Source organism: Thunnus thynnus, chromosome 16 (genome assembly GCF_963924715.1).
Source record: "Thunnus thynnus chromosome 16, fThuThy2.1, whole genome shotgun sequence".
Lineage (NCBI taxonomy): Eukaryota > Metazoa > Chordata > Actinopteri > Scombriformes > Scombridae > Thunnus > Thunnus thynnus.
Window position 1 is genome coordinate 30,635,693 of NC_089532.1, and position 218,147 is coordinate 30,853,839.

A 218,147-nucleotide genomic window follows, 5' to 3' on the forward strand; every position below is an offset into this window, starting at 1 on the left:
ATCCTTGTTTCAGAGTGAGCGCACTACAGACTGCCATACTGTGAATCTGTAGTTTCAACTGAGCCGCGGTGACTGAAGCTGAGCTTGAAACTTGAGTGCTCCCACATCGTAGTAAGACCACTCACTCTCTAGCACGAATCATGGGAATTGTATATTTAGTAAGACCCTAAAGCACTCTGAAGCATACATATCATGTATGATATTTTGTGTGTGTGTGTGTGTGTGTGTGTGTGTGTGTGTGTGTGTCGGCCCCCACGAGCATGTATGCCTTTAAATGGCGTGTGCTGATGCTGAGTAGGGGGCGGACCCGAGCGCGTGTGCGTGCGTGCGTTCGTTCGTGCGCGCACCCCTTGCCTGCAGCCGCTGCAAGTCTTATCAAGCCGACAGCGGCTTTTGTGCGTATGATGCACCGTACTCGACGCACCTGTGAGGGACGGTAAACCCAGCCCGGTACCGTCTAGTGCTCACCGCTCCGCACCAGCACCGACAGCAGCAGAAACACGGCTTCTTTTAGTGGAATCCTGGATTTTAAAAACTACGTGTCTCTGGGGAGTTTACAGCTTGATTTACCCTTTGGATACTATTGGTAGTCTGTTTAACTAAGGTCAGTAGCATTGTCTTAGGTTTTACTCCAACCTTTTCATGTTGCGTAAAAAAACAACCGAATTCAGTTTATTGGACAGAGGAGAAGAAGGAGCAGATTCTGTAGAAAAAAGGGGACAGAAAAGTCTTGAGTTTACACTCCTGACGCACAGGTATCACGGAACTTGCCACCTTTTCAGGACAGTTTCCAGTTTGTGCGTACCAGAGCTGTGAATGTGGCGAGCAGGAGAAGGTAAGCCTCCTTGAAGGAACAGCGACATTTGTGAGGATTTAAAACGGGAATTTCTGCCATGATGGCCTCGAAATTCCCTCGGTGGAATAGAGGCACCGGTATAGACCTGCACACGTCCTCTCCATTTCCCTGAAGCGGTGTTTATTATATGAGCGATCAATTTTAGTTTTATTATATTTTGCAAATATGGCCAACGCAGCATTTAAGCTATGCTTGTGTATCTAATATGAGGAGCACCAGCCCCGAATTAAGACAAACCATGGCCTGCAGGATTTCCTTCACCTCGTTTTTAGAATGATGAATTATAAATAACATGAACGCCGGTGTCCAGTGTCCACGCATTGTTCTCATCTGCAGGTTCATGTTAAAGTGTCAGAGAAATAGCCTACAACCCGATACGCCGCGCACATCCCTCTGCCCAGAGCAATACAGTCTTTATTATTTATATAGATACATATTCTGATGTAATTCGATCACTCAATATGACATGTAGTTTGAGACATGACCTTCTGTTAACGGAGATGGACAGCACACACCAGCCGGCTGCACACTTCCACACCATGCAATAACCCTCACATTCCTCCGTAATCCCTCTTCCTCTCTGTATCTGTATTCTAAATTCCAGGTGCTGGGTGCTATTTATGAACACATTTCCCACATTATTTGAACAGGTAGAGACGTTTCCTGCATTTCATAAAAGCTATGACATTTAGCAGATTGAGGTTTAAAAAAGGCATCATCATGCATTTAAAAATGGGCTCGAAATATCAAAGTACATTAACCAGTCCGTTTTGTATTTTAAAACGTAACATGAGAATGATTAGGTGCGGGGTAAAATAATTTTAGTGAAAGGATGATTATTATGACTTTGATTATTTCGGTTCCCTAGTGGATCAAATGGCGTCCGCAGGGACTGCAGGGAGGTTGGTTGAAATGCGACTGCTCTGCTCCCAATAAACTGCATTTCATGCTGCACATTCAGCTGACAACTTTTTTTCCCTTCATCAATCCACATTTGAAAAGCCACAGTTTGGGCCTGCTCTGTAGAGCATGGAGTTCAAATGCATTTACTGACAGGACATTTAATTAAAATATTTACATTATTATTGCCTTTTCCACTGTTTGTCATTGACACTGCGACGATGCTGGATGTCCTTTTTATACAGCAAATTTAGCAGTTTGATCGCAGGAAAATACCAGGCCTTATGCAGTGCGCCACAGAAATCCACCAGGTTACCTGCTGCAAAATAAGTCGTGAGGTGTGTAGGCCTCTTATCTTCTGTCTATCTATCTTTTAATACACACACTTTTTTCTTTCTTTATGATCAGCTGATGTAAACGGTTGCGAATTCAGAAGGCAAGAAGATGACAATTACATTTTTATTCATCGCTATAACACGGATTTCGATGTGTCGGTGCTGAAGACTTAATAGGATTAGATGATTCTGTGAATTTGTGCAGAGGGAATTCCTAATCAGGCTTTTTCCTAACCGGGCTTCAGAATGGGCGTGACCCAGCGAGAGAATGCGTCTCTTTTCCCTGCAAAGGGCCCAAAGGTGCTTCATCACCTGCTCCTAGACTAAACACAATAATTTCCAGTATCAAAACACCAATAACAGTTAATATATCATATGTTTCGGTAAAGAAGACAATTTGTCCTTTTGATTGGTCCAAACAAGTGTAATATTTTTACCCTCCTTTTCATTTACTTTATTTTATTTTATTTTATTTTATTAATTTATTTATTCATTGCTGCATTGCGTTTATAACATGATCAGGCCGTATTGAATATGACTGTAAATGTGTGATCATTATTGACACATTTTGAGCCACGAAATTCATGTTATTTTATATGCAAAAAACTTAAAATGTCCCCTCAGTGTAATGTCGTCTACACGCGTATTTTCTGTAAAATATTAACCCCCTTTCCAATTGGACGGTTTGATTTTCCATCTCGTTGTCTTTTTTCCCCTTATTTTTAAGGGTGGGGGTGTCGGGGGTAGGATGGAGGCTAATTTGGCTGTCCTGCTTTTTTTACTGGTTGGCAGCCGATTAACTGCGCTGACAAATCAACCGCAAAAAGCCAAGGGCTCTCAAGGTAACACCGATCCCTCTGGGCGGGGAGAGTAAAATATTACGCAGGATTTTGGAGAATGCTCTCTCTTAATTTGATAGTGTTTCTGTACGGTGTTGTTTTTTTTTTTCGTTTTACTTTTCGTGTCTTGTTGTGTGGCATTACTGGGCCATAAAATTCTCTATTCCGTACCCTACATAAATTATCTGCTGTGCCATTCTTTGGTACAGCAGATAAGTAAGGTATTAAAATAGAAATGAAATAGTAAGGAAATCGATTTTCTGTTTGTTGCAATTATTTCACATTTGTCCAGGCTTTAAAATGCACAGGCATGATATAGCCATCTCATCGCTTAATTTCTGCTGATGGACCAATTAGAGTATTTTCAACCACGAAGCGAGAAGATAAAAAAGTGATAGTAAATCATTTGAAAAACAATTTAGTCACAAAGAAAAGAAAGTCAACGCCTCAATGAGAAAGACAATGTGATGTTATATAAACTGCTGCTGGTGAGGGGAAAAGCGAGGTGGGTGTGTTTTTGGTGGAGTGTGTGTAGATGGAAGTGTGCGTGTCGCTGTGTGTATCCAGGTTTTGGTTGTTGGTTTGCATATGTATAAATGTGTATTTTGTGTTTGAGCAGTCATTTGTGCATTTGTGTACAGTCGTGTGGTATGTATGATTATCATTTTATGGAGTGTGCTTGTGTGTACTATATATGTGATGTTGTCTCATAGTGCAGGACTTGCTGTACAGACTGTGGTGAGGTGTCAACAGACATTGGAGTGTGTGTGCAGTATATGCAGGCTTTGATGGGGTGCTGGATGCTCTCTAACTGGGTGATGTAATGCCGTGAAGGGTGCTGCAGCAGAACCACGTTGCCCAGAGAAGGCGTGTCCTGCCTGCAGAGTAGATGGATAACAACATGATGCCCACGCTGCACCTGCCGACAAACAACGCCAAAATAACCCCCACCCACCCACAAACATACACCCTCCATTTCTTACTTTCATTTCACATTTGCCTGACATTTATTAGTCCTGTCTTTGATGTAAAATATGTAATCAGAGTAGCAGAGATTAGACACAGAAAACGGGTAAATGCAAAAAAGAGGGCAGATGTACAAAGAGTAATCATTCTTCAAACAAACCACTGACTAATTCCCTTATTTCATTCAGGGATTTAATTTAATCAGTTGATTGATTTAATTGAAAAATCTGTTTCTGCAGTGTTAGTGTCCCTCTGCTGACAAATACCGTCCTGTCTTTTAAAATCTAGTGCATGGGAGTTTAGTGAAGATGGTGACAAGGGAAGTGCCATCCTTACCTTGTCCCCCTGTGCAGTGTTCAAATTCAGTATGATTGTGAATATTTTCACATATTTTTCACAAGTGAATAATCACAAAACTGCTAATCAACTAAATTAAACTAAAAGAAAAAAAAAATCAGCTGAGGCACGAAATACTGATATTCATTTATATACATTGTTTTTTTCCTCTCTGAAGGAGACATGATGTGCATATTTGCAATTAAAGTTTATTGGAAATATATTTTGATTAACCTATTTTACATTTTGATCAATTTCCTTTTTTGCAACAGTGTCTAAATCAAACAGTGCTTACATGTATGTAAGGAAATGATTGAATTTGTTAATTTGTGATTTTGCGATGACTAACCATGTGGTATAGTTATTTTAGGGTTGGGCAATATGTACCATGATATGATATAAATTTGTGTGTATATATATGTATATATATACATATATGTACACACACATACATATGTGTCATGGATATAGCAGAATCTCTGACAGTATACAAATTTCTATGTAAAATTACAAATACCATGATTGAGAATGTTATTCATATCTTCCAACCAACCAAAATGTGGAAATGCTGTTCTATGTGCCTAGAAAGGTTTGTGGCTGACTTGAAGTGTGTTTGCAACATGATGAGGAGAGGAAGGGTTATGTCAGGGTTTTTTCATGAGACGCATGAGTGGGAGTGGATGAGGTGGAACATCCCTCCCTCAGTCTCTGTCACTCCCTCTCTCTGTGTTTCCACCCATCTTTCCTTCTGCTGTCTGTCCTCCTTCGCTCCACTGTCAGGTTGCATGTCGTGGTCAAATGATTTTGAATTGTACCACTGTTGCAACAAAGACAGGCAAAAGAAAATGGCACCTCTTTGAATCTACCGTGAGAAGGCCTAAAACTGAACGATATGAGCCAATCAAAAAAATTGCAGCTTGTCCTTTGAGATATCATTTGCAAGCTGTGGAGGACATTTTGTCATTGCATCTGGACGACGTGACTGTGTGTGTTTTTGTGTGACGAGTATGTGATCAGGGCACCTGCTGTAAAATTACTGGCAAGTGCCATCCATTTAAACACGGGGGGCCTACTTGTAGGCTGCTTTTATTTACATTTACGCACACACACACACACGCACACACACCCACCCTCCATCCCAGTTCGTGTGGTTGTTAATAGGATCCAGAGTGCCGCTGCCTTTTGTCAGTGTGTGTATGTGGACTCGTCCCTGTGGTGTTCGTCAAAAGAGCCTTTCACCGAGAACAATGATCCATGCCGTTTAGCCTTTTAACCCCTGACGCTCCCAACACTGCAACAAAAGACAAGCACACAAACACACACACACACACACACACACATAGTGGAAAACTGATGAAAAATGATGCTGGTGCATGTCTGCATTTGTAAACATGAGTATATTTATGCTCTTAAAGGCAAACTCGAACCAATTTTACACTTCAGTGTGTGTTTCCAGGTGTTGGGAGTACTGCTGCATAATGTGTGAAAAGTAGTATAAAGCCTTTCATGGCCCCAGAGGGGGCTGTGTGAAATCTGATGAATTGCCCTAAGTGATGTCACTTGTGAGTCCATCATCCAACAATGTTCTAGGAGTGCAATGCTAAATCGGTGGAGTACTCTTTTAAGTTTGAATGCAGCTTTGGACAAGTGCATGTGTGTATTGATGCCACAGTAGTGTGTCACCAATCCATCTTTTCTCTCTCCATCTTTCCATCCTTCATCTGTCCTCTCCCAGTGTCATCTAGCCTCAGTGTGGGTGCTGCTGTGCTGCTGGTTGCTTCAAGCTGCAACTTGAGGAAAATTATATGCTCATTAGCTGACACTGTGTGATAGTAGAAAATGTACACAATGTAAATGAGACATTGTAAAAGTACTGCTGCTATAGACAAATACAAAAAAGTCAAAAATGAAAATACAAGGAAAAAATAAACAGCTTCCCTTTGTGATTGTCAAAAATATTTAACTGTTAGCTCAGCTATAGCTTTAAGACAAGTTTTTAAAGGTCAATACTTTTGGACTGGGGCTGCAGAGAGCTGATATTTTGTGCTCCTATTCAGCACTTCTGACTATTTTGATGCTCAGAACAAAAAGAAAATCTGCACAATTATAGAATGTTAACTATATCAAAAGATATCAAAGAGAATATGAATCTCTTTAAAATACTAACTAATAGAATTGTATTGCAATTTATTAATGTTCTCAATGAGTGACAAAATACAAATTTTGTCTTGAAATGAATGACAAAGCCAGGTTTTAAATATTTGACAGGGTTATGGGGATGTAAAAAAGTGAAGCAGTAATAGTCAATCTTTAATTTCATGAAATGACACTAAATTGATCAAATATAACCAAACATTGCTCCAAAAAGACAATGAATCATGATACATAATACAATATATACATAGCTATGATGTCAGAGAAGGACAACATTGATTGGCTGATATCTCCTATTTAATAGAAGCTTGATAAGCGCGTCAGTATGTATAGGTCTAACCTCGAGGCACAAGAGAAAAGGATCTGCTGAGGTTTGATAACAGCGTGAATTAAAACAAAATAAATCTCTCATGGTGGAGGTAATATGTTATATGTTAATGTGGGCAGCTTGGAAATAATTCTCGGTATTCAACTGCTAAACACTGTGGATTAAATGAAAAACAAAGGTTTGTATTTCTTTTGTATATTTTTTTTAATTCTAGAATTAAGAATGAATGGATAATAGTAAGAGACATAATAGTAAGAGACATACTTTCCAAAATAAATTCAGGTTATGGTGACTTACTAGTGAATATGGAATTGCGATTAGGGCTAGTTGATATAACCAAAACATGATATTGCAATTATTTTACATATTTACCTTTATTACAATAAATTGATCATGAATTTAAAAAAAAGTTTGAAGAATATTATTGGCTGGACCACAACGCCCTTTAAACGTGAAAGTCTGTGACTGATTAACTGACTGTGTGATGAAGTTGCAACATTGCTTGGCAGAATACGGCCACTTCCTATCTGTTTCAAATTAAAAGCCCTCATTTCAAATTAAAAGTAGTGTTTCATACACAGTCCAGCCATATACTTGGTTTTGACTAAGTCTTGTTTTTAACAATAGTGTTAATTTCATTAATGAAAACTGTAACTTAATATGCTTATCAATGACTTTTTTTTCCATGACTAAGACAAGATGATGATAAGACAGCACTGCTATCATTGAACACTAACTGTGACTATATCAATATGCAATATTGTTAATGAAAAAAGATGAGACTAAAATGTAGTTTAAAAAATAAAAACTTTACCAAATCTTCTTTTTATTTTTGTTTATAAAAAAGAGGAGACAAAATATATATATTTTTTTATTTTTCTAAATGACAATGCAAATATCCTGTTCATTGAATGGCATGTGCAGCAGTTTCATGTCCTGTGCTGCGTGCACCATATCAGGACTACACCAGCACATTGAGCCCAGTGAGGAGTTTACATCAACTATTTTACAGAAAAGTAAGTTATTGTTAATAAGTGAGTGCAAGTGTCGATTATATGCTGTGTGTGTGTGACAGTGTGTGTGTTGGTGTTGCAAGCGTCAGTTATATTTGGGGGGATGCTGATGTGAAACTGTAGCAGGAAAAATTAAACTGTGGAAGCCCGCCAAACCCTGAATCACTACAATGTTTAATATAATCTGATGGCTAAAAAAGACTAAAATATCAACAGTTTTCATTGATTAAAACAATACTAAAATAGTTATGTTTTTCTTTGACTAAGATAAAACTAAAATGCCCAGACTTTTAATCAATTAAAACTTGACTGAAAAAAACAGGATGAGGTTGACTAAATATGATAAAAACTAACAATGACATTTGACACAGGACTAAGACTAAGACTATATAAAAAAAAACTGACAAAATGAACACTATTTAACAACCATCAGGATTCACTGACAGCTACAAATATGCAGTGTGGGTTGTGCTGTCTGAAAGATTTGTTTTAAAATAATGCATTATTATTAAATCACGAATTTTAGTGCTCAGGATGTTGCAGACATTTTGCTTTGAATGAATATTTAGAAAATCAGCGAAGGGATGATGAAGCATGTGACTGAATGATGATGGGGTGTTATAGTTTGTATTGGTGACAGCTGCCCAAAGCACCTGCACTGGGAAAGCTTTTATCTGGTTGAGTGGTGAGTCCTTATGTTGACATTGGTAAGGTACCATCTAAAATTTCTGGGAGGAATATTTGTTTGCCAAAATGTGATATTCATGTTTTAATATATTTCTTTTCATGTGTGAAAAATTCTAAACAACATGTGCCTATTATTTAATCTGTATATTTTTTTAATAGGAAATGGTGTTCCAAATGTGGTGTAAGACGTTCACATTCTTTTAGAAAAAAATTCATTTTTAGAACAACAATATATAATATTGTAAATACAAATATAACAATGGTTTATATATAACAGCACGGGCCTACCTCACACTTTAGATTCTATCTGATGACACTGAATGCTTGGTCATTGGGTATTATCATAAAATTGTCAATGGGGCAACTTTTATTGGCATATGCTGCCATGCCCCACTTATTAGTTAATTTTTCAGAATTTAATTTAATTAATTTAGAATTTATTTTTCCCGGTGTGCATACAAAAAGAGACAGATACTTAAGCTCAAAACAGCACAATAACCCGATTTGAAGATTTTTTTTCTGCAGTCCAAAACAACAGGCTGAAGCCGCAGCTTATAATGCCTACCCTTTTAACATGTTATAGTTTAATCTCGAAAGGTAACTTCAAACAACAAAAACAAAACAATCAAAACAAGATATAAAAAACAATTACAAACAAAACAAAACAAAACAATTAAAACAAAAAAAAAACAAAACAATCAAGACAAAACAACCAGAAGAAAACAAACAAAACAATAAAAATCCATAACAACTTACATATCCTGTATCCTGTCCTTCTATGCTACTCTTTCTTTATGATCTTCCATTTCATATTTATTTAATATGCTATTTTTAAACATTTGTTTAAACCTACTAAATGTTTTTCATGTTTTTAGTTCCTCACTACAGTTGTTCCATAAATTAACTCATCTGACTGTAATACAATGATATTTTACATTAGTCCTCACTAATTGTTTTTTGAACATCTCTCAAGTCATGTTGACTTTCTCTAATTTGAGTCAAATTTTGGGTAGTTTCAGGTACTAATTAATTTCTAACTTTGTAAATGATTTGAGCTGTTGTTTAACAACAGTTTTGGTAAAATCTTGTATGAGAGAGAAAGTTTTAAACTTTGCTTGTTGTTTTGATTGCTTATGTTCTGTAATGTTTTGGCAGAAAACACCATTAGCCCTACTTTTATACATTCACATTTTGACAATGTGTGTTTGTCAGTCAATGAGTTAGGAATATTCACTCTTGGAAAAAAGAGGTTCACAAAATGCTTCACTTCACCTCACATGTGTAGAAAACCAGCTTTGCTACTGAACTAAATTTCAGCATCTGCGACCTCAGTGATGAGATGGAGTATTAAATACTCTCTGTTGATGTTACTGGAGAGTTCTGTAGTCTCTCTAAAGCTGTTGCTCACAACATACACCGGTGTAAAACTGTCACTATGGCTGTCAGCTGTCTTAAAAGTTGTGGCCTGTCAGCAAAGAGAAATTACCATTTACAAACAGCCTCCTCATTTGCCTTTTTTCTGTACGGTGATATCCATGCTGAACCATTCTGTAAGCAACTGAGATTAAATCTTGCAAACAGTTTTCCATACAACTGTACTGCATGGGAAAAGGTGTTGTTTCCCTTGGTATGTTTGACGTGTGCTGGTTTGGACACAACACAGTAAGGTCTGCAGGTCTTCATCTGATGACTCACTCTGGCCTTACCTCTAAATACCTAAAAAGCCCAGCTACTGACATAGCTTTGGTTTTGAAAGGAGATTGTTTCAAGTTAGCCCTGGTTGGTACCAGGGCTACCAGCCCCCAGTTTTGGTGCCCACTGCGTTAATAGACTAGCTTCATTCAAATGAATGAAAGGGCTGTGTTTTTGAAGTGAAGAGCTAATGCTGATCTGAAAAGGCCTTACTTGCCTTGTTGTCATGGAACTATATCAGTCCTGCTATGAGATCTTTTCATAGCCCATCCTGTCGCTATTACATGCCCACATCCTGACAGTGTCATTGCTGTATGTCACTGAGTTAATGTCCGGCTCATTATTGGTGTTCAGCTTGATGTCATCCAGCTGATGGTATTTCAGTGCAAACCAGAGGGGACTTAAAGTGCTACACTGTAAGTCTTTATTAAACACTCCTCATGGATATCTTACTCTGTTTCATCCATAACCAGAACCATTGGTTGTTTATTCTGCTTTCCTGAAGTGAGTGTCCTGCACTTAGCAGCACTAGCAAGGCAGGCAGTCTGAATAGGGTTTGATCACCAGTCATCCATTTTGCAAGCAAAGCAACGTGAGGGGGTTGACTAAATCCAGTCAGTGCTATGCAAGACAACAATCAGATCCCATACACACTTTACATTGGATGGTAACTGAACTGTTTGATTGGCTGTAGAGCTGTGATGATGGGAAAATTTACCTGACATTTGGAATCACTAACCAAGTTGGTACATTGGGTAAAAACATTACCTGAGTAGTTTGGAGAACTGTCATCTGCACCTGTTATTATCCCTATTATAACATAAGTGAGCAACAAGATATATTACTACAGTCAGCATGTATTTACTTTTTTCATATTTGCTTGCATGTGAGAGTTGGATATAGAAACCATTATTTTTCCTGCATGAAATGCAGCTCATTTACATATCTGACCATGGCCATTGTCCATTTAATAAAAAATGCCACATATTTCGAAGGCTAAATATGATTCTTTTGGTAAGAGAAAAAATCAGAATCAGCAACAAAAGATTGGCATAGCTGCATGCATTGCAAAATGATTATATGTCACTTTTGAAAGGAGAAAATGATAAGTACCAAAACATAAATTGTCAAATCTGTTTTGGTGGCCCACTGTTTTACTGAATCATTTTCCACAAATGACACAATATTGCCTGTGTAACTGTGTCAAAATAATAGTTGTTGTCTTGCTTCCTAAAGAAAAATCCAAAACCTACACTGTACATTAAGTCTACATCAGTGTTTTTATGGTAGCTGTCAGTGCTGATCCAGCATGTTGTAGCATCTTAACTTTCTCTTTTGTAATAGCAGATTATTGGCCTCTCAGAATATATAGTATACTTCCAAAAGTAGGCAGTCAGCCTCCAGAATCAGCTGCCCTGTGATACTGTCACCACCAGCAGTCAATTCCTGGGTTGATGTATACCACTATGTGATATAATGAAATGGTATTCACTGAAAAATCTCCTATGTCATCCTTCTGACTTTCAAAATTATTTTATTTATGTTTCCAAAACTAAGTCAGATTATTGAAGATGTCTTAAAATCAAGCATCTTTTGCTTGATTGTAATGCAGCCTGCCCTATTCTGTCTTATTTCAAGGACCTGGCACTAATTTCTAGATGGTACATTTGCATTTTCTTTCAAAAGCTGAAACATAATACAGCAAATTCTGGCCATGTTATGTGCTGTACAGTTAATAATTCGAGCATTTCATCTCTTAAAATGGAGATTTTTTTTTTGCTTTGTATCAATATTTTTCTATATAAAGGCAGATTTGTATAAACAAAGCCTCTGGATATTGAATCAGTACCTAGTTGTGTTTCTTTGTGCCCCTCTCAGTATGCAGCAGGACTCAGCCGAAAGCTGACTCTCCAGGCTGGTCATCAGATAAAAGCATTCTGCCTGACTGACTGATAGTCATGCACTGCCATGAGAATAATGAGACTAATTTACCCAGCAGATGACCGATAATTCCCAACAACCTTTATGGAGGAGGGAAAAATGTAGCAATATCACAGACACTTTTAATTAACATTGGTGACTTCTACCAGTACAGCACACATTAGCTGTGAACAGTCCACAAAGATAGCATCAAAGTCTTTTCTTCTTTCTAAGAAACTGTATGCTCACAAAAGACTTTTTGTTCATTAAAACAAAATCCTACATACATGGGCCATTTGGAGGTGTTAGTAAGTTTACATTGTACATTGGTGGATATTTTATTGACTGAGTCCTCTGTTTTTTATGATCTTTTAGTAAGTAGTAGTCTTTTAATAAATAAATAAATGATTTGTTATTTCGCCACCAGAGTTTTATTATTGGCAGTCTACAGAGTTGCTGTAACCAGAAAAAAACAAACAAAAATGTATTTCCAAATTTGTTGATTTTGAATTTGTGCTCTGAATGAATGTGCACGGTGCAGTTAGTGGTGAAAGGAGTATTCAGGTCCTTTCCTTTAAGTACCAGTACAACAATATAAAATACTCCATTATGAGTTCAAGTCCTTGCTTTAATATCCTACAAACAAGTATTTTCAGCAAATGTACATATAATATCAAAATAAAACTATGAGTTCTACAAGAAAATGGGCAGTGTGAGTCATATATATATATATATATATATATATATATATATATATATATATATATATAAAACAGTACATTGTTAATACTGATTCATCAGCGCACATGTAGCATTTCACTGTTGTACTGTTGTAGTTTTAATTACTGTTTTAATTAATGTGTATTGATACAGTGCATTTTATAAGCTCAACATATTTATTTAGAATCTTATTCTGAAAAGTAACTGGAAAGTACAGTTGTAGAAATACTTGAGTACAAGTATGAGGTACTTTCCACCACTGGGTACAGTAAACTGCAAGTAGTCACAGCAACAGTCCTTATGCTTTAGGCTCTGTTAACCTAACCATGAGTTTTCCTGACTACAAACACACTTTGTAATGGATCAGACTTTTAACACAGCCTTCTATTTTTGCCTTTGTTAATTTGCCATATAAGCATGATGATGCTCTCAAGATATCCTCATCATTGTGTCATTCACCAACATTCCATTTTTTTTCATCAAGGGCTCTTCTTGTATATATACATTGTCATCAGCAACTATGACTGAATTTAGATGCAACAAAGCACCCTGTGATATGTGTTGTAGTAGTGCTGACGGACCTAGTGTAACCCCCTGCCTCTCTGTTTTTGACAGTGATGGAACTGAGGAGGCCAGCAGATCCCTTGACAGCTTCATTTCCTAGTGGACAACATGAAGGAGGAAATTCCACTTGCCCTGATAGCTAGAGGAGTCCAGCCCATCGGACCTTGCACCATGAGTCTTGATAGCATCTGTTCTGAAGTGTAAAAAAACAGACAGTTAAAACATCACCTTGTCCTCCTCTCTCCCTCTGTTGCTCCTCTCTTTAACCCTCAGGAGAAAAAACGACCACTGCCCTGCAGTTACTGGACAATTAACCAATGTGATCGGCCTTAAGACTGTTAACCACAACGACTGTTCTCCTGCAACTGCCCATGTCCCTTTAAAAACATATTTTTATAAGAAGTATTTATTTGAATATATCTCTGCACATATTGTGGATAAAACTGTGGATCCTAGATATCTAATATAAACATCTGAAAATTTGAACCAGAATTCCACTCAATACATCTTGTTGGATTAATATACATTTTGCAGCTATGGATCTTGTAAGTTTTTCTGTCAGGCTGCAGGTGTTCCTCAGCACATGTATGGGACTGGAATTTTTAGGCACACCAGGTCAGTGGGCACGCTACCTCCGCTGGGATGCCAGCACCCGTGGTGATCTCAGCTTGCAGCTCAAGACAGAGGCCCCAGAGGCGCTGCTGCTGTACTTTGATGATGGTGGTTACTGTGACTTTCTGCAGCTGTCAGTGGTGGAAGGCCGACTACAGCTGCGTTTCAGCATTGACTGTGCTGAGACCACAATTGTGTCTGAAAGACGGGTGGATGATGGCAGCTGGCATTTTGCCACGCTGAGCAGGTATAACCTGCGCACAGTGCTGGCACTGGACGGCCAGGCCAAAGCAGATGAAGTACAGCCTCAGCGTCAATTCATGAAAATAGTCAGCGATCTGTTTGTGGGTGGAGTGCCTCAGGACATCCGCAACGGTGCACTCACGCTTCCCACAGTGCGAAACATGCAGCCCTTCAGGGGCACAATTACAGACCTCAAATACGGCAACTCACAACCCCTGTTCCTGGGAAGCCTTAAGGTGCCCTTGGAGTCAGAAGGGTGGTGCACCGTGAACCCGTGTGAGAATGGTGGTACGTGCTCAGTGGTGGACGGAGAGCCGGTCTGTGACTGCTCGAAAACAGAATACAAGGGCCGCTTCTGCAATGAAGGTAACAAACATCTTTAAAGTCCCTGACACTGCTGTCATTCACCCTGACACACTGGCAGAACTCAATTGTGTAACAGACTTGATCAATTCAACTTTGAATGTAGATAATTTCTTTTTTGTATTCTAACCAAGTTTTATTTTTATTTATTGCTGTGAGGCCATTATGGCAAAATGGCATAGAAAAAGCATTTTGGATGTTTTTTTTTTTGTTTTGTTTTGTTTTTTTTGATATTACTGATTTAACATGTCCAGTGTGAATCCATTTGTCATGTCACCTTACAGGAATTATAATAATAATTAATGACCAGCATCATGACCTCGAAAGTTACAGTGTTTGCCACATATCTTGCCTTTTATTCCTCTACTTGAAGGATTGTTTCTGTGTGAGAGAGAGAGAAAGAGAGAGAGAGAGTGAGAGAGAGAGAGAGAGAGAGAGAGAGAGAGAGAGAGAGACTGAGCTGTAAAATCAGAAAGCTAATCTAAGTACTGTTAGCCAGTGAGGCACAGGTTAATGGCATCGGTCCTGCAGGCAGTGATAAGGACACCAACAGAGAGAATAGGGCCTCCTGAGCTCCTTTTCTTCACCCAATCACAAGATGGCAGGTATTTTATATCACATCCCTTTGAACAGAGAATTTTGCCAGAGCTTTGCTGTCAATCTCAACAGCTGGTTGCACCCAGACCAAAATTGATTTCTATTAAAAGAAAGGCCTTTACTCATTTGCCCCCATTTATTTCCTCCCTGTGGGCCAAATAAAAGGCACTTTCACTTGCTTTATGTAAAAACTTAGATTTCCTGTGATTTGATAAATCCTGCATGTAGAACATTCTGTGATAATGCCTGTTTTGTTGTGGTAATTGATGAACATGCACTCAGCACATGAAATGGATTCATATTTTTCTGTGCTCTAAACAAGAACTCTTATTATGCAATTATTCACAATCAATGCACATTTTTCAGGCTTTCCAAACTAGCAGCTTCCAGCAGGTAAGGAGTACACAATAATCTAACTCCTTATAAGACAATCAATACCACCTACACAAGAAAATGGCTGAACTCTTTTTCCATTTAATTAATTCAGATCAAAGGTAATTTGTTTTAAAATATTTGTTTGGCTATTTTTTCCTTCATCTTTGACTTTCAAGATCTCTTCTTAACCTGTTACAAATATGGAATTTACATCCCATTTGGGCTGATGCCAAATCCCCGGCACACAGACAAAAGGCCAGGGAATCTGGAATTTAAAGATTAGGTTTTTTTTGTTCTTTTTTTAAATCTATCTCCGCTGGTGTTTGAAATAAAGGAAAGGGTGGGGTAGGGTGGGGTAGGTATTGGGGCTTTTCCTCCTCTCCGTGTCTTGATGGCTGAACTGCTTGACTTTTGCTCAACTGATGGAATGGGTGGCATTTGACAAACAAGGTAATCTCTAGGAGAAGAAATGTTTGTGCGCCAGTTCCTCTCTTTTAGTTGTCTTCCAGTGCAGACACATAAGAACAACAGGAAGACTAGCAGGTGTGTAAAATATTAAACATAATCTGTGGGCTCAGTTGGTGCAGGCAAGCAGAGGACTGGCTGCAGCTGCTGACTAACACCCAGAGGAGGAGCCATGCTTCATCTGTACTGACCTCTCTGCTCTGAGTATCAGTCAAATACATGAGAGTTCTGTTATAGTCACAGCACTACATAGTCTGGCATCTGATTGCTTTTGTCCCTGTTAGCCTAGCCTCTCAGATCCACAAATGTGTAAGGCTTATTATGCATTAAAATAGGGTCATTGAAATCCCACAGTAGTGTTTAAAGAGGACATAACATGCACGTTTCTAGTCTATATTTATATTCTGGGGATCTACTGGAATATCTTTGTATGAGTTACAACGAGTTTATCTTATACTGGCCCCTCTTTCTGAAACAGACTGTTTTAGCTCCTGTCTCCCCCCCAATGAGCCCGTTATGTTCTGATCAGTTAGCTTCCGGAAACTACTCCTCAGCAGACTTCCACCGGCTCTGGAGGCTACTTAAAAAAACAGTAGTAATCAGATTTTGCTTCTTTTTCCCATTCTTTACTTATAAAATAAACTTCTCAGATACAGCTGTACATGTTCAAGTCTTGATTTGATCCATGCCTGTGGAACAACCTTAGCAACAAAGGCTATGAAATGGATAGCTGTTTGTGGGCATGTGCAAACAATCTGACGTCAGTTCCAAGGGTTAACATTGCAAACAAAGTGTTCAGAGTAGACTTGGCATTTCGACATACTGTACATTCACCTCAAGTTTTGGAACTTTGACTATGTTTAACATAGACATCTGACATAAAAACCGTATATAAATGACAGAAAATCACAAAAAGCACATGTCCCCTTGGGGTTTCCCCAAGGAAACTGCTTAGCAGAGCTGGTGAAAGTAGCTAATAAATACATGAGCTTTGTCATGTAACGCCACTTCTGGTTTTTCCTTACACTTATTAAGCCTAATATTATGTTTCATAGAAATTTACTTCAGTACCTGACACTTTAGTGGCAGGGCGCCTGCACTATAAAATGCTGCAGTGTGGGTCAAAGGGAAATTTTGAAGCGAGGACCACCAAAATCATTGGGAATCATCCTCTGGGGACCACAGCAAATATATAACGAAAACAAGCAAATTAATTAATAAAAAATATCAGTGTAAAAGTCAGAAAATATGGGTGATTTGGTGCATTTCATACAGTTTTACATGGGCCTCTATAGTACCATGAAGATTCTATTTACCGCCATGTTAACACTGTGTTACACAGAAGCTGTCTAAAATAATTATTTTCAGCACAGGATAGAGTTCTGTGCTACATTTAGGAGAATCTGAATATGGTGTTAGTACTGATATTCCAGCTCTTACGCCTATAGGTATCACTAGATATCCTCCCTCTCCTTTTCCTGACTCCCTAAAGCACAAATACACCATCTCACCACCCTCCAGCCCCTCAGCACTGTGATGCGTGACTCATTAAGGCATCGATGTGAGGGCACTGGTGACCCTTGTAGGCTGTTTTCCCCAGTGTTGATTTACAGCCTCCATGTTGGGATGTTTCCTGCGAGGCACTGATAGGTGAGAGGAAGCAGGGAGCTCAAGCAGCCCTTAGGGACTTTGGATTGTTGATTGTAAAGGGATAAATAATGTGCTTAATGAGGCTGGCTGAGGTCTGCTATTTGAATACATCAGGGAGAAAATATGACATTACTGAACCAGGTTTGGAGAAAAACAAACCTATGACTATGTTTTCTATAGGATACATATTGTCAAACTGATGGGTTCTGAGATACAGAGAATCAAATGTCACATATGTTTATGTATTTTATTCAAATATTTAACAAGCATTTACAACACAAACTTGGGAAATATTCCCAGACTATGAAAGATGTGGAGAAAGAAAGAAAAAAATGTATGTTGTCAATGCTCTCAGTCTATAAAGATAGACTGGATGACACAGTGTCCACTATCATTCTGTTACCTAGTGCACCATATTAACTTGGCACTATTTTATTTGAACCTGTAAAAATGTATGCACTATATACCTTAAATTCTCAAATTATTAAGTGTTGGAATAATGAGCAAGAAAAAACCAGTGAAGGTCAGATGCTAATAGAGAAAGCACTGTGCAGTAAAATGAGAGTATACTGTAGACACTGTGTAGGGCTGGATTCACCTATACAGCACTAATTCCATCAGTACAACAACAGAGTCATATTGTCTCACCACTCTGCTGTTCTAACTTTCTCTTTTGAGCACAAGTGCCATTTAATTCACAAAAATAGCTTCACAATGGAAGGTATTGGAAATGTGAGAATGAAAACAGTGTTTCTGTTGAAAGAGAAGAGAAAGAGTGAGTAGCAGAGTGGTGAGTATGACAAAACGTACAAATGGAATTAGTGCTGTGTGAATTTGCATCATATTAATTCATTAAGACAACATGCGGATGAAATGTGGAGTTTGCATTAACAGCAAATTAAAATAGGAGCAGATCAGAAAACAGAGGCTTCTTACTGAAATATAATTAAATATTTAAAAATATAGGCTTGTTTCTTATATAAGCCAATTTCAAATAAAGGCCTAGTTTTCTCTGCAGTTGAAGTAAATAAATGTGCCAGATACTATTTTAGCATTTGCTCAGTTGACCTGTCCCTCAAAACTCACAGGCCATCTTCTCATATCTCAGTACCTCATATACATTCTCCACAAAATCATATAGTGGAAATTCTATTGATATTGATATCTGATAAAAACCAGTGCAAACCAGAGGCAGTTGGGGTGGCCCAGGGGTGGCCAAGGCATGTCTAGAGGTGGCCAGAATGTGTTGTTAATGTGTACACACAGTGGGTGGAATTTTTTATAAGCAATAATATAATATTATTATATATGATAACAATAATAATAGGTTAAAAAATAAATTAATAGGCTACATGCATACAAATAACTGTTGATGGTCAGTCTCCTGTTTTGCAGAACCCTTATAGTCAAGTTGGCTAATATTAACAATGACAAATAAAAAGCACCTTTTTCTGAGCTCATTTGGCAATTTAGTAGACAAATGCTCTAAGCAAACCACCAAACAAAATATATTACGCAAACCCTGGAGTCTGTCTTCCTGTTAATTATCTCAAAGTGACTAATCTAAATTATACACTATACCATATATTATAACATATACTAATATAATAAGACAATTAGCCTGGATGTTTTTGGATAATGAATAAAAAACAGGCTCTGGCCATGTTTAAGGCCATTAAAGTCATAGACTTTGTTCTGCTGAACAAACTCAAGGTACTCCAGGTACCATGGCAATCCCTGCCATTTAATACTTTATTATTGAATTACTTCATTATTGTGGGCACCCCCTTGTTTTTACTTATTGCCTTGTTGCAGACAGACCCCTATTATTTATACACCAATAACACAGAGACAGCACAGTGTGTAAATGTGTAGGGAGGAACTTCAAAGGCGATTCTTGCTTCGCACCCCTACATTTATTGTTTATTTTTCTATTTTTTCTATTTACCTAATTTTGTGGAAAGGAGAACAACAGGTTATGGAGAGTCCCTTGAAGGCACTTCGCTTTTGTCAGTAACTCAGCTTTATCTCTGGCGAACACCCCCCAACTCCAGGGGGATGTCCGAATTAGGAAATGTGTGTCATGTAGCAGGTGGATGTTACTCCCCTCATTGAGACCTGCTGATAGACATAACAGCGGAGCAGAGGACAGAGACTGAGATAGTGTTGTAACCAACCTGCGTGCTGGTATTTGACATGTTTTTTTTTCTTCCCAGAAAAATATTTTTTTTAAATATTTGTATGAAACAAATATTTGTAAAACTCCACTATTTGTGCTTTGCTGAATAACATATTTGTATTTGGGCACACCCCTACTTCAAAGTCAGGTGTGAACATTTCCTGTCAGCTTGTATCATATTTGTAAAACCATTCAAGAAAACAGTTAAGCAGTTTACCTGTGTTTCATAATAAGTCAGTTCTTCTAATAACATAACAAACATTAACCTTCATATTAACATTTCATGATGTTTAAGCATACAACCTTCAATGATTCAACTTACTCAGACTATTTACACGTCTCAAACCATGTACACTGAAATAAAAGTTTAACACAATAGTGGAAGGAAATAAAGTTAGGCGACTCTTATGTGATTATATTACTTTCAGAAATATATTTAAATACAAGTTCAACATAACCCTTACTTCAAGCATTCAATGTAACTACTGTTTAAAGAAAACTTTAAACTGAAATCCTTCAAACATATATTTATTTCCTATTACTTCAGAAAAACTACTTATCTAATTAAACTACAAAAATATTATTGTCGATGAGGTTAATAGATCAAAAGTTAAACAATTAGGTGTTTTAAAATACAAATACATAGTTCCCAAACATTCATCAAATCTTAACATAAGGAAATGTAACTGTTGTCAATAGAGGGCAGTATTGTTACATGTAGTATAAAGTTTAATATCTCTTTGGTAGATAGTCACACAACTATGAAAGTTATACCATTCTTCTTGTATTTCAGCCTGGTCGCCAGAATAAAAGTTGGCACTGTACGTTTCTGCAAACCACAGAAACGTTGAATATCTACGTTTCAACATGTGAAATATGTAGCATATTAACATTTCAACAAAATGTATCATATCAACATTTCTACAAAACGTAACATATTAACATTTCAACAAAACGTATCATATCAAAATGTCAACAAAATATATCATCCCAGCATTTCTACAAAACGTATCATATGAAAATGTCAACAATACGTATCATCTCAACATTTCTAAAGTGACGTAGTTCACATGTGATCTATATGAGTAGATCTTTCCTGTATAGGAGGAGGAGGGGCAGGTGGATGGTTAGCAAGTTTCTTGGCAGCAAGTTGGAAATCAGCAGAGAATACGGTTCGAGACCACCTTGAAACTGAAACCAATGTCTGCTTCCCGTTTCAACCAACAAGAGCAGGTGTTTTTAGCGAGACGTCAGGACATTTGCAACTGTTTTTCTGGTAAGAAAACTGGCTTTTTTTTAGTGAGACATCGGCTGTTTTTTATTTTATTTTTTATTTTTATTTTAACCCAAACCATGATCTTTCCCTAACCCTAACCAAGTGGTCTTTGTGCCTAAACCTAACCAGACCATAACCACAGCGTTGTCACACCATTAAACATCATTATTCAATGGGTAGAAATGTTAATATGCTATGTTTGTAGAAATGTTGATATGATACATAATTCACGTGTTGAAACGTATATATTCAACGTTTCTGTGGTTTGCAGAAACGTTCAATGCCAACGTTTTCTTCTGGCGACTGGGTTGTGTATTTACATGACAGATAACATGATATAACTTGCATAATGATTAGACATTTCATTTACATGAATTTCAAGTTTGGCTCAGATTTGCAGGGATGCTTCACAAAAGTCCTTAGGAATCTGGGTTAAAGTTTAAAGATTTGATGAGATAAGAGAGTCTGTGTTCCATCTAAGGTGGGAGCTGTTTTTCTCTGGTCTCTAGGTAACATGTTGAACAACAGGACACAAATATATTGTTTTACTTAAAAGCAAGAGTTTTTTGCCTTTGTTTAATTGATGGCATTAATGAAGTTCAAAGAAAGCAGAAACACAAATGACCAGCAGGAGCAAAATCACAATAATGATCAAGGGTCATAACACCGTCATTCTCCCTGTTGCTTCAGACAGGGAGAAAAGCAGTTTCAGAATATGAATTTAAGTGTTAAATCTGGATTTTATCTGGATATATGGAACTTGAAATGACAAGTGTAAATTGAGTCTGAGTGCACAGCATTCATGAATCTGTGTCACACATTTTTTTGTGTGTAGGATAACCCAACGCAAAGAAAAAAAATATTGTTAGAATGATAGTATACAGTATATCAATAAACAGTGTGGAAGAGGAATTTTCTTAAAAAATGTACATAAAAATATATACATAAAAGCCATCACTAACCACATGGACTAAAGCCACTATTAACTTGGTACTTCATTTTCACAGCAGCGCTGTCTGTTGTGCAGGAACTAGGAAACACAACCACTTTTAATCTGCAGCCCCCTCTCTAACAAATCTCAGCACTGCACTGCCATCACACAGCTGACAATTTACCAGTTGCATGCTGCTGACACCCTAATGTGAGCAGATGGCATCAGCGGCCCTCTCTAGCTGTTTCTCCAGCCGCCCGTATGTTCACATAAACATGAAACATGGCTGTTAGGGAAATTGGTCAGTGAGAAGATTATGACTATTACAATGATGATGATGAAAACAATAATAATCAAATGACTCAGTAATGACTTCATCCTTTGGGAATGGTGTGTGTGTTAAACTTCCAAATACCGGTTTACCCTCCATGTACTGTATGTGCAGAAAACAATCAATTAAGCCAGCAGTGATAAAAGAAAGCAAAATCTGAAATACCTCATTAATCACTAGATTCTCCCACTTTATCCAATAAATCGTGAATCATCCCTAGTAGTAATCTACTTTGAGCTCCAACCCCCGCTATGCTTACCTCACCTTTTGGGTATTGAATTAAACAAGACAGTCGTACTCTTACCTAGATTATGTGTCCACTGGTGAAGAAATACATTTGTCAAAACACTGGTGTGTCTCTTCAGAGAATCATGATCAGTTTTTTAGGATTTTTTGGAGGAATTTCTGAGGAGAGCTGCAGGATATAGATTTGTTACATTCATAACACAAAAAATGTTTCAGAGCTCCCTGATGATACAGTAATTGTTGAGTTAAATGCTGGCAATCCTGCCACTGGGAATTGTACCTCTGAGTGGTTTGTTGACTAGTATCTTATTAAATATGTATGTGTGGGTGCATGCCTCTGATTTCTCTCTCTCTCTCTCTCTCTCTCTCTCTATCTCTCACACACACCACACACGCACACACACACACACACACACACACACACACACACACACACACACACACACACACACACACACTAAAGCCTGCCTGATAACAGAAACAGAGGCACAATACAGGGGAAGTAAATTTCCAAAGGAAGTAGGTCAAGACAGAGAACAAAATAATGATAGAGCAGTGCAGGAGGGAGGGCAAGTGAATACAGTTGATCATCAGGACAGAGAGAGGGCTGGGGCAGACTGAGATTTGAATGATGGACTAGTCAGAAAATCATCTGTTGTCTATTGTCTCCCTGTTGTTACTTCTTTCTTTTTACTCTGGTTGGAAGTACCCATTTTTTAAGGAAATTAACCCAGTCATTCCATTTAGACTGAATATGTCCTCAATAGAAGAATAATAGCATTGGTCATTTGGTCAAACACTTAAAGGATTTGGCTTGTGATTAGTTTTCTTATTGTCAACAAAAGTATTGTGTGTGTATCCAAAGTCTGATAAATCATATTCCTTTGTGCTGTAGACCTCTGTTGTTGTCCTAAAACGATTAAAAGCACCTCTTGACTATGTACCACATTATAAATTTCTCAAAGAAATTCAGTACAAAGTCAGGAGGTTGTGATATGTAGTACAACAAGCTAGTGAAGCTCTGTAAATAGATCCGCGAACCCCTGTACAAGGAACTTCTATCCTGAGAGATATGATCTCATTGCCATTTTTACTCAAGCCGTTTCCAAACAAACGACCGAAATCACACTCTTCAGGAACTAAGGAACATGTCACCCCATGCAGCGATGTGGCTCATTGATGTGTTTTTAATAGTTTTTGGACAACAATGGAGGTCTACAGCACAGAGGAATAAGATATATCAGGCTTTGGATACACACAGTACTTGTTAGTAGGGGTGTGCCCAAATACATATATGTTATTCGGCAAAGAAAAATAGTGTTTTTTACAGATATTTGTTTCATACAAATATTTTAAAAATGATTTGTTTTCAGGAAGAAAAAAAAAACATGTCAAATACCAGCATGCAGGTCGGTTACAACGCTATCTCAGTCTCTGTCCCCTGCTTCACTGTTATGTCTATCAGCAGGTCTTAACGAGGGGAATCGCTTCCACCTGCTGCATGATGCACATTTCCTAATTTGGACATCATTTAGGGGTGTTCCACACAGATAAACTCTCCATAACCTGTTGTTCTCGCTCTCCTTTCTACAAAGTTAGCTTGTAAAAAATAGGCAATAAATGAAAGGGCAAAGCAATAATTGCCTTTGAAGTTCTTCCCTACACGTTACATGGTGTGCTGTCTCTGTGTTCTGGGTATATAAATAGGTAGAGGTTTGTCTGCAATGAGGTGATGAGTAAAGTTTTAGCTCAGTAGTCGCAGTCGTCTATGATCTGGGAGACTCTAGTTCGAGACCCAGGGTGGGAACCTCCTTCTTAAGGTAGTTTATTGATGATACTTAATGTAACACATGAATTTTCTAATATTAAAAGCATAATAAAAACAAAAACAGCCTTTTTGAGCCTCTTTCCATCTTTATTCGAATACAAATACAAATACAAATAATTTTGCTGCCTCAACAAATACAGATACAAATACAAATACTGGGCTCTCTGCACATCCCTACTTGTTAGTAGATCAGTTCATTGTTGGTTTTGCTCTGCACATGACATTTGTTGATATTACGAAAAATATAGCCGCAAGTGGCAATGAGTCCAAGCACAGGAAACAGTCTTCAACTTATATAATATGACCTTCAGACGAATTTAAAAACATGCAGCATGGTTGGCAGGTTAGAATTGTACACCCTGCGACTCAAACTGGGGACCTTTGTCTTTCCAGAGAAGGTGACTTACTGCCTGCACCACTGGGGGGACATGGTTTCTACACACCTTCTTACACATGTGCAAGACTGGGGCATTTTAAAAGCTTAAAACAGTCAAAATGTTGGTGATAAAATTCTGAAAAAGTCACACATCATCTTGCTTTTCTCAAGTGTATTGTCAAATATTTTGGTGAAATTTGTTTAAAAAAAATAGATGAAATAGAAAATGTTGTGCACACAGTACAAATTACAGCAAGATAGTGAATATCACTATGGACTCACTATTTGACCAATCTGAACACCATTTGAAACACTTGATAGCAACCATCTAGAGAATGTGTGTTTCAATTTTGGTAGCATATGAATGAAGACTTGTGGAGATACAGATGTTAATTGATTTTGCATATCTTGAAAAATATAGAGTGACAGACTTCTGAATTGACCATAGGTTGCAGTAAGGCAAACTTTTATCACGCATCAGTGGATGTGCCGAAAAAAATTCAGCTCTCTAGGACCTACAATGAAATCTAAGTGTTTTGACTGCAATATTAAAACACTCTCCTTTTCGCTAATCATGACCTAACTTTATACAATGAAAAATTTTCACTCAATTCCTGCAGCTAATTATGAGATATAAACTTTTGCCACATTTGCCACATTTGTGGCATTACCATAGTGGCAAAATATCCCAGGACTGTGAATTGAAGCTATCATCCAAACAATTGCACAAAGTTTGGTTACAACAGCTTGAGCCAATTTTGATTCATGTTTTTATGTAAAATTGAACTTTAAAACACAAGTTTAAAAATGTATAATTTTGAAATTGTATGGAATATCAAAAATCTGATATAGTACTTTCTTCTGGCTTGGTCCAGATATGCTATATGCCAAATTTGATGCTGATTGCTCAAAATTTGCAGGAGGTGTAGCGAAAAAACAATTTTGGAAAAAATTCACAATGGCAGAAAATCTATCAATCCACGAATGGGCGGGGCTTATATGGACCCACAGAATTTTGTTTTTGAGACTTAAAGTTCAAAAGTTATAGGCCAAAACATAAAGTCAGTTGCTTTAGCATCACCATCTGCCCAATCAGTATGATTGCTTTTGTCTGAGTAGTGGGTGAGATTTCCAACCTATTTGTCAAGTTTGGGAACTGTAGCTGTTATGGTTTCTGAGATCCAGATACTTTAAGGACACAAGAAGAAGAAGAATCCTAACAAAAATAAGATAGGGTTCCAGCAGCTTTGCTGCTTGGACCCCTAATTACCAGCCTGATCCTTTGAACCCACCTATGTCTACATTTTCCTGACAAGCTATTTCTTGTGGCAACTGAATGTCTCTCAGGACAAAAAGCAGTAGTATAGTAGCATTGCCTAGTGCTATAAAACTGAGGGAACAGGCCAAGGTGGATTGCTGGTGTATAAAGCTTTGACACTGGAGGCAACATCCCATCTCCTACCAGCAGTCAATATGGTTAGTTGAGCCATGACCACCATATTTCCCTAAACATAACAATATAGTTTTAGTTGCTGAAACTCAACCAGACCTTAACAACAGTGGTGGCAGCAGCCCAGTATCCTAGTAATTACAAATATTTAGGACAATTCTGCACCTCAAGATTTATATCCAATTCCAACATTCAGTGCCAGTGCAGGAAGTAGTGTGCCCTTTATGTATGAGACAGGGTAGCATATCCAACTTTCATGCAATAGAATAGAGTTCTAGTCCCATCACAGACCTGCAAAGGACGCTCCTCTTTTAATTAACTATAACCAGAATGTTGCCTGAACCTTGATCAGTGTAGCTGTCATGCACAGATGTTGTAAAAAGCGAGAATTTTAAAAAATGACTATAATCCAGGGTTTTGAAGAATTGTAGCACATATCCTGGGCGCTTGGCTAGGCTTTGCATGAGCAGTGATAAAGAACCCCAGTCCTTGCAGAGTCATCTAATGGACATGCCTGTCCATTTTCCTTCATTTACCTGGCTAATACTGCCACCTTGCAGTACACAATGATATCCATGTTCACATCTCATTCTTGAAAAGAAAGAAAACAATCATATTTCCTAAAATGTTGAACAATTCCATTAAGTTTGACAAAATGATCAAATAATACAAAAAATATATACAGTATATACTCATTGAGATAAATGATAACACAATGAAAAGGGATGGACAGACACAGTACCTGACCAAAAATCCATAAAATTGAATCCTTGAAATGAAATGGAATAGACAACTGGAAATTACTTTGTCTGTTTCTTTAACAAAAATAGTGTTCAGCAGTTTCTGTGTTTTGATTTTCAATGTATGTGTGTGTAAAAAGTATAATAAAAACAAGAATCAGCAAAAAACAAAACATAGAAAAGTCCAGTATAGTAATACTGAGTTATGCAGGAGCTAACCTATTGCATCTATTATGGGGCTAATGTAATAAAGACTCTTCTTCTTTCACTTCACATGTTTTTGGTCTGAGGCATGGACTCTTATGATATAAACACAGCTCAATGTCACAAATAGACAAGTTTGTGTGAGGAAACTTCACAAAAATCATTCCTGTCATTGTCTTTATCTCGCTCCCCTACACACACACACACAGATGTGTGTGTAGGGGAGGAGAGATAATCTTGCTAAAGCCTCAATTCCACTGTGTCTTTTCTGAATTTATTTGAGATTTCCATAGGATTGAACTCAATACTCAAACACCAACAGAAAAAGAACGCTCTTGACAAAAGGAGATTAGAACAGATTAAGAGTGTATGTACACACAAACACACACACAAACACACACACACACACACACACACACACACACACATCCAGCCTTGCTCTTCCAGATGAGCATTTGACCAACTCATTCCATGTTGGAGCACAACTGACACAAGTCCTCGGTATAAACTGAATTAATATTTAATACATATCTGATTGACTTCGATTTGCTTGCATTCACATTAACAGCCATACATGCCCAATAAGTCCGAGCTAAGAACATTTAATGCATCTCATGTCAATTACCTTTTACTTAATATTCCAGCTACTTCATTTCTGTGAGTGGCCTAACTAAATAATATAAATAAATATAAAATATGAATAATATATTTCAATAATTAAAACGGAGCAATGAGCAAATATAACACCTAGTATTTGTCATTGATATGTATTTCTTTTAACTCTACTTTACTTTATTTCTTTCTGGCCCATGTGTGTGTCTTCATAATTAAGCAACAGCACCTGCCAACACTGATCAAATTAGATAATGTGTCTGCACCAAAAGACAAAGAAAAAAGAAAGGGAAGACAACAGAAAGAGAGAGAGAGAGAGAGAGAATGTGTGTGTGTGTGTGTGTGTGTGTATGTCACTGGTGTGTCTGATTGATGATTACAGACAAAATGCTGCTTCTTCACCTCCTTATTGCCAGCACCTACTGCATTGTAAAGAACATGCACATGGTTGTGCCCACTGCCAGCCCTGTGTATGGATTATGAAGTGTGCCATCATTTGCATGACAGACAACATGCAAGTAATAAGAGTGTTTCTAATGTTGGCTTTGTTTACTTGTTTTCTCTGTCTGCTATTCCAGAGAACAACAACAAAATGCCAGGTGAGTTTGAATGAGAAAAAAAAGTAAAACATAAATATGTGACAACTTAGGCAATTATTTGGCTATAAAAAGTGTGGCATGGGTCCTAATGTGAAACTACTGGTGAACCATAGCAGCTTAAATGTAGATCCAGTGCTACCCATGGTCTTACAGAGTGAGCTCACTGTGTTCAAAAGCTACCACCAAGTAGTGAAGACAGCTGGTATAAAATATAAAACTCTACTGAAATAATTCATTTAATACAAAATATCATAAAAGAAATTATTTGCCATTGGGGGGTCTGTCATTTTACTAGAACATATCTTTCAATAGACATTACTCATACAATATGTCAATGAATGTGAAGCACCATTATTGAACTTTAGGTAGAGATGAGGCTTAATGTGTTTAACTTCTACAAACATGCTGATATTTCTTATGACGAAGCCTCCTGCTCAGCCTCAGGAAGCTTTGTTTCACCTGTCAGTGTGTTCTGATGTCATGCTTTCCCTCTTTGGAAAAAACATGTCATCACAATACCAAGGGGTATTGGAAACTAAGTGTTCTTTTTCCCTCTTTTTCTCTCTCTTTTCCAATCTCTTATCTTCTCAAGGCCTTGCACATATGATGGCAGAACAAGGTATGTGTCTCTTTAACTCTTCTCTATCATGTCTTTATTTTGTTTGTGATTCTAGTGTGGAGCTGCGTGTTTTGGTGCTGGTGTGGAATATATGGACGTGCATGGTTCCACATGCATCATGACATACATTTGGATTTTATTACTCTGCTTTACTGCCCTATAAAGCCAAAGCCAAACATTTCGCTATAAAAATGTACTTTCCATGGAGACAGCATGTAAAACTTACAGTAATAGCAAAATGGATTTAAAAGCCAAGTCAACCTGCAGGAACTGCACACTGGCTTGGGCATCACTGGCCTCCAGCTAAAGCTAGAGAGCTATTTTAAGTCAACGCTAGCTGCTGAGATAGATACATATGTCCTTTCCAACATGTTCTCGCTCCCAACTCGTTACATATCGAAGATTGGTCATGACCCCCTGGTGTCACTTTTTAACGCACGGGGTACCCCTTTAGCATTGTTTTTCAATGCACAGTATCACGGTAGTCACTGTTAAAAAATAATTATATTTTATGGTGTGACAACATAGTGGTTAAGGTCTGGTTAGGTTTAGGCACAAAACCACTTGGTTAGGGTTAGGGAAAGATCATGGTTTGGGTTAAAATAAAAAATAAAATAAAATCGGCAAGGTGGTCTCAAACTGTGCTCTGTGCTAACTCTGTGCTGATTTCCAACTTTCTGCCAACAACATTACAAACAACATTACAAGCCAACCCCTCCACCTCCTAATAAGAAAGTAAGTCAGCTTATATAGATGTCATGTGTGTCATTCAGAAATGTCGATATGATAGGTATTGTTGAAATGTTAATATGCTCCGTATTACAGGTGTTGAAATGTACATATTCAATGTATCTGTGGTTTGCAGAAGGCAGAAACATACAATGCTAATGTTTTATTCTGGCGACCAGGCTGAAATTTGTCACCTTATTTAGATATCATTGGTCTCATAGCGTCTATTTCAAATGTTGTGGGAGCTCAGCAGAAGTCTATCGGACTACCCTGCACATTAAAAAATGATGCTAAAGGGGTACCCAGTGTGTTAAGTGATGCCAGGGGGTCCTGACCAAGCTTCAATATGTGACGAGTTGGGAGTGAGAACAGGCTGGTCCTTTCTTGAAACTACATTCACTCACTGAGCAGTTTCTTGTTTTAAAAAAATATTAATTTTGATTAACTGACATCATGGTACTTTATTTTAATAAAAAATAAATAGTAGCTAAATGCAGTCTTGATGGAGATAAGTGACACCTGCTGTCTTGCTAAAAGGTAGCCTAGTGTGACCGAGTAGGAAAGGAAGGGCTTGACCAGGTCTTACAGGCCAATTTAGCAGTGTAAAATATCTCATGTTTAAAATATGAACTTTATTTAACTAAATACAAAAAAGTAAAAACAACAAAATAAGAAATTAAAAATGTTGCAAAAAGACTTCATAATTCAGGGGCTGCAGCTGATTACAAAAGGAGAGTTGGTAAGCCAATGTCGTACTCACCACACTCCATTACACTAGTATTGCAATATAAGAAAAAGAGATAAGTTACAAACTTAAGGTGAATGCATGCAAAAGGGAGGAGGCAACTGCTTTACAGCATGCATGATAGCTATGAAATCTCTCACTTGGTGAAAAGAACAACAGAACACTATACATCTAGCACTGAGGATGGACAATTGGGGAGTAATTCGTGGATACCCCCCATAAGTTAGAATAATGGGAGTATTTACAGTAATTTTGATAAACAGTAGAGATTAACAAATGGTAGACAGACGTACACATAGCAAACTACATACATTTAATCTAATCAAAATAGTTTATTTTCATAAGCAAAGTAATTCAAAAAGTCAATAAAGCTACATTTCTTTACTCTGTGTTGTGGCATTTACCTGGCTAGCTTGAAAACTTTAAACCCTTTTTCTCACAACTATCACAACCTTTCTGCAATTACTGCTTTCTGCCTTTGTAAAGAGCAGTAAAAACCTTTTGTGTTGCAGCATTTGTCTTTTAAAATGATGCTCTAACACCTGAATGTGGTTGCATGTTTGAAGTGTTTTGTGATGTACAATACTGCGTATCAATTTATCCTCATGACATGTATTCATATATACACTGATATGTTTGGAATTTGAAGTTACATCTCTCTTCTTCTTCCCCCCTGTCTGGCTCCTGGACTCCTCTGTTCTCTCTCCGCCTCTTCCTGCTCTTCTAGCTAAAAGCAAAGGTACAGCTTTTTCGAAATCTTTCCTTTTTCGCCTCTATGAAAAGCGACGCTTGCTCTGTGAGTGTTTGAGAGCAGTGCAATGTAAAGTGTTTGATGCTCTAATGTGTTTACTTGTCTGTGTTCAGTGTCTTTTCTGTAATGGCTTCTTATGGAGGGTGCTAGGATTAAGCGAGTAATTAAGCCAACCTTAATTGAGGGAGAAGGAAAATAGAGAGTATGTTGCTTTGTGTTTTCTTGCTGTGTGTGTGTGTGTCTTGCAATTTGTTAGAGGGCTGTACAGTGTGCACAGGGATGCTGTGAGATAGTTGTATAATGCCAAGTGAACAACAATCAGTGTAGATCAGTTTTCACAGAAAAGGGCCTCTCCAACCTCTTCTTAGTAAACCATTGTTTCTATTCATTGATGACTTATACCTTAGCTGAGTGACAATGACAACATTTATAATTCATCCTTACCACTGGCTGATGAAAGCTGTGACAGGAAGGGGTTTCTTTTGGCGAAACAACTGACAAAGATTATCTTAAACTCTACAATCCATTAACTGAATCTGTGTTCATACCTGCCCTTTTTGTTGTTGTGTACATTTAGGGCCAAATCCACAAAAGATGGAATAGCACCGTAAATTGTGAAACATTTGCGCCCACAATCTACCCTGTTTTAAGGTCCCATTCATAAAAGATATTGTGCTAATGATATGCCAGAGCAAACATGCCCATGAAGTTTTGCAGCTGAGTGCAATTTGCCCCTGTTTTGCGTCTGTTTGAGTGAGCAGAGCACTTTCCAGTATTTTGGGCTTTTCTCCACATTTCAGCACAGATTTGTCCATAATGAAAACTGAAGAGAGCACAAAAGCTTCAAATTGCATGTCTTTAATTACAGAGGTGTGTGTACACATAGAGCTCTCCACAATCACTAACCAACTTTCACGTGTTTTGTTTCTTTTACTTCTCTAGTATTTTGTATCTATAAGATAATCTACCTAAATGTCCATCAAAATAGGCTACAGCTATTAATGTGACTCAAGCAGGTCTGAAACTTGTTAGATTAATGTCTGAATCTTACAATAATATTGTTCAGGTGTCACTGAATGTATCTGGAATTTCACAGAAACATCAACACTGATGTTCTGTTTGTTGTCCACAGCTGGCTGTGTGTCACAGCTGGCTGCAGCATCACACAGCAGCTGAAATGATAAGTGCGTCTCTAAATTGAGAAAGAGGCTTTGCGCATTTATGCATGTGGCACAACAGCGGTAACTTCATTAACACCAGAATGGTCAGGATCTGACGGTAATTATGTTCTGTGTTCTGCTACACATCTACACAGGTCAGCTGTTACACACAGATTCCAGGTTTATACAATGGAATTGTTTGTAATAAAGCAGCCCTTATGCATGAATCCTGAGCTCCATCAGTGGTGTCAGGACATTTTTATTTTTGAGTAGCTGAAAGTCAGAGATAAGCCTACCACCCCATACCCACGCACTTGAAACACAGTCTTGTAGATTAATTTAGCTCAGGTTTTCTGGTTATAGTGATGTTTGCCTTCAGATATTAGCATGAAGAAACTCTACCTGCTGATTAAAGCACTTAATACCAGCATGATACATTATAATCAATGTTGAAAATATGAGGTAAAAAAGCAACCTTCAGTAAAAACTTGATAATACAGTAAAAATGTAAAGATCTACAAACCTAAAGCATACTTCAAAATTAAAACATTCAATCAATGTTACATTGTCTTCATCATGATCTTCAAAGTAATATTGCAAACAATTGTTTTTTATGCTAACATACTATGTTTGAACAAGCATATAAGAATATATTTTTTACCTGGAAATATGCCTGATAAAAGTGAGGTTGTCTTATATTTGGGGTCTAGACTTCTAAATGTCAATATACAGATGGGTGACAAATAAAAGGAAAAACCGGTAGAAGTCTGAATGCTTGACCCCTACAGTGAGGGGATTGGTGGCTCTGTTGTGCTGTGGGGGGCATTTTGCTGGCATGGTTTGGGTCCACTTTTCCCCTTAGAGGTAAAGGTCACTGCAAACCAATACAAAGTTGTTCTGAGTCATCATCTTTATCCTATGATGAAACATTTCTATCCTGATGGGAGTGGTCTCTTCCAGGATGACAATTCCCCCATCCATAGGAGGCAAGGGCTCACTGAATGGTTTGATGAGTATGAGAATGATGTGAATCATATGCTATGGCCTTCACAGTCACCAGATCTCAATGAATTGAACACTTATGTGGATTTTTTGGACTGATGTGTTAGACAGTGCTCTCCACCACCATCATCAAAACACCAAATGAGGGAATGACCACCAAAAGAGGTCCAGAGACTTGTAGAATCAATACCAAGGTGCATTGACACTGTTCTGGCGGCACATGGTGGCCCAACAGCTTACTAAGACACTTTATGTTGGTTTTTCCTTTAATTTGTCACCTGTCTGTACATTCACAACAATAGATGGTTCTAAAAATCTGCAAAATGAGCACTCCCCTCCTGACTGAAGTGAGCCACCATCTTACACAACTAGCCTACAGTGCCAGAGGCCTGAAATACTGAGAGACAGTGATTGTCTCGGACAAAGTGGTGCAAAAGTAGGTAAACAACTGAGTAACAGTAACTTAATGAGTGTCGTTGTCAACTCGACTACTTTGCTGTCTCTCTTCTGCTCCGTAGAGCTCCGTGTGTGTCAAAAAGCAGCTCCACCTGCGGTGAAACAGAGAAGAGAGGAGAAACTAAGCGCGACCATAACTGACAGCAAAACACAGTAGTTGCTGCCTCCCAGTCCATGAACCCTCCGTCCAAAGCTGTGTTCAACTTGTTTGATAACAGGATAAAGAAATAAAGCCACTTCCTGTTTTTTTCCCATTTTTCCTGTTCCCCTAACCTGTTTTCCTCTTCAAATTGGCAGTTGGAATAGAAATTGAACCAAAACCAGAAAATAACTCGTTTTTCACTTGTCTGTCTAAAAATATATTTCAGAAGCTAAAAGTTTAATTTGTTTCCCTGGATAGTTTCTTCTGTCCTGTCAAATTCATAACTATAGCTTTTAGTTTTGCTGCACTGCTCGACATAATGAGCTCAGGATTTATTAGGAGGATGGCTGCTTTTGACACATTTTTCATCTAATCTTCACCAAACTTGGTACATACCATATTTAGATGACCACAAACAAAACTTATTAACCAAATCCAGCAGAGTTAAACAGATGTGGATGCTGAATAAGATTGTAGCATTTGACACAATTTTCACTTTTGCAACAAGATTTTGATAAAAAAAAAAAATACTGCTGGAGCAGCAGCTTGCAGTGCAGCTGGCAGCAGCATCTAGCAGTTTACAGCTCTCACATACAATTTCTTTAGAAATTGCAGAATTTTCTAGTTGTGTGATTGCTTTCAGTGATTGTGATCGCTTTTTCTTTCTTTGTATCTAATTTAAGCCCAAAGTCAAGGGTTTTACAGACGTTGTAAGGTCTCACCAGTGTGTCATGTGATCAGGCACAGTGGAGAGCACAGATATTTTTAGACCAGAAAAGATTTTTTAAACAGCTCTCACTCCCACAGTTTAAACTCCTCAAGCACATATCTTGCCTCAGTAGGTTACCACAAGCCTCCTCTCTCTCAAAATGTAAATACATTTCACATAGGACTTAAAGTTTTTGAGATCTAAACCTTCATTGATAGAGAGTCCCTGTCATGTTCTCATTGACTGCAATACAGTCTGCAGGATGTGTATCTCCTCTCACTCCAGTTTCTTAAACTTACAGATTCTCTCTTCCTTCAAACACTTTTTTACACATATCATTCATTTTCATGGTAAATTAGTCTTGCTTTCACTAATGATGTACAAATCTTTGGGCTCCAAGATCTAGTTTGAGACAAATACATTTTCATCATCAAAATGGAGATTTTTTCTTGTCATTATTGGGAATGTCTGTTGGCTCAGTGGTTTAGAACACTGTTCTTGTGATCAGCTTCCCCTTAGATGAGAAGCTTTTGTGTTCAATACCTGCTCACTGCAATGCTCCACATATTCTTGTTCTCATGTACAAAGTTGCTTTACATCTTTATCATGTACCATAACTCAATTCCACTCTAGCTTACTTTAACATTATTACCTAAAATTTGGATTGATATGCATGTTAAAGACATCTTTTCGTGTTACACAGCATGTGTGAGTAGTCCAGTGATTTAAGCTCATGTCACTTCTGAATTCCTTTTAGATCCAAAGACTGTGAGTTCGAGCCCTGCATAGGGCAGAACTCAGTAGAGTTGAAGGATGAAGGATTTCAGGTGATGCCAATCTGTTTAATGTTCAATTTCATGCAACTGACAGAGTAAACACCAGAATCTGGTGTGGAATTGCCATGTGACATGTTAGCTCAGCGCATAGCATGTCTGTCTTACAAACATGAGGGTGTAGGTTCAATTCTGCCCATTGGTGATTTTTATCTTGGTAGATTTTCCAGTAGTGTTCAGCTTCCAGTTATGCAGTCTAAATCTGCTTTCAGCAATGACACGCAATTTCTACAGAAATTGCATTTTCTAGTTGTGTGATTGCTGAAAGCAATCTCACATTGTTCTTCTCACTCTTTATTCTTATTCCGTCTTCCGTATGTTTTTTGCTGCGTTTCAACTGCTGCATACTTTGTGCTATAAAAACCATTCAAATGTCAATCTGTGCAGCTCATTCAGCAGATGTGTGCTTGTATTTTTCTGAGATGTAACATGTTTCAGCGATTTTATATAATTTTTTAAAACATTAAAATTTATAATGGCAGTCTATAGGATGAACCATCCAACCGAGTTGGAACTTTCGTCACTTTGACACTCAACTCAACATCCTACAGATGCCATTCAAACTTTAAAATGTTCACAAAATGTTGGATTTTTAAAGTTATCAGTTTATTTAGTGATATCTGTTGAGGTTTTTCAGCAATTTAAGCCCAAAGTCAGGGGTTTGGCAGACTTTTTCAGATGTCACCAGTGTGTCATGTGATCTCGCACAGTGGAGAGCACAGATATTTTTAGGGCAGAAATGTTTTTCTACTGCTGTCACTCCCACAATTTTAACTCCTCAAGCACAAATCTTGCCTCAGTATGTTGCCACAAGCCTCCTCTCTCTCAAAATGTAAATACATTTCACATAGGACTTATAGTTTTTGAGATCTGAACCTTAATTGATAGGGAGTCCCTGTCATGTTCTCATTGACTGCAATACAGTCTGCAGGATGTGTGTCTCCTCTCACTCCAGTTTCTTAAACTTACAGATTCTCTCTTCCTTGAAACACTTTTTACACATATCATTCATTCTCTTGTTAAACTAGTCTTGCTTTCACTAATGATGTACAAATCTCTGGGCTTCAAATTCTAGTTTGAGACAAATACATTTTAATCATCAAAATCGAGATTTTTTCCTCTCATTTTTGTGGATGTCTGTTGGCTCAGTGGTTTACAACACTGTTGTCATGATCAGTTTCACCTTAGATGACAAGGTTGTGTGTTCAATACCTGCTCACTGCAATCCTCTTCATAATATTGCTGTCATGTACAAAGTTGCTTTACATCTTTATCATTTACCATAATTCAATTCCACTCTAGTTTTCTTTAACATTATTACCTGAAATTTGGATTGATATGTATGTTAAAGACATGTTTTCTTATGCTACATAGCATGTCTGAGTAGTCCGGTGGTTTAAGATCATGTCACTTCTGAACTCCTTTTAGATCAAAAGAGTGTGTGAACCCTGCTTAGGGCAGAACTCAGTAGAGTTGAAGGTGAAAAATGCAGATCCACACAGCTGCTGTCAATCTGCTGATAAAGACCGCAAAACACATCCCTTGTGATAAAACCTCTCTCTTTCTCTGTTTTAAACTGTTACTGTCACCTTGAACCTTCAGGTTTCATTTACAATTCAAAATTACCTTCATCTCAGAAACACACACACACAAAAAACAATACATAAAAAACAACATCAGATACTGGCGTGCGCACATAATAGTCAAGAAAACTTTGTCTGAAAAATTACAACCCATATATTTCATAAAATTGAAAGTCTAAGCAAAAAAAAAATCTGACCAGGCAAGCTGTGTGACAAATTAGCTCACTGCATAGCATGTCTTACAAACATAGGATATAGGTTTAGTTCCACACATTGCTGGTATCTCGGTAGATTTTTCAATAATGTTCATCTTCCAGTAATGCAATCTAAATCAGCTTTCAGCAATTACACACAATTTCTACAGAAATTGCATTTTCTAGTTATTATTATTCCACATTTCATATGTTTTTTGGCCCCTTTCAACTGCTGCATACTTTGTGTTATAAAAACCATTCAAACGCCAATCTGTGCAGCTCATTCAGCAGATGTTTGCTTGTATCGTACTTTATTCTAACATCTCACAGTGATTTTATATAATTTTTTTAAGCATTAAAATTTATAATGTAAGTCTATGGGAGGATTCGTCCAACTAAGTTGGAGCCTTTGTCACTTTGAGACTCAACTGCTCGAATGTCCCTTATCTTACAGACACCATTTGAACTATAAAATGTTCACAAAACTTTGAATTTTCAAAGTTATCAGATTGTTGAGTGATATCTTTTGCAGTTTTGCAGAAATTTAAGTCCAAAGTCAAATGTACATCTCCATTAGGAGATGTATGCTATTACTTTTCTCATTACTAGCATATTCCAGTGTTTTTATATAATTTTTTAAAATATTAAAATTTATAGAAGTAGAATAGAATAGAAAGTCAATGGGAGCCATGTTTGAAAGCTCATATCTCAAAAATTGAAAGTTCTAAAGTGTTCAACCTTGATGAAGAGATGACCCATGTGTAAATGCTTAACATATTATAAAATGGGACCAATAGCGCCACCATGTGGTCAATTATTATGTGATTTACATTTTGGCTTATAAGTCATGAATTGTGAGGCCTATCCAAACAATTTTTGCAAAACTTTTGTTTTTTGGATATCACTTACCATTTGTCTGTAATTGATTGCCAAACTTTTGAAGGCATGGCCTGATGCACTTAATGGACCATAACTCTTCAATACTGAATTGGATTACAATGAAATTTGGGAATGTTGTACATAACACCACACTGCACTGCACAAGTGTGTAACGTCTCATACAATTCTGCCAACGGTGGGTGCTAAAGTAGCATTATAAATTGATATTTCTGCAACTCTGTTGTCTTTAATTAAATGAAACTTAGTACATAGGCAAAATGGCACCAATAGCCCCACCTTATGGCCATTAGTGAAACTCCACCATAATACTTAATTAGTTCCATATCTCTTAAATATAGTATTCCATGGTGACCAAATCCAGCAAAGTTGTACAGATAGGGTTGCTGAAGAAGTCTGTAGCATTTGATGCAATTTCACCTGTAGGTGGCACTACAACATTTTAAAAAATTCCTGCTGGAGCAGCAGCTTGCAGTGCAGCTGGCAGCAGTTTGCAGCGCTCACGTGCAATTTCTTTAGACATTGCAGAATTTTCTTGTTATTATATATTATTATTTTGCCATTCTTTGGCATCTAACTACTCCTATATGATTTGTCGTATTAACTTCATTTCAGTGTCAAAATGTACATCTCCATGAGGAGATGCATGCGGTAACTCTTCTCATCTCTAGCATATTTATCATGGAAAACCAATGGGAGAAATGTTTGAAAGCTCATATCTCAAAAACTAAAAGTGCTTAAGTGTTCAAACTTGATGGATAAGTGACCCATGTGGAAATGCTTAACATATTATAAAATGGGACCAATAGCACCACCATGGGGTCAGTTATTACTTGTTTTATGTTTTGGCTTATAACTCATGAACCGTGAGGCCTATCCTAATAATATTTACACAGTGTGTGCCTTGGTTGATGCCAAGTAGACCATTGGCACTTCAAAAATGTTCCACCATTTTGAATTTTTTTGTAAACACATTTTTTGCTTCTTTTGGCACATTTTTCATCCATTCTTAACCAAACTTTTACCAAATTCTGATGACCCTGAACAAAGCTTATATATTTGTTTTTTGGTATCACTTACCGTTTGTCTGTAATTGGTTACCAAACTTTTGAAGGCATGGCCTGATGCACTTAACAGGCCATAATGCTTCAATGCTAAATTGGACTGACATCAAATTTGGGAATGTTGTACATACCACCACACTGTGCAAGTGTGTACAATTTGATACAGTTCTACCCACAGGGAGTGCTATTGTTGAGTGTATATATTTATTGGGACGATGTGCAATTTTTAACACAAAATATGCACTGCAACAGAGTTAGCTCAAAGCTCATTTATATCCACAGTCCCCCATAATCAAAACAAACAACAGCACAACAACAAACAGTACAAAGCAAAAAACATACAGAACACACCATGCAAAATACAAAATACAAAGCTATAAACAACAGCACATCACATACACCCACAATGTCAATTAGAAATTAATAATGTAAACTTGTCAACTTAAAAGCAAGACTACCTGTGCTAATGAGAAGACCTTAGATGAAGTTGAGACTCAGTGGTCACAGAGCGAGTTGGTCTTTAGTAGATTTTTTTATTTGGCCTTGAATGTATTGATTGAACTGCAGTTCTCCATATCATCAGGTGGGGCATTCCATTGAGTTGTGGCTTTCACAGAGAAAGCTGACTGTCGAAATGCAGTGCAATGAAATGGTATGGCACAATCTTGTATAGAGGATATTCTGGAGGATCTAATAGAACTTACCGAGTGAGTGTATACAAAGTCACATAGTGGAGGAGAGGCCAAACCATTTAAAATTTTATAAATTAGGCATAAATTTGAGAATAATCTAAAATTCTCAAAGCTCAGTAATTGTATTTCTCCAGTACCCCACAGTAATAGAAATGCATTGGCTTTTTGTCCAGAGTTTTTAGAGTTTGTTTGTATAAGGACTCAAGAGGTCTTATGGCTTTCTCTAGCCTGCCCCCAACATGTGATGCAATAAGACATATGGGAAAGAATCATAGCATGCATCATAGCAGCAAAGAGAGACAGTTTCTAATATGTCTAAAATTTGCTAAGTTGTACTTTATGGTTAGGGTTAGGGTTAGGGTTAGGGTTAGGTAACAGTTCTTTTAACATGTTTCTTAAAGTTCAAATTTGGACCCAGGGTCACACCAAGATATTTATAATCAGTAGCTATGTCAATCTTTTCACCTTTGATGGAATTATCAGCATTAGTAGGATGTACCGTGGTTTTAGAGAAAAACATACCTTTTGTCTTGTTGACATTTAGACTCAGACATGATTGATCAAGCTAATGTGTGATCCTTTCCAATGCAATTGTTGGCTTAGCAGCAGCTAACTCAGCTGTTTTCGCATGTGTGTACACAATGGTGTCATCTGCATACATTTGTAGTTCTACATCATGACACTGTTGAGGGAGATCATTAATATATAGGCTAAATAATAGGGGACCTAACAGTGACCCTTGTGGAACACCCATTGCGCATTTCATGTTACTGGACAATGTGTCACCAACTTTAACACATTGTATCTTATTAGATAAATATGAAGACATCCATGTCGGTGCCCTAGATGAGAAGTTAAATTTAGAGAGTTTTGATATTAAAACATCATGATTGACTGTGTCGAATGCTTTACGCAGATCTAAAAATACAGCACTAACTACTCCTCCTCTGTCAAGTCTTGATTTAATGTGCTCTATTAAGTGCAAGGTAGCAGTTTCGGTGGAATGATTTGCTCTAAAGCCAAATTGCAAACAATGTAGACCAAAATTGCTTGTATTAAGAAATGTTGTCCGTTGTTTAATGATAACATTCTTAGCAACCTTTGAGATTACAGGTAGTCTACTTATTGGTCTGTAGTTACTGGCTTCAAGGCAGTCACCAGATTTAAAAATAGGCGTGACAATGGCACATTTCCAGTCACCAGATTTGACAAACATGATGTCAAATTGGAAAGCATCTCTACTTTTGGAGCTTTTTAAGGAGCTGATGATTTTGTTTACTTGTAACTCATTAGTCTCTACCAGCTTGAGAACCTGGCCTGTAGCATCTGTAGGAACAATATCCAGTTTCCTTTTTGTATTTTTTTTTCCTAACTCATATACAGACTCAAGAAAAAAAATCTTAAAACAGAAGCAACGGTAAGATGATCTTCAATCAATTTCCACTGTACTTTGAGTTTAAAATCTCCTAAAAAAATATGGTCCCTCCTTGTGATATTATTTTTGTTTTTCCAGATCAATTTACTGTTGCCTTTTGCCTCTTTCAAAATATTGAGATAAAAATGAGATTTTGCTTCTCCTAGTTCTTTGATAACTTTGTTCCTTAAACCTTTGTAAATCAGCATGTCAGTGTCTCTTCTAGTTTTAATTGCCCTCCTTAGTGCAGCATCTCTAGATTTCATTAGTTTCCACAAATTTTCATTAAACCATGTATATAACTTGATATTCCTACAGTTATGTTGTCCTTGATGAAATTAAACTAGGTACACAAGTTCTTCATGAGAATGTGCATGGTATATTAAAACATGCCACCAATAGCCCTACCTTGTGGTCATTAGTGAAACACCACCCTATTGCTTATTAAATGCCATATCTCTTAAATATAATATTCCATTGTAACCAAATTCAGCAGTTTTGTACGGATGGGGATGCTGAAAAAGTCTGTAGTATTTTCAGCAATGATTTGCGATTTATTTCAGCTGTCAGCATTCGTAGGCATTTTTCCACAAGACTTTCTAGTTATTACTATGTTATCTTTGTTCTTTTCAGCTGTAGGTGGAGCTACAAGATTTTTTTTAAATTTTTTAAATGCTGCTGGAGCAGTAACTTGCAGTGGTAATAGCAGCAGCAACAGTAGCATCTAACATCTTCCAGCTCTCACACGTATTTTCTTCAGAAAATACAAATACTCTAAGTTGTTGTAAATATTATTCCTTCAACATTTCTTGCTAGTTTCTTTTACTACATTTTCCATTTTTTTCTTTTCTTTTTCTTCTTTACCACTTTACTAATCCTTTACTACTTAATTTTTCCTTTTTTTGTCTTTCTTCTTTTGGCCTATTTCATTGTGGGATCCAATTACAGCGTCTGATTAATTTACCCAGTAATATGAATAGGTCATCACCTCTACAGCAGACCCGTCTCACTCTCACACTCCCATTACAGTAGAAACAAGTCTGTTTTTCCTGCCTGGTCTTTTTCAACAATCATTGTTTGTTATCACAATCATCTTAAAATCACAGGACAGTTTTTCTTACTAGACAACCTCTCTGAGTGAATTTGTGATCACACCCTCTTTCTCAGGGAGGCTTTATGAGTTAGTGCCAGTCTCACCCCTCCAGTAATTCCAGTTTTGTAAAGAATATACATTTCCATTGCAAACACAAATTCAAGCTTGAAAATTTTAAATTTAAAGGTCCTGCCAGGTGCTGGTACAAATTGTTAGTGGCTTCAGTACAGAAATATGTATGAGTATTTGTCTTGAGAAGCTGTGATTGGTTGCAGTCAGCTGTGTACACCTGTAATGGCCTCCCACATTCACAGAACAAGGCTTTTGTAAGCTCCTGGAGATTCTTCTCCACTCACCACCTGTCTCTCTTCCTTGTTGCTGTGTCTAATCCCTCAGCGAGATTGCAGACATTATTAGGCATCAGGCTCCCTGTCGCCTCCTGTTAGGCAGACGAGAGCCTGCATTCTGGTTCTGTTTGCATGGAAGCTCACTCATGGCATGGAAGCAGATTGAGAGAGAAGGGGATAATAGAAAACTGTGTTTCTGCTCTTGAGGAGTCATATTTTATGGTTACGGGCTGAGGAAGAGTGCTTCTCTTCTCATTTTCCTCTTTTTAAATTTATTTTTGTGAGTCTCTTTTTCTCTCTCCTATATTCTCCTTCCCCTGCAGTTTTTGTTGTCTTCTTTATTCTTCATTCTTCATTCAGTTTCTAATTACCAGTTTTACCAGTCTTGACCATTTATAATAGCTTTATTCTCAATTCATGGTCACTGTCTTTATGCAATTTGTCCACCTACAGTTTTAGTTTAAATACATATGATACTTTCTTTCAGGTTGCCCTCCGCTAAGCTAAGTGCAGATTAGTACAGCTAATTCACTTCCTCTGATGCAGTAAATTGCAGTCAATCCACAACAGGTTTCCTGTTTGCCATAAAGAAAACCTTGAGGCCACTGTTTACCTCTTTAGGCCATATTGAGACTGCCCTTTGCCCTTTTTTAATGCAGCGTTGTTTTATGTCTCAATGCCCGGAAACACCAACCTTGAACTGAGCTCAAATCTTTCACTGTAAATTACTCAACATATTTTTCCAATGTCATCTTATATTTGCTACATTTGAACCATCATCTTGGTTATTTGGAATAGTGTAGTTTCTGAAAGGATAATTTGGTTGCAATTACTTTAGTAACTTATTTTGACTGTGTAGAGGTGTTGTGGAGCATAGTAGAACAGTTCAGTGTTTTCTGAACTTATGGTGCTCTAGCTAACAAGGTTAAAAGTAAAGTCATCACCAGTGGGTTACATGATGAGTACATCTACCAGTATTTATCACTGCTGCAGATTTTACACACTATCATGCTTTTATTAAGTGAGTTTGCATTTGTGATGGGACACAATGAGTGTGTGTTGTTGGATTAAAGAAGGACGGACATGTTGGGGGTTGATGGTTGCTGGTAACACAGGGGACTTGGCTGTGACAGGGGAAATGCTTGGACAGTTGTCTTTTTTGCACTTGACTGAGTGTAGGTAAGGAGGCCAGACATGGAGGGTGGGGACTGCACAGCATAGTGACAGAGGGGGTAGATACATGGGTATGCCTTGGAGGCATGCAGAGTCAAGGTGAAATGCTGTTTTTGTGAATTCTGGAGGGGCTCTGCTTTGTTGGTTTGAAATGCATGAGAATAAAGCAATGGTACTTTGGTACTCGGGCTTCACTCATAGATTATAATATAATGTAATACAATTGTTTTTATAAGAAGACCAATAATTAGGGCCCGTGCGCTGACCAGCGTGAAGCCCTCTTGTTTCCAAAGGAATTATTATTATTAGGGCCCGAGCGCTGACCAGCGCGAAGCCCTCTTGTTTCCAAAGGAATTATTATTATTATTATTATTATTATTATTATTATTATTAGGGCCCGAGCGCTGACCAGCGCGAAGCCCTCTTGTTTCCAAAGGAATTATTATTATTAGGGCCCGAGCGCTGACCAGCGCGAAGCCCTCTTGTTTCCAAAGGAATTATTATTATTATTATTATTATTATTATTATTATTATTATTATTATTATTATTCTTATTATTATTATTATTATTGCGACTCTTTGACCTCAAATAACTTCTACAAACGTGTACCAAAACTCACCGAAATTGGCGTGCGCGTCAGTTCTGGTGAAAATCGCAGATTTTATGCGTCTCGCAAAAAATGCGGGGAAAAATGGCTCGACAGCGCCACCTAGAAAATTAAGAAAAGCGAGCCCCACGATACAGATGGTCGTAGAACAATGAAATTTGGTGTGCTTATATATCATGACCAGACGCACCAAAAAGTCTCTTGGAGCCATACCCTAAATCCAACAGGAAGTCGGCCATTTTGGTTCAAAGTTGCGATTTTCAGGCCAATTTTGCCGTTTTTAGCCCGCGTACTTTAACGAACTCCTCCTAGGGATTTGACCTCAGCAACTTGAAATTCGGTCAGTATCATCTACAGACCTGGGAGATGAAAAGTTATCAAAACGGTGAGTTTTCGACATTGTTGAGGGGGTGTGGTCGGGCGGCGAATTTCGATCCTTCGCCGTGAAAATTCAAACAGCCATAACTCCGGCATGCACGATCCTAAGAGACCCAAACCTTTTGTGCTTGGAAAGAGTCCCGTCCTGAACACATCCATGTGTCAATATTGGATGTGAGTCATAGCGCCACCTACTGGCAACAGGAAGTTACATGTTTTACACTTTGACGCTCTGTGGGTGGCACGGTGATGGGATCCACCTCAAATTTACTCAGAATAGCCTAAAGACCTTGGAGATGGTATATTATGAAGTTGGTGACTTTTCGTGGAAAGGTGTTGCCATGGCGACGCGGAGAATTTCGATGTGACGCCATGAAATTTCAATGCCTTATAACTTGACTCCACATGGTCTGATCTTTTCCAAATTTCACATGCTTGTTAAGAGTCCCGGTCTGAACACATTTTCAGGCCCATATTTAGTGAGAGTCATAGCGCCACCTACTGGCAACAGGAAGTATCATGCGTCGTTCTTTGTTGTATTACTCCTAGGAAATTTGGCCGATGCATCTGAAATTGACTCAGCTAAGATGTAAGACCTTGGTGATGCTACATTGGGTAGGTCATGACCTATGACCAAACGCCGTTGCCATGGCGACACATCCTTCGCCATGAAATACGATGGTGTATTTTAGGGATAAGGGATGGGTCTACAGTCACGAAACTTGGCACACATGTCTGGAGCGACACCAGCTAAAATCCTGGATAGGTCATTTGCATAGACGTGACAATATGGCTCAACAGCGCCCCCTTGAAAATTTCAAAATTGTAGCCCCGCCTTCCAGATGAACCTAGGAAAATGAAATTCGGGAGGCTAATGTATCATGTCAAGACGCACAAAAAAGCCTCTTGGAGCCATATCGTAAGTCCTACAGGAAGTCGGCCATCTTGATAAAAGTGGTCATTTTTCGCGTTTTTTTGACCATTTCGCATACCTTGTATTTTAACGAACTCCTCCTACAGAATTCATGGTAACGACTTCAAAATCAGTGTGTGTCATCTACACTAGTGTGTGATCAAAAGTTATCAAAACATTTACTTAGCATTGAAGCGTGTGGCCGTGGCGTGGCGTTGAGTTTTGATGTTTCGCCATGACAGGCGAAATTGCTATAAGTTTAGTGTAAATGCTGGAGTCTACACCAAACTTTACATGTTTGATAAGACTCCCAGCCTGAACACGTCTAAATACCAATATTCAGTCAGTGATGAAAACTGGCTCCATAGCGCCCCCTACCACATTTCAATGCAGCAGCCCCTGCAGCAGGCAGAGTAGGTGATTGAGGATGTGACGTTAATTTCCCCTTGCACTGTCTGAAAACAGCTCAGGGGTCCGTTTCACAAAGCAGGTTCAACAAACTCTGAGTCTAATCCTGAACTCTGAGTTGATCTACTCTGAGATAGAAAACTCTGAGTTTCCGGTTCCAGAACAGCTGATTTGAGTCAGTTTAATCAACTCGGAGTAGTTTCACCTGGAGTTAAGCGCGTGCACCACAACTATAAAAAGCCAGCATCAATGGAGCCCCGATTCAACGAGTCACCATGGCAACGGGGAAGAGGATGGCTGCGTTTTTCGCCCCCCTAGAACTAGACATCTTAATTCGCTCATACGACGAGTTTGAGCATGTTTTCAGAAAGAAGTGCAACACCGCTGCAGCTGCAAAAGAGAGGGAGACGGCTGCTGCTCGGTCATTGCGTAAGTTTAAATGTAGTCCTTTGTAATCACAATAATATTACAGAGGAAAACTGCTTGAATGGTGGCCTATTAATTTATTTCATTTAGGTCCAAGCGCACTTGGCAGCAGTTTAGGATGAAATTTAAAAACATTGTTCAAACAGGTGAGACCTCGGCATAATCTCATGGGGGTACCTCATTTTGATCATGTTTTACATTGTAAAGTAAATATTAAGTGGCTGTTTGACTGTGCAGTTGTTTTATCCCCAACATAATGCTGGTTTCACACACATAAATGTCTTCTCATCTACATCATGTTCTGTTAAATAATTAATCCTATTTAAACTAACACAGACTTCTACTCAGCCAACAGAAAGAAGGCAGATGCCCGTAAAACGGGTGGTGGTCCAGCACCGCCACCTCTAACGGAGGCAGAGGAGCTGGCCCTAAGCCAGAATTTAGGAAGGCCAGTGGCTGGCTCCGACATTGTACAAAAAACTTTTGCAAACCATTTGCAAAGAAACGCAGCGCAACACACAATATCTGCTGGGATGTGAGAGCATGACTACGATTGGTAATGTTGCAAATGTAAAGACGGCTTAGGTTGTGTATGTAGATGATGGACTGTGACGTGAAATGGTACCGCTCAAAAAGATAATGGCTGGAAATGCTAGAACATCTATGCGTGGTCTGATAACCATCTCTCGACGAATATTTAATTCTCTGCGCAGTAATGCTGCACCTTCATCCACGGGATCGTTATCAAAAGGACATGCCATGTTAGTGAAAAAAAGTCGCCACTTACTGTGCCTAATGGACTTCTAATATACTGACTCTGATTTTTTTTTTAATTTATTTATTTTTTTTAATGATTTCTTTAAATGACAGACGGCAGAACTAGGCTACGCCAAAACTCGCCTGCTGCCTGAATGAATGAGGAAATCAAATGGAGTGTGTGGCTCTGAAAGAGGGCGGAGACTGAGAGAAAGTCGAGGTTCATTGAGAAAAACCTGGTCCCGACCAGGTTAGATTCATAGAGTCTGTTGCTACGGTAACTGACCGAGAGCTTAAGTTACCCCTCTCTCTGAAACAGGCTAGAGTTATCCCTCTTTCTCTGGTTTGAGTTACCTCCCTTTTTGAAACGGAAAACTCAGAGTTTTCCTCATTTCAGGGTTAACAGACTCTGAGTTTTCACTAAACCTGCTTTGTAAAACGGACCCCAGGTCTGGGGACATCTATATGCCCGTGACAGAAGCCCTTCACCAGCGCCGAGCCCCGACATACGCAAGGACGCGAGGGCCCGATCATCGCTGCTTGCAGCTTTAATTAGGGCCCGAGCGCTGACCAGCGCGAAGCCCTCTTGTTTCCAAAGGAATTATTATTATTATTATTATTATTATTATTATTATTATTATTATTATTCTTATTATTATTATTATTATTGCGACTCTTTGACCTCAAATAACTTCTACAAACGTGTACCAAAACTCACCGAAATTGGCGTGCGCGTCAGTTCTGGTGAAAATCGCAGATTTTATGCGTCTCGCAAAAAATGCGGGGAAAAATGGCTCGACAGCGCCACCTAGAAAATTAAGAAAAGCGAGCCCCACGATACAGATGGTCGTAGAACAATGAAATTTGGTGTGCTTATATATCATGACCAGACGCACCAAAAAGTCTCTTGGAGCCATACCCTAAATCCAACAGGAAGTCGGCCATTTTGGTTCAAAGTTGCGATTTTCAGGCCAATTTTGCCGTTTTTAGCCCGCGTACTTTAACGAACTCCTCCTAGGGATTTGACCTCAGCAACTTGAAATTCGGTCAGTATCATCTACAGACCTGGGAGATGAAAAGTTATCAAAACGGTGAGTTTTCGACATTGTTGAGGGGGTGTGGTCGGGCGGCGAATTTCGATCCTTCGCCGTGAAAATTCAAACAGCCATAACTCCGGCATGCAGGATCCTAAGAGACCCAAACCTTTTGTGCTTGGAAAGAGTCCCGTCCTGAACACATCCATGTGTCAATATTGGATATGAGTCATAGCGCCACCTACTGGCAACAGGAAGTTACATGTTTTACACTTTGACGCTCTGTGGGTGGCACGGTGATGGGATCCACCTCAAATTTACTCAGAATAGCCTAAAGACCTTGGAGATGGTATATTATGAAGTTGGTGACTTTTCGTGGAAAGGTGTTGCCATGACGACGCGGCGAATTTCGATGTCTCGCCATGAAATTTCAAAGCCTTATAACTTGACTCCACATGGTCTGATCTTTTCCAAATTTCATATGCTTGTTAAGAGTCCCGGTCTGAACACATTGTCAGGCCCATATTTAGTGAGAGTCATAGCGCCACCTACTGGCAACAGGAAGTATCATGCGTCGTTCTTTGTTGTATTACTCCTAGGAAATTTGGCCGATGCATCTGAAATTGACTCAGCTAAGATGTAAGACCTTGGTGATGCTACATTGGGTAGGTCATGACCCATGACCAAACGCCGTTGCCATGGCGACACATCCTTCGCCATGAAATACGATGCTGTATTTTAGGGATAAGGGATGGGTCTACAGTCACGAAACTTGGCACACATGTCTGGAGCGACACCAGCTAAAATCCTGGATAGGTCATTTGCATAGACGTGACAATATGGCTCAACAGCGCCCCCTTGAAAATTTCAAAATTGTAGCCCCGCCTTCCAGATGAACCTAGGAAAATGAAATTCGGGAGGCTAATGTATCATGTCAAGACGCACAAAAAAGCCTCTTGGAGCCATATCGTAAGTCCTACAGGAAGTCGGCCATCTTGATAAAAGTGGTCATTTTTCGCGTTTTTTTGACCATTTCGCATACCTTGTATTTTAACGAACTCCTCCTACAGAATTCATGGTAACGACTTCAAAATCAGTGTGTGTCATCTACACTAGTGTGTGATCAAAAGTTATCAAAACATTTACTTGAAATGTAGCATTGAAGCGTGTGGCCGTGGCGTGGCGTTGAGTTTTGATGTTTCGCCATGACAGGCGAAATTGCTATAAGTTTAGTGTAAATGCTGGAGTCTACACCAAACTTTACATGTTTGATAAGACTCCCAGCCTGAACACGTCTAAATACCAATATTCAGTCAGTGATGAAAACTGGCTCCATAGCGCCCCCTACGACATTTCAATGCAGCAGCCCCTGCAGCAGGCAGAGTAGGTGATTGAGGATGTGACGTTAATTTCCCCTTGCACTGTCTGAAAACAGCTCAGGGGTCCGTTTCACAAAGCAGGTTCAACAAACTCTGAGTCTAATCCTGAACTCTGAGTTGATCTACTCTGAGATAGAAAACTCTGAGTTTCCGGTTCCAGAACAGCTGATTTGAGTCAGTTTAATCAACTCGGAGTAGTTTCACCTGGAGTTAAGCGCGTGCACCACAACTATAAAAAGCCAGCATCAATGGAGCCCCGATTCAACGAGTCACCATGGCAACGGGGAAGAGGATGGCTGCGTTTTTCGCCCCCCTAGAACTAGACATCTTAATTCGCTCATACGACGAGTTTGAGCATGTTTTCAGAAAGAAGTGCAACACCGCTGCAGCTGCAAAAGAGAGGGAGACGGCTGCTGCTCGGTCATTGCGTAAGTTTAAATGTAGTCCTTTGTAATCACAATAATATTACAGAGGAAAACTGCTTGAATGGTGGCCTATTAATTTATTTCATTTAGGTCCAAGCGCACTTGGCAGCAGTTTAGGATGAAATTTAAAAACATTGTTCAAACAGGTGAGACCTCGGCATAATCTCATGGGGGTACCTCATTTTGATCATGTTTTACATTGTAAAGTAAATATTAAGTGGCTGTTTGACTGAGCAGTTGTTTTATCCCCAACATAATGCTGGTTTCACACACATAAATGTCTTCTCATCTACATCATGTTCTGTTAAATAATTAATCCTATTTAAACTAACACAGACTTCTACTCAGCCAACAGAAAGAAGGCAGATGTCCGTAAAACGGGTGGTGGTCCAGCACCGCCACCTCTAACGGACAGAGGAGCTGGCCATAAGCCAGAATTTAGGAAGGCCAGTGGCTGGCTCCGACATTGTACAAAAAACTTTTGCAAACCATTTGCAAAGAAACGCAGCGCAACACACAATATCTGCTGGGATGTGAGAGCATGACTACGATTGGTAATGTTGCAAATGTAAGGACGGATTAGGTTTTGTATGTAGATGATGGACTGTGACGTGAAACGGTACCGCTCAAAAAGATAATGGCTGGAAATGCTAGAACATCTATGCGTGGTCTGATAACCATCTCTCGACGAATATTTAATTCTCTGCGCAGTAATGCTGCACCTTCATCCACGGGATCGTTATCAAAAGGACATGCCATGTTAGTGAAAAAAAGTCGCCACTTACTGTGCCTAATGGACTTCTAATATACTGACTCTGATTTTTTTTATTTTATTTTTTTTTTTTTTTAATGATTTTTTGAAATGACAGACGGCAGAACTAGGCTACACCAAAACTCGCCTGCTGCCTGAATGAATGAGAAAATCAAATGGAGTGTGTGGTTCTGAAAGAGGGCGGAGACTGAGAGAAAGTCGAGGTTCATTGAGAAAAACCTGGTCCCGACCAGGTTAGATTCATAGAGTCTGTTGCTACCGTAACTGACTGAGAGCTTAAGTTACCCCTCTCTCTGAAACAGGCTAGAGTTATCCCTCTTTCTCTGGTTTGAGTTACCTCCCTTTTTGAAACGGAAAACTCAGAGTTTCCCTCATTTCAGGGTTAACAGACTCTGAGTTTTCACTAAACCTGCTTTGTGAAACGGACCCCAGGTCTGGGGACATCTATATGCCCGTGACAGAAGCCCTTCACCAGCGCCGAGCCCCGACATACGCAAGGACGCGAGGGCCCGATCATCGCTGCTTGCAGCTTTAATTCTTATTATTATTATTATTATTGCGACTCTTTGACCTCAAATAACTTCTACAAACGTGTACCAAAACTCACCGAAATTGGCGTGTGCGTCAGTTCTGGTGAAAATCGCAGATTTTATGCGTCTCGCAAAAAATGCGGGGAAAAATGGCTCGACAGCGCCACCTAGAAAATTAAGAAAAGCGAGCCCCACGATACAGATGGTTGTAGAACAATGAAATTTGGTGTGCGTATATATCATGACCAGACGCACCAAAAAGTCTCTTGGAGCCATACCCTAAATCCAACAGGAAGTCGGCCATTTTGGTTCAAAGTTGCGATTTTCAGGCCAATTTTGCCGTTTTTAGCCCGCGTACTTTAACGAACTCCTCCTAGGGATTTGACCTGAGCAACTTGAAATTCGGTCAGTATCATCTACAGACCTGGGAGATGAAAAGTTATCAAAACGGTGAGTTTTCGACATTGCCGAGGGGGTGTGGTCGGGTGGCGAATTTCGATCCTTCGCCGTGAAAATTCAAACGGCCATAACTCCGGCATGCACGATCCTAAGAGACCCAAACCTTTTGTGCTTGGAAAGAGTCCCGTCCTGAACACATCCATGTGTCAATATTGGATCTAAGTCATAGCGCCACCTGCTGGCAACAGGAAGTTACATGTTTTACACTTTGACGCTCTGTGGGTCGCACGGTGATGGGATCTACTTCAAATTTACTCAGAATAGCCTCAAGACCTTGGAGATCGTATATTATGAAGTTGGTGACTTTTCTTCGAAAGGTGTTGCCATGACGACGCGGCGAATTTCGATGTCTCGCCATGAAATTTCAAAGCCTTATAACTTGACTCCACATGGTCTGATCTTTTCCAAATTTCATATTCTTGTTAAGAGTTCCGGTCTGAACACATTTTCAGGCCCATATTTAGTGAGAGTCATAGCGCCACCTACTGGCAACAGGAAGTATCATGCGTCGTTCTTTGTTGTATTACTCCTAGGAAATTTGGCCGATGCATCTGAAATTGACTCAGCTAAGATGTAAGACCTTGGTGATACTACATTGGGTAGGTCATGACCCATGACCAAACGCCGTTGCCATGGCGACACATCCTTCGCCATGAAATACGATGGTGTATTTTAGGGATAAGGGATGGGTCTACAGTCACGAAACTTGGCACACATGTCTGGAGCGACACCAGCTAAAATCCTGGATAGGTCATTTGCATAGACGTGACAATATGGCTCAACAGCGCCCCCTTGAAAATTTCAAAATTGTAGCCCCGCCTTCCAGATGAACCTAGGAAAATGAAATTCGGGAGGCTAATGTATCATGTCAAGACGCACAAAAAAGCCTCTTGGAGCCATATCGTAAGTCCTACAGGAAGTCGGCCATCTTGATAAAAGTGGTCATTTTTCGCGTTTTTTTGACCATTTCGCATACCTTGTATTTTAACGAACTCCTCCTACAGAATTCATGGTAACGACTTCAAAATCAGTGTGTGTCATCTGCACTAGTGTGTGATCAAAAGTTATCAAAAGATTTAGTTATCATTGAAGCGTGTGGCCGTGGCGTGGCGTTGAGTTTTGATGTTTCGCCATGACAGGCGAAATTGCTATAAGTTTAGTGTAAATGCTGGAGTCTACACCAAACTTTACATGTTTGATAAGACTCCCAGCCTGAACACGTCTAAATACCAATATTCAGTCAGTGATGAAAACTGGCTCCATAGCGCCCCCTACGACATTTCAATGCAGCAGCCCCTGCAGCAGGCAGAGTAGGTGATTGAGGATGTGACGTTAATTTCCCCTTGCACTGTCTGAAAACAGCTCAGGGGTCCGTTTCACAAAGCAGGTTCAACAAACTCTGAGTCTAATCCTGAACTCTGAGTTGATCTACTCTGAGATAGAAAACTCTGAGTTTCCGGTTCCAGAACAGCTGATTTGAGTCAATTTAATCAACTCGGAGTAGTTTCACCTGGAGTTAAGCGCGTGCACCACAACTATAAAAAGCCAGCATCAATGGAGCCCCGATTCAACGAGTCACCATGGCAACGGGGAAGAGGATGGCTGCGTTTTTCGCCCCCCTAGAACTAGACATCTTAATTCGCTCATACGACGAGTTTGAGCATGTTTTCAGAAAGAAGTGCAACACCGCTGCAGCTGCAAAAGAGAGGGAGACGGCTGCTGCTCGGTCATTGCGTAAGTTTAAATGTAGTCCTTTGTAATCACAATAATATTACAGAGGAAAACTGCTTGAATGGTGGCCTATTAATTTATTTCATTTAGGTCCAAGCGCACTTGGCAGCAGTTTAGGATGAAATTTAAAAACATTGTTCAAACAGGTGAGACCTCGGCATAATCTCATGGGGGTACCTCATTTTGATCATGTTTTACATTGTAAAGTAAATATTAAGTGGCTGTTTGACTGTGCAGTTGTTTTATCCCCAACATAATGCTGGTTTCACACACATAAATGTCTTCTCATCTACATCATGTTCTGTTAAATAATTAATCCTATTTAAACTAACACAGACTTCTACTCAGCCAACAGAAAGAAGGCAGATGCCCGTAAAACGGGTGGTGGTCCAGCACCGCCACCTCTAACGGAGGCAGAGGAGCTGGCCCTAAGCCAGAATTTAGGAAGGCCAGTGGCTGGCTCCGACATTGTACAAAAAACTTTTGCAAACCATTTGCAAAGAAACGCAGCGCAACACACAATATCTGCTGGGATGTGAGAGCATGACTACGATTGGTAATGTTGCAAATGTAAAGACGGCTTAGGTTGTGTATGTAGATGATGGACTGTGACGTGAAATGGTACCGCTCAAAAAGATAATGGCTGGAAATGCTAGAACATCTATGCGTGGTCTGATAACCATCTCTCGACGAATATTTAATTCTCTGCGCAGTAATGCTGCACCTTCATCCACGGGATCGTTATCAAAAGGACATGCCATGTTAGTGAAAAAAAGTCGCCACTTACTGTGCCTAATGGACTTCTAATATACTGACTCTGATTTTTTTTTTAATTTATTTATTTTTTTTAATGATTTCTTTAAATGACAGACGGCAGAACTAGGCTACGCCAAAACTCGCCTGCTGCCTGAATGAATGAGGAAATCAAATGGAGTGTGTGGCTCTGAAAGAGGGCGGAGACTGAGAGAAAGTCGAGGTTCATTGAGAAAAACCTGGTCCCGACCAGGTTAGATTCATAGAGTCTGTTGCTACGGTAACTGACCGAGAGCTTAAGTTACCCCTCTCTCTGAAACAGGCTAGAGTTATCCCTCTTTCTCTGGTTTGAGTTACCTCCCTTTTTGAAACGGAAAACTCAGAGTTTCCCTCATTTCAGGGTTAACAGACTCTGAGTTTTCACTAAACCTGCTTTGTAAAACGGACCCCAGGTCTGGGGACATCTATATGCCCGTAACAGAAGCCCTTCACCAGCGCCGAGCCCCGACATACGCAAGGACGCGAGGGCCCGATCATCGCTGCTTGCAGCTTTAATTATTATTATTATTATTATTATTACAACTCTTTGACCTCAAATAACTTTTACAATCGTGTACCAAAACTCACGAAAATTGGCATGCGCGTCAGTTCTGGTGAAAATTGCAGATTTTATGGGTCTCGCAAAAAATGCGGGGAAAAATGGCTCGACAGCGCCACCTAGAAAATTAAGAAAAGCGAGCCCCACGATACAGATCGTCGTAGAACAATGAAATTTGGTGTGCTTATATATCATGACCATGAGCCATACCCTAAATCCAACAGGAAGTCGGCCATTTTGGTTCAAAGTTGCGATTTTCAGCCGATTTTTTGCCGTTTTTAGCCCGCGTACTTTAACGAACTCCTCCTAGGGATTTGACCTCAGCAACTTCAAATTCGGTCAGTATCATCTACAGACCTGGGAGATGAAAAGTTATCAAAACGGTGAGTTTTCGACATTGCCGAGGGGGTGTGGTCGGGTGGCGAATTTCGATCCTTCGCCGTGAAAATTCAAACGGCCATAACTCCGGCATGCACGATCCTAAGAGACCCAAACCTTTTGTGCTTGGAAAGAGTCCCGTCCTGAACACATCCATGTGTCAATATTGGATCTAAGTCATAGCGCCACCTGCTGGCAACAGGAAGTTACATGTTTTACACTTTGACGCTCTGTGGGTCGCACGGTGATGGGATCTACTTCAAATTTACTCAGAATAGCCTCAAGACCTTGGAGATCGTATATTATGAAGTTGGTGACTTTTCTTCGAAAGGTGTTGCCATGACGACGCGGCGAATTTCGATGTCTCGCCATGAAATTTCAAAGCCTTATAACTTGACTCCACATGGTCTGATCTTTTCCAAATTTCATATTCTTGTTAAGAGTTCCGGTCTGAACACATTTTCAGGCCCATATTTAGTGACAGTCATAGCGCCACCTACTGGCAACAGGAAGTATCATGCGTCGTTCTTTGTTGTATTACTCCTAGGAAATTTGGCCGATGCATCTGAAATTGACTCAGCTAAGATGTAAGACCTTGGTGATGCTACATTGGGCAGGTCATGACCCATGACAAAATGCCGTTGCCATGGCGACACATCCTTCGCCATGAAACACGATGCTGTATTTTAGGGACAAGGGATAGGTATACAGTCACGGAACTTGGCACACATGTCTGGAGCGACACCAGTTAAAATCCTGGATAGGTCATTTGCATAGACGTGACAATATGGCTCAACAGCGCCCCCTTGAAAATTTCAAAATTGTAGCCCCGCCTTCCAGATTAACCTAGGAAAATGAAATTCGGGAGGCTTATGTATCATGTCAAGACGCACAAAAAAGCCTCTTGGAGCCGTATTGTAAGTCCTACAGGAAGTCGGCCATCTTGATAAAAGTGGTCATTTTTCACGTTTTTTTGGCCATTTCGCATACCTTGTATTTTAACGAACTCCTCCTACAGAATTCATTGTAACGACTTCAAAATCAGTGTGTGTCATCTACACTAGTGTGTGATCAAAAGCGTGTGGCCGTGGCGTGGCGTTGAGTTTTGATGTTTCGCCATGACAGAGGAAGTTGCTATAACTCTAGTGTACATGGTTGGATCTGCCTGAAACTTGACATTTGAGAACAGTCCAGGCCTGAACACGTCTACATGATAATATTCAGTCAGTGATGCAAATTGGCTCCATAGCGCCCCCTACAACATTTCAATGCAGCAGATCCAGCAGCAGGCAGAATAAGTGAATGAGGAAGTGACGTTTATCTCCCCTTGCACTGTCTGAAAACAGCCCATGTCTGGGGACATCAACATGCCCGTGACAGAAGCCCTTCACCAGCGCTGCGCCCCGACATACACAAGGACGCGAGGGCCTGATCATCGCTGCTTGCAGCTTTAATTCTGTTTCTTGTTGGAGACACACTGCATGGTGAGAAAACAGAAGGAGCAGTAGAGCAGTATGCATTAAATTATGCTTTTGTTAAAAAGTAACAGAAGGTGAGCGGCAACAGAGAGGACTTTGAGTGTGGCAGAGAGTCTTTGGTCGCAACTTTTGTGGATGTCAGTGGTGTGTTGGTCAAAACAGTTTATCATCCAGTGTGATTCCAAGGTATTTAAAACTGTGAGCCTATTCAACTGTCTCACCATTGGTGGAAATAGAGTTCAGGTAAGTGCAGTTTGTGTTAGGGTTCTGATAACCAGTTCTTTTGTCTTATTAACATTCAGCTGCATGAAATGAGAGATGGAGTGTTGATAAGTCATCAAAAAGTTGCTGTCATTAAGAAGTTCAAGTATGGCATTAGAGTACTTAAAGTATGTAGAAATGGGAGATAGGCGGGTGCAGTCTTTATCATGTTATAACCCTCGATTGTGTTAAATGTGGAAATGCCTTAAGCACCTTTAGGTCCTTAAGGCATTTTTGGGTCTGCTGGCGCTGTACATCCTCGTGTGTGAAGGGTGACAGGTGCGATGACTCTGGGATAGGTAGAGCTCTCAGCAGGACTATAAGGCATAGTTAATGGTGTCAAAGCGGCATATAACTTGTTCAGGTCTTTAAGCAAGAATGTCAGGGTCAGTTATGGTGAAGGGTGAGTTGAGGGTCACACCCAGTGAGGATCTTTACTTTTTGAAATGCTTATCTGCTATTTATGTTCCTAAATTTCCATTCAAGTTTATCTTTGTATCTCAGTTTTGCCTTAATAATGTCATTTTTATCTGTGCGGCTAATAGATTTGAGGGACCCCAGTCCTTCACTTTAAAGGCGTTTGGTTTTTCCCTGAAACTGTGTTTAATGTGGGGGGATATCCAGAAAATGGAGCAGGGATATTTTTTGAATATCTTAACAGGAATTGTGGCTGTGTAGTAGTAGGACTAATCGTGATGAATAAACTGATCTTCATTTTTAAACTCTGTGGAATGACATTTTTTGCATCTGCAAACATATTGTCTAGAGTAGGAACAAATTCACCTGCAGCATGAAGTTTCCAAAATCAGGGACATGCCACCTTCCAGACTTAAACGTCAAATTGGGACACTATGCACCCCCCATCCCAGTCTCTGCACATGAGTCCCATCTGGTCACAGAATCAGGTCCCAATCTGGAAAAGGGCCCACTTTAATAGAAGCTTTTTACTCTCTGTCTACACTAACTGCTACATGTGTGGATCCTGCTGGCTCTTGAGTGTATCATTGTGTATACAATGGTAAAACATAGTGCAGTTATGTATCCTTGACTGATGGATATCATGTATGTTTACAGGCCTCTGTGGATGTTTGCATGAATAAATTGATGAGAGATATTTGGATATTACGGGTGTGCCCGAATACAAATATGTTATTCGGCATAGTGTGTTTTTTTATGAATATTTGTTTCATACAAATACTTTTTCATTCATCATTTGTTTTTGGGAAGAAAAAAAACCCATGTCAAATACCAGCGTTCAGGTCGGTTACATCGCTATCTCAGTCTCTCTCCACTGCTCCACTGTTATGTCTATCAGCGGGTCTCAACGAGGGGAGTCAAATCCACCTGCTACATGACACACATTTCCTAATTTGGATGTCACTCCTGGAGTTGGGGGTGTTCACCAGAGATAAAGCTGAGCTACTGACACAAGTGAAGTGCTTTCAAGGGACTCTCCATAACCTATTGTTCCCCTTCTCCCTTCGACAAAATAAGGTTGTAAAAAATAGGCAATAAATGAAAATTGCAAAGCAAGAATTGCCTTTGAAGTTCCTCCCTACACGCTACACATTGTGATGTCTCTGTGTTCTGGGTGTATAAATAGGTAGAGGTCTGTCTGCAATGAGGCTATGAGTAAAGTTTTAGCTCAGTGGTCAGCGCAGTCGTCTGTGATCTGGGAGACTCCAGTTTGAGACCCGGTGTGGGGAACTTTGTAAGGTGGTATTCATGAACACTTACTGTAACATTTTAATATTCTATAATTAAAAGTGTAATAAAAACAAAAACAGGATTTTTAAGCCTCTTTCTACTTTTATTTGAATACAAATAAAAATACAAATAATGTTGCTGCCTCAACAAATACAGATACAAATACAAATACTGGGCTCTCTGAACATCCCTGACGGATGTACACTATTTATACTGTATAGTATCTATACACTATATAAATAAAATTTAAAAAAAAACACACTATCACCTTGTCATGTGATTCAGACCAAAGTCACTCTTGGCGAGCCACTTACACCCGAGCTGTTCATGAAATGCCATGCTGTGCCATGCGCGTCCTGGCAGAGATCATATGCCAACAAACAGCAGTGGCACAAAAACAACAGACCCAGACACAACAGAGAGAGCCCAGCCCTGACAAACTACACACTTTTTGGAGCTACATAATTTCAGCATATGCAATATTGGTTCCATGGTACCAGCAAATAGAGCTGAAATGGATCCAAGTTGCTATTAACAGATATTTTGGGCTGATTTAATTGATTAATTAAATGAATATTTGAATGGAAAAATGTATATGTTATAATGATGACAAAATGTTTAACAGCCAAGATAGGCTGTGTCAAAATTCTAACTTCAGAAATTCAGAAATTTAGGACCAAATTGTTACGCAACTGCTGCAACAACCCCTACAGTGGTCAAGCCAGCATTGTAAAATATTTATAAATACACACAGATGTTTATCACACCTACATCACATGCTGTGATTGGCTCTGTTTGCAGGGGAGAAGGGTTGGAACTTATCTCTCTCTCGCTCTGTTTTTTCATTTGTTACACAACCGTTTCTGTCACATTTCATACGTACAACCAAATGCAATATTATGAATGCCTTGTAGGGAGACTGACAAAAAACATGTACTGTTATCCCTATATGTAAACAATTATCACATCTACTACCTCTCTATGATGGCCGTGGTTTCACTTCGCCTCTAAGTGTGGCCAGTCAGACAACATGCCGTATGAATTTCAACTCAGGTGTGGGCCTGAACTTGGCAGTGCAGCAACAATGAGTGCTGACTAGACCACTGAAGTGCAAGTCATGCCCCTGAAAGTTTGTTCATACAGAATGTAAAGTGAATTTTCACCTTGCATCATGTTTGACCACTGGAACATTTGTGTTTATTCAAACAGCCACAATATCAACTGTATATTAACTCTTATCTAGCTAGCAACGGACACACTGACCATGCTTGTGTGTTTGTGTTCAGCTCAGCCTCTAATTGAACTCAACTCACCAGAGACCACGGTTCTTTCTGTTACTTCTCTCCGGTCTTCCTCCATTTTCCTCTCCTCTCTGTAGGTTTATGAAGCAGATCCATAAATGTTTCTCAAGGTAAAACATTTTCAACTTGCACAAATGTGTATTAATGTCAGTTCGTTCAGCCCTGAGCAAATATGCCTCTGCTTGCATCTTTGCATCGACTTTGTATGTAATCGTGCTGTGTTCTGTCTGAACACACAGTGAGATCTGACAGTGCAAATGTGCAGACTGAGAGATGTCCTTCACCACCACAGCCTTAAATAATGCAGTCAATGAGGCAACATTCATCAAAATCTGCAGAGTGTATTCTCTGAGGAGTGTGAAGTTGATGGGACTATGGTTTGTCAGAGAATGTAATGGCAGTCAAGATATGGTTGTCTGGAAGTGTTAGGAGGCTACACAGACTAGCTGGCTGACATTGCTATAGTTGGTCTGAAGTAAGTTGGGAGAAAAATAGAAACCATTTTAAACAACGGTCAATTCAGCTTCAGTTTCCTAGTGGTTTCATAAACTAGTGGACACAGTTAGTATAACAAATCTGACTGTTACAGAAAAGACACTATGAATTCTAATATGACTGTATTGCTAAAGGTTGTTTAGACAAATGTTGTAAAAGCAGATAATTAGAATTTGTTTCTGTGGACAACACAAACTACATGAAGTCAGCTGTGAAAAATAACGACACACTAGTGTCTGTATCCAGTTTGGCTCTGTTCAGCTGGGTGTGCGTTGTATGTATGCAATGTGTGCATGACTGTGTGGAGGGATCAATGTTTCCTGGGGAGCGACGATGAACTCACTCAATGGGTAATAAATTGTGGCGACAGTATGCAAGTAATATGCTAATCAGCTAATCAGTTTTGATTGCACTAGAGAGCTGTGCACTCTTGCTAACCTTGAGAAGACTGATAATCAGAAGCTGATGAGCGCTGGAAATTCTCAGCTTCTAAACATGAACACCTCTATACCCCTCTCTCTCCCTCTCTCACTCACACTGATACATACACAGTACTTCTAGATACAGCAGGTGTGTGTGTAATGTAACACCCCAGTTCATAGACAACTTCATAATACAGATTCCATCCTTGATTGGCTTTCTGACTCATTTAGTTGACTTACACTAAAAATTTGGATGCACAGACTATCAATGTCTTGTCTTGCCTTGTCTATGCTATGGATCCTTGCCCTAAAAAGGCAAGTTTTTCACAGATAAAGCCTATTTAATTTCAAGCCTAATCCTAATCCTAAAGGATTTGTTTAGGCCAGTTCCGATATTGATATTGAGATTTTATAAATATTTAATAGCAGTATTGGACAATATTTGTTTTTGAATGTGACACATAACATATAGAGAACAGGATATGTAGTAAGCAAGATATTTTCAGTGTAAAAATGAACTTGTCAGTATTCTCTGGTGGACAGACTCTGTGATGGGGACTCTGTTTCTGAATTACCTCAAACACATATCTTTGACTGTACTGACATCGCCCAACATATACACTGATATATCTGCAATAAGCTATTATCAGCCATACCAGGTATGATGATGTAATATTGGCCATGCCGACCAGGTTCTAAATATGTTGTGGTTTCAGGATTGTACAGGTGTTACTTCATGAAGACTGATGGAAGAAAATGCTGATTTTGTTTTGGGGGTTTTTTTGTTGGTAGATGGGATTGGGTTTTTTTCATTTTTTCACTCTGTGAAGCTGTTACAAACTTGAACTGATTTAAACCTCCTTTGATCAAATGGATCAAAAGACACAGACACAACCCTACCTCCAGAAAATACTTCCAGTTCAGCATGTTTGTGGACATATATTTCAATATATGTTTTCCCCCTGATGTAGATGTAATTGATCCATTGGATCAAAGAACACTAGAGTAATTCTTCATACTATCCATGTTTCTCTCTCTTCCAACCATTAAAAACTTCCAATAGTAGTCTCTGCCTTAAAAAGGCAATTGTTGAAATGATCTTCAAAGACACTTAATGCTCAACGAATACCTTCACTAAAATGGCCTGTAGTCTGTTTTCTGGCTATTCCTTTCAGTGGAGACTACTGTCACTAAGGTAGTCAGTGACTTGCTGCTCACCTCTGACTGTGACTTCTCATCAGTCCTTGTCACATTCTTTATCGTGGGGTACTTTAAAGAAGACCTATTATTTATTTTTGGACTCCACTAGAGTAGCTCTGCATGAGTCACAGTTCAAAAAACTCCTTATTTATCTTATACTGGCCCTTTATGCAGCTCCTCAATATACACAGTTTCTCTTACACTCCCTTTTAGCTCCTGTCTCTTTAAGGCCCCCCTCCTGATGAGCCCACTCTGTTCTGATTGGCCAGCTTTATGTGGCAGAGTTGTGTATTTATTTTACTTTGCTGTGCTGTGTAATGGAGTCATGGCTTGGTGTAACTACTCCCAGCGCGGAGCAGCGAACTCATGCTGTGCACGTAGCAGATCTCCATATAAAGAAATCTGTCACAAACTGACTTCAGCTCGGGCTGAACGTAGAAAAAAACCTTGGAAACTGGCGTTCAGAGCAGTTTGAACCTGCTGCTTTTTGCTCACAGGGATTACTGCTACATACGTTTGCCTCATTATATGACACGTCGGCCACTTTTAACATGAATATCAGACATTGTGATATGTCTGAAAATAAGGAAAAGCATAATACGTTCCCTTTAAGACTCCATATTAGGCCCATTACTTTTTTTTCCCACTTGATTTTAATTTCCTCCATGAATTTAATGTAATATTATAATACTGATGACACCCAGTTTTACATTTCACATTTACATTTGCTATAGAACATAATGTAACTAGGGATGTGCAGAGAGCCCAGTATTTGTACTTGTATCTATGTTTGTTGAGGCAGCAAAATTATTTGTATTTTTTTTATTTTTTTGTATTAGAATAAAAGTGGAAAGATGCTTTTATAATCATGTTTTTGTTTTTATTATGCTTTTAATTTTAGAAAATGTTAAAGTGTTACAATAAGTCTTCATGAATAACTTATCTTACGAGAGGTCCCCACACCGGGTCTCGAACTGGAGTCTCCCAGAACATAGATGACTGCGCTGACTACTGAGCTAAAGCTTTACTCATTGCCTCATTGCAGGCAGACATCTACCTATTTATACACCCATAATACAGAGACAGAAAACCATGTAATGTGTAGGGAGGAATTTCAAAAGCAGTTCTTGCTTTACACTTTTCATTTATTGTCTGTTTTTTACAACCTAACATTGTGGAAAGGAGAAGGGGAAAAACAGGTTATGGAGAGTCCCTTGGGAGCACTTTGCATGTGTTTGTAGCACAGCTTTATCTCTGGGGAACACCCCCAACTCCGGGAGTGATGTCCAAATTAGGAAATGTGCGTCATGTAGCAGGTTGATGTGACACCCCTCATTGAGACCTGCTGATAGACGTAACAGTGGAGCAGTGGAGAGAGACTGAGACAGCGATGTAACTGACCTGCGTGCTGGTATTTGAGATGGGTTTTTTCTTTCCGAAAACAAATAATTTTTAGTCCTAATTAATTAGACCTAAAGATAGTCAGGGATTACAATACTGCACAATTACTGTACACAACTTACACAATCAATGAACTTCAAACCATCTTCAGCACAATGAAACTAACCAGCTTTTTCAAGAGAGCTCCCTGGTGGTAGATAATACATTATCTTGACAAAACTGCCCAATATGTTGCATGTCACTCCCTAAACCTAAATTTCCCTAACCATTTTGTTTCCAAGCCAGCAGTTCATGACATACAGTAGGGAGGCTAACTGTGTGATGAAGTAGAGCAGGGCACTGGAACATAGCCTTTGAGTATCTCTTGGAGTATCTTTGCCAAGCTGCTCTGGAGGCACAGAGGGTTTTATTAAAGTCTGTTTATATTTCAGGTTTATGGTTATTTCAGCTTAAGAGCACTACTCATTTAAGAGCTGGCACACACATACAGTACTATATTCCAGCATTTTGGTTTCATTTCAAGCAATATGTTCATTGTAAATGCCATTTTTTCTTTTCAATTCCCAATTTGAAATGGCTCAGGCATTTTAAACAGACATACTTGGTGTTTTCTCTACAGGTGACACTAGCACTAGGTGTTCAACTATAGATCATCAGCCAAATAATATTCTGATGGTCTGATGGGACAATATTGATTATTTATCAAAATAAATTCCACAGTTTAATCACTGTATGTCTGTAAAATTGTGGTTCATGTGGATTCAACCATGATAGATATGTCCATTAAAATAAGCAATTCCCATAATAATTTTAACTTCAATTTAACCAAAAATAATTTACTCTCTCTATCTAACTAACTTTACCTGAGCCACAACCTACTTAAGTGTCATCAGTTTGTTGTATTTCACAAAATCTTAAATAAAAATAGAAAACATTCTGAGGAAAAGGTTCATGATTTTTCACAGAATGTTTTCAAGTCAAGAGTAAATGGCCATGAGAATATGTTGAGAAGCAACACCTCTCAAAGCAGTGTAGACATAAAAACTCTTTACTTCTACATCACCTGTTTATGTTTTCAAACTGTTAACAGTTGAGTAAAAAACTGTATAATAAATTGAAAATATTTCATGCCTGATGATTTTGCAGCTCAAAATGCAACTGAAAACAGTATAGCAGAACACCACTGCATTGTCACAGACCCATACAATGAATTGTAACCCGTTCAGCTGAAGATGTCAACCTCAATAGTCCAATTGCCCCAGAGCAAACACATTTCAGCTGCAGAACATTCCCTAGACGACATTTCAAAGAGAAGGTTGTGGGGGTGGGGGAGTGAGAACACGCTTCAGGGAAAGAAAAACATGGTGTCGATCTGGGAAACGATTAAATCCAGATTCCTGCCGACAACATTTCTCTCTCCCCAGAGGAGGATGACATGGGGAGCGGCACTGAAAGAGAGATGGAGGGAGAGAGAGATGAAGGAGGAAAGCGAGAGATTATGAGTGAGAATCTGCTGGTTATCTTAATTAAATGGAAGTGCATTTTATCCTCCTCCTATTGATTTGTGCCTCAGGCAATGTGTTTATTTCAAAGGGAAAGTCCGCTCTGTGATGCTTGTTTTGAGGCTGTCATTTTTGCTCATGGCAGACCTGACTATGACAGTCAACAAACTATTGTTATAGTCATTAAAAGGAACAACGAAGCTGAGCTCTAGGAAACAATGTACAGCTGCCACACTCAATTTGCTTTAATTTCAGAGCAACATTGACAAATAGATGACATATGATATGCATAAGAGAGAAAGAGAGGGTAGTGCACATTTGCAAAGGTGTCTGTTTGCATGGTTGCATTCTTTGTTGTGTGCATGTGTGTGTGTGTGTGTGTGTGTGTGTGTGTGTATGTGCCCCACCCATAAGTGTTCTATTTTCCAGTGTTTATATCATCCCAGTGACAGGCCACAGACAAAAAGCAATGCATTTTTATTTTCCTTACTTATTTTCCTTACTTTCCTCTCTCCTCCCTCCATTCATTTTGATTTTAGGAAGTTAATGTTAACAGTTTTGTCAAATGTACTGTGCTCGAGGCAACACTGCTTAAGTATATCTATGCAATTTAAGTGACCTGCTTTCTGGCAGGGGCTTTTTCTCATTACTGGGAATGACATTTCATTTAGACTCCATCATTCATTGCTCCCACTTTGGGCTTCAGCTTTTGCCTTCTAACTGTCTCTGTATATATCCTTTCTTTCTCTCTATACATCTCTCTCCCTCCATCCCTCCTTTTCCACCTTGTACAACCCTATATCCTAGAAATTACATTAATATATTTCCACATTATGCTGCTTGGATTATGCTTTCTGTAATCATAATGAAGAAATCTTGTTAGTCTTGTTACTCTGGCAAGTTGCAAAATTTTGATACTTAAAGTGTCAGTAAAACATTCACTGATTATATATTTCATTTGTTTTCCACCAAAATATCATGTTTTCCAATGCAATATCTGCTCCTAGGAAGTAGAGCATTGTTAAACTTATCATGGTTATATTCTAGCCACTCAAAGCTCTTGGTTAAGTATAGGGAAAGATCAGAATCAGAATCTTTTTATTAGCTAAGTATACAAGCATACAAAGAATGTGTGTCGGCATTTGCTCCCACAAATGCAACATAGAAGAATAAAAATATAACAAGAGTAAAGCAATAATAGTAATGAAATAAACAATGTAATACTAAAATAAAATGAAACATTTACATTTTAAAATGTATTTATAGAATCAAATAATAACAGTTTTGAAAAGGCATATAAACATGAAATTAAATATTGATTGTACAAAAGAAAGATGGACTGTACCATGGACCAAGAAATGGTGACAAATGTGAAAATGATATGTGATATGTGCAATTAATAATTAAAATATGTTAAATGAAGGTTGAATGCAATGTATGGAGCCAGAACATCAACAGTTAAATTTTGGCATTGAAAATAAAATTTGGCATTGCAAACAAAACTTGAACTGAAAAAGGAAACATTGGCATCGAAACACGGAAAAAATTGTAGTGGCACTGAAAAATAAAACATGGACATTGAAAAAATTATGATCTTACAATCTTATTATCTTATTTTATTTTGATATTTTTTGCATTATGATCTGTGTTTTTCAATGTCAATCTTCAGATTTCTTTCTTCATGTGACAAATTTTTTCACACAGTCAGTTTTTTTTCCAGTGTCACTGGTTTTCAGTTTCAACTTTCTGTCTTTCACTTTCAACTTTCTGTCAGTGTTTTAGTGTAGAGAGGAGGTCCCTTGCTGGGCCTACATTACCCAGTATACCTTGCAGTCCAATGATGATTGGATATCCGAGGGCAATGGCATCATGACAGAGAATTTGAGCCAGACTGTTGTAATTTTGTTGTAGGACTGTTAATATGTCACTTTATTAAGATTTAATAGTTTTTCAGGTGAGAAAGTAACCATACAGATTCCCAATATGTCATCATTTTATCCAAATAACGCCTGTTTGTAACCCTGCTGCAACATTTTCGGAGATGTGAGGAGCTGCTTGCCGAGTGAGAATAATGCTCATTCCAAGATGGCGCAGACGTCGCTGCATGCCATCTGCCAGGCCCCTAACTTTGCCGTTTTTTTGTGTTTCCTTGTGGTTTTCATGTTTCTATTTATTACTCTGGTGTCTGCCTTGTTATCATATGATCGCATGATGCTTTTGAACATTGTGGATGGCTACAGGGTCCCTTTTTCTGGAGTTATACTACCAGAGATTGTGAGGACTGCAGGTAATGCTAATGATGGGGACAAAGTGAGGATAACGCTGCCTCCTCTCGGCTTCATCTGCTGGCAGGGCTGCTGGTTTGGCGAATGAGGTAAAACATCACCTACCTTTGGCTAGATTCTCCTGGCCAATGTACAATCTCTGGATAATAAAATGGATGACACAAGAGTAAGGATTAAATTCGAGAGGGGCTTAAGGAACTGTTCAGCACTCTGCTTTGTAGACATGTGGCTAAATGAAGACACAATTGACCAAGCTATTCTGCCTTCTAATAATTACAGCATGCACAGAGGTGACAGAACAGAGGGCTCTGGGAAACAAAGAGATGGCGGCGTCTGCTGTTAAATTAACAAATTTTGGTGTGATTCCAGATGCATCTCCGCTCTTTCTAAAAATTGTATGCCAGATGTTGAGGAGCTAACATTTTTATGTTTGCTGTATTATTTGCCAAGAGAGCTCATGGCGACAATACTGACTACTGCTTATATTCCACCAAAAGCTAACTAAGCTGCCCTGACTCTCAGGAGACAAGAGACAAGTCTTGCCAAATTTTAAACATGTTACATGCCCAACCAGAGTTGCAATATCTTAGATCATCGTTACACCCCATGTAAAGACAGCCACAGAGCTGTTTCTCTTCCAGCTTTTGGTACGGCAGATCACAATGCTATATTTTTGTTACCAAAATATATGCATCGAGTAAAACAGTCGCAACCAGCAACAAGGGAGGTTCGCCGCTGGTCTGCCTCCTCAGAGGCCAAGCTGCAGGAAGCACTGCAGGTTATGGATTGGGACATGTTTAAAGGAAGCACAGGTGATGTCAATGAGCTAATGGATATGGTCATGTGCTATATTGCTAAATTGACTGACAATGTCACTCCCATGGTGACTGTAAAAAACTACCCTAACCAGAAACCGTGGGTTGAAAAATCAATACGTGAGGCCTTAAAGGCATGTGCTGCTGCCTTTAAAACTGGGCGGAACACAGGTGAAATGACACCTTATGAAGCAGAGTCCTATAAACTTGTACAGCTGCGAGACCTAGACAGCAGACGTCTATGGTAAGGTCTCAAACTATCATAGGCTATAGTGGGCGGGCTAGTACATTAGCGGAAGCAGACCCCTCTCTGGTGGAGGATTCAAACAACTTTTGTGCATGTTTTGATGCCAGCTAGCACAGACCTGTGCAAACCAGCTAGCGCCAATCTTCACCTCTATATTCAACCTATCCCTGGTCAGCTCTACCATCCCCCATTTCAAAAAGTCTACTATTGTCCCTGTCCCTAAGAAAAACAACCCTGCTTGCCTAAATGACTATTGCCCTGTTGCTTTAACATCTATAGTGATAAAGTGCTTTGAAAGACTTATGAAAGACATGATCTGTTCATCACTACCTAGCTCACTTGATCCTCTGCAGTTTGCATCCCACCCAAACATCCCTTTGCTCTTCTCCCTATACACACACGATTGTACAGCCACCCACAGCTCCAACATCATAGTCAAATTCGCTGATGACACAGTGGAGGTGGAGCTGATTAAGGATAACAACAAGGCAGCCTACCGGAACGAGGTGGAGTGGCTGACATTGTGATGTAATGACAACAATCAGGACCTGAATGTCTCCAAAACAAAGGAGATGTTGGCGGACTTCAGAGGGGAAAGGCAGAGGACACAGCATGTACCACTTGAGATACATGGAACTGAGGTGGAGACTGTCAGCAAGTATCTGGGCATGCACATCTCAGAGGATCTGACTTGGTCCATGCACACCAGGTGACATTGGTGAAAAAAGCAAGGCAATTGCCTCTCTGTCAATGAGGTTATTTTTTGTAAGAAAAAAGTGTTAGTGGAGCTTTGACTTTAGATTATTTTATCATAGTACAGTCAGGTAGTTGTACTGAGGACTTGGCAAGTTCAACTCAGCAGTACAAACTTGTGAAGACATAAGGATGCTTAATAAATGCTAATGTTTCCTTATTCAGTTCAAGTTTTGTGTTGCCAAATTTTATTTTCAATGCCAAAAACTTACTGTCGCTGTTCTGGCTCTATAGCAATATACAATATTAAACGTGACCAGTGCAGGGACTAAAAGGTAACCCTTCCTTTTACAGTCCCCTAATTGCCTAAGTAATTATCCAGTAAAGAAAAGAAAAACCTTTTTTTTGCCCATGAACTTAACTAAGTACCATGTAGTTGTGACTGGGTTAGGTTGATAATTCGTAATTGCGTACTTTCTAGGAAAGTAGGCAACCATTTCTTAGAAACACCTCCTCTATTACTCACCAATCCAAGTTACAATTTCAGTTATCCAAGGTTTATGTTGGTAACAGCCAAAGTTTATGAACTATCTAGAAATTAAGATAGCACTTTCCAATGAATTACTTTTTCTTATATAGTTATAGTAAAACATGACAGTTTACTCAGTAAGTAAACTGAAACTGTTCTACTGAATGAAGCCTTGTTTGTTTCCATGGTATTACAATTTTCTTACCATGTCCTTTATAATAGTTATTCCATTGTCCACGCAGTTAACAGGAACTTGTATCATATATATATATTCACTTCTGTCATATGAGAGAGTGGCTGCACCAGAGATGGGTTCCTGAATACATATCAAACTTGGACCTTACAAAAGTGGGACATTTTGCAAAATAACCTTCAAATAATCATCAGAGAGGACTCTAAAGAAGAGGTAACAGCATTAATCAGCAAGAAGAGAAGAGGAAATATCATCTTTGGATATATTTTTTGAGTCAAAGCAACTAGCTAGCTGTCAACTGCTGACTGCTACCTGCCACTTTTACCAACATTCCAAAGGAGAAACTACACTCAGGAAGCTAACAGAACAGTTATTTTGTGAAGACAAGAAGAGAAATTAAGGGGCATTTGTTGGTGGTATTCTCTTTCTCTCTCCATGAACTGGTGTGATGGCGGCACGACCAACGTTTGTGGTAGCCTCTCCTAGTTCCGACTATTCAGTGTCTTTGTCCACGTCTACATCTACGTCTGTAGAGTCGGTGGAGTGCAAGAGAAATATGACTATGAGTTTCTTTTGGACATTCGTAACAAAGACTTGCTACAAAAATACTGGCTGAGAGAGCTAAATAAACTGAGCACCCAGTGGACCCAAAGACCACGACCTTGCCTGGAGCTGTGCCGGAGAGGAAACATCGAAAGCGGTGTGACAGGACGTGGAGGGGACAAGCGTGGAGGAATGCAAGCAAAGCTAACTGTTAACCCATACAAACTGGCGGTTCAAACAATTATGTTGCCTAATGTTCTCTGGACAGTAAAATGGATTATGTAACTCCCCCACCAGTGCTGGTCACTTGTTGACATGCAAGAGCTGTTTACATCCAACTGAGATGTACTTTTCTCTGTTTTCTCATTCTTTTTTTTTTTTTTTGTTTGATTTTTTTAATCTTGGGATTTATACGTTTTTATCATTTTTTCAAAGGGAAGTTTTAGATATACAGTATATCTTTATCCTTTCTGTTGTTGTTGTATTGCTTTGGGCTGGGAGGAACAGCATTTTTTTGTGTGTGTATGCAAATACACAAGAAAATGACAATAAACTAAACCTTGAAATCTTGAAATCTTGAAATATGTTCCACAACATGTTAGCAATGTTGTGGAACAACATAAATAAAACAAGACAATTTACTCAGCAAGTAAGCTAAAACTGTACTGTAACAGGAAGCCTTGTTTGTTTCCAAGGTATTACCAGGCTCTTATCATATCCTTTGTAACTGGTTATTCCCTTTTGCAATGTTACTAAGGAAGAAATTTACAGGGTAAGTAAACAGGAAGGAAACTATACTGTAAAAGAAGGCAATGTTCAGCCCCATGGTATTACAAAGTCCTGACCACATGCTTTCATCAAAATGGATGGTTGCCTTTCCCATACAGTATAGACAAACTTGTACCATATGATCCATAGTACTAACTAAAACATGACATTTAATAAGTACGCTGAAACAGGAGAACTGTCAAAGAAAGTAACACTTAATGATGTAGTAGTTACATCGTACTACAAAAAGTGTGTTTTGATGCAAGGATCATAAAATAAATGTGATAATACAATGTAACAATATTTTGTTAACTGCATCAACAATAGAACAATCTATTACAAATTATATGGTAAGAACATGGTAATACCATGGAAACAAAAAAGGATTCCTTTTACAGCACAGTTTCAGCTTACTTACTAAGTAAATTGTAAAAACATCTGCAAGAACATACCCAGCATTTAAGAAGATGTACCACCATGACACCAGAGGAAAACTGTTCCCGTGGAAGTTGTTACAAGGTAAGTATAAGGTAAATCTAGTGAAGCCTTTATACATGTGTGTAGCCATGGACAATAACCATATAAGAAAAAAGTAATTTATTGCAAAGTACTATTAATATCTAGATAGCACATAATTAAACTTGGGCTGTTACCAACATAAACTTTGAATAACTGCAATTGTAACATGAATTGATGGTTAATAGAGGAGGTATTTCTAAGAATGGGTTGCTTACTTTCTTTGGAAGTACACAATTATATCTGAGTTATTACCAACCTAAACCGGTCACAACGACATGGTACTTAGTTGAGTTGATGGGTAATAGTGGAGGTTTTTCTTAGCATTTCAGCTGTAGTTTCTCTGTATTTACCCACTTATTATCAGTGGTAATTACCCAGCGATGTACTATAATTTACCATATATTTACTGGGCAAATATTTAGTAATTAAGGGACAGTAAAAGGAAGGGTTAGTGATTAAAAGAGGGATATAAAATGTAAAATCCAGTTTGATAACTGTACAGTTCAGCTATTTAGTAGGGCAACAGCTTCTGGAAAAAAGCTGTAACTGTGTCTGCTGGTGGAGGTTTTTATGGTCCTGGTATTCATGGTCCTGGTTTAATACAAAAAGTCAACAGTGACCTAAAGCATCAGACATGACATGTTAACATTTGAATGAAACCAAAATCTTTAACTAACTTTAACCAAACCAGAGCTTTTCTGCCTAAACTTAACCATGGACAGTGTCAAAGTCTAGTCTATGCCCACAACACTGTACATGCACAGTACTTAGTATCAGTTCATTGTTGGTTTGGCTCTGCACAGGTTATTTGTTGACAATAAAAATCTATAATATAGAAAATTTAGAAAATCACCAGCCTTATCCTTAAATGCAATTTCTCTCACTAACACATCCAAATGTAGCACAAAAGTCTGGCATTCTCTACTGGGTAAGCAGACAGATCCCCACTACAACATGGCGGCTGATGCACGTCCCACACACTGGATGCAGTATCTACTGGTATATATCTGCGGTGTTATGCTAGTGACGGTTAATGTAGCCTGGAGCTGCTAGCCTCCAGCAAAGATGAGGAGCTGGTAACCTCATTTCTTTCTAACTCCACACCCCCAGATTTTTTTTTACTTTTCGAACTTGTAGTCTTCATGTCCAGTTGATGCTAACTCAAGTGAGACACAAAAGGCTTTACACAGTGGAAACCGCTTATAGTGATCACGGTAACAGTGATCAACCGCTTATATGGATTAAAAAGCTTGGGACAGAATCATTCCTATACAAATGCTGTTTAAATAATTGGTTTAGTCTGCAATTGAAGTAGTCCGCTTACAGTGTTAATTTTTTCATACATGAAAACATATGGAAAAAAAATTAAACTAAATTTAAACTCTGTTTTCTTTTTACCTCACTCCCATGATACACGTATGATGTGGCACCATTATCAGGCGTTGCAGCACACCGCCGCAGGTTTGTGTGGAGGTGCAATCAGAAAATAATGTTTTATTCCTCTCATTCACTGGCTTTCTCACTACCACTGCTCGTTCTCCTCATTCACTCTCTAGCTCGCTCGACCATTGCTTCTCTCTCTCTCTCTCTCTTTTTCTCATCCTTTTTAAAATGAGTTGGGAAGCCATCAGCAAAGCATAACTTTACTTTTACCATCATCAAATGAAGATAAATGTCCTCCTCTCTTCCTAGTAATGTTTTTGTCTTCCCTCATAGCAGGGTTGAACAGCTCTAATCAGTCTGGCTGTGGCTGTGATTGGCCACTGCAGCGTTACAGGTTGCATTTCTCCAAAAGTTGATTCTGATTCACTCTCACCCCCACCCTAACTCTCACTCCCATCCCCACAGCCTAAATACACAACGCACAACCCGTGCAGGGAGGCTGGTGCCGCTTGCACATTGAAATCATGACAGGAAAAAGAAAAGGAAAAAGTCATTTTCTCTCAATGAAAAACATGGTCTCCTTGAAGCTTATGACAAACTGCCAAAAACGAGCCAACAAAAGCAGTTAAACAACAAGCATTTGAAACAGCTGTACTGTCAATAAAATTCAGTAAATAGCAAAGCTGCCTGTTTCATTACTTTATATTCATGTAATAAATATACAAATGTCAATTAGATGGTAATCTGCGTAAGAAATAAAGAAAAAGAAAAAAAATATATATATTTATATATATAAACATAAATGGTGTCCACTGTACTACTTTTTACATATATGCAGTGATGAAACCTCTGTCCACACTGTAGCACTGCGATTCACCAGATCTTCATTGCACATCTGACATCCCTCAAAACTGATATCACACAGTCCATCTTGGCCCATCTTGCATTGTAGCATGCAATGAACCTGTAAGATTGCTGTTATTACAAAGTGTTTAAGGCCTTTCACTAGCTGGCTGTAACTACACCTATTGGTGGGACTGATACTGAACCCCAAATTGCTTCCAATGGTCAGGCCAGCACCTTGCATGGTAGCTTTCTGCCATTAGTGTGTGAGTTGTGTGTGAATGAGCAGCAAAACCACTGTAAAGCGCTTGGACAAAAGCACTACATAAATGCAGCCATTTACCATTTTACTTAAGACTTGAAGCCATTTTGCTGATTTGCCAGCTCTATGACTCTGCTTCAGCTTGCATGCTGATGTTCAAAATGCATATTTTCCTGAGTGTGTAGTTGTCCATATTTGCTACTGTGTGCACATGTCTTTTTGTCTTTATATTTGCTTGTGTGTGCACTGCTTGTTTAACTGGGTGTCTATGTATAGCTTATGCATTTCTCACAGAGTGAAATGGTGTTTTAATGGACTTTTAATGGCCTTCAGTGAGCAAGGACTGCACACTATTGAATCCTGGTCAAGCTAGCCTCATTTGAAGGAAATGAGCTTTTATGAGTGTTTAGGGAACAGTCATAAAGAAATAAAGAGCCCACTGTGCAGCAACTGAAGCCGCGGTACCCTGCACTGAAGCACTGAATTTCTTACCTTAGCTTTCAAGCAATTAGCTTTCAAAGTACTGCTGTTCTTGAAATAGTTAATTTCTTGTTTTTCTTCTCTGCTCAATTCTAGTCCTCTTATTGGCTGGGTCTTTGAATAGCAAAGTTGGTAAGTTAGTCTTTGTCCATCTAACACTTTGGTCCATGAGCAAGTTATATCAACAATTACTGGCCATATTAACATATTTTGCAGCAGACAGGGATGCAGTTCAAGAACAGTTCAAGCTTAAACACTGAGTTCTGTTAGGGCATCACACATAACAGATTAAAAACAAAGGGCACAGAGGTGAGAACAAGATGAAGTCCCTTGTATTTTCTCTCTCTGTTGAATCCCCAGTAACATCATAATTTGAACAGTGCCATACAAACAGGTCCAGGAATCTAGCACCCCGTGTAGCAACCTGTGCTCTTCTGCCAAGCATACAAAAGCCACAAAACACTCACCCAAAAAGGGAAGCTATATTTGTGAAAACATGATTGTGTCCCCCACCATCTTCTCTCTCTCTCAACCCAACTGGTCAAAGTAGATGGCTGCCCACCTAGAGCCAGGTTCTGCTTGAGGTTTCTTCCCATCAAAAGGGAGTTTTTCCTTACCACTGTTGCAAAGTGCTTGCTCTTGGGGGAATTGTTGGGTCTCTCTCTCTGTAAATTAAAGAGTATGGGCTAGACCTGCTCCATGTGAAAAGTGCCCTGAAATGACTTTTGTTGTGATTTGGCACTATATAAATAAAATTGAATTGAAAAAAAAAATGCCAGCAATGTTTCTGTGATATCATTTGCTATGGTCCCATCCAACTTGAGCAGCTCAAAAAATATTGTGTCTGGCTCTGTGTAGGCAATAGCTGCCCACAAACAGACCACCAACATAGACTTGCCACTGATTGTGGTGGATTCATCAATCAACGCACAAAATTTTCATCTGTTTGTGATTATGTCATCAACCATTTTTTTCTTCATCTCTGTTGCAATATAGTCGATATGCACACATCTTGTCTGGGTGCAAAACTCAGCCCATGTTCACTCTATTTAACTCTTGCATGCTCACATCAGTTGGCATATCTGTAAATGGACACCCATGCTTACCAATTTTGTAAGCTGTTCAGAACACTCAGCAACTTGTATTGTGTTAAGCCCTGTGCATGCCTTGAATTTTCTTGTGAATTTCATCACGTGATGCCATCTTTCAATCTCTGCTGCATTTGATCCTTTAACCAACAGTCAGACCATTCATGATGTTATCGTTGTAGTTGGCTGTGGTAGAGGTGGTGGTAGCCACAGGTGTTTCTGCTGATGCTAACGGTACATCAACAGGCTCTTCACTGCTAGGATTGGCGCTAACGTGAGCTTGCTGCTCTCGGCCTGCATTTACTACTGTTTGGGTAGGATTTGACTTTCGAAGCTCTGTTGTGTCATCATCTGACTCTGTTCATGTTCTCTTTGTGCCCTTTTGGAACCAGGCCAACATTACTTTAAGGTCAATGTAACGTTACTTAGACTAGATGCCGACAGAGAAGAGCAGGCAGGCAAGAATGGGAACAGGTGAGTGTCATGTAGTGCCCCTTGGGTAATGCAATTTATTTAGGGCCATTAAGAACTGCCTGGAGAACCTGATATGGAGAGGGCAGAAAAGAGTACCAGCAGCTTGTGAGAAGTGCCGGTGCACAAGAAAAAGCCATGGTACACCAAAGGGTAAAATGTAGAAGTTCCAATACTGTGTACTGGTCAGTACCAGTCCACTTCCCTGGCTCAGTCTCATCATTGGACTACAGTAAACTCTGTTATACTGCATAATTGAAACAACTATACCTTTAAGGTGTAACAATGCTCTACAAGTGAACTTTAGCACAATATTGTGTCTTCAAGCATCTCTATACCTTAGAGGTGGTCTGATCTCATGACCTCTGTAAGTCACTTGTTCAGCCCTAGGATTAGAGCTGGTTGTGGTGGAAGTTTGACCGAATAAGGGAGACTGACAAAGAGAAATTTGTCTTTGTATATTTATTTAGCTTTTGCGCAAAAGGATCAAAACCAACAAAGTGACAGTCAGCGACTGCCGAGGAATCGATCCCGAGTGCATCCTTACCAGGGTTTTTATATGCATAAGAATAAAGAGTCAATAGTTACATTCAATGAGGAGATAAACATCAATGATTAATTAAGGCATTTCCCTAATGAAGGCACACTCTTGTCTCAAAAAAGGTTAATGTGTAGGCTGGGCTATATTTCAACCTTACATCATTTAGCACGTAAATGTGGTATACAGATCAGGTATTGTATTAAGAAAGACAGTTCATTTATAGAATTAGGGGTTCAAGTAAAGTTCAGCGGAAATGGAGCCAGTCATGCTTTCTACAAAACTGCTTCCTCTACACCTCCCCTCTGTTGATCATACATGATCACTTAAGTAGTAGATAAAAATAAAAGGTATTGGGTCACGACTATCAGTAACATATTAAATGTTGCAATAAACATTAGTAAATCAAAACATCAGTAAAACAGTGACAATAGTAATTAAAGTAACATATGCCATTAAAGTTTATATAACTCACAGGTAATTAAGCATCAGCTATATCAAGTCATTAAGATTTAAGATTTAAGATTTAACACATCATCAGTCCCGTGAGGGAAAACATCCCTTAACAAAATGAGACATAGGCATCTCTGAGCAACAACAAAAGATACAAAAATTAATGACATCAAAAGTTAATCTACGTTCACATACGCAGATTCTTCTGGAACATTAGACGTGACATTAGACCATTCACTTTGCCATGTATGGATAGCAACATCAGCACGGTCATGCCTGCTTTCTTCTACCACCTGTATCAAGGTCATTTGATGTGAGACAGATTTATCTATAGCACGCATTATCAAGCCTCTGACCACTGGAATAACACAGCAACCTAAAAGACATAGTATTGGTAAAGTTATGGTACAACCAATCCATTCCAATTCCACTCCATCTACCCAATGTCCTATCTACCCATTCCCACATAGAGGTATCAATTCCTGAATTGGCCTTAACTCATAAGACAGAGTACACAATTGGGTAAGGGCTTTAGTGAAAGTGCCTTTAGGTGCCGTGTTGTTAGGGATGAAAGCACAACATGTTTCTCCAAACATAGCACAAACCCCACCTTTTCCAGCTAACAGCATATCTAATGCCATTTTCTATTTTGCCATGCCATCTGGGTAGTAGCATGCAGTTGTTCACCTAGAGTTTCAAAAACAGTTCTAGAGAAGTTTGCCCATCGCTGTTGATTATAATGTATGTAATTAATCCACTCTGTTTTTAGATGTCTCTATTGCTGCACCTAACATTGGGGTCGCTGCCGTGAATCCTCCAGCAATTTCGTTTCTGGCTTTGAATTTATCAGGAACCCCCCTCTGTAACCCAATAGCATCTATGTAGACTTCATCTTCAGCTAAGGGATCTAGGGACCACTTAGGCCTGTTCAAGGATTTGATATCAAGTACTCTGTCTGCACAATAAGGCAAAATATTGGTCTGCTGAATTAACATCACTCTAGTACACAGTCCAGTCCAATGTTGTGGAAGTCCACCGTGTATATTATCACCACCACATTTCCGTCATCTGTCTTGCTTTTTAAAAGCCCGTCCCATTGGTCTGTTTTCAGTTTGAGTACCCTCTATTACATCCAAAATTGCTACGACCCCCTTTTTAACCAACCAGATTGTAGAGCAGTTACCAGTAAAATTATCACAATGCTTTGTACCTTCTGTTTTGTAGAAGCATTCATACTCTCTGGAATAATCTACAAGAATCAGGTGTGGTGGATTCAATGTGGTAGTGGGCAGTGTACTGAAATTATGCATTCCACATATTACATCCAGCATGGTTTTGTCAAAGTCAGAGTTGGAGAGCCATTGGAGACAAGACGCGGCACAAACTGTCTACCCTGTACATGAGGAGAAATTTAGAGGCGATGGGACTACCAACAATGGTGGATTTGTGAGCGAGACTGTGCAGGAGGACGACATATGCTGCTTAGCTGTAAGGTCGGCATATAAGTACAATGCATTACGACTCTTGATGGATTCAGTGTCTACATATTGCACTTCTTGCATTACCTGTACGTCTTTGGTTTTGTGAGCTGGAGTGGATCTGCGTGGTCTTAATTTAGCTAAGTTTGTCCCATTGTTTGAACTTGAGGGTGTCTCAGTGTTTTGTGATGCGTGTTGTGTCTCGAGCCATAACAATGGGATGACAATTAGTACAGTCAGGGTAGGAAAGAAACAGTCTGTACCAGACAGGCCACAAAAACCTCAGTGTCTGAATGGATGCCATAGAGGTCCTTATGGTGGCACCATCTTTGACATGCGAGTTAACCTCCTACCACACTTATCTATGTGTGACCTTCTTGCAGTTTGAGAAAGTCAGGTTACTACCCTCCTCTCTCTCCCCAGCCAAGTGAGGTGATTGGCTCACAACACGGTCTCCGATGCGTTCGTTGGTAGCTTGGCACGCTACTTTCCACCTGTTCCAACAGATGGTTGGAAGTCGTCACAGGGTTCTGGGACACGCTTGCAGTGGCTGGTGTGGATCCAAGGGATTTTACCAGCAACCTTTACAGCGGTCTGGGTGATGAGGAGGACCTGGAATGGACCTTAAAACCGCCGTTGTTTCTGATTCACATGCGTATGAAAGCACAAGAGGAAGTGCTTTTATCCACGTCAAACCAGTTTCCTCACAACATTTGCTGAGTTTTGCTTTTATGGTGCCATTCTCTCTTTCAACAGCACCACCACTGTGTGGATGGTAAGAGCAATGATATTTAAGGTCATAACCAAGAAATTCAGACATTTCTTTCATAGCTTGATGTATGAAAGCTGGACCATTGTCACTGCTGAGTTTACTGGGAATTCCCCACTGTGGGATGATTTCCCTAAGGAGAACCTTGGCCACTGCACCTGCATCCTGTTTGGACGAAGCGAAAAATTCAACCCATTTGCTGAACATATCCACCAACACCAAACAATATTTCTTTCCTTCACATAGTGAGAGTTCTATGAAATCCATCATCCAGTATTCAAAAGGGCCTTGGGGGGGAGGATGACCATGCTGCGTAACCTTAGGAGCTCCAGCAGCGTTGTGTGCTGCATATGTGACATACTTTTTACAGTAATCAGAGGCAAAAGTTGAAAACCCTCTGGTATATCAGTTAGCATTTATGGCTATACTCCCATGTGCTAGTTTAGCATAGAATGGAAAGAGTGCACATGGCAAACATGGTTTTGAATCAGGCCCGAGCCAGATTTTGTTAGAAAATGCAGCTCCAACTTTTGACCATAGCGCCTTCTCTGCGGTGGTAGCCAATTGTTGGATGGTGGGGAGATCAGCATATGGGTTAATGTCAGGCTGTGAGGAGGAAAAAAGGATGTGAAACACGTCACCATCCGCAGCAGCAGCCTTTGCGGCTGCATCTGCAGAAGCATTTCCTACAGAGATAAGGTCAGAGTTGTGAGTGTGAGCATCACATTTCATCGCAGATACTTCTGTTGGCAACATTATAGCATCCAAAAGATCAGAAACAAGGTGGTGATTAGCTACAGGTTTTCCAGAGGAGGTGAAGAAACCTCTGTGTTGCTTATTTGAATTTCGTAAGCCAAGTATTTATGAGTGCACTTTTCAAATCTACGAAGGCCTTTTGTGCCTTTGTAGATTGGGGTCCATGTAATTTTGCCATGAGCTGTCAATTTTTTGCCATGGACTGTAGCTGAGAGGGGTGTCTCTTGCTCTGAATACTTAGGGATCCACTGTCTTCAACATGACATCATTCCTAGGAAACTCAACACTTGTTTCTTCGTTTCTGGCCGAAGAATGTTTTGGATTGCCGCAATTCGTTTAGGAGAGAGGGATTTGCCCTCTGCTGTGATCACATGTCCCAGGTATGTTACCTTTGTCTGGGCAAATTGCAATTTAGACAAGCTGGCTTTGTGATTGCTGTTAGCCAGAAATGTTAATAGTGCAACTGTGTCTGTTTTGCATGCCTCCTCTGAGGGGCTGACCACCATAAGGTCGTCTACATAAGCCAATAAGACGGAACCTGATGGAAATTCAAAATTTTGCAAATTTAGGCTCAGCTGCCGATGAAAATATGATGGACTTTCTGAGTAACTTTGTGCACATCTGGTCTAGGTGTAGCTATGCCCCTGAAAGGTGAATGCCAACTGATATTGACTTTCAGGATTGACGGGTACGGAGAAAAATGCACTGGCCAAATCAACAACCGAAAAATGAGTTGCGTCTTGTGGGATGAGAGACAGAATGGTATGTGGATTGGAAACTCGGGGGGGCGCGCTGGTGCACTGAAGCATTCACTGCTTGCAGATTTTGTACAAAACGCCATTCCGTTGGTTAATCCTCATCCCTAATTTTCTTAACAGGAAATATTGGAGTACATACTGGTGAATCATTACATGGGACAATTATTCCCGCTTTGAGTAAAGACTTAAACACCGGTGTGATGCCATCTATGGCTTCTTGTTTCAAAGGATATTGTTTCAGACAAGGCCTGTAGTCTGATTTTGGATGAATTACCAAAGGTGTCGCATCTTTCATAAGTCCAACATTGTACCCAGAGGTACAATGTTGTTTTGCCCAGAGGCAATCTGGCACTTGTGTTAATTCAGCTGGCATGCTTTCAGTTGTCATGACTGTGTACACAGATGAACCACGTGGTTTGTTCTCTAACAGTTCTACTGTTCTTTTAACTTGCACTGTAGCTGTAACTGCTGTGTTATATACATCACCGGTTTCACTGTATTCTGTCCTAGGATCCATTGTTCTGCAGAAATCTGAACACCCGCATTTGCCCCGGAGCCACGGACCCAGATCTTGCCATTTCCATGATGCAGGCTTTGCCAGTGAGATGTGTGGGATTGTTGTCTGAAAAGCTCGCATGGAGGGAGTTATTTTCCGAAAGGTTCGGTCTTGGGCAGCAGAGAGAGTAACAGAAACAACAGCAACTGACTTTGTCCAGTAAATGTGTGTCAAACTCAACCTCTCCGGCTTTTCAACTTCCGCACACCAATCTTTCTCAAAGTCTGTGTCTTCTCCTTCACTGACATGTGCTGTGCAGTGCAGTCCCTGTGGTGTCATATAACTCCCTGCTTGTGTGCTATGTGTGTGTGCAAATGGCATCAACTCTTCTGAAGTATGTGTGAGTGAGTTATACAATAGTTGCCATTCATAGTTCTAATGGGCTATACTTAACCATTTGTGTTGTGAATGAATAGTCTGGATTACAAAACCGTCACCCCATCCGGGGTGGAGTGAAGAATTATGCCAAAACAGCACATCAGATCCCTGCCAAGCAGATTGACTGGACAGTTCTTTGAAACAATAAATGAATGTTTAGTCACCTGATCATCCAATTTGCACCGGATAGGGGCCGAATAACTGTCTGTACATACCTGTCCACCAGCACCAACAGTTAAACAGGTTCTACCGCTGAGTTTTGGAGCAATAGGTAAAGCTGACACAGTCAAAACAATTTAGTAGCTCCTTAGTCTACCAAAAATGTTACATCATGTCCGCTAACAGATAAGGTTAATGTGGGAAATTTTCTATAACTTTCATCATGATACATTGTATATACAAATATGTCGGTTTTAGGAATCTGCTTTGAATTCCTTTTCTTTTTGGGTGATTCTGGTGTTATATTTGTGTCTTTATCTCGTGTTTGAGTGTGTGTGTGCATTACCTCATCATCCTGCTTCGCCCTGGGTAGCTCCTGCTCCTGGGGCAGGAGCCACCCCATCGCCCATCGTCACTGTTTCAGCTTGAGTCCATCCTTTCCCCAGCTACTCTCCCATCTCCCCTGGGGTGGGGGCACTCATTCACCCAATGTCCTTTTTCTCTGCAGTTGAAACATTCTTCTGGGTCCCAGGGGCCGCACCCTTTGCCATGCACGGCGTATCGGAACCTGCCTCTGCCCCATCCTCCTTCGTGCCCCACTTGTCATTGCATTGTACATGGTCAGCTGGGCCTCGTCCATTTTCTCCTGTTTCTTTTTCTTCTTTAGTGTGTCCTGACATTTTTGAATGTTGTCTTCATTCTCAGCATGTTGCAAAATATCTGCTAAGCTGCAGGATTTCCAGGTGATGCAGGAACGGCGACAGGCCTCTGCCAATGAGGGGTGCATTCTGCTTAGGCAAAGGCTTTTCAGGTTTGATTCATAAGCTGAGAGTGGGGAGCCTCCCATTGCATTTGGGTGCTCCATGCTGCTGTGACAGTCAAAGGCAATAGTGAGGCACACCAGGAATGTGCCCACAGCCTCGTCTGAGCCCTGATTCATCAGTTCCGGAGTGGTCATGTGTTGTGGAACTGGGAATGCAGCCTGGACCGCTGTGCAGAGTGCTGTAATTGAGTCTCGGTATTCTTGGTTGGTATTATCATCCCATGTTGGGCTTTTCATATGCAGAGGCACTCTGGCTTCATTGAAATAGCCCCTGATTTTGTGATAATGAGTCCCAAAGTTCTTTTGCAGCACCCTGTGTACTTCCCTCATGGTTGGCCTATAGTCTCTGCAAAAATGTTCAAATTCTTACCCACTGAGTGGAATTCTTTTCTGGCCAGGGCAGATGAGCGACGGCATCGATTAGGTCTGTCTCTGTCCAAGGGCGATGGACCAATATCACGCCTTTGGATCCTGCAACCTCCACCATTGGGCATGGCAGTGCAGTGCAGGGTTCTGTCGGAGGGGGCCTGGTGTCGTGCCAGACTATTTCCTCCTTTTGTTTGCTCTCCAGCTTTGCCCTGCTCCTGGTGTTGTCTTCCGGTCCCCTGCCGCTGGCCCCTGCTTCCTGATGTAGTGGAGCCATCTCTGGCAGTGGTGCAGTAGCTGCTGGGGGCGGTGCTGGGGGTACTGGCTGTGGTGCTGTGGAGGAAATTGTTGGTTAATATTTTGTGTTTGTGATTTTTGTTCCTTCTTTCTTTCCTTCTCCTTACTCCTCTTTTTTATTCTGACTTTTTAATTGCCGTCTTTCTCTTCTCTGATGTTTATCCTTCAACATTGCATACGCCTTCCAATCTGCCTTAAAGGGTGCAAATCCCTTTCTCTGTTTCTTTGAAAATGCTTCATATTTCTCACAATCACTCTCTTCTTTTCTCTCTAGTATCTCCTTCAGTTGTGTTAATTGTCTGTCACTCAAACTGCCTTCTTCTGGGAATCCCAATTCCACCCACACACCAAACTGCTTACAACTGCCAGGATATCTTTCTTTCATAAAATGGCACAATGGTGACAATTTATTTGGATCTTTTGGTTCTGGCCCCGTGCATTTACGTTGTTTACTTTGCAAAGATCCCATCTCTAGTCCTAACTTTCCATGTTAGTTAACTAAGACACATCTGTCTACCCCCTAAGTGCTTCTGTTTAACCTTGGAAGTCCAGTTAAACACCACACAGTCCGGGTGAGAGTTGCTAGCCTCGGACCTCCCTGCTTCACTGCACTGCCAGCGCAGAAGGAGAGGCTTTTAACTTAAGTGCACTACTACTAATTTATTTGACTAATTTCAAATGTTTCCCTTTTAACCATTTAAATTTTTCCTCACCGTTTTTTGGTTGCATGTGTTTTGGTTCTTCACTGGCCGGGCTCCGCTGGAGGAACAGCGTCTTTGTATATTTATTTAGCTTTTGCGCAAAAGGATCGAAACCACCAAAGTGACAGTCAGCGACTGCTGAGGAATCGATCCCGAGTGCATCATGACCAGGGTTTTTATATGCATAAGAATAAAGAGTCAATAGTTACATTCAATGAGGGCATAAACATCAATGATTAATCGAGCCATCTCCCAAATGAAGGCATACTATTGTCTCAAAAAAGGTTAATGTGCAGGCTAGGCTATATTTCAACCTTACATCATTTAGCATGTAAATGTGGTATAGAGATCAGGCATTGTATTAAGAAAGACAGTTCATTCATAGCACCAGGGGTTCAAGTAAAGTTCAGCAGAAATGGAGCCAGTCATGCTTTCTACAAAACAGTATAACACAGAGAATCACACATAATACAAAGGTTATTCACTAAATAATCATTTTTCCTCTACACTGGTCAGGGGGCTTACCTTCAGGGCTGGTACCTACAGGAAGAGAACTGATGGACTGCAGGTCCTTCTGACTGCAGTGATGCTGGTTGGTCGGGTCAGTGGTCTCCTCAAACATTGGAAATGTAGTGCGAATTTTTCCTCTGGTCCACCTGTTGTGGTGTCTATGACTTTCTGGAGGTTGCTATCATGTTGTATAGCTATGTGTTATCTAGCTTTTGTGTCAAATTGGTGTGTTTTCTACTACTGACTCTACATATGCATAAACATTGTGGTCAGGGTCAGCCTTACTCATGGCATTCCATCAAGTCCTGAAAAGGGTGTTAGTGACTCCCAGCCGTTTCTCAGGGACATGCTCAGCTGTCACCCTATTATGTAATATGATAGATCTATGAAATTCTAAAATACTATTAGACACAAAATAAAGTATACTGACATGTAAACACCATGTAGGTATGCAGTGCAGTGGTTGTTGACATTCTCCTCTGGATCATGAATTGCAACTATCAGCTGTGACCTGTCTGAACAGCAAACTGTTAACCTTGTGCACCTCAAATCCTCTCAAAGTTATTCTCAATGTATAATACAATCAGTCCACTCAGCCTCTTTTGTCCAACTGAACGCCTCAAATATTTTTTTTTAATCTAAGTGTCCCCATACTTGTGAAGTTACTGGTCGTTAACAGCTCCAATTGGAAAAGCTTGGATGTGTTCTGAGAAATTAATTCATTATCATTTCATAATTCATGCACACATTTGCCTGACATCTATTATGAATTTGTCGGAGGCTTGTTACATAAGCAGCATGGAATTATGTAAAACTCAGTTTGATGAGTACTGTACTGGACCTCAGCATTTTGCAAGTGTCCCAGTGTAGTCCTCAGTTCAAAATGCACTTTTCTTTAATATGGCTGCCATACCTGTCTGGATAGAGATATAGGAATATGTTTTCCAAGAGATGATGAGTGAAGAGATGAAAGACTGTATCAATTCTCTGTGCTCTTGGCGTTTTCATCTGTCACTGAGAGTGAAAAAAGGGAATTTGCTGAGATCTTTAAGCTATAGTTAATTTCTACTGAGTGTGTGGTCAGCAAAGAGTGACAGCTGCCTCATTCACTGCCAATGCACCAAAACAAGGTTTGCACACATTTTCATCTTTGCTCAATGCCTGACAGACAGAGTGTGCTTTCCCCATCTTTTTCAGCTTTTAATTGTTCCACATGAGTTCCAATGATCATCTGATCACTTTTACTTAGCTATAACTGCAGCAATCATAAAGTTATGACAGAGAAATACTGGCCTTCTTGAAGACAGAAATGCTTAAGTGTTGCCTGGCCTTTTGATAGTCTTAAAGTCTGGCTGGCTGCATTCAATCCCAGAGAGGAATTATCAGTTCTAAAATTGTGAAATGAGAAAAACTGGTGAAACTGTGCTTCAGTGTCGAAGGTGACTGATCTTTCAGCATTACAGCTCAGCAAATTAGAATATTGGCGCTATCAGGTGGAGAAAGGCAAAGGGGATATACACAGCATGTCAGACTGGCTGGACATACATAAGAGGTGAATGCCTATCACTGATTGATCTCCCTCCCAGATTATCTTTTGTCATGTAATTACCCATCAGCATAATTCAACCCACTAAATATTCCCTTTAGCCATTAAATTAATGCAAATTTCCTGAGAGGAAGACGAATGGAAAACATTTATGCTGTGTATTGTTATTGGAAATTAGTTTGCTTTTATGTGACACACCTAAAGGTTGTGCACCAGACCCTGAGCATTTTACCATTTATAGGCTATGATAAGAGAAGTCTATTATGTCTTGTGCAAGAATGCTTATTACAGTGACAGACTTGCTTTGATGCATCAAAAGCTGTGAAGGCGTATTTTTCTCAGAAGTCAGTGTAAAATTAGAGTGCTTCCAGTATTCAAGATTAATTCATTATCATTTTACAACACAAGAATGTATAACTAAATGTAGTTTGTAGTCCCTTAATGCTACCCACAAAAACAGGCATTATATAAATGGATTAATAAATAATAAGTCATAAAAATAAAACTATTTTTATATTGGAGTGCAAAGGATGAATTGAGGAGTCTCATAGCCTGAGGAAAGAAGCTGCTCTGTAGTCTGGTGGTATGACAGTGGATACTTCTGTATCTCAGCAGGGTAAACAGGTTGTGGTTGGGGTGGGTATTGTCTTTTAGTATCCTTTGGGCTCTGTGCAGGCTCCTCACCTCACTGATATCACTGATGCTCAGTAGACGGGTACCGATAATGTTCTGGGCGGTTTTAATCACCTGCTGCAGAGCCTTCCTGTCTTGGGCTGTGCACATCCCAATGCCAATTTGTGATGTTTCGAGTCAGGATGCTTTCTATTGTTCCTATGTAAAAGTTAACAAGAACGGGACAGGATTTTGCCTTCTTAAGTTTCCTTATCTGTGTGTCCTCTCTGTTGGAGGAAACTTCTCACACATTTTGCAATACTATATAATACATTAATAAGACTATTTCATTTCTATTTTAACAATTTACTCAATTACAGTTAAAAGTAACCACTGTCCTACTAAGTACTACTAAGTAGACACGGTGGAAGTAGCGTGATAATACCACATCAAAACTTTTTACAATTTCAGTCGAGGTGGGATGATTAAAACAGACCAGCAGACTGTCAACAGTCAAAGTGGGTTTCTTTTAAACATGAAGGTGATCTTTTCCTAACCTTGACCACACCGTTTCAGTTGCCAAAACTAAACAAAACCCGATATTTTAAAGCCACATTCATCAAATCAAGCTAAACATTATACAAAATGTTTGACATATTATCATCTTATGAAGTCAATTTGCAAACTGTTGCCACTGTTAGCAGTGTGTTGCCTAGCATTCATTTGGAGTTGTGTTTGTGTCTACCCAATGTCCAATATTCACTCTGCTTTTAGCTCTGGTTTTGTCTCCACCAACTGAGAAAAATGTTGTCTCTTAGCTGCTAATTCAGCTAGATTCAGCAGACTCTACCTGAATCTGCCATTGGGCAGGTAGTATATGATGGGTTCATCAGAGCTTTTCACTAAAATAGCTTCCTGGTGCTACTAGAAACCAGGTTGATGAGAGCAGAGTTTAAAACCTGCAAGGCTTTTATGTAGTGCCAGGATTTTCAGACTTTATGTCTGCACAATTTATTTAAAAAAAAAAAAAAGATCTTTTAATGTGATGGAAACATATTTAAGCATATTGCTTGCTGCCTTTCAAGAAGTAAAAACAAACGGCTCATCTAATGCCCTTATGTTACTTCCCCTCCATTGTTGGCAGTATTCTCTTCCCATTTTGTGGCGTGTGAAAAGCTGTCTTTTTCCTTATAGAGATGTGTTGCTCTATGTGAACACGGACATGGCTTCAGTGTGTGAACAGGTTAAATGGATGCACAATGACCATCAAAGTGCACTGTCAGTATATATGCAGTTATATGATTTGTTTTTCATAGATTAGCTGATAGATGTTCCAGAAACATCCAGCCATCCATCATCTATACCCACTGATCCTTTACAGGGTTGTAGGGGTCTGGAGTAGGGGTGTGCCCGCATACAAATACGTTATTCGGCAAAGCACAAATAGTGTTTTCTTTTTTGAGAATATTTGTTTCATACAAATATTTTAAAAATCATTTGTTTTTGGGAGAAAAAAAAAACATGACAAATAACAGCACACAGGTTGGTTACATCTCAGTCTCTTGCCTCTGCTCTGCTGTTATATCTATCAGCAGGTCTCAACAAGGGGAGTCACATCCAACTTCTATGTGATGCACATTTCCTAATTTGGACATCACTCCCACAGTTGGGGGTGTTCCCCAGAGATGAAGCTGAGCTACTGACACAAGCAAAGTGCTCTCAAGGGACTCTCCATTCATCAACACTTATTGTAACACTTTAATTTTCTAAAATTAAAAGTGTAATAAAAACAAAAACAGGATTTTTAAGCCTCTTTCCACTTTTATTTGAATACAAATACAAATAATTTTGCTGGCTCAACAAATACAGATACAAATACAAATACTGGGCAAGATTCAAGATTTAAATTTTTAATAAAACAAAATGCTGTTCCTCCTAGCCCACAGCAGTGCAACAACAACAGAAAAGGATAAAGAGATATTGTATATCTAACAATTCCCTTAAAAAACTGATAAAAACATAAATTTCAAGAAAAAAACAAACAGGACTAGAACTTGCCGAGTCAGGGACCCCTTCTAAAACCACATACACACACACACACACACACACACACACACAGACAAATCTACCTACACGCATGCTTATCACAAGAAGAAAATCTAAGTTAAACTGCTATTATTTTGCTTGCCTGTTATATTGTTGTTCTTATTATTGTTGCTGTTTTGCTTTTTTTCCCTTTTGTTTCAGCTCATTTGAGTCTGGCTCTCCCACTTGTCTTGTCCTATGTCATATGTGTCTTCATAATGGTCACATGTATTGCACTATGAAAAAAAAAAAGAAAGGCAGGCTGCAGTACACAAAAACATATACAAAGAAATCAACAGAGTTCTATGGTCTGATGAAACAAAATCAACCACTATCAAAATGATGGAAAGCTCATGACCTAAAGTATAGGGCCTCATCTGTCAAACATGGTGGTGCTTCTGTTATGGCTTGATCATGTATGGCTGCCAATGGAATCCCAGGGTTGCAGAGTTCTGAGGGAGCAAAGTCAGTCTCCCCCTGTCCACGGACAGGCGGGTATAGTTCCTGAATACGGTTACTCCATTAATCAAAGTATTTACAATTTAACAATTGCATGATTCCTAATTTTGCAATTTGGATAGTAGCTTTAGCGTTTTAACAGTGAAACAAGCAGAATGGTATTAAACATGTAGTGGAATAAAAGTCTAACCAAAGTACATAACAACACACATATGATATACACACATCAACATACAACAATAATTGTCCTTAGACAAAATCTAAAACTAATCCATGGGTTTTACAGTCCTCTGGTCTTTGGTCTGACTGCAAACGGCAGGGGTCCATGCCATTTGAGGGTGTGTGCGCACGCACATGTGTGTGTATGTGTAAAGTGTGTGTGTGAATGGGGCATATAGTGCAGCATGTCTTGTGCCTTACATTGGTTTGCCCAGTGATCAGTTCTTGGGTTGGTCGCTCAAGTCCTGAACATCAAAATCCACAGTGGGATTAAAGTTGGTGCCAGCTCATCTCTGTGTGTGACTGGCTCTTAGAGGTGAGTTATGATAACCAATGGTGGGGGTCGTTTATCCAAATGGTACTAATAATTCACACTGGGGTGTGAATTGGTCTTCCTATCTTGCTGGCTCTTGTAGCTTGAAGGATCAAAGATGGTTTGGGTCAGTGGTCTGGTTTGGTCACCATGCAGGAGATGGGGGTTCCTTACTTTATGGGCCAGCATTACTTGGGTGTTGAAGAAAGAGCTGGTCTGTTGTTTGAGGCTTGTGCTGCATTCGAAACATGCAGGGACTTTATCCTACACGCCCCATGTGGGGGACTGAGATACACATTTCTATTATAAATCAGCAAGATTTGTTGAAAAACATGGCCGCCATCAACCAAAATATCTTAGCAAAGGGCGGAGCTTAGAGATAATTGGCTATAACTCATTAACTGTTTGTGCAATCATTATAAATCTTGTTACATTGGTTCAGTCTGTCACTGGGACCAGGTCTACCAAAGCCCGACCCATAAAGGGTGCCACAAATGCCACAAATGTGTATCTGAAAACCCAGTGGACAGAATTTCACCACTGGGTGAAATACTCAACTGCTCTGGGGTTGAGTATTAACCAAAATCTGAGGAGCCATATTGATTGGTGCAAGTGTGTGTGGCCTGTCACTCATTTGCTCATAACTCAAGATGCCTTTGAGCAATCCTAATTAACCGTACTGGAGACATCCCACACTACCTCCTGAATATACACACTGAGTTTCTTTTAAATCCAATGAAGGGGTGACAAATGGTGCAAGTTTCAGTGTGCAGTTACTCAAATGCTGTTTGGATTCTTCTTCCTCTTCTTCTTATTGTTCCATAAAAGTATCTGAGTCTCAAAAACTGTAACAACTGCAGTTCCCAAACTTGGCAGATAGGTTTGATATATCACCCACTACTCAGACAAAAAAAATTATACAGATGAAGTTTACATCATCTTGTAATCGGTTGCATTTGACTAAATTCAGTTTGCACAATTTTAGGGTGACGATTCAGTTGATGCATAATTGATGATTGATAATGACTGATTAAAGTAGGCATGTCTCATTACAACAAATCTACATTTCTAAACATTTCATATTCCAACCTTCAAAAAATCACCCGAACGTGAAATTTTGCTGAAATTTTGTCAGCAGATCCACTGAATTATGACAAAAGTTTGCCTCACTGCAACCTATGGTCAAGGCAGAAGTCAGTCACTCTATAGTTTTTGAAATATGCTAAATCAATTAACATCTTCCACCGGTCCACGCAGCTTCCATAAGTTGAGGCAGTACCACATTGCCAAACTTCACACTCTGCAAATCCTTAAAACAAAAGGTGTTCACATGTTGCTGAAAAGAGTGAGATGGAGAGGAACCGAGTTTGTTCTAGACAGGGAACTGCTTTGACTTTTTCTTAGTTGCTCTAGAACCCAATTATTTTATGTTTACATATGACTGCACTATATATCGTAACATTGGTCTCAAACACTTGACACTACATTGTATGTATGTAGTATTGTTATATTATATTATATTATATTATATTATATTATATTATATAATATTATATAATATTATATTATATTATATTATATTATATTATATTATATTATATTATATTATATTATATTATATTACATTATATTATATTATATTATATTATATTATATTATATTATATTATATTATATTATGTGTCAGTGTCTAAAGTGATTTACAATATTTGTGACATTGTGTAACGGCAACTGTCCAGTCTGCAGAAGTGGTGTTATTACATGTTTCTTGGGGTGTATGATGAACTGACTGGCCGTTCTTCTCAGTAGGTTAATGTTTTGACAGCTGATTAGATCCCCCCCAAGTAACTGAATTTAATTCCAACAATTAACCAGTATCATATTCAGTTTCTTCCAGTTTAACAAACCAAATTTCACGAAAATCTGTTCAGAATTAAGCAAGCTAAGTGTCAATTTTGTAGTGAAGTCTGCATCTCTCAATAAACATTGTTTTTGTTCACCATTTGTTTTATCTTGACTGTTCCAATATGGCAACCGCGAAGACGCATGTCAAATTGTGAACACGGTATATATGTTTCTATACCGCAGGAGCAGACCAGGCCCGCAAGTTGAAAGTCAAAAACTTGATCAGTGAGTCAGCTGGTGTGGTTTTTGATTGACATTTTGGGTGAAAGTCACAAAAATTGCTTGCTGTGAACAATAAATGTCAGTTGGGTATTGTCAATGATGAATAGTAAACAGTAGGCAGTAACACAGAATAGTTGATTATCAGAGCAGCACTGTTGAATTTTAATCTCATACTAATATTTGTAGTTAGTATATTACAAAAATAGTGGAATGTGAAAAATATAAATACCTATTCAATGTAACACAATGCAAATGAAACTGAAGTACCACTTACCTTACATATAAACATTCAATTTTTGTTGATACTACTTTATTGTTTGTGTGTCAACTCAGATATATGGTCATTTATGGAAATGTACTGTACTTTGTTGTTGTAGTGTTGCAGTGGACTGTATTTTATGAAAAGATGTTTCTGATATTATGTCCACCTCTCAACTTCAGGAGCTAGTTATTAAATCACCATAGAACACTTAGAGCAATTTACAAGGGTTATTATTTCATGTATTGTTCTACAAATTAATATAGTTAATTTAAGAAATCAGATCCGTTTCCTATGTAACTCTTGTAAAGTATGACGCAGTCTGTGTCTGTGGTGTCTCTGCAGAAAGGTATTGGCAGGCCAATCTGAGTCAAAAGTCCCAATCTGCTGGTGCCTATGGGCCATGAGCCAACAGACCTCCAGGTGTTTTTCCACAAAAAAAAATCAGTGTCAACAGACAGCATGGAGAGACAATAAATAAGCTGGCCTGTAAAGTATGAGTCAGGCAGTGCTCATAAACTTATTCAACTAATTCTGGGACTTTGAAAATTATACCTGGACACTCAAACTGTGAAGCACAGTGTTTGTTTTCAAGTTGGCATGTATGAAGAATAAACTGACGGTCAAGATAATTAACCTTGGTTTTTACTAACATGGGTATTTTTGCGCAGAGAACGAAATCACCTGGTTTAAGGTAAGACAGCTCAGTCTTACTGTGCTCTACTTATGGCTGGTTGTGTAACACACTCTGATCTGTAAATATCAGGTCCTGTATAATATTATGGCCATTTTCAGTGAGGTACTCGGTTGCTGTCTGTCATAATTAAGTAGCCTGTATGGCTCAGCTCAATTCTAGCTTTGGAACTGAATTTGAATTTGAAAATGTAGTATTTGATTTTATTTTCTGTTAAAAGTCACTGTATTCATATTTGATACATTTTCTAATTTAACTATAAGTTATGCACCTGTACATGCAGTAGAGGTACTTATGAGAGAAACTTTGCTTCTATACATCGCAGTCAAATATGTGCAAGTTTATTTTTGCTGTAAATGGAAGAAATTCCATTAATCTGCAGGTAATAGTATCAGTGTTAGCAAGAGAATTACTTTGGATAAATATTGTGAAAATGTTAATTCACAAATTAATCAATTTATGGCTGAATTCTGCCCAACAATGACATTTTCTGAAACAGATTTTTGTTCTATTTTATCTATCATCTTATGTCTTCTAGTTGATATGATATCAGTATCTTCACTAGCTTTAAAATTGAGCCCACTACAGCCTCTGAAAGGTGTTGGCTGGGGGCACAGATGCTCCCACAGGTCTCTGAGGGTTCATTAGAATGATCTCAAAAATTTGTATATCCTCTTGCACTACGTATATGAGATGTTAATCTATGTGCATGAATCTCACCTAAATTTCTCTAGGAATTATTATTATATATTTGTTTGTAGTACTTGATGGTTAGACCTACCTTCTACTCCTTAACCATTTAACTATCAAATGAAATGTGAGCAAATTTTGTGTGAGCAAGGGAAAAACTGGCATGGCCATTTTCAAAGGGGTCCCTTGACCTCTCACCTCAAAATACCTGAATGAAAATGGCAGACATGACAATTTTATGCTAATCCCATGCAGTTTTTTTGGCAAAAACCATGCAGTTTACTATGGGTTCTTGGAGACATTCAAGTTTGTAAGGAATTGATGTGTGTCATATCATTTATCATATGAAAGACCTAAGGCATCCATTTGTACCAAGCATGTCACGTTGGCTTGTCAGGAAGGGGGCTAAATAACGCTCCAAATTTAAGCTAAAACTTAAATAAAGTGATATAAGTATATTATTACATTATTGGCTCCAGTTAGTATTTTTTTTAACCCAGCTAATAATGTAATAACTGGCCAATAATGTAATAACTCATTACATTATGCACAAAAAGTTATTCCATTATTGGTTTAGAAATTTTATTACATTATCGACTTTTATTACATTAAGAATGGAAAAATTATTACATCACTGGTAGTTATTACAGTAACGGTAGTTTTTACTTTATTGGCTGCTACAACACACATCTTGTCCCACACCTTAGCTTGTTGAACGAGCCACCAAATAAACACTTACCAGGGAAAAAAAACAGCTCAGATAACTAATTAGCTGCAGTATTAAACAGCATGTAGGCCTAAACATACCTCCAAATGTCACTTTCGACTTGTTAGATGCTGGTTTGGTTCTTACTCTTCAAAATGCCAGCTAGCAGCACACTGTCAATGACTTGTAGCTACAGCAGTTTGTTTACATTGTATCCATTCTGTACTGTGTAACACCGACACACGATCAAATAAGACAGACATGAATTTCACCCCATTTCACAAGATGAAAATGTTCAACTTTATGGAAATGTTTTTCAGAATTTCAGAATTCAGAAATTTGTCAATAGCTTTTCATTTATTTTTTCATAGACACATCAGACCATTTTTACATTGAACTGGGCATCCTCCCAATATGTATAAAGTGCTGCAATATGACCTATTTTCCACCAACCTGTTATCCTAATTTTACCATTGATCTCCACCTTTTTTTCTCTTTTTGAAGGTGGGGTTAAAATACAAACAATCTTTTTCATTAATGGTTATTTGAGTAATTCAGATACATGCTTAAAATATTGTTATATTATTAGCATACATAAACTAAATTTATGTATGCAGAGTATAAATGGCAGTAAAAAAAACAAAAAATTTAATGCGGAAAATGAAGCAGACAAGACTATTTTTAATACCTTCAGATATAGGACAAGCTCACAAATCCAAATACAGAATACAGATATTTTGGTGACATAAACAGATTCAGACAGTAATTTTTCATTACACCACAACTAGAAACGTGCTCTGTAACCATTTACCCACAGTAACATCCATACAAAATAAATATATTCACACGCATACATATACAGAGCTCATATTCTCAAATGGTGCTTTGTTGGATTAATAGTGGAGGTTTACCGAGCGTACGGGTTTTGATGAACACCTTGCCTGAGTAAATGTAATTATTGATAAGGTGTGTTTTTGTGGATGTGAGTATGTGTATGTGTTTGCAGAGCAGATTACAGAGGTGGGCCCTGGCCCTATCTCTGTCAGCCAGTCGCTCACTGTGACACGCCACTCACATGACGAATCAGAGACAGAGGGAGAGAGAGAGCTGTTATCTCTTTCCCTCCAGATCCTGCACTCTCACCCCCCTTCCCCCACACCTCTTCCCCCAACCACCCCCCCCCCCCCCCGCCCTTTCACATTACGCTCTATTGTCTGCCTTGTCTTTTTTTTTCCACTGTCATCTTTATTTATGCAGGATTGCTTCACAGCTAATCTAGAGATTTTTAGCTCAGTGTTTTAATCACAACAAACAATTGATATATTTTAGACATACCACCCCCAGATCCTACCCCCTCCTCGCACGAATACTTAACCAACTTGCCACATATAAATGGATGGAGTGGCAATGCTGGCATTTACCTGGCCTGGAGGGTCTAATGACAGATGCTGTTGAGCTGAAAGATGGGAATTGTAGGATCCAACATTTTTTACCCATACTGCAGGCTAAAAGTCAGTAACTCGACTTCTGCTCCTTCAGTTTTGATAATTTTCTTGTCTTCCACAACTATTTTTAGGAGTGCAATATTAAATTACTGGAGAATGCCTTTTTATATCAAATGTTGTAATGCGTAATATTTTATATCACAGGGTTCTGCTTAAATCTCATGGAGTCAATGACATCAAGATGTCTTGCTAAGCAGGAGGAACACTAATACATCACCATATTATGGTGACCTATACTGCATCATCGGTTGTAAGCTGTCAGTGGTTCTGTTGTATTTATTATCCATTTGTAGTACAACAATTAAGCATATTTTAGGCTTTATCACATTTTTGACACATGGAGAAATAATTGACTACTTTCTGATGCAGTTTTACATTATCTAGATGTTATGTAATTATTACACAGTGCATCCCAATTTACATTTTGTCGTTTACAATAAAGTGTGTGGTTGATACCATTTTTTTTGCCAATGTTTTTGGATTAAATTAATATTTTCTTCACCATTTTAACTGCCTGTCAACACACCAAATCTGTTATCTTTGACCAGCTCCATCTATTCCTTCTTGTTTTTCTTTCCTTTCTGCAATCCTTTGTGTTTACAGAGGGAGTGAGTGATAGTGAAGGACAGAGAGCGGAGGAGTGAAATTAAAGCATTGTTTCAAGAGGAAAATAGGGGATAGTGGGAAAGAAAAGATCTTGGGGGTTGGTGGTGAAAAGCCATTCAAGCTGGAGCGTGTGTGCTGTTACACGCCAGTGATTCCAACTTCAATACCACCCCCACCCCAGCTGTTCAATACCCTTCTACACACACACACACACACACACACACAGGGCACACACAGTAGGGTTCATATATCATCCAGTTTTGTTTTTTCTTTTTGTTTTTTTTTTACACGCACTACCACCTACAGTAGCATCACCTACACACACAGACCATGACCACCAGCTTTCTCTAACCTCACAATCAAAAATAATGGATTTAGATGACCTTGTCTTTCTCAACTGCAATGTACCTTCCCAGGTACCAAGTTTGAACAGCCTTATGTTATGAACTTTACAAAATCAGCTTAATGCATAAAACTGAGAAACATCTTTTCCTGCAATAACACATGCATGGAGGCAGCATGAAACAAGCTGAAAACTGACAATGATAGTCAAAAATACAAGACCAATCATTAATTTCAAGTTTTGTATGATTTGTATTTTCTATTTTACTTATCTATATTGGATTTTTTAAAACTAGATCAAATTTAAACTAGTCTGTGCTACTTAGGCTCCCTTTTGGAATTTATTTATTTATTTTGTGCACGTGTATCAAGTATAACTCATGTTGTGGGGAAATGAGTCTGTTTGCACAGTCACACTGTGGGGACTGACATCCCTTTTTTGGGAACACAAAGCAAGTCCTCATAACATAAATCATTATATTTTAGGGTAAAGACATGGTTTTAGGTTAAGGTAAGGGTTAGGATAAGTGGAAATTAATGTAAGACAATGTAATGTCCTCTGAAGTGATGGAAACATGACTGTGTGTGTGTGTGTGTGGTACTATGATATTTGTGTTTGTATTTCATACATGACTTTTAAATAAAAATGTTCTATTTTAACCCTAAACAAAGTCTGCCTCTAACCAAACTGACCAAAGTGTTAATTTACAATTATGTTTGAGGTGAATTTAAGTTAATTTAATTGCCTGAGTTAGACCTCCATCCATCAGCGAAGTTTTTCCAAAAATGGCAAATCCAATTTCCACCATATCTGAGGGATGAAAACGGTTTCCACATAATTTATTTCCACAGCATTGTTATTTTCAGAATTAATGCCTGTTTCACAAAATGTATGGAATCATTTTGTGTTTTGTTATAATTTTGTGTGAAAATTTCCCCATAAGATGCTGTACTATAGAGCCCATACATGAGAGCCAGAGCCTTTGTGTTGTGGGGAAAAGGGAGGGGGCAGATAGACGGAGGTGATTATTAGCAGTCCTCAGGGGCTTTTGTCTGGGCCCCATGAGAGAAAGAGGTTAACGCCACTTAGCCTCAGGAAGGCCTGCTGAGGCCCATTGTGTGTGTGTGTGTGTGTGTGTGTGTGTTTGTGTGTGTGTGTGTGTGTGTGTGTGTGTCTCATGGATGTGTGTGTGTGAATGATGGGCTTCCCTGCTGCAATCCAAAATCACTTACTATTTTCCTCAACCCATCATAACCCCCCCCCCCGTCCCTGTCACCTTCACGCTGATACAAAGGCCAACATGTATGTGTAGATAAACAAGGCTGTAAAAAGGCAAATATTTGCAGTGGAGTGCAGTTGTCTTTATGCTGAAGGTTCACCCTCACCTTTGGTGAAAAGTTGAGAAAACCACATTCCTGTCAGAATCAACAAAACGGCCACCAAACTGGACTCTACAGTTCACTGCAAATTTAGTTTTAAAACAGTAACAATAATTTTTATAAGTGTATAGTCACTAAAAGTCATTGTCAACCTGCAAACACATATACTCTTGATGCAAGAACATCTGCTGAGACCAAAACAGAAATCAATCCATGTAACCATTTTTGGAGGGTTTTTTTCAGTCTTTGAGATTGATGATTTTTTTTGTTTGGCTATTTCTAAAAATCACATCATATGGGATGGATGGTAGAGATGGGAAATATTCCAATGCTGACTTTTCATTTCTTTAGACAACTCAAGATATATCCATATATGTACTTCCATATTATTAAAACTCCAGTTTCCCAGGTGGAATTATGACTTAATTGTTGACATGAACATATGAGAGTGATCAGGTAAAGCCTCCTAAGAACCTCTGAAAACACTTTGTGAAGAAGTATAGTTCTTTTGTATACACAGGTAAATCTAAAATAGGACACCCAATAACAATTACGTAATTTGACAGAAATAATACTAACATCATTTAGTTCTGTTTATTTTGGCTTTCATAGCTCAATAAATAGTCAATTAGAAATTAATACATTTGCCATGTTTGCCATGTCAGAATCCAAACCTGTGTTAAGGAAACTCTGTCACCATCTACCTGGCCTGTAGGTCTTACAGGGCATTCAGACCAAAAACAGCCGTGTGTTAAAGACACACAAAGGGCTTTGTTGGTGTTGTTTTGAGTACTGGTGAGCAGATTTGAGAAATCAGTATGATTTCATGTCATTTCATATTTCATGTCTGAGTTGGAGTATGTTTGATGTTTTGTGTTATTTTTATATTATCAATAATGTTAGTTCTGAATAATCTTACTAATAACATATTACAAATTAATTTATTTGAAAGCCCGCCAGATTAATCGAGAACCCCAAAACCCAGACAGAAAGATCACACACACACAGGCAGAGCCTGTTGCTGTTTCGAAGGGGCTGCAGTTTGCTGTGGAAGCTGACAGGTGTCTCATCATCTCAACATGAGTGTCCTCTCATTAGGCCACAGTGTGCATGCAGTATTAGCCCTGCCACATTTCATTGTTGGAGACTTGGAGATGTATACTCCTCCTTGGAGACGATGTCTGGCAAATCACTGACCCCCCTCCCAACCTTAATCTCACCCTTGTGTCATCTGTCCCTCCCAAAACGCAATTATGTCTTTGAGGTAAAGGACAAACCGTCCATCAGATGAGCCTGATTACAAATCAGAAAGAAATGGTGACTGGCACTGCAAGAGGAGCTCGGGGGATCAGGTAGAAATCTGTTATTTACAAGAGAGACAGGAATGTAGCAGAGAGAAAGAAACAAAGACAGAAAAAGAAAAAGAGTGAAAGACAAAAGAAAAAAGTGACAGTGACAGATGAGAGAGAAAGAGAAGAAAATAATCTTGTGGTACCTAGTTAAAGTTTTAGAGGCAGAACAAAGAGAGCCTGTCTGAATCTGTTGTGCTCAGTCAGTGATCAGTCCTCCAACATAAATGGTCCACATACTCCAGAACAACACATACAAGCATTTTCTGATCTGATCCCAAGTTATTCTTAGTTATCTGCAGGACAATATCATTTATCTGTGCCTTTCAAAAACATTCAAAAAATGGTTTGGTTACATTTTAACATTTAAACACTGAAAAAGTCAACTTGTTCTATCACATCCTTTTTAATATTTAACCAAGACAAATCCGGTATTTCATGCTGGCCAGGACTAAAGCTCCTTTGGTGTGGTAGGCTGGTCACCCAGAGAAAATCCCAAATATCTGGCAACTATGCCTCTTAGCAGTGTTTTTGTTCAAATAACCCAGCTCTTATTTTGTAGTTGTAGATTTCAGCAATTAACTGTTACAAATGAGTCAAAACTAAAAAAAAAACAAGAGAGCCATATTGTAATGAATCAGAATTATCCTATTCTAAAGCAAACAAGTTATCTCATTATCAAGTTAGCTTGTTGAATTAAAGATTTTTTTTTTGATATAAGAGAATTAGAAAATATTTATTTTTTTATGACTTTATTCTAACACTTATCTTAACAGGCTTAGGCCATTAATTTGATCTTTTCAGTAGTCCTCTGCCATCACCTCCTGTCTTGATTGATATGTTGTCACTGAATGAAATAGTTTGTTTTTTTGGACAACCTGTAAAGACAAACACAAATCAACTCAGATTTTGCATTCAACCACCTCTCCTCTTCATCTCTATTCTTTCCATCAGATTTCAAGCTTTCCTGGTAAATAAATTCGTTCCCCCTTCCTCCTCCCTCTTCCCCTCCTCCTCCTCTTTTCTCCTGTAACCATGGTGATCATCAGCTGAGAAATGGCAAATGCAGCCCTTCATTAGGTATCAACTGAGGCTCCGACAGCCCAGATAATAGCCAATAAGGAACTGTGTGTGTGTTTGAGATGGGGATGGGGGGCTTAGGGATGTGGCATTATGTTGGGCAGTAAATGAAAAGCCCCAAGGGATGAAGCCAACCTTGCTGCCATGCTTCAGGGAGTTATTGCTGTGTGTGTGCGTGTGTGTATGTCTAGGTGGGGTCATCCTTCATGTCTGCATATGTGGGAAGATGTGCACATGTCAATGTACACACATGTACACATGGATGCCTCATGAGCATATGAATGCACTCACACATCCTGTCACACACACACACACACACACACACACACACACACACACACACACACACACACAGAGTCATTGGATTAGGCCAAGGCCTTATGTAGAGGTTTACATTTAGAGTCAAGATTCAAAGATTTATTTGTCACATGTGCACAATACAATAAGCAGTTAAATTAGACACTGCAAGTGTTATCAGAAGGAGAAAAAAAATACACAGCCATTAACCATGTCCAAAATTTGAACAAAAAGATAAACAAATAGCAAATGTACAGTCTATTCCAGGTGATATGTGAAAATTATGTTCACTTTTTCATAAAAGCATGAAACTTGGCACACTTGTACAGTTTGGGGCCCTGAACATTTTCAGAAATGGAGCCATCGCAAAAACACTTCATGGCAGCCATGGCGGCCATTTTGCTTTCTGCCATAACCGGATTATGTATTTTGCACCATATCACCTGAGCCAAACATGATAACACAGAAAAGGTGATGTCTACCCCCATGTTTTGATGGTCAAGGATTACAATAATACTATATACAACATCATTAACTGTTCAGGTGAATAGTTAATGATGAATTCAGTAATGTTGTGAGAAGGATTATAATGAAATCTCAGTATCTGAGAAGATGCAGAATGAAATTTTAAGCATATTTCTTTAATTTATAATCACTCTCTGAGTGATTACATTAATGTCGACAAAGGGGACATATTGCCTGTCAGACCCGCGATGGGAACCCAGAAAACTTCTTCAAACATGAAAATCAGGCCTACCTCCCATCACTCTCCCTTCATGGTGGTCTAAGCTTGGGAAACAGGGCTGATCTGTTAACTTGCCTAGAGAACAGTATAACCAGTGTCCCAGACAATGAGGTCCAAATACTAGATGGGTCAGCACTCATAAACTTGCTGAAACCTTCAATTACTTTTCCAGCGAGATCTTCACACTTTATATCAAAGAGAAACTTGAAAGGGTCAACAGAGTGGATGTTGTATGGGACTGCTATGACGTTAACAGCTTAAAGTCCCAGACAAGACAGAAGCGAGTAAAGGGGACAAGAGCAAGAGTGGATGGAAAAAACAAGATACCAACCAATTGGAAAGGCTTCCTGAGAGTGGATGAACACAAAACAGAGCTCTTTCACTTCATGGCGAGGACACTTGTGGAAATGTCGACTACCAAAGTTGTTTCCACTTGTGGACCCAATGTTCTATCATCTCACTCACAAGAAACAGACCAGATTGCCCCTTGCACACATGAAGAGGCAGATACAAGGATGCTACTCCATGTGGTGGATGCTGCAAGAAAAGGATTTAAAAAGATCACCTGGTGGACTGTGGACGCATATGTTGTGGTCCTAGCTATTGTGCATGTGTCAGAGCTGGACATTGAGGAGCTGTGGGTGGCATTTGGGACTGGCAAGAACTTCAGATACATACCTGCCCATGAGATTGCCAAGTCTCTGGGTCCTGACAAATCCAAGACCCTTCCCTGACACAGTATCTGCATTTGCAACCAGGGGCAAGAAGACAGCATGGGATACCTGGAATGCCGATGACATGGCAACAGAGGCCTTCATGGCTTAGTCAAAGCAGCACCTCAAAAGAGCAGTGTACCAAGGAGGACACTGTTGGGGACAAGCACTTGAGGGGGCACCAAATATGCCATCTCCAACAGACTGGGGTTGGATGGACCCAAGCGATTGGAGACCATTGTGGTCAACTCTTCCACAGGCAAGCCAGTTCATCCTTTAACTCTTACACCTGGGACACATAGCCTGTGTGAGCAGTGCATGTGCTTCATGCTTTTCATTTCGGTGTCCATGTTAACAGGTTAGAACAGCCACACAGCCCGTGCGAGACGCACGTCGCATGCGCGGCTGCGTGACGTGTGCGGTTCTCAGCAAAAATAGATAGAGAAAATGATCTGTTCACAGTTATATTAACATCATACCAACAACATTACACCTTTCACTATGGTTTCAGTGTCTATATCTGTAGAATATGTCACAGACATGAAGTGTCACCACTGCGGGTCAGCCTGTGCAGTGCACGCCGGGGCAGGGAGCCTCTCGGGCGGGGAACTCCAGTGCAGAGAGTCGGTGACACACAGAGCTTCTTTTCCCGACTCCTGTCGCTTTCAGTGATACTACTTCAAACCGGAGGTCCTGCCTGTTGTTTCACCTGCTTCCAGATGGAGATTTGGTGTTATTTTCCTTATTTGTTGTCAGTTTCCCTCCTGACAGTTTGGAGCTTTGTTTGTTGGAGTGTGTTTGGCTCGTTTGGGGAACTTGGTGTCGTCTAGAGGGATTTTCTTCACTAGAAGTGGTGACAGCAGGGTTTAACTGGAGGAATGATTAATATAATAAATTTTAAAAAACCTGTCCTTTGTGAGGGGTGTATGTGGCTGACACAGAAGTATGCTCAACCAGACGCCACCATGCCCATCAGAAAGAAAGCCACTTTCACCTCACATATTATTTATTTATTTTTAACAATTGAGCACATGCTTCTTAATCTTTTTCTGACTAAAATAAATATAAATGAAATTTATAATGAAATGATATGAAACATGCTATTATTGATGGCCATTATCAATGCCAAACTCTATGTAGAAAGATAGAGCTGGCAGCAGAAGTGCCACAGCAGCAACGTTGTGCGTGCGAGACACAGCAGTTCAGCGGCGGACACGCACTGCTGAGGTTCACACAGGCTGTGTCCCAGGCGTTAGGTTGTGGCTGCAAGAAAGGCTGCCGGGGGCGTTGTACATGCAAAAAAGCCTCCTTAAAGTGCACAGCTCTGTGTCAATGTGGAGGAGACTGTGAAGGAGAAAGTGAAGAATAGATTCAACAACAACAACAACAAAACAATGTGTTTCTGAAGTACATTTTTGTAAAGTAAATCTTTGTGTTTGACACATTCTTTTTAAGCTAAGTTGCTAAGGTCATATTGACTATTGTTCTACTCTTGTCAGGATTAATGAACAAAAGGATTAAAGGTGCAATATATGACATTCAGCCCCACTAGATGTTGCACTACAACACCAGCATCTCAGACCAAAACAAATGTGCATGTTGCTTACTCAGGAAAATTACAAGGAAAAAAAAGAAAGAAAGTAGCCCCTGAACAGACAGCTTACAAAGCTGTAATATGAGAAAGTTTGTAACCCAGCTGCCATTTTGAACATGGGGAGGACTCGGAGGGACTCACATGCACTAACATTCACACTCACATACAATAACATGTGCAGCTGGACCGGCTATCTAAACAAAGAACAGAGAAGCTCGGATAACAACACACACAGAGTGTGACTTCATTCTCTGCTCAGGACGCCATCACTCCACTATATCTTTACATAGCAAATACTTGTTTGCTGCTATATTAATGTTCAAATTGTCATATATTGGACATTAAAACTTTTAAAACTTTACACAACATGCATGCAACAGACATGATATTATAAAGTCTAGCCTAGATATTCCGATAATTCCACATTAACTATTCACCTGAACAGTTTATGATATTGTATATGGTATCATTATAATCCATCAAAACATGGGGGTAGACATCACTTTTTCTGTGTTATCATGTTTGGTTCAGGAGATATGATGCAATATATATAACTAGGTTGGGCAGAAAGTCAGTTGGTCACCATGGCCACTACGAGGTGTTTTTGCGATGGCTCCATTTCTGAAAATGTTCAGGGCCCCAAACTGTATAAGTGTGCCAAGTTTCATGCTTTTATGAAAAAGTGAACATGTCACCTCAAATGTGGCACATATTACCTGGACTAGTCCAGACAGTAAGTATTTGGACGGTAACACATTTGTTGTTCTTCAGGCTCTGTGCTTCAGCAGAGTGCTAAGTCTCAGCTTTGAATTTAGTGTGTATCATACACTGTAAAAAAAATAATGGATGTAGCCACTGTGACTTCAGCCATTGGTTTGTGGACTACTTTCACTAGCATGAACCACGCCACAACAATATGCTGTTTAAAGATTTAATGGAATTCAGAAGGTATTGAATGTTGAGGATAGATGCATGGGTGTGGGTGAAGGTGGAAGGAAGATGTTGTCTGTTTGGCTGGTCTGGGAGGATGTACTGAAGACCAGGCGGTGGGAGATTCAGTGTGGGGGTTCTGTCTCAGGCATATTTCTGCCCAAGCTGATCACTGGCCCCCAAAAGAGTCAGATTTAAATAGAACTGATTTGAACGTGAGCTCTGTTTCGGTGAGGAAGAATGGGTGTTGAGGTGATGCCTTAGTGGCGTACCTGGAGCTGATGTATTCGTTCAGCGTCTCATTTGGGCTGAAGGACAATGGAAGCCAGTGACTAGTTTGATGAAGGAGTCAATTCCTGCTAAGTAGGTCTGGATGGTGGAGGACCGGATTTTGGATGGAATGAACATGGGTAAGAAATTGCAGATGGACAGTGATATGCCCTGAAGCAATTCCAGCCAGTTAGGTAGACAAAGTGTGCTTGGGATGAGACTATAAAGGATGAGTTCTAGTGAAGCGTTAGAGAGGTTTGCCAGCTGTGGAGCTAGCTGAATGTTGTGGCTGAAAATGGATAAGTGCTGAGTGAAGATCCGATTCTGGGGCCAAGTGTCTGACTTTCTGGAAAGTCGAGACAGTGAAACCAGGATGTGGGCTGCCCAGACAATGAACTGGTGTTGAGCTGAGAATAAGGTGACTCTGCGCAGGAACTGCACGATGGCTAGAGAACGAGATCTACCTTTGTTTAGGATCACTACAACTGTGGTGTTATTGGAGCGGATAAGTATGGATTTTTTTTTACACCATTCATGCCCCCAAAGAATAGTGGCTATTAAGAAGGGGTACGGCTCGTAGAGTGCAGATGAAGGAGAGCGGTACTCGGAGCCGAGGGATTCGAACACTGGGGGCTAAGCAGAGGCGAACCGTCTCCCCCCATAGTAGCCGCCGAAAACCTGTGGAGGGAGGTGCAGTTAAATGTCCTCAGGCTGGGTGATGAAATCATCATAGAAAAACGAAATGCCATTCTGAGAAGACGGGAAATTTAGCCACATGTACATCTTGCAGGCATCATCCATAACAACCCTATCTTGGAGAGAGGGAATGGCAGCAGCCTTAGACAAAAGGATGGACAAGGAGATTTGCTTGAGGAATTATGTGGCCGGCATAATTAAGATGGCCAAGGAGGGCTAGTAGCTGGTGTTTGGTGAATTTGTTTGCCAGGAGGTAGTGACAGGAGCAGAGAGATGTGCTGTATGTCTCAGAAGGCAGAGATGCTTTGAACGAAATTGTCAAGAAGATGGATAACGTAAGGGAGCCTGTGATTTTTAGTCAGGAACCTGCCTGGGGCTTTTTAACAGGTGTGCTGAGGTTCTGTACTAGTTAGTCTGCAGGTGTGGAAAGAGAGCGTCCCAGGTGATTGAAGTTGTTGCACACCATCCTGCCTCCCTGGTTAAGGATCGACCTTCCCTATTTGTCGACCCCCTTTGGCATGGGGACATTGACTGAAGGATCTATGTCTGTGAGCTTAGGGATGATGGGAGGTGGGGGTGCAGCAGGTGACCAGCGGTTAAAGACTGTGGCATCGCGAGAGAAAGAGGGGGATTAATGAGTTGGAGGAGCAGTGACAGTGCATGCTGTGGCAGAGTGGGAAGGGGCTGCGCATAACTCACAGGAGAGGGAAGTGCGTGCTGCAAATAAACAGCAGTAGAGTTCAGAGTCGAGGGCGCCCCAGTATGTTCCCTGATTAAATTGCTTTAACCCACCAACTGCCTGGTTAGCAAAGTGCACGTGGTAGCTGCAAAACCCTGTCTCTCCAAAACGTAAAGCCATGTTGAGCACGATAGAAAGATCTAGCTCAGCTCTCTGCGTGGGAAATGCTGAACAGATAATATCTCGGTGGAGAGAAAAAGCGAAAGCAAATTCTGTGGGAGTTAAATCTTTACACTGTGAGGGTAGTGGGCCGCGGAGTTGCACAGAACCGAAGTTTGTCTGTATCTCCCTGAGCTGGTTAGTTTTGATGAAGGATGGCTTAAGGAGCTGGGCTAAATGTACGTATTACTGGAGAGAATCTGTTGACGTAATGCAGGAGAGACAGGAAAATGGCGGTAAACAGATTAAGCTGGTTTGGACGGGTGGCAGTGCGGTGGCCAGGGTGAAATTGGTAACACAATGAGAAAAAACATTTGGGTGTTGGGGAAGGAACGGGTTGGGGATGGGGAGGGGAGGGGGAAAGGATAGACCAGTTGGAAGTGAAGGAGGAGGCTGAGGAACACCAACTTGGTTAGCCTGTGATGGGACCCCTTGAGTTGATGAATGGGGCTCTCCAACTGCTGTGTTGGCTATGCGAGAAAAACGACCCTGGCCCTGTGATGTCACGCTTGACAACAGTGGCAAATGGTGGCTCAGGTGAGGAACCCGGAGGTGCAGGAGGTATGGGGTCTGTTGCTACGTTGGTGGAGGCTGAATACAGTCTGAAAAGTTCGGCTTTGTGTGCGTTGCAGTGAAATGGGATGCCTTTACCTCGCAGGAAACGTTGGAGGCGTGCAATGATCCAGTCTGTGATATTCAGCTCAATTTGTGCACACGGAGTCTGCCACCACGCAGGTGAGGGCGCACCATGAGTGCGCCGTGGTGGAGAGCAGGGAGCTGGAAGCCTGCGTTATGGGGATAGCTGCCGATCAGGAGAGTTGGCGCTGGCTCCTACGACCATTATTGTGGCATCCAGCCCTCGCTGAAGACGGAGAGGAGGCCTGAGATCTGCGGGACTCTGAGGTCGGAGTCAGAGAGGTCTCGTTGGCAGAGGTTGGATGGAGACACCGGCGGGGCTGAGGTACGCTGACCACCGAACGCAAGCAACTACGCCAGGGTGTTTGGCCGCAGTCTGGTTGCTGCTGTGAGTTTGGTGGACCGGTGTCAAACAGATTGTCATACAGATCGCCACCTGAATCAGTTGGGTAGATCCACAGTTCTGGTAAGTAATAAGATTTTTATTTTTTTTTGGTTGTGTCTTTGTTTTAATCAGAGTTCTTGTGTAAGCGTTTAGGCGAGAAGCATGGTCTGTCTGCCCTTGAGAAATCTGAAACAGAGAGGGTAGGATGGGTGGACCCGGTATTAGTAGGCTTGGCAGGTGATTAGAGGTGTGGCCGAGGCATGGTTCTGCTCCCTAACCTAAGCTAACAAGTTAACTACATGTTTTGGAACCTAGCTGAGTTTGCCATTTTGTCTGTTTTCCGTATTTTTGCAGTCAGAAGTGAAGAGAAGTGACCATATTTGGATGAGAGGGTGGAGTTGAACCTAGCGCTAACACTGAACAATATTTTTCGGCCACCAAAATGTTACAATTAACTTTCATGAACTGAAAACATACTTAAATAGCGACTGCTAAGTCTACGCCTATATAGTGAATCTCAGGATATGCCACGGTTACCTAACCAACAATATCGCTGCAGTAGCGACTTGTCATTCACAACATAGCGATGCCCTGAAGCATAACTGTCTAAACGGAATTAGACAGTTTGCTACTAAATGTTTGTTGGGCAGCTGTGTGTCGTTTCAATGTTAGTTTGGCACAAAAGAGCCCACATGTGGCTCAGAATTGATTGAGGTGGAGTTGTCTGTCAATATGAGGAGTAAGCATGCAAGTAAAGGTGACCATGCAAGTGAAGATGCTGAGACTAAAAAAAGCATGTGCACACAGTAAAACTAGAAAATGGCAAACAAGCTGGTAGACCAAGGAGCATGTAAGTGTCCAAAAAATCATTTGCATGGTGACGAAAAAGCCCTTTTTTACTGCACAGCAAGAATGCTTTCTGGGATGTAGGCAGACATGTTTCCTTGTCAATGATCATGAGAAGAATTCATGACCAGAACCTCAGAGGATTCAGCAAAAGATGCAGTCCCCTGGTATGCCTCATAAAGAGACAGGCAGGCTGCAGTTCACAAAAACAGCTTATGACCCAAAGCAGAGCAGCTCATCCATCAAACATGGTGGTGCCTCTGTTATGGCTTGGCCATGTATGGCTGCCAATGGAACTAGCACACTGGCATTTATTGATGATTTCACTGCTGACAGAGGCAACACGATGAACGCAGACGTATACAGGATCATCCTGCGTGCTCACATTCAGTGCAACAAGTGCAAAAAAACCTGTTGGAGCACATTTCATCATTCAGCAGGACAACCATCCTGAACATGTTGCCATAGCAACCAAAAAGCTTTTCAGGTGGAATATCCTTGACTGGCCGAGTCAATCACCTGATTTCCATCCCACTGAGCTGCATTCCACCTGCTGAAGACCAGAGTAAAGACAGAGAGAGCCCACAATAAGCAAAAGCTGAAGGTGTCTGCAGTGAAGGCCTGGGAGAGCATCACCAGGGAAGATACTGTCTGCTGATATCTATGGCTCCAAGACTTCAGCCATTCATTGACTGTAAAGGATTTTCCACAAACATGATTTTGTTTGACTTTATGTGTATCAGTCCAGTTACGTCTGAACCCCATCAAGTTGTGTGCTTTTTCTTTGAGGTTTAGGATGGATCAGTGTTGTTGTCTAAGTGAAGGAGACAATTGTCAGTCTCTTCATTTGCACAGATAATTCCTGCATAGTGTGAATCCATACTGTGAATCTAGACAAATTCTAGCCTTTATCATATTTATCAACATACGTGTGTAAAAAAAAAAAAAGCCACTGTCTAAACAGCTCATCAAAATGGCAGCACTTCTTATTTTCTTCCCCAGAGCTGAGGCCTCAGTGGCTCCACCCCGCCACTCTGTGCTTCACTTCTACATCAGTGTTTGCTGCAGACATCCCAATGCACCATTGGTCAAGCTGCTGAACAAATGGAAATCTAAATGCTGAAATTGCTGATGGTTATCTGTGTTATGCATCATTGGACCACCCCCCTCCCCACACCCCCCCACATCTTTACTGATTCCCAACAGCACCTTCTCTTTTGTGCTTCTTTCTCCTTCAACCATCCTCCACCAACCAGTATCCTCAGCCCCCACCCCCCCCTCCCACCCCCCCCGGGAGGATACTGGTTGGGTGAGGATTTACTCATATTTACTTTCCCCTTTTATTTTTTTATTTCCTCACATCCCTCTCCCCATTTATCTTCCAACTGTAGATGCTGTGTGCTGGATGATCCATTATGTTGATTCACAGCTGTTCACAATAGAGATGCATGGTCTTCACCACAGAGGCTCATACTAAATCATATACAGTAGTGCTTTGGGTGTAACCTGCCTGGCAGAAATGTAAAAATGATGCACTGTTATTCCAAGAGAAAAAAAAGCTAGATACTGCATTGTTTATTACAGTCCACAAAATTACTGATAAAATAAAACTACGTTGTAATGTTTTCTGATCTGCCACTGCTACAGTTAGTATGGTGATGGATAAATGATAACATTGTAGGTAGTGGGAGGCAAACGGTGGTCCCTTGTCAGATCTGTGTGTTTTGTATGTCCATATGGCCATCCTCATCTCCTCCCTACTGCCCTGCATTAAAAAGTACAAGGGACTGCAGTGTTGTTTAAGGTACTGGTGAGACAATAAAATACAGTCAAAGAATTCCAGTTGTAGTTACAGATTAATGCATTTAAAGGCTTATCAGAAGCCAAAACACTGCACAGTGGTTTGTAAAACTCACAGACAGGATTTTACAACTCTGGAAAGTTATTAACCAGAGACCACTGTGAAGTAAATAGTTTAATACAGCATTTACTTTACAAAGTAATCCACCAGGAATGTGCACCTGCTTGTATGTGACTGGTCAATGTAGTGCCTTGTCAGATGACGTCACGTTGCATTGTGGCACAAGCTGAACCCAACTGAACTAGGACAAGGACCACTGCATTTTTTACTGAGCCCTCTGTGGTGGCAACTCCACTGCGTGAATGCACTGATGTGGTGGCCAATATGGCAGGAGTTCATCCTCTGGGAAGCCTGACTGTTCTCAGGAAGTTTGATTGCAATCTGCCCATTAGATTGTAACTTTTCTGTACAGAAGTGGAAATTCTGGCCTGATGGTGGTGCAAAAGGAAAGGCCATGGGACTACCAAAAGCACTGGAATTCATCCTCTTTAGATCACACATATCTATACCAAATTTCATGGATAGAAATATCACCTGACCTCTCCAGACTCTCAGACTTTCCCACTGTGTTGTACAAAAAACAAAATATTTTGATATGGAATCTGTTGACACTGACATTTATATCAGAATACATTTCTACATAATGAAACTCTGAGAATACTGTACTGTAAGAAACTGAATATATGAAATAGATGATCAGCACTTCATGTCATCATCAGTGCGTTGCATGTATAAACTTTGTGTGTGGGTTTTTCCTTTTTTAAATGGCATGTTTTGTAAATTTGATCAGAAAAACTTTGACAGAAATGTGTCTTTGATATGGCTCCTAAGTAAAAAAAAACACACATCAAACATTCTAAACTAACATTATACATTTGAAACATGTAAAAGATTGGCATCAAAGTGATGTCATTATCAGGTTTTAGAGAAAATGCTTTATTTTAGATTCTCAAGTTTTCCTCTGTGTTATAGACTTTCAGGGTGTGTGTGTGTGCAAGAAGCATCCATGTGTACATTCACATTACAGGCTTAATTTGGCACCTGCAGTCATCTTTTACATCTCTCCATTTGTAGCTTCTTGTCTTTTTTGATGTCTGGGCACCAGAGGCCATCATGTAGTAATCATGAGATCATAATGTACTCACTGGGGCACGTAAATACTTCTTTAGTGTCCTTGTCTGTGTGTATGTTCGTGTGTGCAGAATGCTGGCTATATTACTGCATTGATCTACATCAACATCATCCAATGCAAAGCTGCTTTTGCCAACTAAAGCTTAAGTTTTCTGTTTAAGTGGCACATTCCTCAGCTCTCCTTGTGTTGATGTTTGGGACTGGTCCAGATCTGCTGTCTGTCTCTCTTGGACTTCTCTCCATACTATTACGTGTTCTTGCAGAAACCAATAATTCTTTAAACTTACTTATGACATGTGAGTGTTTTATTTGGATGGACTTGGAAAAATTGGAAAATCCTTTATGAATTAATGTCTTTTTGAAAGAAATATGAGGCTTTCTTCAGGTTTTGCTTCCAGCAGTTAGTAACTGGAGGTCATAACCCTCCTGTGTACTGTGTGAACTACATCACCACTAATATTTACTAATGTTTTGGGTGTTTGTATAATAGTCTTACCCACTCCTTCCCACATATTACAATCACCTCCCCTTCACCTTTGCTGTAGTCATGAACCTGTAATTGAAGAGATGAGGGAATTAATGAAAATAGCTAATGCCAAAAGATGAAAAACGATCTGGCAGATTCAAATTAGCTGGCTATGAAATTACTTCTACGCGACAGCTGCTTGGCAGTGACTCTGCTGGCTTCTGTGGGTTTGGTAGCATGACCTGAAGCTCTGGCAAAATGGAATTATTTTGGAGAGGAGAGAGACAGAGACAGCAAGGGAGAGAAAGAGTCAGTGGGCTCAAAAATGGATAATCTTTTCATATATGCTTTTTCCTCTCTTTCTCAGTTTATGATTGCGTTTTACCTCTGCATTATTATTATTATTATTATTATTATTATAAACAAAAACAATGTTCCAGGAACCATATCTTTGACCACACTGGAACAATATAGATATGTTTTGGTAACTGTAAGAGTCAAAGAGAACTGCAGGCGAACACTGCGGTGTGAAAAATACATTACAGGCAGCTAGCCTGTAATGACTGTTTTGTTCTCAGATTAAAAGAACATGTCCTGTAAAGGTGGATCCCAAAAGTTCTCGACTGCTCTCAATCACTGTGGTTCTGTGATTGATAATTCATGCCCGCTAAGTAATGCCCCCTTTTGAACAATCATATCAACTCCCTGAATGATGGGATCAAATCCCTCTTGAAAATATACCTCATCCTTATATTTGTTTCACGTGGAAATAAATCACATTGCAGAAGCTAAAGACCTCAGCGTGGTTCATGTGCTGGTCTTCGCACTCAAAATTGTGTTTCAGATGCTGAAAATAGTCCGTTTGTTTTGACACAGTTCCAAATACAGTATCTTATATACTATCTTGCTGCTGGAAATCCTTAATAGAGCAACAAATGTGTATTAATCTGCCGTGAAAATAGTCCCCAACAAATGCACTATTTCTTTTTTTTGAATTGCACCAAATATACAATCTACCAATGAATCTGCGGGTATTGGGGGCATAAACAAATAAGAATATATTTAAATACACACAGATAATGTGTTTTAAACTGATACAAAAAACATACAGATTTTTGCAATAATATACACCAGGTGATCATAAAGAACATTAGACAAAGGGTTGTCATATTCAAGTATAACTTGACTTCAGTCCAGAATTCATACCAGTTTTTTACATTATAAGTGAAGCTGTAATCCAGAGAGCTATAAATGGATAAACAAGACAGCCACTTTGTGCCTTTCCAGTTTGTCCACTTCCTATACTCTGGCTTTGCTTGAGCCATCTTCTTTGATGGTATGGGTGAACAGTAGGGCTGGGTATCAGCACTGATCTCTCAATTTGATTGATACACAAAGACCTGAATTGATTCATTTCAGTGTGATTTGATTCTTGATCCAGTTACATCAGACAAATACTAATATTGCATTAAGGTTCAACTAGTGTCCAAACTGCTATCTGATGATCTTCAAAACAAAACGCTGCTTTCATGTTGATTAAGCTTACTTGAGATTAGGCTAAATTTATATTATATCATGTCTCTCATACACAAACATGCAGCCCACAACTCATTTTCATTTTCCTGCTGCTTACACTGGAACTACTTGCATTAACTGATGATATAACTTGTTACCTTCTTGGCTTAGCTTGGTGCAGGTTTGCTTGTGGCTAACTAAGCCTCCTGCATTGGTTACAGTTGAATGTCATGGGTCTTGGTTCCTGTTCTTTTGCCCCTTGACCAAGTGGGCAGTTCCAGGTCTAAAAAGTGAAGCCAATGCGGAAGTGACTTAAACCTAGACGTTTTACATAGCATGCAGCCCTAATTGAACCACTTACAACAAGTAACCACTGCATACACATAACCTTTAGTGCACATGTCATGTGGAGTAGCAGGAATGGACCCAAATGCAGAGACCAAAATGCAGAAAAGAAAACCTTTATTCTTGGGACTGGGCAGGCAAAACAGAAGCTGGCTGAGTGGAGAGGCGCAAACTCAACAGAACAATGATCCACCAAAACTCAACTGAAAACCTGACCTTAAATACAAACTAAACTAATCAGACAATGAGCAACAGGTGACAAGACACAGGGGCAGGCTGGGACCTGATAGGCTGGGAAGACACTGGGGCTGCTTTTCAATTTGCTAATTCTATGCTTCCTCACATCCTCTCTCCTCTGTGACTTGGAAACCTATCTCCCTCCGCCATCATGGCGGATCTTCCAATCCCGTAAATGCACCTGGTGGAGACAAGGAGTGAGGAGCAAGGAGGCTCCTGGGGGAGTTTAGAGTGAGGAAACACAGGTGTATCCTATGCAGAAGTTTTTTAACGGACGGCAACACCCCTTTGATCCAAAGTGTGTATTGATTGGCCAGCTGATCTGATAGGACAGTAAACAGTCGGGCTTTTTATTGTAATACAGCAGATCAGCAAAACTACCCGTGGAGAAGGAATGAAAGCACCAACAGCAGCTGATCATAGCCTATTTATTTATAAAATAAAGATTACTGAATCATGAATCAATCATGAGCCAAAGGCTTCCCCTTTCTTCTTCTCCGTTTCAGTGCGTCTCAGCTCCTTCAGGAAAATATGACACTGCACTGCTGCGTCTCCTATAAAATCATCCTGAGCCTGAAAAACACGTCAGACTTTCACAAACTAAATAAGAAACATTTTCTTTAAACATATTCTGCAGGCTACAGCTGTTTTATTGCTCCTTTATGTCGGTTCTGTTCTTTCAGTTATTAATAGATTTAAATTGTCTATTTGTGTCTTATTCTGTGACAGACAGACCCTGCTATACATCTAATCAAATGATAAAACATTGGAGCAATTATCAGCTGTTTTCCTTCCAGCTATAAATATATAGAAGTTATTAAGTAACAGTGAAAAGTCTTCATTAATTGTACATGAATTTTAAACGCAAACTTTAGAGTTTAAACTGTTACTTAGTAATTTCTATTGCTGACTTATTCATATTTGACATTTAGGGTGATGTGCGTCATCACTACTTGTCATCTCCTCAAAATGACGCTGGAGTGAGCGAGGACGTCCCGTTGAGACCTCCCCTCCTCGCTGGGAGGAGCTAAGACGCGAGGAAGAGATGCGAGTGAGGGAAACGAGGAGACACGACAGCGTAATGAAAAGCACCCACTGAGAGCAGGGCAGGGCTGACGAGACTGATACAGGGTGGGTGTAAAGGTGACAGCAGACTGGTGAAGAACACTGAGACAAGGGCAGGGCTAACAAGAACGAATGCAGGGCAGGTGTAAGGAGGAGTATATGAACACACAAGGGAAACACAATAACAGAAAACCAACATCCTGAAAACACAATACTTTAAATCACAACCCAGCATAAATCAAACCGTCCCAGAATTACATAAACTTAAGCACACAACACTATAAGCTAACTAATAATGCAGTCCTCTAAACCCACAACCCAAATCATAACAAGTAAAACCATATGACCAGAAGGACTTGACAACAGAAGTGTAACATAGGAAACCACAAAGAACACAAAAACACAAAGAGTCCAAAAAACAAACAGTCCAGGCAGGATGTGACACACATGGACACATGTTTACTGAGTAAAGGCGAAAATGCAAAAATCAATCTTAAGAATCGATTATGGATCATTCAAGTGTTGTTATTAATCAGAAAACTATATTTTTATCCAGCCCCAGCTAACAGGTCCATTTGTCAGTGTTAGGCTGTTCAGATGAATATGAATAGGATCATTCTCTTATTTAAAAAGGCCAACACATGGTCCACCCAGGAGCGTTTGCTCTCACCTGAGCTGATACTAAATCACGCCACCATCAAGTGTCCGTATGTATGTGAGTGTATGCGTCTTCATTTTTGTGTTTTTTATGTTAAAGTCAGATGTATGAGGTCAGATTCCTTTAGGTGTGTTCTTAACCTCAATCTAATCTTTGTAGAGATTAAACATATTTGTGCTGTAAACATAAGCTTTGTTGAATTCCCACTAATTAAAGAAGTAGTGATCATCCTACAATGTTAGAAATGTTTAAGTGATATTGATGCATGGTGTTTTATGAGTTGAGCCATTTTCTCCTTGAATTTCATATTTATTATTCCAGTGTATTTCACATTACACTGAAGTGGAGCTGAATGCCGACATGGTTAGTGTTTTTTCCTGTTTCCTGAGTTAATAGGACAGTGAAATATCAATCAAAAATAACCAAGACTAATGTGACTAAAATATTGTTTGTTCATTGTTCTGAGAGTTGCCAAAAATAGCAACAATCCCTCTCAGGACAACATGACAAAATTAAGCTGGAGAGAAAATACATTGGTTACCAAAGCCTTTTTATAGTTGTGAAATGTCACTTTTATTAACATGAATGAAAAGAAAGCTACCCTACCGTGATTTGAAAGGCATCATACACACATTTCCTAACATACTAAGAAAATGCATAAAAGTTTTTTTTTTTACCGTCATGTTTTTCTCAGTTTTCACTGACTAATGCAGAGAGTGAGTGGGTGGAGATGAAGAGGTGTCTTAAGCAAGAGTGATAAGTGGACTGTCTGTTGGAGGCTGGGATAAAGATGAAAATCCAGGTCATACTCTTGAAGAAGAAACACAGGTCATCTGCTGCTTGAACAAATGACCCATGCTGTTGATTTTCTTGAGAGGGCTGTCTCAAAAAGGTGGTAGGGGTTGCAATTAGAGAAACTGAGACAGGAAAATGAACAGCAATAGATGGAAGAGTTTTAAGGGTGGGTTTTGTGACTGATGTTGTTGTTGGCACATTTTTCCATAATGATGGCCATCTAGTACAGTCTCATTTACTGGTTGTAAGTAAGCATTGTACTCCACCAGCCAGTGGTTCCAAACATTATTTGGACAGTAGATCCACCTCAGCAGCAAAAGAGGAGCAGGCAAACTAATAGTTTGATCTCTGAATTCATTTACCTGACATGAGCTGTCATATCAGAGTACAATCTTCCCTCAAACTCTTAAAATGATAGCTAAATTCCCATCTGAAGTTTCAGTAACTGCATTGGTCTCTAAGCAGGGACATGTACACTGGGAAGTTTGGGTGTTTGAGTTGTCTCAATACACTCAGATATGGACTTCTAAATATATCGAGTAGTCCAGTACTGGGTGTTGCGCACTGGTGGGCACTCAAACTAGATGTGTGTGTATCAAGGGCTAGTAAATAACCTACATTTATGCTGTATGCTAAATAAAGCTTATAGCTTATGAAATCATTTAGTTTTTTCATTTACTTACTGTGATAATTGCAACATGTATGGTTTTTACAGTAAATAAAATAAACTCTTACTGTATGTTGTATGTATGTCATGACAAAATAAAAAGCAATGACCTGAAGAAAATAAACACACTTAAATTAAAATACAAAACAATTATTAACAGGCACTAAAGTATTCTAACTATCAACCAAACTGCAGCAGAAAGTTCGCAAGCAGCCAAGTATCCACAGGCTAACAGGCTAAGAGGCACTGATTCTACTGTCTACAGGCTAACAAGCTAACAGGCTAACAAGCTCTGAGTCTACTGTCTACAGGCTAACAAGCTGACAAACACTGTTTGACTCTGGTACATGAAAGAATCAGGCTAGCCCCCAAGCCTCAGGCGGTGTTCAGTGTTTTTTGGCATACGGGCAGCAGATCAGCATGTATGGAATGTGTCAGCGGCAGCAAGTCTGTACAAGAGCTGCTGTCAATATCAGCAGCAGTCTAGTCGAGTATAGCCTATGGATTTTTAGTACTGAATGGTCTCAGCAATAGGGACATGCAGAGAGCCCAGCATTTGTATTTGTATTTGTATTTGTTGAGGCAGCAAAATTGTTTGTATTTGTATTCGAATAAAAGTGAAAATAGGCTTACAAATCCTGTTTTTGTTTATATTATGCTTTTAATTTTATAAAATGTTAGCGTTACAATAAATGTTCATGAATAAACTACCTTACAAAGGAGGTTCCCACACCAGGTCACACTCGAGTCTCCCAGATCATAGACGACTGCACTGACTACTGAGCTAAAACTTTACTCATCGCCTCATTACAGGCAGACCTCTACCTATTTATACATCCATAACACAGTGACAGCACACCGTGTAACGTGTAGGGAAGAACTTCAAAGGCAGTTATTGCTTTGCACTTTTCATTTATTGCCTTTTTACAAACTAACTTTGTGGAAAGGAGAGGGGGGACAACAGGTTATGGAGGGTCCCTTGGGAGCACTTAGCATGTGTCAGTAGCTAAGCTTTATCTCTTGGGAACACCCCCAACTCTGGGAGTGATGTCCAAATTAGGAAAGGTATGTCATGAAGCAGGTGGATGTGACTCCCCTTGTTGAGACCTGCTGATAGACGTAACAGTGGAGCAGACAAGAGAGACTGAGATAGCGATGTAACTGACGTGTGCACTGGTATTTGATGGGTTTTTTTCCTTCCGAAAAAATAATAAATTTGTATGAAACAAATATTCGTAAAAAAAACCCAAAACAAAACACTATTTGTGCTTTCCTTAATAACGTATATGTATTCAGGCACACCCCTAGTGTAGACAACATCGGCATAAACACTTCTAAGATGCTTCATACTCCTTTCTCAAATATCTGTTCAACTAACTGTCCCCTCGTGAGCAAGGGTTCAGTCTGCATGAAAGACATAAAGTGGCCGCTCATCATGCTATACCTTCTAACTCTACATAATGATTTATCGCAGTGAGCATTGCAGAATCTGCAAGAAAATCCACACATCATAAATCAAGATGTCACTTAAAATATGTATGAGCCAATTACTTATTTATTGCTGATTCATATTCAGACTACAAGCATTACACTAGTGCCACTGAGGACTGTCCAAGCATTAATGATTCATACAAAACAATCCATATAATTTATTTATAAGTGCTTTTCAGTCATTTATCATACCTATATGCTTAACACTCACTTGAACTTGTCAGAGTTGAAACTGCCCTCGAGTTTCAAATACATCTGGGTTGAACTCTAAACTAATATCTGAGGTGATATAGGCCTAACCGTAACATCAGGGGCCCTATTCATGAAGGATCTCATTTTACCACTTGGAGTCTTCCTAAATGGCTCTAAAAGTTACAGCGAAGAGTTTCCATAAAAGAGTAACTTTTTGTTAAGAAAGTAAGAAAAGGAAAAACACTAAGTCAGGAAAAAAATGAGACAGACGGATAGACAGATAGATAGATAGATAGATAGATAGATAGATAGATAGATAGATAGATAGATAGATAGATAGATAGATAGATCTTTCCTGTTGAGCCTTGGTTACAGGTTTGGCTATCAGCAATAATTAATGATTATCAAAGATAAATATAATTACTAAAATCAATAGACATTATTAATAAGAATTAATAATAGCAGGGCACTGCCCCGGGGTCGGGGAAAAAGATAGCCAATTGGAACTCTGATTAATAATTAACTTAGCATAGCTAGTTTAGGTTGAAGGATTTGGGAGTTTTTTTGCAGAGCAGAGGATGGTGAATAGGTTGGTGATAACAATAGTGCTTTCAGCATTCACACTATTAGTGTGAGAGCTGCGAAGCAGCTATGTTATCATCACTCTTTATTATTATGTATTACGTAAGTCTTTTTTTCAAGCTTTCAACTCCTCCATACTTTGAGCGACAGAAACCACTCAAATATCAAAATGTTCAGCTCTTTAAGGACATTTATGCTATTACTTTTCATCTTTCTATCATATTCCAGGGTTTTGTTTTTTTTTTTAAATATTAAAATTATTAATGAAAAGTCTATGGGAGGAATGTTTGAAAGCTAATATCTCAAAAACTAAAAAACAAATATAATATAAATAATTTGTACAAATATCATACATTCTCATGGTAAGCTAGTCTTGCTTTCACTAATGATGTACAATCTCTGGTGTTCAAGCTCTAGTTTTAGGCTAATAAATTTTCCTCAACAAAACTTTTTTCTTCCATTCTCATGGTCAGTTTTCCCCATTAGATGACAAGGTTCTGTGTTCAATACCTGCTCATTAGAGTACTCCTCATAATATTGCTCTCATGTACAAAGTTGCTTTACATCTTCATCATGTACCATAATTCACTTTGACTTGAGTGCTCTTTAATATTATTACCTAAAATGTACATTGATATGCTTGTTAAACACATATTTTCCTGTCACAGAAAGCATGTATGTGTAGTCCAGTGGTTTAAGTTTTTTTTCTTTCTGGAAACAAATCTTTTTTTCATTTTTAAAGTATGAAACAAATATTTGTAAAAAATAAAAATAAAAACACTATTTGTGCTTTGCTGAATAACATATTTGTATTCGGGCACACTCCTAAACAGCAAATCTGCTAGACCCACCATGCCATTGGAAACGCCCACTCAGAGGCTCAAGGCTTATGTACTGTTTCTACAAATATGTAAAAAAATGCTTTTATTCTCTTTTGAAACATGGAAAAAATGCATAATAGCTGCAATATCATGATAGATAACATTTTCTTACACAACAGTGAAGAGAATTCAAATTTCAGTTTGACTTTAACAATGAACTTCAGCTCAAGACATTTGACCATGTGGCTTATACCCACACCCACTCACTGGAAACAGCTCATTCACCAAGTGTGTTTCCCATTTCATTAGATATTAACGAGCTGGTGGGATTGGGTTTGGGAGAGCACTTAAAAAACATTTCTCTTAATTAATAATTGATTATTGACCTATCATCGGAGGCATTTTGGGAGTAAGATTATCTGCAATGTCAGGTTGTCGTGCCCACCATGAGATGTCAGGGTGTTGTTAGGAGTGTGGAAGGTCTATCAAGGGAGTTTGGGTGAGCTCTGGTTTCTGGCATAACTCATGATTGAAATCTACATTTCTGTACTGCTGACTGCTGGTTAACCAAGGCTGACAATTGTGTCACAAATTAATTAGATACCAATAGTTAGGGAGTGAACCGGCTGGTAGTTTATATATTGATATTTTTAAAATATATCAGGTGTTTTTTTCTGGAAATCTAGATCACCATAAGATACTAGTCTCTCACATCATACTTTTAAGGAGGTATGTTTGTTTTAGTAATGACAAAAAGTCAAGCTCATAGCTCATGAAAGCTGCACTCATGCAGATACTAGGGTCTTGGTGGCTGATATGGTGTGCTGTGTTGTGGCTGAGCCCACAGTCTCTAGTATTTCTGCTTAAGAGACAGTGAGTTAATTGAGGATGATCTCACTGATTACGACTCCTGAGTGGACCATTTATCTGTGTTATCCTTCAGCTCTACTGCACCTTTTACTCCCTTTCTTTCAGCAATTCCCTGTTTTTTCTCCTGTGATTCCTGTTTCTCTTTTACCAGGGTCACACATACAATCAGTACAACCTATCCTGGCTTTTCTCTGTGGCTCCTCTCCCATCTTTGATTCTCTGTCTTGACTACTGTGCCCCAAGCTGGCTATTTATATAGGAAATGGCAGTTTCACCATGTTTGATCATTACTTTATTAATACTTATTTTTACTCACCAAAAAGTGTGTTGTTGTATTGCTCTATTGTTTATTTTGTTGTGACGCAAATCATACTCATACAGCATTTTTTTTCGTCATTTAGGGTCTGTCCATCTTTTGCACGGATTACATGGATAAATTACTCTTTTTACTCGCAAAGTTTTATTGCACTTACAGTACATAATGAGTTTAGTTGTCATCAACTCTCCAACACTCTCTACGGCTGTCTGTCTCTTCTCTGCCGGGTTACACACATACAGAGGGCTCAGCCCCACCCATGCTGAGAAAGAGCAGAGATGAGAGAAGCAGTGAGATGGTGACATAAAATGGCAGCAAAATGCAGTAGAGACAATTTTTATTTATGTTATATACCAAATTTATTTGCACTCTTTTAATTTCAGCTCAGTGTGAGAGTCTCTGCTGCATTTTTCTGTCATTTATGGTCGTGCTACTCTCCCCTGCTGTCTATGGTTCACTATGGGTGGGGCTGAGCCCTCTGCGTGTGTGCTGCACACACAGGAAAGACAGTGAACCAGGTGAAGTACTCGAGTTGACGACAACTACACTTATTACGTTACTGTGAGTGCAATAAAAGCTTTGGGAGTAAAAGCCAAAAAGTAATTTAATTTAATCTGCACAAAGAATTGATAGACAAGGGGTGGGGTGTGCACAGACCAACTATTTATTCAATCAAAATGTGCTATATTGGGATATGAATTGCTATCGGGATATGAAATTACCTATATCAGGAGATGAGATTTTGGTCATATCACCCAGCTCTAATAGATGGATGGATGGTATGTCTTAAAGGTAATACTCATATGTGAATCTGATTAACCTGTTTTTTTCCTTTTAATGTCAACCTAAGTCACTTTGAAATTAGAACAAAAATTCCACACTATATAGTGCTATGAAATAGACTTGATATAGACTTGAGACTTGGACAGCCTAAAGACTTGACTCAGGATTTCAAAACCAAAACACTCCTGTTAAAAGGAGCAACAACAAAAATAAATAAGATACAGGTAAGTGGTGCAGGACTATGGATTGAAAGCTATGTAAAAAAAAACAACAACTAATAATAAAAATATGTTTAAATGTAATGTCATTTTGATTGTGAAGCATTCACAGACTTGAAACTTGCAATAGTCATATGAAGACTTGTGACCCTCACCCTCAAGGACAAGGGACTTGAATTGAGACTTGCCTTGACAAGAGTCTTGATGTGGACTTGCCCTAAAACGATTTGAGAAGAGCTTGGGTTTAACTGAAGCCATGGTGTGGAGAAAAATGCCATGTTTTTATTGCTCCACTGTTCATCAAATGGAAATATTCTAGATTTGTTTGGCATAATTTATTTTGCATTTCCCGAAAAGACAGTCTGCCATATTTGGTGTCCTCAGAAACTTTTGGATCTACAGCAGAATTTCAAAATAGTGATTGAATGTTATCCTTAGTTTGAATCTTGTCAAATATACTGTCCCCAACTTGCCCTGTTTTTCTTCTCACCACAGCAAGGGAAGAGAATGTGGCCACTTTCCGAGGCTCAGAGTACTTCTGCTACGACCTCTCCCAGAACCCCATCCAGAGCAGCAGCGACGAGATCACACTCTCCTTCAAGACATGGCAGCGCAACGGCCTAATCCTTCACACCGGCAAGTCAGCCGACTACGTCAACCTGGCACTGAAGGACGGCGCTGTCTCCCTTGTAATTAACCTGGGCTCTGGAGCCTTTGAGGCCATTGTTGAGCCAGTCAATGGGAAGTTCAATGACAACTCATGGCATGATGTCAAAGTGACCCGCAACCTCCGGCAGGTAAGGCACTGAGGTGGAGTGTAATATGTGAAAAAGTGAATGTTGTGGTTAGTTGCAAAGCTTTCTTAAATTGTATCTTATTGAATGGTACTGATGGTGATAAATAGCATCCGAACATTGTCTCATTACTGACTGCAGGCTGTGTGGAGCAATTTTCACTCTAACAGAGCAAACTATAATATTGGATGGTGTGACGCAGCAAATATGTTCTTCATTTAGGACTCTTCAGCTCTCCATTTCCTCATAGGTCAGCACTGTAAAAACTTGTTTGCAGTTGGTCAGTGGTGCAAATTTGTTTGTCAGAGTTCCTCAAAGTGAAACTTACAGATAAAAGCTCTGTGCAGAATGGCTTCATGTCTATGATTATGATGATTATGGTGATTGTAGTCTAAAATTTTGTTGTCATAAATGCTGATATGACTGGGCCCTAAGGCATCACAGACTGATAAGGCTGCCAGACATGAACATGTGTGAAGTTTACTGACCTCACCTTATAGGATTTTATCTTGTAGGTAGGCTATCGAAACCCAAATTTAAAACCACCATTTTGCAAAGCAGCTTATTATAACATCTTATTATTGCAGCTTTTAGCAAAAGATTTTTTTGTATTATACTGTTAACCTTGAAAAGGATTTTTCTTAGTCTAATGTTCATTTCAATTTTCCCACTGTCTGTCATCTTAGCACTTCTCCATCAGTCAAGACATCCCTGCGCATTTCATAGTTGTAGAAGGCTGCTTTCTTCCTCTATATATGTCTATGGATAGATATTTTATTGGGTGATCATGGTGATAAGCTCAAGTCATCCAAGACCTCTGATGATAACCCAAGACTGATTAACCTACATGTTTAAATATGTAAATAGACACTTCCTTTAAACCGACCTCCTTTTGAGTAGAACTGTGAAGTGTACAGGTTTTGATTTTGAAAAAAAGAATAATCCAATCTGATCCATAAATACACAAATAAACTACATTAAAGATTCAAAAGTCAAGATTCAAGATTTAGTTTATTGTAATTTTCTTGTGTATTTGCATACACAAATAAAACAAAATGCTGTTCCTCCCAGCCCACAGCAGTGCAACAACCATAGAAAGGATAAAGATATACTGTATATCTAAAAATTGCCTTTGAAAAATGATTAAAAAAAAATATAAATCCCAAGAGGAAAAAAAACAATAACAAAGGATGAGCAGTTAGCAGCACAATGCATTTAAGTGCATTTAGAGAGAAAATTACATCTCTCAGTTCAATTTAGACAGCTCTTGCATGTCAACGAGTGACCAGCACTGATGGGAGTTATATAATCAATTTTGTCCAGAGAACATTAGGCAACATGATTGTTGGAACTGCAGGTTTGTATGGGTTAACAGTTAGCCTAGCTTGCACTTCTCCATGCTTCCACTCCCTGTTTCACTGCTTTTGATGTTTCCTCTCCAGCGCAACTCCAGGCTGACTTAACTGACTTAAAGTTGACTTTATAGTTAAAGAACAAGGCTGGTAATAATATGTATTTTTCTTGTCAACTCATAAAAAAGTCAATTTGTTAGTCTCTTAATACTTTCTGACATCAGGATTATGTACTGTATGTGGAATTGAGTCAAAATAAACTACAGTACACACACAATACTTGTTTGTAGAGCAATTCATTGTTGGTTTGATCTGCACATGGGAATTGTTGACTATGAGAAAAAAATATCACCAGACTATGGGTGTCCAAATCAAGTTTTTTTTTTTTGGCTCTGAGTTCTTTAATATATGGTATCTGCTGATATCAAGTCCCATCCAATAGTTTAATTTACCTGAATGACACAGCTGCCCAGTGCACACTCAAGCTACACTCTGACAATAAGATCAGATAGAACTTCACTTATTTCTAAACAAATGTTTGTGCCAAAATGCTCCATAGACATAGTAAAAATATATACATAGAAGAAGAAGATACAGTGTTGATTAAACATGCATCTAGCACATTAATATATAGGCCTATATACACAACCGCTGTAGCTACTATATTTGGCAAACCTTATTTTTTGCAAGCTACTTGATCCAAACACTGGAGATCCTGGTTTAAAACTGTTGATAATATGAATGAAAGTCTAACTTGGAGAATGCAACTCCTGAAATAGATTGAGGAGATCAGCATGACAGTGTTAGTTCCTTTGGCTGAGAACCGACACAGATTTGTGTGCAGAGAGCACATAAACCCAACAACAGCCAAAACTACTTGTGGTAGTTCAGGCAGGCATGGAAGTCAGTTTATAGTTACATGCTCCGTACAACCTCTGTCACTCATTCAGTACTGCCATTGCTGCTACACTGCTGCTTGCTTCAAAATTTAACTCCCTCCACCTCCCCTGCCTCCTTCTGTATTAGCATTCAGTTGTTTATGATGCTGAATTTTTCTTTTTAACTTGTTCATGTTCATCAAATGTTGTGTATCTCGGGCTCTGAGCTCACAGGTTTTTGAGCTCAGGGACAGTCTGTGTCAGGCTGCTTAGATTCCTCCCAGAGGATCACATGATTAGAGCCCCACTGCCAAGTTAAAATGCAATTAAATAAATCTAAACATGACACGAGTGTCCTGACTGAATTAACATTAATTAGCCATGATGTTTGTCATTTTAACCTGCATCAGCAAGAATCAGTGCTGGCTAAAAATGAGAAACTGCTACCTGTTTGATCTTTGCTGATAGGAAAGAGAGAGGAGAGATTAAAAAAAAAGATTTAATAACAGATTTGTTTGTGTCAGAGTTAAGAAATATGTGTATTTTGCTCATCTGGATGTCAGTCACACTCACTGGTGTCCCAGTATAGTTTTATCACATTTGCAACACTTTGTCACTAACAATGAAGCAAAATGCTTGCATAAAGGCATAAAGGAGAGAAACACAGTAAAGAAAGTACAAACATTTGATCAGGTTTATTTTACAGAGCCATAAAATAAGCCTGGATTGGCTCAGGCACATCCATAAACTAGACATATCCTTTAAAACACCACAAATGTAAGCATCCAAAATCCATGAGATGACAGTCACAAACATTGGATGCTTTTGGGAAACAAGTCTCTGTCTTCCCTGATTTCCTTTTGCAATCCTTTCTACCTTGCCAGAGTTTCCCTTCATTACCCTCTACCAATGTCTTCCCTGTTACAACTCTTCTTTTAGTAGTGACTCAAAGAATATTTTTTTTTTTATTAATGTGTACTAACTCACTACATCACTTTTCATAATTTGATTTTCATTTGATTTGCTTTAATGTATTAACAACCCCACTGCTCACTGTATTAAATTTGTTTCTTACCCACCCCACCTCTCTGCAAAGCAATCAGGCATTGGATACGCTATGGTAAACACACTCCATTGTATGGTAGATATCATTCATTGATTATTGTCATTTTTTGGTTTGCTCTGTACTCTTCCCCTTCCTCCTTCTTTAACTACTGCACATCAAATACCGTTCTCACAACAATAAGAAAATGGAGTTTGTATTTCCCAGCTTTCATGTTGGTATAACTTCTGTCCGTGCATTTTTCACCTGGGTCATCCTTTCACATTGACTTCCTACTTTCCTTCTTAACCTCTTCCTCTTTTTTAATCACCCATGACTTTTGCTTCTCTAGTGTTCTACTCAAGCTCCTGTTTTTCCTGTTACGTGTTTTTGGTGATAATATTGTGGAAACTATCAGAGGCTTACTACAACCAAAAATGAGAATGAAAAAAATCTACACTGGAGCTCTGACAATTTTGTCCTATATAAGATGTGCATGGCCTATAATGGATTGAGCGCACCTTACACCTGACTCTCATCTTCATTACCATCCTTGAGCAAGTGAAAATACAAGGTGACCCACCCTGCAGGGATACAGTTATAAAATTATATAACTCCAGTGACACCGCAAGCATTTTTGGCACCAGTCTGTACAATAGTACTTGATAACAATATTTGACTTTTGACACACTTGGAAAAATATCCACAAAGCAAATAGGGGACAAAAGTATTTCTTTGGAATGAATTGCACATGAAGTAGAATCAAATGTCCCTAACTTGTTTAGATGGTTTGAGATGCTAAAACATGAGGTATGTGGTTTCAGTACAGTTCTTTGTTAAATGATTCTCCGCCCTTAGCTGAGGCTACTCACCCTTTTGCTTGTCTTTATATTCACCTCTGATGGCACACAGTGGTATTCAAATGAACATCTGTGAAAAAGAAACAGATTGTAATTGGTCTTGGAATTCAGTGAATAGTATGACATATATGGCATATATTTCAGAAGTAGTATGAATAAAATGTACTTAAGGTATTTAAAATAAAAGTACTTATTATGCAGAATGTTATACTGTTATATACTGCGTATTAGTGGATCATTATTATTGTTGTATTAACATGTAAACGACATTTCAATGTTGAGGCTAGTCGAGATGCAGCAAATTTGAACTACTTTATGTAGGGTAGTTTAATCTACGACAATGCATCCTATTTTATAAACTGATCATATGTTTTGAAGTCTTAATCTGCAAAGTAACCACTAACTGTAGCTGTCAAATACATGCAGTGGTGAAGAAGTATAAAGAAGCATATACACTCAAGTCAAGCACAAGTACCTAATGTTGTACTTAAGCACTAATTATGTACAGTATGGTACAAAAATACAATATTTGAATGAATGTACTTAGTTACTTTCCACCACTGCTCTTCAGACTTTCAATTCTAAAAACAAATGCTGTCAAAGATCAAATATTTTTTTGACAATAAGTTATTCCTAGACATCCTGCAGTGTGGGTCTGCACCTGCCATTCTGTGTGTCCTATATGTTTGCATTTGATTTAGTGTGGTGTGACACACTCCCTTTTCCCTCCTTTCCATTGGTTTGTGAGTGTTTTTCATTTGCTCCTTTATGTTACTTCTGTTACAATGTCTTTTTTAGTTTCTTTCTTCCCTCACTTATTTAGACACAAAAGAAGATAAAATAAAACAGCAAATACCACAGAGTAATATTAACGCATCTTTGTCAGTGTCTGGAGTTAAATTCAGTTAACGTCTTCATTTTGACGTTCTACTTAACCCTTCATGCCTATCAATAGTTTAAACTCTCACAAAGAGCATCTGCTAACTCACATCAAAGGTAAAGAAAATGATGGGATGTCAGATTTTCTTTATCTGTCTTGTCTGATCCATAACAGAGGTAAACGCATCCTACCAGAGATTTTGAATTCATACAGACCTGAGTGAATTCCAAATCAATACCGTAGACTTCCTCCTATCTTTATAATCCAAGAAAAACATTTTATTTCCAACCTCACTATTCATCCCTTATTGTCAGGTTACAATATCAGTGGATGGGATTCTGACCACTACGGGTTACACCCAGGAAGACTACACTATGTTGGGCTCTGATGACTTCTTCTACGTGGGTGGAAGCCCCAGCACCGCTGACCTGCCTGGATCTCCAGTCAGCAACAACTTCATGGGCTGTCTCAAGGAGGTAAAGTGCCTGACTGACTGTTTATAGTATGTTGGAGTGAAACATGCTTGTATACAGCAAAATCACCAGTGTTAAATTAACTCTGAAAGAGTTAAATTTAACACCAGAAAAGTGTCTGTATGTGTCCACTCTTTTATGTGTTAAATTAACACTTCTGAAAGGGTTGACTTTTTAATACGCACCCAGACTTATTTCAACACTGTAAGTTGGAAATTAACACTGGCTAACATTGAATCATGTTAGCACTACTCTACCAGACTACACTTGACTCCAATATAGTAACACTAACAGGTGAGGGTATAGAATAGGGATGCACGATATTGGATTTTTTTGCCGATATCCAATATGCCGATATTTCCAACTCATTGTGGCCTATTGCCGATGTCGATACCGATATATGCACATATTTTTTTCCAGCTGGTTGAGGAGACTATTATGCATGCAAGCATAGATTGTACTAAGTATGATCAAGAAAGACAATATATGAAGGAAGAACTTAGGAAGATTGGAGTTCAGGAGCTCAGCATTAAAACTTTAATGCACTTGCCAAGTGGATTGAGCAGTAGAGTTTTCTTTGAGTTTATAAGACAGACAAGATTAATGTGTAGAATTTAATCTGTGGTCCACACTCTGGAGCAGAAGGTGGCAGTAATGCACCTAATACGCTGGTTGCCAACCGCTGTTATAAACCAAAAGGAAGAAGTTTTTTTCCCCCCCCAAACAGAGTGGTACATCCTGTCAGCCGAAGTGTTTCCTATCTGTGCAGCTGAACATTACATCTCCTCGACAGACTGTTTCACCCCACGGTCCCGATGCTTCCTCCGCAGGCTCCACTTCACTCAAGGTGCCCGTCAGACCCGCTGCTTCTTCCCACTTTAACCTAAATAACTAACCGCTAATGCTCCGCTAGCCGCAGCATGACCAGAGGGAGCACAGCCAGCTAGCCTCCCAGCTAACATTAGCCCTGGCTCTCCATGTGGATCCAACTGGAGCACTGAGCCCCGGTTTGTTATTTAGGTTAAAATGGGAAGAAGAAGCAGGTCTGACGGGCAGCTTGAGTGAAGTGGAGCCTGTGGAAGAAGCACCGGGACTGTCAAGGTGACACAGTCCATCGAGGGAAGCACCGTCAGGAGGCAGAGGAGAAGGCGACATATTTCATTTTAGAGCTTTTATCGGCCAATACCGATGACATGCCGATAATATCGTGCATCCCTAATATACAATGTTATGAATGTTGGACAACCAATTCCCCCTCCACCACAACCACCTACCCCACATACCTATCAATTACAAAAATACAAGACAACAACTTACATAAAAGTATTGTCTATTTAAAGGCAGGTACACTACAAACATAATTCATTAAAGTCATACAAAATTACAGTACGGGAAGATACACATTTTGTCATCGGTGTCATATGAAAATTGCCTATCATAAGGTCTGTAGTACATTAAGTCATCTACACAGATCAGTGTGAAGACATATGTTTTCTCCTCAATGCCAAATGTATTTAAGTGGTCAACAAAATACTTTGTTGAGACTTAACAAGTTAGAAGATAAGTGCTGTCATCTCTAACAATTACACTGACAATCCTTTTGAACAAAGGCATCTCATTTTCAGCACCAGAACATAAATACATCCCAACCTGATACTCCGTGCCATAGCTTTTGACCCAAGAAGTTGTGGAAACATTAAAGGACACATCAAAAGTTTCATTCAGTGCTTCACTGCCCTCTAAACTGCTGAGCAAAACCAAAATTGCCAAATTGTAATTTTTTTTTTTTAAATCTTCAAAATGAAAAGCCAGCTGATTCTAATGTTTCTTTAACAGTGTTTTTGTGATGTTTTTTAAAGTTCTTTACAGACTTTTTGAAGTTGTGCTTTCCTTCAAACCTCATTCATCACATGTGTATGAGTGGCCCAATTTTCCCTAATGCAGCTTGGGTAATGGATCATGGTGCTTTGGAATCAAATTTAGCTCTGGAAAGAGAGATTTAAAAAGCTTTTGATGACCAAAACTCAGATGTTTCAAATAGTAAGTCATACCATAGGTTACAATTGGTGAAAACACTATGTTTATGATGTGAATTAAGCGTATTAAGTTCCAACAGCTATCATTCCTGCAAACTAAATCTCCAAACATCAATGGGTTATTGCATAAGAAGCACCGTGACTGAACAGCATTAAGGCCAAGATCATTGCTATTGTCATCCAGTTTCAGCCCACTTGGCCTGGTTTTTCTCTGTGTATATCCATAATTAAAGCTCATAATTCCCTCTGACAATGAACTCAAGGATATGGAGTTTTTAATCAAGTACTGAAACACAAGTTTTAACTCACACTGCACCAGTCTTTCCAGTAGATCATATATTATATCTACTAGGTGTGTCTGAATACAAATACGTTTTTTACGAATATTTGTTTCATGCAAATATTTTTTAAATTATTTGTTTCTGGGAAGAAAAAAAAAACATGTCAAATAGCGTGCAGGTCGGTTACATCGCTATCTCAGTCTCTCTCCTCTGCTCCACTGCTACATCTATCAGCAGGTCTCAACGAAGGGAGTCACATCCACCTGCTACATGATTCACATTTTCTAACTGGACATCACTCCCGCAGTTGGTGGGTTAGAGTTAGGGTTAGGGTTAGGGTTAACCCTAACCCTAAGATCAGTCCCTTCCATTGGGTCTCGGGTAGTCCACTGCAGCAACTCCCACAAAATGCCCAAATCAGAGGGAGCATATTTCTAACCTTTAATGAAATTCACCACACTTGTACATTCTTAGCAGATGCAGAATAGGTCTGCAGGATATTTGATTTTGTTTGTGCAGTCAATAAATGATAAGATGATGATTTTTTTTGCTTGTGTGTGTTGCAGTAGCCTAGATTCTATGGCTCAGGTGAAGTCATAAAATGAGATTTCAGGGTGAATGAATGTCTTCACCTGGGTGTTGATTACTGGTGATTGATTTAAAAAAGGGAAGAAACGGAATATGTCAAGAGTGTTCACAGGACATACATGTTCATCGAGCCATGTATGTGATAATTTACAGGTGCTTTTGACACCAGAAGGACTCTGGAGGCCTAGATAGCTATAGCTGTTGTAATAAATGTCAAAGAATGAAATGCTTCAACACAGTTGGGTAGTTTAGGGGTTCTCCCCCAAGAATATTTGATGTTATTTGACTAAAAACTATGCACTTTCACATTATTTTTGACTTTACAATATGTATTTTAAAAAATTGCTGGTTGTAGTTTTTCACAGTACACTCAAACATTAGCAAATAGAAAAGTGAAACAAATATGCTCACTAATGAACTAAGCACTATATCCTGAAGTAATCCTAATTCAGAACAGGATTAGAATTGATTTATATTTTAAAAATAACTAAATATTGTTTCCAGAGCAGTAATGTTTACAACAGCAAAGTAACTATATAAACTCAATATCTCACTGGAAACAAATCTAAAATGTCAGTAAAATAAATAATATTCTGACATCAAAATACTGAGTGTGTTTAGAAGGAATGAAGAACACAGACATCAGTCATTCATCCTGTCCCTGCAGGTGCCACTGGTAGAGACAGGAGGGGCTGGTTTGGGAAGGAGGGCTGCCATTTCAGCCAATAGTTAAGTTTTGGGGACTTTAAGGAGACTGTGGGCAAAGCAGTTGAAAATATTGCTTTTCTACATGTTTATACTTGTTTAACAGGTGGTTTGATAAAATACATATTGGCTTTTCAGTCGCAAATGTTTTACTTCACTTACAGTAATGAGCATAGTTCTCGTCAACTCGAGTAAAATGTTATGTTTCACTTCAGTTGGTTCACTGTCTCCACCACGGCCTCTCTGCTACTGTTCGCTGTGTGTGTGTGTGTGTGTGTGTGTGTATGTGTGTGTGTGTGTGTGTGTGTGGTTTGCATTTGTTGTGACTATTACATTACAATGTAAAATTCCAGCTGTGGCATTCAACATTTAGCAGTGGCACTGCGCTGCTGTTGCAAGCATATAGGAGAAACACTGCAAACAGATCTCCACAATAAACCCCAGATATTATAGATCATATACCGACATTGATATGTTTACATGCATACACAACATATATAACTATAAAAGTTTCAAGAACAGACAGAAGACTGGGAAATTATATCATAACCTTTATTAAAGGGTCAACAATTATTATTTGCTTATTTAATTTTGCTTCAGCTACAAATACTGTCGTAATTCATGCCAATGGATCTCAGTAGAGCTGCAACAGAACAGTAGATTATGACAGATGAATTTTGGGTTTTAAGGGACTTTGTTTTCAAGGTGTAACATTTGCCCTATACACACTGCAACACACACACAGACACACACCCACATGCCTACAAATGTACATACACACACACACACACACACACACACACACACACACACACACACACACACACACACACACATCTTGTTCCCTTAAGCACATGATGTCATATTGACTGGAGCCAGTAGCTGCAGTTTTCTGTCACTGTTCCACAGAGACGCACATGCACACACACACACACACACACACACACACACACACACACACACACACACACACACACGGTGTCAGATGGGACACAGGGAGAGGGAGGAAGTGGCACAGTAACCATTTAATCCCCCTCTGGCCTACTTCCTGCTTTTTGCCATGCTGGACAGGTTTGTCATTCCTTGTACCACCCGCCCCTCACACACCCAAACACTTACACACACGTCCGAGTTCTTTATTTCTGCATGATGAAACATAGAGATATCATGGTGGTGTCACATAACAAACAAGAAATGCATTTTCATGTGTGGGCTAACATGCACACATGCATACAGTTCATTCATAATGTCATTGTCACACACATTGCCCAATGCAATATGTCACTGTTGATTTATTAACTCAGAAATCTGCAAATCAAGCAGCACAGTGAAATGAAAACAGTGCTGCAGCATATGGAGCTATCATTCAAATGAAATATTTGCTACTATCATTAAATAATAAAGTAATAGTAATAATTAAAGCTGCAAGCAGCGTTGAACGGGCCCTCGTGCCTTTGCAACATCGGGCCGCGGCGCAGTCGAAGGGCTTCTGTCACAGGCATGTAGATGTCTTCAGACCCGGGCTGTTTTCAGACAGTGCTAGAAGGAGATAAACATCACTTCCTTTGTCCACTATTTTGCCTGCTGCTGGGGCTTCTTTGCTGCAATTTTGTAGGGCACGCTATTCAGCCAGTTTGCATCACTGATAAAATATTGTCATGTAGACGTGTTCAGACCGGGACTCTTATCAAACATGCAAAGTTTGGTGCAGACTGGAGCATGTACAATAAAGTTATAGCAACTTCCTCTGTCATGATGAAACATCAAATCTCAACGGCAACAGAAATGAAAACACATCTTACCACGATGTCAGTACGACCAAATAGGAAGAGCCAAGCTCAAGCAGGCTGTTTTTGTAAGCTTGCATGATGACACGTCATCAGGCCATCACGACGCCCAGTAATTGAGCCACTAATAGCACCAATCACGTCAATAAAATGGCATTTTCTGGGACTTTCTAGGAGCTGATGAATCACAAAGCTTATCTCCATGGCTCTGGGAATCTGCCTGATTGCACTTCATGTCTGTCATACATTTAAATGTACGGTGCCACAAGTACTTGCTGGACAAAGAAGTGTAACTTTAGTTGTCTAACACTGCATGAAGGAGTTAAATATCATTTCCTGTGTCCACAATATGGTGCTAGAAAACACGCCTTAAATAAACATAATTTCGCTGTATATCAACTGTAGTGTACACCTTGAAAACCTCATGTGTATCAGATGATGTTTGTCATATAAGGCTAACTTGCTCACAGCTGTGTCATCAAAATTGTGCACTTTTAACACTTTTAACCCACATGACCTGGTCAAAGTTTGACTGAAATATGTACTGTCACAGGGCTCTACAGTGCGAGTATTTCATTCGCATTTGTTCCTAAAAATAGATATGTGCAAAGTGGAAAAATAATTTACTCGCACACTGTGCGACTGCAAATTACAACCATAACACTATATGAAACGCTAGAGGGATTTAAAGTTGAAATGATGGATACAGAAAGTGATGACGCTAATAAGGCTAACGGAGCATTAGCTGCAGCATGACGGGAAGGAAGCATAACCAGTTAGCCTCTACTCGGCTCTCAGCTAGCCCCCGCTCTCTGTTTGGATCCAACCGGACCACCGAGCCCCGGTTTGTTATTTAGGTTAAAGTGGGAAGAACCAGGGGGTCTGTCGGTCAGTTAAGTGAAATGAAGCCTGCGGAAGAAACAACGGGACCATCAGGGTGAAACAGTCCGTGGAGGAGTTGCTGTGTTCGGCTGCACAGATAGGAAATCCGTCGGCTGACAGGATGTATCATTCTGTTTGAAAATACCTTTTCTTCTCATCTTTTTGGTTTATAACAGCGGTTGACAACCAGCATATTAGGTACATTATAGTCACCCTACACGCTGTACTGTGGACCAAAAATTAAATCCTACACTTTAATCCTGTCCATATAATGAACTCAAAAAGACAAAAACACTGCTGCTCCACCCACTTGGCATGTTCATTAAAGTTATAATGTTAAGCCCAAAAACTCTAGTCTTCCTGAGTTCTTCCCTCCTATATTGTCTTTCTTTACCATTAGTGCAATATATGATTGCAGTTGTAATAGTGTCCTCAGCGAAATGGGAATATGTGTGCTATATCACCATAACCAATCAGAAAAAATGAGAGTCAAAAACCAATCATGTTAAATAAGCGTGATCTCAATATTGAGGATTATGATTTTTGCCACAATCATGCATCCCTAAAGACAACATAAATTTTGATTTACATACACACACACACACACACACACACACACAAACACACAAAAATTGTTATCCTCTCACTGTTGAGATTTGATGTTTCGCCATGACAGAGGAAATTGCTATAACTTTATTGTACATGCTCTGGTTGCACCACACTTTATGAAGTTTATAGACTTATAAACAAAGTTCGGGAACCAAAGACCACGCCTTGTACGCAACCCATTTCCGCACCACAGGGTATTTAGACACACCATATCCGCTCCTCTCCCCTCTGTCTCAGCTTGCAAGCACCCTGTGACACACCAGCATAAACTTAAAACTTCTTACTCACATCATGGACCTCGAACTGCTCCTCAACGCTTCGGACGAGGACTCGTTCAAAGTCCCGGAGTCCCCCGGCGTCCGATCTTTCCGGCAGCCTCGCCTGCGCTCCTCGGTTTCCCTCATCCCGGCCTCTCGGCCCTCATCCTCCGTCGACGACGGTATCGTCGAGCCCTCGATCCCCAGCGGCTCCAGGGGAAAGTCCCGGACTCGGCGTCCGAAGGAAGCTACTTATTCCCGACGCTCACTCCAGCCTCGCTCGAGATCCCGGAGCCCGCCCAAGAGGAGCAGCCACCGCGCGCAGCGCTCTCCTCGCCTCCGGTGTACGGACCGCTCCTCGGCCCCAAACATGTCCGAGTGGACCGTCGCTCGCTTAAAGCATTCCCTCAGCCAAAATAACATTCCCTTCCTCTGCACCGACAACAAGGCAAGACTGTTTCAATTATACACAAACTCCCTGAAGGACAGCACTCTCTCCCGTCCATCTTCCCACGATCTTCCGGGTTCCCGACGTCGCGCGCGCGACGACGTCCATGACGTCACGGCACGTCGCTCCGCCACACGCACACCTTCCTCCTCAGCAACCTCAGCCTCCCTAGTACAGTCCGCATCTAACCCTATGCAGGCTCTCTCTGCTCCACAGCCATTTCCTCCTCCCACTTTCTCTTCAGCTGCACTTACATCCCATGCATATACATTCCATCAACCCAGCATCCCTTCCTCCTCTTCGGCTCCTATCCCTGCTGCTCCTTCCCTCCCGGCCATCCCAGCTGCTCCTCCACCCGCACCAACCACGGCAGCCGCTCAGACAGCACAAACAACAGCGGGCCCCAGCAGCTCCATGAGTTACACCCAACCTGTTCCTCCTCTTTCTTCTTTTCACCCTCCCTGTCTCCTCCCCTACCCCCCGGCTCCCCACGACCCGCACTCTAGCATTACCCGTACTACAGCACCTGCACCTCCTTATCCTACAGCCTTACACACGGCCAGCCTCTGCCTTTTCCTGGCTCCCACACCTCCATCCAGCAGCTACACCCTGGCCACCGCCCAGCCACCAGTGCGCCCCCTAGCATCCGCCCGGCCCTCCCCCGTGTCTCCCACCCTCAGGCAGCAGATCCTAACCGGTAATTACATTGATCTCGCTCAACTCATTCACCCTACATCAATTAATCCTCACATCCCCAGGGAACTGCTCACCTCATTCGGCCCCTCGGAACTTAAACAGCCACTTCCTGCTCGCTCCAAGGACCTCACAGTCGCCGAGTTCGCTTTCGCGTTCTCATTGTATAGAGACATAATTTGTTCAGCCTTCCCCGACCGCAGGTCCGAGCTCGATGATTACTTGTCATTAATTCTCGACCTGGCCTTGCGTTTCGGCGGCAACGGTTTCTATACCTATCACATCCTCTTCGCCTCCCAAGCCGCCGGTCGCCTCCAACAGTTCAACCAGGGCACGTACTGGGGAACATTGGACCACGAGCTATACTGCCAAGTTTTCGCAGCTCGCGCTTCTCTGCACTGCGAAACGTGCGGCGCCCCTTCCCATCCCGCCGCAGCATGCACCCTCTCCGCCCCCCTGCCCCGCGCCTCGGTAACAGACAAGCGAAGCCCAGCCACGCCACACTACTTGCCATCGGTGGCTCCCCCACCATCCATCACCCCCAAACCTGCCTTAAATCACCCGTCCATCCTCGGCCCCCTCCCCAAAGGCACAGACAGGAGAGGGAGACCTGTCCTCTACCAGGGAGGACGGATGATCTGCAATAACTTCAACGACCTCAGTTGCAGCTCCTCCAGCTGCAAATTCCTCCACACTTGTTCATTCTGCGGGGGAGCCCACGCCAGAGCCACATGCCCACACAACCCGACAAAGCAACAGCTGTGTAAGCATCTCAATACCCCCGTTAACATCAACGCCTTAGCCACCGCCCTACAAAACCATCCAGACACCCAGTTCGTCAACTTCCTCATTCAGGGCTTCACTTACGGTTTCCATCCGGGTCTGCAGGCCATGCCTGAGTCCACTCACATATGCAACAACTTGCAATCAGCCCTGTCTGAACCCACCACAGTTGACAGACTACTGCAAAAAGAAGTTGATGACGCCTTCATGATTGGCCCTTTCTCCAGCCCCCCTTTCCCGTCTTTCAGAGTCAGCCCAATCGGAGTGGCAACCAGGAAGTACTCTGGGAAAAAGAGGCTCATCATCGACCTCTCGTCCCCCCACGGTTCCACTGTTCCAAGCATTAACAGCCTGATTCCCAGCCTGGACTTTTCCATGCAATACGCCACCATAGACCACGCCATTTCCCTCATCCGACTCGCGGGCCAGGGAGCATGGTTGTCCAAGGCGGACATCACAAGCGCTTTCAAAGTCCTCCCCATCCACCCCGACTACTGGCACCTCTTCGGGGTCTCCTGGAAGGGCGCATACTATTTTGCCGTGCGTCTAACCTTCGGCTGCAAGAGCAGCCCAAAAATTTTCGACTCATTGTCCGAAGCCCTCTGCTGGATTCTTTCCAACAATTATAAACTCCCATACGTCATCCACCTACTTGACGACTTCCTCACGGTCACGCCACCGTCTTCGCCCCCGTCATACGGTCTCACCACAATGATTTCCGCATTCACTGATCTCGGCGTTCCCCTGTCTCCAGAGAAAACAGAAGGCCCAAGCACATCCTTGGAATTCCTCGGCATCACCCTCAACTCCATTACACTCCAAGCATCTCTGCCTACTGAGAAACTCCACCGCATTTCTCTACTCATTCAAAACTTTCTCATGGCCAACACATGCACCAAACGTCAATTACTCTCTCTGCTGGGCCATTTCAACTACGCCACCCGCATCATCCCTCAGGGCCAATCTTTCTTGTCACACCTTCTCTCCATAGCCACCGCCGTCCCATCCATCCACGACCACGTCACGCTAGACAGCGCGTGCAAGATGGAACTAAAAATGTGGCACCAGTTCCTCTCTTCCTGGAACGGCATCTCCTTCTTTTACGACGTCCACGTTACAGACGCCAATGACATCCAGCTATACACCGACGCCACCCCTTCAGTCGGCTTCGGTGGTTACTATGGTGGCAGATGGTTCTCTGCCGAATGGCCACCCGACTTCTCTTCCCTGGCCCCTTCCTCCACCATTTCGGAAATGTACCCGATTGTCATCGCTGCCATTCTTTGGGGGCATGAATGGTCCAAAAAGACCATCGCCATCCACTCTGACAACAGTGCCATCGTCGACATCCTCAACAAAGGCCGGTCACACAATCTGGACATCATGCAGTTCGTGCGCAAGCTCACATTGGTTTCAGCCCAGCACCAGTTCATCATCCGTGCACTCCACATTCCAGGCCACAAAAACGCAATCGCCGATTCACTCTCTCGTTTCATGTTTCAGAAATTCAGACAATTAGCTCCAGCCTCCAACCCTCTTCCAACTCCAGTCCCACCGTTTTCAGCCACAATCTACAACTGAACCCACAACTGGAACAACTGGTCACCAATTCACGGGACAACATCATCAACAGTGTCACCCCTTGAACACTATCTCCATACTTCACCGGCTGGAATTCCTTTAAAACCTTTCACGTCTCCCACGGACTCCCATTCCCTTCACCGGACATTCTTACCCTCTCCTGCTTCATTACATTCTCCCACACTCAACTCAAGATCAAGTCTTCCACCATACAGACCTACCTCAGCGGAATCAATTCCCGGATTCCCGGAGCACCATGCCCAGCCTCGTCCCACTCTCATACCTACATCCATCACGACCCGGATAACGTTAAGAAATCCCATTCTCGCCTCTCTGGTTGAAGTCTCTTTGGGGGCCTCGTACAGATGCCAGATCATCGAGACAGCACCCCCACCCTGAGTCTCAACCCCTGTTCCCACTTACCTCCCCGACGTCGACGCATCCCCTCCTTTCATCTATCACTCTCCTATCCACTCCCTCCTTCCCCTCTTTCCCGCCTGCTCTTCTTTCTCCCCATCCCTCGACCCTCATCCCTTCGACCCCTACCCCCTCATCCCGCATCCCACGACCTCGACCCTCACCCCCGCATCCTCACACCCCCCGACCCTCTCCCTTCCCCCATCCATCCTTCCCTCTCCAACCATCCCTCTAACTATCCTTCCTCCTTTTCACCCTGCCTTCCATCACACTCCCAATAAACCATTAAATCCATATTCTATAAGGAGTGGTCTTGGTTAGTGAAATGAAGTTTATAGACTTATAAACAAAGTTCGGGAACCAAAGACCACGCCTTGTACGCAACCCATTTCCGCACCACAGGGTATTTAGACACACCATATCCGCTCCTCTCCCCTCTGTCTCAGCTTGCAAGTCCCTCCCACCTGACCCCTCCGCTAACTTTCCTCTCTTCTCTGCTCAAACACAGGAACAGGGGGGCCTCGTACAGATGCCAGATCATCGAGACAGCACCCCCACCCTGAGTCTCAACCCCTGTTCCCACTTACCTCCCCGACGTCGACGCATCCCCTCCTTTCATCTATCACTCTCCTATCCACTCCCTCCTTCCCCTCTTTCCCGCCTGCTCTTCTTTCTCCCCATCCCTCGACCCTCATCCCTTCGACCCCTACCCCCTCATCCCGCATCCCACGACCTCGACCCTCACCCCCGCATCCTCACACCCCCCGACCCTCTCCCTTCCCCCATCCATCCTTCCCTCTCCAACCATCCCTCTAACTATCCTTCCTCCTTTTCACCCTGCCTTCCATCACACTCCCAATAAACCATTAAATCCATATTCTATAAGGAGTGGTCTTGGTTAGTGAAACATGTTTGTAAAGTCAGACCTGTCAGCCCAGGTCTGGAGACATCTACATGCCTGTGACAGAAGCCCTTGGACTGCACTGCACCCCAACATGCACAAGGGTGCGAAGGCCCATTCAATGCTGCTTGCAGCTTTAATGATTAAGGTGTTTACATTTAGTTGTACTGGGCCCTAATTTATGTACATTACATTATATACAATAGTCAACAATACAATAATAATAATAATAATAATAATAATAATAATAATACAATAGTCATAGTCAGGTACTCACCGCTAGATGCCACTAAATCCTATGCACTGCACCTTGAAGGCAATTTATCAAATGTCACGCAGATCCCTCTGGTGCCACAAAAGTCTTTACAGCATATGCAGTAGTGCTCGCCAACACATGTAGACAGAATCTGATATGTAACATCTGTCAATGTCCCCTTCAAGGTTCAGATGTGAAAACAGTATGTACTCTCATCAAGCACTTTATTAGGTACACCTGTGTAATCTAATGCAATCCAATTGCAATCCAAATTCTACTTTTATGAAGCTTACACAAAGAGTACTTTTATATAGCTTCAAAGCAGAATTCTGAACTTTATCCTGGATGGACTTAGACTCTAACTGGAACGAGCGGTATCTATGACTAAGAAGAAAGGATGCTAGTTTTAAGGCAAATTCTGTCAAATGACAGGTTCAATTAGTGGAAAAAATAAACTGATATTACTGCAAAAATGCAGATGGCATTCATATCTGTTCAGAGCTGATCTGTTCACATCCTAATTATTCTGTTACACACAGGTTAGTCTAAGTTATTTTATGTAAAGCCATTTTCAAAGCGTCAAAATCTGAAAACCGACTGCTTTTCATTCTGCACAGCATGATATAATGCACACATAAACAAACATTAATATATGCACATTGGTCAAAAACACACTGTCTGAAACATTGTCATCATACTTTCTCCACCATACAGTCACATACATTCTGCCCATCAGAGGCCCACCCACCCACACATCTGCAGCACCCACCAGCTCTCCCTATGTCTGCTGTCCAGCACCCTCTTGTCCTCCACTCCCTGCTATTAGAGCTAATTTGCCTGCTGCCAATACTCTTGTCCTCACCATCTACAGAGTGGCATTATGGATAAATGTTTTGTTACCATGGCATCAGGTACTGGTCGCCCTTGGTAGCCCCTGTGGCTGGCTGGCCCATGATTATTATGCTTTTCATAAGCCAGCAATTACAGAGAAAGCCTACATCTCAGAGCCTACAAAACACATAATGGCCTACAATAACACGTAATTGCTATAATTGTGATTGTCATTGCACCCCCATCAACCACTCAAATGGAGCCCTCTGGCTGTGCCTGTATACTGTATCTAACAAGGAAACACAAAGGACGAGTTCACAGTCTGAACACTGAGGACGAGCAAAATAGAAATGACTGCTGTTCTCCAGTAGTAACAGTATTTTACTGTAATTCAGTATTTGTATTGCATTCATTAGTATAGCATAGTCTCTTCCACTACATTTAAAAAATATATACTTTTTACTCTAGTAAGTTTCTTAGATGTTACTTGCTGCAAAATGAGCTCAAAAGTCAGGCCAATAGCAATTGCATTTCATGAACATTAACTCCACTATATTATTTACAGCTATAATAACTAGTTACATGTTTTACAGTGTACATTTTTTTTAAAAAAGACATGAGTTTAACAGTATAAGTAGTTAGTAGTTAAATTTAGCTTCACTTAAACCACCTACAACAGTGAAGCACTGCCTACACAGTCATGAATCAGTAAAAATAATCCAATATACTGTATATACATTGTAATCCTATAACACTACTAAGGATCATTCTACTGCATAATGAGTAGTTTTACTTTTAATACTTTATGTACATTTTACTGATAATACATTTTACTTAAAGCTGCATTTTGTCTCTCTGGGGCTGTAAACACAGCACTTACTTCTTCACTGAAAACAGATGTTTCTGATGAGGGAAACTGCAGAGTGGACAGTCTTTGGGTTTGCCATTACAAGTACCACCTTTCACATTACATGTAGTAACTTCCATTGTGAATATAAAACTGCATAGTGCAGCTTTTTGTAAAGGTTTGGATGAAAGACTGTTACTTAAAATGGACTGTTTGTACACTGTGGTATTGCTTTGTTGTATTTAGTTAAGTTAATGATCTGAATACTATTCTCACCACTGTGCAGATAAGTTCACAGACATTTTGATTTGCTGTATGTCACCATGCCAGTACAGTGGAGGTAAATGGCATTTTGCTGTGGCACTGAGAGGACTAAATGAGGAAAGTAAACACAATACTATTGCTAGCTGTATACTGAGAGAGAATATGTTTACTATAATTATATTTCACTTATTCACACTCTGTTATAGGTCAGGTGAAAATATTATTATTTAGACCTTCATATTGAAGTTGCTGTGTATCCCAGGGTAACCTATGTTTTTTTTTTCTGTTATCATGTGGCTTTTTTGCATATTCACTTTTTTTGTTGTGGTTACCTTATGAAAATTTTGAATGTATACTGTTCTATTTTAAAATTATTTTAAAACTATATTAGCTATTTCATACACCGTATAACTATATTTATTCATTTTGATTCAGTGATTCAATCTTTCATACCTGGTTGCCCTGGGAGCTGTAGCATGATGTTATGCTTTCTTCTTTCAGCTCTAAACAAAGCATAATGTTGCCAAAATGTCTGCTATGAAATGAATTCTTTGCTGCGTCGTGCCAGTTTGTCTGGAAGTTATTATACATGTTTTTACCTAACATCAATACTACTTTCTTTATTTTTGGGCTACTTTCTAAAAGTCATAACTTAAGGACTAAGGAGGATGCCAGCTCATATTGTTTTCTGATGAGGAAATGATGCCACCCTGTAGACAGGATGACACTCTGCAAAAGCTCCATTCTGGTAAAACACTTCATGGAGTGTCTCATGGCAAGACCATGTGACTGATAATACTACAACACCAACAGTAAAAGTCAAGTGCTCATCACATGTGTGACTACATGAGGGTTACACCAATATGAATATACAGTATAGTATTTTTTTTCCATAAAATCATTAAATTAATTGCCAGCTATTTTTGATAATCAATTAATTATTTTGAGTCATTTAAAAAAAGGCCTTAATTCTCTGAATCCAGATTCTCAGATGTGAATATTTTCTGATTTCTTTAGTCTTCCATGACAGTAAAGTATTACAGTATCTCTGGGTTGTGGACTGTTGGTGAAGACATGACACGACCACTACTTTATGCGATCTGCATGATGGAATAGCTGATGAGATAATGCAGTGATCAATTTCTATCCTCTGGTCATTTTCACACACACATTTTCAATAACTTTCTGTTGCTGAAATTCTCACTTATTCAGACTCACACACACACACACACACACACACACACACACACACACACACACACACACACACACATACACACACACACACACACACACATACACACACATACACACACACACACACACACATAAAAACAAATCAACTTTATTTATATAGCACTTAACACACAGTTGATCCAAAGTGCTTCACAGCACACAGGGAGGAAGACAAAACAACACAAAACAACAGAAAAAAAAAAAAAATAATACAAGTAAAGGCACATGGTCACACAGAGCCCATAGGGGCAACAGAGACCTACATATACTTCAGGAGAAATGTCTGTGCTGGATTAAGTTAGTCACAGTTAAAGGCTAATGATAGGAAGTATGTTTTGAGATGATACTTGAAAATCTCAGTGAAGGAGAATCAGATGGTGGGAGGAAGAGAATTCCATAGTTTTGGGGCAGCAATAAAGAAAGCCTTGTCGCCATAACACTTTGTCCTGGATCTCAGGACAGACAGAAGTCTTTGGTCAGACGATCTCAGTTCTCTGACAATGTGATATGGGGACAGTAGTTCTGCAATGTAAGAGGAGGCAAAGCCACTTAACACCTTGTAAACAAACATCAGGATTTTAAAATCAATTCTAGTTAGCTAACAGGCAGCAAGTGTAGGGAGGCAAGAATGTGACTTGTCCCCTCTTTTTTGACTTTGTCAAACCTCTTGCCGCTGCATTTTGAACTAGTTGGAGATGTAATAAACAAGACTGAGTGATACCAAAGTATAACAAGTTGCAATAATCAAGACAGGAGGATTCAATTCAATTCAATTTTATTTATATAGTGCCAAATCATAACAAAAGTCGTCTCAGGGCACTTTTCACATAGAGCAGGTCTAGACCATACTCGTTAATTGTCCCAACAATTCCCCCATCAGCAAGCACTTGGCGACAGCAGTAGGGAAAAATTCCCCTTTAACGGGAAGAAACCTCAAGCAGAACCTGGCTCTAGGTGGGCAGCCATCTGCTTTGACCATTTGGGTTGAGAGAGAAAGAAGGGGGGGCAGGGGGAACCTCCTCTCCTGGTTCCACAGGAGAGGAGCCTGATAGCTGAAGGCTCTGCCTTCTACTTTTGGATACTATAGGAACCACAAGTAAGCCTGCATTCTGGGAGCGCAGGATATGAAGGCATGGATGACTTTCTCCAGGTCATAGGCACAGAGAATTGATCTGAGTTTGGAGATGCTACAGAGCTGCATGAAGCTTGATTTTACAACCTGATTGACTTGTTTGTCAAACTTCAATCCTGAATCGAAAATAAGAGATTAGATTTTTTGCATGTGATTTAACAGAGGGAGCCAATGGGCCAAGATGAGGAGAAATAATGTTGGTCAAATGCTGTGGTCCAAATAAAATAACATCAGTTTTATTCTCATTTAGCTGGAGAAAGTTTGCAGCCAATCAGTTCAATTTTGGCTCAGTTATTTGGAAACAGTATAATGTGGGCAAGATCGGGTAAGATTCTGGTAACAACTAAAAAAATATAAAAACAACGCTGGAGTCCACATAGTCCAGTTTTTTCCCGAACAGAGCACTGAACACTGAAGATAACCATGAAATCTGAATGATTCCTAAATTAATTCCTATTGATTCTGGTGAACCCTGACCTCCTCTCAAATGCCACCACCAGATGCATTTATAAATATTAACATGTACTGATATTTACTAAAAACATTTATGCTCCCCAAAGGATGAAAATTTAACCTTTTAACACTGTGAGATTTCTTGAGAAAGAACGATTCAAAAGAGCGTTAGAGTTCTTTCAGAACTGTAAAAGCCTGGATAATTTCAACATGGAGAATTGATCTGGGTCTTTGAATACTGGACTGGCGCTGGGAATCTGCTATCTGTTATCATTTGCACGTTGTGACCATTAGGATTCAAGGATTCAAGGACTTTTACTGTCATATCACCACAGTTACATTTATACTTTTCAGTTTCAAATGCTACTTATGATGAAATAAAATTGCATTTGTCAGGCTTGGTGAAAAGGTGGTGTAAATGCAACAGGTATTAAAACTTTAGAAGAATAAAATTAAGGTTTAAAAATGTATTTTAAAATAAATAAAGAATAGAGAAAATAGAGAATGTAAGAATATAGTGTGCAAGGTTGAATTAGTACAGGTATTGAAAAACTGTAGCAACGTTCATGAACATGGGTTGTGCAAAAGATATACACTACAATTAGCTAATTTTCTACAATACAGAAATACAGAATAGACCAAGTGCAGTAGTCCAAGAGGATCAGGTTATCCAGTAATTGACCATACAACTTTGTTGAGGTTTATGCAATTGGATTTTGTGTGTGTGAGTATGTGTAGGGAGGGTTAGGGGCATGGGGGAGTTGAGTGTGGGACAGAGAGTCTCTCTAAAAGTGTCCATTGGGTGCTGGGGGGCAGCAGGGTGTTGAAGAGTCTCAATTAGACAGAGGCCCTCAATTAAAAAACATAGCTGTGAACACAACTTACAGTATGGCCACAAACAAAGCCACCTACATGGTATTCCATTATGTCCACTACATTTTGGCATTTTGGCAGCATAAACAAGCAATATGATGCCTAAAATAGTATTTATACGATCAGCTGTTTTGGTTGCGCAAAGCCACATCCATGGTCAAAATTAACCCTAACTCTAGTTCTATAAGCGCAGGTGGAGCCCTCTACTGGACTCTATGGGTAATACTCCTCTTCAATCACACACACACAATCGCTAACTAAAATTTGCGCATGTGTAGCCGGCCAATCAGGATGCGCCTACTGATAACGTGCATCCTGCACCCTATATATGCAGCGTCTTGCTGCCGCTCACCATCCAAAACCACTTCAGTGGACAGTGTGGGAGCGGAAGGGTCCATCGGTAGAGGGCTCCGCCTGTGCTTATAGAACTAGAATTACAATATCATAACCTTTGTTCTATCTCACACAGGCTCTGCCCTCTACTGGACTCTAAGGGTACAGTGAATGAATTTACGCTGCCACACCATATCATCAGACTCTCTCACTGAGCCTAGCACAGACCTTGAAAAGGAGCCCATCATGTCCAAGAGATAGAACCTTATGAACATCAAGGCATAGGCCTGGACGTCACCATGCATATGTCCTCAACACTCACACCACTGAACAAGGCCATAGACGGTGCCACACCATGCATGGAATGTGTTTGTACCACAGTGGGGGGGTCCTTACCCACCTGCTTGTAGGCTTGGGAGAGCGAGCAGCAAAGTTGTCTTGAATGACAACGCCTTAAAAGAGGAGTGCTCCAGAGGCTCATAGGGATCACTCACTAGAGCCTTGAGCATCACAGGCAGTTCCAGCGGGGGGGTAGGGACACGCCTCATCGGCCAGGAGACAGCCTGTTATCCACTAGATATTGTAGAAAGGAGAGGACCTCCCCCACTTCACATGTCAGGGGGTACAACCTCGTCTCCTCGCACCAGCATTGGAATCCCAACCACTTTGCCTTGTAGCAAGCAATGTTGGATCCCGCTCTCATCTTCTGGATAGTCTGTATGACCTATGCAGATGGTCCAGCCCTCATCAGCCTATCCCTCTCAGGAGAACAAGCCTGAGGAGGTTGGCCTAACATGGCAGTGTGCCTGTTGAGCCTGCCTCATGGGACACAGCTCCACACACCTGGAGAATGGACCAGGGCTGGGCCACCAATATTTGAGTCGTCTCTGCATACCACGTGCCGAACGGTGGTCTGGGGCTATCAGGATGACCAACAACTGCTCTTGTCTCACTCTCTCCAGTAGTGGGGGAATGAGACAAAGAGAGGGAAAGGTGTAAAGCAGCCTTCTTGGCCATGGCACATGTGCAAACGAGTCCACCCCCACGGGTGGATCGTCGTGCGACATCAGGGCTGCAGACCTGACTCCACCACATGAAGTGTTGGAAAACCAGGAGCACCACCTGAAGTTCCAGGAGGTTGATGCATCTGTTTTCTCCTGAAGGCCAAACAACACCTACCGCTCTCCCCAGACAGGAGCCCCCCCACCCTGTCAGGGACATATCTGTGAACACCCCTATGTAGGAGGTCACTTGGCCTAGCAGTGTCCCTACCAGCAGATGCTGTTGGGACCCCAGTAGTGCAGGCCCTCCTGCACTGATAGGGGGATGTTCACCAAGTGATTCTTGTGCCTCTGTGGATCCAAGCGTAGGCTAGTGAACCACTGTTGCAAGCATCGCATGTGCAGGAGCCCCAGCGGAATGACTAGATGGCCCACCACCATAAGCCCTAATGCCTGCATGACAGTCAGAGCTGTCACTGCCACTCCCCACTGCAGTCTGAGGACTGCCTACTGCAGGAAAAAAGACATGTATATGGAAAAATGTCTGCAGATTTGGAAATTAAACAACTTATTGATTTCTAATGCCACCTTTATTTTGATTCAATGCTTTACTCATGTGCCACAATAATGTAATGTTTTTGAGTTAAAATATCTTCATTTGGGGGCTTCTCCCTTTTAGGAACCAAAAATAAGCCTGCACTCTGGCAGTACGATGTTCTAGTGGGGTAGGGTACTATGAGCTCTTTAAGATATGATGGTGCCTGACAATTAAGGGCTTTGTAGGTGAGGAGAAGAATTTTAAATTCTGTTCTGGATTTTACAGGGAGCCAATGCAGTGAAGATATAATGGGAGAAATATGATCTCTCTTCCTCTCCCTCTTTTGTTAGTATAAGTGTAGTTGCATTCTGGACCAGCTGGAGAGTCTTTATTGACTTATTAGGGCAGCCTGATAATAATGCAGCCTACACGTAACAAATGCGTGGGCTAGTGTTTCTGCATCTTTTTGAGACAGGATGTGCCTGATTTTTGCAATATTACGTACGCAGTTCTTGAAATTTGATTATGTGAAAGTTAAAGGACACATCCTGATCAAAGATAACTTTACGGTGGTGCTGGAGGCCAGGGTAATGCCATCTAGAGTAGCTATGTCATTAGATAATGTGTTTCTAAGGTGTCTAGGGCCCAGCACGATGTCAGTTTTGTCCGAGTTTAATAGCAGAAAATTGCAGGTCATCCAGGTCTTTATGTCCTTAACGCATGCTTGGAGTTTAGTTAACTGATTGGATTCAACTGGCTTCATTGATAAATATAATTGGGTATCATCTGTACGACAATGAAAATTTATGGAGTGTTTCCTAGTAATATTACCTGAAGAAAGCATATATAAGGTGACTAGAATTTGTCCAAGCACAGGACCTTGTGGAGCTCCATGTCTAACTTTTGTGTGCATGGAGGATTCATTAACATGTAAAAACTGAAATCAATCTGATGAATAGGACTTAAACCATCTTGATGCAGTTCCTTTGAAGTCTGTGTAAAGGAAAATCAGAGATTTCTTTTGAAACACATTATACATGTTAAAAAATAATTGCTGAAAACTTGTGAAAAGACTGTGAACTATGTAGTACTGAATTGTGGAGTTAGGCTGTTAAAAAGTTTTTCACCATTTCTGTTTCCGGTTTTGTTGGGTGTGCCTAAAACAGCTGCAACATGTTGTAGAGCTGATACTAGCATGACACAACCCCCCCTCAATACTATATAAGAACTAAAGTGCCTTGGCTTTGGCTGGGTGTGTAGTCTGTTGTCTGCTAAAGGTAGCATGCAATACTTTCATTGCAAGCTTAGCATTAGCAACCTGAGGTATGCTGCAGTCACAACAGTACATGTAAACTCTCTGGGCAAATAGAAGGATCTACACTTAACTATGAGATATTCTATGTTAGCAGAGTCGTGCCTCTCGGCTGGTACTGTCCATGCACCATGCTTTGTTAACATAAATGCACAGTCCCCCACGCCCCTCTGGTCTTACTGGAGTCATTAGCTGTTGTATCCACCCTGAGGATGTAGCACCCCTGTAGCTCAATGGTGCTATCGGGGTTGCTGCTGTTAAGCCATGTTTCCATAAAAATCATTAAGTTGCAATCCATAATCCTTTTATGAGTGGTGATCCACAGTGACAGTTCATCCATTTTGTTCACCAGAGACTGTACATTGGTGAGGAAATTGCTGGGTAGAGATGGCCGATGAAGAGTTAGCCTTAGCTTAGCTGTAAGCTCTCTCCCAGCTGGCGGAGCCAAGCTGATAAACACTAGTGTCATAGTATTAGCTGTTGCTGGTGAATGGGGTTAGGGTCTTTGGGGTCAGTCAACGGTAGTGCTCAAGGAGTTATTTCAAACCCTGCTGAAGCATCTGTTGAGTCAGTGTTAAAGCTACAGTCCAATGAGAGGCTATATCTATATCTTGCTGCAGGTGCAGCACTTCTGCCAGGAGCCATGCCTGTGAAGTGGCCCTCTTTGTCTCTCTGTCCAGTCTCACCCTCACTGTCTCAGGCTGTGTTGCTACTCCAGTGCCTTTGCCGTCACAACAGATATACTCCTTCGGCTGTGGCTCCAGTCCCCTGCCAGCGCTTTTCAAAGAAGCGAGTAACATAGACACCGAACTTAATTGAAAATAACAATAATTTAACATGACGATGATTGGTGATGGATTGCTTGTCAACTACTCATATGAGTTACATTTTTACTGAAATAAGTCCACATTTACCTACAAAAGAGGTGACAAATTAAATAGTGGCTCCTAGCATTGCTTTATTTTTGAAATACCATCCATGTTGCTTGTCTCACACCTACAAACAAGGCCTATTTTAAATTGTATATTTTTTTAATGGAGTTCATCATGAGTGTTGTTAAGTTCAGAGGGTCAATGGCTGTTCAGTTAGGTGAGCAGACATGCTCCCAGCGTTTTAGAGTTCAGAATACTGCTTGTTTTTCCATGATTTTGAAACCTAATTTTATATACTTGGTTATTTTTTTAATCAGACAATTTGGCTGGGTGCTTAATAACACATATTTTGTGGTGTGAAAAACTCAGAACAGATATCTATTATTGCTTTAGACAGACTGAAATGCCACTAAGGGTAAGACTTCCTTAAGCAGCCTAGTTGGGATGGGGTCTAAGAGACAGGTTGATGTTTTAGATGAAGAAATCGTTGAAGTTAGTTAAGGAAGGTTGATTGGAGAAAAACAGTATATATCAGGTTTTACAGCTGTTTCTAAGGTTCCTATGTTTGGGGATAAATCAGTGCCTGTTGAGGGCAGGAGGTGATGAATTTAGTCTCTAATAGTTATAACTTTGTCATTAAAGAAGCTCATGAAGTTGTTACTACTGAGAGTTACAGGAATATATGGATCAATAGAGTTATGATTCTTTGTCAGTCTGGCCAAAGTGCTGAAAAGTAACCTAGAGCTGTTTTTATTCTCCTCTATTAATGATGAGCAATAGGTGGCTCCGGCATTACAGAGGGCCTTGCTATATGTTTTAAGACTATCTTGTCAGACGAAGCAAGATTCTTCCAGTTTGGTGGAATGCCATATCCTTTCAAATTTTCACAATGTTTGCTTTGATTTGATGGTTTGGGAGTTATACCATGGAAATAACCTCTTATCTAGGGGTGATGGAGTCGAGTGTCATTCGCAGTGAGCCTGCAGCACTATCAACAAGATTATCAATTTTGGAGGGACTAAAGTTAGCATAAGAGTCCTCCGTAGTATTGAGACATGGCATTGAATTCAGTGCTGATGGAATTCCTTCCTTAAATTTAGCTACAGCGCTATCAGATAGGCATCTAGTGAAGACATTTTTGTCTAAAGGTGCGTAGTCCAGTAATAGGAATTCAAAAGTTATTAAGTAATGGTCTGATAAAATAGGATTTTGTGGAGAAACTATTAAATATTCACCCACCCTAGTCCATGGCTCACTGAAGTCATCAGAGAGTAAAGGGCAGAACTCAGAGCAGAAGAGAGAAAGTGGTGTAAATTCAGAGAGTCCACTGACCTCTGACTATCAGGGTCTTCTTGCATCATTCTCCTCCAGTTTAAATTCTGCTCACTCACTCCTCAATCAGCCTCCTCCTCCGCCTTCCACTGTGTCTCCCCTCTGACCAAGGAGGAAGTCTCCAAAATTCTGCCAGACTCTCGTCCCACTACCTGTGCACTGGACATAATACCATCCAACCTGCTACAGAACATTTCTACCACACTTAACCCTGCGGTCACACACATCATCAACTCCTCACTTACAATGAATGCCGCATTTAAGCAAGTCCAAGTCACCATGCTGCTCAAAAAACCTACACTCAACCCAACCCAGATTGAAAACTACAGACCGGCTTCACTCCTGCCCTTCCTATCAAAAATACTTTAGCGCACAGTCTTTAACCAAGTCTCTGAATTCCTTTTTGAGAACAACCTGTATGACCCGAATCAGTCCAGCTTTAAGCGGGGTTGAGGGCAGTCTCGGTAGAGTTACCGAGACTGCACTCCTGTCAGTTATGGATTTACTATGCCCAGCTAGAGCTGCTGGTCAGTCTGCAGCCCTTTTGCTGCTGGACCTGTCAGCTGCCTTTGGTCCAGTTAACCACCAAATCCTCCTCTCCACACTCACCAAGCTTGGTATCTCAGAATCCGCCCTCCACTGGTTCATATCTTACCTATCAGGGAGATATTTTAGAGTATCTTGGGGGGGAGAAGTGTCCAAACTACACAGTGTCATGAATCATCCTGTCTTTAGGTTATGTTTTGCTTTTTCTCTCCTCTCATTTCAGATCCACTTCTTGCCCTTGTGTGTTTCTCGCTCCTGTCCTCATCATCATCCCCTAATGTCCTCCGCCTGTGTCTCATTACCCTCATTCCCCTTGTGTATTTAGTCTGTGTGACCCCTGCTCCCTGTGCCAGTTCGTCTTAGCCCTTTGTCGCAAGCGTTTCAGCATTATCTTCTTTGTTATAGTCTCTAGTGTTTTTGACCGCGGATCTGCTTTTTTGACTCTGCCTCTGCCTAGCCCTTTTGGTCTTGTTGCCTTCTCTGACTGCCTGCCCGTGTACAGAACCTGCAATTAAAAGACATTGTTTTTTGGAACTGTTGTTCAAGTCGTGCGTTTGGATCTAGCCCTGGTGTACCAGCCATCCCTTGTCAGTACAAACTGGCCACACCATGGACCCAGCCGACTCAACCACACAAGAAGCTGCTCTGCACTCTCAGGGTGTGCGTCAGCTGAGCTCGGTCTGCTGCGGCCTCCGGGAACTTAACTCCCATTGTGAGGGGCTTCACACCTTGCTATCTAACCAAGTGAGTACGCTTAGTTAGAAACCAAAATAAAACAGGACTAAATGAGAGAGAAAAAGCAAAACATAACCTAAAGACAGGATGATTCATGACACACAGCTTGTCCACAGGGGTTCCTCAAGGGTCAGTGCTTGGTCCCCTTCTTTTCTCATTATACACCACCTCACTTGGTGCAATCATCCACTCCCATGGTTTCTCATACCATTGCTATGCTGACAAAACCCAGCTCTTCCTGTCATTCCTGCCGGAAGACCACACAGTCTTGGCTAGGATCTTGTCATGCCTTGCCGATATATCAGCATGGATGAAAGAACGCCACCTTCAACTCAACCTCACTAAGACCGAACTCCTCGTCATCCCAGTTAGTCCCTCCATACAGCAAAACATCAGCATCTGGCTTGAATCAACCCAACTCATACTCACAAAGTCTGCCCAGAACTTGGGTGTCATGACGGATGACCAACTAAGGTTCACATGGCCTCAGTTGCTCGGTCATGTGGGTTTGCCCTTTACAACGTCAGGAAGATCAGTCCCTACCTGTCTGAGCATGCAGCACAACTCCCGGTACAGGCTCTCACAATATCATGCATTGACTACTGCAACTCCTAACTGGCAGGACTCCCCGCATGTACATTCAAACCTCTGCAGATGATCCAGAACGCGGCAGCATGTCTGGTCTTCAACCAGCCGAAAACAGTACATGTCACCCCACTATTGATATCCCTCCACTGGCTCCCAGTTGCTGCCCGCATCAAATTCAAAACCCTGACACTTGCTTATAAAACAGCAACTAAAACAGCTCCTGCCTACCTGGACTCCCTCATTCAGGTCTACACTCCCTCCCACTCACTACGTTCTGCCTGGCACCACCACCACAACAGGGCCCTAAGTTGCTAGCTAGACTCTTCTCCTCTGTAGTTCCCCAGTGGTGGAACAAGTAACCAAACTCTGTTCAATCTGCAGAGTCCCTCTCAATCTTTATGAAAAGACTAAAGACCCAGCTCTCTCATGAACACCTCTGCACTTGATGGACTAAAGGTGGAGAAAAAACAAAAAGACGATTATTTAAAAAAAAGAAATCTGCATCTATGCAATCTATGCACTCTATGCATTGCCTCAGTGCACTGCCTGTTGGCACCTACATTCTATCGGACTCAAATTTAAGCTTTATGGTAGTTACCCGTGTTGTTCCCCTGCTTGTGTTGTATCAGTCTCAGATGTACGTCATTTTGGATAAAAGCGTCTGCTAAATGAAATTGTAAATTGTAAATTGTAAATTTTCAGTTTTGATGCCATATGTCAGAACAAGTTTGAGGGTGTGGTTAAGACAGTGAGTGGAGAGTACGGGCCAGGAGGACAGTACACTATAACAAATAGAATTGGCCATAAAGTTTTCCTAGTTGGGTGTGAAAGACTAAGAACAAGGCTTTTGAATGAGTTATAATTAAATTTAGGGTTGATTAAGGGCTGAGAAAGGGATTGATTAAAAATGGCTGCAACTCCACCTTCTCGGCCAGTGTCTCAAACGGTGTCTCAAACGTGAGTATTAATATGACTGAGGGGAGTGGATTCGTTTAGGCTAACATATTCTTCACAGCCAGGTTTCAGTAAGACAAAATAAATCAATATGATAATCTGAGATTAGATCGTTTACTAATACGGCTTTAGGTGACAGAGATCTAATGTTTGAGAGGCCACATTAAATTCTCCTATTTTGTTGTACTATTGTAGTGGTGGTGTTGATTTTTCTTAAAAATTTTTTGAATGAATCCTCTTCTGTTTACTTTAGATTTAATTGATTTAAGTGGTTGGGGGACAGACACAGTTTCTATGGGGTTTTGGGTGGGTAACTGCTCTCATGAAAGTGCAGTGAAGTGTGTAGGACCGCAGCTCTGCATCCCAGTCTCAACTCTGGGTTGTCATGGTTTTGGTCTGCTAATAAACTCTAGATATGAGAGCAGCTCCATCCAAAGTGGGATGTATGCCGTCTCTCCTAATCAGACCACGTCTTCCCCAGAAAGTCTGCCAATTGTCCATAAAGTCCACATTGTTTGCTGGACACCACTTCGACAGTCAGCAGTTGAATGATGACATGCATGTCATCACTGGCTCAGGAGGTAGAGCAGGTCATCCACAAATCGGAAGATTAGCGGTTCGATTCCCGGCTCTTCCAGTCTGCATGTTGAAGTGTCCTTGGGCAAGATACTGAACCCCAAATGTGTGTGAATGCTTAGTTCCCTCTAATGGGCAGGTTGGGACCTTGGTGAATGTGACTTGTAGTATAAAAGTGCTTTGAGTGGTCAGAAGACTAGAAAGGCACTATACAAGTACAGTCCAACATTGTCTTTGCATATGTACTGGCATGTGCCTGAATACAAATACATTATTTGGCAACCGCAAATGGGGGGGGGGGGGGTAACAAATATTTGTTTCATACAAATATTTTAAAAATTAATTGTTTTTGGGAAGAACAAAAAAAACATGTCAAATACCAGCACGCAGGTCAGTTTCATCGCTATCTCAGTCTCTGTCCTCTGCTCCACTGTTACATCTATCATCAGGTCTCAATGAGGGGAGTCACATCCACCTGCTGCATGATGCATTTCCTAATTTGGACATCAGCTGGGGTTGTTCTCCAGAGAAAGCTGAGCAACTGACACAAGCGAAGACCTCCCAAGGGACTCTTCATAACCTGTTGTTCCCGTTCTCCTTTCCACAAAGTTAGGTTGTAAAAAATGAAAAGTGCAAAGCAAGAATTGCCTCTGAGGTTCTTCCCTATATGTTATACAATGTGCTGTCTCTGTGTTATGGTTGTATGAATAGGTAGAGGTCTGTCTGCAATGAGGCAATGAGTAAAGTTTTAGCTCAGTAGTCAGCGCAGTCATCTATGACCTGGAAGACTCCAGTTCAAGACCAGGTGTGGGGACCTCCTTCGTAAGTTAGTTTATTCATGAACACTTAATGTAACACTTTCATTTTCTAAAATAAAAAGCATAATTAAGACAAAAACTGAATTTTTAAGCCTCTTTCCACTTTTATTCACATACAAATACAAATACAAATACAAATAATTTGCTGCCTCAACAAATACAGATATGAATACAAATACTGTGCCCTCTGCACATCCCTCATATGTAAACACTGACTCCTACTTAATTTTACTGACCTCCAATTGGCATAATTGGGAGTCATTCCCGCAGACATGAATTACAATCATATCATATTTACGCTTATCCTTAGCCAGGAGTTTCATGTCGTCCACTCTGGCCCCTGGAATACATCTGACTATGGCTCTAGTGAGAAACATTTCTCACTATAGAGCTGCCAATAATCATTTCTCAGCAGGTGTGTTGCTGAGTGGAGAGAACCTGTTAAAAACATGAACTGGTTGGTGGTGAACCATGGGCTTCTGCTTAGGGCTATGCTTCCTTCAGACAGTCACCCAGCCACCCTGGTTTCCTGGCTGCTTGGGAACTACCAGGGGAATGGGAGCTATGCTAGGTCGGCCCGCACCGGCTACTGGGGGCTGGCTAACTACAGTAGTTAACCATTGGTTTTCCATGGTACAGAGCTGCACTTCCAATTCACTGAGCCTTGCCTCCAACACTGCAAATCAACCACATTTATTACATGTACCACTATCACTAAAGGAGGCAGAGGAGTGGCTAAACATATGACACACTGAGCAAGACAGAGAAGGAGAGTGAGAGGGAGAGAGAGAGAGAAGCCATTGCTAACTGCTAAGCTAAGTTAGCTGCTAAGTCCACCAGCACCACCCAGCTAAAAATTACATATTGAGATCTGAAAACAATACAGGCACAGCTAAGACAACAAGAACATATTTTACAGGTGTAAATGCAAAGACCTATGGATCAGATGTCATTATCCAGGTAACGTATACAAATTGCATGATAATACCAGGTTTACATGGGGCCTTAATGACTACTGTTTTTCAGTATTTAAACTCTAGAGTCTACATGTGTCCCAATATTAAATCCAAAGAAAAAGTGTTTTGTGTAACAAATACAAATCAAGTTGACTCAGTATTATAAAATCATAACAGTCAGCAATAGAGAGAGCAAAGCAGATTTATTTCAGTGAAAATGTTGTAGATATTACTTTATTAATTGTTTCAAAGCCAGTTGGTCACTGGGGCAAGTGAAATTTCATTTTGCTTTCCCTCCTGTGTTGTTGTTAAGTCTAAAGAAACAACATTATCATTTTTATTTAGGCTATTATTTTGAAGGAAAGAGTGGAGCTTTTTAAGAGACTCAGGGTATTTATGTTCACTCAGAACAGCAGAAGGAATGGCTTCTTCTTTTAGAGAGGTGGGGGAATGAGAGTGATGGATGAAAGGAGAGAGAGGAGGATGGCTGTAACAAAAAGAGAAGGAAAGGCAAAAAAAGAGTGAGAGAGAGAGAGAGAGATGAGGAAAAGACAATTTTCCACCCAGTCCCTGAGCACCTTAAGGGATGAGTTGATTTACTGTCAAATCTGCTGGTGGATTATCGGTAATCTCAGCGAGGCTCCTCAATCTACCCTCTTAGACAGAACTCTGGGCGAGGACAGGAAATAGAGACATTAATATAAAAGAGAGTGGAATGAAGGAGTGTGTGTTTGTTTTGTGTATGTATGTGCCTGAAATATAGCCAGACAGGGTGTTTCTCTCCCTAGGGAATTAGAGGAAAAAAGGCCTTCAATTTTCCACTTGAGCAGATTTCAATTTACACACACATCCCCCTCCATGACTCCATCCTTCCATTGTTATTGACAGCATTTATGGCTGCTGTGATAAAAGATTGGCCACTTAGTGTTTTTCACTCTTTTGTGTTCCATCATTGGATGGACACTCGCTCATACAGTAGACTGTTGCAATACAGGTGTCCGGTGCAATCCAGCTTTATGGCAAGGGGTGTTAACTGTATATGGGTATGAGTGCAGCACAGACAGATCTGTGGTTTGTCGGTGTAATTAATTCAGTATGTAACAGTTGAAAGTGCAGCATCTTCAGTATCAGTCAGTGTGAGTCATGCCATAATGAGTTTTTAAAACCAATTAAAGATCTAAAAAACAATAAAATGAAGGCTTAAAAGGGGGAGCTGATGTACTGCAGTCTGGCGTCCACCAACCACAGTGTGAGGGACAACAAGTATGCTATCTGTGAAAACAAAATAGAAAACACCACAAACAAAAAACACCAACTAAATAATGCCAGAACATACCCCACACTATCAAAGGTGAATGAACTCCCAGGGAATCAAATACTCCTGTGACTGGAGGCCACCACCTAGAAAGGAAACTAGAAGGAAAAAGAAAAAAAAGAGTGAACAACCTATTCTAAAAACAGTAAATAAATGCTGCTCGCTTAAAAACGTAAACTTAAACCTAAAATAAACAGTAGCCATTGCTGCCTGTAAAATGCGCTTACTTTGAGCCAGGTAATTTAAAAGACTATCTTTCTTCCTTTTCTTGGTCACACCTAAAATTATGGCAAGACCCATTAAAACAAACACAAGTACCTCTGGATGCATTTGCATCCCTACATCACCCAACATTAAAAAAGGGTTTTATTTAACCCAAAAAGAAATAATTCTCAAATACGTGCAACAAAAAGTTCTAGGACAATAAAAGAGGTCAACTAAACAGAGCTAAACCCAGGCTATGACAACATAATTTACACTGAATAGAACTGAACAGGCCAAACTAACCTCACAAACTGAACACAAAATAGAACATATATAATGGCTGATCACAAACACAAATTAAGTATTTAAAAAAAAATTGAAATCCGTCCACCATGTTGTTTTCTCACTAGCAATAGGGAAAAGCCAAAACTAAGAGATGAGTATATTTGTACAAAAACTAGTTTCATGATATAATGTTGGCATCGGAGATGCAGTGTTACTGTTACAAGGCCAAATGTCATGCTGTAGAATGGGACACAGAGTATGGAAGAAGAAGCGACCACTGGAGCTGCATTACAGCCGCAATTGAAAGAGGCACTGGGGCTAGGAATGGCTTTGCAGCATTAACCGGTGATGACTGGTGTGGTATCTGTGGCTATGATGTATGAATCAAAAATAGAAAAAAAGAAAAAAAAAAATAGAAAAAACTGTTAGTGCAAGAGGGCGACAGACATCCGATCAGATGAGTGGTCATCACAGTCTGTAATAAAACAGCAACAGGTCTATAAGCCATGAAACCATTCTGGTTCACCACCACAGTACGACTGGAGCCATATACAGAATGTGACATAATATGTCATAACAAAATACAACTGTAGTTTTGTGCTGTCCGTAAAAAACGATATTTTGCTAAACTGAATGCATAACGATCAATGACTTACATATGTCACCTGCATGGACTGCCACAGCAGCACTGTCAGTATTGTGCTGCATGGAGGTATCAACAACACTAAGGTGTGGGGCCTGCCAAGTGAGCTGTGCTCTGTTGTTGCAATATTGCTTGAGTGCTGAAACGACCTGTGTGTGTGTGTGTTTGTGTCTAAGTATGCATACACTATGGCAGACAGATTTTGTGCTTGATGTCAGCCTCCTAAATTAGCTGAAGGAAACCACACACAAGAGCTGTGTGTGTGTGTGTGTGTGTGTGTGTGTGTGTGTTTGTTTGTGTTTGTGTGTGTGTGTGTATGTCCAGCTTTTTTGTTGAGCTACTAGTCTTAGTAAGAGGCAGAGCAGAACATGTCAGCTCACAGAGAGTCAATTACCTCAGTCTCAGTCAGCTATTGTGTTGGTATTTTGTAGAGGCATATTAACACAGAGTAGCGCAACATTAAACAGTCTGCCTTACCAAGCTTTATCTCCCCAGGTTGTTCTTCTTCTAGAATATTTAGTATTTTCTTTTCATACATTTTCTTTTTTATATTTTTGTTTATGGAGTATTTCTATAGAAGCCTTCTTGAAATGTCAGATTACAGCAACTAATCTTCAAGTAGCAAATTACCACAGTAAATAATGAATATTCATGGGAAATAAATGTAAAATCCAACCCTCAAATCATAAATATGCATACCTAATAATGAAAAGCCGAACATCAATTACAAATACACATTGCAATTAATGACAAGCCAACCATTATAAAAATAAAGCTCAAACAATTAACGACAACACATCAAATAATGAATACAGAGGTAGAATAGTAAGTAGTGAGAAGTGAGTCATTATATAAGAAAAGATGAAGTCCATAAAAGAACCCCCATACAAACTACTGTAAATATAGCTCCATCTTTTTTATTTTAAGGTCTATGTCTAGTTGACACCACTAGATGTCACAATTTCATTTTTCAACTTGGGCCTTCATTATTTTTATTACTGCCATTCGTTGTTCCATGCGTGATCTGTTATTTGACATGTGCTGTGCACCTGGCCTGTCAATCAAAGCTGAGAACCAAACGCTCCAACCATGGGGGTGGACAAGGGGTATTACCAAAGTATACTTAAATACCATTATGTTCATTATGAAGAATGGCCCCTGAGATTATTAAATACTGTATATTGTATTATTTGACCACCAATACTCATTAAGTACTTATTACTTAGTTTGTTTAATCACAATGTATCATATTTTAAAAATAATCTAATCTTTTGTAATGATAGTCAGTAAAATAACCATTAACTCTGTCAGCTGTCAGATAAATGTAGTGAAGTGAAAAGTACAGCATTTTCCTCCGAAATATATTGAATGTAATCACAATAATTTCGTAAATGTACCACGTTACTTTCTACCACAGCTGAGGTGCTCTCTAAATTGCTAGTATATTGTGATTGTTATTTTATTTATTCATTTACTTTTAGTTTTATTTCATTTGTACTGCTCACATTACATTACAGTGAGTGACAGCAGGTTCCAACTTTGGTGATGAGATGTACCACTTGTTTATATTTGCATTGTGCATTTAAGGTGACTCGTTTTTAAGTTTGATTCATCTGTACAGTATCATCAGTCACACACCCATCATACATTTCAGTCTGAATAGAACATCTTGTAAATATGTGACCGTGAATCTAAATTCATATCTACAGAAGTGCACTGCATCCATCTTTAAAACACTAATATAGATAACCTTCTTAATATTTTGAAGTATTTCCTTGTTTAATGAGAAGAATGACAATGCAGCTTGGTTACAAACCAATGTTAATCATTGTAACTTTGTTGTAAAGTGTTACCACAGTACCTGGTTGAGTCAGAAGATTAAAGCTATCCATCTTTGACAATACTTAAAGAGAATAATAACTGTAATGCTATCTCTTCGCAGGTGGTGTATAAGAACAATGACATCCGTCTTGAATTGTCCCGCCTTGCTCGAATTGTGGACCCTAAGATGAAAATCCAAGGTGAAGTGTCCTACAAGTGTGAGAATGTGGCCACCTTGGACCCCATTTCTTTCGAGACTCCAGAGGCCTACATCAGCTTGCCCAAGTGGAACACCAAGCGGATGGGATCCATTTCCTTTGATTTCCGCACTACCGAGCCCAATGGCCTCATCCTCTTCACCCATGGCAAACCCCAGGAGCGCAAAGATGCTGCCCGTAGCCAGAAGAACACCAAGGTCAGTCCACAATCCCTAAGGACACTTTCTAATGTACACTCTGCTTTAAAAATGCCTTCCTAACAATATCAGACAGCATTTTATTTAACACTTGTACATCCTATGACCTGGATGACTGAGAATCTTCATAGGCATGGCAAATATGTCATTAAGAATTTGTTGTTCTTTGGCTTTTTGGCTTGTGACCCAGTAAAGTGAAGCAATGTTTACCCATGACCCCTGATCACATTGAGGGGTGAGCTGCAAGCAGTTTAACCACAGAGAGAGAGAGAGAGCCTATGTACCCTTAGAGGGGTACATAGGGCTACAACACAATTCTGCAAATAACTGCAGCATTACAGCAAATCAAACAATCCACACGTTGCATTCTTTTTTTAAGAAAGAGAACTTTGATTGAATGGTAATTTCTGTTTCTGCCCATGTTCAGGTGGATTTCTTTGCAGTAGAGCTGCTGGATGGCAGTCTGTACCTGCTGTTGGACATGGGCTCAGGGACTATCAAGGTGAAGGCCACCCAGACAAAGGTCAATGATGGTGCCTGGTATCATGTGGACATCCAGAGAGATGGACGCTCAGGTCAGTGAAATAGTGAAGTGTTCTAGGTCTCATGGAAATTGAATAACCTTTTATCCTTTCAAGTTCAAGAATTGTCTTTACAAAATACTATGAAAAGTAAACCAAAAGCTTTAATCAGTGATAACAAGTAATGGACAACTTGTTCTGTCAGAGATTTGCTGACTTTCCTTTAATAGTAAACATTAAAGTTAATAAAATTTTATATAATTTTTAAAGAACATTAAAGTAATACAGTGCAAGAACTGACTCCAAAAAATAACAAAAGTATACCAAAAGCTTTCTTTTGTTCTGAACAGAGTAAATATAAGTTCATTCCCTCCATCATTATGTATATGATTTCTATTTCCTGTACCTGATCTCTACTCCCTCCATACACACCACAGGCACCATCTCTGTGAACAGCAGAAGGACCCCATTCACAGCCAGTGGTGAGAGTGAGATCCTGGACCTAGAAGGCGACATGTATTTGGGGGGGCTTCCCACTGACCGTACCAACCTCATCCTGCCTACTGAGCTCTGGACAGCGATGCTCAACTACGGCTACGTGGGCTGTATCCGTGACCTTTTCATTGACGGTCGAAGCAAGGACATCCGTCAGATTGCTGAGGCACAAAATGGCGCTGGCATCAAACCCTCATGTAACAAGCAACCTGGCAAGCAGTGTGAGAGCTACCCATGCAAGAACCGAGGTGTCTGCAAAGAAGGCTGGAATCGATTCATCTGTGACTGCACTGGCACTGGCTTCTGGTCACGCACCTGTGAGAGAGGTAAATGTCCCTCTCATTTTATTTGTGATGCTTTGGCCAACTACAGGTCTTCTTCAGGCAAATATCCAAAGGAAGGAAACTATATATATATATATATATATATATATATATATATATATATATATACATATATATATGTGTATAATCACATTCATATGTGTCAAGATATAAAATGAGTAAAAATATGAATAAACATACAAGTATGATTCAAAGGAGTCTTGAACAGATTATCAATGAACAGATTTGTTCCTAAGTGGCTCATAAAAGTGATATAGGAGAAGTTGTGACAGTCATCAATTTTCTTGTACTTTTCTGTTTCTAATGGGTTTGAATGAAATTAATGAGTGGTCCAGACCCGTCTTACAAGCATGTAAAGATGTTCTGTCTTTCTCCATATGGGGAAAAACACTCAAGAAGGCTCAAGAATCAAAATCATAATTCATCACAACGATAATAATAATAATCTCTCTCAAAATTAATATTGTCTCCACCAGACTTTTTGTAATATTATGGTTTAATTGGCATATTTTGGCATGGCATCTTATAGGCTACAGTTACTGTAGCCCCTTCCCATGACAGTCATGTAATGCTTTGCTTTTGCAAGACAATTTATTACATCCAACTTTTATCTAAACATTTCCCTCTTTATTTCTGTCACTGTACAGCGCTGCTGATTATGATGTTATTGGCAGTGTATTACTATTTTAGAATTGTGTATTACTATTTAAGAATTGTTTTGGGTTCCCTTAATTTGTCGATCAGTGAAATAGCATATATTCAGTGGCAATTAATAACTTTTGTGTTGCCTGCCTGTTTGGGCATGTGCGTCCCAGTGCATGTGAACAATACAGACAAAACAGGGACCCACTCGTGAAAAAATTGCTCCATAGGACTACTAGTTGTCACAAACTCCTCAGGGTACCTTTTAACGTAGGACTAGTAGTAGTTTTCATTTTTCAATGCTGAGTAAAGCTCTTCAGATTGTTTCAGTGTTCATTTTGCTTAAGAATTTTTTTGGGGGGGGTCGGGATCTTTTTATCTCTGAACATCCTGAATGCATGTAGTATTGCGTTACTTCAGGCAGAGCTCTAAAGATGCATTTTCATCAACTGATGAGCTGTCAGGGTTCCCTGGTCTTATGCCGGGTAACACATGTGCCAAAGTGGTGACTATCAAACTGTCTTTAGCCTATTGCTTGACTTGCAGCACTTTCAACCTGGCTGTGACTGATTGGGCTGTTTACCCTTACTTTTGCCAACTTGTAAAACCTTAGAGGGCTTTCTTTTTCTCGGACATTGTGACTTGCAGCTCTGCTTAATAACTGTTAAGTGAATAAATTGTCAACCACTGTTACCTTTTTAACTGGATCAGACATAGATTGCTTATTGTCTTGTGATTGAATATAGTTAGTAGATGACACTCAAAGCAACTGCTTTACACGTTAAATATTTGACTTTTGCTGTGTGATTTAGCACCTCTGGTTCTTCTTCCTAATAAGTAACCTTACACAGTATTTCATAAAAGTGTTAAATTTTAGGCATTATTCCAACTGCTGAGTGCTTTGATGACTAAAAGACGGAACTGAGGAATATACAGTGCTGCTTGAAAGTCTGTGAACCCTTAAACCCTCTGTTATATAGATATACTATATCATATATATTATGATATATATATCATAAATATGACCCAAAACATGATCAGATATATACACAAGTCCTAAAACTAGATAAAGTGAGCCCATTTAAACAAATGAGACAAAAAATAAACTTTTTCATTTATTAATTGAGGAAAATTATCCAATCTTACACATTTGTGTGAGGCAAAAGTACGTGGACCCTTGTTTTCAGTAACTGGTGTTTGCAGCAATAACTTCAACCAAACGCTTCCGGTAACTGTTTATCAGTCCTGTACACTGGCTTGGAGGAATTTCAGCCCAATCCTCCTTACAGAACAGTCTCAACTCAGGGATGTTGGTGGGCTTCTTTTCATGAACTGCCTGCTTCAGGTCCTTATGCAGCATTTCTATAGAATTAAGGTCAGGACTTTGACTTGACCATTCCAAAACATTATCTTTCCTCTGCTCCAACCATTCTTTGGTAGAATGACTTGTGTGTTTAGCAGGCCCAAACCATGATAATGCCACCACCATGTTTCACAGATGGTTTAAGGTTCTTATGCAGGAATGCAGTGTTTGCTAATTGCCAAACATAATGCTTCTCATTCAAGCCAAAAAGTTCGATTTTGGTATCATCCATCCACAGAATATTTTTCCAATCACCTTCTGGCTTATTTGCATGGTCTTCGGCGAACCCTAGATGGCAGCAATGTTCTTTTTGGAGAGAAGTGTTTTTTCCTTGCAACTCTGCCATGCACACCATTGATGTTCAATGCTCTCCTGATGGTGGACTCATGAGCATTGACTGTCGCCACTGCAAGAGAGACCTTTAGTTTCCTAGACGTTACCCGGGGGTACTTTGTGACCTCCCAGAGTATTACATGCCTGCTCTTGGTGTGATCTTTGTTCAACCACTCCTGGGGAGGGTAACAATAGTGTTGGATGTCTTGCATTTGTTCATGATCTGCCTGACAATCGACTGGTGGAGTCCAAACTCTTTAGAAATGGTTTTGTAACCCTTTTTTAGCCTGGTGAGCATCAACAACTCTTCTTCTAAGGTCCTCAGAAATATCCTTTGTTTGAGCCATGACATACTTCCACTAAGCTCAGACTTAGACAGTGAAGAACCTGATTTCTTTTCTTTGAATAAGGCAGGGCCTCCCAGACTCACACTTGACTCTAGTCCCATTGATTGAAACAGCTGACTCTAATTTCCCCTTCAAATTAATATATAATCCTAGAGGTTCACATACTTTTGCCACGCAAAAAATATGAAACATTGGATCATTTTCCTCAATAAACAATGAATGAACAAGTGTAAGGTTTTTGTGGCCTGTCAATTGGAGAAAAACAGCCTAAATATATATCAGGTTTTACAGCTGTTTCTAAGGTTCCTGTGTTTATGGATAAATCGGTGCCTGTTGAGGGCAGGAGGTCATGAATTTTGTCTCTAATAGTTAGAATTTTATCAGTAAAGAAGCTCATGAAATCATCACTACTGAGAGCACTAGGAATACATGGATCAATAGAGTTATGACTCTTTGTCAGCCTGGCCAAAGTGCTGAAAAGGAACCTAGGGTTGTTTTTATTCTCCTCTATTAATGATGAGTAATGGGCTGCTCTGGCATGACAGAGGGCCTTCCTATATGTTTTGAGACTATCTTGCCAGACAAAGCCAGATTCTTCTAGTTTGGTGGAACGCCAAATCCTTTCAAATTTTCGTGATGTTTGCTTTTATTTGCAGGTTTGGGAGTTATACCATGGGGCTAACCCCTTTTGTTTTATTATCTTCATTTTCAAAGGGGCGATGGAGTCCAGTGATATCAGCAGTGAGCCTGCGGCACTAGCAACAAGATTATCAGTTTGGGAGGGACTAAAATTGGTGTAGGCGTCCTCCGTAGTATTGAGACATGGCATTGAATTCAGTGCTTACGGAATTGTTTCCTTAAATTTAGCTACAGTTATTAAGTGATTGTCTGATAAAATAGGATTTTGAGGAAAAACTATTAAATGTTCAATTTCAATGCCGTAAGTCAGAACAAGATCGAGGGTGTGCTTAAGACAGTGAGTGGGATTATTTACACTCTGAGAGAAGCCAATTGAGTCTAATAATGAAATAAATGCAGTGTTAATTCTCATTATTGATGTCCACATGAATATTGAAATCACCTACTATAATTACTTTATCTGTACTAAGGACAAAGTTTGATAAAAACTCTGAGAATTCAAATAAAAATTCAGAGTATGGGCCAGGAGGACAGTACATTATAACAAATAGAACTGGCTGTTAAGTTTTCCAGGTTGGGTGAGAGACTAAGAACAGGGCTTTCGAATGAGTTGTAATTAAATTTAGGTCTAGGGTTGATAATTAGGCTTAAGTTGAAGATGGCTGAAACTCCACCTCCTCGGCCAGTGTCTCGAGGAATATTAGTATTAATATGACTGGGGGGAGTGGATTCATTTAGGCTGACATACTCTTCATGACAGCCAGGTTTTAGTAAAACAAAATAAATCAATACTAGAATCTGAGACTAGATCATTTACTAATACGGCTTTAGATGATAGTGATCTCATGTTTAAGAGTCCACATTTAATTCTCCTATTTTGTTGTACTATCGCAGAGGTGATGTTAATTTTTATTAGATATTTATAAATGACTCCTCTTTTGATTATTTTATATTTAATTTATTTAAATTTAAGTGGTCAGGGAACAGACACCGTTTCTATGTGGTTTTAGGTGGGTAACTGCTCTAATGGAAGCACAGAGAAGTGTGTAAGACTGCAGCTCTGCCACCTGGTCTCAACTCTGGGTTGTCATTGTTTTGGTCTGCTAATAAACTCAGCCGTGTTTCTAGATATGAGAGCAGCTCCATCCAAAGTGGGATGTATGCTGTCTCTCTTAATCAGACCAGGTCTTCCCCAGAAAATTTGCCAGTTGTCTATGAAGCCCACGTTGTTTGCTGGACACCACCTTGACAGCCAGTGGTTGAATGATGTCATGTGGCTATACATGTCATCACTGGTCATATTTGGCAAAAACCCTCTAAGAAAACCTTTCTTTCAGAGCCGAGCTCTGAGCCAAGCTTTCAGAGCAGTCTGAAGCGGGTGCTTTTTGCATTACAGGCATTACTTCTACATATGTTTACCTCATTATTTGACACATAGGCCACTTTTAACATCAACATCTGACATTGTAACATTATATATAGGAATGAAATTAAGGAAAAGCATAATAGGCCTCCTTTAAAATCACCTAGTGATTCACTATTGCTTTAGTAACCTGATAGACAATCATATTTTAGTAGTTAAAGTAGATAAGAAGTCACGTTGAAAGTATGAAGTGATTGAAGTAATAGAAACGTAAAGATATAATGTGTGAAGAATTTCAGGTTGAATGTTTTATTATGAAGTAAAAGTTATGTTGAATATTTGAAACTGTTTCTGAACGATTATCTAGTCACTACAAATGTTGGTTACAGTCATAACTGTTGCTTTAACTTTTATTTCACTATAGTATTAAACATCATATCCTTGATAGTCCAATTAACCAGAAATGTCATATGGAAGGATTGACTTTTATGAAATGAATATATAATGCTCAACTGTTTTTCTGAATAGTTTTACAACACAGGCCTCATTTGTGTTTTAACAACATTTCGCTTATGAGTTATCGACATGTTCATCACTCTTAAGTGTCCTCTGGAAACACTATCATTGTCACATCTGATGTGTGGTTTATTTTCAGCATTTTTGTTAATGTTGTATCCCAGCTACTTGTTGTGGTATTTGCAGCACGTTTTCCAAATGCTGCGCATGTGTTGTCAGATCGATGATGTTTTCTTAATTTGTTTGTGTTTTGTCTGTTTGCATGTGTTTTCTTAAGTTGCAGCGTGTTGGCCCTTGTTGACCCCCATAGTTTGGGGTGAATAAACACCAAAAAGTGTTTATTCCAAATAGTCAAACTGACAGACTGTAATACACTCTAGAGATCAAATTATTTGAATAATGCGAGGACCATGAAAGTTTAATGTTGTCCGACTCTGCCATTTGTTACTTTCTTTTTTGGTCTGCTGACATGCCAATTTTACTCTTCTTCTCACTTGTAACTTTCAACACTCCGGTTGGTGGTGGCTGTTGTATTTTCTCCAACATGTTTGTCATGGTCACCTTCCTTCTTGTTGTTTTTTTGTTCCATGGTGGTTGGCAAACTATGAAGTGACTCACTACTAGGCTTGTACCGATTTGCGATTGGATCATACACCTCCCCCCTCCCCCCATCCAGGGTGCTCGCGTCCTTGGTCCACTGAAATGCAATGGTTTTGATGATGGTCACTGTCTGACTAACAGGAAAAGGTAGACAAAAGTGTGTGTAAATATGCAGCTCTCTGTTTTAGAGAAGTGAACTGCATTCATTTGAAAGCATCTTAAAATCTTAAAGTATTCTGCCTGTACATTAGTCTCTGGGTGACGGAGTGTTGAGTATTTACAGAATACTACACCTTTGTCTCACAAAGCTGTTAAACCAAGCTTTCGCCCAAACGCTTACCTTTTTTGAAGATGAACTACAAGATGACTCGAACATGTGCACACTGTACACCATCTGGGTGCTGGACCGAAAGTGATAGTTTCCATGAACTTCTTGGCTTCATGGATCTGGTAGAGTGTGGAGATTCTTCATTCCAGCTCTACAATCTTCTCGGCCTCACTCCTTACGACGGTACTTTCTGCCAAGAAAGACAGGCTGTAGTGGGTCATAATATAACTTGGGGTGAGTGTGATGCATTGCTTTGAAATCTTTTGTTTTTTTTTAAAAAGAATGTACTTTTCATAGAGCAGAGAGATTGAGAATTGTTGCCTCAGCTGTACAAACTGTGGCTGCCTCCACATATTGAAGCAGATGCCATACAGTCATGATCAGGCCATGTAAGTCCAGTTGAAGTACTGTGTCTGCGCACCAGCTGCATTACTGCGTTTTGTGCATAAACCATGCATACGCTCATTTCTATGCATAGAATCTGATTTTTTTTCTTGTGCTTGAGAATGTGCGCACATTCAGCTGTTTTTATCTATACATTTTAACAAGGCAAAAGGTTTTAGTTATCGGGCACTGAGATTTTAAGTTTCACATTCTTGGTTGGGAGAGCTCCTTTTTATCTCTACTCCCTAGCCACCTCATCTTCAATCCATGGCACCACCCCCTTTTCTGGCTGTGTCGGCTGTGCTCACCTGGCCGAGAAGATTGTAGAGCTGGAATGAAGAATCTCCACACTCTACCAGATCCATGAAGCCAAGAAGTTCATGGAAACTATCACTTTCAGTCCAGCACAAACCGACACAGCCTGTGTCCAAGTGCCTGATACCACTGCTCCTTGTCCTGCCGCTGAGAATACTGAAGCTGTCTCTCCTCCAGAGCCTGTCATTGCTCACTGTCCTGCTGCTGCTACTTCTTCTCCAGTCACCATCTTGAATGACTCCTGGATATGGCTTGGGGCTAGACCTAAAGCCCTGATCAGCTTCACTCTATCCCGTCATGAGCCTGGGTCCCTGGTTGGTGCCCGTGGCAGGAGAGGGAGGCGCTCACCTCATGCACCTCCTCATTACAACATCCAGCTGGAGAACAAATACAAGAAAATACAACATCCTGCATCTTCATGACTTCCATCCTTCAGCTGCAGAATCACGGCCTCCTCCTCCATCTCCTCTGCCATTTCATGGGTCCCACGACTCTCTGTTACCTCTAGTCCCTCCACCTGGACACTCCTCTCACAATCTTCGTCTACATTTTGCTTTCCAGGTGCTAGGGTGTGTGATGTCCTGGAAAAAATCCCCAGCACCCTTGCTAAACACCCACTTGCCCAAAACGTTGGTACTTCATGTAGGCTATGATGATATTCCCAGTCAGTCCTCTGAAATTTTAAAACGTGACTTCAGCAAGCTCCCCAACTCCCTTGTGGTCCATAATAGACGAATCTTCATCTCTGGTCCCCTCCTCCCAACCAACCACCACATGGGTCATCTTAATTTTCATACCTTTACGCACCTTAATCGACAACTTATTTTACACTATCTGGAACTCCCATTCACCCTGACTAGAATTGGTTTTCTTGCCAATTGGTGAACATAGAACCTTTGACTACTTTTGAATTACAACTAACTAAAGTTGGTTGGCAAAAGCCATTTTATTGTTTTAATTTATAAACCTCCTGGTCCAGCAGGTCAGTTTTTATCTGAATTTACTGACTTTCTGACTTCTATTATTAAGCTGAGCAAAGTGTTATTAATTTATGATTTTAGCCTGCACATCAATGATACCACTAATTGTGTAGCCACTGAATTTCTTAATATTACTGATTCTTTAATTTCAAGCAACATGTTACTTTACTTTGGACCTTGTTTTTACTTTACGACTAGATACTGATCATATCTGTTGTGAGGACTTACTGATCATTGATCATAAATGTATTTTCTTTGCTGTCTCTATAAATGCTGACCCTTTGTGTCCTAAAAGAACATTGTGTCCTCGTATCATTACTTGAGATTACAGTTGATCAGTTCTCAGTGCACTTTTGCTGTGATATTAATACTAATCTTAACGATGTAGAGTTTTTAATGCAGTCTTTTAATGAGCATTGCTCCATGTTGTTGGACAGAGTGGCACCTTTAAAGGTTAGGACTAAAGCTATTTGTAACACTTCTCCATGGATGACCAACGCTGTCTGCTGCCTGAGAAGAAGTGTTGCAGGACTGAACAAATCTCCGACACTCTTTTAATGCACTAGTAAAGAATGTCCGGACTGCTTTCTTTGCTAACTTAATTTCTTCTTCAAAAAGAAACCCCAAGATTTTATTTGACACTATAAATCTCATTGTTTCACCACTGCTCTCTACACTACCATATTCATCTATTGATGATTGTAACAAATTCCTTCCCTTCTTTGTTGATAAAGTAATGGCTAATAGGTCCAGTATTCATCCTGGGACTTGCTCACCTAGCTCTAGCCCCTCTGAATCTCCTACTGTTCTGGACTCTTTCCAACCTATCAGCTTACAAGACCTGATGGATTTGATTAGGAAGTTGAGGCTATCTTCTAGCCCTCTATATGTGATACCGCCATCTCCATTTTTTTTAAAGTTTATAATCTGCCCTGCTGTATCAACTATTAGTAACTTTTCCATGTCTTCAGGATGTGTCCCTTCCTATTTTAAGTATGATATGCAGCCCATATTAAAGAAAACTAAATTAGATCCTGCTTTGTCTAAGAACTGTAGGATCATAAACAGATTTAACATTGCTTATCATTTATTTGCGGAGGATAACCAACTCCACCTTTCATTCAAACCTAGTGAGGCTTTTAAGTTATCTAGGCTCATCGACTTAGAGCTATTAGGGACTGGATGTCAGAACAATTTTGTTGATGAGACAGAGGTTCTGGTTGTTGCCCCAGAAAAGGTTGCCCCCATGATTGTGCAAAGTTTTGGACCACTTCCTTTTGCTGCCCAAACCAGCCTGCATAAAATAGGGTTAATATCTGATCAATCTTTCGACAATCTTTCGTCATTCGACACCCATGTTAAGCAGCTGACCAGATCTCGTTTTTTCCGCTTAAGAAATATTAGTAAACTCAGATCTGTAGTTTCAACTGCTGAACTAGAGACGCTTATACATGCTTTTATATCATCTCACACTGACTACTGTAACACACTACTCCCTCACTTACTATGTCTGCTCTTGATCGTCTGCAGACAATCTCAATATTATCCCTATACTTAAATCTCTTTACTGGCTCCCTGTTGGGTACAGAATCCATTTTAAAATTCTCATTCTCATTCTCACTTACTTCTCCTTACTTTGCACGGTCAGGCTCCTGCATATGTGGCTGACCCCTTACTCATCAGCTCACTCTCTTAGGTTAAATATGCTACATTTGCTGTCTGTCCCACACACCCGCCTTAAGACCCATGGTGATCAAGCTTTTGAGGTTGTAGCACCTACACTATGGAATGCTCTGCCAGCACTCTTATGGTCTGCTGATTTTGTATTCTTTTAAAAAGTAGCTAAACAGGTGTTTGGGTAACCAGTATGCACTGGGTCATCATTTTATGTTTTTTGTTATGTATTTTTATTGTGTATTGTGTATTTTCATTGTGTATTGTGTGTTTTAGTTTTGCACTTTTTAATTATGTGTCTTGGTTGGTCACTTCATCTACTATGTTTTCTTTCTTTTTTGTATGTTGTATTATGCCTTTTGACTTTATGACTAATGTCTATGATAAGCACTGTACAAATAAAATTTACTTACTTCCTTACTTACGCAAACCAACTGTAGTGTCAACCATGCAATAAAAGATGAATGGTAAATTTTTATTTCTGAGGTTGTGCATTTCCTTCTTTATTTGGAAAATAAGGTAATTAATATTTTCATTTGGGTCTGAGGAGCATCTTTCTATTTGAAGGGGTGTTTAACAGGGAGTAAGCCCTCAGACACCAAGCTGTCCAAACCAGTCAGAACCCCCAAGTCCCCACAGCTACGTGGGCCCAGTATGAGATGGACCCATTATAAAGAGCCATCTGTTGGTTTAAGGAAATGAAACTTAACAGAAGATAGATAGATAAATATCTAAATCAGTAAATAAAATAAGTAAGTAAATAAATAAATAAGAGCAGTTATAAATGAATAAAGGAAAGATAAATAATTAAATCATAATTATAATCATCATAATAATAAAGACCAAAAAAATGGAGGAAAGATATAGTTGAGTAAATGGGTTGTTAAGTCAGCAAGAAGGGTTTTTGAAACAAGGATGGTGTTCAATGGAGCAGCTTATGAATGGTAGGTCTCAAATATGGATTTCTTTACATAATGTTTCTTCTATGTCTGTCCAGGAGTTGTCAGATTGATTGGGGTTGGTCCATTTGTGAATGTATTGGATTTGGTTCAATGAAGTAATGGAGAAACTTTGGTGCTTCCAGACCTCCTTGGGTTTTGGATTGTTGTCATTAGCTTGATTCTGGGTGTCTTGCTTTTCCAGTAGAATTTTGAGATGACAGAGTCTAGGGATTTGAACCAGGAGGAGGGTGGGGGCTTGCTGGGGATCATTGAGAAGAGGTAGTTTATCATGGGTAGTATGGTCATTTAAATTGTGAAAATTCTGCTCATGAGGAATATTGATAGATTCATCCAATGCTGAAGGTTGTCCTCTACTGCAGAGGTTCCCAACCTTTTTTCCAATTTTTCTTCTATTTCTGTGTATAAGAGAAGGTGTCTGTGCTCCGCGTTCATCTCCTCACAAAGCTGCTCGAACAGGCGTGAGTTAAGGACATGTACTTTGATGTGATTAATAACTTTAACAACATTATTCAATACGCAGTTAAGTTCTGGTGGCATTTTTCGGCTAGCCAGCATTTCCCTGTGAATGGTACAATGCGTAGACTCACATTCAGGTGCAACCGCCTTAATCCGAACAGTCAAACCAGCCTCTCCTAGAAGTTCACGGCAAATGTCTTTAGTGGCAGGAAGGATCAATTCTTCACCAATAGTGAATGGCTTCTTAGCCTTAACAATACGGTTAGCCACCAAGTATGATGCTCTCAGTGCACTTGCATTTGTTCATGTGGTGGCCCTCAGTAATTGATCTGTCCTTCTTGTTCACGCTTTTTTCTTTCAAAATACTCCAAAGGCTTGTCTTTTAATGCAGGGTGCTTGGTCTCCAACTGGCGATGCAATTTTGAGGGCTTCATCGCCTCATTAGAGAGCCAGTTGCCGCATATTATGCAGAGCGGGCTTGGTGCGGAGGAATCACCTGTCGCGATAAATCCATACTTTAAGTAGGACTCCTGGTATTGTCTGTTAAATGCAACTTTATTTTTCTTGGAAGTCGTAGGCTCTTCTTCTGTCACCTCACTGGGCCTTTTCCCCTTCACAAAGAAGTTTTCCAGAGACATTTGTTTTTTACTCATTTTGCTAGCTTGTGGGTTTAATTTTACGGTAACGTATCATGTGACCGAGACAAGCATCTTGACATGCATCAAGAGTAAATCATAGACAGATGTAATGGAGAGAATCCGGTCATTTTTCAAAATAAAACATTGTTCAGACTTAGATAATAAATAAAACGGAAATAATGTAAGTTATTTATTCTTTGTGTGCGGCCCGGTACGAAATGACCTACGGACTGGTACCGGTCTGCGACCCGGGGATGGGGACCACTGATGTAAGTTATTTATTCTTTCTGTGCAGCCCGGTACCAAATGATCTATGGACCGGTACTGGTCCGCGGCCCGGGGGTTGGGGACCACTGCTCTACTGTTTTGAGAAGTGGGCTGAAGTTGAGATTGACTAACTCTGAAAGTCTAGGGCAGATGTTGATTCCTAAATATGTGATATTATCAGTGCACAGAGGAAGAGGTGGTGTTTGGACTGCCACATCCCAGCTATTAGGGCTGAGTGGGAGAATGGTGTTGGTGAGTTAGTGTGAGATGTGTAATGGATTAAGTTAAATAGTCTGCATAGGTTGTTAGATGAATGTCTTCCTTTGATAAAGCCAGTTTGCTCTGAGGGGATTATAGATTGAATGACTGTTCAGATTTGTGATGTTAGGGCCTTGCTAATGATTTTTGTGATTGTGTTGATGAGAGATGGGGGCAATAGCTTGATGGGGAGGTAGGGTCTTTATCGGGTTTTAGTAAAAGAGAGATTGTAGCAGTGTTCATGTGTATGGGGAGTTTGAATTTTTGTTTAATTTCAGCTGTTAATCTGTTGAAAACGGGGCTAGCTTATTCTAGGTGTTTATAGAACTCAGCAGGGAAGCCATCAAGTCTTGATGATTTATTGTTAGGCATGAGTTTGAGTGCATTGTGGAATTCTGTTGTTGTAAACGGTTTCTCAAGTGCATTTGCTCGGTCCTCAGTAAACTGCAGTAAATCAATATTGCTCAGGAATATGTCAGTGTCTTCTTGGCTTGGTTTATGTATTGATGAGTATAGGTTGGTTTAAAAATCTTGAAAGGTCTTATTTTCTTCCTCAGTTGTCTGCACATTCTTCACTGCTGAGTTCATAATCATTGAGATTGTTGTTTTTTCTTTGTTTTGCTTGATTTGACCCCCTAACCCTTTTGAGATTTATTACTGTAATCAAAATTTTCATGTCTGAGTCTGTGTAGGAGGACCCAAGCTATTTGTGTGTTCACTCAGTTGTAATTTGTATTTCCGTAAATCATTCTGGATTTGTGCTGTGGGGTTATCTGCATTGATATTAGCTACTTCTTTAATCTTTTGTTCTAAGTGCATTTCCTGTTCGTTGTCTTTTTTTATTGTGTGGAATATGATATAATTTTCCTCTTAATGTCGCTTTCCCTGTTTCCCGAAGTAGTGATGGTGCTATTTCTGGTGAATCATTTATTTCAAGGCAGGAATCCTACTCTTTTAATATCATTATAGAGGTTGGGGTCATCACGTAAGGATGTATTAAATCACCATCTGTTGGATGGTTTGCAAGAATGGTTGCAGGTGAGGGAGAAAGGAGCATGATCACTGATGGTGATGGGGTGTATTAGTATGTCTGAGATTTGGGAATAATAAAGTTACTGGTTAAAAAGAAGTCAACGCGAGAGTAGGAGTGATGAAACGGTGAAAAGAATGAAAATTCTTCTAATCGCCAACCATCACCAAGACCAAAATCACTCATGAATTGTTTAAAAAAAAAAGGATGAGTCGCCATTATTTGGGCCGTAAATACTTGCAATAGTGATTGGGCTGTTGTGTATTGTGATATTGATTATGTTAAATCATTCTTCAAGATCTGTGATGGTGTTGTTATGAATAAATAAATATAAATATAGATATTAAAATGGCCACCCCTCTTTGCCTGGAGATGAAATGGGCAGAGAAATTTCATTACATTGTGGTGTTCTTAATTTATGATAGTCAGTTGCCCAAAAATTGCCCAGAGTATCCCTAACCCGAGGATAGCTGGGCACGCTATAAAAATATCAACATCTAAATATTACTTTCAGATTGTTTCAATTTGAGCTAGAAATATAGCAATGCTTATCGGTTTTGGCTAGTAGCAACCTAGCTAACTGTTAGCTCACCTATGCAACCTAATGTTACTTTACTTCCATGGTGTAAAAATGCTAATGTAAAAAGCAAATATGCATTTTAATACCATCATAATAATAAAGCTGTAGTAACAGACTAGTGTAAACAAATACATTTTAAAACTTTCATGTTGGTCTCACCTTGTAATTTGCTCATCTTTGTACAGCCGTTTTGACCTCCTCCTCCTCATTTTTTTTTCTTTAAATTTTGCAGGCAGCAGAGCTTTCTGATGACATCACAAACATTAATTGGCTGAGGCAGTTGTTGTCCTAGGGCTATCATCCAAAATGTTGGTCTGAGAACCACAAGCACTTGGCAAAATCAGGATGTGCATGACATGATGTGGGAATCTGATGTCTGAGTATGTTTATGTGTAGATGGGTGAGCAAGTGTTCTTCCATAGCTGTAGAGCGTGTGTGTGTGTGTGTGTGTGTGTGTGTGTGTGTGTGTGTGTGGGAGAATAGGAGATATGGGTCTTCTCAGAGACATGGTACATGGGTGTGTTTTGTATGGGGGGGGGGTCTGGTATGAAAAAAGCAAGAGAGACAGAGAAAGCAAAGAATAGATTGAAAACAAAAAATGAATACATAAAATACAAAGACATTAATTAAAATTTCACATGAACTGGTTTTTCCCAAGTGCTAAGGTGCCTAGTGAAGCCAAAATGATTAGCCAGGGGTTATTTTCTTGTCACTGAAGAGTTTGCCTTCAATGTACAACTTATCAACTGAAATAACTGCTAATAACATGCATTTCCTTCTTGCATGTTCTGTTTTCTGATTGGGAGTAATATTTTTCATCTGTCCAGGATTTCTCGGGGGAATTGGTCATTGAGTCCATAGTCCATGCCTTTCTGTTTGCTGTCTTCTGTCTGTCTGCTGTGACGCTGTACCTACTGTTTTTGTTTGAAATGTTCAAATTTTGCAACTATGGGACGTGGGCGTTTGTTTGCAGGGTTTTTTGCTCCTAAGTGGTGTACTCAGTGGAATGTAATGTTGTTTACTGTGTCCGGGGAGATTTGGAGGTGAGTGATCATAAATTCCTTTATCAGCTGTTCTGGGTTGTTGTCATGCGTTCGTTCCGGCATACCGGAAAAAACAAGGTTGTCTCTCATGCTGCATGATTGTAGATTGAGTATGGTTTCTTTCATGTCTTTCTTTTCTTTAGCAACGGAGGCAAGCTGAGTTGTGAGGGAGGTAACAGAGGGATTTGTTTTTTTTAGCCAGTATGGTGAGTTATTCCTAAGTGAATTCCAGGCTTTCGCGTAGCTTCTGGAATTCCTTGTGAAGCACTTCAACAAGAGTGATTCTTGCATCTAGTCCAGAGAGTTTATTGTCAATTGAAAATAAGATGTAAATGATCTCAGTACAGTATGATTTATCCGGGGAGCTGTGAATGGAAGGCCTTCCAGATCGAACGGTTGTGTTATTCCAGGTGTTAGGTCCAGAAAGGGTTTATTTTGTTGGATAAAGGAAAGTAGAAGTTGTATTTATATCTAGCAGAGGGTAGCTGCCATTGCACCAATCTCATCAGGTCTCACACCCAAATCTAATCTAAACCTCTTAACATCTATCAAAATGGAACAATAGATGATAAGAGGAAGTGGTTTGAATGGTGGCATGAACTGGGGATGAATCTGGGGTTATGCAATGGTTATGTTACCTAACCAATGGCACCCAACTGTCACTCAAAGCGGCCACACCCTTAATTATGCATAACTTTAAGCCATTATAATAGTGTTACATAAAAATTCACCCCCTGTACAGTTGTCATGAATGGGGAAATTAGCTATATAGACCAAAACCTTTTTTGTACCAGGCTGCAGTTCCTCAAATGGCCACTTGAGGCTGGCTCCAAAAGTGAGTCAATCCCCATAGACCCCCATGTTAAAATGCCCAACTTTACAGCAGAAATAAACATGTTTACAGCCTGGTGCAAAAAATGGTTTTGGTCTCTATAGCTAATTTCCCCTTTCATGACAACTGTACGGGCTGAATTTTTCTATAACTCATCCGTTTAAATTTTAGGGCCGTAAGACATTTAGCATATACATATTATTTTTAAACAGAGAAGTGTTCATTTTAGCCGTGGAGTGATTTAGATGTGTCATTTTACCAACAAAGTTCATTTCAAATTTATAGTATTGTTCTATTGTTACAACAGATTCATGTTCTCATCAAAAACAGATAACATATCACATGATTTACACGTGTTTCCTATGTATTTTCTTAGTATTCAGAGATATATAAAGTACCACAAAGCTTATAATCTGATACAGGTACAGATCAGTGATGAATACTAGAAAGACTGAACACTAAAAACATTCACAGATCTAAAAGTGTAGGTTCACATAAAAAAGTATTAATGCATGTATCAAATACATGACTTACACACTCTTATCTATATGCACTACATACAAAACATATTCTACAAAGCTGACATGTTAACACTTGTTATTCAAGTTACTTAAAGCTTATTACTCAATATACGGCTCAGCTTCGAAACAAACTGAAGAAATTGTCACAAGCAAGCAGCCAGACCTCCTGCACACTCATTCAATTGTAAATAGTTTGAGGTGCTTTATACTGTAAATAGGTTACTTATGTACATTTTATTTGTCATGTAATATTTCTTGTGCTATTGTTTCTTTTACAATAAAGTGACAACAGTGAATTGTTTCTGAACAAATACATGTTTGTTACATCATTGTACAATAATCTAGTTTTAATAGACTCTCACCTTCATTTAGACTAATGGCATGGATAAATCAATTAACAGTATGTAGTCTTAACAAGCTAAACAAAATTAATTATGACTTTTTACAGTTGTACGAATTTATTTGGCTCAAGAATAAATATATACAGAAGGTTGGATTACAAGTCACAAATATAAATGAACAGCTATATAAAGGGCAATTTAATATGGCAGATATGAAGTTTGATGTGGTGACTGTGGATACTTCACAGGTGGTCTTCATCTGATGCAGGGGCATCCTCTGTCTCTGTGGAGTCTGGAAAAAATACAATTAAAAATCTCAAAGAATCCACATATTGAATCCTTACATGCTAAGAAAAAAGTTACCGTTTGGAAACATGTATCATACACAGATGTGTTCATAAAGCAGCACAGACAGTTTGATCAGAACTGACACTTATTCCAAATAGATTAACTGGATGAACGATATTCATAATTTGTATGTATGACTTAAGTGTAACAACCACCTCTTGCACAACAGTGGAGTCAGTGATAGATTTTCATGCATGTCATGCTTCCTGCAATGCCTCCTGAGTGGTCAAGGCCTTCTGGATCAAAGCTGTGGCATCCTAGATCCTGATAACACTCATTTTATTACCATGGCCCTCTGAACTTTTGGGATGGAGCTGTAGTCTTTGGCCTCCTTCAGCATCTGATATATGAGAATGACAACCCATGTTGGCACAAGGGAAGACTGGGTCAAAATTCATACTCGTAACCTGCAGTTTGTAGTTGTAACTTCAGTGTTGCACACACAGGTGGGAACTTTGTGTGTCCATCTCTCAGACTTTGTGAAACCTCACTGTTGAAAAAAATCCTGCACAAATTTTAATTACACATACACAAAAATACTTCTATAGCTATAAAACCTTTTTACACATGTGTAAATTATATCTGTGCCCAAATACAAATACATTATTTGGCAAAGCACAAATAGTGGGTTTTTTACAAACATTTATTTCGTACAAAAATTTTTAAAACATCAAATACCAGTGTGCAGGTCGGTTACATCGCTATCTCAGTCTCTTTCCTCTTCTCTGCTGCTACGTCTATCGGTAGGTCTCAACAAGGCGAGTCACATCAACCTGCTAAATGTTGCTACACATTTCCTTATTTGGACATCATTCTCGGAGTTGGGGGTGTTCCCCAGAGATTAAGTTGAGCTAACGACACAAGCAAAGTGCTTACAAGGGACTCTCCATACCTGTTGTTCCCCTTCTCCTTTCCACAAAGTTAGGTTGTAAACAATAGGCAATAAATGAAAAGTGCAAAGCGAGAATCACCTTTGAAGTTCTTCTCCATACGTTACATGTTCAACTGTCTCTATGTTATGGGTGTATAAATAATGTAGAGGTCTGTCTGCATGTTGGCAATGCACTTGGTTTTAGCTCAGTAGTCAGCGCAGTCATCTATGATCTGGGAGACTTGAGTTCGAGATCCAGTGTGGGGACCTCCTTCATAAGGTAGTTTATTCATAAACACTTATTTTAACACTTTAATATCCTAAAATTAAAAGCATTATAAAAAATAAAAAACAGATTCTTACCCCTATTTCCACTTTTATTTGAATACAAATATAAACAATTTTGCTGTCTCAACAAATATAGATACAAATACAAATACTGGGCTCTCTGCACATCCCTAGTAACTTCAGTGTTGCACACACAGGTAGGAAATTTGTGTGTCTGTCTCTCATGTACCTTCACTGTTGCATAAAAAGATGGGAAATTTGTGTGTCCATCTCTCAGGCTTTGTGAAACTTCACTGCACAAATTTTAATTACACATACACAAAACATTTCTACAGCTACAAAAACTTTTTACACATGTGCAAATTCTATCTATGTGCATAAAAAACATTTCACAGGCCCAAAATATTTATGACCATTATTTGATTCCATATTCATGGAAGATGGATATCCATCACTGTCTGTGCGCATTCACTGTGGTATTACACCCTGGACCTTCCCAGCAGGTTAATCCAGCCATGATCTGGACCAAAGTGCAGGACCATCCAACCAACAATGCCAGCCTTAGAGCCACACCACTAGCACAACTATTTGAATATTTGTACAAAGTATCAGGTTCCAGCTTATAATATTCACCACATCCTTACATGTAATATGACTAACATCTCTCTGTGCTCCTGTCTTTGTCATACAGAGGCTTCCATCCTCTCCTATGATGGCAGCATGTATATGAAGGTGGTGATGCCGACCATTATGCACACTGAGGCTGAGGATGTCTCCCTGCGTTTTCGCTCCCAGCGGGCTTATGGCCTCCTCATGGCCACCACCTCCCGAGACTCAGCTGACACGCTCAGGCTGGAGTTGGATGGGGGTCGTGTCAAACTCACGGTCAACCTAGGTATCGTATGCTCCCCCCCACCCATCTGCCTCCACACCGCCACCTTCTCCATGAGATGGTTTGCCATTGAGTGGTAACTTCTTCTCTCCTCTCACTCTCTTTCTGTTTTTTTGTGCACAGTCTTTCCATCAGTTATCATCACTATAATCCCTTTAAGGTTTCTATCAGCTTTGGAAGATAGATAATACAGATTTTATCTTGTCTGCATGGGTGTCAATGCAGTTTGTGTACACAGATAACTATGGAGAACTTACTGAATTCAACTATTTAGTGGAAAATGTCAACTTATTTAATTCCAGTGGTAAACATGTTTGGCCCATCTTTGAAAGAGACAAACCATAGTCATATCCACATTCCTGTTCCTACAGAACTTTTGAGACAGTCACAGCACAATAAGCAGAACACATATTATGAAGTGATGTAGAGACTCTTGCTTTTAAAGTTTAGTCTAATAAAATCTTTTTAAAGAACAAAGTGTGCTGAGACTTTCTAAGAGGTGACCTCCACCAAGTGTGCCCATCATTCAACAGGACATTAAAATATACTTTGTTTTTCTTTCTACCTAATCTCATTTCTCAGTCTGACATCAAGACATCTCTCTGTCACCTTCCTGTTCTTCTGGGTAGTTGTTTTCTTTGCTTACAGTGGTGTCTCTATGGGAGTCTATGCTTTTTCCGTGTTTTGTTTTTATGTTTAGCTGTCAACTCCATCTTCCATCATGCTTAGTCAAAAGATGGTATTCACCCCTTCAAAGGCCTTAAGCCTGCGGCCCGTCAGGCGAACAGCCCGAGAACAGAGCCCAGCAAAACCTACAGCTGGCTGCGACCCCAAGTACCTCCAAACACTTCCAGTCCTAATATGTAAACCCTAATGAAAAATGAGTCACACACATCAATTTACATCTTGCATATATGGTATGCCTACTAAAAATTATAAGTCGTAAGAGTGATAGTAATGTTTGCAGATGTTAGTTGGTTTGTCAAGCCACATTTAGATAAATCCTTCTTTCATCATATAACATATTATTAGTTCATGCATGTCATAATCTACATTTCAGTCAAAGCTTTGCAGCTGTAATTGGTCAGTGATGCTGATTTCTTAGCCTATGTTAATGTGTGTGATTTTCCACAGATTTTTTGTAAATATCTAAATATTTATATATCTTGCTTATATAGATTTAGCTTCTTTTCTGTGACACATGTAGGCATAGGATAGTACTCCAAATCTGATGGTTGGGGTTCCTGTGCCTCTGCATGGTGCTGGTGCTGATTGGATCGCGGCTGTTTGCTCCCACTTTTCTGTTGCGGTTGACGACACATGAAACCACTAGCCACATGGTGACCAACCCTCAATGTCCTCACAGCTGCATATAGCAGTTACTCTGGCCTCAGTGGGACTGTTGAGATACTTCAGATTTTCATTTTATATCACACTACTGTCTTACAAAGTAAACTTTTTTGCTGTTTGAATAGAAAATCAAAGTATATCAGTCTATATTTCTTGACTTTTCACACATCTCTGGCTCTAAAATGGATGGCTGCTTCCACCTAGTTGGTGTGGAAGCTTTGACTTTTCTAATCTGAATATTTTAAACCTTAAGTCAAAACGTCTATTTTGGGTTGGAAATCTCATGTAGCTGGTACTACAAGTGGCCATTTTACTGTTGATATTGTCACTAAACAACTAACTCATTTGAACTCTGGTACTATGGGTAAAGAGCACAAGCTCTAGAAAAGCATCTTTTATCAACTAGCATATTTCTGTGACTGACAGATCCAGGCATTGTTTTATTTACCATTGAATGATGTTGGGAATCTTTAAAATCTATCAAAGAAATTTGTCATAAAGTTAAATACAAATACCAAAGGATTAAAATGGCTGCCCTCCTACATGTGTACGTCCCCGGAAGGGTGGACCTTTTGTTTTTGGATGTCTGCAGCAGTTACCTTGAAGGATGCAATTTCATCTGTCATTTATTCTTCCCCATCTAGACTGTATCAGGATAAACTGTAACTCCAGTAAGTTAACACTCAAGTTTCATTTTGCTTTCTATGTTGATGATGTGTTGATTGTTGTTTTTTTAAAAGGAAATGTGTTTTTAAATATTCAAGCACCACCCACCACTTACTCTTGAGCTTATCATGTGGAAGATGAGTTTGCTCAGTTGGTCTGACTACCCATAATCCTACAGAAATACTCTCAGTCAAAGGGAATGAGTGGTGATTTCTTTTCAATATTAGACATGCTTTAACTTATTTTTAAATCAATTACTTTCCTCCATTTTCTGCTGAGGGATCTGCTGTCTCACTCTCTGTTTGCTATCAAAAATAAAACCATTTTCACACCATTTTGCTCTGTATCCAGTTGTCACAATATACATTTGAAATAACTCTTAAAGTATATATTTCACTTTGCTGCAATTTTCAAGATAAGAGTAGGAAATCACCACTTATTGCCTTGTATTAGAAGTGACAACAATCTGAGGTGTTTTTTTGCAAACAGAGTTTAATTGTAGCTGAGTGCTACTTGAGTGCATTATCTAACCTAAAGAGAGACTGTTAATAAATATATTTCATACTGTGACACCTTTGTTCCCAGTAGCTGGGATTAACACTTAATTTGGATAGTTTATAATTATGTTGGTACTGCAGATGTAGATATTCAACTCTGTTTTCCTATTTGGTGGATCACGATAGACTAAATAACCTTAACCCTTACCACATTTTAATCTTAACTGCAGAATTCCCTTATCCTATTTCTAAATTCCTTTTATCCAAGTCCAACAGAAATTAAATAGCTTTTTTTCTACAACAGCATACATATCTGCTCTATAAATTACTTATCCTGTGTTCTCCTTTAAAAAAAAATCAGAAAACAAAACAAAGACATATATATTTTAAATTCTTTGGTTTCATGATGTCGCCCTCTAGTTTTGCATTACTTTGATGAAATGCTGTTCTGTTATCTGTCCATGTAGATGGAGACCTCCATGTAGATAAAAATTTCACTACTGCAAATGAAATCATGCATAAAGCAATAATGTTGCGTTCTTCCATTGGCAGAGCAGACAGTCATACTAAGAATGAATAACTGGTATGAATAACAAGTAAATTCCATCATAGCACACCAGTAAAATTGGTGAGACAGTACTTGTCCTGACCCCATGCTTCAAGAACCTACATTCCATTAGACCAAAACATCAACCACAATGTAAGAGTATGGAACACAGTTTAGAAGGCTGCTAAATTTAGATGAAAAGGCAACATACAATATTAACATGGTTTAAATGTAACATATTGTCCCTCTGGCTGAGTATGGCATTAAATCCTCTATCAGAACAGCACACATGGAGGTCAGTACACAGTCTCTGTGCAATGTAATGTATGAAATAAAATTTCATCCCAGCTGTAAAACTTTGCTGTAACCTCACCAACATTGCTGAAATTTGCCAACACCCAAAACAGATGCAGCAGCATCACCATGAAGGTAACACAGATGTAGTCCCAACAGAAATAAACAGCATAAATGAATTAAATTAAAGGAAAATTCCACATTTTTATCGGCATCATGCAATGATCCTATGCAGACCTTAATTGACTGGATCTTACACGCCTGTCTGAGCAGTTCAATATCACCACTTAATATATTTATATATTGAATATGAATATAGCTGACCTGTCACTAGTTTATTAACCTTTGACCGCCAGTGTGTCCATTGTTCTAACCTATGGAACGTTATTTTGATTTCTATCTTATATTGATGGAGATCCAACAATTTCCAAGTACACCAAATGCCTCTGGCTAAATTTTAGAGAATGTCTATAAAATGATGCATAGCCTAAGACAAATGGATTGACAATTTGATTTAATGGTGCAGCCATAAATATGTTATTCACTATTGAATCATTATGTCATTATTGAATATATATGTTAAAACACACAGGAACAAGCTGATAAACATCATATGCTGTCATGCGGTGAAAAGGGTTTTTCAAAATGAATGTAACTAACAGGGATTTAAACCCAAGAAAATAGTTTAAGAGATTAAACACTTCCATCTGCTGGACATTTCTAGTCACAACATTTTCTGTAACAGAGGCACAATGTTAGAATGTCATTAACTACAATTCTTGATTGTTAACCTTGAGCAACATGCATGTTCATGACAGATAAAAGACTGATCCAAATCAAAATACTGAAAAGTCACACTATAATATAATACATAATAATAACACACAATTTGATATTTTTGAATCAGACTGTTTAATGAAAAAAGTAGTTAGTTTGGTCATGATAGGAGACTCAGTATCAACATTGTACTCAAATATGCAGAGTATATAGGCTAGTTCTGTTAGGGAAATTCAATATCCAACATTTTATATCAGGTAACATTCTATACATAATATGTTTAGGAATGGCGATTCAGTGAGGTCTGTTTGCTGCTTTTACAATCCTAAAGTTGTTTATAGTGTCTCAGTTGCATATCAGTTGTTAGACTTTCACAAATCACTATGGAATACACACACACACACACACACACACACACACACACACACACACACACACATATATATATATATATATATATATATATATACACACACACATACATATATATATATATATATCAGTTAGATCAGTTATGTCATATAAATCAGTTATGTTATATAATAAATAATTACAAATCAAGAGGCTGAAACCCCCAGTAGATAAATATTAGTAATTTTGTGTCTTTTACCACTAGAAATATACCTCCAAGTTAATGCAGCTTTGTGGAGTAGAGGAGATCAAGTGATTAGTGATTCACTTCAGAATATGTGCTCTCAGACACAGAAAGGACAAAGGTGCTAAGAATGGTGATAAACAGCCTCAGCTTTGTTCCATCAGATCAGAAAATGCTAGTATGGACTCATTTTCTAACCTGTGAAAAAGTAGTTTGTCAATAGTTTTCAGAGCTTTCAACTGTGATTTAAAAAAGCTTGGTGGACATTCAGGTTCGATTTTTTTTTTTTTTTTTGGCCAAATCCATATGGGTTTTGGACATATTTTATTGTTTAGTTTTGAGGACTTGTTAGTATCTCAGTTATCAAAATGTGTGTGTGACAGCAAAGCTCTCCTTATACTAGACTGGTGTCCTATGTGGCTCAGCTTACTGGTTTTTGGCTTGCATTTCATGGTATGAAAAAATAATGAAGAGAGAAACAAAATGATGGAGAGGATGGAAGGAAGGGAAGAAGTAAAGAAGGATGTCTATAAAGCTATGATGATGAGGAAAAGCAATGTTGTAGTTGCCCTTTGAGAATCATGACTCTGTTCTGCAGCATAGTGATCAGATGTATTCAATGAGAATTACAAATGTCACATATGTTAAGTATTTTGTATTTTTTCATTGTGTATTTCACTGACTAAACCAAACCTTTGTTTCCCAAAGGTATAAGAATAAGTTTGAAAACTACATTTATAGGCATTTTCAAGCCACTAAGCTGCTTGTAGAATTTCTGCCACAGATTCCAGACGGACTGATGGGAAAACAAAGGTTTGGTTTTAGGCTCAGGATGTCTTTAACTTTGTGATTGACCATTGTTCTCAGGCAAGGGACCGGAGACGCTGTATGCTGGGCAAAAGCTCAATGATAATGAATGGCATACAGTGCGTGTGGTGCGTCGTGGCAAAACCTACAAGCTAACAGTTGACGATGATGTAGCAGAAGGTACTTACTTGCATCAACCCAGGTTCATTCTTGAAGAAATGTTCTTAGTATTGCCTTGTTATTGGTATTATACCATGCTGTGTTGCCGTAGAGACTGATAGAACTAGTACATAATTCTGCTACAAAGAGAGTCTGTAGACATGTTTACATACATCTAATACTGTTAATGTAATTTTCTCCTTAAATCAGCCCTTTTGTGTTAGTGTCAGACAGTGTTCTCTTTTCTTTTCGTTTTTTGTCTTTCTTTTCAACCCATCCCCTCCACCCTCCCCATCTTCAGGCCAAATGGTGGGCGACCACACTCGTCTGGAGTTCCACAGCATCGAAACAGGCATCATGACAGACCGCCGATTTGTTTCCAGTATCCCATCCAGCTTCATTGGTCATCTACAGAGCCTCAGGTACACAGAACATTAACTTTTTTTTATTTATATATAAGTTTCTCTAATCATTTTGTCTTATTAGCAGGAATCAAATAACAAGGAACCAACTCACAAATAAATATCACCCAAATTCTGCATCTTTACAGTTACTTTGGTTTTATGTTTTTATGGCACATTTACAGTTTGGTTGAGTCTTAATGCTTTCATCAACCTGTTTCCAGCAGCAGGTAGCTGTTTTTAGCAAGTTTAACAAGCTCTGATAAACCCTATAGACCAAAGCAGAGCTAAAAAGAGAGTCAGTATTAGACTTACATTCATCTAGTGAACGCAAACACAACAAAAATTATTGCAAACGTTGCTTTGTGTTTACTGAATGTGTAAATATAAATGTTTTAATATGCCTTATAACTTCATATAATACATTGTGGATTTTGTGTAGTATATTGTAGAGTTCTGCCCCCACATGAAAAAAAGTTAGTGAATTCAGCTTTATTTTCTCAGGAAGCAAACAATGCACGTGGAGACTTATTTAGCTAAGGGTTTGTCATATTTAAACTCTGGAGTCTTTACAGCTCTATTTTCCAGACTTTGAAGAACAAGTAGGACCTTATTTTTAGGACAATAATTTCACTAAGTGCCTGTTCCTTTCCTTTCCCAGATTTAATGGCATGCTCTACATCGACCTTTGCAAGAATGGTGACATTGATTATTGTGAGCTCAACGCCCGCTTTGGGATTCGTTCCATTATTGCTGACCCAGTCACCTTCAAATCCAAGAGCAGCTATCTGAGCCTGGCAACCCTACAGGCCTACACATCCATGCACCTCTTCTTCCAATTCAAGACCACCTCCCCAGACGGCTTCATACTCTTCAACTCTGGAGATGGAAATGATTTTATCGCTGTAGAACTGGTTAAGGGGTAGGTTTTAATTTGAAAGGATTACTTGTTAACCTTTTCACACTGAAACCTTGAAGTTTTAGTAGTAACATAAAATTTGTTTACAGAATGTTATTTTGAGTTTCTCTGATGTTTTTAGGAGCTTTATTTTGACAGTGGAATCATAATGACCAGCACACAGCCTTAGAGCAACTTGTGATCTACATAATAACAGACAGATTGTAGGATACGATAAAATGTATTTTATTTTCTTAGTATACAGTATATGATTGTGAAATTGCATGTGTCTAGTGCATCTCCAGGATCTGATGCATATCCAGATAATTTAACAAGACAATTGGCCTCATGCAATTTGTAGGAACAGATTTGTTCTTAATCAGAATCAGCATTATTGGCCAAGTATACTTACGCATACAAGGAATTTGACTGTGGTTCTGAGGGTACTTACACATAGTTCTGAGAACAATGATCAATGATATATTGGAGTTGGAACAGGTTATGTCCAGACCTTGAGGGGTCCCGGCCTGTTTTCTCACTCTGGGGGTGTCCAAGTCTTGAATGGTGGGGACTGATCCTATCTGTCTGACTGTCTGTTGTAGTCTGTTCCTGTTCTGTTGTGGTCAATCCAAACCAGTCAGTGATGGATGTACAGAGAGCAGACTCAATGACTGCAATGTAAAACTGGATCATCAGCTCCTGGCACAGGAAGCATATCCTCTGCTGAGCCTTCTTGATGATCAATGTTGGTTTCTCATGTTGGACATGGGAGATTGGAGATCACAGAAACTTGAAGGTCTCCATGACTGACATAGTCTGTTGAGTATGGTGAGGGGGGGCAGTGCTGGGGGCTTCTCCTGAAGTCCACTGTCATCTCCGTAGTTTTGAGTGTGTTCAGCTTCATGTTGTTTCTACTGCACCACAGGGCCAGCTGTTCAACCTCCTGTCTGTTTGCAGCCATCACCATCTCTGATGAGACCGATAACTGTTATGTCGTCTTCAAACTTACTGTAAGTTTAACTGATGGTCCTGTAGTTGTTTAGTGCTGTGATGGAGAGTTTCTTTATGACCAGAATGATTATGGAACATTTGAAATAGGAGGGAACATCACACAACTCCAGTGATCTGTGTGAATATGGGGGTCAGCTGGTCAGCACAGGCTGGAGGGTGACACACCATCTGAGCCTAGTGCCTTCCAGAGCTTCTGTCTCAGAAGAGGCGACACACACCCTCTTCAGCAGAGCTGTTGTCATCAGACTGGATTTATGTTGATTTTGTCAGCACTGCAGTGCAACAGCTTCGGAATGAATGCTGGTTAACACTGCTAGGTAGTTTATGGGTCACAGCTAAATCACTATTTTATACTGACTCAATAGTGTGACAACAGAAAAATAAATGAGATGAGATGTAAATGAACCCAACTTGGCTGAAATAAAACACACTGATGCTAAGTCATTAGCTGATAACCTGTGTTTCAACTTTTGTGTGTAGCTTCTCTTTGCTACTCTTATCTCCTTTGTCAGTGTTTTTTGGCTTGTTCGTGTTGCAGTGGGTTAAGTCTCCACTGCTCCTTGGTCCAACAAAGCTGCCTGAGTTTAGCTGTAAACTTGTCATTGTTGTATGTGCAGAATGTCTTAGTAGGCACACACAACACAAAATGGCATGTACGAGGGATTTAAGAGAATTTGTTTTCTTGTGCTAAATATGGTGCTGAAATTAACTTAAATAAAATATTTAAGTAAATTAATATTCCATTCACCATATCATCTTCATGGCTGCCCATTTCTCTGTCCAGTATCATCTTGTGTTGTAGCTGACAGTGTAACATCACCTACGGTAGGCTATAATATTCTCTGTGACTGTCACATCCCTTGACTGCCCTCTAATATGGACCACTTGTGCTACTCTGGCACTCCAGTACAGGAGTCCAGACCAGCCCTCACATTAATGTGGTAATATCTAGCTTGTCAAGGTTTCTAGTCACAATTTAGGCTGGTGTGGAAAAGACTCATCCACCTCCTAACTGTCTTTTTCCTAAAGTCTTCCCCACTACCTGTTTCCTTTCTTCCCTATTGACCTGACCTGAAGATACAGAGTAAAAATACTTGTTTTATTGTTTAAGTTTAAGCAAGTTTACTTTTGCTGCTCAGGAAATGTCCATTTCCAGAGTCTAGACCAACTGAAAAGATTCTTCATCTATGGACTGATTGTCACACACAATCTGTAATTTTACATCACTGAGGCGGGACTAATAGTTCTATAAAGAGATCCTTAATAGAATGTAATGATAACAAAAAATACATTTACTTTAACTACTGATTATATAGTTTACTTAACAGCAATGAACGGTAAAACTGATTAAAAGTTACAATTTCAGTAAAACAGAAATAATAAATTTTTCCCATCTTTAACAGTTTCACTTCTCCTTTAAGTTCACTTGAATGGTTAGACAGAACAACAATTCAACTTTTACATTTAGTCATTCTAAGATACTATATTTCATCATAAAGCAGACTTTTAAACATTAATCAACATAATCATAGAACATACTGACAGCCTCTCCTGATGCATAGTTGGCCGATACCAGTTTCTAATATGGTCCATCACTGAGAATGACCTCTCACAAATCACTGTGCGAACTGGTAACAAGAGGGCTAGTGTAAAAAAGTTTCTCATAGTTTGGATAATGTCCACAAGTGAGTTCCTTCTTAATACTTAATACACCTCTTAATAAGTACCACAGTTATCTCAATGGACAGCTGTGGTAACTTTGCTGTCCTCACTGTCATCTCAGTTAGTGTGAGCTTTGGACTGATGGAGAGTATAGCGGAGTATTGGCTGATCACGATCAGGCATCTACCCTGTGCACTATTGCCATGTACTGCGCCGAAGATCTGAACACTCACTCACAATAGTGTCTAAAACAGGGATGTTAAGCTGCCTGGTCCATTTCCGTTTCATGCTTTCTTCACTGGCCGTCTGGACAAGGGTGCTGATGCACAGTCCAGTGCAGATGTTTTTTCTCACGCGCTTGCTTGCTCTCCCATCCTCCCTCTTCTTCAAGTTTTCAATGTATTTCCTCAAGGATTCCAGAATGCTTGCAGCAATAGACAGTGTTGTGTCTTACTCTGGGAGTCCTGTATGTGCAAAGTGGACAGTGCTCACCAGTTGATTAAAAGTTATTAGGCACACACAGAAATCTTCATTTCTAAAAATATTCAGCAGACCAAACCAGATCAAACTTATGGTTAAGTGGAATTGCCAATTTAGACAAAGAGGTGATTAGATCCATTTATGAGTGTATTACTGTGCTGTAAGCTCAGCTTTAGCACCTAGCTCCTTCTGGATATTGTATACATTGTGGGTTCACTGCTGTGTGATTAATTTTGCAGACAACCACCAAAACCAAATGAAGTGTGTGTGCCATGCAATGGATGTAGACAGCGGAGATATGATCCTGACGCAGTTTTTTGCTGAATGCCATTCACATGGTCAGACATCAGGGCAGCCCCATCCCAACCCTATGTGCAACAACTTGTACAGTCCACATTGCTCCACAAACTGCCAAATATGACCATAGAGACCCTTAGCATCCATCTTTTTAGAGCAATCTACAAATCCAAGAAACCACTCTTTTATTTCCTGTATTTCTGCATATCTCACACATAATGTCAACTGCTCCTGCTTAAAAACTGCACACTTCATTCACAATGAGCGTAGCCATTGAATCCGTTATCCTCAATGCTTTGAATGATGTTGCATTTCTAATGTCTCATTATGCATTTCATTTTACGATTTTGGTTGTGATTTCCAACAGTTAGTTCTGTGTTATTGTGGCTTGTTAGATTGAGGGAGAAATTCCACCTCAATTTGAAAGCCTCATCATGCGGGGAATACCATTAACACTATTCCAGAAAGTTTTCCTGATTTGTTGCTCTCTCACTTTAATCATGCAAATCCTTGTTTGTTCAAGAAAAGCAGCATCCAGCAATTGTAATTGCAGATTCCCTGTTGCATTGCACAGAGCCCTATATTTACAGTATCCTATCCTATTCCAATTTGGCCCTCTTAAAAATATGCCAACTTCACTATCATCAGTTCCTGTTTGCTATGTACTCATGGATGTACAGACAACTAGTACTGGGTTACTGTAATCCTGAAGACAATTTAAAAATGGGATGATGGATCAATGCATCAACGCGGCTGCCATATTGAAACGGGCAGTTGTCCCTCTGAATCATGGATGTATTAAGAGAGCTGGATATGTGTCATACCAAAATACATATAGTAACAGCAGGCTAATATTACTAAAATAAATTAACACTGAGTCTGCATTATTTTAGAAGCATATTCAGTGTTCATATAGCATTGTTATATGGCTACTATGATGACTTAAAAAATATAGAATAGAAACTCAATACATTTTTTAATAGTTATTACTAAAATTAAAAATGTTAATGTCAATATGCTTCACAATTCTATTTTAATGGTATTCGTATTTCTACACACAATCTACTTACATTTCCAACATGATTTACATAATTGATGCATACAATAAGTTGTGGGCCTATCATCTGTTTGTTCAAGTAGTTCCAGTGGAACAGTTACAGATTCTTCTGAAATTGTAAAAGCAAAACTCAAAGCAGCAGGAAAATGAAACTGAGTTGTAGGCTTCATGTTTATGTATGAGAAACATGATCGATGTAAAGTGTAATCAATATGAAAACAGCATTTATTCTTTGAAGAAGACAATCAGGTAGCTGCTTGGACACTGGTTGGCAATTTAAAAATGGGATGATGGATCAATGCATCAATGTGTGTATGTGGTTGTATCCAGGTTTGCTGGTTAGCCACTTAACATTGCTTACAGTGATAACAGTATATTAAATTCAACATGTTGGTGACAGTAGAGTGTTATGTAATAACTACTCGCCCATGAAATTATTCCTTGTTTCTTGGTTTTGGTGTTTCTTTCATTAGAACATCTAAATGCAGCACAAAAGTCTGGTATTCTCTAATGCAGAGAGTGGCCAGAAATGGACAATGGTGTCTCTCTCAACTGGGCAGGCATGCCTCAGCATTTGAAAACATCTGCCCAAGACTAACTCTTTATTTCTGTCACACAAGACAGAAAAGAGTTGAGAGAGGTTTGGGCTAAGAATATAAAAATGTGAGGCAGAATAACTTTTCTCTTTTGCAGATACATCCACTATGTTTTTGACCTTGGAAATGGGCCCAACCTCATCAAGGGTAAAAGTGAAAGGGCACTAAATGACAACCAGTGGCACAATGTGGCAATCACCCGAGACAACAGCAACACCCACACACTGAAAGTAGATGCTACAGCCACTAGTCAGAGTATCAATGGAGCCAAGAACCTGGACCTGAAAGGTATGCAAAGAACATGACACCTGTTACATGTTTATATTTCCTTGTGTGTTCAGTTCTCATTGAGCTACACTGGTTTAAGTTGGTGAACTACTTAAACACCTGCAATGACTCTCACTCCGCTAACATGTCCATTTGACTGCACAAGTCATTCAGTCATTCTCTAAGGTCAGTTTCCCTACAATATTATTTATCTTGGAAACAATCAAGTGGAGTAAGATATATGTAAACATAGCACAAAAAGTAAGGAAATTTGTGTTTTGTAGATTATTTTTTGTTGTAACAGTGCTTCTTGGCAATAAATCTTATACTGTTGGAAAGCCTGTTTATTTCCCTTTTAAATGGTGCCACATTTGTAAAGAACATGCATCTGTGGGATGAGCAGCAGAGCTGAGTATTTGGGTTACACCCATGAAAAATATGCCAAATCTTCTCTGCCAATGCCAATCAGCTCATTCTGCCATTGACTCTTGTTTGGTGTTTGGTGGATTGGATGTTTGAAGTTTGAAGAAACAAGACATATTTGCAATTTAACAATTTATTCATTTAATAAACAGGAGCCTCAGTAGCGTGTGGAAGAACCATACACAGCCACAACAGCCTGGCACCTCCTCCTCATGGAGATGCCATGAATGGGATGCCATCCCACAGCAGTGTGCGACCAGGCTGGTGACCAGCATGAGGAGGAGGTGCCAGGCTGTTGTGGCTGTGTATGGTTCTTCCACATACTACTGAGGCTCCGGTTTGTTAAATGAATAAATTGTTAAGTTGCCAATATGTCTTGTTTCTTCAAACTTCAGTCATCCAAAAACAAGAGTCAGTGGCAAGATTTATTGCCAAGAAGCATCGTTACAACAAAGAAATAATCTACCACACACAAATTTCCTTACTTTTTGTGCTATGTTTATATATAAGCTACCCAGAGAGAAGTAATCAGTAGCAAATGGTGTCATTTACGAAAAACTAAAAAATAGTAAATCATTCTACCTTATGACATTTGAGCTTCACACTCCAAAGTGAGTATGAGAATAGCCTGTTGAACTGTTGTGTGTGCTGCTACTTCTCACCAAAGAACCACCACATTGTTGGATGTGAAAGTGTTCCTCTTGTTGTTATGTTAGTGTTTTTGGCAGTGTTGAACTGCCCACTGTTTACACTGTGTTGCATTGTACAGCATAACTTACATAACCAACACTGGAGGGTTAGCAGTGGTGAAAAGTAACAGTGCGCCACTACACAGCAATGAGTTCCTAGAATCACAAATGGTTTTGCAGTTGTGTAAAGTCACTAAATACATTTACTATTTACTTGATAAAATACCTCAGACTTTACTTTACCCACACAAATGAAGATCCTCTTGTACTTCTCCTCCTACAGTGTGTCTTTGTTTCCCACAACCCAGGTGATCTGTTCATCGCAGGACTGGGTCCAGGCATGTATGGCAACCTGCCTAAACTGGTGGCTTCCAGAGAAGGCTTCCAGGGCTGCTTGGCGTCCATGGATCTCAATGGTCGCCTGCCAGATCTCCTTAGTGACGCCTTGTTTCGCAGCGGGCAGATTGAACGTGGATGCGAAGGTACTCCGTCCCTCAAATCCAAGCCTGATTTAGACTACTACAACACAAACTTCAACTCCAGCTCCAGCAGCCCATTCTTCCTGCTCAATGCAAACAGTAGCTCCACAGCCCTGCATCCATACGGAAGTCCCTCCATCCTATTAACTGTACTTGTTGCTTCATTTACCCACTGCTAGAATCAGGCCAAACATCAAACACCTCCTCACCTAAAACACAACATGCTATCGGCTACACTGGTCGCCCACTGACAGTCACCATCACCATCAGAGCAGTTTATGCCAGTGCAGTAACACAAAACACTGCCAGGTGTTCCATTTTTAATTTCATGTCCTTTTGTAAAGTTTTTTTTTTTTTTTTCCAAATTTCTGTGCATGTTTAGAGTCTTATACAATTTTCTCATATGAGAGGGTACAACAGAACTCCCAACACATGGCTGGTTTAGGTGTGTTGGTACAAAGCCACTTCATTTATTACTTTGATTGTACAGAGATACATTCACATTCAGAGACAGCAGAGGAAAACATTTGCCCTTCAGTGAATCTATAAGATATTCTAATTGACCCTTCACTAAGCCCCACCCCCCTTAGTTATTGTTGCTATGCCTGTCAAGTTTCCATTTTAGCACTGCACACTATATGTAGTTTACAGTGATAACAGTGGCAGATACAACACTGGAGGTCTGTAGTCATTTTGAAACAATAGATCCTTGATTTCAGAAAGAAGTAGACAAAAGCAGTCTATGTTCTCTCCAGAACAAAGTCAGGAAAAGACAAGGTTCCCATTTTTGGTTTGCAAGGGTTGAAATGAAAACTGTGTCTTCTATTAGCTCCAGCTTGCTAACATAAACTCTGTGAGTTGGTTGAAAACTTTTGATTGCTACATATATAATGTCATGCTAAGTCAGTGCTGTGTGATGACCCAAAAAACACTAACCAGTCCCAGGAAGACTGCATGTGCATCACTGGCAGTTAATAATCCAAGATTACACGGAAATAAAGGATTGTTCTTGTATTACAGGGTTAGTCCTATATTGTAGTGTAGTATTATAAGATGCAATGTCAATATTTTTATGTTTTATTGTTAGTATTTTTAAGCAATTTGTTTCACTTTTACATGACAGATGGTTTGAGGATGAGGGCTTACTAATGAGTATGGCAAAGTTGCCACAGAGCAAGGCAGTGCGGCTCACGTTAGCCTAAACTCTGATATAGTAGCATCAGGGAGTCCCTAAATGGGACATGAGTGTTCAGGCTCAGCATTGAGTGTAGGTCACCCAGGCCCAATACACAATCACTGTAGTTATGTGCATAAAACAGAGGAAAATAGATTTGAAGCAGAAAAATAAATTTTGTGTTGCAGTTACACACCCATTGCACAGGTGAAATGTGAGCCATTACATGGCCTGTGTAGACAGCTGTATTGATTGTAATTAGAAGTGTTATCTGTTCCATCAGACATGTTGGAGATGGATGACAGAAAAACATGGCTGGAACTATTACCAGCAATATGTATCAAAAGTAAAAGTTCTCATTATGCAAAATGGCAATATTCAGAGAATTTTATTTATTTTTTACTTATAACAATACTTCATGTGTTTTAAGATCATGATATGTTTTACTTGAAAATACTTTAAATTAGTGGCTAAAGTGCCTAAAATAAATGTAATGATGGGATGATAATGACTAAAAAGTACAATATTTCCTTCAGAAATGCAGTGGAGTAGAAGTATAAGTACAAGTACTTCAAAAGTTACATTCCAGTTAGTTAAGTTCCATCTGTAATGCCTCCTGTGTAGACAAACTTAACATCTGGCCTTGGAAGTAACTACTTGGACAATTGCTGTTTGGGATCGGGGCTTAACAAATGGTCAATTACAGGGGGAGTACAAAGAAAATATAGAATGTAAAAACTAAAAAAATTCTATGAATTTTCATGTGTAGTATTACACGTGACATGACATCAAAGCAGCATCAGGTCATACCCAGAGTCTAGCCCATACAGTTTGTGTACAATGCAAAAATTGCCAAAGGTTTTCATTCATTTTATGTCGATTTCCTATTTTTCTTGCATATTATGTAGCTTTATCAAAATGGGCTGTTGAAACATTTTGCACGAGCAAGCAAATATCAGTGTGGACAAAATGTTTCCATCTTCCTATGCAAGTTGTGCATTTTTTTGTGGTTGTTTTTGTCATCCTCTTAGGTTTTGGGTCAGCTTTCACAACCTGTTCTTGTCTTTCTTTTATGTCTGCCGTATCATTCAGTTGGACATTGAGTATACTGTACTGTTTTTTTTTAATATTACTTACAGAGCCCCATGTAAGACAAATTAATGTGTTAGTCAAAAAGTCAGTTTAATCAAAACAAAAAATAATGTTATCTATACTGTATGTCCTCCTCTCTGTGACATTTTGAATGGGGTTGATATCAATGTTATTCACTGTACTGCAAGAAAGTAAAGATTGATTGATTGATTTTTCAAAATAAAATCTCATCAATCACAGTTTGTCGGTCTTGTGTCATGCCCATGGCTTTCTCATGTCTCATTTTTTTGTGTGCTTGTATGTCTTTCTTTTTTTTTTTTTTTGCTTATGTATCATGATCAATTGATCAAACTGTATTGCCATGTACTGCCTGCATTTCATCACATGTTTTCATCACATAAAATGGATGTGTTTCTTCAGCCAGTAAGCCCTTATCAAAGCCCATTAATGGTTATTAAACTGGTAGCTCAGATTGCAGCAGTACATTGTACAGTCACTAGATGGTGATACTGCACTGCTAGCAAACTCTTAACAGAATAGCATCAGTTGAAGTAACATGAGTAAGCATTTCACTGATGTTACATCTCACATTTAATCCTGAATCACATCAGTGGATCAGTCACCAGCGATAGATGGAGTATCCACAGCAGGATATTCCTGCATTGTAAATCCAAAATTCTATCCCCTCCTCTAACTCGTCATAAATTCACTTGGTCCTGAACAGCTCCTCTAATTTAAGATTAACAGAGCAACTTGCATCATTTCATCAGGTAAGTCTCCACTCAGCACACTTTAGCTGGATAGATTGATGTAGACTGACTCAATTAACGTACGTGCATGTGTAAGCAGATGTTTTGGAGATATCAATTTCACATTTTTGCCTAAATATGACTTCAGTGTCTGCCCTCTTATATGACCCAGTCAAGCTCAAGCAAGTGTATACAAGTGTGTAAGGAGAAGACCAGTCTATTTTCAAAGTTTTATAACAGAAAACATAAAAATGTCTGTCTTTAGAAAACTTTGAAACTTTGCTTTTGTTTTACAACTTAACATATTATTTAATACAATAAAACAAATGAAAATGGCATGGCCAAAATATTGGTACCCTCAACCTTATATTTTGTAGCACAGCCTTTGGAGGCAATAACTGCAGTCAAGCACCTTCTCTAACTCTGAATAAGGTTTCTACACTTCTCCACTAGTAGTTCTACTCCAGTCCTCTCAGGTTTGATGGGTGCCATCCCCCAACTGCAAGTTTCAGCTCTTTCCACAGATGTTCAAAGGGAGTCAGATCAGGACTCATAGCAGACCACTCCAGAACGGTCCCACGTTTTCTTCTCATCTATTCTTGGGTGCTTTTTGATGTATGTTTGGGGTCATTATCCTGCTGGAAGACCCATGACCTGTGACTAGGACACAGCTTTCTGACACTGGGCTGTATGTTTCGCTCCAAAATGCCTTGATAGTCTTCTGATTTCTTTGTGCCCTGCACAGATACAACGCACCCAGTTCCTGAGGCAGCAAAGCAACCTCAAACCATCACTGAGTCTCCTCCATGTTACAGAGGTGGCATTGTGTTCTGTTCATTGAAGGCTTCATTTTTTTCTTCTGTAAACAAAGGGCTGGTGTGATTTACCAAAAAGCTCTAATTTTGTTTCATCTGTCAAAAGCACATTCTCCCAGAGGGACTGTGGCTTGTCAACATGCATTTTAGCAAAGTCCAGCCTGGCTTTTTTGTGTCTCCCTCTTAGAAGTGGGGTCTTCCTGGGTCTTCTACCATGAAGCCCATTTTCATTCAGATAGCGACAGATGGTGCGACTTGAAACTATTGTACCTTGAACTTGAAGATCAGCTTGGATCTCTATTGTAGTTTTCCTTAGTTCTTTCTCGACCATTTAAGCAATCCATCTGTTCAATCTCGGGCCAATTTTCCTCTTGCAACCATGTCCAGAGATGTTGGCTACAGTTCCATGGGCCTTAAACTTCTTAATAATATTGGCAACAGTGGTCAGAGGAACATCAAGCTCTTTGGTCTTGTAACCTTTATGTTAACCATGCTTAGTTATTACCTTTTTTCTAATGTCCTTAGACCACTCTAGTTTTCTTTATGTTTTCCATGTTCAGTGTGATGCACACAGTCGCACAATACAACAGAGTGAGTAATTTTTTCCTTTTCAAGTGGTTGCATGAGTTATTATAAGATTGAAAACACCTGTGATACTAATTAAAACACAATAGTCTGCTTAAAGTGTCACTACAATTCATTATTTCTTACAACTTCTAAATGGTACCAATAATTTTGTCCAGGCTATTTTAGAATGTCTTTGTAGAATAAATATGAATTTCAGTTATTTTCATGATGTTTTGTTTTTTTCCACTGCAAACCAAACATAGACATACATTGATAATAAAATATTTTAATTTCAACACTGTTCAGGGCTAATGGTGCATTATTGTAATAAAATGTGATTGTACCAATAATTTCGGCCATGTCTGTATAACACAACACGTGGCTGTTTGCCAGATACATTGTGTTTTTTTCTATGTGCCATTTTTATTCTTGAGGAGTGGAAGCCATTGCAACACTATTTTATTCAGACATTTTACAATCCACAAACTGCCCAGCAGCAGATGAAGAGACATATTTTTCAAATATGCATGTCATTAGTTGAGAAATGTTGAAGTAATGACAGATTACTATCTGTCATTTTTAAACATTAGTTTAAAAGTATTAAAAGATTTGACAGGATAACTTTGGGAGTTCGAGGCAACAATACCAGTGCATAATTATACTATATTATATTTATAAGTCTACTCTGTGGGTAAATTTTTCTCATTCTCACAATTAACTAGACAAATAGACTATATTGTTAGATTACTCTAACTATATTGTTAGAGTAATCTAACAATATAGTAGTCTCAGTAAAAATAAAAACATTTGCTTTCTAAACTGGAAAAACCTGCTTTCTCACTTAATTGCTCTTTTCAGTATGAAGCACAATTTTGCTCACAAACAAAAAAAGATGCTGAGAGAAAGAAGAAAATAATGCTGTATTTTTTGTTTTGAAAAGTTTTAGTATTAATTATTTTAGAGAATCACTCAACAGGTGGTGGGAGCAAATGGGTGAAACTAGTGCTATCAGAATTCTAAACCAAACAAGTGTCCCTTTAAAGTAGGCTGTGGGTTAGGTTTGGTCATGAACTGATTATGGTTAAGCCCTCAGTGAATTCATTTATATATTAAACCCAGATCTGTGTGTTTGTGTGTATGGCTGTGGGGATTGCTGGACTTCAACAGGTCCCAGTACCACCTGTCAGGAGGACTCCTGCGCCAACATGGGTATTTGTATCCAGCAGTGGGAGAACTACACCTGCGACTGCTCCATGACCTCCTACACCGGCACACAGTGCAATGACCGTGAGTGCTGATGTCACTTAATATCACACATGTATGACTGAAAGTGGACCAAATTGCAGTATGAAGCACACCACCTAAACACCTCTTTTGTGCCATTAGTGATTGCTCAGAATGATGGTGGAGACTATGAAGATAAGTTACAATATTTCTACCAGAGTGAAAATTTTATTTTGCTCTCGCTCTCTTTGAGTTATCCCACATGCACAGAAAAACACCACATACATGGATGTTGTGTGTTGTTACAGCAAATGTCTGTACTGACAGCAGTTTGTGGCTAAGCACAAGCTTCAAAAAATACTCCAAAGGTTAAACCTGCATGAATCCAGCATGACAAATATTCACTTTGCATTATATGTGGCTGCAACTTTAGGCTCATACTTTTCTACAGCCTGCTCCCACAGCTGTACACCTACAGCTCCATGCAATGAGAGGAAATTTGTCAGAAAATAAATCTTTGGTAAACCTAGCTCTTCACATTTTGCTCCTCCAAAGACACAATATGCCAAAAGTTGATTACAATTTATGTTTGATTTTACATGTGATCTCTCCATCAAAAATAAGTGCTGTTGCTTGTGTCTTAATGAGTTTCATCCTTTACCACACTTGAAAGCAAGTTTCGGGGCCTTAGAGAGTACCAGTGAGTATACCCTCACACTCAGTCAGCATGACATCACATTTCTGTGTAAAATAATTACACACACACACACACTTGATGGAGGGTCTAACCAAGGGAGTGATGTAAACCTGATCAGTTGGTGTTTAGTCAACAGTTCTCAACTCATGTGAAACTGTGATGCGTTGCGTACAAAAGCTTTTTCCACTGTCTAAATCAGTCCACCTGGAAACATAATAAATGCAAAAATGCCACTATATCACATCATGAAGACTCAAGGGTCTTGAAGCTGCTCTGGTGAAACACATCATGCTAGCACTTCATTTAAAGAAATCACTTTGGAAGTCAATCAAACTACACACAGATGTAGAGATGTACAGTTAGAATCACATCCCAATGGAGTACACTCGTTAGATAAGTGTGCTTTCAACAACTCATCAACTGAAATTTTTAGATTAATTCAGAAAATACAGTTAGGAAAGGTTTATTCTTTACTCTTTATTCTAGAATTCTTTTGTCTACTTGTTTCTTGCTTTGTCATAACATAAATTGTCTTTCTTGTACACAGACTCGGTGCTGGCAGTAAAGATAGCTTTGTTTTGTCTACTCTCCTCTACTGCCTTTCAGCTTCTGACACATAGAAAAATATTTCCACACCTTCCAAAATCCAAAGCCAAAAGCAAATTGTGACAAACTGGGTGAGACCACACCATTTGTCCCCATCATACTTTGACTTTCTTTCCATACTTGTTAAACCAGTATATGATCACCAGTGATGTCATCGGTTGGACCAAATATGGGGGGGGGATATGTATTTTTTTATTTCATTTTTTTGAGACACTTGTTTTGTTGTTACACAGGTTGGAATACATCACTTTTTTTAGTCACAGAACAAGTCTGAGTCTGCCTCTTATCACCTTCCTTGACACTCACTAAGCTCTCTATTAAAGCAACTTTAATTGAATAAGGACTAGGGAAGTGCAGAGAGCCCAGTACTTGTATTTGTATCTGTATTTGTTGAGGCAGCAAAATTATATATAAGTGGAGGGTTACAAATCCTGTTTTTGTTTTTATTACACTTTAAGTTTAGAAAATTAAAGTGTAAACTACCTTACAAAGGAGACCCCCACACCGGGTCTCTAACTGGAGTCTACCAGGTCATAGATGACTGTGCTGACTACTGAGCTAAAACTTTACTCATCACCTCATTGCAGATAGACCTGTACCTATTTATACACCCATTATACAGAGACAGCAACTTCAAAGGAACTTCAAAGGCAATTCTTGCTTTGCACTTTTAATTTATTGCCTATTTTTTACAACCTAACTTTGTGGAAAGGAGAAGGGGAACAACAGGTTATGGAGAGTCCCTTGGGAGCATTTCGTTTGTGTCAGTAGCTCAGCTTTATCTCTGGGGAACACCCCCAACTCCGGGAGTGATGTCCAAATTAGGAAATGTGCATCATGTAGCAGGAGGATGTGACTCCCTTTGTTGAGACCTGCTGATAGACGTGCTGATAGCAGAGGAGAGAGACTGAGATAGCGATGTAACCGACCTGCATGCTGGTATTTGACATGGGCTTTTTTTTCTTCCTGAAAACAAATAATTTTTTAAATATTTGGATGAAACAAATATTTGTAAAAAAAAACAAAAAAAAAAAACAACTATTTGTGCTTTGCCGAATAATGTATTTGTATTCGGGCACACCCCTAATAAGAACAGAGGTCTTGTGAGTGTCAGGTCCGTAGCTCAGCAAAGATATATATATATCTTTGCATGTAATTAATATTTTTATTCATTCTCTGGTTGAAGAAAAGAAGGATATGCTCCTCAGACTCTCAGTCAGGCCTAGAATATCTACCTCTGCTGGACATTGATGAGCCCCAGTGGCTTTTTTGAGTCTGAACAAATTTACCTAAAAGGACAACATCCTTTTTTAACTTTTCTTCCTCTGTCGCTCTCTGTTTTCTTTTACTGAGGCTAAGAAATTTGGGTCATCTTCAGGACTGAACATAAATGGATGTACACTGGGCACATGTGTACCTCCTGAGTAGCTGTGGCTCAGGAGATAGAAGTGGTTGTCCACTAATCAGGAGGTTGGTGGTTTGATCCCCAACTCCTCCTGTCCACATGCCGGGCTTGAAGCACTTATGTACATGGATCCAGTATTTGAAAAGTTGGGCTTTTGTATATAGTATATGACATTACAATGATGTAGGTGTATGTATTGTGATTGATGGACTCTCCTGACACCTGCTGTTAAAGTCCAACTGAGATTCTGTTTCATTCTTTGTCTGCTACAGCATACATATCTGCTCTGTGTTCTCCTCTGAGAAAAATGTGTTTGCATAAATTCAATGAAAAACCAATCCTTTATCCTTCTACATAGATGGAGACCATATTTTGGTACAGCAAATTAAATCTTGCATAAAGCAGTGACATGGCATTTTATCATAGGCAGAGCAGATGTTCACACTGAGCCTGATAGCATCCTGCTACAGACTAAGAGCCACAGACTGATCAACAAACCACATTAGCTTTCCTGCTGAGGTCACTTTCTTATCTAACTCTCTAACATGAACAAACATCTTGTCCTGCACCTTTGTTATGTCCCATGAGGTACAGTATTTTTGCAACTGATTACCCGTTATACAACTGAATACACGTTATATCACCTAAGTAACATCAAAGGGAGCAATGCAAACAAACTGAAACAATTCATTACACCTGATCGAGGGCACGGCAACATAGCCTGCACACACACATGCACACAGACAGCTAGCAGACAACCGCAGCAACATTAATCTCAACTATTCATACAGACACACAGGCAACAAAACCCAAGCAGTAAAAACTAAATGATGGAGCCTACCAGACACAACAGTAATTTGGCACAGTGGTCAAATAACCATACAGTCACATAGCAGCAGCATATCCACTCCTTGCCATGTTCAGCAACACCGCAGGGATAGAGAATTCAAATAGCTTACCTGTGATGACTGCATGTCAACACTGAAATAATTTCAGTATAGTCCAGAGTTCTGTTTCAGGGAAAATATGGAGAAAGTTCAGTCTGTGTGTCACCACTGTTGATCTGATTGACAGATGAGAAGAGTAATCACGGTACAGATTGTCATGTAGGCTGATCACGGCCTAGGACACTAGTCATCTTTGGAGGTACGGGTCTGTGTATTTACCTTATGCAGCCCATCCATTTTTCGCTTGTTCCATTCCTTGTCATATGCCCTTACATGACCACATCAAGCATATCCATCGGATTAAACGGACGATGGTGCAAAGATACCTTTGGCATGAACTAGCTTACAGCTAGCTTACTTTGTGTTGCTGTAGCTGTTTCTATGGTGAAAAACATCAAGAGCTTTGATGCTAACAATACCATATGATAATAAAATTATAAATGCTGTTATAGTCCTGCCGGGGGACTTCCCGTGACGCACCTTCTCTCCTCCTCCCCCTCTCCATCTGTATGTATTCATGTACCATTCATGCATGTTACTAACTTAGCTTCTTCCCCAGAGTTTCTGTGCTTTCTCGTCTCACAGGATAATGTCCCTTAGGACATGGACCCCCTGGTTATGGGCAGTGGGCCTCTGAGGACCATGGCTGCAGGGACGCTGTTTGTTATTATTGTTGTTATTATGCTTCTCTGTGTCTCTCTCCCCCTCCCTCCTTCTGTCTCTCTCAACCCAACCGTTCAAGGCAGATGGCCACCCACCTAGAGCCCAGTTCAGCTTGAGGTTTCTTCCTGTTAAAGGGGAGTTTTTCCTTGCTGCTGTCGCCATGTGATTGCTCATGGGGGAATGTTGGGTCTCTGTAAATTAAAGAGTATGGTCTAGACCTGCTCTATGTGAAAAGTGCCCCTAACTTCTGTTATGATTTGGCACTATATAAATAAAATTGAATTGAATTGCATTGAATAAATTATTTACAAAAGAGATTATAAAACAGGTCAGTTATTTGCTAAAATGCGGGTGCAAGGTGATCACAAGCAGCAGATGTCAATGTACACAACACAATAAATCCTTCTGGTGTAGACAAGAAGTTGAAAGACAAAATTGTGGAGATGGAGTACCTCCTTGTTGCTGAAACGCGTAAGGTTAATAGGTCACAGGGGCTTAACATTAAATCCAGTACTTCATCAAGTACTGGATCCACCAACGGTGAAAAGATGGTGCTGACCAAGCGGCAACCTCCAGGGCTGGAAAATGAAGCCAATGCAGAAGTGCCTAAAACTGCAGTTCCTTGAATGGCCACTTGAGGCTGGGTCCAAAAGTGAGTCAATTCCCATAGACCCCTATGTTAAAATGCCCAGTTTTACAGCAGAAATAAAAATGTTTACAGCCTTGTACAAAAAACGGTTTTGGTCTCTATAGCTAATTTCCCCTTTCATGACAATCGTACAGGGGGAGAACTTTTTTTATAATTCACCTGTTTAAATGTTATTAAGCTGTAAAGGCATAATTAAGTAAGTGGCTGCTTCAAGTGACAGGTCGTTAGCAGCTAGGTTGCATGTTTCAGTAACCAGGTTTCATTCAACCCACCTCAGCTCTACTTCTTCGTCCATTTTGGATTAGCAGGGAGTTAGGCGGAGTCAGGCACTGCCAAGATGGTGACGGCCAGAGCCGCCCATTTTGAGCTTCAAAACTGCTCTTCACAAACCAGTGGGTGACATCATGGTGGCTACATCCATATTTTTTACAGTCTATGGTGCTCACTGGTCGTTTAAGAGCTGAATTAATTCTGCCCAGGAAATTGTGTGGGTCACCAAGCAGCTATCTTTGAGAATAATGGCTGAATTTAGACATTTCTTCCCTGGTTGCGTTGTGGTGGGATAAAGTTAAGCAAACTGCTTTGTTCTGTTGTTATACAAACATGAGGCTAATTCAAAGCTGCTTGGTAGAGAGGATCCCTTCCCTGTGTGTTGCTCTGCTGCACACTTGAGTGACAGCTTAGGATGATGGACAGATGAGGTCCTGACAGTTTTACAAAATGTATTTGTGGCCACTCAGAAACAAAATTATCATCATCATCATCATCATCATCATCATCATCACCAAACATATCCTTTAATTCCTAAGACAAACAGGGATATAACAGATACATCTTATTTTAGACCCATTTAGCCTGAATAAACTGGATTGCACAATCTGAACAATAGTTTTGGCCTTATGTCTGCAACAGAGGAGACTCATCCATAGACGCAGAGGAGGTTACTCTGCAAATTGCAAACTAATATTTTTAAACACACCAGTAAAACATTCAATCTTATTTAGACCCTTTCAACAACCAAATTTGCTTTTTTCAGATTTAGAGGTTACGTTTCACTTCTTTTATCAAGCAGTAGATAGCTGCTTCTGTTAGCCAATGCAACAGTTGGCTTGTTGTAGCAGCCCAGAAGGACTGTCAAGGACTGTTGTTAAGCTAATGGGAGAATGGATTTGGACTCGGCGGCACACGGCCGCCGGGGAGCGTCTGGAGAGCTCCGCTCTGCTGGCGCAGCCTTGGGCTACGCTGCCTCAGTTATCTGGGCTGGATCCTCAGCAGGACTACAGTGACGTGCTGCAGCCCGACATACCACTGCTCTGAAGTGAACAACATAAATAAAACAACCAGAAGGCTGTTCCATCAACGCAGCTTGAAGTGTGCGCGTGAACGGAGTACATAAACAGCCCAGTACAGTTGATTGTCAAAAAGACGATACTATGTCGCAAAAAGAAGAGAAAACTAGAGTGGTGTTCTTCTCCACAGCAGAACAAAGCTGCTTATGAAACTGTATGAAGAATATAGAGGGTTTTTCACCAAAAAGGGCAAAACTACTGCAATTAACGAGGTGAAGGAGATGACTTGGCACAAAATTGATGACAGATCAAATGTTTACCTTTAGGTGTTTAGTGATAGCCTAAAGGTGTGAACTTATTACTAGAAGGTTGATGGTTCAATCCCCGCATCCAGCTTAATGAGTTTGTATCGTGAAATGAAGAGCAGCGCTTGTTCCTGTTCATGGTTTTATCTTTATTTGTTAATAAATGAGCATTCAGATCAGTGACTGTGGTTAAATTATCACTAGGCTAGATAATATCAGATGTATATTTAAAACTATGGTGTAGGCAACTCAAGAGAACCGACTTACCAACATTATCATACTCTTTGACACATTTTCTCTTTCACAGGATGTCCATTTACAAGCATCACTGAAACTTAAATTAACTGGAAACTGGAGAAGGATATAAGTACAGTGGAAACCGCTTATAGTGATCACGTCTGTCTGGGTCGAATATCACTATAAGCAGATGATTATTATAGCCTTTTCTTTTTCTTTATTTGTCATGGAGAATACCATCTAATTGACATTTGTATATTTATTAGCCTACCTGAATATAAGTTAATGAATTTTAATAACTGTTTCATAATACGGTTCAGCTGTTTCAAACGCAGTGTGCACATTTTTGAAGCCGCAGGTTCTGACTTTTGCCTATGACAAGTTCCTTATTATAGGTAAAGATAGCGGTGAAATTTACTTAAATTTCTCCCCCCCCCCTTTTATTGTCATAAGTTTCGGGAAGACTACGTTTGTCATTGATAGAAAATGACCTTCTGTCTCCGTCATGTGCACGCAGCAGGGTCAGTGACAAATAAGGGTTAGAATGATGTCCAAATCAAAAATATGCTTTAAACATTTTAAAACAACATGTCTGATGTTTGTTTAAATGTATAGTTTGCATTTCTGTTGGTTTCATATTATTTGATATGACATTTCTTCCATTTTTAACCAAATACCAAAACTACAGGCCCATTAAATTGTCAAATGGTGTAACCACAAAAGCATGACAAGTATTAAATAATTCACCCTCCTAGATGTTATGCAAGAGTACTCATGAAAATAAGTTATTTATTATGAAATATCACCTCAAAGTATATTTAAAATATTTTATTTCTGAACTCAGATAATATGGGTTTTTATTGTACTGAGCAAGTCAGTATGCCGTAAACATTAATGTTTTCTCTCTATTCTTGGGTCAGTTGGTTTAAAATCATTTTGAATTTCATTTTTACAGTGCAGTAGAATGCTAAAATCTTATCCATAGTAACTTTTTTGCACAATATCAGACTTTATGAGAAACATTGGTTACGCCAATTGACATTTATTGGTTACACCAACTGACCATACTATCTGTACAGCAAAACGACAAGCAATTTCCACTTGAAATTGAATGAAAAGTCATGGAGTAAAATTATTTTGATATTATAATTAATGTTTTAACACACATAGATATATATAAGACTCAAATAAGACAGAAAGCCCAACACATTGTGTCTGACCCAATGCATCCCTTATTTAATGAATTCATAAAACTGCCATCAGGAAGGCGATACAGAGCTGCCACAGTAACCAAAAACATCTATAAAAATTAATTCATACCAAGTGCAATAACACTACTTAACTCACACTAGGCCAACCATAACAGGCCAATATCTTTCTCTGCTGTCTGTGTTTCGTCCATGCTATTTATTGTATTTATTGTGTTTCTACTTTGTCTACTAGTGTTTTTAAAACCTACATGTGAACCCAAAGATAAATTTCCACATCTGTGGACAATAAAGTGATTATTATTATTATAAAACATTTCAAACATCCCAATCCCAATGAGAAAACTTCACAAACATCACACTTCCTGGCTTTGAGTCTGGAATTGTTTCCAGTCTTCTGTTATGAGTTTGGAATGACGGGAGTTAACGGGCTCTGGCTCAGAGATCATGAAGAGCACATCAGATTCATAGTAGAAGAGGAGGTTGGGTGGGTGAGGCCAGGTGAAAACATTCTTTGCATTCAGCTGTTTCATGCAGCTCACTTCTATCTCATCGCCCACCACCTGAACGATCTGCCCACAAAAGGCTTACTCTCATATCTCACCACAATGAATTTGCCTCTCTGATCTTCCAGGCTGGGTGTTTCTTGGACTTCTGACAAATTTCTGAAGTCTACTGTTGATGGATTGTAAAATTTGCAAATGGCTGGTCTTGAGCAGAGGCATGATATGTCTCAGTACTGAATCTTGGCTGGCTCTTCGCAGATCACTTGATGGAGTTTCATTGTGCCTTTCACAGCTGGTACATCTGCTGGGACTTTCTCATCAAACTTTGCTACATCCTCCTCAGATATCCAATAGTATTGAATAGTAGAAGTCTGTTTAATCAGGAAATTGTAAAGATCCTCAGGGGTCTGCAAATCTTTTCTCTCTGCACTGCTGTATTGGCAAGACATTTCACAGCTGCCCCAACTCCATCAGGTGCGCCTTTCCCGTGTGCCTTCTCACTGAAGTTCCAAGTCCCACTCTTGAAACTGAAGAAGAAAAGGTACAGTACTCAAGAGGTAAAAGTTATTTCGTGTCTGTGTTACAGGCCCATCACTTATAATGTGGAGGGAGGAAGGTGGCGTTTCACATTTCGTCATGGCATCTCTCACAACAGGTTCTAAAAGTGCCCACACAGCACATTCATCATGGCGAAGACAGCCAGAGATGGTGGCATAGGTGTGAGTTGCATTACCTGTGTATACCACACAGGTGTGGATAGTTGCCTGCTTCCAGCTGCCAGCAAAGTGAAAGGGCTGGATCTCGCGATTTAATTTGTAGCCATAATTTTCCGAGAAATCAATATGAACACACAGTTCATCTGTAAGCAGAGAATGTTTTAATTCTCCCAGGGACCTGGTCTGGTGCAGCCAGTTAAACTGATGGCGCATGAAGGTGTCCAGCTGCTTGTTCAGGAGACTGAGAAGGTCTGCCATCCTGCCACTCTTCTCAATCTATTGATATTTTGCAGATGTTTTCTCCTCCTCTGTAACAACAGTCCTCTCCCATTGCTCCCATGTGACGATGCTATTATGTAGTGGGCCCTCAAACTCCACTTCATTGTGGCAACACCTAGTACACAAGCGGTACATACACTTATGGTTGGCTGGGTCACAAACAATTGCTTCCAGGAGATCCGAAATGCTGTTAGTCAACAAAATGCCTTTCTGACAGAGCTTGTCAACAATCATTTTGTTGTCATGGTCATAGCAGGCACAGGTGTTTCAGTCGGACTCTTGCTGGAGCAACATAAAAAGGGCAGTATCTGAGGAACTGTCTGTATGAGACTGCATAGTGTTTCAGGGCAGTTGTATTGTAGTTGGCGTGGAGGTCTTTCAGAGACTGAAGCAGCACTCTCCTTTGGTGTTTTAGTGTTTTTTGTAATGGTGTCTTTTTTACCCGACAGCATGCGGCTATTTTCGTCCCTACAGAGAAAGCTGACTACCCTCTCCCTTTTCTCCTCTGCAATTTCCTTTTTGTCTCTCTTCTTGTTTCACACATTTACTTTCTGTCCTTTCTTCTCTTTGAGTTTCTCGAGTTTCCGTTGCAGCTTTTTTGCCTACATTCTTTTACTCTTAAGTTCTTTCTTTATTTTGATGAGCTCAAACCTTAGCCTTTCCTTTTCCTTCAGCATTGCTCTATGTTTGCTGGTACTTTTCTGCACTGCCCTTACAGGAGTTGATGATGCCTGTGGTGTCTCTAAACTTGGCTGCACATAGTCATGATCAGCAAGGTTTACTATGGGCTCTGGAGGGCCATTTAAGTTGGTCATTTGCTGTTGAATTCAGTGAGGGAGGAGTAAGGTTCAAAACATCAGCAAGCACCCTTTTCTTCTCTCTGTACTGCCTCTGATACTGCCTCCACTTTTCCTTCATCTTCTCCTGTTTTTGCCTGGGCAGATCTGCAACTGGGATGTTTGTGATCTTTCCCTGTCTCTTTCTCCTTTGATAGCTAAGAGTAAAAAAGATGAATACAAAAGTTAGTCTTATGTCTAGAGCCTTAATTCATCTTCCATTTCAACGTCACATCTCTCACTTACATTACCCTTTCAGGAGATCTACATCACTGATTTTACTTTCACATGAAGCACAGTGGGGGGGGGGGGGTGAGCCACTTTTTCCTTGTAAGAGGCATCTATCAGGAGAAGAGGAGAGAGTTTATTGTTTGCATGCATAAACAAGTTTCAACCTACATACTGCTTGCTTATATACATTATCCTATAGAAATGTGATATTAAAATCAGATTTCATTTATAGATTTTAAAGTTCTTTTTAGATCACATTTCAAGCTGCACATTATAGTATATTATTATTTTATTATTATCATTATTAATAATATTAATAATAATAATAAATAATAATAACAATACATAATAATTATAATAATAAACATTACAAAAATAGAACTATTGTTCATAAATTGATCAAATAAGTCTCATAAGGGAAGATGTCCAATGGTGTAACCCAGTTACACCACTTGACATTTCAAATTGAAACCAAAATTTGCAGGCGTTATTGTGGATGGCTATGTAAACACCTGACCTTGGTGTGAATATTTAAAACTATTTTTCACATTAAATTGAATATTTTATGATGATTATGATTTATTAACATTTTACTGAGGTCATACCATTTGACATGTAATCTAATCATACCTGACCATGGCCTGAAAATGCTTATTTTGTCAAATTTTAGAGAGAGTTACTAACCTTGACTTGTGGCAGTTGGGGTCTTCAGCATGGATGTATAAAGAGAACTGGATACAGGGAGAGCACCGGGCTTTGTAGCAAATTTGACATAGCGGCCAAACCGTGTAATTACAACGTCACGTGATGCACACTGGCCCAAAAAGACTTTTTCCCAACGAAATGAGTTGTCTCACTATCAGAATTTGATCCATTTGGTCCAATCATATTTCAAAAGCCTTGAAGAGCCGCACAATTGAATTGTTTCATCCCCATTCAAGTTAGCTGGAGGGCTAAACCGGAAGTAGCTGACTCGGCCGGCAAACGTCACCACTGCGCTTGTTCTAAGGGCCGCACAGATGAGGAAGCAATGCAGAAGTTGTTGAACTTTTTTGGCTTCATGCACCACTGAGCAACTTTCATAGGAATGAACGGGGCCCCACCTCCAATGCTGTATCCAGTTCTCTTTATACATCCATGGTCTTCAGGGGTCCTTCTGTTTGACATCATATCCTGTCACATGATCTTCTGGCTCAAAATTTTCAAAATGGCTTCAAAAATGGTGGTTACACCACTTGACATACCAGAAGTTTGACTTGGCAGACATGATTCCCCATATTAATAAAAATATTCAGAACTGCCATGTTTCTCTACTATTATTAGGTATTAAAAATACTTGTTTAAGATTATGCCAATGTATTTCAGAGGCCATTTAGAACTAAATTACACATTTTTTTCAGCAACTTAAATTCTTGGTGCTACATTTTTATGGTTACACCATTTAGACAATTCTGCCCTTATTCTCTCAATATACTCTCAAACCTTAATAAAATTAAGTTATTCAAACCTCAAGGACAGAAAGAAATGAGCAGCACGTCTTTCACCCAGCAGCAGCCGCTTATCATGGGAGTAAAGTACAAAAATAGATTTATGTGGTTTAAAATGTTTTTCCATATGTTGTCATGTATGAAGAGACCCAAATGAACACTGTAGGCAGACTACTTGATTTCTATAGGCAACATATTTAAACAGCATAAATGTTGTAAAGGAATGATTCTGTCTCAGAGCTTTTTGATCCATATAAGCAGCTGATCATTATAACAATGATCACTATAAGCAGTTACCACTGTATACATTTAAAGACAGCAGAAGGACATGGTTTGGACTTTAGGCTATTTAATTTCCTTTTTGTCCTCACAGCTTGAACAAAATGAGTGAATGAATGAATAAATAACTTCAGAATAACGCTGGCACACATTTATTTCTTAAATTATGAATGCTAAGCTTTTAATTAAAAGGGTTGGGAGTGCAAAAAGACACTTGATGGAACCGTCTTTTGAGAGTCTGTTTCCGTCCATCAGACATTCTTTGACACACAGCTAAATTAAGCTTGACCGTCAGCCTGCCACGGAGCAGGCTAGTTCTGCTGACTAAGTTACCATGGTTACTGAGTTGGGACTCATACAAGCCGCAGTGATGGAACGGAACTCTGATTTAAATTAACGAGGCTTATCGAAATAAGCCAGGCTATCCCGTTAGCCAGCTTGATGGGACACCCCTCTGGAGAGTTAGCTTGTTTGTCATTGTTGCTAATGATATCAAGCTGGTTAACAGCAGCCACAAAGTTCTGTTAACTAACAAACAAGATGACCAGCAGCCACAAATGGATGTTATGACATGGATACTTCATCTCCATGAAAGAAAGAAGACATCAGATAACGTGAGTCAGAAACACCCTCTCTCTCTCTTTCTTTCTCTTTGGTCGCTAATTTTCTTAAATGTCTCTCTGTGTGGCTGAATGAATTTATCTCCTTAACAAGAATGCAGCAAATGTGCAGTGGGTAGTTTGCTTGTTGAAGTTACAGTGAGCTGTCTGGACTCACTCATTCATTTGGAATTGATCCAGTTTTCATTTGAGTGGTTGTGCAGTCACCTGTTGATGTGTGATTTGTAAATGAGTATGTAGGAGGTCTGGCTGCTTGCTTTTGACAGTTTCTTCAGTTCGTTTTTAAGCTGAGCCGTATATTGAATAATAAGCTGAAAGTAATTAAAATAACAAGTGTTAACATGTCAGCTTTGTAGACTATATTCTGTATGTCGTGCATATAGATAAGAGTGTGTAAATCATATATTCGATACATGCATTACTTTTTGATGTTAACCTACACTTTTAGATCTGTGAATGTTTTTAGTGTTCAGTCTTTCTAGTATACATCACTGATCTGTGCCTGTATAAAATTATAAGCTATGTGGTACTTTATATATTTCTGAATACTAAGAAAATACATAGGAAACACGTGTAAATCGTGATATGTTGGCTGTTTTTGATGAGAACATAAATCTGTTGTCACAGTAGAACAATACTATAAATTTGAAAGTAACTTTGTTGGTAAAATGACACATCTGAATCACTCCACAGCTAAAATGAACACTTCTTTGTTTAGAAAAAATATGTGTATGCTAAATGTCTTTAAAGAAGCAAGCTTTCCACTCAGGGGTCTTTGTTTTTGAAAGCAAATTGTTTTATTGGCATATAAAATTGCCCCCCACACCTCCAATTTCATCAGGTGGGGGACAATCATATAGTATGATGCAGTTTGTTGTAAGATTCTGTGTTGGTTTTTCTCCTGTCCTCCACAATGTTTTGAGTCACCAGCCGCCACTGGTCTGCAACAAGTTTTACCTGGTGTTACACATCCCAGCCAAGTGGGTTTTATGAAGAACAGAACCTCTACTGACAATATAAGAAAATTGTTACACTTAATGTGGTTGGGCCAAACCAATATTATACCAATAGCTGCCATTTCCTTAGTTGCTGAAAAGGCTTTTAATAAGGGAATAGGGCTTTTTTTTTTTCCATTTAATCCCATTATGTGTTTGGTCTCGCTTTTCTCAGTAAGTCAAGATAAAATATAAAGAACTGAAGGCTGCTGCAATAACTAAAGGAACATATAACCCTTCTTTCCCCTTTCCCTGGATGGACCTGTCAGGGCTGTTCCTTAAGTCCTTTATTGTTGATATTTTTCATAAACCTTGGGTATCCATATTAGGGCAAATGCTGGCATCAGGAGGGTTGAGGATGGTTGGAAGGAACATAAATTACTGCTTTATACAGATGACATCTGACCCTTTGATATCTCTGCCACATTTGATGGTCACTATTCATGATCAGACTACACAATGAATGATTAAGTCAGAGGCCATGCCACTCTCTACATTATGGAGCTTTTTTCCTATCTTTATTCAGGAGTGTGGTATATCAATTTGAGGGCATGATTTATTGATTTCATGTTCAATTTTTGTAATATTGTCCCTAAAAACCCTGCCCTTGCACTCAAATAGCCTCTGCTTGCACTTTGATTTGCTCTGTTTCTGCTCAAACTGTGTGCTTGCACTCAGATATACTGTTGCTTGCACAGATTTCTAGCGCTCCAGCTTCAGCTCTTCTCCTCACACTCAGGCTCTGCTTCTGCTCTGCTCTCGGATTTTTTGTTCAACAACCCTGTAAAAATGCCCCAACCAATAGAAGGCCAGGTATAGTGTTGACCAATGAAATGATCCCTGCCTCCTTGTGGGCATGTTCGCTTTACTTCTTAGAGCGTCCTATACATGCCAGTACTCTTTAATTGGGTTCATCCACTCCCACCCTCCAGGGCTTTATTAATGTACTTTCCTTCCTTTCTTTATGACTTTTAGAATGAAAGGACAGTTAATTTATACACCAGCACGCATACTTTTTACTATAATAGCTACATACAATATTATAGTAGCTGCATATGGCACAGCGCCTGCCCGTCGGTGTACTGGAGGAGAAAACAATGTCACCTTCATCATACGTCATCAACGTTTCTATGGTTAAGCCTGTGTTAGAATGGCAAGATAGCCGCTTGAACTCATTTTTTATATGTGAAATTGAAGTGATAAGCATTACATGGCTAATGTTTATTAGCCTGATTCACTCAACACTCATCAGCTCATAAAACCGTCATAAAAACTGATTTTAATCCTGCAGCTGTGGTTGTTTAACTGTCACATTCACACCAAGAGTCGGTCTCAGAGAAGAGCTGAAGCTGGAGTGCAGGAAATCTGTGCAAGCAACAATATATCTGAGTGCAAGCACACAGTTTGAGCAGAAACAGAGCAAATCTAAGCGCAACCAGAGGCTAATGGAGTGCAAGGGCAGGGTTTTGAGGGACAATACTACAAAATTTGAAAGTGAAATCAGTCAATCATGCTCTCAAATTGATATACCACGCTCTTGACTAAAGATAGGAAAAAGGCTCCATCCTACATCATGTTACACAAATATAGTGGACATTTTTTTAATTTAAGTGGATTCCTAAGGACATGAAGTATCTTGGAATCAGACTTTAACCAACTGTTACTACCCCAAAGTTAATTACATCGTCATTATGTCGCGAATCACAGTACCATCTGCCATCTTTTAGTGATAACTGTCAAAAATTTTTATGGGGAGCAAAAAGACCCAGGATTGAACAAAGTTAACTGTGTGTCCCTAAAGAGAAGGAAGACTAAGGTCTACCCAATCCTAGATTACACCTACTGTATCATTCGAAATGGCTAAACTGGCCAAATATTGGAAAATGGCAGAAGACAAAGGAGATTGGATCAACCCTTTCTTTACAAAACCAATAAAAACTAAAATGGCAGAAAAAGTACAACTATTGAGGCCTGTGGGGACATTAGAGAGTACAAAGAAAACAATTTTATCCAAGAAATAAACTTAGTACCAAAACCAAACTTTTCCAAAGCAGAAGTGCATTCTATGAGATCAAACACTTTCCCTGCATTTAAGATGACCAATT

The 218,147-nt window shown here is 39.7% G+C and overlaps 1 protein-coding gene across 1 annotated transcript; it reads left to right on the top strand.

Annotated features, from left to right (window-relative positions):
• The first annotated feature begins 235 nt into the window (after positions 1 to 235).
• On the top strand, positions 236 to 198,971 carry LOC137199740 (neurexin-3a-like). Its single transcript, XM_067614245.1, has 15 exons — positions 236 to 835; positions 13,362 to 14,531; positions 28,367 to 28,387; positions 28,980 to 29,006; positions 123,456 to 123,757; positions 129,081 to 129,242; positions 162,050 to 162,343; positions 162,771 to 162,918; positions 163,302 to 163,685; positions 182,314 to 182,517; positions 188,108 to 188,227; positions 188,508 to 188,628; positions 189,269 to 189,529; positions 194,706 to 194,896; positions 196,296 to 198,971. Exons 2-15 carry the CDS (start codon positions 13,847 to 13,849, stop codon positions 196,643 to 196,645), a joined length of 3,270 nt encoding a protein of 1,089 aa, XP_067470346.1. The 5' UTR covers positions 236 to 835; positions 13,362 to 13,846; the 3' UTR covers positions 196,646 to 198,971.
• Positions 198,972 to 218,147: the final 19,176 nt, after the last annotated feature.

Excerpts from the sequence above, each read along its gene's own strand:
- LOC137199740 (XM_067614245.1), top strand. The coding sequence starts at position 13,847 with ATGGATCTTGTAAGTTTTTCTGTCAGGCTGCAGGTGTTCCTCAGCACA. Across the intron at positions 28,388-28,979 it reads GAACAACAACAAAATGCCAG|GCCTTGCACATATGATGGCA; the intron begins GTGAGTTTGAAT and ends TATCTTCTCAAG. Across the intron at positions 162,344-162,770 it reads GTAGCCAGAAGAACACCAAG|GTGGATTTCTTTGCAGTAGA; the intron begins GTCAGTCCACAA and ends GCCCATGTTCAG.